Below are 288358 nucleotides of genomic sequence, written 5' to 3' on the forward strand. Positions count from 1 at the left end.
CTCCAGCTACTTACTCCATATGCACTTGCAAAGAAAAATATGGCAGTACTTAAAAAGCAACATTCTAGTGAATATCTGAGATTTACATATGAATACTCAGATATTTTCTCTCCTAAGCACCATAAAATCTCATCAGTCATTTCTTAAACGTTCTGAGTGCCGCTGTTTGCTGCTCTTTCAAAACTGTGAACACTGTCTTTAAGGACCCTCCATCACTGCCTGTTCAGCTGAAGTAGCTTCTGGGAAGGCTGAAAGGAAGTAGTTTAGAGCAATAAAGAACTTGAAACAACCCAGGCAAATCATTCTTGTTTCTGCTTAATTTAGAGCTATTTAAATGGAAGTTTTCCGTTTGTTCAGGTCTCACAAAAGAAAATCCGCCTGACTGGGTGCAGGTTGGACCCAGGTCTGAAGCGCCGAGCCTTCAGCGTAAAGCCTACCTCTTCACTGCGCCAATCCTCTTCCCACTGCTTTGGCAGCTTCCCTAAGGAGCGACAGAAAGGAACAAAACCGTGGTAGCCCGACTGACGAAACTGTCGACCCACAGAGCCCCAGGTAGCTCCGGACCTGACCGATTATCTGCGGGTGGTGGGAGGACGGCAGGGCACTTCCATCTCCACCTTCCCCACGGACTGCGCGAACCGGACGGCTACGCACAGCACTAGAGGGATGGCACGTTTCCTGGAAACTTAAAGAAAGATGCACAAAAAAAACCCACCCCGGTTTCTCTGTATCTTGAAATGGCCTTCTCGCATCCAAGAACAGACATTTTGTTTAGTACTGAAAGATCACTTCTCCCAGCCAAAGGAAAAAAAACCAAAAAACTTCATAAACTTGTTCTCTGATTTTGTAACTTATTGTTAGTTGTTCGCCTATTTCAGCTACTGAATAGCTAAAACTTTTCGTAGTGTTATATGTTGTTTGAGCTGTGGGGTTTTGTTGGGTTTGTGGGTTTTTTTTGTTTGGGGTTTTCGTTTTTCTTTAAGAAAAAATTTTCTCTTGACTCATGGTTTTGAAAGTTTACGTCTTAAATATTGAGTTTTAAGGTGAATTTCACCGTTCTGGTAGCTATTGTCATGTGCAAATAAATTTTAATTTCAAAACTAGTTCAAACATTTGGCATGTTCCATTTCTTACAGATGAAAAGCATTTAGAACTAACACCTGTCAGAATTTTGGAACTGCATTTCAAACATGTAAATTATGTAGAAAACACCATGTTTAATCAAATAATACAGAGTAGAGATGTTTTGACATATCAAATTTCCCTTTCAAAAATAGCATTATTTTATTTCCTTTGAAATTTTTATCTTAGGGTCTCTTCTCAGTTATATATTTTTGTTTCAGCAAAGCTGGAAAATTCGCATGAGAAGTATTAACATCTTAAAATAAAGATGTCTTTATTGTCAGTATGCACACTCAGAGCCTTTTCAGTTCTGACAAATAACTACGTGATCAAATTGTTTGCTTTCTACTTGGTTTCATTTCATTTGAAACCAAATATGGGGCAGGAAGAATCACAAAATTCAATCTCGTTTCCACTTTTCATATGTTTTTCTCTAGGGAAGAGCCTGGTACTATTACAGAGGGGATTTATATCTATACCCATCACAACAGAGCTAGCACATCATTGAAGCCAAATGCTAGAATTTCAACATGTTCAATTATGATTTATTGTCATTTATTTATTTAGCTTGATGTCTTTAAAACTAGCACCAATTCAATGATAAATTGACCTTTTAGTCAATCATAGGAAGCTGCTTAGGATACATAGATAACCACAGCATAATTCATAATATTAATATTTATCTAGAGCACACAACATACTTGGGTTTTGGTTTTTTCATTAATTCTCAACATATTTGGTGACTGATTTCTTTATTCGCAAGATCATGTTTGAGGTTTGGTTTTGGGTTGGTTGTTTTTTTTCCAGATGGGAATCAAAGGAATTATAAGGTCTTTGCCTATCCTAACATAGGAAGTTGAAGGCAACCTTATATGATACCGTATCTCGCAGTAGACCCCGACACACAAAAGAGCTCTATGTTTGCCAACCTGTATAGTCAGTGAGGTAGGTATATGAAAAACAACATCTGTTCACACCCAGGTGGGATCTGTTGCACAAGCAATAGTTTCTCTTTCATAACTCTTTCCTATTCTGGGAATTTTAGTCACGTAACTACTCCTGTAGAGACCACCAGTAATTTAGCCATTGCCTGCAGGAGGGAGAATGCGTTCAGATACAGCTCTATCCAGTACAACAGCAGACATTTTACTCCTAATGTGGACTACAGAAATCTGGCTTCAAAAACTTGTTAGCTGATCATGATGGAGCTGATGCAATGGAAGGAGGTAAAAAATGTCTTGTCCAACATTTTCTTCAAAGATTGTCTGGTTCCCCACAGGGCCTAAGAGTTCTTGTCTTTTCCTCCACTAGGGCAACCCAATTAAAATACTTCAATTCTTTCAAGAAAAGACAAAAAAAGAAGTCATCAGGAGTTTAGAATTATTGTTCTATGGTTTAGAACAAATAAGTTCTATGTCTATGTGGCAAAAGCTCTGTTTTCAGAAACTTTTCAGAAGCAACTAATACAGCTGCACTCAATTAACTCTGCCAATAATATCTGGCTCTACACTTCCCTTCCCCACCTACACAAACAGGCAGCAATATCCCCAATCTGATTGACCTAATAACTGATTGGCATTGCTCCATGCTAAAAAAACACCCCATAAGGCATCCCATAAAACCCTAGCTGGCTGTTCATATTTTACCTTGTTGTAAGCGAGCAAACTGACACATACTTAAAATAATAGCAAAAAGTCGCGTTAATCCCTTTTAACCATCAATATTTTTTTTTCTAGTAAACTTTAAGCACTTGAAGAGATACATTTCATGTGTATTTTTTGTTATCCATGTACAAATAAATGAAAACGAGATAGCAACTAGAACACTAATTCTCCTCTCAGTGTTCATTACATGTAAATATGGGAAGAGTAGTTCAGTGGAGTCCAGTTTAACTGATATTTTCTTATCACAAAAGGAGAATCAGAACTACTAGACAGAAAAAATGCTGCTTACCTTAGTCACAATGAAATTAAATTAAACACATTAGGCACTGTACACATTATCCCATCACGGAAGTGATCATTAGTTTTTATTAGGCAACAGAAGGGTATGGGACAGGAGTGCACAACATTGGGAAGTATCAGTCAAAAGACAGAAAATATTTATACTTCTGCTTTTCTGATGAAATCTATTCATTACAACCGGTACTCATTAACAATTCAATTACCCAGGTGGCTTTTCTTACTCTTTCAAAACATAGCTTTTTTCTATTCATTACCTTACTTTAAGTATTAGTTACATTGAAAGACAGAGGAGTTTTCAACTTCTATTAATTTTTTTCTCTCCGCACCTCTTTATAGAACTGTGAGAAAAGGCAAATTTCACTGCAACAGTCATAATTAAAGGCTTGTCTCCTCAGTTGGAAACAACTGGCCTTGTCCTCTCTCTCTCTCGGGGAAGCATCGAGACCATTTTGCCTGCGCAGCCTGTTGTGCTCCTGCAAAGAGCTAGACAAATGGCAGGCTCAGATCTGGATTTGGACCACAAATACATCTGCATGTGCCTTGCCAACTACCCAGATGTGTGCCAGCTCCTGCGTTCTCCAAAGGAGCTGTTGCAGTATGTTACCATAATTTTGGGGCACAAAGGTATCACAAAGCACCTGGTTTATTCAGTGAACCTGGAACAGACACACAGCTAAATTGATCTTGGTAAAATTACAGCCCTTGGGAGACACTAAATAGCCCTGCTCAGAGTCTTATCTGCTGAAACAGCATCAGAGACACAGTTCCTGGTTAGGAAGGTGGTGTTGGCAGCTGTACACAAGGTCTGTGTGCTGCTGGCCTAAGCAGAGTTTCCCTCTCCTGCGAGGACATAGGAACGGCTGCCAGGATGTCCAAGGGAGCCATGAACAACCTCAATAGTGACCAAGCCTTTCTGTCTGACTCAGGCCTTTCTCATGATGATATATTGATATGTATTTTGATGAGAACATACATTGGAGCTGCCACCAAAAAAGCTATCAAGATAATGTCTCTCCTACCTGACATCCCACAAAACAGCAGAAATTTCAACAAAAAAAATAGTGTCAGCACAGGATAAAATCTGTGACACTTTTTTTTTCTGTGAAAAGGGTTTGTGAGCTAACAGGTCTTTGGTTCTTGATGTCCTTTATGAACTTAACATTAAAAGCAACCTGTGAAAGTCATTTGAGAAGCCACACTTGGAAGTGAAGTCTCCTATCAGATTTTTATTGTGCACCAGTTAACAGCTGCCCAGTGTTGCAGCCCATCACATTTCAAACCCCCGTCTTTGTCTTCTGCAAAGTCCGACTATCAAGAGGACAGCTAATTCCCTGTGCCGGGATATAGTAACTCTTTGTGTTTCCCTTTGTGTAGGTACATGTCTGTTTTCAGGCTGCACTTGCACATTGTTGCACTGAAGGTCAAGGAGGATACCGATTTTTATGATTGGTCTAAAATTGCAGCCCAGACCCACAAAATTTCCATGTTCAAAACACCATGTCCTTCAGCAGGACTTTTGCAAAACATACAGTTGCAGGTTTAGACCCCAGTAAATGGTACTGTCGTTATTATTTATACCATATCTACACTGTTGGACAATGTGATAGCCAAAATGAACAGATGCTTAGGAAATTATTCAGTGGCATATGGCTGACCTTGCCATCTCGTAGAAGGTTTTGAAACATTGCTTATATTTCTTTTTTTATATAATTACAGAAAACTATTTCATGTGTGTTCACGCTTGCTGAGAATAAGGAGGGGAATAAATCTGGATTACAGAGGAACCTGAATACAGTTTACAGCAACACTGCAGTTTAAATGGAATACCTTATCGTTTGACTTAAAATTACATTATTGTAACACTTCAGAGGCTTGAGTGAGCGATTACAGAAGTAATATTTCTGAAGCAATACAGAAACACAAACTCTTTCAGAAAAGTAAAACACAAACAAAACATAAAAGTGTTCCTGAAAATCTTGCCCTGAAAATATCACATATATTTTCAAACATCTCATGAAATCTGTTATTTCTTGTGCCTGAATTGAATCCCCTGTATCACCTTACATAATACAGCAAGTTTGACCAGACGAGAGAATGAATTTAACTTTAAACACAGATGTCATATTTAATGATGTGAACAAAAATTAGAAAATGTAGTACAAAAGTCTGTTCCAAGAAATGATGTTAACCACTGGTAGGCAGTTTTTTGACAGCCATAATTGTGTCTTCATGGACATTTGACAATGAATTACTTCTCAATCACAGAAATGCTACTATTTGTATACCAATTATCTTTGACTGATGGTCTTTATCATTAGCCGTTCAACATTATTTCTGCTCTCCTGTCAAGCTTTTGTCACTCAGTTAAACAGTAGATGCAGAGTCAGTAGATGCAGAGTTGTATTAACAAATTGAAACTAATAACAGTAATATTGGATATATAATGGGCTAAAACTTATTCACATAAACTGTGTGGATCTCTTCTTTAAAAACTAGCAGCACAGTTGAGGACTTTTTCTTAGTCTTACTACTTCTGTCTGAAAACTAACACATCCTCAAATGGTGATGAGTGAATACGAAATGTAAATGTTTCTAACTGTAGTGAGATCAAAGACCTTTTTCCCTGCCTGTAAATTGCCACCAGAAATCTACTGTCACACAACACAATGCTGCAAGACATGTGCTGGCATTTCTTTGGTCAAGAAATTATATAACCTCATATTGGTTTTCAACACCTGCACTATTTACAAGCATTTGAGTCCTCGCCATCTCAGTCCCCAAGGACTGTGATGCAGTCTTATGACCTGTTAACCATGAGGATTCATTTCTGTTGTCATGTTTTACTATAATTAAAACTGCCCGTTCAGTCATTTATAGTAAGTCTGAAAACCCAGCTCGAAACAGAAGAGCAGAGAACATAGATTTTCCAAGCCACCTATGGGCTACTCAGGGTATATAAATAAAACACTCACTTCACTTTTTCCACTTCCATAGTTTTGTTTTCCTTCCTCTCCTTGTTCCCATTCTCTTTCATCCCCACCGCTCAGACACCTTCCATCATGTACAGTTTTCTACCCTTGTTTCCAAATCCAAGAAAATCTTCTGAAGAAAAGGAGGATGAGTGTCTCGTGGCTGTGGTGGGAAGTGATACAGGATTTGAACTCGTCCAGGAAATCCATAAGAGGTAGTTTCCCTTTTTTTATAATGTTCAGACAAAATTCATTGATATGTTCAGTTAGTACTATTCCATTGAGTCTGGACTGAACAAGGAATTTCAGTCATAATAAAATATGATGCTGTGTCCAGTCTATAGGCTGGGTCTATAAGAAGCTCTTGTTTGCTTGAGGTATGGTGGAGATTTATTTAAAAAGAAAACCAAGAAAAACAAAAAAAATATGTAGACAAGATGAACTGTAGACTTGTGGACATCAGGTAGAGAAATAAACTGTCACGAAATAAATGCAAAACGTGCAGATTTTGTCTGAAATTAAGTCAGATGCCACTAGAAATTTTTAACAGATTAAGCGAATCTCTTTCACTGGGTTATTTGGATGAAGATCTTGAACGCTGTCTGGAAATAAAGGACAGCAAGAAAAAGGACAGAGTACGAATGTGAGAACATGTTAAGAAAAAAATACAAAGCAATACAGTAACTTCCTATGGTATGTCAGTAGAAGATAAAGAGCAGTAATAATATGTTGGTTCTTTTATGCCCTGATTTTCCATGGTAGAGCAGAAATAAGGTTGCTTTCATAACACACAAGAGCATTCTCTAAAATACACATTAAAGGCTGTGAAGGCAGACATATATTATGCTGAAAGGATTTTTTGCTCTCTCTTTAAAAAAGATGTGGTGAGTTGACCCTGGCTGGATGCCAGGTGCCCACCAAAGCTGCTCTATCACTCCTCTCCTCAGCTGGGCAGGAGAGAGAAAATATAACAAAAAAGCTTGCGGGTAGAGATAAGGATAGGGAGAGATCATTCAGCAATTACCATCATGGACAAACAGACTCAACTTGGAGAAAATTAATTTAATTTGTTACCAATCAAATCAGAGTAGCATAATGAGAAATAAACCCAAATCTTAAAACACCTTCTCCTCACTCCTCCCTGCTTCGCAGGCTCATCCTCCTCCCCTGCTGCAGGGCAGGGGAATGGGGAATGGGGGTTGCAGTTAGTTCATCACACATTGTTTCTGCTGCTCCTTCCTCCTTAGGGGGAGGACTCCTCACACTCTTCCTTTGCTCCCGTGTGGGGTCCCTCCCACAGGATACAGTTTTCCACTAACTTCTGCAACGCGAGTCCTTCCCACGGGCTGCAGTTCTTCACAAACTGCGCCAGCACAGGTGCCTTCCATGGGGAACAGTTCTTCAGGAACAGACTGCTACAGTGTGGGGTCCCACCCATGGGAAACAGTCCTGCCAGTAAACTTGCTCCAGCGTGAGCTTCTCCAGTGCAGGCTTCCCATGGTGTCCCAGCCTCCTTTGGGTGCATCCACCTGCTCTGGCGTGGGGTTCTCCATTGGCTGAAGGTGAATATCTGCTCTGCCGTTAACGTCCATGGGCTGTAGTGGGACAGCCTGCCTCACCGTGGTCTTCACCACAGTTTTCACCACAGGCTGCAGGGGAAACTCTGCTCCAGTGCCTGGAATACTTTCTCCCCCTGCTTCTTCACTGACCTTGGTGTCTGCAGAGTTGTTTCTCTCACATCTCATTCCTCTCTCCGCTGCTGTTTCTCTTGCAGATTTTTTTTTCCCTTCTTAAGTGTGTTGTCCCAGAGGCACTATCACTGTCACTGATGGGCTCGGCCTTGGCCAGCAGCAGGTCAGTTCTGGAGCTGGCTGGCATTGGCTCTATCGGACACAGGGGAAGATTCTAGCAGCTTCTCGCAGAATTGATCCCTGTAGCCTCTCCACTACCAAAAGCTTGCCATGCAAACCAAATACATTAGGTTATCAAAGTTTAATTATGGCAATTCAGAAAATAGTAGGCTGAAAGAGATTAAAAGATAGAAAAAAAAAAAAACACAGAGAGAAAAGTTATTACTCCCTGGTGGCACAGCCACATTGTTTTTATTTACAGGGCTACTGAGCTTCTATAGCAAAAGCAGAATATGAAAGATTCTTGATGCTTCCTGATTTTTTCTGCATTAGAAACGTCACAACAACAGACTTTATCTCAGCATTTGTTCATGGCCAAGAGTAGCCCAAAGAAAGCATATTAAGATGAGAAAAGAGATGTGGAGGAAGTGAAAAACTCAGCAAAAGTTTCTATCTCAATCCCCAGTGTAAGTATGGGATAGGGCAGGTTCACTGCAGTTGTTTAATAAATGGATTCCTGGATCAGCTGTAGAACTGCTTTGAACACATCACTTTACTCTTCAAAGTGTCATTCTTCTCAGCTATAAAATGAAAACATTAACACTTACATTCCAAATAAAACATTGCAAAGTCTGTAAGTAAAAAGCTCTGTACAGAAGCAGATCATTCTTCCACTACCAATAGCTGTGCCACCCTTGCTTTCTTCAAATTTCTGAAAAAAAGTCACATCTCCTCTGATATCACCTCTCCAGTGTCAGCTTATCACTGTTTTTAGGGTTATTGCTTGAGATGTGAATGTAAAGGGCAAGTTTTGATTTGATGTACAGTACTGTGCTTTCCAGGTCAGCTGGTTGTACGTGCTCAACATTTTACTTTCAACACTGACAATTTAAGAGGAGGATTTTGGTGTATTTGTTCACGTACAGCTTGCAAATTATTAAGCAGTCTGGTGATCACAGTCCTAACAATAGAATAAAATGGCAACAAGCATTACATCAATGCCAAGATTTCTCAGCTAAAACTCATAATTATTATTTTTCAATATGTGCCATACATACCAGCTCATAAAGAAGCACAAGTCCAGTGCTTTTCCAATGGGAGCAGAAGGTGATTTTACTTTTTTCTGCTCAAGAAGTCCTTATTTATAGGCTTCAGAAACTGACACCCAAGTCCTTACAGGAAACATTTCAAGATATAGCTTGACTGGAAGAAACACAACAGCTGAGAAATTGCATGATGCTCTATGTGATTTTATTACTGAAGAAACAAGAAAAAAAAGAGTTTCTATTGCTGTCAAAAGGAACCCAGCTTATTTAAAAAAAAAAAAAAAAAAACAAATAAAGAAGTTATGTCTTTCCTACATAATGCTTGAATCAAACTTTCATTTGTGTCTGCTTAGGTATGAAAGGAGATGTGTCTCTGTCTTATACTGGAGTAACTCTTCACTGACTTAGTGCAGTTCTCTTTGATTTACGCTGGTTTCACCAAGATTAAAATTTGACCCATTTTCTTGTATTTGTTTATATGAGACATGAAAAATGACATGTTTTCCAAGCAATTAATAACTGAGAGACCAAACTAATAATAAAAAGCTTGTAAATTAAAATGTCAAGCAGGCTAACACAACATTTGATAAATGACTATGTTGTTTCCGAGGATTACATTTTAATGTCATTCTAATAGCTTGATTCTAAAGGACAATTACTGCATTTAAAGTAGGCTGGGCAAAACATAACTAGATTCAGATCTAATTTTTAACTAACCTGTATGTAACATCTCAACGGAAAAATGTTTCTTGATCCAAATAAAATTGTATTATATTATTAGAATGTGGGGTTTTTTTTCCTCTTTTTTTCTCCATTATACCTATTTATTTAATTTCCTTTAATATTTTTTCTTTTTTTTTTCTATCTGTGCTTTCCAATATACTTGGAACTTTTCCCTTATGGGACAGTTTACAGATTGCTTGACCACTTTTAAGGAAATTAGTTTGAAAAACTGACATTCATTGCCACCTGAGGAGCTGTTATGCTGTGAAATAGGAGACCCTAAATACCACACCGCTGCCCACAACCTTGCACTCATAGCATACTCAAAAGACATAGAAAAGGATTAAAAGTGAGATGAAGACAGAAAAGACCAAAATACAGAATGTATTGTTCATGGGAAACATCTTTTCTGAAACATTTCTTCTAAAAAAAGATTTCTCCTCTTTTGCTGCAATTTTTTGCCTGCAATGGAAGTTTAAGGAAACAGATTCTTTAAAATAGTCACAGGGCATCCAAAATAAAACACTATTTTTAGGACCCAGGAGAAAATGAATAAGACTGGCAAAACTGAAGTAATTTTCACTCACTAGCTGGCAGATTGAAGGAAGCTCATCGGGCTGACTCTCTGGGGTCCAGGACCCTGGAGTTCCCAAAGTCTAAGGCCAGCATGGATTTTTATTTCTATAATTGTCAAAATATTTTTATTTCTCAAAAAAATCCTTACTTTTCTAAATCATCTGTCCTATACTCATAAAGACATAACTTCTCAGTAGCAATTTGTGCCTTCAAAGAGAATCAGTGGATGGTACCACTTAAATATGTTGTTGGGCATCATCTATACCTTTTGGAAAGAATGTCCAACTGTGATATAATTGGTTTAATCTTTATTTTCAGCCTTTAGGCTTTCACTTAATTTAAATTAAAGATGTTTTGGCAGTAGAGTGCTCACTGCCTTATCCATATTTGCACAAAATCTAGTGCAGCAAATGCTCTTAGCCATATCCTTTTCCTCATCTAGAAACATCCATTACCATTATGGATGTTTGTTCTCTTTAAATATTTGTGAACAATTTTATTTCCACCGCCTTCAGGCAATGCTTTGCTCATTTAAAAATAGTTGTTACTTTTAACATTTCCTCCTAGATTTCTGGAGTTAAGTATTGTTCTAAAGTAAATTATAACTGGGATAAAACCCAAACAACATTTTAATAGAGAAACATGGCAGGTAGTTCATCAGTGTGACCAGAGAGAGCAAATAAGAGCATTAGGAAAACACAGCCTTATGTTCTCCTTCATGTCTGAGATAAAACAGGCTAGTACAAGTGGGTTTTAGCTGCAGTGAGCTGGCCCTGTGACAGTCCTCAGCATTCCGCTCTTCAACCTGCCTGCTGAGATTCTCGTGAGATCTCACCCCACACCATTTCCGTCAAAACATTTGTGTGAGCAGGGACTTGCTTTTCAGACTCTTCAATTCTCTGGCCTGCATTGGATAAAGAGCTCAGGGACTCATTTCAGTATTGCATCTGGCAAAGCAGGAAAGGAAGTAGCTGCTAGCATGAGGGAGGTGATGAGTAGCTGAAGCAACATGGTGGTGGCCGTCGCCTCAGCATGTTCAGCAGCATCCAGGTGTAAATCCATGGAAGCGTGGAACACGCATAATGGCATGTCAGTAACACATCTGACATCGATAGATGATGTTAAACACAATCAGAAAAGAGGAACAATACAGTCATAGAATCATAGAATCATAGAATGGTTAGGGTTGGAAGGGACCTCAAAGATCATCTAGTTCCAACCCCCCTGCCATGGGCAGAGAAATCCTCCACTACACCAGGTTGCCCAAAGCCTCATCCAACCTGGCCTTGAACACTGCCAGGGATGGGGCATCCACAACTTCTCTGGGCAACCTGTTCCAGTGCCTCACCACCCTCAATGTAAAGAATTTCTTTCTTCTATCTAGCTCTTGAATATGTTATGAGGAAGCTCCAGAATGAAACATTTTAAGGTTTTAAGGTAAGCCAAAACAAAGACACAGCAGAAAGTCAACAAATCATCTGAGGGCAGCAAATTTTTTTTAGCTTGAGACATCTACAGCTTATTTAGCAAGGGATAGAAACATTTTGATATATTATGATGCTTGCATGGCAGTCAAAAGTAAGAGTCCTCACTGTGATATGCCTCCCTTTGGCCTTGCCATAGAGGAAGAAGGGTTTCTTGTCACTTACAGTTGGCCAGAAAATGAGCTTTGTTGCCACCAGAAATTTTAACATTGCCAGTGTCTATGTTTAGAATATTTAGGACCCTGGTACCCAGACGACATCAGCTAAAATGGGTCTCATTTTCAAGAAAAAGTGTTAGCTGGTTCTCATAAAGAAACAACGTAAATTGTAGGAACTGGCAGAGTAACTGTAAAGCTGTGCAATACCTTTCTGTTATAGAGAGGTTTGCCTAGGAGGGCAACTTTCTGAAAGTGGCAAATTTTCCCCAGAACCAGTCCTGCAATTGAGTCACGACAACCCCATGCAACACTACAGGCTTGGGGAAGAGTGGCTGGAAAGCTGCCCGATTTAGAGGGACCTGGGGGTGTTGGTCAATAGCTATCTGAATATGAGCCAGCAGTGTGTTCAGGTGGCCAGGAAGGCCAATAGCATCCTGGCTTGTAAGAGAAATAGTGTGGCCAGCAGGACTAGGGAAGTGATCGTTTCCCTGTATTCAGCACTAGTGAGGATGCACCTCAAATACTGTGTTAAGTTTTGGGCCCCTCACTACAAGAAAAACATTGAGGTGCTGGAGCATGTCCAAAGAAGGACAACGAAGCTGTTGAAGAGTCTGGAGCACAAGTCTTATGAGGAGCAGCTGAGGGAACTGGATTTGTTTAGTCTGGAGAAAAGAAGGCTGAGGGGAGACCTCGTCACTCTCTACAACCATCTGAAAGGAGGTTGTGGTGAGGTGGGTGTATCTTCTCCCAAGTAGTAAGTGATAGGACAAGAGGAAACGGCCTCAAGTTGCGCCAGAGGAAGTTTAGATTGGATATTAGGAACAATTTCTTTACTGGAACTGTGGTTAATCATTGGAACAGGCTGCCCAGGGAAGTGGCTGAGTCACCATCCCCTAGAGGTACTGAAAAGATGTGTAGATGTGCACTTAGGGACATGGTTTAGCGGAAGACTTGGCAGTGTTAGGTTTATGGTTGGACTCGATGATCTTAAAGGTCTCTTCCAACCTAAATGATTATATGATACTCTGATTTCAGATTCTTCATTTGTTTGTGATTGTTCTTACTGTTGCCAGACTTATCATTTCAGGTCAGAGCTTTCCTTCATCGAATCTCATACCAAGCTTCAAGAATAACAAAAAATAACAATAAAAAAATATTGCACCTGCCCAATTGTGAAATGCTGAACACAGTAAAAAAAAACAGACTGCTGACCCTTGCAGTACTGAGTTTTGTGCCTCATAGAATGAATTTTGTCTCCCTAACTTTAGCTTATCTCTCACACAAAAAAAAAAACAAACACACAAGTAAAAGCAAGCAAATAGATAGGGATATAGAACCATAAAAATCATAAATAGAAAAGACCTATGAGGTCATTTAATCCTTTTCCCTGCCATTTTACTCTGACTTCTCAGTGCACTTGGTGATGCTCTGCCCAATCTAACTTAAAATGTCTGAGGTAATGTGGTTTTGGTTCTAGGTTTCCTTTGCAAAAAGAAATGTTAACTGTAAGTCAGAAGACTATATTCTTGCATAATTTGTGTTTTTACATATTTTCGTCTGAATTAGCTCAGTTTAGTATTAAAAAAAAAAAAAAAGGAAATAAAGGGCTGCAACAGCTTGGATGCATAAACACATTACTATGAGTAGTAAGTTACTATATATCATCTGATTTATGTTAATTCTCTAGATCCAAATTTGTTATTAGCTCATAACAAAAAGTAATTAAAATATACTTAGGTTGCTTATACTTTAGCACTGATGCTTGAAACCAAAGGGCACTTTTGAAGTGAATTGCCCAACTGCTCTCACCAGACTTTGGTTCACTTCTCAGACCACAAAAAAAGAAGACCTTTCACGTAAGGCTAAACCAAAATGTGTGCTCCAGGAGCTCACCCAGCACACATCAACTAATTGTTAACAGAATTTCAGAGCAAAGTAGAGCTAGTATGTAACAGAGATGTGAGTCTATTAAAGATCCTGAAATGCACAGACTGTGGACTTCAGGGTTTCATCACTAATTGTTTTGCCCTATCAACGGTCTTTTATTATGCACTATTTGTTACTGTAGAGATAGATTTAGACTGCCCTTTGCACTTTAAGAAAACTCAAGACTTCACTTTTGCCACAGCCTAAAATAACTTGTAGTAGAAGTTACCAGAGATGATGGGTGATATCTGTGCATTTAAGCCCTCAGATATTTCTAGACAACAGTCAAAGATTTAAAAGCAGGTTAATATTTAAGTACTATTAAAAACAAACAAAGTTTATTAACAGAAATATTGTTTACTTCTATTACAATAGAATGTCAAGGACCAAGCATCCCATTAGGACTAAGGACAGATTATGCTAAATTCTGCGATATACATGATGGTTTGCAACCTGAACAGCTTGCTGCCCTGATGAGATAGGATACAATAATTCATTAAAGAAACAACTCAAAGGAATGGCTCAGTACAGTAAATAATTTGGAATTAGGAATAGCTTATTTATTAGAAAGTATTCAAAATTTATTTTTTTTTTAAATGTTCATGTCCATAAAGAGATTTCCTGGAATGTTATCAGAATATGAAAATGTTGCAAATACCATTAAGCAGAATTGGCTTAAAATTCCAGTGATTACAAAGAGAAATTCTTTTTTGTAGAACTAAGTAATTTAAAAAAAAAAAACCCACAAACAACAAACAAACAAACAAAAAAAACAAACAAGGAAAACACTGCACTACTTGCTTGGCGAGTTAAAGAGTGATTAGTAGATCTGAATATATTAATATGAATAAAACATCAACTTGGAAAATAGCAGTTCTTATACAATTAGTTTCTCACTGTCAGCTAAAGTATAGGTTCACCTACACTGGCTGTTTTCCCAGATTTTGTGGATATAATAATCCATCCACTGCTTCTTTACTTTGGAGAGTTGTTAAGACTGTACTTTGAACAAACTGTGTATGCTGATACAGTCTCTTAGGCAAGCATTTCTAAGCCACTTTTCCTTGCAATAGCAAAGCCATCTTTTCAGTTCTAGTAATACAATTCCACAGTGCAAAGCACTGACTGACTATAAACTCAGATTGTAAAATCAGATTCATTGAAAATATTTTGACAGATTAATTTTGCACTGGTAGATTTTATGTTCATCTTCCGATGTCTGTTCATGCCAAATTTCAATTAGACTTTTTACAAATATTTCTTTTTTGATATCACATCCTTTCTGTTCCTCTCTGGACCCTGCAACCTCCCTCACATAAGGGTCTTGTGTTGTCTTGCATTCTGGACATTTTCTGTACTTAGACTTTCACTTTACATTTGCCAGTCCATCAAGTCTTCCTTTAAGCTGTAGATCAAGGCAGCATTACAGTATGTCCTAGTTCTCAAGATATCAAGTTTCTCCAACTGCTTTTCTTATCCAATAATTTGACATTTCTTCAGTTAGCTTATGCAGGACCAGTTACATGATACAGCTGACTTGGCTGGAGAGACATGCTTGCCAACCTGGGGCAATACAGATGAAATGATATCATATAATCCAGCATAATGTCTGTCTACAGGGGCTCAGAGATATCATTCACAGGGCCAACACACTGCACTGTTTTCACATTGTCCCCCACTTTTGCACTCTTTCTGGTATGTTTCTCCTGGGAACTGTCCCTGCTATGTCTTTCTTTCTGGTGCACACAGACGGCATCCCAGTAGACCCTACCACTACCATTGTCCCTTGACACAGAAGGAAAGATGGTAATAAAAACCTTTAAATCTTGTGACCTGTTTATATATCTAGTTGCAGAGAAAACATTCATCGCCCTGATTTTCAAGCTTAAGGAAGCTTGAACCTGCTGGCCAAAGCCACAGAACTGAATACACATCCACACAGCACAAGTGAAAGCTTGAGAGTAAAGAAAAGAAGGACATGGCAGTAAGACAAGATTCAACAAGTGAACATTGCAGAGATGTCCTGAATAAGTAGTTGATGGTTGCATTTGCTAAGCAAGCAAGAGCAATGCTGAGACAATAAGAACACTTTCCCAGACCATAGAAAGCCTGCAGTACCATCTACATCTCATCAGCACCTCCCATGTTGTCCTGATTCGTGCATCTTGCATCCATAACATAATCCCTTTGTGAGGGAGCTTACAGCATGTACTGCAGGCTTTGCAACCTGGAAGGAGCTTTACGTCAGTAAGAACCAGAAACCAGCCGCTGTAGTGCAATTTGGTCTTCATTCCTTTTGATGTCCACTTCCCATCATGCTTGAAAACAATGTGCAGTACACAAAAAAACAAATAAAGTCCTGATAAGAAAATAGAAGTCAAACAAAAATCTGAGTCTGGGCACTCTCCTCTTCAGGTAGTCAAGTTCATAAAAACAAGCATAACTGGGGAAAGAAATAGGCATTTTGCAGCCTGCTAGACTATCCAGAGGTCACTGCAGTTAAGTGTCCACTGAACCCTTCAGTGGCCTGTAACAAATGAATTCTCTTCCTTTCAGTGAAGGATAAGGCTTGGTTACCTAATGCAAACAAGCATCTTACTGACAGCATCAACATAGCCAGAGAAGCCTGTGTCAAATTCACCATAAACCGTTTGTGTAATTAGAAATAACTTAGAAATAACTTAAAAATAACTTGACACAGAGAAATTTATGATTACTCAAGTATTCTCTGGATTGTCCTAGCAATTATTGCTTTCCAATCACAGTTTGACTGGTAACAGATTGACAAGAGTCACTGTTGTCAGCTACAATAGGAAGGATAACTGTCATATCCATGCTCTGTGGCATCATATGTTGCTCATCTGCATCAAATTAGCAGTGGAGTTAATCTCCATAGATGCTGCCTTCCGCAGCCTCAAGTTCTCCCCTCTCTGACAGCCTTATCATATTTGCAACACAATCCATGTGTTCTTGTCATGAACTCAGACAATGCAAGGAAATTTGCTTGGCTTTAAGAATCTACTTTTAGGTACCTAGTTTTGATAAAGGTATCTACACAACAGACCACATGCAATATCAGAACGCATTAACCCACTAAGGGAGTATTTTGTGTCCAACTGTCCTCCACCTTCTTAATGTAAGTGACAGGAGTAAGGTATTCTTTCAGTCATTCAGGGAAACACAACTGCTCTGAGCCGCTTATATAAGTGCATCTCAACCACTCATGACAGCCATAGGAGAGAGGTTCATGGTTTCTCAACATCAGTGACTGCAGCTATGAGTAGCACAGACTCCACATCAACAAGGTAGAATGTAGTACCGCCAACATTAGTATTTTTGAGTATTTTTTACAAAATTGCACAGAGATTGGTGAGACCCTAACTGTAGGCAAGCTAGTCTTTTCTTCCACACTTTTTTGGTTTTAATGACAATATTCTATCCTCTTTGATGTGGCTATAGTGCTATCAGCCATGGACAGCCAACATGGCTAAGGGCAAATCATGCCTGACAAATCTGGTGGCCTTCTATGACTGGGTTACTGTGTTGGTGGATAATGGAAGGGCAACTGACATCATCCATCTGGATTTGTGCAAAACATTTGACATTGTCCTGTGCAACATCTTTATTTCTAAATTGGAGAGACATGAGTTTGATGGATGGACCACTTGGTAGATAAGGGATTGGCTGGATGGTCGCACTCAAAGAGTTGCAGTCAATGGCTCGATGTTCAAGTGGAGACCAGTGACGAGTGGTGTTCCTCAGAGGTTGGTATTGGGACCAGTGCCGGTTGACATCTTTTTCGATGACAGGGACAGTGGCATTGAGTGCACTCTCAGTGAGTTTGCTGAAGACAGCAAGCTGTGTGGTATACTCTGCTCTGATGACACCCCACCTGGAGTACTGCATTCAGCACTGGGGTCCCCAACAGAAGAAGGACATGGACCTGTTGGAGAGGGTTCGGAGGAGGGTCACAAAGATGATCTGAGGGCTCGACCATCTTTCCTATGAAGACAGGCTGAGAGAGTTAGGGTTGTTCAGCCTGGAGAAGAGAAGGATCCAGGGAGACCTTACTGCAGGTATTCAATATATGAAGGAGGCTTATAAGAAAGAGGGAGGGAAACATTCTATCTGGGCCTGTAGTGACTGGAAAAGAGGCAACAGTTTTAAACTGAAAGATAATGGATTTAGATTAGATCTAAAGAAGAAATTCTTCACTATGAGAGTGGTGAGGTACAGGAACAGGTTTCCCAGAGAAGTTGTGGATGCCCCATCAATGGAAGTGTTCAAGGCCAGGTTGGATGATGCTTTGAGCAACCTGATCTAGTGGAAGATGTCCCTGCCCATGGCAGGGAGCTTGGAACTAGATGATCTTTAAGGTCCCTTCCAACTCAAATCATCTATGATTATGATTTTAAGAGTTGCATCCATGACAATGATCAGACGGAAACAAAAGTGGGGCTGCCCCATGACAGGGGAATGAGCCAAGTGTGACTCAACACAGACAGTGCCTTCGCCAAGAAGAAGTCATCCTTCTGTGAGATTTCAGAATGACAGGCCGAGCAGGTTCCTACATCAGATGCTAGTAACAGCATCCATCAGTAGTCCCAGGAATGGTGAGAGGATGAAACAGGTCTAGGGCACATCCAGCAGACAGGTCCAGAGACAAACTACCCATTGTGCTGTCACTAAATACTTTGTTCAGATGCCTGTTCTGTGATGTAGGTCTGAGATCTGTCCAGGGGCAGGGTGAGAGACAGAGTTAGAGATGGGAATTTGTCTGACAGAGCTCAGGCAGGAACCAGATTTCTGGTCCTGATCTGAAATGAGGTGTTCGGGTCCTAGGTGAGTCTGGGCAGATCTGTGAAGGCCTGCTGAGGTCCTCCAGGCCCTGACAGTAATACAGTAAGGAAACACTCGAAAATACACTGTTAGAAACAGTTCATAACCATATTCTGCAATTGCTCACATAAAGCAAAAAAGGCCCATATAGATGGTGATTTCTGCACCAACTAGCCAAAAAATACAAGGTGATGATGGAGTAACAAAGTGAATCACTATAATACAACACCCAAAACATGACCAGTTATACCAAATCTTACATCAGTGCAAGACAACACTACATGAGACCTATTAACAGCTCTAAATTACTGCAAAAGAGCAACATCAGCTGTCAGAGCCATACTGGGAGAAGAATACTGGAAAACTTCTTAGGTGAAGCTATCAGGTTAGGCTATAAACCTCCAAAGGTATAATGGTATCTATATGCTTTAAAAGTTGAAATAATTTACTCAAAATATTGATTTGTCTGGCAAGTCTATAGAGCAAATCTGTGCAAATTCTAAAGTCACATAATATTCATGCAATTGACTTTGTACTACGAGAAGGCTATATTGTTGATCTTTACGTGTTATCAGACTGAGTCTCACATGCCAAGTCTCAGCCACTTTAATTACAAAGATCAGAGAGCTCTGATTATTTCTCTGTGTGCCTTGTGCTCTGCCTAGAATTTCTTAAGTTTTCTTGTCACTATGCATCACTGAAATAGCACAGCAGAGTTATGGGTGAGTTCTTAGGTTTAATTTTGGCAATTTCAAATACAAGAATACAAGCAGGATTTTGAGATCTGTTTTATGCCAGGATTGCAGCGAAATCAACATTTTTCAAAAGAAATTCCAAGTAACTCCCTTGCCCTGAAAAAATATGGCCTAGAATAGCTACCAGCCAAAATGTGAGGCAATCTATCCAATACGTGGGAAAGTGCAAAACCACCCTCTGAGTCATACAGGAGATTAAACAAGTATGCTGTTGACTCTGTCTCTCAAGCCCAGAGTATTGCATTATTTATGTAAAGCAAAGCAGATCCAAGAAGAGAAACTGCAAGAGTCAGACACCATCATCAGCAACTTGGGTATTTGCCTAGGGTCCAGGATCAGCTATCAGACACAGCAGTATGTCCTGGAGCAGTGAATTACAGACCTTATGTTACATTTCATGGCTACTTTCCACTAGCAGTAGCAGTGCTGAGTGCTCTATTGAATTATCAGTGGAAAAATTAATTTTGTCATTCATCTAAACTAACTATGGACTCAACAGGGATACTTAATGACACATTACAATCTCCCTCTCTCTTCCTTTCTCCCATCTACTAATCACATCCAAAAAGCAATAAAAAAACTGTTTCTCTTTATAGTAAGAGATAAGGTGAACTTTATTACCTCTCCTTCACTATCTTCTCCTCTTTCCTACAGAGGCATCAACTTTTCTCTCTGATGGTCTCACAGAGGTTTCTCTGTTTAAACTCTGAACGATTGTTCCTAACTGATACTTAGGCCTGAAGTTTGCTGCTTCTAGTTCAGACCTTGTGCATTTTCCCTAGCTTACACTGACTGATCTAAGAAAAGATGTTACCTCTACATACGAATCTCATCCAAACTTCAGGCGTTAACAGCAAACTGGAATACAACTTACTGTGTTATAGGTGGAGTCATATTCTGTCACATTTCAAATAGAGATATTGATCTGACTTTACACCATTTAAGGCTTTCAGACAAACTTAGAAGGAGTTCATAATTAAAGACCTGAAGACAACGAAATAAATACAACATGAGTTAGTCAAAGGTCAGCCACGGCACATTACTTCAGCACTCCTCTTTGACCAAGATAAATGTGGGCAGATACATGTGGACCAGATAAACTGCGAACCTCAGTGAAATATTTAGCAGAGTGCCACAGGAAAAATATTAGATAAGGTGTAAAAAAAAAAAAAAGAATCTCATACAAGACATTTAAGTCAATAAGGAGTGGCTAAAATCAGATAACATCTTTTAGCTAAAACTCCCTACCTGCAGGAAGGTTAGAAAAGGAATTCCTCCAAAGCTGTCTTAGAAGCACTCTTACTACTGTTTTGAGAGGTGGCATTTGGCACAAAATGAAGCAGTGAGTTAAAGAAATTTTCTGAAGGACACAAAGGTTGTCATCAGCTCGGGGGTCTGAATTTCAAAGACAAAAGAAACAGATGACCTGAAGGACTGAAATAGAAGATAAAGTGGCACAAAAGGCAGGTCATGAACTTAGGATCTAATTAAAATTTCTGTTATAAGCTGGAGCTTATCAGTTGGAAAAAATAGGAGGAGAACTAGGTAGGTGCATTAATCGATTAGAGAGTGTTTATGAGCATGGTACATCTCTGGAAAAGATAAATATAATTCTAGATTCAGATAGTCACATCCAAACAAAATAAGTAAGCGTATAAGGTACTAGTACTCAGCTGGAATATGACATACAGTTCTCATTGCCCATGTTCAGTGAGACTGCAGAGAAAGGCCATGAGACCTATCAACAAGCATGAGAAGAGTCCAAAGTCCTTAACTGATTTGTCTTCAAAACAAGCAAGGAGATGGGAGGTGATTTCTGCTGTACATATCATGGAGCGAAAGGAAGGGTAACTTGTCTCTTGAATAAATTCTGGTTGTAATTAAAAGAAAACTTACAGTACTTTGAGCAGAAAAGTTCTGGAGCAACCTTTCACTGGCAATACCTGGAGTAAAGAAACAAAACTCATTTCAAAATGGAACTTGCCACATTATCAGAGAGGTTATGCAGTCAGGTTGCCAATGATAGCTGAGAGCAGGAAGTCTCTCTCAGTCTTCTCCCCCTTTGTCAGAGTAAGTAGCACCTTACTTCCCTGTGTTTATCTGTTCACCCTGTGGTACCAGTGGACGAAGGAAGAATCTGTCCAAGAAGTGGAAGTGCTAAATTCTGTAACAAATTATATACACTACACTTCCAGCTCGCAGCTGGCTGGGTTCAGATTCCTGCACTGTTCAGCGTACTAACAGCTTAGCTGGAATCCTGTCATGTAGCCTACCAGGTGCTCTTACAGACCTTAGGGGTGAAAAAAAATTTATTTAACTGTCAGTCAATCAGTAGCACAATCCTGAGACAAGCTGGGTTATTCAACATGTTCTCTTCAGATCTATCCATTTTCTTGGAGGGGAGAGTACTGAATTCTTGCAAGTCATATGGAAGTTATGTTCCAGTGATTTGCACTTGTGAAAGAATAACTGTTTCTCCAGAGCCAAGTTATGACATCAGCAGCACCTGCCAAAAATTATAGCACAGATCAAATGTGGCATTCAGAGTTTGTGCCCTGTAACTGTCTGGTCATTCCACTCGGTGTGTTGCAGACTTCACAAAATGAGACTGTGCGTTTAGGTTTTTTTACCCCTGCCATTGAACTAATTCATAACAGCAGATGTCATCACTCCCAAATAAAAATCAGTGACAGACGAAAAGATTTCATCAGTTATTCCTGGGAGTTGGAGTCCTCTTGAAAAGGGGAACCCAGAGGTAAAACTGACACTATTCAGTAATCACTCAAGAAATCCATACTTTGACAGAAGAGGAAGCTCCTATACAATCAAAGTAAGCATTTATATTCTCGTATTTTGGCTGAAATAAGATTTTATCTTCCTATCGTGATTATTAAACATGCCTAGGCATACATGCATATACATTTATTTTACTTCTTGTTCAATTGTGTGAATTTGAATAACACCTTCTTCTTCATTTCATGACCTTGAATTTTGTGTATTATAGTATACTTTATCGGAAGATAATCTGCTCCTGTCTGATTTATAAAATATCAGGTGTATCCTGCCTCTGTTCTGTTTTAATCTGATCTTAACTTCAATTATTATTTTACTCTGATCTTAACTTCAATTATTATGTCTGATTTTGGTATTCCTAGAATTTCTGGTTTACACATACTTTAGCTGAAAGAAAAACCAACATAAAACGAACATGTAAGGGGATATATTCATCTTAATGACGCATTCTATAACTGCAATTTAAAACCTTGTACAACATAAACGTTTTGGTTTTGTTTTTTTTTTTTTAAAAAAGCACCATAAACAGGCTTTGAAGTCATATATTGTACTGTAATAATTCTAGAATGATGGAAAATGTTCTATGCTTAGGCAAACAAATCCCAGCAAAGGGCAAAAGGAATAGGAGACTAATTAGTGCCCTGACAAAGATAAAAGAGCTCATGGACATGATATGACCCAAGGGACTGAGTCCAGTTAAAGTCAAAGAAAATCTTTCCATTGTTTACAATAGTCTTCAAAAAACTCCAAAGTGACTGTGGAAATTTTTCAGAAACATGTTCATGTTCAACATTAAATTTGGCTGAATCTTCAAATTCGTTGAAAGTGTTAAAATTAGCCCTATTTCCACCTTTTAGAAAAGAAACATTTTTTTAAGGTATAAAAAAAATCAATCACTCTTGTTAAAGATTTTGTTCTTCCAGAAAATATTTTGGAATAAAATAAAATTTAGAAATGTTCAAGCATTATTTTATCTTGCAGGTTAAAATATTTTCTAATAAGAAAAAAACATGAGGTTGGTTCCTTTTTGTCATACAAACTAACTGATTTTTTCAATTATGCATCATTTAGATTAAGAATTTCTTTGACATTTTTCTCAAAATATGTTCAGTTAAGAGCTTTACCTGATGCATTAAAACACTGCTCACTAGAAAGGAGAAGATTTTCAGACAATCTCATTGTACGCATTAGTACTGTTTCTCTATATAAAATACTGAATTTTGAAGACAATGGCTAGCTCAAGTCTTTCTATTAAATAGAAAGACTGAACAAGGGTAACAAAACACCTCCTGAAATTCCAGACAAGAATCTTTTCTTTTTCTTCTTTATTTTAGATAAAGGTTATTAGAAACAGCAAATTACTTCAAAATATCAAGAGCCATTTCTGACTCAAAATATTTCTCTGGCAAGAGCCCGAAGTAGGAAAACAATTACGAAGTGTGTAGAAAATAAATCCCTTTCACTAGATATTTGTTCAAATTCCTTTTGATACCTCAGTGGAGGTTGTCTGAGAATACAGTAATTCAAAATGTGGAAACCAGGAAAGGGCTACGACCAGAGCATTTGGAAACATACTGATTTAACACTTTTCCAAAGCACATTCAGCCTGCTGATCAGATTAAAAGACAGAAAGTTGTAACACTGGCTGTTTCTATCTTAATTTTGTGGCAGTGAATAAAAGCTGTGCATATACTAACTTCCAATGAGAAGCAAAATTTTTTTCTCCTTTGCACTGGAGAGATCTGTTGAGGGAAAACTACTCATCGTTCACACTTTGAACCTCCTCTAAACATGCTCTGGGAGAGCAGCTCAAAGAGTTTAAACCAATGTATTGTATATAGATGTTATCTGTGTATCATGAGTGATTGTCTGTCTTCCAGATTGCTTCATGGTTATATGATTTATGGTTTGATTATAAATGTAGGAGATTTTTCTTTTACAGCGACATTAATTTTATTTACTATTACTTCTTCTTGTGGACATTCTCTATAAATTAGCAATTCATCAACACATAAATTAATTCTTGACTAATGCTGTAAAAAACTCTTTAATACACACATACACATACTTCTGACAGTTGAGTTTCACAGCTACCAAATAGATAAGTCACTTTAACCAAGAGCTAGCTTTACCTTTTTAAAAATGCTTTATCAGCTTGGCTCCCAAAGAAAGCAGCCAACTACACTTCAAATGAGCAGGTAGGACTGCAAAACCCATACAAAATTAGTCCCTCCTCGACCATATTAGTTGAAGATATAATAAGGGACTCTGTCTTGCACCAGTGTTATGCACATTTTAGAAGTCCTTCACAGGAAATGTACTGCAGAAAGTTTCATAACATAAATTTTCAATCTATAAATGATACTTACACTGATTCAAGTCTTCCGAATGAATTATTCTGAAGCTATGGAACTGTTGGATTTGCTTATTTTACTTTCACATCAGTCAAAACACCGTGTTAAACCAACCTGCCTTTAGTAGCCAGAAAGATGTTTCCTTGACTTTCCTCTAATTTCTCTGGAATGATACCTGGCTATACAAAATGAAAATAAAGATGATTAAGAATCTCTTTTCCTTGCTCACTTTCCACCCAGGCAAAATGAGTAGAATGACTCTAAGAAAGTGTGTTTTTTACCTTCAGAGAAAATCTAACTGTCCTGCTGAACCTGAGGTATCTGAGTGAAGGAATCAAGAACAAGTTTGCCAGAATGAAGTCTGATTGTCAGTGTAACTCCTATTTATGTTATTGGGACATCTAAAAAGAAAGCCGAAAATCACTAAACAACAACAATAACAACAAATATGTTTTCTAGAGTATTAATAAAGAATTTGTTTGGTATAAAGAAAACAAACCTAGAGAATTACTCAGAAATCTAAACCAAACTCCTAAGTAGAATCTTTCAATTAGAAAAAAAGAAGATATTACACAGTACACATGAACTCTAATCTCTATACATGAACGTTGTAATGCCAGGCTCAAAGAAAGGATGTTTTCACATATCATAGCACAAGAGATGTTGGCCAATAGTGCCAGACAGCACCATCTTCAAAAGTCTTACATCAAGAATCTGTCTTAGCAAGGATCACAGTGATACCTTGTGAAATATTCACTGTCGCTGATATTCCTAGGAATTATTATCAAGTCACATGTTCTTGGCTTGCAAAAAGTCCCGTTGATGTACCAGGCTAACATTTGCAGAAATAAGCTAATCTTTTTTCACCTGTCTGACCAGCTTGTTCCTCTGAGTGGAGCAGCCAGGATTTAAGGTAGCCAAAACCCTCACGCATCCCCAAAAAATCGCATAAATTTAGACTTCAGAGAGACTGGAGGCCCCCTTCATACCACTTGAAGAACATCTGCTGGAAGTTTAATAATCACAAAAACTTAATCTCTAATGAAAGGTTAATGTGTTATGGCAGACTCTTACATGAGGCAAAGTATAATAGGGTTTGAAGGGCAAACCTACTCAGACAGTTTGTCAGCAGCTTGCACTTGGCTTCTGAGGCAATGGGATAATTATCTGAAGAGTATCAAGTGAGCAGCTGCTACTGATAGAAGAGCCTTTAAATGGTGCAAAGACCCAGGTGACCTGCTGGCCTAGGAACGATGAAATAATCATATTCCATCACTCACTGTAACAAGCTATTACCAGAGCATTTATTCTAACACTGCTCAAAGCCTATAGAATTAAGATACTCATAGGGCACGTTCCAGCATGTCCGTGACATGTATGCTTTTTTGCAAGACAAAGTCTTAAATAATAGTGTTATTTTAGGGTCTCCGTGAGACAAAAGATGATTAAAAGATTACTTATATTCCCATTTAGATCATATCATTAATAAACAAAGGATGTTTAGCAAAAGGCGATAGTAGAACTGCTGTACTCATACCAGTGTAATAACTCCTGCTCTACCTCACTGTGCTATATCTACAGCATCCCTAGTCCACAGCAAGGGAAACATCAGAAAAATGCTGTTTGCCTCAGAGAACAATATCTGATTGTTTTGGTGATATTGCAGCTCTTGCTGACCTTGCTGCAAAGAGGACCAGCATTCTAACCACTCAAATGTGTCTGATGACTCGGTCACATAGGAGACTATATTACATGGACTAACCAGTTCTCACTTACCACTCCAGTTGAACCATGCCAGTCTTTAAGCAATTTGACTCCTCTGTGGAAAAATACTGCATCTGGAAGTGGCAGAGATTTTTATTTTTGTTAAGCAAGTTTTTTAGTCCAGTCAGACTTGGCACTTAGTTTGGCAAAATTATTTATTACTGATCTTTCTAAAAAATAAGTTTGTGAAAATGATGCCAAATCTTCTGCCTACAAGCATTGCACAAATCAAAGGTTTCCTCAGATTGGCCTACATTAGCATAGTCTTCATAGTATTTGTCAAGGATAGCTCATGAAGTATGACATTGTCTACAAAGCAGACTCACAAGTACATATCAGGGACTATGGGGCATTAATTCACCAGCGTTACAGAGCGGACAGTTGGCAGAAGTATCTAGTGACAGCAGAATACAGATGAACACAAGGAAGCAAGGGATTTCATAGGAAGCCTCAAATTATGTGCTGATCTAATCAGAGAAAACTCAGGAGCATGGATTTGTTTTTTTTTTTCTGTCTTGCATCCTCCCACTTGCTGGAGAGACTTAGTGGAGGAGACTGATGCAGGAAATCCTGCTTTATGGTTGAGATAGAAGTATAATAGGTTTGTTGGTACCTTATTTAACATCATAGCAAAGCAATATTTGGCCAGGAACAAATACAGTATATGATGCAATGTTTCTGATTATTTCCTTTGGGAATAAACAACAGACCTTAACTTTCCAAAGTACCATTAAGATGTGATAACCAATGCGTATTTGGTAATATCAGCAAGCACCTCAGACATGCTGAGAATTTTAAAACCTTGCATGTTTGAATACTATGCATTTAGCAAGGAGAAATTCACCTCATTTCTGTCCTTTTTCTCATTTTTTGGAACTCATCTCTACATTTTAATGAGCTCTACTTTTAACAGTACTTAAAACTGAATTTTGATAAATTAAAGAACAACGCCATAACAAGCTCCCCAGGGCTTTGCACTCTGTGTGCTTCAAGTTTAAATTTGTGATTCCCCTGCATAGTTTGTGCTTGATATCATTTGGAGTAGTAAAAGGAATCATTTAAGAGCAACATATTTCCCTTGGATGACAATCATCTATGATCTCCTTTGAAACTACAGGAGGCAGAAAAAGGGAAAGCACAACATCTCATCTGAACTTCAGTGACAATTGCACTGTATTTGAAAGTATTTTTCCTCAGTTTTTTCCAAAACCACTTAAAATCTCACACGTACTGAAGCCTCCACAATATTTCGGTGAACTGTGCTATGCATAGTCATTACTCAGTATCAAAAATACACTTAGCTATCACCCAAGGCCTGTTTCAATGCCTTATATTTTGCTTCAAGGCAGAGTAAGCATCAGTTACCTATTTTTCTCAGGCAACATATTTTATTTTAATATCACTTGATGAGAAAAGGAATAAGCAATACAGTATCTGCCTTAGGTTGAGCTCCTGACTGCTCTGACCTCCAAATTGCTTTTCAGAAAATGAGCAAGCATACCAACTTTAGACGCCATAAGATGGGTGGTCATGATGCAGAAGGGCTGAAGAACTTCTGGGAAAAAGTCATCCAAGAGCAAACTAAGCAACGAGAAGGTGAAGAGTCCAGGTTAAGCAAAAGTGCCCTGAACAAGTAAGTGGTATTTTTTCTTTTGCACAAGACAGCACGGCATGTCATCACGTGCTTTAAAATAAGGTAACCCGTTATTGTACTGCTTTATTCATAGCACAGATTGTGTTCTGGATCTTTGGCACTTTTCCTCTCACAGCTGCTTTACTCATATTTCCATGGCTCTTCTCATGGAAATTCAGACACCCCTCACCCCTGAACCTCATGAGCATTCTTCAAAGGCTTTGGAGCACAGCCATGTAAAAATAAAGCACCTTGGCACTATGGCTTGTGACAACCAGAAAATATTGGAATTTTAGCCTGAAATTGGTACAGCTACATAAACAAATAAAACAGTATTACATTAAAGGGACAGGCAAACAACTCCTTCAACGTGCAGCATAAATAAATCCATAGTATCTTTATCACATTTAACAGCCCTTTGTGTCATATAAGTCCAAAGATAGAAACAGTCGAATAAGATTTTCCTGTGCCATGAAACACATTTCATAAGCATTCCTGTTATACAATAGATGAAAAATAAGGCTACTCAATTTTTTTTTTTTTTTCCCAAAGCAGTATAAAATAACAGGCACCACTTAGAAAGATCTGTGACTGTGATACAGATACTCTGCATCAATGTGGTAGACTGCTTCAAATAGTTCAACTTTTTGCACCTCAGGAGTTTGAATGAAGGTCTCCCACACATCATGTGACTCCCCTGACTAATAACAGACAGGGAGAGAGGATAAGAAATACCCGTGCCTCTCATGTTTTTCTGGTGGGCTTGCCTCCTGAAGTTGGCAAATGTTTTCCTGCATAAACTTTCCTCAAAACTGGGATATTAACATAAATTAATTCGACTTCAACAAAATGGAAAGTACTGTAAAGGTCTGTTTCTTAAAAAAATAAAAATCCAGGTACTCTGACCTTAGTGCCCAAGAAGGAAGCTATTATCGTCATTTTAAAGACGAGGAAATCAAGATCTGGGAAGGCCTTTTGTGCCATCAGAGTTAGATGTAAACAGTCCTGCTCCCAGTATCCTACTCCAGCTAGTCAGTAATATTCCCAAACCCGAATCACCAAGTTTCTGGAGAGAAAACATGTCTAATAAAATCCAGGAAAGAGTTCAGATGCACTGGAAACATTCGTCACTCTAGCTTCACAAAAAACTACCACAAGAAGACATCGCAAACCAATTGCAATTAGAAGTGTGGATAATATTTTTAACTTCACACATATAAAATGTTAAAAGCTTTCATAAGATCTTCTCTGAATCAAAAAGAAAAAAAAAAGCAGCAAGAGAACTTTGAATATGTCTTATACTTACATATTCAATATGTCTTAACAGATTGGTCACAACCGAAATAGACCCAAGCAAGCTCCTTCAAGACCACTTGACCAAAGCGCAAATTGTTGACAAACTGTTCTCTAATTTGAAAAAAAAGATGCTTTCATGAGGTAATAGACATTGTCATTACAAAATCTACAGGTCTACTACCTCATGTAAGTGACACCTAGGAGAATTAGACGGCTCTAAGTATAGGCAAGTGCTTCCTCTGTGACACCTGGGACACTAGTTGACAAGGAACACCAGTGTTTTCAATGGCAAATTTTTACTAACTAATTGCACCGATTTTTTGAGGCTTAACTATATGCATAAGAAAATAGTGATGCCAAGACAGGGTAAACCAAACAAGAAAAGCTTGAAAAACAATCTGAAATCAAACCCAGAAGCCAAACTAACACAGGCATCCCTGTGAAACAGCTACTGCTAAATCATTCTCAGACAAAATCATTGGCTGCTATTCTTTTTAACACACCAAATGTAATACAAAAACTCATATATTCCATGATATATTTGGCATTACCATATGATATCTAATCCTATAGCATTGCTGGGTCTGGTGTTTCATAACACCATTTCCTTTGCAAAATGACCCAGCTAACAATATCCTGCAGTGGTCCCTAGTGATTTTCTCTTCTGTCTGTATTATACTTGTGTCTTGAACCTATGTGGCTCCTCTTGCACATGACATCAATTCCTTTCAGTAAACACATATAAGGCCCGCAGAGATTTTGGGTACAAACAGGTTACATTTTTTTTCTTTTTTTTTTCTTCAGAGTAAACCCAAATGAACATATTTAAAGTTTTGCTTTCTCTTCTCCACCACGCTTTACAGTAAACTCGGTGGGTAGGGGTGTAATTGTATTTTTTAATTTACACATTGAATGACCTTACTGGGTAGAAGGTACTTCTCTGTGGCTTTGAGAATACCCCAGAGGAAAAAACAGAGCTCTTCACACTGCCAGTATTTCAGCAGTTGTTTGACTCACTAGGAATCCAGCAATGTCACCCACTGATAGCATCAGTACTATCCCTTTCTCCCCTGCATTCTCAGTGTAGCAAACTAGAGAGATGTGTGGATGGTAAATAAATACGGGACAAGTGCTGTGGTGATGAAAGAGAGGAAAGCTTCAACTCTGCTGAAAAGCCCTGGATGTATTTGAAGGATTTGGCTCAGCACTTGCTAAGCCCTTGTCCTCTCTTTGCAGGCTGCGCCATGAATGGACTCTGCGGCTGGAAGGCCGAGCAAGACAGGTCCAGGAGCACACGAAAATGCAGAAAGAACAGATGACGTTGCTGTCCATCGAGGCTCTTCCCTCGCCGGATAAAACTGCTGCTTAAAGTTACTGTGAAAACACAGAAAGCACTGAGCCTGGCTCTGACCTCCTGCATGCACCTATAAACCAGCAGTTACACTGCTGGACAAGCAAAAGGTCAGAATCTGGTCCTTTTCCAGGCTATTTGCTAGAGCTACTAATAAAGTTCTGCTGAAATTCAGTGCAAGAATAAGGCCACAGGACATAATCTCGAAAAAAAATGCAAAGAGATAATTCAGAAGCAGACGCCTTTAATTCTCCATGATATATTACTACTGCGATGCAGCAGGACTTTCTTATGTAACTCTGCATTTCCGAGTGACAACAACATATTTCTAGGAAAGAGAATCGCTTGTTTAACAGGAATAATACATTCAGACGGCTGCATGTGAAATTGCACATTTCCATTTACAGAGCTCACAGAGTCTGGCTTAATGCAGATATAAGCTGTTCTGCCTGTCTTGATGAGCCACAGTGAAGGGAGTTAAGGATTAGTCTGATCAGCTGGACAGAGGAGGAAATGCATTCTTTAACAGAATCAGGAAAAAAAAGTGAGCTTTTCTGAACAACGTATAAGAAAATTTACAGATCTTAATCATTAAATGAGCAGAGCAAAGGATTTTGGTTTTCATGGGGTAGGTAAGAAAAAGACTACTGAGGTTGTTAACGAGCCAGTCTGAGAAATGTCAGAGCAAGTGAGTATGAAAGAGAGATTGAGACAGAAGGCAGCAAATCAGTTCATCATAACAGCACAGGAATGCTTTGCAAGGTATCACTTCCATATCTGGTGTGAACTAATCCAAACACTTGCTGCATTTCATCTTCTCCTAGGTCAGGTGAAATACAGAACAGGAATAACTAATCACGGGGTAATAGTAGTGTGTTCTGTTTCTCTATATGTCTCTGTATCTAAATACTATATCTGTGAGATGAAAACATTTACTTGTTATCTCTTCAATTAATTTCTTTGATATGCAAGCAAAGAGCCACAAGTCTAAGCAACTATTTTTCTTTAACAATACTGACCCAGATGGAATTTTACCCTGCATCTGTGTTTACACCGAAGAAGTAGATAGGAACATGTTTGATAAATTTCAAAACAAAACAAAATTAAACCATTTTGACCTCACAGAAATGCTTTTTTTATCCTTTTAAAACAATATTTCATTAAAATACTCAATTGTACAGAATGTTCCTACTTTTACATAGTGACATTCTCCATAGAAAAAAAACATGTTACCACAAAATGCTGTTATTCCATGAAGGATTAAAACAATGAAAACCACAAAAAATGTTCTTTGGTTATTGCTAACCGAAGGGAATATAGAATCGGTCTCTTTTCACGTAACCCAACCCAAAAAGCAATTGTTTCTTCCAGTGGTTTTTTTTTTTACTAGAAAAGCTATGCTGAAAAATAATAAAGTTGTAGCTGCTTTTGCCTTTGCAGACTGGTCTCTTTCTTCTGTGTGCATTTATTTCCCACTGTTCTCTAAAAATCTCTTTTGCTGTCACCCAGTTAAACATTGTCTCTGGTGAGGAAGATCAAACAGGACCTGAACCTGTTGCCACTTTTGTGTAAAACATAGTAGTTCACTGTTCTGTAGGGTAGCTAAAGGACATAGACAGGGCCAGAAATAGAGAAATTGCCAGATTCCCCACTTCTGAAAACCAAATCTACTAGATTTGCTAACTTAACCACTGCTCTATGGTGTAGTAATGCCACACACATCAGTGCAGTTTACCCCTCTGCCAGCATGACAAGACAAGAAAATCGCAGAAAAGCTGGCCCAGTAAGCATCTACTGTTTTTTTACATTTTGTGTCAACATTTGTAATTATGAGGAACACTTCTATGACAGTGGATCTGACTGTTTATGAAGCTATGTGAGACCCAAGAAGAAGACCACACAAGTAGAAGCAATCCACACACTGCAATTTTCAGTGCTCCCCAGCATGTAGCCGAAAACCACCTTAGGTCCCCAAGCAGTAGCTTTTCCATCAGAAGCTCTGAGGAGGTTGAGGGATGTGTGAAATCACTTCCACTACAAGCAGGAGGCATCATATTGACTACACACTGGAGCAATGTTGCAGACATTGTTTTTCTTCGCAAGTATGTGGAACCCATTTCAGTCGTGAATGGGTTTTTGATACATCCACTGCGGCACAGTGTGTACATCACTAGTGTGAGAGACTAAAATTCTCTTACTCTTAGCCAAAACCAGCTCTTTGTGAGTTGTTCAAGTGCATATGCATTAGTCATGCTTACCTATTGTAGCACATATTTTACAGGACAGCAGTATCCTGGCACCCCCATGACACTGAACAACAGATGCTTTCTGTTCCCAAACGTGGGTTTTCATCCATTTTCACTGCTATTGCGCATACAACCAGACTGCGAAAGGAACCAAATATGAGAAATAATAAAGTCTAGCAGCTGGATGTAGCCAGACATGCTGCTTGCAAATTGCAAATCTGAAGGCAGACAGTAAGGTGACGGAGAACGTTTTGCCCTTTTGCTTTAGTTATTGAATAGGTGAAATTCAAGCCTGAATTTAGGCACATCAGACATGCCTGAAAATGCCAAATCTGGCTTTCATTAAAAAAAAACAAGCAAACAAAAGTCAGTTCAAGATGAACTGTTATATTAAAAAACATCTGTCTCCTTCATATACACAGCCTCCACTGATAAAACAGGATACCCAGTGAGCCTAAGCTAGTGGAAGAGTAGACCCCTTCAACTGAACACAGCACTTATTTCCTCTTGTCCCTAGTTCCTCTCCCTTTCCAATGGAAAAAAAAAAAAAAAAAAAAAAAGAAGATTCAAATGAAAATTTAGATTACAATAGCTATATTAAGAAAGTTAGACTAACTATTTGAGAAGAAAAACTGATTACTCAGATATTTTTTTCCTTGGAGTTTATTAATTCACCTAATAGAAAAAGAATTGGAACTGAATATCAGTTAATCAGTATCACTCTGAGCCCGCAATAGCAAGACACTACCATGTCTTACATCTGGATATAAGCCAGTCCAGCACTTGCCTAAGCCAGTAAAGAACAACTGAAATCGTACCGCATAGGTCGGAGACTAATGTTTTTGGTCATGGGACTTTAATCGTATGATATATGATGCAATAGGTGTGGATCGTATCTATGAGGTAATGCACTGAAGCTGGCATAGTGGTGTCAGCTGCAGAACACTCACTCAGCGTGCCCAAACACATGTGCATGGCAGATAATATAAGCACATACTGCATTCACTCACACGGTTACTCTTAAGTGCTGCACCTGATCCAGGAACCGGTGACTAACGCTTGAGAGAAAGCAAGGATTGAGCTGTGGGCAGTTATTGAAGTCCAGCTTACTCAAATCAAGGCAGTCAAAAGGGTGAATATAAACCACATTGAGCTGCAGTCTGACTTCGTTCGGACACCATCCAGAAGCACTCACACAATCAGTTACAGATAGGACATGTTTAAATAAGTAGCAATTCAACACCTGTCAGCTGCTACACTTGAATTAGCACATCAATTCAGAGCAGGAGAGCCTTTTTTAAGCGAAACCCTTGATTGTCTGCACTTACCACACACTGGTTTGGATCACAAAGCAAATTTAAGGCATACAAACCAGATTTCTTTCAGAGGAAACTAAACCAGACCAGAAGCTATGCTGCTCCCAGTGCACATCACAGGACTCTTATCTTCTAAGGATCGAGACAAGCACTAGCTCTTCAAGTAGTTTTTGAGACATCTGCATAGTGGGGATATTTGGTCCAGCTAACCAAATTAGACTGAGTCTAATGTGAGCCCCTGAACCATGCTTAGTCTAATTTAGGGACCTCAGCAGCAGCCACTTTGATCTGCTGAGCTGCTGGTAGTGTGCTGAGTCACTTCCTAACGTAGATGAGTATAACTCAACTAAAACAATAGAGATAGGATCAAAGCACATTAATACATTTCATGTAGATCTAAAGGTACATCTTACCACATAAAACAACTGAGCTCGGGAATGATAATTTATCATGCAGATGTGCTAGCATGCACAGCTATGCACAGCTTGGTCAACTGACCTACTGGAGCTGCATGCGTTGGAACAGAGTTTACCCACACTACAATAAAACTTAGCATAGATCTGGCTTCTCGAACCATAAAACAGCTATGTGTGGTTAGGTTCTACAGTTAAATGATAGGAATATGAGGATAATTACCAATTTCCTAGCCCAAATGTTCTTCCTAATTACAAACTGACTGTGTCCTGAGGGATGCTGCTCTCTACCTTGCCTATTAAACAGCACTTGACTGGGGCTTCATTGCCACAGTGTGAATAACGAATAGTAAATCGCATGAAACCTGGAAATAAAAAATACTTGTGGATTGAAAAGGGCATCTGTAGATAAATGAGGATGAAACTAAGAGTAGCTCTAGAAAATCTTCTACTTCCTGAGGACGCTCCCCTTCATGAATTAAACATTATTATACTGTTTATTTCTTACAGAGAAGGACAAGAATTATTCATGTTGTTATGCATTTGAGACAAAATTGCACACAAAAACTCAGTAGTCAGGACTGACAGTACAAAAATCTACTTCTTTTTCCCATTTCCCATCTATTTCAGCTGTTTTTATTTCTTTGTGTGTTATTTAGTGGACGGAGTTTAAACATGTTTCAAGCTACGGTGGACACAAAGCAGGGAATATTCTAGCCCCAAAAAGAATAGTCTGACAAATAGCCTGAAAAAGGGTTATATTACTGGGGAAGCCAACGATAGGCTGCTATGTTCTACCTTCATAATTTAGTGTACTTGTCTCAAATGCCATTCCTTAAATGAAATAATAACTTCCTGTGAGTGACTACTGAAATGTGAGAAACTACTGGCCTAACCTTTACCTGGTACTCAGTGCCAGTTTCCAGACTGAATGGATCTACTCACAATGATATGACTTCAGAGATTCACAATCAGGGTCACTATCTTTTCCATAATAAAGAGCAGCAGCAGCAGGGAGAGCTGTGATTGCAAACAACCACGGTAATAAAATAATTATCAAAAAACAATCAAAGGGAGAAAAAAGATGCAGTAGCTAACTCTGTCCCAGCTGAAAACAGGACACAAATCTGAAAGATAATATTTAGTTTAGCTATTTTGGCCAATTCTTTAAAGAATACCCTCTTTGTGTTTGGATTCCGTTACGATTGTACTGTATATCCAGCCTGAACATTGATGCCATTTGATCATAACTGTAACTTCCCAATATATTTTGACCGTTCAACCATAGCGAACAGTTCAAAAAATAGACTTCATAGTGAAAAGTTCTTGATCCTGTTAGATTTAGTGCCTAACACAGAGGAACCGTATCTGCAAAACACTGATACGAAAAGTTCAGTCTGTATTTTCTATTTGCAAATAAGCAGCAGAAAGTTATGTTTTCAAAGAGATTTTGGTATAGTTAATGTTAGTTTTCCAGCTCTAATGTGCTATTCTAGTTAACAATTGCATCATTATTTTTAGAGTTTGAGGTTGCAGTATAGGGTATGAATCTAATTAGGCAAGGAAAACACAACATTATTGCAGTGGCCAAAAGTTATTTCAGACAAACCTTTTGAAAAAGTACCTGGTTTTGCCCTTATATCTTAATTTTATTTTTTCAGGGTGATGTTGATTTCACTGCAGCTTCTCTTTCAGAAATTTCTTCTGTAAGATTTGTATCAGTGCTTTTTCCATTTTTACATGTAAAAAGTTCTGAATAATGATGTCTCATTAATTACTGGATATTTTTTGCAGCAGAGCTCTTGTTAGAGCTTAGTTAATGACAAAGTGTTAACTAATGAATTGATACTTCGCAACTTTTGGACAGTGTACGAGTTTACTGATTTTGTTGATACTGCCTCAATCATTAAATATGTATTTATAATAACAAGACTAATAGTCACTGAAAATAAGCCCTACAAGCAGTAAGGGCAGTCTAATCTAAAATATCAGAAACAGCAGTTATTATCCACCATCTCAAATGAACACTTAATAACCTGGAACTAAATCCCTTCAGGCTCCATTTGTGATATGTACACACTTCTGCTGCAGTGATGACAAATGCTCCACTTTCCCAGAACTAATGACCCCTCTATAATATGTACTAGGAGGCTGACAATTGTGTGGAATGAGTCTGTCAACAAACTAACAGAGTGCAGCCATGTTTGAAAAGTGTTATGCTTAAACCACAGGCAAATTTCAGTACTTCCAACCCATAATAAGTCCCTCTGGAGCCATATTGAAATTCTGTAGCATGTGTTTGGTCAAGAGTTTCTGCATATGTTTTGTTTATTTTCAGTTTGGTTACCTTTGGCCATTACAGATAATTAGCAGCAATACATGAAAGTGATTAATATGTAACACTTCACTGTGTTCTGACAATACGTTAGTGTCTCATGGGATGTTTTATTGCTTAAATTGGTGGATGCACTAAAGGATACCCTCTTTACCTCAAATCCAAACCAGCTTTTTTTTTATTCCAAGGCACCTCTGGAGAAGATCTTAAAGTAGATTCAGGTGTATCTTACAGCTATACTGCAGGCATTTTGACAGCTCTCCATTAATATATCACTACATATATCACTACAAAGATTAAGGATGCAGAAAATAAGTATACCTTCAACTACATTAGCTAGTATATTTACAGTTTAACTTGAACACTGCTGTTACATACCCTGGAATCACCAGGGAAAACCACCATTGCCAGTGACAAGGCTCGCACCTCTCCCAGCAAACTAGTTTTGAAAAGTATAATACTGACTAGCCCAAACACTGCTAGACTGGAGCCATGGCTTTCCACAAAAGCCAGCGAATTTGAGCAGGCACACTGCCTAGATCCGTTAGCACCATCTTCACTTTCAGGTACCCTCTTACCTGGAATCTCTGATACTCAGTTATAATGGTGCCCATTCAAGTGAAAATTCTCCTGGCTGCCAGTCCTCAATGCACCTGAAGAAAGTCTGGTATTTCCATTGGCAAGAGGGCAACAAGGGCTCACAGCCAAGCTGCATGATTTTTGAACAGAGGAGCTTTATTTATGTTGTCAAGAGACAAGAGCAAAATTTGAATTGGGGAAATTGCTGATTTCTAGCATGAATTCTAGTCAATGTGACAGGCTTCTTGAGCTTTGCTCTCATCTAGCATGCAATTACTATGTATCCCGCATCTACAAGCTGTGTCTTCTAAGCTGCAGAGCAATTGCTGACTTGCACACACATATCTTCTAACAAGAAAATAGTACTTGAAAGACGTGTCTCAGAAAATTAATTTTTAATCATTGAAAACAAATTGAAATAAAAGCAATCAATTATGCCTTCAGATGCTTCAAATTACTCCAGACTAGCAAGTCAAAAAGTAAACAAAGCTAAACATATATATGTGAATTTTACCTGCATGAAACACAGTTTTTCTAGCAGCATCATTTAAACAGTTCTAACTGAAACAATGAAAGCCTTCCACATGGAGGACCGAAATTACAGTTGAAAATGAGCGGGGCTTCTGTTCCAGAGAAAAGTACATGCAGACACACTATCCTAAATGCTTCAGCAATTCCAATCTCAAATTTAAGAAAATGCCAGTTTGTAATGCCCCATCTCCAATCTGGATGCAACACAGACACAGTGCTCTGTCTCCTGGTTTCTTAATATTTGGTGTTCTGCACAATTTCACCTGGCTGTTTGCCAGCCGTAGGAGGAATACATCAGAGAGGAAAACCATGCTAGGGAATGTCAAACACTGGTCCAGCACATCACCCCAGCAGCCTCAGGCACACAGGTTCTAGGAAGCTCCAAACACAAAACAAAGCTGCTTCCAGAGCAAAAGATTTTTGTTCTTTTCTTTCCGTTTTCTGTTGGGGGGAGGGGGAAAAGGAGGGGGATGGCTGTCAGAGGAGCCAGGTCAAAGAAGAGACATTTAAGTCCCCGTGATAGCACTGGCAAGCTGAGCTACTCCCTCAGCCTGGAACTGAGTTTTGTCTTTTCCTACAGGACGTGTTTTACTCCTCTGTATCTGTATCACCAAGGTGGGGGCTCCACTATATTCTCCAAGTGCCAAAAAGACACACAGATCCGTGCAAGAAGGCCACATGAGCACGACGGCCACCCAGGGCAGCTGGGTCTGCAACTGCCGTCCTACTAGCAGGACCAAGAGCCAAAGCAACTGCCCTATCCTCTTTCACCCCACTTTTCATAGCCTCCTCCAGCGACTTAAAGCTGCCTTTCCGTTATCAGCCCGCCAGGTCTATGGGTACCAACGTGGGAAGGGGCTCTGAGGAGAGGAACCTAGGTACACCCTGCCCTGGAGTTTCAAGCTTTTGGGCCTTTTCTGACAACTTTGCAGGCTTCAAGCATCTTTTACATCTTAAGTTCCCAATCAGCCTTAAAACATGACTTTTGTTCTGTCTTCAGCCTTTCAAGCTCTAGAGGCTTTTACTAAAAGGGCTGGAAATATCCTGATATCTGAGATACAATCTTAAGAGCTCTCAGTGTTGATTATAAGTTAAAATAGTCAAATTATTCCATTGTAAATAAATGGTAACAAAAGACTATTTCTCAAGGGTCTTTTCCAACCCAAATGATTCAAGTCTATCCTGCCCCAGAACCAAGTTGCTCTGTAGGACTACTTCTATCAAAGAGAGAGGTGTGCCAATTTCATCCTCTTCAGTTCACAGTGTCACACAAAACAATTGGGCCACTGTAACAATTCACTGCTACCAGAAAGGCCATGTCCACCCCTGTCCTGCCTGTGCATCCGCTCTGCCTCTTTCACCCTGTGGCCACAGAGCTCCGCACATCGCTAATTCAATCCTGTGGTGTTGCAGAAACCTAGCCAGGGTTTTCCTGGGTGAGACTTTGCTGAGTTAGGAACACCTAGGGTAGGCACAACGAAACGTCATGTAAGTGAAATTGGGAGTGGAACTGCAGTGAGGAATCAAAGAATCATGGAATGGTTTGGTTTGGAAGGGACTTTATGGATCATCTAGCTCCAACCCCCCTGCCATGAGCAGCAACACCTTCCACTACATCAGGATGCTCAAAGACCCATTCAGCCTCGCCTTGAACACTTGCAGGGATGGGGCATCTACAACTTCTCTGGGAAACTTCCTTTTTTTACATTGAGGCCTCACCACCCTCAAAGTAAAAAAATTTCTTCCTTATATCCAATTGAAATCTACCCTCTTTCAGTTTAAAGCCATTGCCTCTTGTCTTATCACTACATGCCCTTGTAAAAAGTCCTTCTCCAGCTTTCCTGTAGGCCCCCTTTAAGTACTGGAAGGCTGCAATAAGATCACCCTGGAGCCTTCTCTTCTCCAGACTGAACGGCCCCAACTCTCTCAGCCTGTCTTCATAGGACAGATGCTCCAGCCCTCAGATCATCTTTGTGGCCCTCCTCTGGACTTGCTCCAGCAGCTCCATGTCCTTCTGATGTTGGGGGCCCCAAGGCTGAATGCAGTACTCCAAGTGAGATCTCATGAGAGCAGAGCAGAGGGGCAGAATCAACTCCCTCGACTTGCTGGCCACACTTCTTTGCATGCAACCCAGAATACGGTTTGCTTTCGGGGTTGCAAGCGCACATTGGAAGAGGTATGCAGTGTATCTTCACATTCAGACTGCCTAACACCACACCTCACCAGGGCGTTAAATACACTGCAACCAAATCAAGTAATTTTCATGGGCGAAAAATAGTTTAGATTCAACGATCTTCAATGTCCAGGGCTACATCCAGAAGGTTCATCTATCTCTTTGCTGGCTTTAGCCTTGAGAATCGTGCAAGGTGTTTCCAGACCTGGAAGCTACTCTGGAAGATCATATAAATGCAGAGTATAGCTCCCTGCTTCCAGCATTAGGGTGGTAAGTGTGAACATATAGCCACAGTAGGCTGGCCCTGTGCTTTTTTCATTCAGTGTTTCGCATGATCTGAGGATAAGCAGTCATCTTTTGGCTAACCCTTTTTCGCTGTAATCCTGGCGAGACTTTGAGGGTTGACTGGGAAGCCCTTGTTTCTGAGGGCGTCAAAACTCTGATACTAGTTCTGACGACATCTAGCAGCAGAGGAAATCCAGAAAATTCATAATGAATGTCAATCGATTAAGTGTGCCTCCTTCATCAAATTAGCAGGACTGGTGAGGAGTCCTGACTTTTAAAAATTCTCTCTTCGTTGGCAGTTTCTCGGAGTCCAGCATTAATGACCTTCAAGTCACACTACAAGACATAAATATCTTAGTCAGCTAGCAGAGCAAAGGTGGCAGAGAAATGAATAAAATAATAATTCACTGTCTACGGACTTACTCAGAGTGCATGAAGAGAGAGACAAGGAGAAACAGTCATTCTCAATAGCTTTATGTTTCTTCTAGACAAAATTTGAAAGATAGTTTGAGATCCAACTTAAAAGGAATTGAGATTTCAATAAAATTTGCATCAAGGGAATAAATAAACACAGAAAGTTGTGCAGACAAAGCTAAAAGAGAAACTGGGAAGGGGACTACTGACAACATTTAACATTTCTTTGTCTCCAAAGAGAGGAGGCATCATTAGAAGATGTATCTCAGCAATTCTCACAGAGGAAAAGAGTTTAACACAATATAGTTCAGTTCCCAAAACCCAAGGGGCTTTTGCCTTGTTAGTTAGGGATAGCTCAGGTAACTGAATTCATGCTTTAAATAGCATCTTTCCCCAGCTGCCAGGTAATATACTGACATTATTTTACCTACTCCCCGAAGAAAGGTTTTGTTACATCGTAATGCAGAACTCCAAGAGCATATGCAGTATTGTTTTTTTGAAGAAGTCTTAAAAAATCTTAAAGTTTCATGCCAAGTTATGTTTGTGAGAACTGTATATTTTAAAAAATCTGCAAAAAAAAAACCCCTCAATTCATATAGCTTAGATTTTCAATACAATCCAAAGCAAGATACGCTTTCTGTTACAAATTAATTTTGTGTAGGCATAGACTGTCATAAAAAATATAAACACAGTTGAACAAAGTAAAACGCTGAACAATAATTAACAAAAATATTATTTGCTTATTCAATATATTAAATATAACATACAAAATATCAGTATTAAATACAGCATACACATATGTAAAAATATTTTAGCAATTATGCATGTAGATTTTCCCAACTTATGTTTTCACAGATTTATTCATAGCCCAGCAAAAAGCTAAATTTAAATGTTTTTTGATGAGTTCAAAGCAAAAGGAGAGAGAGAAGAAGAGTCAGAATTCCTGTATAGATCTGATCCTTTTTTTAAAGAAATGAAAACTAAATGGTAAATTCATTTTTTCTTCTTTCCCTAACAGCTGCTGCTCTGTGGCTTGAAAACTGATCTATGGTGCAACACAAAGCAGAGTTCCAATTTTTGATGTTTTCTAGGGTTCTCACAGAGATATGGTGGCAGATTTAGTACAGCAAGACCTAACTGTTGGTCCCAGTTGCCTGTCTCCCAGGTTCCCAGGCTCCCAGCCCATTTAAGCACACAGGTACAATTTAGTGAACTAGCTTAAGCCAAGAGTGAAGATTTTGCACTGAAGCACAAGTCCTTGATCTCGGACAACTGAAGTACAGACACAACTTCCACTCTGCCATCCTGGTTAGGAAACACACCAATCTGCAGCTAGTAAGGAGAAATGGGCAGAGGGGGTGGTAACATCCAAAACTCCTCCAGATAAATCCACCATAGCTGGTGTGTTTGAAGTCGTAAACCCCCAGTTGAAGGTGTCACAGAGACCCACCCTATGTGAACCATTTTGGCCAGCACAGAGGAAAAGTCAGGATTAGCCAGCACTGCCCAATCACTTGTCAGATTTATTAAAACAAGTAAATTATCAAAGAAGTCAAATCTTGTAGGACAGCAAGAAGGATAAACAAAGAAGGCAAAGGAGGAGCTAAACTGTTGAACGCTTCATCACCTGGACTTATCCAAAGAAAGCGTTTGATACTGTCCCACGTGACATCCTTGTCTCTAAACTGGAAAGACATGGTTTTGATGGATGGACCACTCGGGGGATAAGGAATTGGCTGGATGGTCGCACTCAAAGAGTTGTGGTCAACAGTTCAATGTCCAAGTGGAGGCCAGTGACGAGTGGTGTTCCTCAGGGGTCAGTACTGGGGCCAGTGCTATTTAACATCGTTGTTGGCAACATGGACAGTGGGATCGAGTGCACCCTCAGCAAGTTTGCTGATGACACCAAGTTGTGTGGTGTTGTGGACATGCTGGAGGGAAGGGATGCCATCCAGAGTGACCTTGACAGTCTGGAGAGGTGGGCCTGTGAGAATCTCATGAAGTTCAACAAGGCCAAGTGCAAGGTCCTGCACGTGGGTCGGGGCAATCCCAAGCACAAGTACAGGCTGTGTGGAGAACGGATTGAGAGCAGCCCTGAGGAAAAAGACTTGGGAGTGCTGGTGGATGAGAAGCTCAACACGAGCTGGCAATGTGCGCTGGCAGCCCAGAAAGCCAACCATGTCCTGGGCTGCATGAAAAGGAGCATGGCCAGCAGTTTGAGGGAGATGATTCTGCCCCTCTACTCAGCTCTCGTCGAGACCCAACCTGGAATACTGCGTTCGGCTCTGGAGTCCCCAACACAAGAAGGACATGCAACTGCTGGAGCTGCTCCAGAGGAGGGTCTTGAAGATGATCCGAGGGCTGGAGCACCTCTGCTATGAAGACAGGCTGAGAGAGTTGGGGCTGTTCAGCCTGGAGAAGAGAAGGCTCCGGAGTGATCTTATAGCAGCATTCCAGTACCTAAGGGGGCCTACAGGAAAAGCTGGAGAGGGGCTTTTACAAGGGCATGTAGTGATAGGACAAGGGGCAATGGCTTTAAACTGACAGAGGGTAGATTTAGATTAGAGATAAGGAAGAAATTTTTCACTCAGAGGGTGGTGAGGCATTGGAACAGGTTTCCCAGAGAAGTTGTAGATGCCCCATGCCTGGAGGTGTTCAAGGCCAGGTTGGATGAGGCTTTGGGCAACCTGGTGTAGTGGAAAGTGTTCCTACCCATGGCAGGGAGGTTGGAACTAGATGATCCGTGAGGTCCCTTCCAACTCTAACCATTCTATCATTCTATGATTCTATGATCAAGAAGCACAATAAGCAATTGACTCCTCTGCCTGACAAGGATGATCATATTGCTTTGATATGTGAAACCGGGCAATGAGCAAGAACATAACATGATAAATAACTGGGCTTTTCAAATCCTCCTGAGGCTGAGAGATGCTTATTTGCACATGGAAGTTATCTGCTTTATACCATCTTTTGACATGCTTGTTTTCTCTCCAGATGAATCAAGGACAAGTAAACTAGAACAGAGGGAACAGTGCCACAGCTTTTGAAATCCAATCTCTCTTACCTTATACTGCTAATTTGGGGATCGAGGAAATTATGCGGTTCAATTTACAATTAGGATTCCTTCATAATGATGCCTTTCCTCCATAGCTCTCACATAGGACACAAACCTTTTCCAGAAATCTAAAAATAAAGTATATTGCACAGTCCAGCTGTAGTGTTGTTTAACTTGGTGTGACAGATTGATCAACACAAATGTGGACAACACAAAAAAACAGTGAGGTGCTCTGACCAAACATGATTTGAAGGGCATGGCAAAGGAGCAATCTTAGCCCCTGTCAAAAGGGTAGACCTTCTACAATGCAGTTACTGTTTCAAAAAGTTCCCTATTATGCGCTTATAAACAGCTCTTCACTATCAGGCAATGCACGTTTATGTATTGGTTTTGAGTATTGATGCTCACTCATGTCATCAAAATTAAAATTAATAAATTTAATATAGGGTAAAGCTCTCTGTGTTCCAATTAAACCTTCAGTTAAGACAAATCCTGTGCCCTTTACTGCAAAAATGGAACTAAATCTACACAATGCCAAAACTTCTTAATGAATATTACTTCTGGTTTTGACTTGCCAGATTTCAGCATATTTAGCTAAAAAACACTTCTATCCTTCATGGATTTTGGTTGCCACTTCCATCAACCATGCCAAACTATCCCTTAGGAAATGGAACTAGCAGTTTGTTAATACACTATATGGTAATTCAGAAACACATTTTACCTTGAAATTTAGTTCTTTGGGGGAGAGGAAGGGATGAACTTTTACCCAGAATGACAGGCTGAATGTTTAAAATAGCACCCATGGACTAAGAAATCACTAAGGCATTATTTTCTACTTTGCCAAAGTTTCACTGTGCAAGATCAACTATCCTAAGTAAAACTAAAGATCCTTGGGAAACACGTATAATACCAGCCGCATAATAAGGTCTCAGTCATAATGCTGCTGCTGCTGCTTGGCAGATCAAGCTCTTCTGGAATGAGATGCCCCTGTCTCTTGACTGCAGCACACAGAGTGACCAATCTTGGTCCCCATATTTGTTTTAGGTAAAGCAAAGAACATGTGCCTTTTTTTTTCTTTTTTTCTTTTGCTAAACTAGATTTAAAGAGCATTTAGAACAACTCATTGTTTTTCCTATAGCTTTGCTATTCTCTGTAACACAGGTGATGTCTATAGACGGATCAAGGATAAGTGCCATAAGGTAAAATCTCAGCCCTTTTAACTTAATGGCACTCTGCCATTGCCTACAGAGTTGTCAGGATTTCACCCCAGCTTCATTCATCAGCCAAAGAACAGCAGGGAGTTGCAGTCAGCTCAGCTTTAGGAGTAAGCACATCGACCTACTCAGGATATCTTACTCTTACTGTGAATTTAGGTAAATCCAGCCTCATAGTTCCTTCTTATGTCTTCCTATAATCTCGTCTTTCTTTCAACTCTATTCTTTCCCTTTTTCTCTCACTGGCAGTAGCTCTTCTGAGGGCCAGAAGAATCACTCCTCCCTTGAATCAAATGCCAGAATACTCCAGGCAGGAGAGCTGCCTCCACACCAGGCACTCCAGACTTCCTGGGCAGGGACTGTAGTAGTCTCGGGAGATGGCTGGAGAATACTAAATCAAATTACCATAGCGCATTTCACATTTTATAAACCAACAATTCCACAATTTTGTTTCTCCTCCTCCCCTGTTATTTCCCTAGTTTACAGCCTTGAGCATATAATTCATAAACATATAAGATTTTGGTGTGATGTCTAAAATAAAAGAATTACAAATCAATTTTCATTATTGGCACAGACTCTTCTGCTTTTGCAGGAGTTCAGACTCAAAGAGTGTAACATTTATAGAAATTGCTGGAGTGCCACCTATTGGAAATAGACATACAAATGAAAAAGACATTGGTTAACCTGCATAAAATAATAATTTATAAAAGGCATACACTTCAAATTCCATTCATAATTACGTTAAAATTTAAATCAGCATGTAACTTAAAAAAAATGAGCCTCTCTAAGCTGTAAAACACTGAAAAGTGGTAAAGATTTATAGCCCCGGAGTATAAAATAGCAAAAATCAAGAGCAGATTCACTAGAACAGCCACCTGCTTAAAACCTGAGTCACATTACTAAGCTGTTGGCGTAAATTTTATATCAGATCCTGGTTTGCACTCTGCAGAGACATATGTAATCTTTAGACTCACACAGTTTCTCTGTGGTTTAGACTCTGAATGCAAATGATTAATTTTCCCTACGGAAAGCAGTCTCCTTGGGATAGAAGAGCCCTGTCCTCCCATGGAAAACTTGCAAATCAGTCTTGTGACAGTACAACCAGTTGGAATATAGTGATCTTCAGCTGCCATTTCTGTTCAGAAGATACTCAGGCAATGCCACAAGTGACTTCTCTCCTTCTCTGTTTCCCATGAACAGATAAATTTATGGGGTTTTCCCCACTCCCTCCCCAGCTATATCTTCAGGCCTTCTAGCTTCTATCAAGTGCAAGTGTGCTTATTCGTACTTGAAATTGAATGAAACTGCAAAAATTTTAAGCAATTGAAAAATTTCACCCAGTTTTGAACCTTGAACTTGATCCTTGAGCTGTCTGCCCTCTCTCTTTCCTTATCACCCAGAAAGCAGTAGGTTAGGAGTGCCACTGCCTGAAGAGCATCACTGCTGAAATCCTCACACATCTGCTTCATCTCCTCATTTTTACTACTTACTATTGCAATTTCCTCCTCTGTGGCTTTACGAGCTCTCACATTAAAAGAAGCAACTGTGTTGCCTAGCTCTTTTCCGCCCAAACATGCCAAGCTTCATCTCAGAATCACACTACTCCTCTTCTGAGTCCTTCTGTTAATTAGTGCTGACCCCTGCCCAGCTCTTGACAGCTTTTTTGACAGCTCTTTTCATGGTGGTGCTTAAGAGAGCTACACAAACACATAGAGTGGGAGCTTTTGCAGACGGCTCTAGGGAAAAAAAAAACACCAAACTGCAGTTAATTATACCTGATAGCACAGAGTAGAAAAAGAAACAGAACACTGACATGGCACAGAAACAAAGTGAAGCAAAATATACTGAATGTGGGATAACACACACACTGTATTTCATATTTTCAGTCCTCAGAATTATTCCAGTGGCCAATCCACTCAGTCATGCCCAGTAGTCCAAAATTCCTAACTTGAATTCTTTGACTAAGCAGTATTTTACGATATGTTTACAAAAATGATATATGGAATTGAATTACTGAAATACATGCTATTTTCTCTTATTTGCAGTAAAGGCTAAAAACAACTTTTCCATTCATGTTGCTTATGAACTGATTTAGATAATTAGTGAGAGGATCACTTTCTAAACAGGTTCCTAGTTTGTCACACCTTCATTTCCAGCAGGTATCTGATACATATTTTCATTCTTCACATCCTCTTCTTCTTTCTCCTGGTAGTTTACATCATTCTATCAGTGCACACTTATTTTATTCCTTGGTTTTATCTCTTCCTCCAGATCCCACAGAGTATGCTCGAGGCTTCTCTGTGGTTTATAAAAGACCTTTTCTCCTATGGCTTTCTCTTGAAACTTCAATCATTCTCTGCCTCCTCTTGAGGCATGCTCTCACATATAATTTCCCTCCCTTAACAAGCATATTTTCTTCTTCTGAGGACATATTTACAACAAAAGTTCAGGGGTATCAGAAGTAACATTTCTTTGGTGCAACGGTTGTAGACCCTTGTCTGAGAATAATGACATGTCTCCTATGCCCACTGTAGTATCTGCACTTATATGGCATACTAAGAAGAAGGAAAGGTGAGGAGAATAAAAACACTTACAACAAAATTCTCAGTAAAATCAACAGATTTGCTTCAGGTTTCGTGCTGTATTTTCAACTTAAAATGGCTATGCCATAAGCATTTTAGGCAAGAACTAGTAGGAATAAGTATAGCAGGGACTCTCCAGTGTTGCCAAAAGTCTTGGAAGACTTATTTATCACTGTATTTTTGTGAGACCAGATCCTGGGCTCCTCCTAGTCTTCTTTCTCCTTCCAACTGAAACTCTTCAGGCAACTCTAGTAGTAATGGAAGATGAACCTGGGCCTGTTTCTCCAGCCAGTGTCTTTCAGACTGTCAGTCAAGAACCAACTATGAGGTCACCTTGCTATTCTAGGTATTCAAGTACTTAAAGCTCAATTTTAGTATATTTCTTAACAATTTGGTGGGAGAAGGAAATGTAGTCTGCTGATTCTTTTTCTGCTGAACTGCATGAAATGTAGGGCAGGTCAAGCTGATCTCTGTGCTGTTGTTTAGACACCAGGACTCACTCAAATAGGAAAAGAATCATAGAATCATAGAATCATAGAATGGCATAGGCTGGAAGGGATCTTAGAGATCATCTAATCCAACCTCCCTGTTTTTCATGGGCAGGGACGCCTCTCAACTAGATCAGGCTGCTCAAGCTCCGTCCAACCTGGCCTTGAACACCTCCAGGGAGGGGGCATCCACAACTTCTCTGGGCAATTTATTCCAAAGTCTTACCACACTCGTACTGAAGAATTTCTTCCTAAGATCTAATCTAAATCTGTTCTCCTTCAACTTAAACCCATTTCCCCTTGTGCTATCAGTGGACACTCTTGTAAAAAGCCCCTCCCCAGCCTTCCTGTAGGTTCCCTTCAGGTATTGGAAGGCAGCTATTAGGTCCCCCCAAAGTCTTCTCTTTTCAAGGCTGAACAATCCCAGCTCTTGCAACCTGTCCTCGTAGCAGAGGTGCTCCAGCCCCTGGATCATCTTTGTGGCCCTCTTCTGAACATGCTCCAACAAATCTATGTCTCTCTTATGGTGGGGACACCAGAACTGGACGCAGTATTCGAGGTGGGGTCTCACAAGAGCAGAGTAGAGGGGGAGAATCACCTCTCTTGACCTGCTAACCACGCTTCTCTTGATACATTCCAGGATGTGGTTGGCCTTCTGGGCTGCATGAGCGCACTGCCAGCTCATGTTGAGCTTCTCATCTATAAACACCCCCAAAATCCTTCTCTTCAGGGCTACTCTCAACCCACTCTGTGCCCAGTTTGTATTTGTGTCTAGGATTGGCCTAAAAGAAAATTGAATATTTTAAATTTTATCCATAGCGTGGAAGAAATTACAATTTCAACATGATCTTCAATTGCAGATTGCTAAATCCTATCACCTCCTAAAGTTTTCTCAAAAGCTTTTCTGAACATACTTTGGAGTAGTACAGAAACAGGAGTTCAGCTCTGCCTACCAGCTAAAAGCAGCAAAGGTAGATTTAGGAGTCCTGTTTGCCAGGCAATACAAGAACTCTGGACAGGTGACATGGCAACTGTGGAAATTAAATTAATAGACATATTTTTCATAACCAATTAACATAGCTGGATGAAAACAGAATAAATAAGTATGCAACCATCTTTATTCCCACTCTTCTCAAGAAAAAACAAGCCAAACTAAAAAAAAACTCAACAAAACAAAACAAAAAAAACCCACACCAACTGTAAGGCCTGAAGGCTTCTTCAGTCATTTTAGGATACCACTGATCATTCAATTTAACGTGAATAGGCATACTAAATGAATGAGGGGATTTATAATTTCCACACTATGGATTTCTCCCCTGTGATACAAATATCTGTAAAAATCTCCCATGAGGTATGGCAAAAGGTGCCTTTAACCTTTGCATACATAATTTCAGATCACCTTAGCATCATTTTTCTCAGAATGAAACCATATGTCACCTAATGGCTCAGGGGAGATACTGGCATATGGAGCTTTTCATGCTTTAACTGCCAGTTTGAATCCAGCCCAGGTCAATAACAACCAACACTGCTACGTCCGAAGGCTGTTGGGTAATCTACACGAAATGAGTTGAACATCTCAGATAAGATCCTCCAGCAGGATTGTCCACCAGAACGTGACCACTGCAGATGGCTCAAACTCGCCCTTCTGTCGGCAGTACCAGCAAGTCTGATGGAGATTAAATCAGCGTTGTACATAAACGAGCTTTCATTTTGTAGAAGTCACTCTCCTGAGCCAAGGATAGGAGACCTTAACATGGGGGGGAAATCATTGTGAGACACTGCTCCGGAGCAGAACCTGTGGAGGAGGACCTGTGGCACTCCTCAGCCAGCCACCTCTAGCTATTTTGCTTCAGTATCACACCACCTCCTCCCAGCTTATCCTTCATATAGATTTAACCCATTCGATAGATCAATGTTTAATGCCTATGTTAATGCTCCATGCAGGATAGTAGTTCTTCAAGTAAGGACAACTCTGCTGCCTAAAGCAAGGATTCAGACCTTGGAGAAATCTTTTTAAAAAGAAGGAGAACACAGAATTAAACAGTGTCATGATAAGGGGAGGTTAAAACATGCATTTTATGAAAGTTGAAGAAAATATTTTATGGTAACAAACAGTTAATTTTCTTTGAAATAGTATCCAAGAGTTGAAAATAATTAAATAATAATATTGATACAGACATTGCAGTAGAGAACACTGAAGGCGTGAGAAAAAGAAATTTTAAAGCCTCTTAGGAAAAAATTACTAGGGAGCCTGTTCCTAATTTTCAACAGGAGGAATTTTTATTGGTATGAAATGTAAGTTTTCTGTTTGAAGTAGTGAAAACATTATATGTCTATATTATCAGGTCTCAGTCAGGCTTCAAAAAGTATCATTCTGTTTTTATTTCTTACTGGAAAATTTACGAAGATAGCTATTTTAATGCATAGCGTGACACTGACGTACAGCTGGGAAATAAAGCCAGGCAAATTAATTGATAATGCAATTCTTTATGCACTCTGTAGGAGCTGTGTCACGAAGGAAGCCAACAGTAGGTGTTTACAAATAAAACAGAAACTGGGAAGTGATTTTAAAAACAAGACTATTCTTACTGACCAGATTCTATTCCACATATTGCCAGTTAACCAAAGAGCTTACATGAAAGCATTAGTGTTAGTGAGTCATTAGTTCATTGATGTAACAGCTCATGTATACCTATTTACATAGGTTTTTTCTGCTACCAGGCTTGATATTTGCATTTTTTTCCCATTGTAGCTTCATGAAACAAATATGTGTATACCAGAAAGCAGCATACACAGTTTACACATTTGCCTTTTTCTTCTCTGTTGTAAATTATATTTTTATTTTAGAAAAGATACATACTATGTCAAGTACTGAAAAAGACACTGTCACATTCAATACACACTCCCCTTCATCACTATAGTAACTAGACTGTTAATCTATATCTCAGTTCTTCCTCTTGTGTCAGACTTGACTCGGTTCACTTGCAAGGCTCCACACTCCCGGTCTCCCAGAGCGTCTTTCCGCACCTATCCTATGTTGTTAAGCCTCGCAAGCAGAGCTGTAGCAAAGATGCCAAGAGGAGGTAGCACCCCCTGGTGTAACTGCGTGTGGAAAGATTTGAAGTGAGGATAGATACGCCCCTGTAATCCACTGATTGCTGCGACCCAAGTGACGAGCAGAGCAAGCACTACTGCAGAAGATGAAGAAATGACCGGTGAGAGCTGTGTGCTGTGCAGGGGCTTGAGAACCCAATACTATGGCTGCAAGAAACAGGAAGTGAAGTGCTGTGGAGGGATGATATCCTAAAGCCACAGTACACTGCCCGTTCTGAAAAAGATTTGGCTGAATCTCTCCGCTTATTTCTTGAGGTGCCAAATGATATATCACTGAAGGTTATCTTGACTTCTCTCTTAAACACTACCCACCCATCTCAGCATTTATACCCAGCTACAGACCAGAGGCTGATCTGATAAACCTTGGCCCTTGTTATAAACTCAAGCCATGTCTTCTTTTAAAGCATCTGACTTCAGATAACTTATATAACTATAATATGTTTGTGCAATATGTATTACATTTACTTTTTCCTTCTCAAATGTTAACTTTTGACTTGCATTTCTAGTAGGCACAGAGTTCAGATTTGCAAAAGTTTTTGCTAATGGAGTACAGACTATGGTTTCTTCTACTTCTATTTTCTTTATCCTGAAAACAAGGTGTTCTCCTCTGGCTTGCAGAAAATGTAGAGGGCAGTTTAAAGCACATATGTATGGATTAATCTAAGATTTGCTAACATAAGATTAACAACTATGTGTCCACAATAGATTTAGGGAATTTAAAAAATAGTACTTTTTAACCGCAAGTTGCGTTTAGCACAAAACAAGTACGTATTTTTCCACAGGTACAGTAATGGTGATGAGTCATAAAAAAATGACAGTTGTCTCAGTAGGCTAGATAGTCTACATGAACATTGGAAACAGTGCCCGGTTAAAATCACAGTATCTATAATACCCTTAATGCAGTGTCGTGGGTTAGGCCGATCTGGCAACTAAACTCCACACAGTTCTCCCATTCCAGTAAAGTGGAGAGGAGAAAAATATAATAAAAGAGCTGAGGGTCGAGACAGGAACAGAGAAGCACCCTCTAACCACGGTCCCAGGCAAAAGAGGCTGTTTTCTTAAAGCAAAACACTTTATTAACAGCCACCTACAAAGAGAAAAGCAAACAAAAACAGTTACTTGAGAGGATAACAAGAAAACAAGGCCAAATCTTAAAAACAACACCACTCCCTCCCTTCGCCTTTTCTTCCCGGCTCTACCTCCTCCTCCCAGCAGCGCAGGGGGCAGGGAATGGGGGAGTGCAGGTCAGTTCATTCCATGCTGTTGCTGCCGCTTCTCTTAAAGGAGAAGGAGTCCTTACACCATTGTCCCTTGCTCCAGTGGGTCCCCTACTCACCGGGAAAGCATGAGTCCTACCCGCAGGAGGCAAATCCTTACCCCATCAGATTGCCCCAAGTGCGGGCTTTACCACAGTCTCGGATTCTTAGGGAGTTGTAGCCACTCGCTCTGGCATGGGTCGTCATATCGACTTTAAATGTGTCTCCATACAGACTTTAAATGCGCAAATGTGCCTCCCATGCGGACTTTGAATGCATAAATGTGTAAATGCGCAAATGCGCCTTGACCTGTGCCCATGATTCACAATAGTCTCAGGCTCAGGCATCTCCTCTAAACAAAACACCTCCCCATCGGGGGGGGGGTCATCCCACGGATTCTAGATGCGTACCGTGCTCAGGCTCTGGCATCTCTTCTCCTCAACGTGGATCCTCCACGGACTGCGAGTGGGTCTCTGCTTGTTCCACCGAGGACTGGTTGCAAAGGGGCCGCTTGCAAGGGGGACTCAACTGCGGCACACGTTGTTCCGTTCCATCTTCACTGACCTGGTGTCTGCATGGCCGTTTGTCTCAAATCTCGGTCTTTTCTGGGTGAACTCGGCCCGGTGGGTACTCCGGGAGCGGGGCTCTCCCCAAGTTCCCCAAGCAGCTCCGCCGCCGCCATCCTCGGCAGGGGCGGGGGGGGGGCACCGGCCCGGCCCAGGCCGCCGGCCCAGCCAGGCACCAGGAGCGAGGGCCATGCCCCCTGCCCTTCTCCTTGCTCCTGGGCACAGGCACACCTTTCCGGTTCCTTTGTCCCAACGTAAATAGGGCAATTTGCAGAGGCGTCGATTGGCTCAAGCCGCGAGGGGGATGGGAGTCCGGTCTGATGGGCAGCTTCTGCCACCAGAACCTCTTCCCCCCACATTAAATCATGACATGCAGTTAAACTGTTGACAGTTTCTAAAAGTTGGAGAAAAAACACTGTTCTGAAATAATGAGTTAGTGATATTCTGTTCGGAAGAACCATTGGTTTGGCTGAGGAAGAGGTATGATATAATTGATGCTGGCACGAAGGACTGGGATATTTCAGTCAAACGAGGTAAAATGGAATCAACACAGAGGCTGACACTTGGACTGGAGAACTGTTCGTACCTCTTCGTACCCTCCATTTTACCTTTATTGTACTTGACTCCCTTCTTCTGTACTTGAAAATTTAAAAAAAAAAAAACCACTGCAGTTAGGTAAATGGTAGATAAAATGCACGTATCCATCATTAATTAAATAATTCACTGTGCAGAAAAAGAACAACCTGTCATCCCTTCCTCAGCGATGGGATGGTTAAGTATGCAGGCTGACTCCTCGTTAATGGCCAGGCTCAAGCACAATTTGGGCTTGGGGTATCTTTTCTCTGACAGGTAGCTTACTACATTTATGACATGACATGTCTATCCCTTTTTCTAAACCTTTAGCAGGAGAACTGTATTTTTACTTTCCTTGGACTAGAAAAATTTAATGATTTAACTCGTGGCTTAGATTTTTCTCACAGGAGACTTGTGCAGGGGAGCCTGGGAAGACATCTTTAGCAAGAAGAGTCAGCAGATCAGACAGACAGACGAGTCCAGTGACAGACCTAAACACCTGGCTGAGGACACCTAACTACCTTGCTAGGAAGATCCTTGTGGGACAGCAAGCTCAGCCTGAGTGAGCGGTGTGGTCCCACAGCAAAAAGGCCAACAGAGTCCTGCACTGCATCAGCCAGAGGTAAACCAACAGCTTGAGGACTGTGGTTATTCCTCTTGGCACTGTCAGGACACGCCTGGAGTAATTCACCCCGTTTTGCAGCTCAAGGACACTGAAGAACTGGAGAGGATCCAACAAAGAGCCACCGAGTTGATTAGAGGACTGATGAATCTGATATACGAAGAAATGTTGAAGAAATGTGGCGTGTTCAGCCTAGAGAAGGGGGGACTCAAGGGAGACCTAATTACAGTCTTCCAGTAGCTAAAGAGCAGATGCAGAGGAGGTGAAGGTACTTTCTGCACAAGGATATGTGGTGACAGAAGACACAACAGACACAAGTTGCTTCAGGGGAAATTCCAGCTCCACACTGGGAAAAAAATGCTTCACCATGAGGACACAGTCCTGGGTAACTCATTTGAGCAGAGGGATTGGACTAGGTGACCTCCAGAGGTCCCTTCCTGCCTCAACCATTCTTTGATTCTGTGACAACTAAATGCTGGAAGTGGTGGAATCTCCTCTGCTGGAGATACTGAAGTCTTAGTTTGATAGAGGCCTGGATAACCTAAGCCAGGACTTCATTTTCAACAGAAAGTTAGGTGAGTTGATCTCCAGGAGTCCCTTTCAATGTAGACTTTTCTATAATTTCTGTCCTACTGGAAATCAACCTTTTTTTTCATTTGTTGGCAACCAGGTTGGACCAAAAGACAATTTATTCTCAAGAATAATTATTAATTTGAAGCAGAAATTTCAGGGGAAAAAAGCACAATAAAACAACTGTTTTGGAGCTGTTCAAATGTATTATTCCTATTCAGTTCAGTAGAGTCCTGTGCCGACTCAGCTGCTACCCTGCCTCACTACAATCCAGAGGCTTCACATCTCCTTTTCCTGCTTTGGGCCAGACACCAAACCAGATAGCAGGCTGCTGTCATTACAGAAATTGTGGCCAAAGTCCGGTCAGAAGGAAAATAAGAATATCGGATATGTTCAAACTATACCTTTGCATTGAAAATCTTCGAGTTATCAGTATGTTTCAAAACCATTTTAAGTGCCACCAAAAGCGCAAAACACAGTGTCTACCTATCCAGACTTTCAGAGCTGCAGAGACTACATTCTTTTACAAAACGGCACGTTTCTTTTGTGAAAAACTCTGTTTATACTGATTGATACAGAGGGCAATAACTATTTTGTGAGTGCTGCTGAGTAAAGAGTGAGTGTACCCATTACTTTCTGGGAGTTTTAAAAGGATGGTGCTAGGAGAGGACTACATGTCCATTGCTTTGTTTACAATGCAATATAATTACCTTTGGGCAAAAACAATCATAACCAGAATTGGCTGCACTTTTAAAAATCATTACAGACGCTAGTGTTTTAAAAAGCTTTCATCAGTGCACAACATTTCTTTCCTTCACCTCAAGGCTTTTTACACTTGGAAACACCTCTTTCTGGTACAAAGTCACCCCGTTTCCAGTACTTCCATTACCTCAGATATCAGTGAGGTACTTGCTTCTCCTCTTTGACTGACCTTGAACTCAGTGTTGCACCCTTTCCCTCATAGTTACATACTTTCCCTCCTGTGACGACCAGTACCACAGGCACTATTCCTCTTAAATTGCCAGATTCCAGGCTGAGGAATGCGCATAAGAAATCACAGTTCTGACACAATTTAGCATAAGGAGCTCAAAAATAGTTATGGTGTAGCTCAGCCAGCTTATTTTCTCTCTCCCCTCTGCTATTACATCCAGATATCCACTCTCACTTATTTGTTGCTTCCATAATTTTGCTATTCATCACACTTCCCCGTAAGTTTTCCAGACTAAAGATAAACCCATATTAAACATTATTTGCTAAGAATACTAACAACTTGAAATATGCCACTGATGTACACAGCTTGTTCCATCATTCTAAGTATGCCATAGATCAAGCTATCTACCTGCGATGGTAGCATATTAAATCACTTGAAGTTCCATTTGCATGATCATCTTTCCAAACACTCTTGCTGCGTTGCTGACTCAAGCACTTTGAAAGCCTCACTCGAAATTACTGTTTAAAAAAACCCGTGAACATTGTCTCACTGAGTACGCAGGAAATGAAATGTGTTAGCACTTATCCATTTCAAATTAGATTCAGCACATAACTGTCTAACATGAGTGCACCTAGCTATAGTTTACATTTGTCTCTCCAGTAAGCTTTTTAATCAAAAGTAATTTAGTGTTAAGCATATCGAAAAGCCTTTCATTAGCCATCGATGGGACTTGATTTATTCATTTGCTTGTGACATATGTTGCTGATGCTGTCATCTACCACATCCCCAATTTCAAATAAGTGTTTCAGTTTGGGGTTGATATTTTTGCAAAGAGGTCATTTCCAGTTTTGCATTGTTCACGGTGGGAACGGTGTCTGGTTTGCACTGGTGACCAAATTGCAGAACTAGTCATTGGACATCAGGTAGCAGATTGGAGGGAACTTTTCTATTTTCTTGGGCTCATGCTAGATTTTGTTTTTCCCAAAGTAGTATCAGGGCATGATTTTCATTTGCATACTGTTTTTGTAGCAGTTGTGGTTACCTCCCTGCAGAACTGAGATGCAGTTCAGAACAACCAAGGTCACAAGGCTGTATTTTGAATGCGGTATCTGTTCTGAATAAAATATTTCATTGCACAATCCCACTGCATGGGAAACCAAAGCTCAGTGGTCGTGTCAAGACACGGCTATGGAAAGTGGTTCAAAGCCTACATCCACCAAGGTGTCATCAAGCAATTTGCACGGGACTAGAGTAATTGGAGGTGTGTAGGAAGTACAAGAGGGTTGCCGAGAATCCTGATTAGTTTGGCGTTATACATAGGCATTTCCGATAGCTCCCAGGTAGCTCTCCATAACAGCTATGTGCTTTTGAAAAAGTCCCACCTAGCTTCCTTGTATCTCAGTTGCCCACTTCCAGGCTGGAAAAAAAAAAAAAAAAAAAGACAAAAAAAGCTTTCTCTTATGCCTTCTTTAGAACAAGTTTCTCACACGATATTGTTGAAATCCTGGCCACTATTGAGGTAAGTGAAAATCTTCTTGTCACTACACCGAAGTAAAAATTTCACTTCTGTTTATACAGTAAGAATCAAGAAGGGTCACTTTAGGCTTGCAACAGCTAGGTAGTGTCAGAAAATGAGAATCACGTTGCCAGTCACATATCAGTATGGAAATCAGTTATGCCACCAGTCAGACAGCAGCATGAATAAACAGACGTTTTCCACTGGTGACTCAGGTAACTCAACAAGCCCCCAAGTTACCTTACATGTTTGTGTTACCAAAAGACATATTTTTGAAATGCTGTTGTGAAAATGCTCGGTGCTTTTAACAAACTGAAAATTGAGGTGTTCCAATATACTGTAAATTTCCTAGATATTCTCTAAAGACAGGCTACAAATAGGCAGGGCAACAACATTGTGCGAACGGTTTCTTACCTTACTAAAGCAACCAAAACAAACTCAACAACATGCTAGAATGGAATCTTTAAAGATGCATGCTTACAGCTCACAGATTTAGTTAGACAGAAGCAAATCTTTTAGAATTCTCTCAGTAATGTGCACTTCTACAGAGCTGCCTTTATTATAGGAAGGATGGTCACCATGTCTGGTAAGAACTGTTCAGATGCTCTAATGGTGAAAATTAGCAGGCACTTGTCAATTCAGTAGGGTAAGAGTAGGGTAAAAGGAGAGATAAGCAGCTCTCTAGCTTATAAAATAAAGTCCATTTCCATTCATCCTGAGGAATCCAGTTCAGATTAACATCCATCACCCAAAATATTTACATCTATGTTAAAACATGTCGTCTCATGTGTGGCAGGAGATACCGTTCAGCCTCATTTCCTCAGTACTGACCTTGTGTCTCCTCAAAAGTTTAAGGCGAGGAATAGAAATCGATTTTTTTTACTCTGTTCTTTCCCCCACCACCATGAGGGATGAAAACTTGCTTTTACATGCCCATACCTCAGTCTGTTTCTGCCAGTCTCTTTCCCTTTGACAATATTTGAACTTTATGTTCAATTTCAGCCAAATAAGACAAAGGGGTCTCAAAGGAAGTTGCTTGGAAATAGGCAGGCAACGAAAAGAGAGAGACTGCATTAGTGCCCCAAAGATGGAGAGGCTAAAGCATGCATTCTGACATTATTAGTCACCTGAGATACCCCCTGAAAGAGAAACTCGGTGTTTCTCAGCAGTCTTTGAATATTCCAATTGCCAGCAAAGATTAGATTGGAGCTCCTACCTATTAGACCCCATAAGGTACAGACATCCACTGGGAATCAGGTCTTAACAGTACTGTAGTTCCTGGAGGACCTGTTTTCCTCTCTCTCCCACAGCCCTGCTCCCTCTTCCTTCACTGTCTTTCAAACGAGCTTCACTTTTTGTGCGTGTGCTGAACTGTTACAAATGTGCCAAAACAGCCTCCCTCAGTATCACCCTCAATCCACTTTGCTTCTGTGGTGAAATGTGGCCTCTTGTGCACTGAGTCCTTCTGCTCCCCATGTATTACTGGGGACTATCTGCCTCTAGTGATCCATTACTTCATGTAAAGAAGGCGGGCAGAAGAGCCCAACAGTACTAAAGGAGTGAGGAATATATTCTATGCAGGCTGAAGAGGGAGTTATGGAGTTATTCCTGCCTTTCATCACTGGGAAAGTATTTCCTGTCTATCCTTTTTGACAAGACAACTCCTCGCCCCACCCTCCATCATATCTCTGCCCCACAAAGACCTCCCTAATCTGTAGAGGGCTGACTGATGGTTTACAATTTATGTGCATGAGTCAAGATGCTTTCAAAAGCGGTCTTCAACTAAGCTATAGCCAAGCAGAGAAAGTGCTACAAAGAGAGGCACAATTCACTGGCAATGTTTCCTTCACTAAAAAAGGGTATTACTTGAATTACAAATGGACGTAATTACTTCTATTTGCTAAAAGGAGTCATCTGTCTCAATAAAATAATACTGTGTGAACAAAGATATATTTTATGATACAGAATGAGGCAAGGAAAGAAAATACACGTTTTACAAAAACAGCTCCTCTTTTTTTTTTTTTTCGTATTAATCCGGCAACATTGAAATAACACAATATCGGTTTTAATTCGGAGAAAATACTCAAGACTACTTAACTAAACAAGGCTTTTCTCACGCAGAGCTTTCTAATATCTTATTCCACCAGCAAAACCCGCTGATGCGCTCGGAAGACCCCCCTCCTCCGCCCTGCCCCCCGCCCCCTCCACTCCAGCCGCCGGCGGACGCAGCCGGTGTGCGCGCGCTGCCACCTAGCGGAGCGCGCCCGGCGGGAGCGCGAGGCCCGGTCCCCTCGGCCCCCGCTCCGTCCCGAGCTGCTGGGGGCGTTCGACAGCGAAAAAAAAAAAAAAAAAAAAAAACCAACCAAAAAAAACCCACCACAAAACTTTTCTAAGACAGATAAGCCACAGTCTGAAGCGCAGGTTGCACAGCCAGCGCCGTAGTTTACGCCAGCGGAATGTCTGTTGGGATGTCTGAGCTGGGAAGTGAGACAAAAAGCCTTTCACCCTTGAAGCACTGCTTCAAATCAGAAGCAAAACAAACAAATACGCTTGTCTGTTCCGTTTTACAGGACGCACATGACTGCTAAAGCGCTGGGGTTCACATTTAAGACCACACTCAGTGAACAAGGAGACTGAACGTTATCGTGCTCGGAGAGGCGTATCCTCTGGGGCAGGGTGGCCAGGGGGGCAAATCTGAAGCTCTCCATCTCTCTACCTAGCAATTTGTAGACACAGACGTCGTACAATTTTGTCAGCTTGGTGACTTTCCCAAACATGAAATTTATTTCAAAAATCGAAATGTTAACACCAAGATGAGTCAGGGAGTAATTTGTGGAGTGATTAATGAATACCAAATAAAGAAAGCCACAGAGGGATGAGTCATATCACCATAACACCGAAGAAATAAAAGATATAACCCTTCTGGTTTTTATTCCTTTTGTGGCTTTTTGTTTGCTTGGTCTCTGTTTATTCTCATCGTTCAGAGTGATTTCCAGCTATTACACTTCAATTTTAGTTTCTTTAATTTTTTTTACAAAGCTGACTCACAGATGAGGGAAGTATTCATCCTCCTGATACAGTATTAAAAAATCTCCAAATTGCAATCTCCCAATTTTTTTCCTGAGTCAAACAGTGTCAGCCCTAAAGCCTTTTCACTATGAAGCAACAAAGCCCAGTCCCCTCTCTAGCATTATCACTCCTTAAATTTATCAACTGGGACAGCTGGTAAGCTGCAGCCATGCCAAAGACAGCAACAGTACAAGAGATTGTACCTTCTTCTGTACTTTTTTTGAGAACGCAAAGGCTATCCTCACATAGTTTATAATACTTAGCCTAAATCAACACTTTGCTGAAGAGCTGGTGAAGGCTGAACCCCAACAATAGTGAAGTTGATGGGCAGTCACTGTGTGGTCAAGACAACTATCATGACAAGGAGGATGAAAATCATCACCATGTAGAAACGAGGCAAAGAGGTTTCTAGGCAGATAGCATGGTCACCCGGCTGAGCAAGCAAATGTGGCTGCAGTGTGAGAAGAAAGCCAAGATAAATCTATTGCAGCACAAAAGGTGCCTTCATGGTCACTCAGTGACACCTTCAAGGTGAGGTGAAGATAAAGACACCCACTTTTAATCAGTCCAACACAGAGTGTATGCACTGCTCACCCAAGAGTATTAAACGGATTAATTGGCAGTTGTCGTCTTGTAGACTATTACCAGCTAAAAGGATAAAAGCAGTCATTCTTTGCTGCAAGGTGATGTCGTCAGAAGTGTCAGGAAGTGATGTCACAGCTGTGTAGAGCAGAACGGTGGTAAAAAGGACAACACGAGTATCACTGTACAGTAAGCAGAAGAAGGACAACAGATTTGGGCTGACACCAAGTTGTACTTGAGCAGTGGCAGTGAAGAAGAGCTTGCAGATCACATTTAGTACCACAGACAGTCAACAAGTGCTTGCTGAGTGTTTATTCAGTTGCTTTCATGTAAGTAAGAAGAACGAATCACAAATGGAAATGCCAGGAGTGACATACATGCTAGTAGTGACATGTATTTCATCTCTGAAAATGTTCAAGGTCAAGTTGGATGAGGCTTTGAGCAACCTGGTGTAGTAGAGGGTGTCCCTGTCCATGGCAGGGGGGTTGGAACTAGATGATCTTTGAGGTCCCTTCCAACCCTAACCATTCTATGATTCCATGATTCATGGAAAATATATCAAATGTATCTAAATTTCATCAAACTCCTAGCCTAAACTATATCTACTTGTTGCAATTCTGTACAGATCAGTTACATCTTGCATCATATACTTTTATCAGTTTAATGTTTTCCATTCAAATTTTTATTACAGTGTTTTTTCCTTAACCTTTGCCTCAAGAAGACAGTCATATGAACCTTTTTCTCATACACCTTCATTAAGATTATTATTGCTACCAAGTAGGATGGAGTTAATGAAAAAAATGGTCAGAATTTAGATACCAGAGTGGGTTGGCAGCTAGAAAAAAAAAAAAACTACAGTATGAACTGAGTAAACTTGTTACCAGCATCACTGAAAGAATAAATATATTGTCACTTAACATCAGTGATTCAGAATGAAGTCTTACAAATGTCAATTCTTATAAACTGTGGTGGTAGATATAAGAAAAATATCTTAGATTATTTTTCCAGGCACTGTACAAAGGTGATTCAATATATTCCCCTAATTCCAAAAGTTGTACCTAAAAATAATACATCTTTGCCATGTTCAGAAAGCACCTTTTATAACCATCACACGTTATACTTAGACAGTGAAGTAGTTATCAATGACAGCTGGCATAAAAGTTTTCTCCATAGTTGCAGTCAGTTCAGAAATGTTCCATTTCTAAATATCAAGGACCATGACGTAAAGAATCTTAGCTCATACATGCTTTATTAGCATCATTTATACTGACAATAGACATACAGCAACAAACAAATGCCCAGTAACATCTTGAGCATTTCAGTTTCCTTTTAATACAACTCAGTATAAAGTTAACCCTGAAATTTTTGGAGCTACAGAAAGAATCGTATCAAAGCTGCGTAACATAAACCAAGCAAATTACAAAAGAGCAAACAGAAGCACGTAACTCAGGATAAATAAAAGACAAAATCAATTTATCAGACTACCTGACATACATCTGTATGTAGCAGTGTCTTCTGCCATGTGAGAACTGGGCTTGGTTCTATCGCTCAGCAAGGAAATACAGCAGAATATACACAGCAAGAGAGGATCTTGCCGTTTCTAAGACGAAGTGCTTTAAGTACATTGACACACTACCATGCAAAACTTTTACCTAGAAACCCAGCATTACAGCCAAGAAAATCCAAGGGGATCTGAGGCTTTGACCCTGGGGACAAGAGAAGCTCTTGGGAGAGTAGGTGCACATAGGGAACACGGAAGATTGGGGACCAGAAGGCTCTACCAAAAGATCCTTTTTGAAATCAGAGGAGAATGGCATTCGTTCCTTTTTCTTTTTTATTTCGTCCTAAGAAGAGCCTCAGTGCAGTGCATTTATTTAAAATCAGCAAATTGAATTGAGACTGTTGTAGAGATACCCCCATAGGCCTGTAATGTCATTACGCACAGACCATCAGTCGATCGCAGCAGCCATAAACAAACCAAAGGCCTGACCTGCCTTCCGCTACAGTGGTGTAAATAGGGTATTTCTGTTTTTAAAAGAATGGAATTTATCCAGATTTTTAATAGTGCAACTGAGGGCAGATTTGGCCCAGCTTGTTCAGTGGCCACCAGGGCCCACAATACACATGCAACGATGCACAGATGTGCAGTGAAGTTTGAAAAACATGTTCTGTCTTTTTTCAAAGTGTGTACAATGAATATTAAACAACTCCCTGAAGTTCACGTTGCCACTCGCCTAGAATCAGCACTGCAATCCCTATTACATGCTGCACTATGTAGAATGCTAATGACTATTTAAACTAACTCAGAATGGATGTGTAAAGAGTCGGGGCAGTGACAGGGATATGGCACATAATAAGTGCAAGATTATTCTGTAGCTTTACATATTCCTTTTCTTTCTTCTTTATTTCAAGGAGACATTTTTTTCCAAATTGGGCTATTTTTGATAGCCTTGGAGGACAGAAAATGAGATTTCCACATCCAAATGGTTAAGATACCCACAGGCTAATTTTGATTTAGGAAAAAGGAAAAGCTGCCAAGTACCAGAATACCATGTCAAAGGCTGGAGTGATCAATTGAATCATAAAGGAAATGGATAGGAAGCTTCATTAAAAGTGTGGTATATGGAAATTCCCTGTGAGCCACAATGCTTTGTAACCTCATACTTGCATTCTAAATATATCTGCATTAGATTTCAAAGAATTACAGAACTAAAGTATCAGGAAGCTCTAGCTAGGTGATAGCAAGCAGGTGATGTGACAGCCAATTATTTACATAACTAGAAAGACAATATACACAACAACATACAATCCTCATTAGCATATCTCACCTTTTCCTTCCATTTTCTGAAAAATACCACAGCTAATGCATCAGTCAGCAGTAGAGTCAGAGGACTTCACTTTCTGGAGTTCACTACAGCTTCCACTTATTAACTCAAAACTGGGTTAGTGTATTTTTAAATTGTTTTTCTGACAGGGTCGCTTGTGGCTTGAAAGAACAAGCATTCATATAGCACTCATCTCAGGCTATGGTAAACTACAGTTAATAGGATATACTCTGTTCTGGTTTTGTGCCTCTCTGCTCTCAGGATGTCTTCCACAAATGATCACTTCAGTAAATTCCAATCTAAGTTTAACTCATTGTTGGACAAATATATCTTCTGAGGAGCACGGCCTTGAAAAGGTCATCACAACCTAAATTTCGTTTTGATTGCAGAAGTAACTGGCACAAAGCTGAAGTGATTCTCTGACAAATACACTGGCACAAAAACATGAGCTCCTGAGTGACATTTAACTAAGCAAATAGGTAGCAACTGAGCATTCAGATGAAACTACTTGGTTTCCGTGGAAGTTCTACTCAGTCTGAAGGAGAAGCCAGGACCTCGACGAAGCTGTAATGCTTTGAGAAATTAACTCAAGCTGTTAAACTTGGGACAGATCTAGGTTTTAGATACTCTAAAATACCTTGACACCATGGTATTAGATATGACTCTGTGTTTTAATTTGAGATACATGAAATATAGCACACTGTTTTTCTCCAGAGGAAGTTCTTTGCTAGAAATGTGTATACTACTCTATGTTTCTATATTATGTTCAGCACTGATCAGACATGTTCCTTACTTTCTTTTTTCACCCTTCTGTGCTCAGAGTAACACAATGGCAGGGAAATGCTGCAACATGAACTGTGCATTGCCCAGGACAGAGATAGTAAAACAGTTGCTGCTATGGCTTTGCAAAACGTTCATAAGGTGAGATGAATGGAGACAGCCTGTTCAGTATCTTACTGAATGCTTGTGTAAAGATTACAAACAGTGTAGTACAGAGGAAGGAGGGGGAAAAAAAAAAAAAAGTTCATTTAAATCTTTACAATGAACTTCAGGTTGTTATCTAGCTATCCTTGATGTTCTTTGCTCAGTTTATAGCATCCTTTTCCCTAATTAAAACAGTGGGGAGTTTTGTTAATTTTTGAGTAGATGCATAACCTACTTCTTTACTCTCCTGTATAAATCATTTTAAGATCAGAGATCTTCTTTTAAAGATTCATTCTTTCAAGCTGCAATTCTGGGGACAAATACTGAGCACAGAAAATATCGCAGGAAAGGCTTGTGTTTTTTGCACACAACTGCTAAACATACTCCAGCAGGATTTGGGTTTATCTGCATTTTAGCAAACCAAAATACGCAGCTAAAAAGCGAGATTAAGATGAGGAAAAAAATAATTAATTATGAAAAACTAAAGATTAGAAAAGAGAAAAGAAAATTAAGAATAAAGATACAGAAGAGCCAGCCTATTGCTGAAGCCGCGTCTTCAAAATAAGCCTGCACCAGTATTCGCCAGTCAGCCTGATTGACATCACAACATCTGAGCAATGCTGGGCTATGCTTTCGTGACACCAAGTGGTTAATCCGTAGAGCTGCATTCTGCTGCTCTCTTGAACACGCTCCTCCGCATTCAAGAGGCTGTTAAAAGGAAGTTGTACCCAAAGATGCTTGTAAAAAAAAAAAAACGCCTCAGCCCACCCTTGGTTGGTTTACAGGTCCTACCACGGTCTTTCATAAGAATACCACGTAATACCAGCTAAACATTTTTATTATTATTTCACTCCAGCCCCTTTACCTTGCAAATGAATTTTCATTTATTTGTCTTCAAAATAGTGTTCAATTCAGAAGTCGGATTAAATACTTTAAAAGATCTCATCTATGAGAAACCATACCCACATTTGTGGAGATTACTAAACACCTACACAATATATTTTGAAAGGAACTCCCAAAAAATAAAAGAGCCCCAGCATGAGTTAAAACAAAGCCTGACACAGGACAGACTTGTCCCCCTCCCCTACTGCTACTACAGAAGCAAGTCAGAAAACAAAACATACCAGTCAAGAAGAACAGAAAAACAAATGCACCAGCATGATTGCCATTTTGTTGAGACCAATTGTTTCTCAAAGTTAATGATTATTGGGACCCAGATGTCTTCAGACTCTCTCAACAGTAAAAAATCTGCTCCTATTGACTAACTGTAATCAGCGTTCAGAAAAAAAAATCTCATTTTCTTTTTAAATTTCTATGTCTAATTAACAATTAAAGTGAGTACAATTAGCTTATTTCTGCTTCCTATAAGGCAGTCATCACCACAATTGAAACACACTTTCAAGTCTTTAGGACATTCAATGAATGCTTCACAGTGAACTCTGCTCTCTGTGTGTCCCTGGTGGACATTTAAGCCAAGTATGTCCAAATTCTCATTTGCTTGCTGATTTCTTTCATTCCCGACCTTTCTATTAACATAATTCTGTCTGCAGTAACACAGAAAAGATTTTCGTAAAAGGTAAGCATTGCAATTTGCAGTTTAAATTCATTTTTATTTCATCCATTAGCTCCCTCCACAGTCCGGTGACCTCCTCCGAGAACCTTCCTCATTTGTCCAGAATTTTCAAACTGCATGGTTTCTGAGGGCATGGGTTTTGCATCAAGCTGCAAATGAAGTAAAATAGATTAAGGGCTCTTGCATGGATACTAGATAAGAGACTGTGGAGGATCCTAGGACATGGATGAGGGGATTGAGTGCACCCTCAGCAAGTTTGCTGACGACACCAAGCTGCATGGTGCGGTGACACACTGGAGGGAAAGGATGCCATCCAGAGGGACCTTGACAGGCTGGAGAGGTGGGCCTGTGCAAATCTCATGAAGTCCAACAAGGCCAAGTGCAAGGTCCTGCACGTGGGTCAGGGCAATCTCAAGCACAAGTACAGGCTGGGCGGAGAATGGATTGAGAGCAGCCCTGAGGAAAAGGACTTGGGAGTGCTGGTGGATGAGAAGCTCAACATGAGCTGGCAATGTGCACTGGCAGCCCAGAAAGCCAACCGTATCCTGGGCTGTATCAAAAGAAGCGTGGCCAGCAGGTCGAGGGAAGTGATTCTGTCCCTCTACTCTCTGCTCTTGTGAGACCCCACCTGGAATACTGCGTTCAGCTCTGGAGTCCTCAACATAAGAAGGACATGGAGCTGTTGAAGCAGGTCCAGAGGAGGGCCACAAAGATGATCCGAGGGCTGGAGCACCTCTCTTATGAAGACAGGCTGAGAGAATTGGGGCTGTTCAGCCTGGAGAAGGCTCTGGGAAGACCTTCTAGCAGTCTTCCAGTACCTAAAGAGGGCCTACAAGAAAGCTGGAGTGGGACTTTTTACAAGAGCGTAAAGGGGCAATGGATTTAAACTGAAGGAGGGGAGATTTAGATTAGATATAAGGAAGAAATTTTTCACTCAGAGGGTGGTAAATCACTGGCCCAGTGAAATTGGGGATGCCTAGAGAAGTTGTGGATGCCCCATGCCTGGAGGTGTTCAAGGTCAAGCTGGATGAGGTTTTGAGCCACCTGATCTAGTGGAAGGTGTCCCTGCCCATGGCAGGGGGGTTGGAACTAGGTGATTTTTAAGGTCCCTTCCAACCTAAACCATTCTATGATTCGATGATATAAATCATTACAGCAGTCTTTGCTGAGCTGATGATCACAGGGATGGATTGTTGTCAGTAGTTTCTTCTGATAAAGAACAGCAATTTTTTGCCTAGCAAGCTAAACATGAAAGAAAGCATCTCCTCAGTCTTCATACTAACTCAGAGCTTTGCAAGACTCATCTTTGGCAACAGAAGGCATTCACCTTCAAAGAAAGTCAGTGTTGTGACAAATCATTAATGAATTTAATCCCTGAAATAGCCTCACTTTCAATTCCATTTGCTTTAATTTTTGCTCCTCTGTTTTCAACTGTTATGTCCAGTGGACACTGTGACATCCTTGAGGAGGAGTCATTTTCAAAAGGGACTTTGCTACTAGCAAACAAGATGTGCAATTGATTTCTCTTTCAGTTTTAATTATTTCGTAGATATCAAGTAACACACAACCACAGGACAACCAAATGAAAAGGCAGCAAAACAAAGTTTGCTATTTAAGTAGATCCTAAATAACTGCTAGATCCTGAACTAACTTGGGATGTTTTGGGAGCCCACTCAGTAAGTTTGTGTTGCAGGGGCACAGCAGGCTATGCCAAGAGGCTGCGCTCACCTGTAATTGGGCACAAACATCAGGTGTTCTGTAGCCAGGGGCTGCAAGGGTGGCCTACAGGGAGGAACCCATGAGCTGTCCTGTGCAGTCACAGCTGCTCCAGCTGGCTCTACACCAGAGTGCGCTCCATATCACACACCAAAACTTCAACCAGCCACGTGGTGCCTTTGCCCAGATGTGTTTAAGAAAGAGTGGCAGCTGTTGGGAGAGGAGAAAGAGAGGATACGCATGGACAGAGACACCGCTGACTGTACAGATGGAGATGTGCTCTTCAGAGATGCTCCATGTCAGAGGAGGTGCACCTCTGAAGGGACTGCAGCCCACAGTGGGGTTGCCTTCAAGGGACTGTGGCCTCTGAGGGACCTGCACTCAGGTAGGAACACCCATGAGGTCCTACAGCCCACGGATGATCTCCACCGGGACAGGGACATTCTTGAAGGTACTATGGCTCATGGAGAATATATGCCAGGGCAGGAACTCCTGCAAAGGTACTGTGATCCATGCATAAGCCACACTGGAGCAGAGGAAAACAGTAAGAAAGGACTGGCAGAAAGAAAACCTTATGTGTACAACCCCAAACCCAGCTCCCCAGATCATGACCGTTTTTCTTGTGACACCACCCCAGCTGATCCTCAGTGGAATCCCACCAGCTCAGGATGCTGTTAGAAGGTTCAGTGAAGGATGAGGCTCATGGACTCTGCAATGGAGACACATTCATGTGAAGGATGCACAAGGGGTAGGTCCCCCATCGGCTCTTCCCACGTACCCAGAGATAACACATTTGTCTCAGTCCTGGCATTAGAGTTCTGCAAATTCTGGTTTCCTCTAAGTGCTGCTGTATAATCTAATCTTTTGAAAGACTATTAAATCTGAAAGATTGTTCTAAGGTAACAAATAACTGACAAATAGCACCTATTTCTAGGTAGATAGCAGGCATTAACACTAGTGACTGCATAGGTAGCATCTTTACCCCTGAGGTGGTATTAAATAATATGCCAGCATGGTGTCAGGCTGAATTGTTGGAAGCACTGTCTTTAAGATGCAGTATTAAACCTATATCTGAACTATTTACAGTCCTCAGAGATCTCCACTGCACTGTGAACAAGGTTATCCCTGGAGTTCTGACTAAATCACATTTTTGCAATTGCATTCTGTCAACTTAAATTTCCACTGCATTTTTGTTCAGATACGGTATACTCCTTTGGCTCTTGTCTTAACTGTTGTGCAGTATTTGTGCATACTTTTAGAAGCCCACATGTCGATAAATGCCTGGGGAGGGAAACACAAGGTCATGCCACAGCTTCAATGTGAAAAGTGCTTTTATTTCACTCAGACTTGAGAAGAGTGGTACAACTACATTCTCCCCTTCAAGTACAGGCCATGAGCTGAAGAGAGACAGGCTAAACATTGCAGCATTTACAGAAGGCATTAGAAAGAAGTGGCCAGTGACAACTTCAATATTGCCAGCTTCAAATAAAGGTAGCTCTTGACCGAGAATCTTTTCAAGGTTGGCACATTTGGGGATCTTTTTAAGCTTAATTTGAATTTTTAGGTATATGAGTACTATTTTCAAGCTTCTGAAGTTCCAAAAGAAGAGCTTGTGATTTCAGGTCATTCATTTCATTTATTTCAGGTCACTTGTCATTCAAACAGCCAGCAGGACTGTCAAATAGACAGTCAGAAGTCTCAGTAACAGAGACTTCAGCATTCATGACATATTACTTTCCGACTCCCTACATCTCTTAAAAGGCTTTCACTGCAAGTTCTAGTATATCCTACAGAAATGTAGGACCAAGTTTTGTGGCACACTACACTTAGAAGCAAACCACTGTCTAGATCCCATTAATACCTCAACCACACACAAAAGGAGACAGTGCACCCAGGGAAATTTTTACACTCGCAACAGACAGCTTTTCCCTTTTACATAGGAAAACTCCTTCCAAGGGCCTAACTCTTTTAAGAACCTGAAGGAGGTATGACCTCTTTTTTAGGATTTGTGTCGAAAACTGCAGACAGACAGTTATCACACTTTTTGTAGAAAGACCTGTCAATCCATCATTCAGCACAGCAAGCCAGCTGTTGACTCCCTGTTCTTCATGCTTTTTTTCTGGAACTGGAACCCAGTAAACAACTTACTGTAGAAGATTACCATCAATTTTCTTCAAAGAAAGCAGCCCTCTTAGTTAAATTTCAAATTAAATAAAAACTTTCTTATCTAAGTGACATCTGAGATAACAACAAAGAGACTTCGGAAATTTTTATCACCTGAAATTCCCATAGAAAGCTAAAATAGTACCACACTGAAATACTTCTCACAGCTTGTCCACAATATGAGGCACAGGTATTCTGAACAGCTTTGTGTTTGTACATGATTTTCCTGCAGAACTATCCCTTATTCTGATTTAGTCTTATTATTTGAAAGTTATTTCAGACAACCGGTGTTCAAATGAACACATCCACAAGTGGAGTTACTCAGCAACAGCTACAGAAATTAAATTTACACCTACTTTAATCAGAATTAACTTTCAAGTGTGAACAAGCTCCTTACATTGTTGGAAACACAGGCTGAATTACAATGATGTAGCTAGAATATAGCTGCACAGATATACAAGGAAAAATAATTAAAAGTATGATTGCTTGAAGTATCTTATTAAAGCTTTTATTCAAAAGTCACTGTCATAAGGACCCAGAGGCACACGCCACAGAGGAAACAGCCCAAAGTAGCTACACACACACCCTGCCCATGTGACAAATGTATTATGGAGAAAAAGAATAATTACACATGCATCTCCCAACTGGACCGGACTTCCTGAAGAAGGTATTTTTAAAGTAGGATAAATATGCCCACAGACTAAGCCAGTCAAAAGCCATCTTATAAATACATACATACATACATAATCCCTGCTTAGACTCATCTGCCTTAGCTATTAGCAGCCTACTAAGCAGTTGGAGGGAAGTAGGATGGGATCCATAAAGATCACTCAATCAATTCTGATTCATTTCCTTCCGTCTTAGAGACTTTCCAATTAAGAGAACCAACAGTGCTTATAACCGCTCAGAAAGGGACACACAGATTAGATTAGCAAGAAGTGACTCCTGCTGGCACGGCAATTCCAGACACTGATCCCACTTGGCCTTCAGTCAGATTTCTTCACTCTTCTGGTATTTTCAAACAACTATTGCTTCTTTAAAGAATTTCCCTTTGTAGAATTAATGGTGGTAGCAGCAGCATCAAAATGAATATGTTTTACAGCTCAACTGTTATGATACCTAGTTGATTTATTTGTATGATCAAATCAATATTGAAGCCACTGAAGTTCTATGTCAGGACCTCAGAAACTATAGCAGGGCCACAACTTGAATGTTAAAGCAACTAATGAGAATTTTTAAACAGCAGCTGTTGATGGCTCCTTCTGGAAAGAGCAGGAGGGAGCAAGTCAACTCAGTCTGAAAAAATAATCTGATCCATGTACCATGCAGAAATGGCAGAAGCTGCTTTTAACAAATTGTTGATGCATGAAAATCAGCATCAAGGAAACTAAGTTAAAATCGCTGCAAACATTTTTATAGAAGACCAATGAGGAAAATGAAAAAAAAAAAAAAAATCAAATAGTTTTGAGGAGAATGTAATCAGCCATTTTTCATTCCTCTACCATTCTTTTCTTTTTTAATTTTTTTTTTTTGTGTCTATTTTATTTTTCAGCTCTTATGTGTGAAATCTTTGGTTGCAGACAGAAGAATATTGCACACGCTAACTTATAACATGAAAGATGATGATGTAATGCAACAATAGTACATAAATTGGAACAAATTTAAATGACCTTTCACCAATCTGCAAAGAAAGATAACACTTTTTTTACATTTACAGAGACTTCATTTAGAGAAGTTGTATTTTAGCTGATATGTTAATACATTTTTGCTTATGGTTGTCTGTAACTAAAGTGTATTCAACGTATTTGTATTCCCCCCTTTTATTCCGTTCTTCACTTTTACTGCTAGCTTTGTGCATAAACAAATGACTGCATTAGAAATGTATGTATAAAGAGAATTGAAAATAGCAATTGAAAAACAAGGAAAGAATAAATAGCGCCATTAAGAAATAAAAATATTCTGAAGCAGATTGACATCTTTGTTGAAGCAAATAACATAATTACAACGCAAACAGCAGGAAGAAAAACAGCTTTCTTGTTTAAACACTGGGAGATACAGCAGGGGCCAGATTCCTGAGCCTTAAGCAAGGATCAGCTCTCGGAGCACCAGTGCAGGATTCACGCCGACATCCACACAAACTCCAAACCCAAAAGGCTTTCAGGGCTGGGGCCTCCACATCAGCTCTGGCACAAATTTTCCTGGCTGTGGTGGAAGTTTTCCTTGTTAACAAACCAAACACATTATTTCCACTGGAGAGGATTTTAAAGGCCCTCCTAGGACAGTCAGCTGGAAAGCTGTGATCTCCAAAGTTCCTTACAGAGGATTCACATGACGGCCATTACACACCTTGCCTTTGGACTCCTTTTTCTTATTTAAATAATTTCTTCAGGAAGGCCTTACTAAATGAAAACTGTGGCTTACTTCACCTGAGTTTGGTACATACATCATCTCAGTCAGACACACAATAATAAGAGATAGTTAGGCAACACATTTTAACCATTTTGAGAGGGAGGAGGGTAGACACAGACCATAGATTTGTAGTCTGCAGGATACGAGCAGTCAGTCAAGCTAAAGTGCTCGCAAAAAAAATCAAATCTATCTCTGTATGAGAATTGGCCTGGGTTCCTAATTAATCCCTCTAGCAAAGAGGCTCAAGAGATACATCTGATGTTAAAGTGATGCTACTCTTAATTATATACCAGGAAATAAATGAGACCTGTTTCAAGCGTGTGCTAAAATTAGCTCAAGTTATTAGCCTCCAGCAAATATATTATACCATCCACCAGCCTCAAGAAGGGAATTCCTAACTGCAGCTAATTGTCAACGTTGCCACATGTAAAGAGCCATTTGAACTGAATTCACTGCTAAGTACACACCCAGGTCTCTATGAACACAGAAAATGGAAATAGCAGCTGGGAACTACAACCTTCTTTGTATGCTTTTTCTGCATAGGCAAAAACCAGCAGAATATTGGGGGGGGCGGTGGTGGTGGTGTTTTAGATCATTCTGCTGGAAGTAAAGAAAGTATCTAAAGTATCTAAAGCTTTCAATAAAGTTTTTGTTTACCTTGTAAGATACCAGCGCAAGAGTCTTAAATAAAAAGGCTCAATTTGGCATGAATACTCCATGAGATCACCTCACTTTTCTTCACATTCTTCATCTCTTAATCCTCTCATCTGGTTTACACTACAATTTATACACCAAAGATAATTAGCTTACTCTCTGAGAGCCTTATTGCTAACAAGATACAAGACAAGTCTGTTTGGCCAGTTTATTTGCTTTTTGACTGTGTCTCATCTATTGCAGTAGTGATTTCTTCAGGTGAAAGACTCACTTCCTCTTAGTTCTTTAAAAAAAGATTCAAACCAGTGGCACTTAGAGCAACTAAACAGCGTCTTCATGTGTAATTTTCTATACTTGATATATAGATGGTCATCTCTGTTTTTCATTTGCAGCACACAGAGTCAGGAGCTGCAAAGCAGAAATAGATCAAACACAGACAGCTCTTACCAAATGCATTAAAGGCTCTCTTTATGCCTTGAGGCTCTATCAGCCTAAGTGTGGGCATTTCACTTAATATTGTTACATTTTGCTGTGTAGTAAAGTTTGTAGTTACTGTTCTGTCTGTAGGGTTTGTATTACAAAACTAAGTATGACAAACGTAACAGGAGAAAATTTTTCTCTATATATGTCTGTATGATCACTTACCTGTTAAGAGCATATTTTTAGCTGTTTACATTATTTGTGTTGTGAAACAAGTTAATCAGTATGCCAGACATACTGACACTGCAACCAGACTTACAAAGCCCTTGGTCTCATAAATAATCTTGAATAACTTTTAAAAGGAATGAAAAATCAAAGTGCAAAACTTACGCAAGTTTTGAAACTATAATATATCCTCCCTCAGAAAAAAAATATAGAAAGTAAAACTGAACAGAACCCACATCATGAGATAGAGAGCACACACATCAGGTAAAAAAAATGGAGCATTTGCAACACAACTTTCAAGGCTGCAAATTATTTCCCTTGCTGATGAGAAGAATCAGTCCCATGACCCTATGTCAAAAAGTCTAGTGTACCCCCAGTATATCATGACACTAAGGGAACAACAAAAGGCAGCCAAAAAGCCTCTTACCTACAGGACAGTACACATTTTCCTGCTTTTTAATTACAACAGTTTAAAAACAACTCATTCTTAACTTAGCACTTAGCATGATGTTTTTACTCTGGAATTGTAAACACTAATTTATTTTTGCTGATAAGAAATAACCATGTTATCTCTAGCTAAATAATACTTAGATAAACAAGAATAACAAATATACTTGTGTTAAATGAACAATACACTTTGCAGTAAATCGATAATAATGTGTTGTTTTACAAATAAACACCTCAAGCTCTAGACAGTGTTTATGCTATTGATATAGGCCACACCTCTCTTGCCAGATACTTTGTTCAGCTGTTGTTAATAAAAGAATTCAGGTTGCATAACTACAGCTGGTATTTTGTTTCACTAGTCAATACTGAACAAATAAATTATTCCACATCTGTGTGTAATTATTTTTCTTCCTCTTGAAATGGTAGGAATCTGAGTTTCCTAAGCACAGCACAAAGTAACCCAAGCCTTGGTTAATTAAATACTAGCTAAGTCTCTCTTTACAACTGTAAATTGCACTGCAGTGTAGAAAGTGACTTGCACCTTGACTGTTACATCGTGATTAATAATGCCAATGTACTAACTGATTCACCTTAAGACACTGAAAAAGACATCGTTGATTACTATGTTTTTTAAGTTATCAACATTTCTATATTGAAGAGCTATAAAGAAAAAAGGAAAAGGGAAAGAAGGGTAAGTCTCCCTAATCACAGCTCACATGGAAGAATTACATGGTTTTAGTCACTGCACTCTTAGACAGTATTCTCTGGAATATCAACAGATTTGGAGTCTTTCTTGCCATCTAAGTCAGTGAAACTTACATCTGTGTTTTTGTTAAGCATACATAAATGAGACGTTTTAAGCTTCAGCTTTCAAAAGTGACTGCTGATTTTGAGTGTCTCCTCTTTCAGAGGCCACGTCAGTGTTCAACTGCCTTTGCCTCTGTTCCTTCTCTGTAAAACTGGGGGTGACAGCAATTCGTAGTTGTATTCTAGTAACACTTAAGAATCTCCATCAAAAACTAGAACCACACTGTTGGAGGGGCTTTAGAGGATGCTTTGGTGAATATCCTCAGAATAAAGTTGCTATTCCTCAATTGTATACTGCTGAAACCAGGTGTTAAGGATAGGCTTCTTCAGCTTGTTTAAGGAGGCCTGTCGTGGTTTTTGGACTGAGGGTCGAGACAAGAACCGAGAGGGAGCACCCACCAACCATAGTCCCGGGCAAAACACCCCCCCACACATCAAACTATCACAAGGCCAAACAGCAAAAAAGAGAGAGCTCTGCAGGCAGTCTGGATTGGCTTAGTAGGAATGTTTACCAGCTCTCCCAGACAGGCTGGGCTCTGCAGAGACTTCCTTACAAACCAAGTGAGAATGAGCTCTCCAGGCTGGAGGCACAAGGCCAGCTATGCGCAGACTGAGCCAGGGCAGAGCCCGTTGATGTTGTGACACCACCCTGCCCAACTCCTTCCATCAGCAGGCTCACCCTGTCTGTGGTCCCACTCAGAGGCTGTGGAAGCAGATCCCTCGCAGTGGTACAACCACCTTTTCCGCAGGTTCTGACTTCCAACTGCGACAGCAAGGGCCCTGGTCCAAGCGGTACTGACGGCCAGGTGCTGAGCCGTGCCCCTGCGCCCTGCCCAACGCTACCCTGAGGTTTTACTGCAGTCGTTAACACAGCAAGGCTGTGCCCAGCCTGCCCGCTTCAGCCTCGAGACAAAAGACAAAGGATGTCAATTGCAGTGGGCTCTCCCTGCTTTGCTGTGTCCTGCGGCAGCCAAGGTATGCGGGCCATTCCCATCGATACCGCCGAGGGTCCGCAGAGCTCTGCTGCACAGCCCACCTCTGGTTCATGGGCTGCTAGTTGAAGAAATCTGTCTGAAAACACAATATATGAGTAACTGTCAAGTGAACAAAGAAACGTGATGACAACGACAACGGGGAATTAGTACTGCCCAAATTCTTACCTGGCAGAACACAAGTTTCACAGTTTTCAGAAATTCTTTACGGGTTTGAGCTCATTGCCTTTTAAATCAAAGTCACTGTGAGGGCATACTGGACTGCGAGATAAGTCCCTGAAGCACACAGCCATAGACAAATACATAAGAAGTACTTTGCTAACATTCAAACACTGATTCGCTAGCTCAGCAAAGTATTATTATTATGATCACAGTTAACCTGGCAAAGCCAGAAGCTGGATCCATATAATGAAATAAGCTTTCACTGCCGAAAAAACAGGGCTATACTAGCAGATGGATAGTTTCACCTGTGCGTACGCGCTGGAAATTTGTGAAGAGCTACCAGCCAGGATCACTTTTCCTCATGTTGTTATTCATAACGCAGAGCCGCCTTGTCTTTGCTGTCAACATGGCATAAAGCACCTTACGTCCTCTAAAGGTCTTTGTGGCAAGAGTTTTATAACAGAGCTGGGGGATACCCCAACTGGAGGGCCAACTGTTGTATCATACTGTGTAAACATCTTATATGCAGTTAATTTGACTTTCCAGACATTGTGACATTAGAGAGTATTTCACCACATATTGTAAGAGAAATGGTGGTAATGCACTCCATCCTATGGAAGGTCTGGAGCAGAGTAGCTGGGAGTGATAGTGGCTCTCAGGCTAAACAGGCATCAATAAAGATGTGCTTGTTGCAAAGAACACAACTACAATGCCAGTATGTTTAAGTGGATGTACGGACCCAAGATGCGAAAAAAATCTAACAGTTAAAATACTGTGTCTAGTTTTAGGCACTGAACTTCACGAATGAAACTGTCTAGAAAGTCCAGAGGAAATGATAAAATCTAGAATTTCTAGAAAATATGACGAAAGAATTGTGAAAAAAATATGGGATTATCTATTCTAGGAAACACAAAATTGAGGGCAATGCAGCAATAGTCCGTGTATAGTTGAAAAGTCAACACAGTAAGGGGATTAACCTGTTCTGCATGCTCACTCCTAGTAATACAACGGCAATGGGCTTAACCCAAATACAGGGGATGTAAGTTTGAATAACATTAACATTGTTGACATTGGGACAATTTGCCAAGAGAGACTCTGGAACTAACATCATCAGAGAGCTTCATAAAGGAGAGCAATTTCTGGAGATCTCCCCAGGCCTACTCCCTCTGATACTTCTTTTTCTCTGCCCCTAAGAAAAGGAAAGCCTTCTCCTCCTCGTAAGATTTACAGCTAACACGACAGTCCAAGAGACTACGATGCTCTTGAACCGTCCGGTGTTTTTTTTTTTTTTTTATCGTAAGAAGGCCTCTTCCCTCATTTCTGCGCGCACTGGAGGCACTCGCAGGAGCGCTGGCGCTCCCCGGCCTCCTCTGCCACGCCGCTGGCAAAGCCCCACCAAGTTCTGCTTTCGCTTCCGTAAGGAAACCGGGTCCATTTTTTCTGATACGGCAGCCCAACAGTGCCTCGAAGACACTCGAAGACATTTTCCAGCTCGCTGACCGTGCTCCGAAACGCGCTGGCTCCCGCAAAGCGAGCCCGGCCCCCGCGGCCGTACCGCAACGCCACTGCTTCCGTTCGCACGCAGTTTCGGGGAGGCTCGGTCTGATTTTGCCATGTTTTCCAGGCAGAAACTGCACTCCAACTGCCGCCAGCGCGCAGCAACTCCGGCGGCGGATTTCTCCCTCTTTTTAGCCCGAGGCCCTGAACTCGCCGACTCCTCCTTAAGCGGGAGGCGCGGAGCGCGGCGCCGCCGGCCCTGGGTCCCCTCCAGGAACGGGAACGGGAACGAGCCGCTCCGCTCCCGCCCAGCCCCGGCGCTTCCTCGCGCTCACACAACCCCGAGCTTTCCTCTGCGGCTCCGCCTCGCTCTTCCGTCCCCTTCGCCGGCCGGGCAGGGGCCACGGAGCCGGAGCCATGGCCGGGCCGCTGCCGCCCGCCGTCACGCAGCAGGTCGGCAGCGCGCGGGGCTGCGGGCAGCGGCGGGAGCCGCGGGAGCTGCGGGAGGCGGCCCGCTGCCCGGTGCTGGACGCGGACGGGAGGAGCGTCCCCTTCGAGGCCCTGTACGGGGAGCAAAAAGCCATCGTGGTGTTCGTGCGGGTGAGGAGGGAGCGGCTGGCCGGGAGGGGCGGCTCGCCGGCCCGCAGCCCCTGCGGCGCCCCGGTGGGGCGGGGAAGCGGGGAGTTCACGCAGGCGGGGCTGGAGCGCGGGGAGAAGGAAGTGTAGCGCAGATCGGTTCTGCGCCTGAGAACCCTCGTTCTGTGGTAAAACGACACGGTGTTTACCTGAAAGGAAGCACTTTTTCAGCCCTGTGTTTAGGGAAGCAAGTGTTGCATTCCCCGTTTTCCCAGCTGGCAGGCCAGCTCTCGCATTCCTAAAATATCCAGAGATAAAAATGTTAGCAAGGCCCCAAGCCCAGTGTCCTTGCTCAGGCTTGGATTAAGCCAGGAGCCTAATCCAAATTTGGTGACTGCAAAGAACTTTATGATCTTTCCCCTTTCCAATTCCTGATCACCTCCAGAATGGTTTGTGCTCAAAGTCGGAATCTGATGCTTCGTTGCTCTGCAATTACGCCTGTTTCTGACGTGTCCATCTGGCTATGTTGCAGAATTTTTTATGTTACACTTGTAAGGAGTATGTAGAAGACCTGGCAAAAGTCCCCAAGGTGTTTCTACAAGTAAGTACTCTGCCCTTAGCATGTACGTGGGGTTGCTGTGGTCGAGCAGATTTGTTACGTCCCGCTGCAGGCTTGCGTGAGGCTTAAACCTGGGAATCGAAGAAGAGCTCGGAAGAAAGTTGGCGCTTTTGTTGTTTGCTACAATAGGCACGACGTGTCTGCCTAGGAGACACAGGAAGGGATTTATTGCACTACATGCTCTGTTGCAGCAGCATTATTTCTCGCTGCCCCGTCAGCTTGGTGCTGATTTTTCTGCTGTGTTCTGAACAGCCAGACAGCATCTGACAGGCATTTCTTTTGGTATCAGTAGCGCCCTGACCAGCTGTCTTTTCCTCACTACTAACTAACTACTACTCTTTCCGTTATGCCGGTACAGCTGTCTGATGGTTGTGCATGGAATAAAATCAGAAAATTGATCTGGATTAAAAATAGCCTCTTTTTCTATGGTTATTTGTCAGCTGAATCAGTTGAGTGACCTGTTCTCCAGGCAGCTGCACAAACAGGAGTGACACAGTCACAGAAAGGAGAAAGGGAGTGGGCAGAGGTTGCTATGGACAGATATTTGTTGGGTGGCAGGAGATACCAGAGAAAGACAATGATCCCCTGCTAAATGTGGAAGGTCAATCTGTCTCTTCTAGGCTGCTGATTGAAATTCTGTCATATTTTATTCCCAACAGCAGCACAGCCGATGACAGAGGCTCAGCTCCTTGCTGACAGCAAGCCTTAGATGGACTAGGAACTTGGGGATGAAAAGGAGCAATTCCTTTGGCAGCTCCCCTTCTCAGGATAGACTTTTCTAAACTGCTCGATCAGTGTTACTCAGAAGGATATTTTCTTAATTTGGCTGCTCAAATAAATCTATACAGAGAATCAAAACCATCTATGCTTTTCTTAGTGTGAGTATTCTGTTTTTAGGAGGGCTTCTTTTCATAACAAGCAAAATGATTCTGTATGGGAAAGGCAAGTATTTTACGCTAATATTACAACAATATTATATTTTAATAACTGTTTTACTGGCATCTAAATGAACTTAAGTTTTGGCCTCTGTTTTAGACTCAGGCCTAGTGTTGCAGCTGCAAAAGACAGCAGTACCTGTGGATGCCAGTTATATCTATTAACGAGCATCAGTACATGTAAATCACAGATGTATGTGCGCCAATGTTTGCATGCTGCTTCTTTAGATGCAGGTCCAACTGAGTGGAAATACTGAATTTCCAAGATCATAGTGGGTTGCAATCAATTGAGAAGATGATGCTACTAATGCTACAGAAAAATTGAAGTTTACACGTCTTAAAAGTTATGTTTAAAAATAATTTTTCACTTAATAAATTAATGTAGCTGCTAACTGTGGGTGATAGAAAAAGGCTATCACCCACAGGCTCCAAACGTGTAAGTGATGTTAATTTCAAATAATTTTAGCTCAGTGCACTGTGGTCATTAACTCGGGACACCAGATTCTGCTAATGCTTTGCAGCCATGCAGAAACACCGCGTTCCTCTTCACAGTTTCAATACCCATGTTCTGTTCTAGGAAGCAAATGTGAGGCTTATAGTTATTGGACAGTCGTCTTATCATCACATCAAGGTAAATAAAGTAGTCATTAAATACATGGTATCCTCTATTGTGTCTAATGGTCTGCACTGAAGGATTTCACTCTGAGTTATGCAACCACAGAAAAAGAGGACTATTCTTTTTCATGAAGCAATTCTAATAGCCGTACATGAATAAAGCAAATAACTAAAGCTTTCAGTTTAGAAACCACTGGGGCTTGCTAAGGAGACATTTCTTCTTGATTTCACTGGAAGCTTTGTTTTAGTAAAAGTTTCGGGGCTAAAAATTTTTGGCCTTTAATTTAACTTGACAAATCCACAGGTTTCCAAATCACGGGGTGGGTTGGTGGGGTGTCAGTATCTTTTCCACTGTTAGTAGATCCTAATAACTGTCTTAACGTTAAAAATATTACTCTTTTTTGTTTTTTGTATGCATGTATTTTGCAGCCCTTTTGCAGTTTAACTGGGTATACACACGAAATGTATGTAGATCCACAAAGGGAGATTTATAAAACTCTTGGCATGAAAAGAGGTGAAGGTAATAACGTATCAGGTAAGAATAATTTTCTTACCTCATTTGGACTTAACACAGAACAAAACGAGAATGCTCCGATAAAATAGTATGATTGCAATATAAATAGGAAGGGAGTTGCTCACCAGACCGTCTCTTGTAGGCTCTCTTTTCTCAAAACACTTGTCGTGAGGAAACTGTAAACTATTCATAGCAGCTGTTTGATTTTGTCATTCTCCTTACATACTTTTGTACTTCTAGATAACAAGTATTTTGCCGTTTTGTCTAGTGCGGAGCCCTCATGTAAAATCAAACACGCTCCTTGGAAGCATGAAGAGCATATGGAGAGCAATGACTGGCCCGGCTTTTGATTTTCAAGGAGACCCTGCTCAGCAGGGAGGAGCTTTGATTTTAGGCCCAGGTGAGCTTCATTGTTTCATGTGAAAGCTACAGCCTCCTCCTGGTAGCTGTTTGCTTTAACGCTACCATCTCGGCTGCCGGCCCTGTGGATCCCAAGGAGACAGTCTTGTGTTGAACTGTGCATCACGTCACTGGCTGAAGGAACCTGTGGAAGTGCCGTTGTGTAGTCCCACCTCCCGCAGAGGTGGCACAAAGCCGATCACAGTCCTCTCAGAAATCGATCGGAGTGCAGATGGAACAACTGCCTGCAAAGTTTGGAGGGTTTTTTTTTTTGGGACATCATGGTGTTCACCTACGTTCTGCTTTCACATTCGATTCTAGGCATTTAATGCGGTTTTAGTAGAGGAGTGATGCAGGAAGGGGAGGCTGAAACATGACAGTCATCAAATCATTAGGAAACATCATATTACAGCAGTTGTAATTCAATTAGATGCCTCAATGTTCCTTGCTTCTATAACTTAATTTTAAAAAACCCTATGTCATTGTTTAAAATATAATGTATTGTGCAATCTAGAGAGCTAGTATGCATTTGTACAAGAACTAGTAGGAAATCAGAATGCTTCTTTGATTCACTGACGCCTTTGAAAAAAATAAATATTTTCATTATTTATACCTGTTTATTCTCTTTCCATTCCAGGTAATGAAGTTCATTTTTTGCACCTTGATAAAAACAGGCTGGATCATGTTCCCATTAACACAGTTTTGCAGCTGGCAGGAGTTAAAACAGTAAATTTCACAAACAAACCCCAGATTATTGACATATGACACTGACACAGTATATAAATTTTTTATTTGTGCTCTACAAGAACAATTCTTCAGCAAATTCCTACCAGCATCAGTACTGTTGTGCCTTTATGGGACATCTGAAACCCTATTTAGAAAATCAGAACACAGAATAAACAACCTGGCACTGAAGATGGGCGTGGAAGTGCTATTTCCTTTGTGTATAAGATAACAAAAACTAAAATACAGCTGAGGCTTATTGCAAAAAAAAATCCTGTATCTTATTATTTCCTCATGAAATAATCTTTCTAATGTATTTTAAAAATCTTTGTTCAAGATGCACTAAACTAAAATATCTGGGTTTGCTCAGGAAGAACTGGGGATTCTTGCCTTTGGCAGATCACACTGGCTTTCAATCCAATACTCAGCAACATTTTAAAGCTTCCAGCACCGTGTGACAATCTTTTATTAAATATACCTTGAAGAAATCACAATTTCAAACAGTGGGACTTAAGCTTATGCCTACTTTTGCATCTGGCACTGGCAGACATTACGAAATGCATTTTATAGTTTTAAGTAAATATTTTTAATATGTCATCCGTTGTCTGCAATTCTTTTGCGTCATATGAAATGGTGGGTGTGTAAGACCAGGGAGGGGTGTGTCTTAAACATATTTCTGATCAGATTGTCAGTTTTGGAGTAGGCCGTAGTCCATTACTTGTCTTCCTATGAAGATTTGTGGCAGAATATTCTCCCTTGTATGTGTGTACTTTCTCTCAGAGCAAGAGGTCTCTGAAAAAAAGTCCTTAGTTATTTCTGTCCTAGACAACTAAGCTAACTAAACAGCATTTTGGTTAGCAGTTCTGTCCGATTTCGTATTACACATTTTTCTAGAAATGTGTACGTTCAGAATCTATTGCTTTCATTAAAGTAGATGTACCCTCTTTCATCCATGAGCCACTTCTTTTTAGCGATTTTGAAATAAGGTTGTCGAAGATTTATGGAGGAGCACATCCTCATCTGCAGTTTCTGATCTTTGGCCTTCACTGTAAAATGCTACTGTTCATACATATCTCACCTGATATGTACGAAATTCTCTCCCCTTTTAAGCCTTAACACTAATGCAACTGTAAAGCAGTATTCTGTGAATAAGTTTGTCCCCGCATCCATTAAGGTCACTGACAGGCCCAGAGCAAGCTCCGGAGAGCTCTACACTATTAAGAGGATGTGAAATTAAACGCAGTGTTCCTTGAAGAAAAATAAAAGGCTTGCTTAAGAAACATAATGATACTGAGCAATGTAATTCCATTAAAGGTACTATGCCTTAGCACCTTATTAATTACATATACATTTTGATACGGTGTGTTTGGAAGGAGGATATTATTAGTGTAAAAATGCTGTGTTCAATTCCCTGCTTTGACTGAACAGCACTCGGCGCAAGGCTAAAAGTAGTCATCAGCAGACTCCGAACCCGCGTGATTTCAGGGCTGGCCGGACTTCCTCAGAACTCAGCATAACAGACCAGGACCGGCTGCTGGGGCTCACAGGGGAGTGAAGCCCCGTTGTCCATGACCACTGCCCCCTCCCTACAGGGCTCCCCCAGCTCACCAATGCTTCTGAGGATGTCGGAAACTCTGGAACGCAGCTGCCTCTATGTTACCTTAAACCACAGTAGGAAGCAAGCTAGAAAACTGGTCATATGCTTGCAGAACAAAGACAAGAAACACAGAAAACTTAGATTATATTCAAAGAGAATGATAAGCATTTAGTTTATTTGCACTGCTTCCACGCTACTTTATTCACCTGATCAACACTCCCGAGGACACTGGCTCTAGTTTGCACTTCTGTTTTGCAGTCATTGCACCTTCATGTTCTTGGTGCTTTTGATTTTAAAGGTGGTGCTTGGCTGGCTGTTTTTATGCTTGTTTTGCTTTCAGTAGACTTAACATACAATAGGAATAGAATCATAGAATCATAGAATGGTTAGGGTTGGAAGGGACCTCAAAGATCATCTAGTTCCAACCCCCCTGCCATGGGAAGGGCCACCCTCCACTACACCACGTTGCTCAAAGCCTCGTCCAACTTGGCCTTGAACACTTCCAGGGATGGGGCATCCACAACTTCTCTGGGCAACCTGTTCCATTGCTGAGTTTAAATGCAATAAATAAAACTAACCATAGCTAAAAGAACTGCGGGCTCTTAAAAGGGATTGGAATGAATTAAGTTGTAGTTTGACAGCTCTGTAAGTTGAAGTCATCCACCCTCACCTTGTCAATACTGACAGGAAACATAGCATGGCCTCTGCATTACCCCAGCAAAACCACTTCTTCAGCAAGATTTGCCAAATGCAGACAAACAAAAACAGGGAAGAAGACAGGAGGATCCAGTAGAAGAACAATCCTAATTAGGGCATCGGCCTTGCATTCCTTGCGTGGAGATGGACTGTTGCATCTGGCTGTAGCTTCGCCGAGTTCGCTGGCGCTCTGCAAGACAACGACTCCCACATCCATGATGAATTGGGACAACGATGGCCACAGTCAGCCACGGGAGAAATGGTTTTCGAAATGCCCGAATTTTAGCTCTCTGGTGCTATTTAGAAAAAGCATTTTAATAAGTTATGCAGTGAAAGGTGCAAACCAGCGGGAGACAATCACTGACCTCACACTCAGCAGATGGCTGAAGACTTAAGCCAGGGCTGTTGTCATGCCAGTTAGACAGAGGTGGGGAGGGACTGGTTTCCAGTTGTTTTACCTACTGGCTTGATTTATTTCAGCACCTATTTAAAATGACGGTGTGTTTTAAAGTCTCACTGTGCCTGGGCAGCAGACTCAAACTGGGCTAGTTTAACTTTACAGATAAATCCAGTTAATATTCGGAACCGAAGGTGGCTGCGTGTGCCGGTCCGGTTTCAGCTGGCTTTACAGGTCGCATCCCCTTGGGACCCTCTTGCGGTACGTATCACGAGCAGCACCTGGGAGGCCGTGATGCCCCAAGAAACCCAATGGAAAACACTCATTTCCAAAGGCGGCGGCTTTGTGCCCGTCTGCGGGAGCGGACTCTCCCCGCAGCCCGGGCCTCGCACCCTCGAGAGCTGCGTTTCGGCCACGTTGTCACCACCGCCGTCACCCCGCTCTCCGGGAGAAGTCCGGCGCCACGTCAGCAGCCCGCACCGCGGCGGGCGAGGCAGGAGCGAGGTGCCGCGGGCCCCGCCGGCCGCCAGCGGCCCCGAAGCGGCGGCGATGGGCGGGCCGGGCCCGGCCGCGCTCCCCCGGCCCACCTGTTACAGCGGCCACTATGACATCACCGTCCCCACGGCTCCGCGCTGGTGACGCCACACCGCGCTGACCCAATCAGAGGCGGCGGCGGCGGCGGCGGGGGGGGGGGGGCGGGGGGGGCGAGGGTGCCGGGAGCTGCCGCCGGCTCGGGGCGGGGGGGGCCGTAGGTGCATGGGGCGGTGGGAGGGGGCGGTGTCCGGGGAGACGCGTCAGCCGCCGCCGCCGCCGTCGCGGGGTCCCTCCCCTCCGGCGGCCCGAGCCCCGCGGGGAGCGGAGCGGCGCGGCGCGGCGGGGATGAGGCGGGCCGCCTCGCACCCACCGTAGCGGCGCGGCGGCCTCCGCCATGAAGCGGAAGAGCTGGGCCGAGGCCCGGCGCCGCGCAGCCCCGGCGTCGCCGGCTCTGAAGAGAACTCGGGGCGCGGCGTCGCGGGCGGCGGGGGGCGAGGCGGAGCGGCGGCAGCCGCCCCCCGCCGCGCCGGAGACCTGCCTGAGGATCGCCGGTGAGGGGGGCGTGCCGGGGGGGCGGGGGCGGGCCGGGCGGCGGCGCGGCCGGAGAGTTGAGGCGCAAGTCGGGGCCGGGCTGCCGGCGGCGGGACGGGGCGGCGGCCGCTGGGGCGCCCCGTCCCGTCGCGTCCCGTTCCGTTGTGCGCCGGCCCGCGGATGGTGAGCGCGGCCGCGGTGAAGGGAAACTTCCCCTCGGCGCTGGGTCGCGGCCGTCCCCGCCGGGACCGTGGGGCGCTCGGCCGGCGGCGGCCACCTCTGCCATCGGTGCGATGGGTCAGTTCTTGCGTCTCTCCGGCGCTTCGCGCCGCGGAGCGTTCTTTGAAAACGCGTCGCTAGTCCAAGCGTTCTTCCAGATGAATAAACGTCTGGAACGTTTCAGACACTCCGGCTGTACCGAGCAGTTGCCCCGTGCTGTTTCTGCTTGTAGGAGAGTAAAGGGAAAATGTGTTTGAACCAGCGTCTCTCTGTGTGTCGGGAACGCAATTCTTCCTCTGAATGTTGTGCTCGCTGGCTGGCTGTTGGGTGAAATAAGGGGCCAGCGTCGCACCTCTTCTTGACGCCCGAGGGCCAGTGGTTCTGCAGGCGGGCTTGCCGAGTGTCCTGCGTCCCTTTCGTGGCCCTGTGATTTGGAGCCGTGCTTTGTTTTGGCGCAGGAGCCTGCCCCTGTGGAGGAGCGTGTTGGATCACAACCAAAATAATTCTGGGTTTATGTTTCCCAGCTAAAAGACGTGCTTGATTTTAGTTTGCCTAACAGACAAAAAATAATAATAAAAAAAATTACTTTTTATGCCCTGTGCCGGAATCTGAGAGTGGTAGTAGTTACAACTTCTGTTAGAAAACAAGAAATAAATCTCACTTAGCACTTCTTTGCGGAGAACATGGGAAATCGGCTGTAGACACGGCGAGCAAAAATAGAAAGAGCAAATGTGAACAAAAGGCACCAGTCTTACCTGTGCCAAGAAACGTGGTTTCCTAAATTAACTAGTGTGTCTCCTAGATGACAGTATTTTTAGAAAACAGTAAGATTTTGTTTTGAAAATTTGGTATAACGATGTAGGAAGAATGTATACTCCCAAAGCATGCCAGATTACTCTTTTTAAAAAGCTCCGATACTGTCAGGGAATAAAATCCTAAATAGTCCAGCCTAAAATACAGCGTTTTAGGCCTAATCTACACAGAGAAACATAATGGTATACTTACACGCAGAGCTAAAATGCTTCAGCAACTCTATATGTGCGTTTTCCTATAACTGCAACCATTTATGTAGGAAATGATGATGGTATAGTTTTAAGGTTAAATGTAGAAACCTCTCATTTGGCAGTTGATGACTTTTTGATATCAAAGTAATTTCGCTTCCTAGAGTACAGTGCAGCCATGTCCAGCTGAGGTCTCCACCAAACAGGTCTGTTTAACCATTCTCACCCAGCAGTTGCTTGGATCTGATGATACATGTCTGGCATCAATAAGCCCCTGAAATTACTGTATTTTCTCCTCCAAAGAAATGTTCACCCATTTAAATAATACAGTAGAGCACCTGGGTTTTGACTCGTGTTTTTTTTCAGTGGGATTTCACCATACACAGCAGTGCACAGTATGACAAACCTGATTAAAACGCAGTAGATTATTATATTTAATAATATTTCATTTTGTCTTGATCTTCTTTTCTTACTGCGCGCAGTGACTGCCGTTTACAAGTTTCTAATAAAGAAACAATTATAGTCTTAGTTTTTATTACACTAGTATGTCATACATATTTTTTAAAAAGAGAAACCTTAAAAGAATAAGCCCACAAATTTACCTTTTTATTCGGCTGCTTTAGAAGTTATTTCAAGTTTTGAACTGTCAGTTCTACCCTTCTCATAGTGCAGTTCTGAGCAATGAATTAATAGTTCTGAACTGGAGATAGATTAAAGCATGAGGCCTTATTCTTGCAAATGGACCTGCTGGTAAATATTTTAGCCTCTGTAAAGGCTGAGAGATCTGCATTAGCTTATCTGCTTACAGAAACAGTGCCAAACTCATTAAGAACATTGCAGGCTACCCTCATTTTCATCTTCGCTAAAAGACAGAGGCAGAAAACAAACCCAAATAGCTGTAAAGACTTAACAGATCTTTTCTTGCGTGGTTACCTTCATAAACGGTGAAGTTTGTAATCCATCATTTGCATGGATTTTATACTCAAAATACTTAAAGTAATTATCGCACACCTTTATTTCTTAATGAATTGTGTGCATCAGCCATACGTCAGAGTAATTTTTCATCAGAATCATCTAAATATTTTTGTTTACTTAGACTAGCTCAGGAAAGCTATTCTTGTAAAAAAATTGGTTTGGTCTGTTAAGCTGCGTGGTGAACCTTACCATTTTCTCTTTGTTAAGTGATGTGTGAGGCTTGCTGGTATGAATTCAGTTTGCTGGAACCGAATGTATTTCTTCTGTTTATTAGAAACATATTCCCATATCCTTCTGATCTCTGAAAGAATTAATTTATACAATCTAAAGAAGACATAACAATTCTGTGTGAGATGCTCGAAAGCTGTTGATTTCCTTTTCTTGGCTGCTTCTCTTTGTCATTGCTCTGATTTTATAAATAACATTTTAAAAAAGATGTGAACTTGTAATGCATAAACCTCACACAAAAGATGTGCGATTCTCTCTCACCTCTTTTGCGTAGTTAATTCTAAAATGAACTAAGTGCAATAACTATACACGGAATTAAATTTTAAGTGACGTAACACCATAGGGCATTTCTTGACATTTATTTGTCCTCCTGCTAAATGTATATCCAGTTTGTTCACAGTGAGGAACTAACATCTTAAAAGATCTTCTGAGCTGTGCTGTGTATGCCTTTTTTTTTCTTTATTGAGAATCATTTTGCTTACACTGTCACTTGGAGTTTTTATGAAACAGCGTTCAGTTTAATATGTTCATTGATAGATGGGCTGGATTTTTTTGGTTTTGTGTTGTGGGGTTTTTTAAAAACCATTGAGTTGTCTTTTGTTTTTCCAGTATCACTGGCTTGTCATTACAAACCTTGTGTGTTATGTAGAAACTGGTTTTTTTTTGAATGCTGAGGACACTTCTACCAAGTATCATTAAGCTTGCCAACATTTTGACTATCAACACTTTCAATTAGTTTTCATTGTACAACTATCTCAGTACCGAAGTTGTATTTACTCTTGTATTAATATGACTTTGCTTACTTGTGAGTCTTTCTCAAAGGTAAGGTTCTAAATACAAGTTTAAAGCTTTTAGTATCTAATCCAGCCCTGAAAATGCATGAACATATATATGTAGCCTTATGTATCAGATGAGCAGCAGAGTGCAAGGACTTTTTTTTGAGTAAAGTAATACGTTGTTGTTGATTAGTCATGACATGGCCCTGAAAATATTTTTTTTTCATGGTTTTCTGTTATATAAAAAGTTCCTTTAGCTTTTTAGTGTGCTTTCATTTTCTGTTTCAGAGGCCAGGCTGTTGTTCTAATTGCCAACTCTATCATCACTTAAATTTGAAATATCATAGTGATGAGTGAATGAATCTTTTCAGGGATAGAATGACTAAAAAGAAAATCTCATACAATTTCGCTTTTTGCCTTGACGCTGCAAGAGAATTTGTCTTCTATGTTTTCTCATGCATCTTCCTGATATTTTGGAGTCTCTTAAATAAAACATAGCAAAATACCATGTACCAACTCTGAATTTAGAAATACACTCCTCTTACAATAGTAAATAACTCTCTGGTTACATTCCTGGTAATTCAAAACAGACCAACGTTGGTTTTTGTTGTACTGTCAGTCTCCTCTGAATTTCTCATGTAAGGCATCTGTTTAACAATAGAACTGTAGAATTTCTCTTTTTGTGAAATAATCTTTGCTGATCATAGGCAGACTTGTCCTGCAGTGAGTGCCTGTTTGGTGCTTAGTTGTCTCTTGAAATACTGGAATTTCTTTCTCCAAGGCCTGTGCAGCAGATCCGGAGAAGCGTCAGGCTTACTGAGTGTAAAGGGAAGGATATTATTTTGTCATCTCTGTATTCACATCAACATGATTTCGAAGTGTTAGCTCTCAGTTTCCTACATGTCTCTTTCCACAGAACGCTGTAGATCTGAGAAACAGGCAAAATGCTTTTCCCCCTGTACGCACACTGCAATCGTATGTGTGATTATTGCAGCTTGTGTAGACATGCTTGTGCTAGCTTTAATCTCACCAGTTCACGTACCAGCAGGAGCAAAGCCCTCGGTGAGGGGCATGCAGGCTCGTTTTGTTGTATGTTGGGTGCTTGCTCAAATTAATTGCTTACAGTGACGTCTGTGTTTCTGTGTTTTAACTGTTTCGTTATATGAGGCTAACAAAATTAAGTGTAATTGAAGTATGTCTAACATGCTGCAGTCGTATCTCCTAATTGCAGTGCAGATGCAGCCTGTAAGGCAGTGAGCCCTACTCTCATTCTTCTGAGAGACGATTAGAAAGGTCTGCTCTAGTTTGATAGTTTTAGGATGGCCTTTTATCAGAAATTTGCAGGAATCTGGAAGTGCTCAAGCACGCTATGTGTAAATGAAATACTAAAAAGCTAAAATTAGCAAAGGAAGCATAAAAATAATAAAATGAAAGCCCTGCTCCTGCAGTCCAAACCTTTGTGGAGTCCTAGTGAAATCAATTCATCAGTGGTCTGGTATATTTTATGTCTGAGCTCTCATCCTGCAATCAGATCCTTCATGAAGGAATTCTTCTTTCTCAGCATGTGTTACTCCTATTCAAAAATCAACACGCTAATCCTTGGCTACTGTAAACAGAATTGGGAATGTGTTTGCAAAAAAACAGGTAAAAACAGACATGGCGAGTAATACAGTATTTCTCTGATACCGGACTGGTAAGCCAGGAGAAAGGTAAATACACTTATGGGAAAGGACTTCTCTGTGTAGCCCATTTCTAAAATCTCCCTGTAGGAAGCATGTTAAAAAGATGGAGCCTGCTGTTTACATAATAGGGAGCAATTAACGGTGCACAGGAACGGACAGCTTGTCAGGATATTGGCATTTGACACACGCGCTTTTATTGTGAGGTAGTTCTGTAAATTCATTAAACTCGAGTTTCTTTCAGGTGTTTTAATAATAGCAACAATTAACTCGATCCAGAGATACCAGTGTAGAATTGAATGCCAACAGCAATTCAAAAGGCCATGTACACACTGTTCTCTCGAGATAGGAGTTCTTATTTTTGTTGAATGTTTTTGCAAAAGCTGCAGAAGATTTTCAGCAGAAGTAGGAGCGCTGAGGGAGCAGGTGATGCTGTTACTCCAAATCCTGTATAGGAGCAAAATGTGAAAATATTTTAGGTCTTCGACCTGTGCAAATATATTTCTTTTCATTTTGATCTTTCTTTTGTACTAGAGGATTTTGGATTACTCTTTGTGTAGTGCTTTTATATTTTCAAAAGTGATGTAAAGTTTACGTGAAGAAACTGGTGTGCGAGAAGGTGTCGTGTCAGTTTGACTACTAGAGCCATTCTGCCCAGACTTTGATTCGGATGTTGTTTGTGTATGGGGCCAGCTCAGTCTAAGTCAATCAGCTGGATCTAAAGGACAGAGTTCTGGCTATTTATTCCCACTGTTAACCCCCAGTGTGCTGGTTCAGAAGAAAACTCCTTGTAAGGAACCTGGTGGCACCTAGCCATTAAATCAGTTTAGAAGTGGCATGAAATTATAGCTTGGGGCTGTAGTGTGACGTGTTTAATCTGGCAATGCCAGTGTAAACACAATCCCTAGATGTCATATCCTCTCAGTTCTCCTTTCTGCTTCCTCTTTTGCCCTCAGTGTCGTGTCCACCCCCGCTCCCCCATGTTAGCTCTCATTCTCAGGGCAGAGCAAAGTAAAAGAGCAAGGCAGCCTTTTTTTTTAAAAAAAAAAAAAAAAATACTGTGCTAGTATACCTGTTGCAGTTTCTGAATCACACAAATCCACCTTGACACAGCACAGGGAGTAACACAGTGGTGGGCACAGGTGCAGGGGAGCTGTGGGGAGCTGGGGCTCCCTCCACCCCCAAAATGTTGGCCTAAACACTTTCCCGGGACTGCCTTTCTGTGAAGGAGTTTTCCCGATAGCATATTTTCCATCCATTTGGGGTATCAGTGCACTTGCTTCTCAACACATATTTATATCCCGTTGTGAGCCAGTTCAGTCACTTCTTAAAAATGCACAGCATTACTCTAAATTTTATCCTTTGGCTTGTTTTCAGGAGGTGCTTGGGTAAATGCTGAGAGCTATAGAAGTTCCTAAGCAGGTCGTGCACTTCCCAGCTAGTACTGCAGCTGCTGTGCGAGATGGGACTACGAGAAAGTCAGATAAGCAAGTCTGGTGCCTTGCTTCTGCTGAGTAAGGAAGCAGATGCCTGGCTTGCTCAGGAGTTACTGTATGTCCCGCTGGTTGCAACCGACCTGTAAATGTTTAAGCCACACCGTCCACATCAGGCTGCTGTTGTGCTGAAATGTGCGTTTAGCAAATGTACGCGGTTTGCTGGCGTCCGCCCCCACTGCCCGAGGTACTGCTGGAAGTAGCTGGGCAGCGAGCACGCGAGTGTGGAAATACAGAGGTGGGGACTTCTTTCGTGCCATATTCTTCTGTGTGTTTTCAAGATACAAGTAATGATTTCTAAGTGCTAGTTGCAGAGGATTTTGTTTTTAAGCATGAAGGTTTGGGTTTTTTTTTCCTGCTCTCTGGAAAAGGAGATAAAGTTTACCAGTTATTGTTCTTCGAAGTTATACGTTTATATGCAGGTGATCTGTTTTGATATTTAAGTAATATATCTGCTCCAGGCAACTGGTTTGCAAAAAATAAAATCTTTCCTTTTGGCTTTGAATTTTAATCCATGTATTTTATAATGATACTTTTTCAGCAGGAGGAAGAGAAGTATTGCTGTGGTGCTGCAAGGCCTCAATTTTTATTGACCGATTACCGCAAGCACAGCAATTTACAGCAGCAGCACAGTCGGTGTTTAGAGTTCACTGGGACTGCAGCTCCCTCGGCCTTAAAAATAATTTATATCTCTGTGAATACCGCGGGCGGTTTTTCCCCCTTAGCTTAACAAAGGAAGCCAGGGCAAGCACAAGGTGCCTCTTGCCTGCATGCACGCAGGCTTTGACGGGGCAGCCGAAGTCGGAATGGGGACGGGGATGTCCGGGTGGTGTCTCCGCCGGTGGTCCCGTGGACGGGGACCTCACCCCCTTGCATCCCTCCGGCGTCTGTCTCCTGCAGGCTTTAATTGCATGCCGCTGCTGTTGAAATCATCGTTTTACGGGAAGATGGGAAGCACCCGCGTTTTGGCGCGAGGGCGCTTCGCTGTTGAGTCGTGATGTTGGCGCCGTGAGGTGCTGAGGGATTTGTGGCTTAGTCGAGGAAGGGGGTGTGTGTGTTGGTATTCGGAGTGCAAGAGGTGGGGGGTCTGTTGCCAAAAGGAGGTGGGTCTCTGCTGTGTGCGTGGGTGCTCCTGCTGTATTGCAAAGTCGTCAAACAGGTAGCTTTCCTGGGAGCACTTTGTTTGAGAAAGAGCGCTAAAGAGCTGCAGATTGCCGGAACGCTGCTGAGCAAAAAGCCTCAATCTTTGTGTGCCTTGTTGCTTAACACCGGAGAAATAATAGTATCTGGTTCGGTAATACTTAAAAAAAGATGTGGTTCATTTTAAACCGTTTGAAGTTGTTCTGTTGACGCGTAATAACTGCAGACTTTCAGCAGAAAAGTGTGATGTTTATAAAAGCTTTAAACTTTCTTGCATTTCAGATCGCCTTTATTTTGCAATTCTCTGCCAAAAACCAAAGAGTGGAGCTTCAAATACCCATTATTTCTGCATAGATGATGAACTTGTGTATGAGAAGTAAGTACAGACTTATTTTTTCCTGTTTTTTACAGAAATAAATTAGTCAGAACAACAGCAATGAGGAACCAGTCTAATTGACAGTCTGACTTTAAACGTAGCTGAGGGAAACATACCATTCTCTTTGTAGAACTAATTACACGAGTTTGGTCCTCTCAGACCTATCTGCCGTGATGATTTATGTGTCTTAGAATGGTTTCTTGGCTTCTCGTCAGGATTTCTTAAAAATCGTTTCAAAGCAGAAGCTTTCATTGTACCCATTCTTGTTAGAAGACACGGGAACATGATGCAACAACATACACTCAGAAGTACGCACTGGACTGCTGCGCTAAAGGGGATGTCTTTGGTTGCTCAAGTATTAAGTGGAATGTCTAAACTTCCTAGCGTAAGAGAAGAATATGGCAAAATCAATTCAAGCCTTTCTGAGCTGACAATGGATATATTATTTCCCCTGTAACAAACAGTGTAGGCCTTTGTATGTGATCTGGAATGCCGCTAATTCTTCAAATATTTTTGACCAAGGGCGTGCTTACTGTTTGTGAAAGTAGTAATCAATCTTTATTCTCTTGTCTTCACTTTTCTCTAGCAATATTGATTTCCTTCTTTTAAAGTGAAGCTTTTGGGTTGCTCTTAAAATAGTGTTTCTAAACTGGTGTCACAGAGTGATACAATAGTGAGAATTTTTCAAACCAGGAGTATTCCAGTTTGGTTTTGAGTGATGGTGTGTGTGGAAAACAAAGAATAAGTTTTAGTCCCTGTTGAAAGATGACAAAACTGTTTCCTCCAACAAAATAGTATGTATGTAAGAAGGTGTTCATGTTTTTAGGATGATGCATATATATCAAATACATATTATGACTCCTTGCTTTGTGCATCTAATTAAAAAAAAAAAGGCATTTACAGAAGTCATGTACAATTTTTCACCTTTCTCCTGCCAGCTTCTATGCAGACTTTGGACCGCTCAATCTGGCAATGGTCTACAGATACTGCTGCAAGCTAAATAAGAAATTAAAGGTAACACTTGGGTTTTTTCATTCAATATGCTTGACTTCTTAAAGAACAAAAACAAATGGACCAAAAGGTTTATTTTTTTGTTCAGGTCCTTTCCTAGATTCCTAATCCAGCTAAGTTTTGAATATAAATGCTTAATAAATTTTTTCAAGGTGAATTTAGGGAGGAGGAGGATCAGGAAAGAAACCCCACTGACTTTTAAGATCCAGAAGAGGCACCACTGTGGCAGTAACTAGTGTTAAGCTCCTAAAAAAGATCAGTTGCTAAATGGGTAGAGACTTCTTTAACTGAAAAGCTGCCCTCCTGGAGTTGGCAGTCCGCTTGTAATGGGTGAGCTTGAAGGCGCAATGCAACACATTTTTACTGGAGAGAGTTTTTGGTTTGACTTGGTCTTCTCTTCTGGTCCTGACATCTCTTTGCTAAGAAGCAACTTTCAATCTTTGATAGCGTTTATGGCATTGTCCTGAAGGAGACTGCCGTGCTCCTGCTGCAGATTATCTTCTCTGAGGGGTGTTCAGTAATTTTCAGGATCGGGCTCTTGAGAGAGCATCGTGTCTTTCAAACAGAGGGTTCCTGTATTAATTAATGTGAATGACTTCAAGTTAGTTGACCTCTAACATGTTGGAATATAAAACCTGTTAGGCAGATAAAAAAGCTTATTAGCATTAATGTGAATCACAGTTTGCCTCTTCAGAATTGCTTAGATCTTGAAACTGCCACCGAACTGTGAAAATTGGAAAGTATGCAGAACATTATAGTTGAACAGAGATTTTTTTTTTCATTCCTTCGTGTCTGTCACTGGTATTAGTTTGCATAATTTGGACTTGCTTTGTCCCTGCGACCCTACGAACAGGTTTGCCAGAGACAAGATTCTCTGATTTTTGTTTACTGGATGCTCTAAAGCAACACAAGTCTATATTATAATCCCTTTGAATATCTTGGGTTTGATATTGGAGAGACGTGTAAGGGTTGCTGAGAACATACTGCTAGTGATCTGGGTTTATTTGTCTTCAGTGTGTTGAATAGTAACTGAGCAAGTAACATTGCTATTTAAATAGTGACATTTTATGGTAGCTTAGCAGTTCATCGAAGTATTCAGTTTCAAGCACATCAAAATTTATTTCAAGGGCTGGTTAGGGGATAATTTTTGCTGCCACCATAGACGTAAGTGTCCTTTCTATTGCCAGTGCCATTCCACCCCCTTTCTAAGATAATTAGAGAAACTATATGCCAAGCTGATATGAAATTTTAAAAAGTTATTTACAATAAATTTACAATAAAATATTTTAGAAATACTTTCAAAATATTTTAATCTAAGCCTATATTTTCCAGTGGTTCTGATCCTTAGAAACAACTACTCGTTGATTCATGGTTTTCTTTAAGAATAATAATCTCCAAATTCCGTTTTCAAAACGGTTGTGACATGCCTGTGATGTTTTTAAGAATGTCACTTTGTATTTACTCGTCATAAATGCCTATCAGAAATAGTAAATGCATACAAGAAGGAAGAGAAAGATTACTGCAATTTGTATCAAAAATTATATAGGAAATTATATATACTGGGAAAAATACTGGAACAATCTCGATAGGGATGCGTTACAGTCTTCCAAAGCTTTTGAGGGACTAGTCTACAGCATGCTTGGTCTTCTGAATACAGGTGGCTGAAAGTAGGTGAACAGGCCCTTGTGTTCCTCTAGTTTTGTAAAAGAAGGTACGAAAAGTCTAAAATGCAAAATCCTAATCTTGTTCATTTCTTGATACAGTCATTTTCGTTGATAAGGAAGAAAATAGTTCATTATACTGGCTTCGATCAGAAAAAACAAGCAAATGCTGCATTCCTTATAGGCTCCTACGCAGTAAGTAAATTTTTACGTTACATCGGCTTGCTAAATGTGTTCATTTTTTCATACTCAAATTTTAAAATAGCAAGATAAAACCAGTTCTTTTCTCTTGAATAATCTTCCTGCTAATGTATTTTATAGTAAGGTACCACATACTAAGAGTTTTTAAAGTCTAGCAAGTATGTGAATGGAGTTGTATGGTTTTGGTTTTTTTTTCCCTCTCTACTGCAATCTGTGCTCCTAAGAAATAAGAGCACCACTGAAAAAAAATCCTTATTAATATTTTCATTTAAAAAAAATAACTGCTACTTGATGTTTTTCCTTTCCTCCACCCACACATACTCTTCTTTTTCTTTTTTAAAATAGAGAAATACTATCTTGCACAAAGTACAGTATATAATTTCCTGTTGCATGCATGTTTAAATATACCTTTTCTTGCGCAGCTGCTTCTTTTCTAATGTAAGGTGATCTCTTCAGTTAACCTAGGAGAAGGAGCGAGATCTTGTGGTGGGCTTAGAGCCGGTGTAACGCCTAGGAATATACAAGGTGGCTGAAAATGTACTGAGCCTGATCCCTGACTGCAGAGGGGAAATGACTGGCTTTACATCACAACCGCATCTAAAGAATCCATGTTTGGTACACAAAAGTGTAGTCAAGGAATAAAATGCTGAGTGCTTCAGAATGAAAGATGTGATGTACCGTATTCATATTCTGCTTTGACTTGTGACACACCTTGATTTTAACCATCTATCTTGTTTACTGAGTAATAAAACGAAGTGAGAACCTATATGTTCTTTGATGTTGGAGATTTGAGGGGTCAGAGTTCATGTAGCCTTAGGTCATTCCTATTTATTAGCTGCAAGGCTGTACAGTACTTGCTGTGATGCTGGCAGTCTCCTTGCTGCCTCCCTACATCATGCCCGAGGTCCATTTCCTGTTCTCCAGGGCTTCTGTGTTGTCTGTTTTCTACAGTACTTATCACAAATTAAGAACTAGATTTCAAAATGTGTCTCTCTTGGAATTCGAAACACAGATGGTTAGGAATGTTGCTGTTGACCTTTGCATTCTTAAGCCACGTGGAAACTGACAACATGAGTTACTAAATTTGTTCGCAGTTAAGGTATTATGTTGACAAAACAGCTGCACCTTTCAGGAAAACTACTTCTTCCTTGTGACTTGGTCATAATGGAGACCCTGAAAGCGAGAAGGGTCTGGCTTCAGTTATCAGCCATTATTTGGAAGGAATTGGGTTTTGGTTTTCCTTAAGCTTTTGTGCTGAATATGTGTAGCAGTATTCTGCAGCACAGTGGCTGACATTTTGAGCAGAATCCACGGTATGAAACATTAACTGATGGCAAAACAATCTGATAGGAAAGTACTGTGTTCGACTATGTAAAAGGATAGCAAAAGCCTAACACAGATCTTATTTCTGATCACCCAGTAGTCCTGCTGTGTTGCAATAACGATGTTCAGTTGAAGGGGAATGCTGGGAAAGACTTGAATAAAGCTCTGACATTAATATGTACAGATTATGGCAGTCCCAAGCAGGGTAATTAAAAATGGAGGCTGTTTGACAGAGGAGTAGACAATTTTTGCTCCAGAGAACCGTAGTGCAGGAGGTGGGAGTTGCAGAGTACAGAAAGGATGCTACCACAGGTTCAGCTGAAGTCAGACACGAGATTGTGACTGGCTAGCCAACGCGTGTGGGAGGGCTGGTTGCAGACAGCTGGCGTGTGGCAGAAAGAGGCTGGTCAAAACCATCGGTAGTTTTCAAAGTTCAGAGACTTGTGCTTAGGCTATTGCATTGTACCAGTTGAATACTTCGGCAGTTTCCCTTAAAGACCGAAAAAAAGTGACAAAGTGAAGGTCTGTGCGAGTCCTCTCCTCGCATAGGGGGTCTCCGTTTTGCATGGTCGTAGGTGGTAGGTGGATCTAGCTAGATGCTAATTTTCTTTCCAGTGCAACAGACTTTGGCACTGGTACTACTTTTTCTATAAAGTGGGGTTCTCTTTCTTCCCAGATTGTTGTGGGAGGGATTCCAGTGAAGGAAGATCACAGAAGAAAGGCTGTGCCCCTGAGGCCTACTGTTTTCCTTGACATCCTTTGATGGTCTTTCATGAAGAGTCAGGCTTAATTACAGCACTCACTGCTGAAGTGTTCAGCCATACATGTTCCACATTTCTGCTTTCTGAGGGGAGAACTGGATTGTTCTCTATGGGGCGAGCAACAGTATAGGATCTGTTGAGAGTGCATGATAAATATATGTCTATGAGCATTATTTCCTGACCGAAAGGAAATACGTTGAGGCCTTCTTTATGTTAAACATATGCATGCTTAAGCACCCACCTATTTCTTCTGTTAGGAGTGCCTTTCTTTTTGATGAAGAAGGAGCCATCCAGCTATTGGTCAAAGCTTTAAGAAGCTTTTCTGTAATTTTAGTTAATCAGACCGTGTCCTGTTGGTCATGCTGTCTGCTGCTTGAACTGAGTTATCATCATTTAATTTCTGATCCCTTACAGTGTAAGCGGTAGGTTGCCACCGTATTTCCTTCTGTCCGGGTTGAATGCATTTTCTTGTTTGATTTTATTTTTTTAGCTTCCTGATGGGTTCCCATTTCAACAGTTTACCTTAGGTTGAGGAAATGTGTGGCAGTGCCTCAGGTTGGAGGAGTCCAGGTGGGAAGAGCAAAGAAGTAGAAAAGGGAAAGTAGCCTATGGGGAGTTAGTCATGAAAATAGTGCTTGTCTGCCTGCGTAGTAAGGCCTTTGATAACTTCAGCATAGTTTTGGGTGCAAGGTGCTCTGTAGATGCAGGTGCTTTAAGTTACTTGTTAAAAATAACAGGCTGAAAGGTTTTCAGTAGTAGCACAGACAAGTGTGTGTGCTTTCCAGTTTTGTTCTCTGTTTCTTTTAAACACAGTCATATTTTAACATATAACTACCTTAAACTATAATGAACTGTATGTAACTAGTTCTGCTCTGGAACTTCTATGTCCTCATAAACATTCAGTATTTTTTATGCTAGCAACTTCCAAGCCTGTCACTTTAATGGCTTGTTGACCTTAAATTTGTATTCTTGAACATAGTATTTTTAACTTCTGCTTAAGCAGAATTGGAGTATATTAGCATGATTTATAGTTCAACATATTTTGTTTAAATATACACGTGTGTATATATATCGTGTGGGGATATGCTCATGTAGACTACTAAGGCAATTATGAAAGTCTTCATTAACTGTGGTGAAGTGTGAGGGCAGCTGCTAGTGTTCTGGTTTACAAGCAAAGTCTGTTCCCAGTCTTTTCTTCACAGTTGTTGTATTTTAATGTTTCCCCCCCAGCCCCTTTCATCTAACTTGTATTTCTTTCCTCTTCAGTGGAAATAGTTTCTGAACTCTCCAGGCTACACACTTCTTTCTCCCCCGTCCCGCATCTGCTGCTTCCTTCCAGGTGTACTTTGACATGACATCACAGCCTGACTCAAGCTACTGGGCTCTTCAGTATTACATGGTCTTAAAAGTGAAGAAAAGAGTGTCCAAATACATTGTTGTATAAGTAGTTACAGAATAAAATACAAATTTTTAGAGTAAATCTGAACAATTTAGATCTTAATCCTTTTATTGTTCATCTTCCATCTGTTTTAATTCTGTATTTTGTTTCATTTTTACAGATGATATACCGCGTAATGGGAATAATATTCTTCTCTGTAGATTAGCATAAATTTAGCATGTTCAGCCAGACAAAGGGTTGCCAGAATTTGGCGTGTTGGGGTTGAATGTTTACGCTTTATACGGGCGGAGGGGGTGAGGGGAAAGAAGGGAGGGAGGGAAAAAACCCTTTTTTCTTCACCTTTTAAAGAAAAATTGCTTTTCCTTGGAAGCTGTCTGCACTGTTCAGGCCTTACCACTCTACCAAAGCAGCAGTGATCTTCTGAGTTGATCTCTACAGTGGCTGCTCTTGATTATCGCCAGGACTTGGCTGTGGGTGAGGAAAGTCTGCTTCTTCCATCATTGCTCCTTCTACGTTAAGAAAGAAAATGTACCCTCTGTGCCTGTCCACCCGATTCCCAAGCTCCCCCCACTCCCCTTGGCTGCATTAACTTAGTAACAGTGTTTTTTTTCTCAGGCCTGGCACTAATTATGTACTTGGAGGGTGACCCTCCGAGGGTACCGCCCCATGAACTGCTGTTATTCAGGTCATCTTCTCCAGGACTCATCTCTGTACTTTGTCTATTTTCTCATCTTCTTTCTTCAGGGTAAGCAGCATTTCCTTCATCCGTTCTGATCTGTAGTACTGTTTTTTTTTTGCCTTTTCAATTTGTTAGTGTCCTTCCTAGCTGTGGCCTAATGCTGGCTAGAAGCTGAAGGTTGCAGAAGCAATTAGCACTCGTCTGTGTAATGTCTAACTGCTCTGCTCTTACCGTGGCATTTGCAGAATTCTCTCTGTCTAAGCTGTGGAAAAGCAGGCAAACTCACTCGTTTAGTGGTCCAGGCTGCATGGTGGTAGATGGGTAACTGTGGCAGTGCTTAAATTACAGGTGGGTAAACCATGTTTACCCTTAGCTACGTTTTGATGAGAGGTGCTTGTGCTTGACAAGCGAGTGGCAGAGATGAGATGGGCAAAGTATTGGCCTTTTGTTTAAGCAAAAGTTGCCTGGAGTCTTTTTGGCTTTCTCCATGTTCGTGTCCTCTGAAAAGCTGCCTTCTCTGAATCGTATTTGGGAAATCGTGATTAGCCTTCATGACGATGCGTTTTCATGCCTTTTGTACTAGGTTCTTCGTCACCATATTCTCACCAGACTGCTTGTCTCCGTAGGAGAAGGGTTGCTTTTTGGGGGTCCCTTGCTATAGCAGTAGCTTGCTTTCTTAGCTGTCGTGAAGTCCTGATGTGCCCAGCCCGATTGGTTCCCAGCTAGCAGGGTTTTCTGTACCTCCCTTCCGCCATTTAAAAGGTAATTGGAGGTTTCTTGCTTTTGTTTATGTCGAACAAAGAGAGTTGCCAGACACAGGCAGTTATTCCCTCTCTGCCACTGTTATCCACTTAATGACTGTTTCTGTTAATGAAGGGACTGGTGGCCACATGTGCGTTTCTTCAGTACACCGCAAATCCATACAGGAAGCTTTTTAATTCTGTTTTAGTTTTGCTGTATTTAACCTTTTCTTCTAAGGAATATTGCTAGAAAATTTAATGTGTTAACTGACTAGTATGTCCCATGGAGGATTTGATGAAATAAAATATTTTAAACTTTTACGTTACAGTAAAATTATACGTGTGTGTGAGCTTGTGTTTGAGTCTGGTCACACAGAGTAGTTATTGTATTTGTTCAGAGTGGTGGGTAATGATTATTTGCAGTTTGCAGCAGTTCAGGCTATTTGGGTGAGTGACATTTTTGGAATGCAGTTGTATCACAAGAAATTTGCTCGTAAGCACTTTAAAATGAACCATCTCATCATTTCCTTGGTTTTAAGTCAGTGTGTGATTTAGGTAGCAGCCTAAGTAGATTTTGCAGTTAAGGGTCAGCAGGTGGATAAACTTAATTACACTAAGCAAATCATAAATGTGAATTTAAAGTGCTGTTTACGGACTTGAGTAGATATAGTTTCTAACATTACAGCATATTAAATAAGCTATTTAACTTTCCTGAAAAAGCCACAAGTTATGTCATAGGTGATTATTATCAAACATGTTTTGTCTTGCATGCAGCATTACTATTTCACTTGGCATCCCCATGTACTGAACATTAAGATGCCTTTTTTAACCCGATCCTCCTTTCCTTTTCTACCAGGAATACTTTTCGTCCTATTGTGAATACCGTTTTCATGGTTGTAACACTAATGTAGGAATCCTTTATTTAAAAGATAGGGCTAGTTTGAAAACACTAATATGAATCAGACAATAACACGGCTTGCTAAAAGAACTCTGATTCCATAGTTGATTTTAAATGCGCTTAAATACTGGGTCGCCTAGTCCTGCAAGCCCTTCTGTTTCATTCAGTGAACGTTATAGCGGCTGTTCGACTACACAGCGATGTTGGCAGGAGCTGTGCTTGAGTGCACCTTTCCCAGTACTCAACGCTTGGATAGCTCTTGACCATTCACAGAGCTGCCTGCAGTCCCTTAATTAGAAACAGATGTCCTAAATGAAAAGGATGATTAGAGCAATGTTAATGGTTCAACTGCTAATCGCAAATTTCTGGCTGTATTTTGAAGTTCAGTGGGATTATTTTTGTATCCATAAAGACAGCAAATTTCTAAATTGTTGGTACACGCAAGTGATTACACTGTGATAAAACAGTATGTTATTTTAGCTTGAAAGATGTCAGTTCCTTATAGTTAGAATTTTCCTAGAAGGTACTTAAGTAAAAGACTTGTAAAGATTTTAAGAGTTTTCCCCTGTGTATTCGTGTATGTGTGTATGTAGATGCGTGTGTACACCCATCTGTACTTGCATATGATTGTAGGACTATTCTAAAGCCGATGCAACTGTACTTGTGGATAATTTATTTCAGGTCTGCTGAATTTTGTAAGTTCTTTTAAAAAGCTGTTGTTGGTTCATTTTTTTTTTTTAAATATTTGTCTGATGCGCAGGTAAGGAGCCCCTTGGGAAATCAGTGTAAAATTCTCATATACTTTTCTCCATTTGTGTATACAAGACTGGACAAAAACTCCCAGAAAATGCCTGCTTCTTCTAAATAACAGTTAATATCATTGCTTGAAATTTATTTTAATATTTTTCATCTTTTTAGTAGTAATTCTTGTTAGGTGCTTTATTGGGATTAACTTAGAATCACAGAATTGTTTAGGCTGGAAAAGACCTTAAAGATTGTGGAGTCCAACTGTAAACCTAACTCTGACAAGTCCACCACTAAACCATGTCCCTAAGTGCCACATCTGCTCATCTTTTAAACTTAAACTTTTAAAACTCATTTGTGCAAGGCTTATTTTGCCTCAGTCTTCACTGGCAAGTGCTCTAGCCACACTGCAGAAGTCACAGAAGGCAAAGGCAGGGACTGGGAAAACAAAGAACCGCCCACTGTAGGAGATGATCAGATTCAAAACCATTTAAGGAACCTGAAGGTACGTCAAGTCCGTGGGACCTGATGAGATGCATCCATGGATCCTGAGGGAACTCACAGATGAAGTTGCTAAGCTGCTATCCATTATATTTGAGAAGTCATGGCAATCTGGTGATGTTCCCACTGACTTGGAAAGGGGAAACATAGCCCCATCTTTAAAAAGGCAAAAAAGGAAGACCCAGGGAACTACAGGCCAGTCAGTCTCACCCCTGTGCCAGGCAAGATCATGGAGCACATGCCCCTGGCAACTATGCTAAGGCACATGGAAAAAAAGGCTGTCGCCAATCAGTGACAGCCTTTTGGTCAGCTTTGGTGACAGCCAACATGGCTTCACTAAGGGCAAATTGTGCCTGACTGTTTGGTGGCCTTTTATGATAAGGTTACAGCATTGATGGATAAGAGAAGAGCAACTGAGATCGTCTACCTGGAATTATCCAAAGCATTTAACACTGTCCCACACGACATCCTTGTCTATAAATTGGAGAGATGTGGATTTGATAGATGGACCACTCAGTGGATAAGGAATTGGCTGGATGGTCACACTCAAAGAGTTGTGGTCAATGGCTCTATGTTCAAATGGAGGCCAGTGATGAGTGGTGTTCCTCAGGGAACTGGTACTGGGGCCAGTGCTATTTAACATCTTTGTTGGCAACATGGACAGTGGGATCGAGTGCACCCTCAGCAAGTTTGATGACAACACCAAGCTGTGTGGTGTTGTGGACACGCTGGAGGGAAGGGATACCATCCACCAGAGGGACCTTGACAAGCTGGAGAGGTGGGCCTGTGAGAACTTTGTGAAGTTCAACAAGGCCAGATGCAAGGTCCTGCACATGGGTCAGGGCAATCCCAAGCACAAGTACAGGGTGGGCAGAGAATGGATTGAGAGCAGCCCTGAGGAGAAGGACTTGGGAGTGCTGGTGGATGAGAAGCTCAACATGAGCTGGCAATGTGCGCTGGCAGCCCAGAAAGCCAACCGTATCCTGGGCTGCATCCAAAGAAGCATGGCCAGCAGGTTGAGGGAGGTGATTCTGCCCCTCTACTCTGCTCTTATGGGATCCCACCTGCAGTACTGCGTTCAGCTCTGGGGCCCCCAACACACCCCAACATAAGAAGGACATGGACCTGTTGGAGTGGGTGCAGAGGAGGACCACAAAGACGATCCGAGGGCTGGAGCACCTCTGCTATGAAGACAGGCTGAGAGAGCTGGGGCTGTTCAGGGAGACCTTCTAGCAGCCTTCCAGTACTTAAAGGGGGCCTACAGGAAAGCTGGAGAGGGACTTTTTACAAGGACATGTAGTGATAGGACAAGGGGCAATGGCTTTAAACTGAAAGAGGGGAGATTTCGATTAGATATTAGGAACATATTCTTCACTCTGAGGGTGGTGAGGCACTGGAACAGGTTTTCTGGAGAAGTGGTGGATGCCTAATTCCTGGAAGTGTTCAAGGCCAGGTTGGATGAGGCTTTGAGCAACTTGTTTTAGTGGAAGTTGTCCCTGCCCATGGCAGAGGGGTTGGAACTAGGTAATCATTAAGATCCCTTCCAATCCAAACCATTCTGTCATCTTAGAAAGCACAGCAGAAACATAATCGGCATCTGGACAAACTGGTTTCAGCTGTTGTGTATTTTGATTTCTGGAGGTTATGTCTTTTCCCATTTCCCCTCCTTCCCCTAGTACATACCTCATAAATTTACAAGTACTTCTTTGTTTTGCTGTTCATCAGATCAACATTTACATTCTCTTGTTTTCTGAAACTTCAGTGCTGTTTACTGCCTTAGAAAGTCAGTCTGTCTTCCAACACTTCTGTCTACTGCAGATCTCTCTGATCACTTTTACTTTCTCTCATTTACTGGCTTTCTTCAGCCCTTCCTCCACTCACATCATTCACATGAAATTGTTCATCTTTAAGGCTCTAGTGGCCTTCTCCCTGTCAGAAACAGGATACAGTTATATTTATCAGTGTGTGCCAGGACTATGTTTTTGAAGTGAATCTTCCCTATAAGCCCGCGCACTGCCCTTTGGCTCACTTCACAGAGCAGTCTAGGAGCAATCCCAACAGGTAATGGGTGTTCAGTCTACAGGACCAGACTAGGACTAGCTGTTAAGGTTAAAAGCGGCTGGAAGTGTATAGTGCAGATATCAGATCTTCATTGCTGGCTCCCAGCATTTCTGCTGGTGCACACTACTTCCTAATGTAGATGTGGCCTCTGCTGCCTTGATATCCATTGCTTCCCTGGGCTTTGCTGCTCCTTCCCTCACTGCTTCAGTCTTGTTTCCATATCTGGAATTTGGTTCACCCACAGCCTGTACCCAGGCTCACCCGTTTTCAGCCTCCATCCAGCCTTGCTTGCATCCAAGATTTCCAACTGGGTGCTCTCTTACGGTCTTAAGCTGTGACAGAAACTGATCTGTCTCCACTTTGACTGTCACAGCTTCCTGTGTTGTGTTACTGCCAGGATACTTTCCTTGTGAAGTAAGTATCTATTTATGGTCTTTCCCATCCTGTGTCGAGACTGAATGCCGTTCTTCCCTTTTGAAGCACTCCACGCCATTGCACCTGTCCTGATATCCTCATGCTAACCTATTTTTTTTTTTTGTAAGCCACTTTTCACGGGTAACACCATCTGACCGTTTCATCAACTGCTGTCTGCAGCTCTTCATGTGTCGTATCTTGCGTGTGTGATAGTGTCACAGCTGAACTGTAGCGGGATCTCTCTTATTTCAGAAAATTCTGTGAAATCCATCTCAAAGAGCTTCCTTCTTCAGTGAATATGCTGTATATTGCTTCAGTTGTACAGGCAGCATGGTGTATTTTTGCTTAGTGGCTTGTCCACATTGAAGAGCGCCATCTTCTTGCAGTGTGCTTTTGTACATACTAAATGGTGGTAGACATTGGATTTTTGTGTTAAAATCAGGCTGGCTTTTTTCAGTGCCCTTGTATATAGTGAGCGTTTGAATAACTGTGTGAAGGAAAGTCCATACAAACGTGCATATATGTTATAATGGGGCTTATAGCAACTTCACTGGTAATGTCATTTCAGAAGTTGGATCTGTGCTTAAGAACTAATGTGTTTCAGTATACTGTAGTGTTATTTAGACTTATTTTAATACAACACTTAACGTTTATGGAAAAAATTTACCTCTTGTAGCTGTTACACTTGAAAACAAACACTTCCACGTTGAAGCTTGTTTTCTTTTAGGAAGCTGATAAAAGCTCATCTGAGATGTTGGAGACATCCTTGGCTTTTCTGAGCTACTTATGCTTACAGGATTAGCGAGTATTAGCTGCAATTCTATTTGTTGTACAAACTGCCTGTTGCACAAGCAGTACTCTCTGTGTGTTACCCAGCCTTGCAGCTCTGAGTCTCAAGTTTTTTCCAGGTGACTCATTTCTGGCTACAAACTCTGTTTCTACTGTTTGATTACCTTCTGTTTGCTAATGCCATTTCACATCTCTAGTTTGTAAGTTTTCCTGGGTTGGGGCTCTTTTTCTGATTAGGGTTCAGTGTGCTGCAAGATCCAAAGTATGACTGTATCAAAGCACACAAGTGGAAATTTATTGGAACATAACCTTTATATCCAATTCGGGCAATGAATATGCCTGCAGATTAGAAAGTGAACTCTGGCATCTGAGGAGCAGCTATTCAATGATATTTCGGGGTCTTTCTAAGTCTATTTTCTGTTCCAGGTGTATGCTTGCAAGTACGAATGCAAAAGTCACTTACCCCTCCCCAGTGAAAGCGTGTGCGTGCGCACACACACACAAAACATGCAGTTTTCATTACTTAGCTAAACTGCTTAAACAGGACAGATGTTTTTTTTCTTTGGTTTTGCTAATTGCAAAGGAAGAATGCTCAGAAAATACTTAACACAGTATCAAATCAGAGGAAAAAAAAAAAAAGAGGTCATATGTTGCCATGTATGTTTTAGCTGTCTGTTTCAAGCTGGGTTTGTGGTGATTTTTTAGCAACATCTGTTCCTCCTCCCATTCTCACCTCACAAGAATGTGCCCGTACATGTGTGTGTGTGTGCACACGTGGAGAGAGGATGTGGAAGATACATTACGCCATTTGTTCAAACAGGCTTTGCAGCAGCATCAAAGAAATTTGAAAGGCAGTGCCAACTTTTAAAAGGAAAAAAATGTCAGAAGCAACAGAAAGGAAAAATGTCATTCTTAGATTTTTGGAGAACGTTTAATTTATACTCATTAGGAATCTTACTTTCAAAAAACCTCTAGGGAAAAAGGTCATTAACATGAGATGTGAATAATTTTACTGAATGTCAATGAAAAAATAACTTTCTATATTAACTGTGTAGTTAATGCAGTTTTAAAGAAAAAGTATTAACCTGAAATTATTGAATATTGACCTGTTAGTGACAGTTTATTATGATCAGTTGTTATCTCCTGGCCATGCTGGGGATGGTGTCTGATGGTATTGGAAGACATGGTTTGTATAAAAGAGTTTTACAGTATTCTTCAAGGAAACTTTAGTGTTAGAGGCTATCCGAGAGGGATCAGGCATGTCGTGATGGAAAACCATATGTTATTTGTCGTGGATTGGTCCTTCGTGAATTCTTTTCTGAGTGTTTTTGACACTAGAAAGTTTGATACGTAGTGCTTCAAGTATGTTACTTCATTCTGTTCTTAGAACTTTGCTTCTGAAGCTACAGAATTTTATTTATCCTTCATGGCATCTGGATTTAGTTACTGAAAACTGCCTTGCTAATTCAGAGGAAGTACAGGATTTGGAATAATGTAAATGTACTGCTGTAGGAAAATCAAAACATACACGAATTAGTGTTTTAATCTTGTCTGCTGAGTGTACACATTGTTTTGTAGACCAGATAATTCATAGCTTTGCTGATATCTCTGTGAAGTTTTGTGTTTTGATTTACATCTTGAAAGCTTGAGTAAAAAAAAAAGAAATTTATAAACTGGTCCAGCAGTGTTGCAGTAGAAACGTGGAAGAATCCAGAGGGACAGAAGCTTTTTCATTGTAGTCTATAGCTGAAAAACTAGTGCAAAAATCTATAAATTTTGTTTAAAAATATATATTCCTCTAGAATGACCACTTTTATGTTGTTTGTTAGTTTTATTATTGCACAATTGCATACATTTTTTCTTGATGCTACTCTTTCCCAGGACTTTTGAGCTCTGTGATAATTAATTATGCCTTCTGTAGTAAACAAGCGACTTAAGTTATTAATATCTTAAAATAACATTTTTTTTTCTATTCTGTCTTTTTCCACAAAAATAGATAATATACCTGAGAGAATCCCCAGAAGACGTGTACAGGCTTATATTGGCTGGAAGTGTTTCGTATCTTCCTTTCAGGTAAGTAACAAGTTGTTAGAATTTTCTATACCTTGATATTTTGAAGAAGAATGTAGCATTTAGCAGTACTAATTTGTTGGGGTTTTTTTTTGCTCAAGTTTTAACACGTGGCACATTCACTGCCTGAGCTTTAAGTGTAGACTGTTGAACAGGGGTGTTAGCAGCTGGTACTGAAGTGCAGCGACAGAAGGTGAAGGAGCCACACTGCTTTGTATGCGCTCTTGTTGAGCTCTTTGGTCTACATTGCTTCTCACTTGCCAGTCTGGTTTTGTGCCAGTAGTTGATAGTCAAACATATCATAATATCTGTCATTCATCACAAATGGCTTGTAAGACTTCTAGCACTCCATTTTTCCCACTGTATGCAGAAGTGTGTGTTTTCACTGTATTTTGAATGTATGCAGAAACCCGCAAATGCTGTTTTGTGCATAAAGAATGCTAGCTAACCTCCTATGATTTAGCGTCACTTTAGAGGGTTTCTTTTTACCATTGAGGAAGCATGTAAAACCATTGGTTTATGGTTGCTTGACCCTGAGGGAATGTAACGCTAGCTATTTCAGACCACAGACTTCTCTTCGTGGTATATGCTGTGCTGCTTAACGTAGCAAATAAAGTCGATCCGTCGTGCAAAGGAGCGACTTCTTAATTTCATACCAAATCAGAGTTTCTAAAAGTTGAACTAAATGAACATTCCATTGGCTGCCACAAGATGCAGAAAAGAATGGCCAAAAAACTTTTTAGGAGGCAAGTTTACTCTCCCAAGTATATTGTTATGGGGTGATTAATTCAGTCTTTGCTTGTTTGTGTTTTGTTGCTAAGAGAAGGGCTTCTGATGATTTCAATTTCTGTTACTTTCCCTATTTCCCCCCTGCCACCATCACAGTATAATGGTGTACTAACACCTCTCTCTATTTGCATACCTCCATCATCCTATTTCTCACTTTTAAATTCCATTTTTATATTCCCAGAAGAAAAAATCTGCCTTAGGAAGACTGTAAGGTTTGTTTTATAAATATCATAAAGGTGTATGTGGGTGATGGAGATAGTAGCTTTTCACTCAGGTCATATACCCTGCTCAAATTCCCAGACCATCACTTCAACAAAACTACTGAAAGGAATGTGAAGATGTGTTACATAGAAGACTTACTGAGAGCTGACTGCTGAAGACATGTCCTATCTCTGGGATAAAGAATATAGTCTGCTGAAGTGTCTGCAAACTTTACCATTTTCCCAGGCTGCCAGTCATCCTAGACTAAAACCAAAACACAGAGCAATTCCAGCAGCTAAATTGAACTCTGTTGCAGCCGAAACCAGGACAGTGTGATGCAAAGAATTTCCTTCTTCACTTATAGAATCACAGGATCACAGTGAGGTTGGAAGGGACTTCTAGAAGTCATCTGGTCCAACATCTCTGCTTAAGCAGGGCCACGTAGAGTCGGTTGCCCAGGACCATGTCCAGGTGGCTTTTGAATATCTCCGAGGATGGAGACTGTACAGCCTCTCAGAGCAACCTGTTTCAGTGCTCAGTCACACTCAGAGTGAAAAAATGGTTCAGAGGGAACCTCCTGTGTTTCAGTTTGTGTCCATTTTCTGTGGTGCTGTCACTGGACAGCACTGGAAAGAGCCTGGATCTGTCTTCTTCGCACTTTCCCTTCAGGTATTTATATACATTGCTAAGGTCCCCTCTGAGCCTTCTCTTCTCCAGGCTGAACAATCCCAGCACTCTCAGCCTTCCCATCTGTATGAGATGCTCCAGTCCCTTAATCATCTTCATGGCCCGTTGCTGGACTCTGTCTGTACCTCTCTTGCACTGAGGAGCTCAGAACTGGGCACAGTACTCCACGTGTAGCATCACTAGTGCCAAGGAGAGACGAAGGATCACCTCTCTCGATCTGCTGGCAATACTTTGTCTGATGTGGTTCAGGACACCATTAACCTTCTTTGTTGCAGGGCGTGTTGCCGACTCACGTACAACTTAGTGTTCACCAGGACCCCTGGGTGTTTTTCTGCAAAGCTGTTTTCCAACTGGGCAGCCCCCGACCTGTACTGAAGCATGGAGTTTTTCCTTCACAGGTGCAGAACTTTACAATTCTCCTTGCTGAACTTCATGAGGCTCCTGTCAGTCCATTTCTCTGGCCTGTCAAGGTTCCTCTGGATGGCAGCATGACCCTCTGGCATATCAGCCACTTCTCCCAGTTTTGTGTCATCCGCAAACTTGCTGAAAGAACACTCTGCCTCATCATCCACATCATTAATGAAGATGTTGAACAGGATCAAATGGAGTATTGACGCCTGGAGTACGCCGCTAGTTCCTGGCCTCCAACTAGACTTTGTGCCACTGACCACCACCCTTTGGGCCCAGCCATTCAGCCAGTTTCAACCCACCTGTCGGCTTGACCAGCCCACATGTCACTAGCTTGTCTGTGAGGATCTTGTGGAGACAGTGTCAAAGACCTTACTGAAGTTCAGGTAGACAATATCCACTGCTCATGTACCAGGCCAGTTATTTCATTGTAGAAGTGTATCACATTGGTCAAGCATGACTTTGCCTTGGTGAATCCATGCTGACTACTCATTATTTTCTTGTCCTTAATATGCCTGGAAATGGTTCCCAGGCTTAGCTGCTCCATCACCTCTCTGGGGGTTGAGATGACGCTGACTAACTTGTAGTTCCCTGGGGATTCCTTCTTGCCCTTCTTGAAGTTGAGGATGTAATTTCCTCCAGTCTTCAGGCATTTCTCCCAGTTGCCGTGATTGATCAGAGACTATTCAGGGTGGCTTTGCAATGGCATCAGCCAGCTCCCTCAGCACTCATGGCTGCATCCCATCAGGGCCCATGGACCTAGGTATGTCTGGTTTGCAGAAGTATTCCCTGACCTAATCCTCTTCTACCAAGGGTACGTCTTCCTTACTCCAGCCTTTCCCCCTGGTTTCTGGGACCTGGGATTCCTGAAGACTGGTCTTGCTAGTAAAGACGGAGGCAAAGAAGGCATTCAGTACCTCAACCTTTTCCATGTCCTGTGCAACTAGGTCCCCTGTCTCATTGAGCAATGGGCCCACATCTTCCCTTGTCTTCCTTTTGTTGCCTGTGTACTTAAAGAAGCTCTTCAGGTTTTCTTGGACATCCCTGGCCAGATTCAATTACATTTGGGTTTTAATTTTCCTAACTTCATCCCTGGATGCTCAAACAGTGTCCCAATATTCCTCCCAGGTTACCTGTCCTTGCCTCCACCCTCTGTATGCTTCCTTTTCATATTTGAGTTTGGCCAGGAGTTTCTTGTTCATCCACACAGACCTCCTGGCATTTTTGCCTCCTTCATATTCATTCGGATGAACTGCTCTTAAGCTTGAAGGGGGTGATCTTTGAATATTAACCAGCTTTCTTGGGCCTCCCTTCCATCCAGGAACTTATCTCATGAGACTCTTCCAAGCACATCTTTGAAGAGGCCAAACTCTGCTCTCCTGAAGTCAGCTTGCTTCTCACCCTCCTCCCTGCCCTCAGGATCTTGAACTCCACCATCTCATATCATAACCCTGCAGCCAAGGCTGCCTTTGACTTTCACACCCCCAGTGAGCACCTCCTTGTTGGTGAGTAGGCGGTTTAGCAGAGCACTGTTCCTCACTGGCTTCTGTATCACTTGGAGGAGGAAGTTGTCACCAGCTCACTGCTGGAACCTCCTGGATTGCTTATACCCAGCTGTGTTGTCCCTCCAACACGTATCGGAGTGGTTGAAGTTCCCCAATGAGCATCTGTTTTTCTTTTAAACGGAGTTTGAAGAAAAAATTTGCAGTGTATTACATTTTTTTTTAAAGTGTACTTCAGAAGAAAATGTTCTAAGAGTGTATGTTAGAACATGGTATTAATTTAGGCATTAGCTTTTGCTACAAGGAGTTTGTGTTGTCTGTTCTTTGTTGACAGGAACACTGCAACATGCCAGTTTCAGTCTTCATGTCAGAAATCGAATGTGTCAGCTTTAACAAAACTATAACTGGAATAATCTTACTCTTGGATCATCTGTTAACATAACTTATTTTATGTTTTGTTATTATTGTAAGGTGCAAGGTAGGGGAAATGAAGTAATCATTTGACAGAATTATTTCACTGTAATAGTAATTATCTGGAAGCAATTCTTTAAAGGTGTTGTAGAGAAATATCTTCACTTGCTTTCACTTGGATTAAAATGAGATAATTTTACCATTTTGGTCATTATAGAGATGCTTCCCTTGGTACTTGCAGTTTTCATCTGACATTGCTGGACTGTTTTCATGCAATAAACAAGGTCAGTAAACCAATATTTTTCGTACTGCAAAAGGTCAGTTAAACATTGCCCAGCAGAAAAAGGCGGCTTAGGAAGCTAAGATCCAATTAAAGCTGCGCAGGAGCACATTTTCCCGTTGTTGCCTAGCTTGTTAATGTGTTGTAACAAAACTTCTATATACAGCATCCATAGAAGTCAACTGATACCTGATATAACTAACCAGTGAAGACTTTAAAGAGGGAATTTTGAGGGTTAGTTATGTAGCCATTCACACCTCTGATCCCTCAGGGTGGTGTGATAGGTTTATTATGTGCCCCCCTGGTGTTACATTTTAGGCTGAATATAGCCTTTGAAAGTGGTTTTGAGTTGGTTAGTGATACTTTTTAGGCATTAGCAGCATGTGCTAATGACTTCCAAGTTTTACTTTAGTAATACAAATAGAACAAATGTTTGGAGGCAGGTACTTTTTTTAAAACTGTAAATTAATCTAGTGTTTTATAGCAATACAGCGGTGAAGTGGCGTGGCGTTGAATAGTCTGTATGAGTAGTGAAGCGGGGAATTCTGCAGCTCTCCATGCTACTACTGTCTTTTATATTATGAGTATCTCTGCCAAGTACTGGTGTTTTTACTGATTAAGACAGCCTCTTGCAGATTTTTGATTTTCAGCTTTTTTTGGATGTTTTGGCATTGGGTGCTTGTATGCCAAGAGTGGTGAATTGCTATTCTTAGTACTGGTGAACAGCAAGGAAAACTACAGAATTATGCAGTGAAAGAGGATATTAGAATGTATTATTTTAAATATGTGGAGATGTGGGATTATCTGTGTTTGTGCTTCCTGATTTAACAAGTGAGTAAACTGCCAGTTATGCAAATGTTTACATTTTTTATACAGTATTAAATATAATGGTTGTGGATAATACAGGACATCAGGGACCACACTAGTGTCTGCTTAGGACTATGTATCTTCACACAATTTAAAATCAATGGATTTGCTTGTCTAACTTCTCTTACACTACAATTTACAAATCTGTTTAGAACGAAGACCGAGTTGATCTGTATTTTTTCAAATATATGAAGAAATGTCTCTGAAAGTGTAGAAGAGGTATTAAGGAGCTTTCAGTAACATAAAAGAGTGATAAATCCTCCTCACTGAAAACATGTTGTCTTTGTTAAAAGCTGTATTCTGAATTTTAGGCTTTGCAGTATGGTTTCCTGGATTTCAATACGTTTGATGTAAATGAATATGAGCATTATGAAGTAAGTGTTCAGTATCAATCTTCCGATTTGTTTACTGTTACTAGTGCTAAGATGATTGCTAATAGTATGTGCTATTTTTTTTTTTGTAGTATTAGGTTCCATTTCTGATTTGTCTCTTTTAACTTTGATCGTTAAACAAAGGTGTGCGGTCAGAGAGGGAATATTAAAATTAATCATAGTGAGCCTCAAACATGATGGGGAAAGCAGAAACCAAAATGGAAATAAGTACTTTTTTCCATTATTATTAAAGCCTTGGAAAATGACTGGGGAGTGGGAATTTGGCCACCTTTCAGAGGTCATGCATATTCCTGAGCAGTCTTGATGAGAAACTTGAGGACATACAAGTCCAAGTCTAACTGAATTCTGGAGAGCAATTAAAGTATGTATCTGTGAACACAAGGCAAAGGTATAATAACACTCTTTGAGGTAAAGAAGGAAACTGGGCTGGGAAACTCCAAGCATGTAAAATTCACTTTGAGGCATGGGAAACAAATGTGACAGTGAAGGACTGCAACTCTTTGACTATATGCAGTCTCAGAAATGCGAAGCTGGCAGTTTTCTGTAAAGAGAAAATTAAGTGTTCTTAGAATCTAAGAACACTTAGATTCTAAAGTGTTGTAAAAAGTCATGATTTAAATTGTGAACAGAGATAAGGCCAAGGCCATAATTTAGAAACCTATAAAAAATTTAAAATTGGAAGTTGCACTTCGTCTGAAGAGCGGCAGTTGTGTTGTTCTAAAATGCTAATTTAGAAAGAGGAGAACACAGGCCAGAAAAGTGAGGTTGAGAGCATCCGACATCCTCCCAATGGAACAGAAAGCAGGTGACTAACGTAACTTCATTTCGCAAAAACTGTGCATCACTTCTATCTAGCATGTATTTTGAAACAATAAGGAAAAACCTGAAAATACAGGGATAATGATAAACCAAGCATTTTCTCTTGACAGAGAGCAGAAAATGGAGATTTTAACTGGATAATACCAAACAAATTCATTGCCTTCAGTGGACCTCATTCAAGAAGTAAAATTGAAAATGGTATGCCTAAAAAAGGAGGTGGGGGACACAAGCCCACTGCTTTCTTAGTTGATTGTTATCAGTAAGAACAAGCTTTAAAAATTATTCCTCAAACAGTGTGTTTTGTCCTTGGCTCTTTTTCTTTTATAAGAACTCTGGCAGTAAAATTTTAATGCTTGGTTTAATTGTATCTGACCTAGGTGATTATGTTAAAATTCCATTTTCGGTTAGTCTATTTCTTTATGTTGAACATGAGTTCTATTTCGAAAGTGTTTTCATCTCTTGTTTTTGAGTCTTTGTTTATTTCTGCAGTTTGAGCCTTACTCTCTTTTTTTTTTTCCCCTTCTTTTTTCAATTAGGCTATCCCCACCATGCTCCAGAGGCTTATTTCCCATACTTCAGGAAACATAAAGTCACCACTATAATACGCCTGAACAAAAAACTGTATGATGCCAAACGATTTACAGATGCTGGATTTGAGCATTTTGACCTCTTCTTTGCTGATGGAAGCACACCTAGTGATACTATAGTTAAAACATTTCTAAATATTTGTGAAAATGCTGAAGGTGTAATAGCCGTTCATTGCAAAGGTATAGTGTAAAAACAGTTTATATTACAAGTGATGCTTACAGTTACAGTTCCTGAGGTATTTTGCACGATAATTCCATTGTATCTAGTTATTAGCATGTCTGCCAAACTGCAGCTTTTCCATACAAATTCTTTCTATGCTTTTGTTCGGCACTTCATCTTCTAATTTTTTTAAGTTTCAGAAAAATCTTCCCAGCTGTTTCCAAGAGTGAGGCTGGAGAAAGTGAGCTGGCCAATATTGATAGCTCTTTCTGCTAGAAAGTGTTAGCACTTTAAAAAGATGCTTTTGAGCAGGAATTTTAAGTCCTCGCAAGGTTTATAGGTCTTTCTGAAAATACATGGTTAAATATACCAAGTCATAAACTTCTGAAAATACCCATGTAGCTTTTTGGGGAGATTCCTCATAAAGTAAGAGTGTTCTTCCAGAACCACAGGAATCTTTAACCTTCAGAAACTGTTTATACTAGCTGTGTTGGGCATGCTCTGAATATCTGTTAGACTGCCAGGGAAAAGACACTGACCGTGCCCAGTGCAGCTCATATAAAGAGAAAGTTTTCTATGGTTCTAGAGGGCCTATGTTTCCCTTCTGACACCATATTCAATAGTCTATCAGACGTTTGTTTTCCACAAACTTTGTCTCACTAGTGTACCTGATAATGCTGTGATTGAAGGAGAAAAGCCTTTTCTTAACCCGCTTGCCTGGGACCTGCAAATTTGTTCTTGGTTCTGCATCCGTTTGCTGTATGTTTATATACTGTGAAGTGGAAGAATTGGTTAAAACATCATATTGACTGTTGGGAAGCAAGTGCATATTCTTACTCTCCGCTGAGGTGATAAATTTGGGCATATTGTTTAATTGATTACTCCTGAATATTGAGTATCAGTGGTCCAAGTGCTTTTTTTTTTTCATTCAAATTAAGATGTTCTTTGATATTTATCATATTGATGATGTGTAGACTACCTTATGTTTCTCAACCTGATGTTACTCTTGAGGAAGAGTAGAATGCTGTAGCCTGTTCTTAAAGCTGGACAAGGCATGGAAAGTGCTGCATGGTTGTCTTGGCTCTTGGACTATTCTGAAGATTTTACACTGGTGTTGAACAGTCACTTGCTAAATGAGAGACGGTGATGCGAGGTTTAACATTTACAGCAAGTGATGGAGGAGGGGAGCCACTTAGGTGGAGCTGTCCTCCTTTCTTCTCATATTTCTCAAGGTAAATAGAAGTGTTTTGAGGGCCATTGCAAAGAACGTTCCTCACTCTGGGGTACATTTTGCCTGTGGTGGCTAGTACCCAGACTTGCTTATTGCAAAATTTGTCTTTTCCTTAGGAACTAAAGTAAGAGTTTAGTTAGAGGAGGGACTGGAAGAGCAGCTGGTTTTGGTGCAATGTTTGATCAATTTGCAAGAAGGTGCTTTGAGAATTTGGGAAAAAAGCCAGCTGTTATCCCATGCATAAATCATTCTCATACCTATATACATATTCGTAGATAGGTAAATAAAGATAGATGGACTTACAGGAATTTGTGAAGTCGCTGAGTTTGGAGGGTTACCTTGCTCAAAAAAACATGTGAACAAAGTGGTAGTAACCTTGTATAAGGAAAAAAGCATTCAAAAGGTGAGTTGCACTTACCAAGTTCCATCAGTAACGGGTTTGTTTAATAAACTAGGCAAGTAACTGTTTTTCCAAGTAACACGATGTCTGTAGCTACAGCAGATTACAGGTGAAGACAGGTATATAAAAGAAGGCCTTCTTTTGTCTTACACAGCTGGTCTTGGACGAACTGGCACACTTATCGCCTGCTATATCATGAAGCATTATCGCATGACAGCAGCTGAAACTATTGCCTGGATTAGAATAAATAGACCTGGTTCAGTGATTGGACCACAACAACACTTCCTGATGGAGTAAGTAGATTGACTATAAACGTTTTCAAAAATAGATCTAGATGTCTTTTTCTTCTTTTATTGTACACTATTAATCTTTGGTGTTAATTTGTTTTCATTAGTTTTTTCTTTTTTTCCATGTTACGATAGCAAACAGGCAGAACTTTGGACAGAAGGAGATATTTTCCGTGCAAAGTTGAAAGGAAACCGTAAAATTGCTGTAACAAGAATTCTGTCGGGAGTAGATGATATCTCAATTAACGACAGGAGGAACAGGAGAACCATCCAAAAGGACATTGAACTGGTAACCATCTGAATGTTGTGCTCTTACAAAAGTTGTAACTACTGTTCAGAATCTCTCAGGTTCTGAACAAACCTGTGGGTACAGTAAAACTATGTTAATCAGATTCTTTTTCTATTTGCCCTTTTTGCATCAAGGGATATGGGGAGGGCAGAAAGTTATGGACAGCAAGTATGAAAAATTAAGTGCAGTACGCAGGTGAAGTTGGAGCATCCTTATCATACTTTAGTAATTAGGTAAACAGTAGAACAAAAAAATTACTCACAATTTGCCAACAAAACCTCTGTGATTTTGTTTTGGATTGTCTGTTACTTCATTGTGTTTGTTTAAAGGGAAGGGATGAAAGATTTTTTGCTCTTTTTAGTTTCTAAGTAATTGCAACTTCTACAATACCTTTTGATGCTGCCTTTTAAAAAAAACAGTACTGCTATTTTAAGAAGACAAGTGAAGGAGGGAAATGCTGTACTTGAGTGAAGATTGTACTGTACCTAAGCAAAGATTTGATAATATGTTTCCACTGTTTTAAAGGTAGATAACATTCTGGTGCATATAATGCATGACATCACTTAATGGTTTACAGATTTAAAAGCAGCAAACAGGAAACTGAGAAGGACAGAATTGTATTCATGCAAGTGAATTTATTTTGATCTCATGCTGGAAAACTTTTCTGTTGGGATAATTCTAACTTTAAGATTTAAGATAAAGTTAATTCTTAAATGTCTAAACGTCTGCATTTTAATCTTGATTTATCCCTTCCACACCTCCACTTATGCAGTACAGTGATGAAGATGAAACAAACTGTGTAACACAAGGTGATAAGCTTCGTGCTCTGAAAAGTAGAAGGCAGGCAAAAGCTCCAACTGCATCTCCGCTCGCGTAAGTCAGTTTCTGAATGTATAAATGCCAGAAATACTTTTATCCTCTTCTTTATACATACTTCCCTTTGCCCCAAAAGTTTGTTGCCAAGGCTGCTTTTACTCATATGAAACAAGCGTGAGATTCACCGTTTCTTTGAAGGCTTCGTAAGCACTAAGGAGGCAGGAGAACTTAGTTAAAGAACTGCATTACTCAATTTCTAGTTTTCTGCATTGTTTTTGATTCCAGTAGTCTGTGCTTTACAAGTTCTCATAGTATTTCTGAATGCTTTACTTTTAGTTTAATCGCAAACATTCCCGTGACTTTCCTGTGGTAGTACCAAAATGAAAGAATATGACTCCATGTGGAGGTGTTTGATTGGCTGAAATAAGGTACACGCTGTTCTTTGAAGTAAAGTCAGCTACCTAAGAGTTGAAAGAAGAACCTTTGGCTTCCTTTCATTTCCTCTTCCTTGGACAGGAACTTTCCCTAAATCCTGTGGACATTGGGATAATGACTGGTAGATCTGGAAGGCAGGGAGTAGCACTATTTCAGTAAATAAATTCAAAAGGAGTGCATTTCTGTCAGGGAACCTGGTTTGCTAGTCTCTTTATTTTAGGCAAATACTGAAACACCACCTGCAAAAGACAGTTTGTAGTCACCTTTGCATCCGTTGTAGCTTGTAGCAACTGTAGGTAGAAAAACTTTCTTTCTGCCCTTAAATAAACTGCAAGGGAACGCAAGACTTGCAAGATGTATCTAGATCTCATTTGATTGCTAGGAAAGGAATGGTGACCCCTGGCTGTCAAATTTTTGCCAATAACACAGCACCAAAGCACTTGGCTTTTGTTGTGCTGTCTGTCTGTGCAGGATACTTGCAGGATACTGCTGCTAGCTACTGGCCTTTTTTTTTTCTTCTTTTTTTTAAGACCAAACAGTGTCATCAGAGTTTTAGAAAAAGTGATAGGCGTTTAATAAGAATATGCTGAAGGTAAAGGGAATACATCTTTGGAAACCCTCATACATTGCTATGGATGAATTCTGCTTTTGTTTTAGATGATTCTCTTTTGTTCATGCTCACCATTTACACAGGCAATCATATAAGAAACAACAGATACAGAACAAAGCCTGCACCCAACTGGTGTTAAAAAAAACCCCAAACACATGACTTCAGTTACCTCAAATAGCACAGTAAGAAACAGCTGCCTTGTACATTAGTTTCATAGTGCCTTAGTTTCCACTTCATAATATCTTTTCAAAAAAGGTACTTCAAGTCATGTAATAAAGGTTGGTTGTAAAAGACCTCACTTACTGTATATTTCATAGAACAAATGTAGACTGTATGATAACCTATTCAGAGCTATTGTCTTAATACGCAGACAGTCTATCAGCTATTAAAATATTATTCCATTCATGAAGCGTTCTGCAGCATGACTGCTCTAGTTAAAACTAGTTAGCTTGTACTTCTGTAGAACTAGAATAATTGATCTACAGCTTATAGGTGGTTTTTATAGTGTGCACTGTGGGACAGGGAGTTGGAATTTCCCTCCTCCCGTTCCCTTGAGTTATTTGTATGGTTTGCAGCTTGTACTGAAATGGCGAAAAATGAACGTGTAACTTACATTCTTTGTTACTATTGTTAAACCAAAACATTGCTAGCAGTATTTAGCTGCCCTGCCTGAGTCAGAAGTCTTCCCTACTAGAAGAGGTGTCAGTCTTTTTCCCTTTTAGTTCACACTGTTAAAAATAATTAACCTTGCAGTGAAATTGATTAATTTTATCTAAGCAAAGAAAAAGAATCTTCTAAATCCAATATGTACTTTTATTTCACAGAAAAGAGGGGGGGGGGGAAGGAAATGAGCACCAGAAGCTGGGATGTTTACAGTCCTTGAGGGCTAGAGGCATTGCTTATGTTTAAGTTGCAAGGAATTTGTGTGTAACGCTTGTTAATGTTTATTGAAGCTGGTTGTATAAACTCTCTGTGCTCTGTTGAATGGAGACTTTGTATATGTTCTAATTAGCAATTAGCAATATTCTGCACCTTTGGCAAAGGAGTACGAATTAGCTTTTGCTGCTTTGGACACAGGAAGGTAATACACCCCATCATCTGGGTGTTGACATAAATTGTTGTTTCCTACGAACTGATCTGGCTCCGATCTAGTGTTCAGTAAAACATGTGATGGTGAAGTAGGACGTATGCCTACAGGCTGATCAAACCATGCCAGAGATGGCAGCAAGTGGTCAGAGATGCACTGCTCCAGCATGCGCTTGTTCTCAGAAGAGTGATACAGACCTTCTTTGGAATAGGTGACTCCAGTGAGGATTTCAGGAAGCTTGCTTTTATTCCAGCAACACCCGGATGATATATTTGGCAATTCATTGTTGCATGGTTTGTTACAGTCATAGAAAGTAAGGAAATGCTTGGCAAAGTTTATAGAGCGGTATGCTTTTGAAGAACTTGAAACAAGCTAAAATGCTCCGATAGCTTTTGCTTTTGAATTTTTTGTTCATCTTTTCCTCCCCCTCCAACCCCTTTTTTAGATGGCTCCTAGCTATGCTGGTGTCTACACTGTGTAGCATTGTCATCTGGTGGATTGTATGTGGCTCCCTTCTGCCCAGCCTGCTATTCTGTCTAGATGGTTTAAGAACATAGTAACCATCAGGACCCCCTGAGAGAGAGCCACTGTGTAAGTGTCCCATTCCATTTCTCTACAATAGCTCACGCTTTCTGTCTAGTATGTCTCATAAATGCATGTTTTCATGTCATGTTTCTTACTGGCTTTGTTGCAAGAGTAAATTTCACTGCTCTGGCTTTGTTGTATTTTTGTATATATTATTTGGAATAACAGAGTGATTCTTATGGCTGGCTTGCAATAGAAAAAAGTGCAGAGCTTTTATGATTAAGATAATTTATGATTTTGAAGCCTTTCTTCTCTGCATGCCCCTGCAAATAAACAAATCTATATAAGCAAAACTATATTTGTAAAAAGGAAGAAGTGCTGCTTTAAAATATGATCCTATCCTTTGCGTATTGCAAATGAAGATGTTAGCTCCAGTTTTACTTTGAAATTCATGAACTTGCAAAAGAGCTTAGTTTCCCAAAGGATGGTTTTACTTACGTGAAATGCCAGGAACTAGACTTTGTTAGAAATGTCAGTAGGTCTTTGTTTTCACTAAGAGATTATAGTATTATATTCCATAAGAGGCAGTAAAATGGGACTTCTTTTTTAACATAACAGAGGATGAGGTGGATTGCAGTATTAGGTCAAGGCTCGCTTGTTTACCTAGCCAATCTGATTTCATCTTCTTTTGTTGTCAGTGATTTTTTTTATAGAGCTTTATGACCAGTTAAATCCCTTCTTTTTGTTACTTGGATTCAGGAGCTGAGTAAAGCATTAAAAACATTTTAGTTCCTTGAGTACAGTTTTCATTCTTTCCTCACTCTGCTTTTGTCAGAGTGGCTGCAGTGATTGCTGTGCCTCGCTTCCACCTAAAAGGTGCAATGTTTTCATGAAATGACAACTTCCATCTTTTGGCCAAAAAAAACTTCAGCAGCATGCAGAACTGCCAGAAAGCGTAAACAGGAAGTTTTTGCTTGCCACCATATCTCCCTGGAGCTGCTCCACCACCACTCTCAAAGCTAGATGATTACTTTGGGTGAATGCTTGAAAATTTGGTGATCTCATAGAAAAAAGTAGGTCAGAAAAAGTGTTTCACACCAGAGTACTAAGTAAGAAGAGGCATTCTCTCCTGGCAGAACATTAAGGTTAAGAGTTTCTGTCCTTCTTACCTTTGGCCTTGCAAGTTTTTGTCGATGCTTTTAAAAAGCATGGGACTCCTTCTGCTAAAGTAAATGACCTAATAACTAAAGAATGAGAACCGGGGGGGAACTTGATGACAACTTAGTTATTCTATTAGCCATAGCTGAGGTCATCTTAATCTATTCTTTTGGAGGCAAAAAAAAAAAAAACAAAAAACAAAACAGTTTAGCTGTATTTTTTTTCATTGATACCTAACTTTGTCAAAGAACATAGTTAAATGAGAGACTTATTTTCAAAGTTTTACACTGAACGTAGCAGTATTTCTTGTCTCAGTGTTTTCTGGAAGTCAGAACTCAGATTTCTAAACACAGACTAAAAAGCTAAACACTGGTTAAAAAAATGAAACAATCTGTCCTTTGTTTTCCTGTACTGTAAAATCAATTTCACTCAACTTTCCTCCTTTCTGTCTCTTAGGGTTTCTGTGTTCTGTCTGAAAGCTCCCTTGCTAGAGGGAAAGAGAAAAGACTGTTTGATGTTGGTAAACATGTCACAATGCAAGCAAGCTTAAGCTTTTCTTAAAAGCTAGACTAACATTCTTTCCGTTACGCAGCTATTTAAGAGATCAAATTATCAATCAGGATCGTGAATCCATCTGGGCTAGCTTGACAGTCCTGTAGGCTAGAGTCCTGTAGACTGAAGAGGATCAGTCACTTGTTGCCTATCGATGACTTGAAACAGTGGTAGAGGTCTCAAGCTTGTTTTCCTAAAAATTACCAGGTGACGAAAGAATAAGCAATACTGCATTTCACCTCATAAACCAGGTAGCTTTGGCAAGAATAAAATGCCCGTCGCAGGTCAGAGAAGACGAGCTTTTGTGTAACCTCTCTTCCTCTCATCCCCTTCTGGGATACTGTAACCATTTTTCTTTTAAAAAAGTTTGTCATGTGGATTGATTCTCTCCAAGATGTATTACCTTGCTGGCATTTCGAGTTTTGTGGATTTTATCTTGGGTTGTGGGGTTTGGGCTTTTGTGTCCTGTACCTGTCCCCTCACTCTGGTCTCAGTTAAATGGTGAAAAAAAGTTGTGAACTGTTTAAAAGATGGTGCTACTGACCCAAACACTGTTCCATTTAAGCAGGTTTTGATTTGTTTAGAGGCCAATTATATTAGCTTGAATAAGAAAGTAGTGTGGTGTTTGGGGAGTATATTAGGTTCAGAACTACCAAGTGACGATTCCATTACAGGTTAACTGGAGATGAAAAATTCTTACCATATATGGATTACCTGTTTTAGTAGCATGGCTATTACAGCATCCTGTAGCCTGTGTTCAGGAGATGTTCTGCTTTTTATGTTTCTTAAAAAAATCATTTCATTGAGTTTGAAAACCTTTGTGTACATCAGATGCACTTTCTGCTGGTGTTTCTGGAAGTTGTTTGTTGTCATGAATAGCATGACATGCTGTTTTACGTGAACAGTTACAAAGCAGTAAGGTGGGTGTCCTGAGGCTCTTACCCTTCTCTAATATGGTTTGGGATTTTTTTTGTTGCCGAGATTTTGGGAGGATTTACTCTATTGTGGCCTCATCTCATGTCCATTATCAAACCTGTCTATCAAACCTGCTATCCAGTGAGGCTGCTAGTCTAATTGTGTTAAATCAAAATTCCATACATTAAAGACAATTTCTTCTCTTACCTTAAACATGTATGCATTCTGATAAAAGCCCTGATAGCACCGTGACTGCTCCTGACAGTTGTTGGGCCTGAAGGCAGCTGTGGGAGTTGAGTTGTATCACCATGTCAGACGATGCTGTAAATGGGTCCGTGTCTGTTTTCCTTGAGGTGCTATCAGCCTTGGCAGTCTAGAATTTTAGTCTGATTTAAACATGCCTGTTTGATCATTCAGCAAATGTTTTGTTCACGGGGATTTCAATTAATCTTTACTCTTGGGTAGCCATGTAACCGCTGAGATGCAAAAATGGCCTATGTACTGAAGAGCAGCTGATGTTAAAGGTTCTGCCGTGCTCACAGCTGGCTCTAAGCTGATCCCATAAGCCAGCTCCTTCTCTCCCTACCTTTTGGTAGACAGAGCAATATTAAGATGATTAAGTGTGGTTGGTTTGGTTTTAAGGTGCAATTATATATGGTGACTATTTTCATGAGTCACATTGCCATTTAGAACTTCTTTTCTTTCTTTGTTTTGAACAGATAAAACTAAATTCTGTGGGAAATAAGGACTTAACCTATGAGTTGTTGGAAAGATAAATATTTAAATGTTTCTGCAAGACAGTATCTTAACACTTCATAGTGTTTCAGTTCATATTAGATAAGTACGTGGGTTTAAGCGATGTATACTGACCTGTTTTCTGAACTTTGGGTGTCTGGAAAGAGTGGACACCTATAAGAGAAAGATTATAACTATTAGATATGTTCCAGTAACTTTTGCTTTCTTTTGTATGTACGTTGCATGCATTTTATACAGAGAGATGCATGTATATATTTGAGGAGAAAACATGATTTTTCCGTATTTCTGTCTGCATAAACACTAAAAAAACAGTGTGTGCCACAATTTAGTCATGCTTATATTTCAGTGACTAAATGTTATGGGGTTAAGCCAGCTTTGTACCTTTCCCTTCAGTCCTGGAAGTTGCTAGTGGCACAGATAAAAGGTACAGTGCAAGTCTTTTTTCACGCTGGTGTCATTTTTAAAGCTTAGTTGAAAGTGCTGTAGCCCAAATTTGTTCATGTTGTATGACAACTGTGGCACTGAAAAGAGAATTTTAAGTTTTAATATTAGAACTTGTTAGAACTGGTTTACAAGCACAATAGAAATTCTAAAATGAACTTCCAGATTTTGAAACTTTTCACCTTGGGCGTGCAAGGAAAACAGATTTTGGTGGAAGAATTTATGTTGTCTACAAAAGCATGATATGATGTTGAAGGTATCTGGGTTTTGTTTTCAGCCTCTTGAAAAACTGATTCCTCCAACTTTGAATGTGTTGTATTTATGGTAGAATTTGCTTTGCCTTTTGATAGTACCTGCCATTACAATTTTGTATCTTATCTTAAAGGACAGGAAGACTGATTGATTTGGACTTTTGCAAATCAAGTGACAAGATTTTGCAAGTCTGAAATATTAAGAGAGATTTGTTCAAGTAGAAATTTAAAATACTTGAACTTTGTGGTTCTGTAGTTTTCTGTTTACTAAACAATCTAGAAGTATGTGGTAAATAAGGCTGCTGATCAGTTTTACTGCCGTAAAGAATTTTTTTTAATGAAATTGTGTTATCTCTGATGCGTGTTCTAATTCTGGTATCAAACTCATATAAAATGGTAAAAGCATAAAGGTTTTCTTCAATTTCTGGTTTTGGTGAATATGTTACATGAGGATAAAAATACTCGTATTTTCTCCCATGTATGTCTGTCCACTTTTGCTCCAAAAGTTACGTTTTGTGTTCCTATCTAGGATTCCTTGAAAATAAGTTTCTTCAGGGTATTAATCAACCAGACTGCAGTTTTACAACTTAATGAAGGTTTTTATTTCCCATTTAATATAATCTACTGACACAGACAGACTCAGTGAAGCCACTGAAAATTAGAGTCTAATAACAGCAGGGGAAGAAAACAATAATAGCTGAGTTATTCTTAGCTCTGAATCTCTAAAATGATGCATAGTTTTATAGCTGGAAGCTTGCACAGATGAAATAAAAAAAAAAAAAAAAGACTAGGGAATAGACATGTAAAACGATGCACTAAATAGATATCTGTAGACACCGGTGACCAGTTGTCACTTTTTGTCTCTGTAGTATCATTATTTCACTCCAAGTATTTAGGAATACAGAAGATGTGGTCTCCCTACGAACCAGTTGGCTGGCGGCTAAAAATAGTTGTTTGAATTTCGCAATCTGAAGTTCTTTTGTTGTTGATGAAAGCAACACTAGGATTTATCTGCCTGCTTAGGAAATAGTCAATATATTGCTCTAGAGTCTTCCAGAGAAGTGGTTGAGCTTAATCAGCACATAAAGCAGAGTTTTGAGTAGGGTGTAGCAATTTCTTGTAAACACGAAGTGCAGTGTATACAGTGATTTTCCTAGTCTGCTGTATTTGATGGAATATCTCGTGGTTAATTATGGGAGATTTGGACTTTGATCTTCACAAATTGAATTACTTGGCGTTTTTTTTTAATTCCTTTCTGTATCAGTCTGGAACATAATGTGTGTCTTTGTTGCGTACTTCAGATTTTCTCTTTTTTTTTTTTGTTTTGTTGCAGTAATTTAAAATACAATTTCTTAGCTTTTTGTATTCCAAAAACCTAACAGGAAATTCAAAACCATTAATTTAATCCATTCTTTGAAAGCAAAAAAAAAAAACCACCAAAAAACAACAAAACAAACTGTTGTGCTCCTGATAAAACAACTTGCATTACCAGAATTATAACAAGGATGTTACAAAGAGAAGGATGTGTTTCAGGTAGAACAATGTGCTTTTCGGAACGATTTGTGAAAAGCCAGCTGAAACTTGTTAGCTGTGCTGGAACTGTAATATCCTCTTTTCCGTGTTTTCGTAGAAACTTTCAGGTTTTATAATCTTTCTTTTTTCCTGCTGTTTTCAGAGTAATTCTGCAGTCCAGTGTTCAGAAAAATAAAACCTCTGAACCTAGCATTTCTGACAGTACAGACATTACTAAAAGAACTACCAGGTCTGCTGCAAGAAAAAACAGTTTAAAAAGGTGAGAGTTACCCTCTTTACAGATACAGTAACTGTTCTCTAGGCAAATACCTTAGAGCTGGCACATCCATTCCTGACAGGAGCTTTTGCCACAGTTCAACAACTCCTCCTAGCAATGGGAAATGAGAAACAATTTTCTGGTTTATATCACGTACTGAGAATATCTGGAACCTTAAATCTTACATAATTTGTTTATGTTGCTCACTCTTTGAACTTTGAGAATTTTATAATGTAATTCCTAAAGTGAGTCAGAATTACTGAAGTTGAGGGATTTGGGTAACAAAAAAAGCCTTACTTTACCAGACCTCTGCCTGGAGTAAGAGGTTGAAAAGTTGTTCACGGTGTTAAGTCAATTATTAGTCAGTACATGAAGTCAAAACTAAGAGGAATTTGACGGGCAACTGAAATGCAGGAATAGTGGAGAGGAGAAGTGTGTAAAATCCATGTGTATACAGGTACTAGATTTTGTACTGAGTGTACAACTGATAATCTGAACTGAACCTGTTGGGTAAAGCTTAATGAAATTTTAAATTCGGGTGTGTTTATGCAAGACTGAAAGTGCCTTTTGGCCTAGAAGCATATTGCCACACTACTACTGTGTTTCTTTTTGTGTGCCTGCGTTCATGCCCCTCTACGGCAGCTCTCCAGGTTGTTATCAAAGGTGAGCTTTGGAGCGTAGCTTAAAACCATTTCCAAGCAATTTCCAGTGGTTACAATTGACCAGAATTTGTCTTATGCTGATAGTGAAAGACTTTTGAATGCGTCCGTCAGGTGCCAAAGAGACTTACTTTTCTTGGGAAGAGTAAAAGATGGCAAATAACATAAAAAGTAGATAGCTTGATTTATAAATATTGCTGAAAATTCCAAGTTCTTGTGCAGCTTTTTTCCCCACAGAGCTTTTTTTTCTCTTTCCTCAGCCTGTTACGTTGAAGGTAACAGAAGTTATGGCAAATTCACGCTATCAGGCAACAGAAGTAGTCATTAATTGTAGACTGCAGTAAATTCTAGTCAGAGAATTTTTAGCAGTGGCTATATACAAATAAGTTACGTTTTGATTTGTATAACAGTATGTTAAAAAATAATATCTTTTTCCTGAAATGCATGCTTTACTGAAAATCTGAAGTATTTCTTAGGGTTTTCCTGTTTGGTTGGTTGTTTTTTCCCTCCATTTTGCATTGTTTTCACCATGTCAGTTTTGGTCCAAACAGATTGGTGGGATTCTGTCTGCTGTTTTTATTCTTCATTCTTCTCCCAGTTTTAAGCTCCTTGCAGCCCTTGGTAGCTGTATACATGCACATGTGTAACTCAACAGAGATTTTCAGTTCCTAGAAAACACATCTCCAAGTTGGCGTTTGTGTTGTGTGAGGTGAGAATACGTATCCTTAGGAGGAAACAACGTCCTTAAAATAGAATTCATACATTTCAGTTATTTTGAAAGAAATCCTTTAGGTGTATTGCCAGATTTATCACTCTGAGGACCACAGATCAGGCTGGTCTCAAACTTCGTTAACTACTTTGCATTTTAATGGATTTTCTAAAACTTCGACTTTAAATATTTCATTTCATATACTGTTTCTTTAACTTCTGAGGTCAAAGAATTTCAGCCACTTTATGCTTGTATTCAATAATCAAATTTGTTCTAAATAGTTACATCACAGTTCTGGAGTTCTTAGTTGTCTTTTCAACTGAGAGGGCTAATTGGGTGCTGGTCCCTCTAAAGGATATTTCAGTATGACTGTACAATTTCCTGAATTTAGAACGCAGTACCTTGTTGTTAGTCTTGTGTCCTTATATTTTTCCTGTAGCATTTGGCAAAACCTGACTCATTTTTTTTGAAGCATCCCTTTGCTTTTTAATTTATTTTAATTTCTTGCATTCTGTGCAGTTTGCGTTACCTCATAGTGCTCAAATTGATTGAGCTATTCCAGATCGAGTGGATTGCAGGTTAGAGGAGAATAATTATTATTACAAAATTGAGATCATGCCCTAACCCAGCATCTGTCTTTGTGAAGACCTTGTTGCCCTCTCTGAACTTCTAACACTACTGTGTATCCTCATTCTTTCATTTTCTTGTGTGATATGTTCCAGTGGAAACACCTTGTAGTATTTTTACATTAATCTCATTTGTTGATGCTTTAGGTAATTTTAGTCAATTCTTACTGTAGGTGAATCACATTTGTGACCCATCCTAATGCAGTGTAATCCGCAGAGCTGAGTAATTCATTTGCCTTTTCATCCTTCAGACTGTTGGAAACACTGTCATAGAATACCCACAGAATGATTTTTCAGCCAAAACAGCCATTTACAACTAAACCACTCTATTCTGGCTTTGCAAAGAGAATTTAGGGAATTTCAGTCCTGTTCGTAACACTGACTGCATTTCCTTTGCGGAACATCTGTAGACATCAGCGGAAGACCAGTACTGGTGGACACAACACATTATGTCTTGTCATCGAAGTAACACTGCTGTTGAACTGCAAGAAATCACATTACTAGACCGTTATCCACAGTCTTTTTCTGTGGAAGCCCTTGTTTCTCCAATTAGGATGTCTTCCTTGTAAATTTGCCAATTACTGAGAAGTTCATGTTTGTATTTTAACGAGGTGCATTCATCAGATCCAAACCAACTGAATTGTAGTAAGACACAAATGAAACAGTCTTTTCTGTGTTATCACATGTAAGAGAATTAGGGTTACACACATATATAGTAAGTAGTTAGTTAGAAATGAAATCTTAAGTGGTGAAGGAATTTTGATAGAGGTGCTTAAGGGAATGCAGGTCAAGTTATTATAAAAAAATAATTGGAAACGGGGGGAAGTGTATGAAAACTGTATAGTATAGATTCCTTCACTTCTTTTAACCAGAGAGGTATATCACAAAAACAAACAGAGAGGAATACACTTTAACATAATCTCATATGCTTTTGCTTTGCTGGGAATTGTAAAGCAGCCTTCTGCACCCTTGTTCAAAGACTGAAAACTACCTGCAGCATTTCGGAGCTTGTCTATATGCAGTCTAAATCTAGCTTTAAAAAAAAATAACGTTTCTTTACTATTCTTTCTACTTTTCCTACAGTCTGATACCTCAGAGGGAGAGAAAGAAAAGGAATGCTTTACAGCAAATGCACTTAATGAAATTATAGTACTTGGAATCCTCTGTTGCTTTTCTGTATGGAATGGAACCTTCCTGCATATTGTCTGTGATCAGACCAGTCCGTGCTTTCTTTACAACCAATTTTGCCGTGTTCTTTAATGCAGTGACTTTTATCTTCTGTTTCTTTCTTAGAAGTATCGTTTGCTCATTTTACCTTGCCAGAAATGTTTGCTTGAAATAAATATCCAGTACACACTTAACTTTTTTCCTCAAATATGTTTTATTTCAGCAGCCAGTCCGTCCCAAGGACTAGAACAGTATTGCGTTAAATTTCAAATAAGCAACCAGTGTTGAAGAGGATATTCAGGAACGAAGGGGATATTACTAGTCGGGACTTGATGCAATTCAAGGAAGATTACTTCAGCTCCATTTTTCAGCGAAAGCGAAACAGAAGAATCTCTTCCATACTTGTATAATAAAATGAACTGTCAACATGCTTGGTAGACACTTTCCTAATGTGCTAACCCTTCCTCAGACAAAACCAACAAAGTCTGTGTACATTTAGACTCAGGTGTAAATACTTAAGCTCTCTATTATAAAGAGGGCTTGCTAGTATGTATGATGCATGTGTATAAATTGTGATGGCAATCACTTAGCTGCTGACCACCAGAAATGAAAAGATGGTGGGAGCTTTTAAATATATAAATCTGTGTTGTCCATTCAGACTGGGCTCAAGTCTCCACTTGAGACTGAAAATCAACCACAAAAGCTTTTTTCTTATAGCATTGGTACTCTCCTGTGTTAATTTGCTATTCTTTCTTATTTTGTATGAAATTTTTTATGAAGCCACAGTAATGAGTACACAAAGCAACTATTGTCCACCAAAGAGTGCTTTATTTTCAAAGGTTGTGTGGTTTGTTTATTTTGAAAAAACTAACTATAAGCAATTAACTTGGTTTTAATAGTAACAGATTTTTAGTTGTTCACAACCAATGACTCTTTTAACTAGTTGTAATTGCTTTAAATCTGGTATGATTTTAAGGGGAGGAAAAACATCTTACCATTTAAAGCAGTGCTGTCATATTGAAATGTCATTACTGTTTCTTTTCCTATCTTAAAGTCTTTTAGGTGAAACTTTAGACTACCGTATCTAAAAGATAAGAATTTTACCTGGGTTTTATTGCTATACTTGGTAGCATGTGGATGTCACTGTTTCTTAGCTTTGAGACACTTAATGAGTGCAGCACACAAAAAGGAAAAAGCTTGCTGTACAACTGAGATTAGTGGAACTCAGGGGCAGGTACAGTTTTTAACAGTTTAATTAACAGTTCAAAAACTATAGCTTACCTCTGTTAAGTAGCAGTGTAATTTTTAAAGGAATCTGTCTGAGACTGAAATTTTCTTCCACTGCAAGACCGTCTTCAAAGATGGGCAGTGTTTTTTCCCTGCCACTTTTCCCATTATGAAATCTCAAAGCTGGCTTTGCAGTGATGCACCCCTTGCCTGCCAACTGTTGTTTATAGCTGCATATCCCTCAGAGGAGGACTGTTACCACATAGCCTTAAACATGATACAGTTATCTGTTGATTTTGTGACTCTTACAGTAGAAAGTAGAAGAAATGGAGAGATCTGAAATGTTAGCAATGGAATAACTTAAGTTTTTAAAGATGCAGATTACCTCTGCAAGGGGGAGAATTTTCTTTTTATGCATGTAAATGCGGAGGTTCAGTGACTAGTTTCATCTACATCCTTTTAAACTAAAATTAAGCTTTCTGTTAGGCTGGTGATTTTTGAATGCCAATATGAATAACCACACATTGGCTTGAAAACGTTTTGTGCAAGAGCATCAGGAGTTGTAGGGAAAGCAGGATATGAAGTGAAAGTAAGCTTACAGGTAGCATCCGTGAGTTTGGATAGTCAAAATTTGCAAATATGAATATAAAGAAAACAGAACAGGCTTTTATGGTGCAAAAGAAAGGACCATTGAGGCTCAGACCCCTTATATTTTTTGTTTTCCTCTTAATCTTCACCCTCGCCACCATCTTCTTCTAGGTGAAAAGCACCTAAAAGAGAGGGACAGAACTCACCCTGATACAGTGATTAAAATTTCTTGTCTTTTTTTTTTTTTAAGCCACTTGCCCAAAAGCTGAAGTACAGGTAACCACAATAGTAGGTATATTGTGCAAATATAAATCTGTGTTTATTTTCGAAGAAAATTCTTATCTTGCAAGGAAGAAGGGATGAAACTAGTGGAGGGAGAGGGTGAGAGTCAGAACAAGAAAGATTTAGTAATATTTAAACGTGTTTGACTTTGCCCTTCGCTCAGCTGAGCTTCCTCTTTTAGCATCTTTGTTTTTAACCTAAAAATAATCAGTCTATTTCACACCTCTTCCAAATTTCAAATTTGAATTTGCCTTTTTTAACATATCAAGCAGAGCCATTAGCACTTTCCAGTTCATCAGAAGTAAATTTGCCTAAAACAAGTGCTCAAACACACACAATAGCAACTGTAGCTAAACCAAAACTGCATGTAGGGCATGAATGTGTTTCAGGATAGCCCTTCTACCACCCAGTATCTTAGTGAGAAACACATAAATGTCAAAGGGATTTTACATTTGAACTCTCCAAACTGCCTTATGTGGAAAACTAACTCATTACCTCATTGTGTCCCATCTAATTGTATTGTTTAGTTTGTTCTTCTGAATTTTTAGTACTTTGTCTAGCATTTTTGTTATACCATACCAAAGCTGTCTTAACTGCAAGAATGAAGAGTGGGCATGGGTGAGGGTTGGTTTCTAAATCTTTTTTAAATTGTGAAGTATTATGTGCCAAAATGGAATGTGTGGTGGCAGCTGCATCACCATTGTACCACAGAGCAGCTGAAGGAAGTTATTTCTGCTGTCATCAATTAGGAGTTTTTCCTTAGAAATTCTTTCCCCTCTTTCAAGTACAGGACAGATGGATTCTCCCTTGATCTCTTACTCAAAAGTATGCAACATGCTCAAAAGCTGTAATATCTTGGGTCAAATTGCTAGCTTCCTTTACAGCATCAGTAACTTAACTCAGATGTTAACTCAGACTTTGTCTTTTTGCCCCAGTATGACAACAGAGAAAGTGCTGCTGATTTAAAATAAAAAGGTAAGATTTGTAGACTCATGCATTAAAATGGAAAAAAAAAGGAAAATGTGATGTTCGCCAGTTTGTTGCACTGCAATTTTTATATTAATGGTTTGCAGACTGTTTGTCGTGCATAAACTCGTGTACAGACTATCAAGATATAAAATTTCTGGACTAATCAGTGCTATTCATCCTGATTATTTTTAAATTGTATACTTCTAATCATATTTTTTTAACTTGGATTGACAGAATGGGAGTTTATTTTGCTGAAGGTATTTTTAAGATAAAGCTTCATATTATCTTGTAATATTAAGTAGTTCAATATGCATTTGTGTCTCATTTGAAAATACTGCATATTGTATTGATTTTATACAAAATATTGAATAGTGAGAATTGTAAACATGAATTGTGTAAAATTAAAAATAATAATCAGAAGTTTGTTTTCTCACTCTTATTTCCAGCATTCTAAAAAAAATCAGCACAAAACCATCATATTTGTACCACCTGTAACACAAACTCATGTGCTCTGAAAAATAATGCAAGAATCTCAGCTGCCTGAAAACCTTTAATTAAAAGACAGATCCTTAAAACATACTTTTCTAATTTCAAAAATAGAGAACTTCTGGCTCTGCATTTCAGGGGACTCACTTTGGAAAACAATAGTAATTGTATTTGAATCATTGGGATACTGTTATCCAGTAAAAAACACAGATGGGTTTATAGTTAATTTGTTTCCTTCCTCTGTGATCTTGTAGTACTCATTTTTTTTTGGAAACAGGCGTTATATTAAATACTATGTACTTTGATACTTACCATGAAACTGAAGTTTTCTCAAAAGTGAAAACTTAAATTTTCAGCAACACTTCTTTCTGCATAAGAGTTGATGGTAGTTTAGTTTAGTCTTAAAAAAAAAAAAAATCCAAACACAACAGCAAAAAATACTGACCACCTCAAATACTTCCTACCACCCTTACCTTACCTACCCCCAAGCAAAGCCTGTTTGACAAGCAAGTAAACTTTCACTTGCTCCAAACAGTACAGTTTTATGGTTCAAAAATTGGTGTTCTTCTGTTGTAAGGTGATCCTTTCTAATCTTAAATGAATGTTTAAACCAACTTTTCCTGACAAACTAGTTGCCTGCAGAAGAGTGAGTGATGGGTTCTGCCTGGGAAAACATCGGTTTACACGTGACACATCCAGAGGGAAACACAGTTAAGCTCTATCGTTATCAGTCATTTCAGGAATACTGGCCCTGGGCAGGAGAGGGCAGAGGACTGAAAAAAAATCCTACAGAGGACAATTGAACAGTGGCCCAGGTCAAATCCATTGACAAGTCAGTCAGTGCACTGCAAGAATCATCTGTTTACAGTGTTTCTGAATAACTTCGATTTGGCCCTGTTTAGCTTCCTTTGTATTACAGTTACACCGCCCAGGTATTTAGATAGAAATACCCTGTAGCAAAATGGATGTGCTGTGTAGAAATACTCAAGGCAGGTTTTAAAATGCATGCTTCAAGCCTAACTCACTGACAGTTTGTTGAGGAAGAGGTGTTTGCTTTTTCTTGCATTTGTGTTTTGGGCTTAGTTTCACATGGGTGCGACTGACCAGGCAGCCCCTAAAATACAATAAGGCTGAGAGGAGATGAGCAAGGCTGATGTGCTTGTGAAGCTCAGGGAATGATGCAGGGTGTGATGGACCCCAGCTGTTGCAAAGGGTTATGACTTTATCTCAACATATCACAGAGACTGGAGGACAGCCTGTGTTCGATAAACAGCTGCCAACAGTTGAGTGGATCAACTGGTGGTATGAATGGTTCTCCCATTCATAGAGTTCTTTAGAGTTCTTTAGAAGAAGAGTTCTTTAGAGGGCACAAGTATCTCCATGAGGTGGCCAGACCAGCAAGGGGAGAGTGAATACACAGAGAGAGGTGGGGGGGAAGATGTTTGTAAGATCTGGCTTTGTTTCTCATTACCCGCTCTGAATCAACTAGTAACAAATTAAACTGATTTGTCCCCAAGCTGAATCTGTTTTGCCTGGGACCACGGTTGGTGGCTGATCCCTCCCTGTTCTTATCTCAACCCTCAGGCCTTTTGTTCTCTCTTTTCCTCTCTGTCCCACTGAAGGGGAGGAGTGAGTGAGCAGCTGCATGGCACCTTAGCTGCTGTTTATCTGGGCTAAACCACAACACCCTCCTATTACTTCTCAGCAACTGGGGACACCCTGCATGGTGACAGTGAGGATACCATAGGCACCAGTAATGGGAATCACACTGGTATTGGGATTGAACTGTGTATTGCAATTGCTGTTATTTTGCAAAGTGTAACCTACGTTTGTGTTCAAACGGTTCAATATACTTTATATTACTCTAAATTAGAAATGCCATGTGACATCAACCATCCTCAAGCAAGTAAATTTGGTATTAAGCATGAAACCCCCCCCATCCACAGGATATCTCCAAGAACCTGGTCCGAGTGTTGGGCTGTGACAAGGGGAACTAGGGGGAGGGCATCCAGAAAGTCTGTCCTTCAAACAGTTCCACTCCTGCTATGTGTCCTCCCTATCATACTCTGTCCCAGGCTGCAGGGCTGCTATAGAACCTGTGGCAAAACCAAACAGCTCAAGCAGCAGCTGCTGTTCTCATCCCTCAGCCCAGCGTGCAGTGGCCCTGCAGAACAGCAGCAGATACAAAGCACTTTGGTGGCACTAGCACCTCCGACTCCCAGCTCTTCCGAATACACCAGCTGCTGCAGACCAGTTATGCCACAAACAATTAAATTTGGTAAATCCCGAACTCCCTGTGCCCTGACAGGACAGAGGGAGCAGACAGGAGAGCACCCTTGGCAGCAGCTATTATTAATGCAAGAAAATCCAAAGTGATAGCAGCTGACAGCAGGAAGGTAGACACTGCACAAATGCTGAAGCAGACCAATTCTTGCCATTGTGATCTTGCTTTTACCTTCATCAGTGCTTTGATGCCATTCTCTTAAGATGGCAGAGTGGTCCCTTGGTCTTCTATTCAGTGGAAGGGCTCAGCCTCCTCATTACCTCTCCTTCAAACAGCTTCTGTCTAGACTCACTTGCATTTCTTCCCAAGTTTGAGTTCTGCCATTACCAGATTAATCTTTCACTGTTTATCCCAAAATGTCATGCTCCTAGGTACTTTAGTCATACTTGGTACTCACAACAGGTGACATCTGTCCTGGTTTCATGCTTCTAAGTCGCTTTTTACCCATCTTTTCCACACCAGCACCATCTCATAAAAATAAGTGAGCTATTATTTACTGTTGGTTTGTTGAGTTTTCTTCCCTCTTCTTTGAAGGGTTCCTTCCCTTTCTCCCACTGATCAGACCTTTTCCAGCCTGTGGTCCTCTTTTGCTTCGGTGGAAGCTTCATTGAAAAGGTTACTAGGTTTTACTCCTCCCACAATAGCTTCCAAGGTCCAGAGCCCTTGCTAGAGCCAGGAAAACCTCTGAAAACAGCACTCGATCCATAAGTAACAGAAATATAACCAGATCACTAACAAGCACAGAATTCCTGAGTGGTATAGGAATATAAATATTCCTATTTATATAACTCAGCATCTTTCATCCAAAATTGTAACTACTGTACAAATCTAGACAGAGGAACCACCACTGCTAAAAGTGGACAGCCGCTTACTGAGTCCTGTTAACTAGCTTTAACGCTGTAGAGACAACACAGAATATGGATATTCAGACTGGCTACTCAAACAGGGAGAGCAAAAACTTTTATTAAATTCAGTAAGTGCTAGTTTGTCTCAAACATGAAGCTGCCATTAAACACAATGCATTATCTAAAGCTGCTTTGAAGACGCAGCTATCTGCAACGTTTGTTGCATCACATTTTCGAACAGCATTTGTTTGCAGACAAATAAAACCCAGCTGAAGGTTTCCTGTTTCACATTAAACTCTAAGCAGTATAGCCAAAGTGTAACAGTTGTTACTGCTTCCAAAGACTGAAGGTTTTCTCCCTCTAAGTACAAACTGTTCAGCGCTTGCCCAACATATGTTACTGAAAGAGAAAAGCTCTAACTCCATGCCTGTTACTCATAGACTAAAATACACTTTTTCTACAAAGATAACCATGTTTCACATTCAGTTGCTGATCCAGTGACAATGGATCAGTGTTACATTACTTTCAGCACTGCATATATGTGTGTGTATATATATTATTTTTATGTGGATGTGTGTGTATGTGCACATGTGCTTGTGACAGCTCTGAAGGGAAAACAAAAAAAGGCTTGAACATTATGTAAGAATAATCTTAATGACATAGGTGTACTGGGGCTACAGACTTTGGTTTGGGGCCTAAAGGCTGTGCACAACCCCAGCTCTGTTTTCACATGAACAGGTGTAACCAGAGCTGAAAGCTCATCTCCCAGGGGCACAATTGCCTAATAGTCCTATTTATCAACTAAAGGTTTTCACCAGGGCTTTTTACTTCCGAGACTTTTTAGTTATTCTTTAGTAGTCTTACATTAAGTACAGACATTTCTTTTCTCTTTCCTTGAAAGGCACTTTCATAGTAATATACTCGTTGCCAATCCCATACCACAGTGCCACATTCAAGCAGACTACACAGTATCAACATTAATCATGTATAAATGACAGTTGTGAAGAGAGGGAAACTCCTGCCTTTCAAATGTACTGGAATTTATATTAATCTAAAACTCAAAGCTGAAATGCAGCAGTTTTTCCTAGGCCACTCACTCCAGTAATCCTACCAGCAGGGTACCTACCTTGTAGTCGTGCATTGAAGAGTAACATGACTAAGACCTGCAACACAATTTAATCTCTTCCTAAGATGCATGCCGTGTTTTACTAGTGTTTGTGTATATATTTACACCTGCTACCATTCGCTTTACGAGAAGAAGTAAAGCTAAGCCAGGAGGAACTGTTAGCAGCCGGCATGTGCTCAACAGGTATAGCTATTCTGGTACCTTAAATATGACAGATGACTAAGATTTAGCAAGTTCTCTTTTTACAGTTAGGCAAAGGAATTGGATCACTGTCACCACTTACAGTTAATAATGTCTCTATACTATATTATCAACTACAGAAACTCTTAAGCCATATTCAAGTCTGACAGATTAAAGAAGGAAATTGTCACACCTAGATGCTCTAAGACACTTTTGGTTTAATGAGCAGTAACCAACAACACTAAATCTCATTCTCGCAAAGTTTTGGGTTGGGTGGCTTGTGGATTTTTAGTGTGGGATTTTTTTGTTTTGTTTTAATTAAACAGTTTTAAAACCAGCACACTTATTTATTTTTTTTTAAACCATGAGTTTTTAAACAATCATCTGCTGACCAAATGCTGATTACACAGATACACTTTGACAAGTCCTTTAAAGCATTCCTCAAAGAACTCACTTGCCATTTTGTTTTGTTTTGAAAAACAGACCAAAGTTAGAGCAGTAAACAGTAACTTTGCAACAGCAGGAACTAGATTGAAAAATAAAATAATCCTTTCAGCCTTCCCAGAGAACAGTCAGAACTGAACCAACTGCACTACACCAGATTGAGCACAGTAGCATAACAAGGTTTCAAATTTTTAGAAGAAAAAGGAAGGGTTGCTTGTAAGTATTTCACTGCTTTCCTTGGCAAAAAGAGGTGGTGTTAGTAAAATAAGGGGCTACACCTTCAAAATACAGCAGAAAATAGAGGTGTGCCTTGCAAAGAAGCTCTCCACACCTATACATAGACTCACTCCAGCAAGCAAATATATAAATAAAATTTCAGATACATTCTTCCCTGTCCAATCGGATAAGGAGAACAGAAAGAGGAGAAAAAGCGAAAAAATTTCAAGACACCCATAGACAAAATCACTTCTGATCCGCAATCATGAATTGCCATTTCTGGGAGAAACACTCAAACACCTACTAAAAGAGCAGCAGCGGTGATTTCAAGTAGAAGCTTGCTCCTACAAGGTGAAAGAGTCATTTACGTTCTTTCGTCAGTTACTCAAAAAGCAGCAGCATGGGTTCCTCTAACACCAGCACTTTGTTTGCTTTTGCATATTCTTTCTACTACAGGCTGTCAGAGTACCTCCATGCCACTAAAACGAGCTCCTTGTCGAATCCAAAACCTCTTATTACAGCAAATGGTCATACAAGTAAATTAAGAATGTAAGAAAGATCTTTGGGCAGCACTACTTCGCAGACCACCTGTTTGGAGCATACAGAAAGGAGTCCGTAGTCTTTCTAGGATGATTATATCCTATTTGCGTAAAGCCTTACCACTGAGATAAGATTTAGTTTAAGTTTCTTATGAGCAGGTTTTTTTCTTCAAGTCTCATCCACTACTTGCTCTCAAAGGAGACTGCTTAAAAGTGATACAAAACAAAGTGAAGCAGAGGACAGGAAAAAAGAAAGGCTTATATTCATCTGCTTTCCCAGTAAATTGAAAGAATGAGTTCAAGTTGAACAGGCATTGGAAGACTCCTTTGAGTCTGACAGCTACTTCCAAAATTTCCAGTGTGGTTGTCCTCTCATTTCTTTCCCTCATCACTTCTGGCATCATTTCCTTGTTTCTCTCAGATCCCTGAGAATGGCTCTGAGTGTCCCCTTTGACAGGGAACAAGTCAGGGTATCTGGCTCAGGTGAGGAAGTACGTTAAAGCTGCAAGGAAAAGACATCCCACCTCATCCCCAATGTCATACAAACTTCTTGGTAAGGCATGAAACATTTTAGTTTACAGTTGCTCTTGCTAAAACTGAAAGCAGTTTAATTCTGTCTTTAGCCTAACATTCTTACTTTACTTCACCTTCAACATCTTCAAAGTAGTTGCAGATTATATCTTGTTACCGAAGCAAGACTTATGGTTAGCTATCAATTAAAAGCATCTGTCCTGCCTTAATTTTAAAGATCACTTTGGTTTAGAGAGATGTTCACTGTTTTGGGTGAGTAAGGTCTGCTGTTTAGGTTTGTGGGTTGTTTGGTTTTTTTTTCCAAACTACAGCCAAACAGCAAAAGCTTCAATCTGCTACTCTGACTTGTGAAAATAATACCTCAAAGTGCTCATTGTTTTGGGTTTATTTGCCAAACTGAAGAACTGCAATTTATGACTGTGTGAAACACACACTTCACTCAAAGAAATGGGAAAAGCATCTTTAAAATGTACAGTGAAACAGAGTCCCAAATGCAGACCATGTTGTACAGTTTACATTTCACCATGGTGTCATTGAGACCTTGCAATAATCTCTATATACACATTTTTAAACACTGTACTCTTGAACTTCATTTGAAGCCTTGTAGTGAAGTACTGTTAAGCCAGTTTTCAAAAATGGAGGCAGACACTGGAACCTGTGACAAGATCTCAGTCCACCAGTGTCTCCAGAACTCAACTCCAATCATTTCACATCAAACACCCAAACAGCTTTTCCTGTAGAAACAGACTTTCTTTATTCACACCAGCATAAAACTGGTCTCTTCACAGCTAACTAAAGCTACTTTGATACCACCACTCATGATGGTTCTTCAAGCTAAAGCTGGAAAATCCTCAGGATCATCAGGATTTGGAGCAACAAGCTGCACCTATAAAGTAAGAAAGGAAGCTTTACAGAAATGAATGCATTTAAAAGCATCTGACAGCTATGTATATTTCACCCTGTGCATTTTACCCTGAAAAGGGTTCATTCTTGCATTTAAGTTAAACCCCTTGTATCCATCGCTATCACAGAAATGTTAAGCATTTATCTCAGAAGTTATGACTACTAAATTTCTTCAGTGTGACCATATTTGTAACGCTGATCTGTTGCCTGCGGAGGACAAGAAGATCAAAAGCTCTGCAGCACTGAAGTGAAAAAAAAGAGTAAAGCAATCTCATCCAAAATATTACCTGGTTTTAGAAGCAGCATTGTTATCTTTTTACATTCTAAGGCTACTGCACCTACTGGTTTGCAGTTTTAAACTCTATGCTCTGTTATTATAAAGAGCCTTTCTCATTCAGATGAAACAAATGCATCAAATCACTTTTGTATCATCCCGTTAAGTTCCCAACATTATTTTAGTCACACCAGCCAGAAGTAAACTGAGTTCTTCATTTAATATGAAGAGTAAAGATGTCATTTTTGAGTTTGTAAATGGTTTTTTTTTAAAAAAAAAAAAGAAAAAAGTCAGTGGTAGTTTTTTTCAAATGGTTATATTCAACTCTTGTATCATTCTGTAGGATTCTGTCTTCATCTACAGGATCCCAGATTTACTGATATCACTCTCAGTAAACAAAGTACAATTACTGTACTGAAATTTTTTGTAAGGGATATAAGCCTTTAGTCATTTTAGTTACTTCTTCTCAATTTATATCAAAACTCATTGCAGAAACAAATCTTCATTGAGTCACTTCCTCTAGTTACCATTACAGCAACTAGTTATCAGGCCTTTCGAAATTTATGTGTTAAGAGTTGTGAGCCTGAACTGGTATTTAATTTTAAGTAACGTGATATAGGTCATGAACTCAAAATAACCAGGCCAACATACTATGAGGCAGCAACTACAAACAAGTCCGTCACTCCCGAAATCAATAATTCCACACAAATAGGGGCGGGACACACATACTTGCCAACAATAAACAAAAAAATCTCCAAGCAAACAACAACTAAAACCACAAAAACCATTACCACTTCCTCTGATTGAGGTCTTGTCTCCTCAACTCGTCTGCCACGACCACTTCGTGCTCCTCTTGATCCACGGCCAGGGCGAGGAAGACTCCCAAAATTAATATCCAGCTGAGATGTTATGTCATTCACTGGTCTTCGAAAGACATGAGAATCATCTTCAAAGTCTTCTTTTTGCAACTAAAAAGAAGATCTGGTTAAAGCTTCCATGTTCAATCTTCTCCCCTCCCTGATACATATGCACACGGTGCTGCACAGGCTTTTTGGGTATCGACAGTCGTACTACTGACTAAGCAGCAGATAAACCAAGATGACATCCAGAATAGAAGACAGGCCTTAACTTGCACAGGGTTTTAACAGAGGCGAGGCAACTGTAGCTTCCCAGATGCCTGGGACAGCTCTTTGCTGGCTCAGAGAGTCTCATCAACAAAATCTGTTGCACCAGCTCTGTAACATTGAACAGGTTTTTCAGAAATATCATCTACGAGGTTTTCTAAGGGTCTAAAGAATAAGGCTTAAGCTATTTACTCCTACAATTATCTTCAAGTAATGGTTAAAAGGCCATAGTAAAGCACAGTATTTGGCTACTAACCGATCTGTTAGTCTATTTGACTGCAGCTATGAGATCACTGTTTTTTCAATGCTGTGTATTCCTAGTAGCCAGTGGATATAAAACTATTTCCCATCATAATTGTAATGTGGACTGTAGTAATGACAACATATATGTAAACTCAGCCCATACAGTGATGAATCACTTATTTTATTCAATGTCTAATACAGGGATTCAGCTTATCCATGTTATGCAGTTCCTGTACTCCTCTTCTATGTTCATTTTGACAAGGTCCCTTGATACTGCCAGCCAAGGAACTTTACGGGCAAAAAGAACAGAAACTTGCATGCGCTCTTCACACACTTGCACACTCTCTTCAGAGCTTGTGAAAGATATTCTCCCCACCCTTACCACCATGCCCCTCAGAAAAGGAAGAGGGGATAATGGCAACTGTGACCTCTAAATGCCATGCTAAAAAGGACGCAGGCCAGTTCAGTATTAGTGCCTATTCCCTGCAGGTTGTCAATACCTAAAGTGATTAAGGCTTAAGGAGCTGCAAGTTTTGATGTTAATATTGTAACTAGACAAAGGAAAATATATGTATTCATACATGCATGCAGACCTTAAAGATCAAAATTTCATCAAACTACACTACAAGTATATGCACATACTTCTGTGATCCCCAAAATCTGAGATCTAAGTAAGCAAGAATCTGTGAAAGAAGCCTCCCCTCTCTCCCCAGTCACATCAAAAAACTGGAAATTCTCCCTGAAATGTCAATCTCAGTAATACGGTGGAATAAAAGTTGAGGGAAAAGTGGGCGAAAAAGCACATTACTATAGAACAAGCTCTCCAGAGTTACTTCTAAGAAGCAGGACCCTAAAACTAAAAAAAAAAAATAAAAATAAAATCATACATTCCAAGTGCACAATGAAAGCTGGGATCCAGCACAGATGAGAAATAGGACACTTAGCATCCAGACTAACAGATGCCAAAACTCAAGTTTATTATCTATACGCAAGTGTATACTGGCAAGTAAACTAAATAGGATTCAAAGTTAGGATAAGAAGTGTTTAGTAAACCAAGTTTCTCTAGCAGCATTATCAGAGATCTATATAGGCAGCAGCAGCAGCAAGCACATGGGTTTTATATTGCTAAGACTGAGCCATAAGGTAGAACAACTTGATATTACGTATTTGCACACAAAATAGGGGTGATGGTCTGAAAGAAGAAAACGAACAGACGGTAAGTTTAAAGCAAGTTTTGGAGCACATATGTGATTACAGTAACAAAGCTTAGATACTGATTTCTAGTCTGTTCAGATTATACTAAAACTAGAGGAAAAAGAATAGAGACAGTTTTCCTAATCCTGGGCATAGAGCAGAGGTTACAGAATTCCTGAGGCAATGCTTACATCATCGCTATATTTTGACTTGTGAATCACCACTGCTTTGGAAGGAACAGTGGATTCTGGCTTCCGGATGTTGAATTCAGGCTTTGGTCGACTCTGTTGCTGAAGATTTTTCCACTCATCTAACGTCATTTCTTGAACTACTTCTTCCATTGGCTCTCCTTCAGCAACTCTAAAGGTTTATAGTTGTAAAGTAAAAACCATTAGCTTGCAACATGCCAGGATGAACAAGAACACTAATCTCTAAAGTACGGGTACTACAAACAAAACATTTGGAATGTTTCTCACCAAATTACTATCCTCAATTTCTCTTACTCCCCACAGTAACTTGACGTGTGAGTTTTACATTAATTTAAGTTGGAAAATATATTTATGGACTGTTTGAAATTAGCAGCATGAACAAATGGTGTCTCCAGGCTCCTGTAGTAAGTTCGAGTACGTGTCCAGTCTCATTGTAAGTCCAAGCACTTCAGATTCTAGATAAAATCAGTCTGTCTTTTGATCTGGCATATTCTCAACAATAGTGTTTACTAGAGAATCTACTCCTAGCAAATACAGCTATGGTAAAAAAAGCATACCGAGCAGTTTTAAAACACCCCAATTGCATGGTTTTATTGATTTGTACTGCAGGATGGCAATATGAGATGGATTCATGTTTCAGTGCAGCTTTCAGTCATCAAAAAGACATGATGGTTAAACCATGAGATCTTTTAGGTAATTATTAACATTTCCTTTGTTAATTTCACAAGGTGTTTCTTTAATTTCTTTTGTCAGATGTAGTAGCACACAAGGAGAGAGTATTTATCACCTGGCAAAAACAGATTAATCCTAGTCCAGTTTTAATTTGCCACAAAGTGCAATAATGATGCAAAGTTCAAGGAAAACATATGGAGTACGTCAGAGTCTGTCTTGCATATTTTTGAGCTGTAAAGACAGAAGCCTAAGGTTTTATGTCTGTATTTGTAAGACAAGATACAAAAAACTAAAGATTCTTCTCCACTTATCACTGCTAGACTACTCTCCTGCCACTTTTCTGATGCTGACCAAGATAGACTTGCCCAGGACCAGCAGCTATTAGAGTACACTACATGTGTACCTTTTATGATATTTGCAGAAAGCTATTCCCTACTAAGCACCATCACATGCAGGGAGCACAACTCGCTTCATCACCATAACTGTTTGCTGCAGAAACAAGCCAAATACCATGAACAACGGGAAAACCTCCACTGATTCCTGCCAGACACTTGAGAAAACATTTCTCCCTCCTCCTACACAAAACTGTTATGCATTGCAATAGCAGTCAAAGTTGGTTAAGTATTTCCCTAACATTGATTTTTCCAGAAAACCCTTTCATTAGGTTCATCCCAGTGGAAGAACTATGGATTTGTTTTTCCTCACTCAATCACAGTTCCAAGTCTTCTTCTACCAAATGCTGATGAGTTTTCCAACGTAAATATACAATTGATTAGATGTAGGCTGAAAATTTATTTAATCATGGAAAGATGCGGAGTCAATTGACAGTTAGTGAACTGTGCATTTTGTTTTGGAAGTTGTACCAGCACCCACCCTATCAGAACACACACATTTGTTGGGAGTGTTCTGTACCTTTAGAAGTAGCCTATATAGGAACAGGCCTGCTCCCTTTTCCCACCTGATCTTGCTGAGGACCGCTCTCTTTCTTGCCAGTCAAAATCATATATTTTCCTGAAGCACCCAGTATATGACAGGTAGAAGCAGGACTGAACAGTAAGACAACCCTTAATTTTGGTTCTAGGATGAACACAGTTTTCAATGCACTTCACAGAAAAAGTAAATAGAAAATAATTCCTATACTATATGCCTACCCTCTGACATGTCTTCATGCCCTGCTATTTTGAAAATTCCAGCTGTATCAACCAGAAGTTAAAGGTTAAAAGACTGGTAAGCAGTTTTTAGTTCCATACTGATTAAGAAGATCTGAAACTATATTAGAAGGACTGCTAATAAACCAGTTAATTGTTTTTATAAGTTAAATAAGAAGGATACCAGTGAAAGATGCAGCTATTTCTGGAAAAACACCAACAGATAACTGTTCCACATGTAAGAGTATTAAGAACCGATTGCACCCCAAACATTTTCATCTGTTTCCCCAAGAGTAACAAGCCAGATAACTTTTGATGAATTATCTGAAACTTCAGTTTTAGGAACAGGTGTTGCAAAAACAAGACTAGTTGCAAGCACCCAAAGAAAGAAAGAATGAGAAAGTAAGCTAATAAAAGGGAGCTCTATTACATTGGTTTAATTTCTTCCCAAGGCACTACATCAGGACAGAATCAGTAAATTGCATATCTGAACTTCAGGAAGTCTTTTGTCCTCCTCTCCCATTAAGTTTCCACCACATTAGGAAGACACTGTTTCAGTCCTCAGTGAGAGCTGTAGAAAGTTACAGAACTGGTTGGAACAAGTACTTGAGAAGTAGCTATCAATCCTTCAATTTGCAACAGGAAAACAAGCATTTGAATGGAGCTTTAAGGCCAGCTCCTTGCAGTTATCTGCAGTGTAATACATAACAGTTTTACTGCATTTTCTATGGCACGAAGCTTTTGAAATAAAAGGGCAATAGCACAAGTGTTCGAGAATACTGAAGGACTGACCAGAAATATGAGATGTTGAAGAGACCACATAAGTAATTTGAAAATAAACAACCAAAACCACCACCACCAAGAAGTCCCAAGGACAAGCTGAAATTTGTACTCTGAGGCAAAAGTATCAGTCACCCAAACACACGAAGAACTATTAGCAAGGCAGAAGCTTGAAAGGAGGGACCTGAATTCCTCCAGCCATGCAAGAGTATTGCAGGTAACCCAGTCAAGCTGAACTTCAAATCAACAGCACTGGCCCCTTCTGCAACTGCATACTATTATAAGGAGACACATGAACAGTTTTGTTTGGAACAGATATCACAGTTGGGCAGCACAAGCTCTCAACTGGGTAATGTCTTCTATGTGGGAATAGGTAGAAAGTCCAGAATAGAACTGCCAGACAGATAAAAGGTCTAAAATACATGATCTACGTGAGAAGCCTTTAAAGAGATGCTGAGGAGGAAACATACATAACACTCAAAAAGAAAAGAAAATTCGCACATCCATGACGTTAAGGCAAGACACTCAGGAGAAAAAAAAATAAACACAGAAGTTTATCTTCAAAGTATTAGAAAGACCATCAAGATACACTGAAATCTCCATCAGTAGACGACGTTAAAATCAACTAGACAGGTATAAGAAGCAGCATAGGTATGGCTGGTCATGCCTTGGGTCATCAAGATCCCTTTCAGATCTAAATTTCTACGATCATAAGACAACACGAGGACAGCAACTTGACCTCCCAAAAAAGCAATCACAGGTATTGCTTTGGAAAGCACACATCTATCAAAAACAACCACCTGCCTGTTCTAAAGGAAATATTGGTACATTTACACTGCAAACATTTATTTTTTCAACTGCAAAGTACAGCTCAATTTTCACTCCAAAGGATGGTTTCAACTGCTAGGTTATTAGGAGCACAAATTTGTTTTAGGATGCTAAGACTCCCAAGAGGAAAGACCTCCCATTAGTGAAGCACAGCAACAGGAACCTACGTATCACATTTTGGACAGAGATTCAACTGTAGCAGGTTATTTTGGGCACCAAGCCTGCATGGAAGCGCAATCTGTATGTTACTTTCTACCTTCTAACCTTATGCATTTTTAGTAACTGCTTGGTGTGTGTTTTCATTAATCAAGTTAATAAGCTCCTTGGCACACCAACAATCATGCTTAAAAAATATTGCCGGACACCTAAGCACTGCCCCTGGACACGAACGAACTGAATTCGCAATGCAAGTACACACCAAAACGCTGAATGGGAGCCTTCAGTAATTGTTCTCACTGCTTCAGTGTTTTCAATGGATGACCAAAACCCTCTAGCTACTCCTTGTTTACTGTGCATACTTTTCTTGCAGGAGCTGCTCTACATGAACACATTAATATGCAGAAGAAATGCGAATGGAAAAGAATAGCATTTAGCTCAGTTGTTTGGCTGATTATTTTCATATCATTAAAAAATAATGATAGCGGATCTTTTTCAGAGCAGTTTTTGTATTGTTCAGCTGCACAAAGTAAATTTTTGTTCAGCTTTTATCAGAAATCAATGACACGAATCTTTCCTATCAAAGATCATTTACAGGAGCATTACCACCAGTTATAGTAAAATTCAAAGTTAAACAAGATAAGGCCAAGCAACAACTGTACAAGTTAACTATAGGAGAAAAACACTGAACAAAATACTTATGAAAATCTGGTCTGGTCTTTATGTCACAATCAAAAAGGAACAAACAAACAAAATCAAAACAAACAAACAAAATCAAAACAAACAAGAGGGCTAAATAGCTCAGTAAACTTGACGACAAACTTTGAAAGCTTCCTACTAAATGACTAGAAGAATACATAGCTCCATCAAAAGGAAGAAATAGAAGAAAACCCCACAGAACAAATACTATCTCTGCAAATACCTTTGATAGGAATTGATTAGACTGTGTGTCATACTGAATAATAAAAAAAAAAAATCTATTCATTTGAATTACCAGTCAACACAAGCACGTTACGTTGTTCAGACTGAGAAGGCAAGTCAATAGAAACCAACTGTGAGGAAAGCTTATACTGCTGTACTACTTACATACTTTATACTTACTACTCGTAGCAAAAAACCCACAACTATTAGCATGCACTTTGGGATGCTACAAACAGAGACAGATATTGTTGATACACTCAAGGAAATCTGAAAATATGGAAAGACATAACTTGATTTATGTTATAGAAGTATTAAAGACAATCTTCTCCGGCAATACTTTGCAAACAGAAGCTCAAGAACACCAATGCGGACACAGTCCTGAAGGCAAGATCCCATAAGTTACAGAAGCCCATAGAAATCTTTCCAAAGTTGCACTGAAATTAGCCAGTACCACATCAGAAAGCTATACAGTATCTCCATGCAGACAGATTATTTCCAATGTCCAGGAATACTTTTTTTTCTTTTAAATGGAAACAGTTACAACAGGAAAGAGAATGAGAGAAGAAACAAACCCAAGTTTTCCATCTCTTCCTTAATACAAGCACATAACTGCAACAAAGCTGTAGAAAAGAAATTGATTCCTTGGAGTCACTGCATTTAAGAATGAAAGTGAGAACAATCCTAGCAATAGCTTAAGCGAACACACACCCCCACACTCTCAATATTGAGGCTGCAGCAAAAGCACAAGGTAGCCTAGGTAGAACCTTTCGCTGGTGTACGTTACCTGCCAGAAGACAGCAACTCTGGAGAGCAGGGGCAACTTAAGCATATAAGACCTTAAAATACATCCTGAAAACCATACCCCACCAGCTTTTGCTTTTAAATATTAAAAGAACAACAAAAATGATTCCACATTGTTCAGGTGGATGCCATACAACCATCCCTAATGATGCAGGCACTATTCGGACAACATCTCCTCTTCTATTTTGAAATACATAGTCTCCAAGCCGACAATGCCCCCAAAGAGAAGTTCAATGTACGTATTTTGTGTTTTGTATACAGATTTGTGAGTCTTCAGGACAATATTTACTGCACTGAAAAGAGTATACCATGCAGAATACTGTAGTTGTAGAATACCTGAATTTTTGAATCTTACAGATTTCAGTGGACTAGTCCTAAATGAAGCTTTTTAAGAAAACACAAAGAGGACTAAAATCTCCAGAAAAGTCCACAGTCTGACTGAACCTAGTGATCTCTGAGACGTAAAAGAATTCAAGACAACTGGCAGATTCTCTCAGATGCCTTTGCCACTACATATACTTCTCCTGCCTTACGCGCTACAAGGAACTGACATCAGGACACATCTACAAAGAGCTTGAATTTGAGCAGAAACAAATACAAGTCTGAAACAAGTAAAGGTACCAGGAGCTGACATCATTAGGTAAAAATCAGCTGGATCTGCATCATTAGGTAAAAAAGGCTTTTCAGCAACAGAAGAGAAGGCTGACATATCACACTGACCCTCCGTCACTCATTCGGAGATACTCACCATATGCTATTTGATTAGTCCCTTACTTCGACAAGACTGTCCAGTTACTTTTTCTTAAGCCAGTGTTTATTTGCTGTGCAGTAGGTTCTCACTGGACACTGATAAGAACGAAAGCCAGAAGACAAGGGGCAGATTTCTATCTCAATTTCCCTACTTCTAAGGCTCACTGCAAGACCATTTCCAGCAAGTTTTTCAAGTTCTACAGAGGCCCTTCATGAATAGATGACAACTGCATGGTATTAGTGATTGATGAATACTGGCTTAGAGAATTTTATCTCATTGTATTTTAATTGTATTTGTACAACTGCATAGGCACCTTGAATACCTTTTTCTCATAGAGAACTTCAAAACGCAGGGTAGTTTTTACAAACTAGACAAGCTGAAAAGGGAAGAGACAATATTTAGCTGCTCCTTAAATTATTACCAAATCTTAGGAACATAAGCATCACTGGGCAATTAAATGCCATTTGCAGCTTTATAAACCAAGCTTTAGTCAGAATTAGGGATGTGTTTTCTTGACTCACAAATATAGACAAAGCTCTTCTATTTTTATATATGTGCACTAGCAAAACTCCACAGTTCACATTTCAAGTGTGCCTCCCAATACAAGTATATCAGTAACAGTCAACTGTTTTCTCTGCATTTAGAAAGAAAATATTTAAGTCAAACTATACTTGTTCAGAGGCTCTCCTTCAGATGCCCCTGGCTGTTCAGCTGTTTCTGCAGTCTCTTCCATTGGAGCAGTCTGTTCCATCCCACTAAAACAGTAAACACAAAAACACAAAGTCTTCATGGGTCACATTGGAAAACACCTTGCAGATCAATACATCACTTTTTTTCCAGAATGCCTTGGGAGAAGAAAAATAGAGAAGAAAAACTCTGGGATCATAAGCATAAAGTAGATCTACTAAGTCACTAGTTGAGCAACTAATAAAATGAGAAGTATTAGGAAAATCCCACTTCTATGTACTCTTCATCAAAAAAAGTGAAAAGCATGCATGAAGACAAAGTAATTCAATTGTGAATACTAATAATAGTGTATCACTAATGTTAGTTTGCCTTTTTGTTTCTTTTCAACTCTTAAAATGGTAAAATTCATACTCCAAGTTCATAACATGGACATTGCTTCACTGCCAAATGAGACAGAAGTAGCACACTTACTTTCATTCCACAGGTAGGCACACATATTTAAAATTAATACCTTCTAGCTTCAAGGCATCACTGAACACACTTAAGGCACAGACATGGTTTTAGAATTGTTCAAACAATTCCAATTTAATGTCACTTCTACCACATGTACCGCTTCACAGGTAAGCATTGATATCTCATGTTTATATCCCAAGTTCTGATGCTACTGAACTAAAAAAAAAAACACCTTACTCTAGAGAGATTAAATATAAAGGATTTTAATTTTCTTGTACTTTATGAAGTTCATACAACACTCCCTGACACCCTACAGAAGCTTGTTTTGTACTTTTGGTCAGCTAGTTTTGTGCTATTGGCTCAGAACTATGTTAACCTAGCTGATCCTTTGTTCTGAAAAGCCAGAGTACCCAACCAATCTTTTATTTCTAGTACAAAATATTATAGAAGCGATACAAGTTAGAATAATCTTTCAGAAGAACTTGGAATAACAAGCCCCAAAATTGTTACACATCAAGGCTGTTATTTTTCAACCTTTTAGCCAGATCGCCTAAATCCACAACCTAAGTTTTAAAAATAAAATTTCATTTTTAAAACAATTTTGTGAATGAATGAATGAATGAATGAATGAATGAATGAATGAATGAATGAATGAATGAATGTGTATGTGGCCAAAGATGTTTGCTGTAAGTTCAATGCACTGTCTTTTCTCTACCCTTTATCAGCCTCCAATTAAAGAGTTCTAGACATATACGAGTACAAAAGCTACTGGAAAGATTACCATATTTCTGGGCACACAGAAGTGACAAAAGCCAACATTTCCAGTGAGCTTTTTGCAAATCTGAACAGAAACTTGTAAAAGAAATAAAGAACTGAATTGAAATAAAAAATTGGGAATTTTCATCTAACTGATCATTAATAAGCCATCACATTCTGTTACTGACCCTCCTGTGCACTTTAAAATGCATTTCAGTGGTAGAGTTAGCTAAGTATTACCACCACAGCCACACTGAATTGTATTACAGCTTCGCAATTTAGAAATGATATATAAAACTTGAGAAAAAGAGACTGGACTTTAAGCCCACTAACAGAGTTTCAATTTTTCAACAGGAATTTTGTAGCAATACCATTAAATACCAGAGTACCACTAACTTGACTATTGAGAAAAGTCATAATTTGTTTCAGTTAAAAGACAACTGAGCCCAGTCAAAAGATTTTGGCAGTCTTAATTGAAGAAGTACCACTATGCCTTTACTACTTTACTACCTCACCAACATGGAGACAAGTTCAGAAAACCGTAAAACTACATTCATCACAACAATTAATAGAAAGCGAGGCTTATAAAGCTCAAAATGGACATGAAACTGATGGACAGATAATGATGAACTAAGGTGGGTCACAGAAAACGATGATCTATGGTGCACATAACACATATGTTGTACCTCGTATCATCTTTAACTGTTCCCCAGTTGCGAGCTCCACTACCATCCTTTTTGTCGTTTGCTTTCGTTCCGCTAGAGAAAGAAACAGAGTTCTGCGAGTTTAAGAGCTTTTTTCATTTCATTTCACCTCATACTAAAACCAGTATTGACTTTTTGCCAGCCAACTTGGATACAGAAGAAGGGAACAGAATACTTAAAGAGATGCTACTGCAGTGCTGACTATCATTTACTCGTACACCAAGTAAGAAGCAGCACGTAGAACACTTACATTTTATCATTTCCACTTTGTCTTTCAAATTCACGTTTTCCTCTTTGGTCAAAGTGATCAACACTTCTATTTATTCCACCACCTCTTCCTCTGCCTCGCATTCCACCTCTTCCTCCGCCACGACCTCTTAACGGCCTTTCGCGGTCTAATCTTTCAATTGGTCTAAAAAGAAGATTTCTAGTCAGATTTTGGTTCCTACAGAACAGTTAATAATAAGAAAAAAATTCATACAGTTGTATTTGTGCAGCTGTGAGAGACATCAGTATATAGGAGCTACTGTACAATTTTTAGAGTGCATCTTTACACAGCACACAGTACAGTTGTGTTAGTTTCATAACTAAAAATTGACATAAACCGAACTCGGGGAGAATTATTACAGATAACAGGAGCAGGAACTTCAGCTGTTAATTGATAACACTGAAAACATTAAAGAAGTTAAATAAAACACTATAAAACTGTCAAATCTTCAGCAACTTTTTCAGGCAATAGCTCCACTGTCTAAACCCAGATTTCTATGTAACTGCTAAAAATTGCAGGGAACTTATTAAATATCGACTATTGTGATCTAAATAAGAACAGCCACACTCTCAAGCGTTGAAGGCTTAGGTGGAATTTTCTAGTATTCATAAAGAAAGCAAAACTGATATGTGTCCACTGTCCAAGCAGTAAATAGTACGCCGAAGGTTTATTTTCAGTTTGAACAGTAAAATTCATTCAACTTGGAACGTGCACGACACGTTCTGCAAAGCTTGCTATGTGAGCTCAGACAGAAACATTTACCTGTAAACTAGGGGTTGCATTTTCAGATCTTTACACTTTTCAGTCTCACCTTCCGTTTCTAACTTTGAACGAAACTGCTCCAAACCGATCTGCGAGGAAGCTGAAACCACTGCTCCAACTGGCATGAACTACGTCGTCTTGCAACAGATCTGCACACTAATAATGCCACCGTGCCTTCAAGTCACACCTGGCTCCTAGATCCGTTTTAAGAAGATGAAGTCCTTCCCGCCCCACCCCTGTGCAGATTCTCTGTGTGGCATCTTACTTCTCCCTGTAGGATACATACCTTTCCACTGCGAGTTCTGCTTGTCTTCCTGTTTCACAGAAACGGTATTCCCTGAAAGACGGTCTCCATTCAGCTTTGTCTTGTTTCACCTCTGCTCCTCTGTTACTGAATCCTTGCGGCTCTCCCCGTTTAGGAGCTCGTTTCTGCCCTACACACACACACACACACACACACACACACGCGATTACTAATAGTTAACAAATAATAACAAAATTGCAATTATCAAACTACTGACCGAAATTAGTTGGTTACACCCTACAGTCTTCTGCTTTACCCTCTCCAATCGCAAGCCCACCAAAACGTTAAGAGCACTTATGGTTAATGTTGCCAGACACCGCCTGTTTTAAAGGTCTCTACATACTTTCCCTTCTGTATCGATGAACCTGCCTCAGGCAAAAACACTACAGGTGTCGACGCAGCTCAGACATTTCCCAAAAGGACACGCTAAAGGAAAATCTCATTTTCCTCACATGAAGCCACAGAGATGGAGAAACAAAAAACTGTTTCTCTCACGTTCTACCAAAGATCTCGCTAGCGTACTACAGGACAAGGCAGCTCCATAGAAATGCCTGGTAAGAACAGCTCTGATCAAAGCTCAGGCGGCAAGCATGAAGTCAGTAACATCATCTTTAGGAAAAAAAACTTCAAAGAACCATCCACTCGATGAATAATGTAGAAGTGTGGTAAATAAAGCTTTTTGTTGCGCAGTAAGGACACTGGTATCTGTACACAGAAGACAGTTTTATCTGTGCTGCAGAAGCAACCCTAGCTTTGGTTGTCCTTAAACTACAAACCACTTGACATAACGTATTCCAGCAATTCTCTCTTCTTTAGATTTGCAGTTGCTCGATCCTTAGAGCAGCAAGCATATTTGCATCCCAAAAATTATGATGTAATCTCTGGATAAAGGACAACTTTTGAAATCGGTTTCTGAGTAAGCTTTTCAAACCAGGATGCTTTAATGAAAAGCAAAATTGTAAAGAATACAGAATTGCACATGCTGTTGGGAAACATGTCTGCTCTATGCACATCTTGACTACACCAACCACCGTACAAGTGTTAACTCCAAACTGGAATCTGGCTGTGGAAAGAGTGACTACCCATTTCTGACCCCATTTTTACTTATTTTGTTTGGATCTGAATGCACAACTGCAACACAAGAGTGCAATTTTATTTATTTTTAAGCCTCTCACTGGCCATCAGAAACATCAGTTACTCTAAACAGAATAACTTGGCAAGAATGCAGTACTCAGAGACCACCTTCCCTACACACTTACTATTAACCTCAAGTTCACTTCAAAGAGCTCCTTAGAACGAGTAAAGCAATGTGAAAAATATGAAGGTGCAAAAGTAATTTTAAAAAGATGGTCTCTGGTTCTGCTACCCATGACCACTTAAAAGTACTTCAAAACAAGTCTTCTCGCCAGATATGCCAGCGTACTACACGTCACTAGCACTGATTGTGCTAGACAAAGCAGTCATTTCTGCTCTGATTTCAGCGCAAAGCTGCTTCCCTTTGGTTCTAACAGGTGGCTATAATTACTGCAGGTGGATTTTAAATGCTAGAAAGATTATTTGTGGCACTTATAACCGGCATAAAAATATTTTTAACTGGTTTGACAGACGTGCAGCAGTGGATTAAAACAGTATGCAGCAACTACACCTCTCTAATAAGCCGAGTCACCCTCAGGGCAGAAGCTTGTGACCTGCTTGTGAATCAGTTCAAATACCAGTGCAACTTTCAGCTCTGCATATAAGGGCAAACTAAACTGGAGCTTGGCAGCAGAGATAGCATAAGTGATCCAGTTTTAATCCTCTGCCATACCTCTGTCCCAATGCAGACTCAGTTTTATTTAAGGAGCTGAAGGGCCACCTACCCTTTGGGGAAAACAAACAAACAAACAAACAACAACAACAACAACCAACCAAACAAAAAACACACCAAAGCACAAGCCATCTTGTGTAGCACTGCCATAATAGTTTTCACTTTAAAAGAACTGGGTTAGGCTTTGAATGCTCATTAACTACCTCTCCAAGTACACCCCAATTTTGTCTGCTTGTTTGCATACATAGACTGGTATGCGGGTTTTCTTCAAAATCACAAAAAAAAGCTCTGGAGTTTTGTGGATCATCTACTTGAGGACTTACAAACACTGTGCTGAGAATTGAAGATGGCTCCTGCCCAGTTACCAAGTTTAGCCTCTCTTTAAGGTGGTTTTGCTGTGCCTTACAGTTACAGCTGCAATCTATATTTAGCTGAAGATGTTGCCCACTGTTCCCCATCTCTCCACCACCTCCCCTGGAGGTTACCACAGCAGCCCAGTCTGTTGCCTGAGCTGCCTGTCACTTTACCTCCTAAACTGAGGAATCAGAAGAGAAATCTGATGCTTAAACTGTTTCAACAGACACAACTTTTTTGTCGGAAGAAGCAGCTAAGCTATTATTAGAGAGAAAGACCTCTGCAAATACTAAAATTACCAGGTACTAGACCTAGACACTGCCCAAGAAAAAAGCCGTTTTATGAGCTGTTGTTAAAACTCTAAATCATACAGAGATAATGCACTTATGTAGTTTTCACTTACCCCACAATAATACTTTAATATCTATATTAGTTTTGTTTAGACTGCAGCATTTAAACAGGAAGACTTTAGCTAAAGTGTTTTTAATAAGCAGGTATCACAAAACCCGCAACAGGGAAAGCAGAAATTGCATCTTTAAGACCTGTATTGCCTAGTTTCCCAGACACTGGTTATCTATGTATTAACGGATGGATTTAAAATAACACAGCAAAATCTAGCTGGCTTTGCAGTGTTGTGGTCTCACCATGTTTCTCTATATCATCTGTCCTTAAACAAGTGGGACTTTTGTTTGGGAACACACAGTTTTCTAGGTTTTGTGGGCTCCTTACTGGCTCCCACTGAGACAGTGTGCTCTCACCTTTTTTTCCTTTTTTTTTTTCATTTTAAGAGAATAAAGTTTCTTGAGCAGCAAACCTTGACTTTAGACAAACACCACATGGAGCCCAGCTCTCAACTGCTATCAGGGACTACAAGCTAGAGCAGAAATCTTGCTCTGTTTCCCCCATTCCCTTACGTAAGGAGCACGGCAGGTGAGGGTGGCGGCTGGCATGCAATTCACGGGCACCAAAACCTTGTATTCTGACCTAAAATCCCGCTGACAACACTGCATCACAGTGTTTTATGAATTCTCACAAGCCTAAGACCAGCTCATCAAACTCATTGAGGCAATTCCATCAGTATTCCATTGTCACAAATGCAGCCTGGGATGAAGAAGTGCCAAACAAAGTTATTTCTACTTTGCCTAAAGTAGCACACACAGGAACAGAGAAAAGGCGAACTGAGCGTAGTTTTGATTCAGTTAAGATGAACATTAGACCATCCATAGTAGCCAGATGAAAGACTTTTATATCTTATATCACGTATTTGAAGAATACACGTTGAAGAATTCTTCTTATGTTGAAGAAAAAAGCAACGACAAAATGCTTTCCACCTGGCAACCTACCCTTAGAGGTTTCCTGAATCAAAGACTATAAGCATTGATTTATGTAGGACAGATCCACAGATGGGCTGTCATGTCTTCACCCAGACTACTGTCTGAATAGATACATGCTTTGATATATCAACGTCACCCTACAGCAAGAAGTGCCACAGGTCAATCATAGTCCCTGTAGAAAAAGCATTCTTTCTCCTTATTTCACCAAAATCTGTCTGAAATTGTATCCCTTTACTTCTGTAAAATACGAAACAATAAATATTCTTTGCCTTCTCCAAGTCTCACCCGCAGTTCTGTATACGCTTATTTTGTATCCTCAGACATCTCTTCTCAAAACAAAAACCTTAATTTAAATTTCTCCCAATACATAAACCACTCTAAGTTTCATCATTTTTCTAGTTTTAACAACTTCGAGGTGACCAAAAGAGCAGACACACTTCAAGATTCCTTCAAAGACCTTACAACTCCTTTTCTATTTTCCCTGCTACTTCTTCCTTGGTAATTCCCAACATTGCTTCTCTCCTAGATGGCAACTGGAAGCAGACCTGCTGTTCTACTCTTAACAATCCCAATGACTCCAAGCTCTCTTTCCTAAACTACAATAGTTTGAATCAGAAAACTCTTTCACTTTGCAATACAGCTTGCAACGCTGCTCCACACCTCTATCTACGTTCTCCCATACATACTACTTTACAGTTACTGATAGTGAATTTTCTCTGTCATTTTATAGCTTATTTACAGTAAATTCATTTGTGTCATTGCCTTGCAACTCTTCTTCTACTGGGTAAATTACCTTGTACCAGCAAACTTTAATTACTTTTCCCTCTCACAGACTTCTCATCCACCTACATGCACATAAAATAAAAAATTTAAACTGTGCTTAAAATTTCTGGTTTCTGACAAGTTTCAATTGCCTTGTAGCTGTTAAAGCAAAGCTAACAGAAGCACAGTCACTGGTCCTAAATTCAAATCTCTCTTTCCACATATTCCAAGAGACATTTCTCTCCTCTGCTTTCAGCTGAAACAGCTCATTTTTAAATGAAAAAAAAAATCTAAGCCTCAAGAAACAATAAGAGTTCAGAGGAGATGAAGTAACTACAAAAAACAAACACGAATACTGCTCCGGTCAGTCTGGAATGAGGGCAAGTGGAGAAACTGTGCTATAATTCAAGGATCTCTGTCATTAATTATGGCTGCACGCAAAGACACTACTTCATTACCATCTCGGTAACACCATAATACCTCTACATGAACAACTGACCTTCCTTCACAATAAAGCTGCATAACTGGAAAAAGTAAAAGACAGTTCATACTCTCAGGGACTTATTTTGCTATATTTCAGAGAGTAGCAGATTTAAGACTGCACAATCTTACTTCCTCCCTTTTGCATGTGTGTGTCCATGTGATTTTAATTCCGAACTTCGAGCAATTAATTTTGTGAACTAAAGCATGGCTAATTACATGATTTGCAGAATAATACCACAGCATCCCAAAATACAAAAAAAGGCTTCAGCTATTGCATGCAACACACCAAAGAAAGACACATGAAGTTAGACTCTATTCTGTGGTATTTTGTTTCCATGTGTGCCAGTACTCAATTACAGAAATGCCTACTGCAGCTTTCCTCTGGACAATCCTTATGACTATGCAGCTGAAATAATGATATCAGAATAAATTATTTAAAAATAAGAAAATTGCAGTCAGTATAAGATAAAATTCCAAAGAAATATTCTGTGCTGTATTAACTTAAAATCGTAGGTAAAAACTCAAACACATAGTTTTCAGGAACTATATCTAAATGTTACACGAGTCATCAAATGTACATGAAAGAAGAAAACCTTTCAGAGGTATTAGCAACAAAGGTTTAGAGATTTCAACAGAACAGAGCTTATTACTGCATGATCAACAAATTTAATTTGCCTGGACCAGTAAAGAATGCAAGCTCTGCAACTGGGCCTTTTGAATAAAGAGCTGGCAAATGCAGTTTGGCCACTGTTCTAAGAATGAACTGAGTTAACATTAAGTGGTGCAATTATAAGAGCTGTAATACCTAAACCAGCCATTACCCAAATCCTCAGCATACAGTCTCAAAATCACAAAGCAACACCGTAAAAGAGGAAAAAAAAAAAATCATTAAGATCAAAAGTGTAGGTTTTGGTAGGCTACAAAATAGAAGTCCATTTTCTCCTTAAAGAAAGATTAAAAAACAATCTCCTTACAGTTGTGTTTGAATTCTAAAGGTGGAAGTACTGGATTATCTGGCAAAGTCCTTGTCCTGGTTTCAGCTGGGGCAGTGTTAGTTTTTGATTTTTAGTGGCTAGAAGAGCTCTGTTGTTTGGATTTAGTCTGGGATGAGAAGAATGTTGATAGAGCACTGGTGTTTACAGTTGGTACTGTGTCACCAAGAACCTTCCAGCATCCCGTGTTCTTGCCAGTGTGCAGGAGCACAACAGGCTAGGGGGGGCGGGGGGGGGGGGGCGGCGGGTGTGGGGGTGTGCATAGTGGGGACAAAGGGTTCACAACTCCCCTCATGATTTGAACTTAGATTTAAGATTGAGGGCCAGATTGGCCAGTGGAGTACTCCACATCATGCAATGTCATGACCAGTATATAGACTACAGACGGGGGTTGACTGAGAAGTCTGGTGAACTCTCTTCTGGGGATTCTCTTAATAGTTTCCTCTCTCTCTTTTCGGGTCTCTTGCTAGTCTGGGATTGCAGTGTTAGGACTCACCTGTTTCAGGATTGTTTGCCAGGACAGGATGGATACTGGTCATCGGGTGGTGACCAATTACACTGTGCATCACTTGTTTGTATATATGAACATATTATTATTATTTTATCACTATTAGTTTTAATTTTATATTATTACTATTATTAAATTGTTCTTATCTCAACCCACAAGTCTCCTTCCCTTTCCTCCTTTAATTCTCTTCCCCATTTCCCAGGATACGGGGGAGGGTGAGTGAGCGGCTCTGTGGTGTTGAGTTGCCAGCAGGGTTAAACCACAACAGTCCTCTTAAGGGGTTGTTTCAAATTGAAAACACCTCCCGATATTAAGTAAAAACTCCTCTGGAAAAGGCAGTGAAAGACTAAATTAAAAAATGTCGATTTACAGAACTTTGTCAGTAAACCTTCCACTCTAACATCAAAATACAACACCAAAAGAAGCCTCTTAGACTACTGCAAAACTTCTTACATATTGCAAGACCGAAGACTACACTTGCTTCAAGTCTTTCTAAAGGCAAAGACTATTTTGTTCAGATTTACTACACTCAAGAAATAATACAATAATAAAACACAGATCATGAAACTTCAACAAGACCTTCTATAACTCAAACAAGCAAAACATCGGAGTAACTAGATGACGCAGTCTGGAGGGGGTCCAAAGGAGGGCCATGAAGATGATCAAAGGGTGGGAGAGCCTGGCCTGTAAGGAAAGACTGACGGATCTAGATCTCCTCTCTCTGGAGAGGAGAAAGCTCAGTGGATGCCACATCACAGTATTCCAATACTTGAAGGGCAGCTACAAAGAGGATGGGAGACTCACAAAATTCAGGATAGCCACTTTCTTTAAAGAAGAAAGTGAGGCATTTTTCAGAGCAAATAACTCTTCTTAAGATAGATGTTAATTCACTTTCACAAAGGCTACTGTAATTCAGCAGTCTTTTCTCCATTTTAAATTAGCAGGAAATCAAAACAAGGTGCACATGCCTGATGTCTCTGTATGAGAAGCTGGGTTTCTTAATACTAAGGTAGCAGGAAATAGTCAAAGACACTCCACATGCTCACTGTGTATTACCACAGAATTACACTCAGAACTTGTATGCTTAAGATACCTATGGACAAGTAGGAGGTAAGGGAAGCTCTTCACATACTTCCGCATTCCTAGTAGGTTACTGATAACCACCAGTTCTTCAAGAACTTTTTTGTCAAAACTTGAAACTCTGCTGTTCACTGAGCAGGCTCCTTCACTTTCTGCTGATAACCACAGCAAAGTATCCTTTAAACAAAACAAGCCTGTTACTAGTGCAAGTACTGGTCTTGCAGGCTCTGACAAAGTCACGTAACAACAACAGAGGAATCTCAGAAGACAAGTTCCATTCAACTGGCCAAAGGGACAACTGTTAAGATGATCCGACAAAGATGCTCATTAACTAGTTCGTATTTGGCATTGAAAGATCCTCTGCTCCACAAGATCAAATAATCGCTGTTGGAGCAGTGTCAACTGTTAAGTCTCAGCAGCAGAACTGGCAGCACTGACAGAGACTTGATGGAGCAATAATCCCTATTCAAAGGCTGCACCTTTTCTTAGGGCATTACAAACACACAGTTCACCTACTTTGAATTTAACAGGACCTTTAAGGAAGGAATTAATATCTTAAGACTAGTTAATGTGTTAAGTTCATTGCTCACTACAGGAGACTGGGAATTTACAACACCTCAAGATGGTAAAACCTGAGTCCTCTGTGCAGAGATTCTCAATATTTGGAAACCATCGGCCAGCTCTTGATACTTGATACCTGAATCCAGCAACCTGAAGCTCAACGCCAGGTTAAGTAATAACAATCACACTCACACAACCATCCCCAAATGCAAGGAGCTATAGCCCAGCGCAGTCTTCAGCTGCAAAGAGGACTGTGCCAGACATTCTGACATAAAAGCTGACTGGCTCCCTATTCCCCAAGAAATATTTAACATCAAAATCTTGCAGCTGACAAACAATGTAGACCATTCCCGAACACTGTGCTACAGAGTGCACCCAGGAAATAAGTTTTTATTCAAGGGTTTGGGCATCAATGCAAGCTTAAGGCAAACTAAGCACAGACCAACAGACATGTTACAACCCTGAAGAAGTTTAAGTGTCAAAAAACTCACGGGTACCCTGGAAGTGTTCGAGGCCAGGTTGGATGAGGCTTTGGGCAACCAGGTCTAGTGGAATATGTCCCTGCCCATGGCAAGGGAGTTGAAACTCGATGATCTTTAAGGTCCCTTCCAACCGAAACCAACCTACGGTTCTACGAAAACAAGCCTGGAAGCATCCAACACTGAAGGAAAAAGGCCAGGGTGACAAGCGATGCAACGCATCAACTCATCAACAGGGATGACAAACCAGCATGGAAACTAGAGATGCTGCAGAGGAGGAGTTGACGCCCTTCCACTTGCCTCTTAGGACTATTTCGGAAGTCTTCATTTACACTTCCAAAGGCCCACTGCCCTTCCGAAGCCCCCCTCGTAGGCTGGGAGAGCTCCGCCAGACCGCGCCGGGAGCGTGCCCAAGTACGGCCACCCGGAGCAACGCTCCGGCTGTCACCTGTTTCTCCACGGGGACGTTCAGGTCCGCATTCACAACACCACCACCGCGACACACCGGGTCTTCCAGCCGCGCTCCGGCCCTGCTACCGGCAAGCGGCTGCGCGGCAGGGCGAGCGCGGAGCCAGCGGCGAGCCGAGCCGAGCCGTGCCGCGCCGCAGGGCCCGGCTACCCGCCCGGGCACCGCGCCGACGGTATCTCGCTCCCCAGGAAACCCGGCTGCCGCGCCGCTCGCCCCGCGGGCCCGCCCGCCCCGAGCCGCCCCCGGCGCTCGCCGCCGCGCCGCCGGCGTACCGAGCTGCGGCGGGCCCCCGCGCGCGGGGGGGCTCCCGGGCTGCTTGCGCTCCTTCTGCGATTCCCTCTTGCTGCCGCCGCCACCGCCCGCCCTGCTGCCGGGACCGGTTCTCCTGGCAGCAGCCGCCGCCACCGCCACCGCCGCGGCGGCGTCGCCGCGCTTCTTGCGCTGCTGCTGGCGGCGCTCGGCCTCACGCAGGATGTCGAAGGGGTCCGACTCGTCATCCAGGAGCTGGTAGAAGCGGTTGGCGACGGTGCAGCCGAAGCTCTCCTGCATGACGCCAGCCACCGCGCTGCCCACCGTCCCCTTCATCATCGCCGCGGACGACTCACCGCCCCGCGCTCCCAGCGCGGCGGCGGCGGCGGCGGCGACCCCAGGGGCTGCCGCTGCGCAGGGCTCAACCGAGGCGCACGGCGGGTGAGAGCGGCGCGGGAGCCGCAGCCGCGCCAGCCCCGGCTCAGCAGTGCCCACACCGCCGCGACAGCCCCGGCTCGGCACTACCCGGACCGCCGCACCATCACCGTTGCCATTGGCGCTGCCCCGCCCTTCGCCGAGCCCAATCGGGCTTCGGAGCCCCGAGCAGCCCGGCAACCTCCACCTATCAGCGCCGCCGGACCCACCCACTGCCGCCCGGCGCGACCAATGATAAATAATGGAAAGAGCGACCGACCAATCCCGGCTGTAGGCTCCGCCCCGCCCCCGACGTGCGGCGACGGCGGGCGTGCAGCGCCCGCACGCTCGGCGGTGGCCCGCTGGCCCGTGCGGAGCGCTGCGCCGCGCCGCGCCGCGCCGGGCCGGCCGTTCGGCCCGGTCATCGTTCATGAGCGGTGCGTTATTCACGAGCCGCTCACGCCCGCCGGGCGCTGCCCGCCGCCCGCTCGGAGCCGTGGCGCGGATAGCGGGCAGGTGCAGTTGGCGCCCCGCGCACCTGCACTGCACCCGCCCCTCGGTTCTTTGGACGCAGCGCTCGCAGGAGGCGGGCGAGCATCCTGTCTGTTTGCACGCGTATCTGGGTAGCCTGTTTACTAGGAGTTTGTAATCTGATGTCATCGCACGACTGCATCACCAAGGGTCTTTCGATATAGTCCACATCCACTAACGAGTGACTTGAATGATAAAGGCAGAGCACGCTGGACTGGGAGCTCCAAGGGCAGCTCTGCTTTAGGCGGCCGGCACACTTGCAGGAACTAGCTCGGTGTTCCCACAAAGTTTCTGAATTGCCCCTTCCCGCTGGAAACTGCGGTGGTGCTCGTTTTCTCGGTGGGTCGCCATCAGCACGTGCAGTAACACTTCCCACCGCTTACAAATGCAGCGCGATGGTGGGACGCACAGATTTCTCAGCTGAGCTCGCAGAGCTGCTCTGTTCAGCAAAATCGGTGAATGGAGCTCCCCCACCATCACCCGGGCTGCGCTGAGGTGCGGCTCCGGCACAGGCGGGGAGTGAGCTGTTCTATCATCTCAGAGGTTTATAGATAGGACCCACCAGTGCAAACACTCCTGGTGACTCTCACAAGCAACAGGCAACTGCGCAGACAAAACATCCCTGCCGCCTCTTGTCAACTACAATAACCCCAAACACGTGCTGTGAAAATCTCAGCCCTTCCTACACAACCGCCCAAAGAATGCCAATTGCAGTCGCGATTTCTGTGGTGAGGCTATGTTTTTATCCTGATCGTTCATGGGAAACTAATACTTCATCTATTACAGTAACTTCCCTTGCCTTGAAATTAATCATATCCTTAGTACAGGACCTCGAAACTACACCAGACTCCCTGCTGTGCTTCAAAAGACGGGATTAGAGACAGCACTGGCGGCATAACAATCGTCTCCTCCCTTCGTCTGGTCTCGGAGTGCAGATAGGTCTCGGCACACCATCCTAAAACAAAACACGATGCACCCTCTACAAGTTACCCCAGGCCCTGAACATCATCAGTGCATCTCCCCTAGCTTTCACATAGACCCCCATAGGCAGGGAATCCTTGCTACAGAATAAAGCTCATTTCATTAGACTGTGCCCTTTCTAGTTTCACCTTTATTCAAGACTTCACAAACAGTTTTGCATCAATGGAAATAATGACAGTAGCCAAGTTAGGGCTATTACCTGCTCACAAACAGCTTTTCCTGGTAGTCAAGTCAGGTAAGTCAACTCTTAGGCTCTGGCAGGCTTCAAATCGAAGTAGGAAAATCTAACTCAGCAAAGAGCATATACTATCACAGTTTTTAAATCGTAAAAAATAGCTAGCTATAATTAACAACAAAATAAAAATCTGTGAAGGTATTTCCATGAATATGAAACAGTAATAAAATACTGTATAAGAAATCTTTATCTAGATCAACTGCGCTTGCCTCTGAACAGTTGCTTTATTTTGCGGAAAGATGAAACTACATGTATTTTCAGTAAAAAGAAGGAATTGGAAAGCTACTTCATCCTGTTCTAGTCTGGAGAAAGGCATTAACACCAGCACATCACTGCAACACACCAACAGAAAAAACACCAACTCTTTTCCAGGCTTTTGTGAAGCCTTTTGGTATCAATCGCAGCACCCACGCTATATTTCCTCGACAAACACTCTATCCAGAAAGCTTTTTAGAAATTTTTAAAACATTATTTTTACTTAAAACATTCTACAAGCTTGAATCGAGGCCTCCTGAAGTTATGCTGTACATGAAAGACGGCAGACAAAAGAGTGTCATTATTGACTGTAGAGACAATGCGCCTGCAGCTTTAATAGGCATTTTGAAGATCATAGTATCTTTGGAGAGGGACGAAAACAAGGAATTCAGAAATATTTCAGCAGTAAGATGAGAGATTTGATGTTCTGTGGAATCTGGCTTTGTTTCTACAAAGTTTCAAAAGAGATTAAAAAAAAAAGTCTCACTTCTCCAAGAGATTCTATGATGATAGCCCAAAATAGCACTAGTTATAAATGTATCTTGTCTTTGTCTGTATAATTCTTTTTTCTAAATGAATGTAAACCTTTACTAAAAGTTACTTTTCTGATGCTCCTAGTTATCAATCCAAACAAAATTTCTGTCACATAGATTTCAAACCCCAAACTGATTTTTTAAAAGTCTTACATGGGAGATTAAAGTAATCTATGACCTCTTCATTTGCATTTTTTCACTATGTGCAATCAAACAGCACAAGATGGACAGAGAAAACCTGAATCTTATGGTTGTCATGAAACCAAATGTTCTGCCTGGATTTTTACACTGAATAAGTAACAGTGGTGGATTCGGTATGATCACGTGTTTGCACGCAAAGCCTGAATCTCACATTTGCAGTGCTCAGCACGGGTGTCTAACCTTTCTGACACCAGATTACTCATTTTATGTCAGTCCAGACAAGGGCTGCCTGCCAAAGTTGCTTCTCTGTCCAGGTTCTCTCCAAAACTGGATTTTTCACATGAGCAGAACAGCAGCCCTATACAAGCTTGCCAAGCAGGTATAGATAGACATGGAATATGGCATCCTTACCAAAAGACTCCTTTTCTTTTTACAGGGCAAAGTGCCTAATTACAGGAGACACAGAATTGTGAACCGAGGCTGATGTTCCTCTGACCTTTACAGCTAAGCTTTTAATCACCAGCAAGGAGCATCCTCTCCTCGACCTTTCCTACAGCCGCTCTCCCATCCCTGGACATGGATCTCGTTCTCTAGTGCCTAGATCTCCCTTGCCTGGAGCAGAAACATCCCAAACCTACAGCAGGGCTCAAGGATTCATTCTGGGGCAGGGCTCCGAAACAGGTAGAGAGGGTAACACTGTCTCACTTAGTGGATCTAGCCACCACATGCGTTTTCCAGCAATGTAATTCTGCTGAATTCGATTGACTACATGAAGTTCTAAGCTAAGCAGTAAAGAGCTACGTCACCGAAGATGGACCTGCTTAAGGTAACTGCTATTCTTCCATCACCTTCACAGGAAGAGATGGGAATTTGTTGCTGTTAAGGGCATGCTTACCTCATTCTGTTTCCTTCCCTCTGGAATATTCAGTAGCTGGCCTCAAGCCAGTTACTATCGTAAGAAATGTTATTGTCTTGATGTATTGATTCGATATAAAGCAAAACTTGAAAAATGTAATAATAAACAGTTAAAAGATATTATGACTATTGCTGAGTTATTGTATAAATCCATGTTACAACAGACAATAAAGTTACTTGCAATGTGGTTAAGTAAAGAATTATCTACCTAAAGACCATCCCAGTCTCAAAGTTTTCTGTTTTGAACTTTGGAATATCACTAGAACTGGTTGAAGCATGCTTCAGAGAGACAAAGTACCTTCTTTCCTCTTTGTTTACTATGTATTTGTGTTCTGTTTCCGTTTGAGAAATACAGCATTTACCCACCTCAGAGAGTTAGTTGTTCTACTTTCTATTTCTGAGAGAGTTTATTATCCTTAAACTCCTGAATTGTGATTGTCTTTCCTGAGTCTAACTGGCTGGACAGAACACAGGTACTTTTTACTTGTTTTCTGTTGAATTTGTGCTCCCTATTCTTTCACTATTTCTATATTGTGTGTGTTTTGCCAATGGACAGGGTCAGCACAAAGGACACAGACACCAAGTTAAAAGAATGAGCTTATTTCTTATTTTTACTTATGTTTAAGGCAATAGAATAGTAAGTAAAATAGCACAGCGAGAATCAAAGAAACAAAACACGGTAATGCACCTAATAATTATTACATACAGTTAACCACAGTGATTAAGACAGAAACATCACCAATGGCCTCCATAGTTTACCTTCGTGCTGATCCGCAGTCGCTGGGGAGCCCCGGTTGCAGTGAGGATTTGGAGAGCCTGTTCCTGGCAACTGGGAGGTCCTATGCAGTGTGTCCACTCGTAGGTGAGGTCTCCAACGTTACTGGAAGAGGGTCCAGCTTTTTATATTTTTGAGTAAACAAACTTACATAACTACTAGTGTAGAAACATCTGTTTTTGCTCTCCTCTTAGATACCACCTGAAGCCTGGCCAGGGCTCAAGAGGGAACTAAGGGCGTTTCTTTATCTTTGGCTGTGACCACTCATCTCCGAACAAAGCCAGGCATCTAGTTCCATGGCCTTGACAACCTGCCCCTAAACAAGGAAAAAAGGAGGGATAAATACATTCTCATGGCATTTTGTCTTTGCTAATGATATGTTTTATCTAAGCTACACCTTTCGCTAATAATCATGTTTTACCTAAGCTACATCTTCTGCTGCTGATCACACATATTTCGCTAATGATCGGATGCTAACATTATGCTAACATTTTTTTTTTGGTTGAGGGGGTGGTGTGTTCATCTAGAGGTCAACCTTGGTTCCAGGCCTTAGTACTTCAATGCTGTGTATAGTAAAAGGTATGCTTTGTTGTAGTAGTAAGTAGGATTTGATCTGATTGTAGGTTGTGTCATGTTTCATTATCTTGGTCCTTCAGCTCTCAGAACTTTTTATTGTTGCTACACTAACACAAAAATGTTAATGCTTTTATACATTAAGCTAGTAGCATAGCATCAAAATACTTTGAAGAGCAAACATCTAACATTGTTAAGATACTATAGCTCTGATAATTACTTTAGAACTGTTTTTACATAATGTTACATCAACTATTAGTTTAATATGTAGGACCGTATGTACTGAAAAGCAGCACGTTTTAAGCCCTTTAGGCCATGTGCATTCTGTGTGTGTGTTTCCTCTTCCAGTGGCAGGATCTGGACAGAGAGATCGCTTCTTTTTGGTCATCGTTAGTGCTACATGAAACACTATTGTTCAGAGCAGTTAAAATAGATGCCACAGAAGAGGCATCAGCCCACCTCTTCCTTCTCTTCTGCTGCCTCCATTAACAGAGATCTATTTTTCGACATTAGAAAGAATTACAGAATCGATGTAAAGAAGTTAATCTGCTGCCAGGCCCTTGAATGTCATGACAAAATTTACTGTGTACACTGAGGTGGCATATGGTAAGTATGGAGATACCCGGTTATTCACAATGCATTGCACTATTCACAATATCTACAATTTCATGTACCAAATCCTAACATTAACTCCATCAGTCACTGGTGTTCCGCAGCAGCTACATGTACTACTTGAAGCATCAGTCATGCATTTTGGGGAAGTTACAAAGGGTATTCACAGTTCAGTTTTGGGATGCAATTACTTTAACACAAGTCTTTTTTTTTTTTTTCCCAAATAGGTGTTAATATTAACTTCCTGTATTAACACTCCTCTATAACATAGTTCTCTTACTGGGACTTTCTTTCATGAGTTATTTTTAGGGCTGAAGCGTTTTCAGTGGGGCAGATCTAAGCACGTGGAAACCTGTTTGCTCATTTTGGAAACAAAAGTTGCAGGCTGTAGTGTTTTCTTTCTGGCCTGGTAAGCACGGCCTGACCTGGCACGGCAGTGGTAGGAGCTTCCCATCATCCCGAGTGGGGTTAGTTAGCAGTCATACACCGCAAATCAGCTCTCCCCTGCACCTTCCTGCTCCCGTCAGCAGTGGTGGCTGCTCACACTTACAAGGCAGCAGTCTACAGCAAACAGACTGCAGTGAAAAAAGCAGAACAGGTGTCCTGGTTCTGACTGGGCCAGAGTTAGTTTTTCTTTTTAGCAGCTAGAAGAGCCAGGGAGGGTGAGCGAGAGGCTTCGTGGTGTTTAGTTGCCGGCCGGGTTAAACCAGGACAACAGGGAAAAAAGCCTTCACCGTTTTTACAGTTTCGTGACTTCTCTGGGGTCTTGATATCTGTCTCCAATTATAGCTATTAATGTCAGAAATGCAAGTTACTTATTTTGCAATCTGTAACAAGTCAGTAAAAGTCACTGTGATGGAAAGAGTGAGGCAGAACTAGCACGTTAATGTAATGCTATTAGTTAGCTTTAGCACAAAAGGCCTGCACCAACTGCCAAGAAATGTGCTCCTGCTTTAGAACTGGGACATGTGCGCTTAAAAAATGCAGAAAATCAGCATAAAATAAATGAAGTACTGCTGTATCTCATAAAGCTAAAGCCTTTTGAGTTCCAAGTAACCAGATTTCCAAAGTATTCAGTAAACAAGGTACAGTGGCTACTTGCGGATATCAAAACTGTACATACAACCTGTTTCACGTTTTTACCAGCTAAAGCCAGATCAGTGTATCCTAGCGTATTTCCAAATCATTCCTCGCTACCACCAAATCTTTCACAGATCAGCCACATACCTCTTATTCACATAGATGAGTTAAAGTTGACACAAATTCCAGTTTATGTGGCCACGGGAACCTGCACCCAAGCAGACCTGCGGCCTCTCCGTGTACAGCAGTTTGTGCTGAGAGGCTGCAGAACTAGACTGGGTCTCAGTTTCAAAGGATTTGGGCTGGAAATCTGGAGTTTTAGGCTGTTAAGAAATACTGGTGTTTAGCTTCAATCGAGAAGTTTTAAACAGAATGAATGTCTCAGAGTCAATCATTTACCATTAGGACACAGAGGTTACAGTATATACTGTGTGTTTAGCATTACTAACATAGCATCAGTAGATAGCATTGCTGGAGCCTTCGGCCACAAGCTGTGAGCTTTTACATAGACATGCTTTTAGCTGGAATAGAGCTAATTTCCTTCTTATTAGCTGGTACAGTGCTGCGTTTTGGATTTAGCATGACCATAATATTGATAACACACTGATGTTTTGGCTGTTGCCAAGTAGTGTTTATCCTACGTCTAGGACTTTTCTAGTGTTTCGCATATTCTGCTGGTGCCAGGTGCACAGGAAGCTCATATCAGAAGATAAGGACGCTACAACTGCCAGCAGAAGCTCCAACAAGGCAAGACAAGAACAGTTAACTGGCCGCCTGCCTCAGAGACAGAGAAAGAATGTAATAGAGTGTTAGAGGACCCCAGACCAGAAATCAGCCATTGGACCAAAAGCGCACGTGAAGAACACATGAGGGGCAGATGCATAGGTGTAAGGGTGCAATTGTCCAGCGATTTCTTTTTTCGGGGTCCCTCCCTGGAGGCATCCAGCTCGAGCTGACCCTGCTGCTGAATTATTTATTTTTCTAAAATCTCATGCCTGAGAGTCTGCTACGGCAAACCTAGGCTCGAACCTGAAGAGGAAGCACCCTAGGGCGACTGTGTGTGTGTGAGCGAGGAGAAGCCAAAGGGGGCACCCACTGGAGTCACCTGCTGTGAAGGGACACCAGTCCTGGCTGCTGAAGTGTGGAGTGGTGTGAGCACAGCTCCCTGAATGGGGTGTGAGTGCTCGGGGAGTGGCCTTTCCTTTAATGAAGATACCACCTTAGTAACAGCAGTATCAATACCTTAACGGCTGTATTAGATTGGGAGGAAAACAAAACAACAAAACAAAAAACACCACAACAAAACGGCCCCTGAAACAGTAACATACTAAAATTAGTAACCTGCGTAAACTTTTAACAAGCCGTGCCGGAAAAGCCTTCTAAAATCCCCAACTCGCAGCCCGCGGGTGCCGGTAAGGTGGTCGCGACCCGGAACAGCCCCCGCAGCCATTTGGCACCATCTCCTGCCCATTTCTGACTCTCCTGGAACAGGCGCCTGTTGCCGTACAGCAACACGGCGGCGGCGCCGCTCAGTCCGCCCGACCTGACGGCGCGGGCGGGGCGGCCCGGCCCGGCGGGCTGCGGGACCTCCGCCAGGCCGGGCCGCCGGGGACCACCGCCTGCGGCGACGAACAGCGCCGGCGCGGCGCTGCTGAGCACCGCCGGTAGAAGGGGCGCCTCCCCGCGCGGCCCCGCCAGCGCTCCGCAGCCGCCGTTAAACGGCCGCGCCGCCGCCTCCACGGCGCCCTCCCGCCCTGCGACACCGGCGGCGCCTCGCGGGGGAACCCTCCTCGCCGACAGGCGCGCTGCCAGCTCGGCCCGTCGCTGAGGGCAGAGCTGCGGCAGGGCTCGGTCGCCCCGAGCCGCAGGAGAGCGGAGCCGCTCCCGCCCCGACGCGGCGGGCAGCGCTGTCCCGCGAGGCGGCCCCTTTAAACCGCGCACGTGACGAGCCCAGCGCGCCAAGACCCTGCGCTGCCGCGGCGATTGGCCCAGGCAGACCAACCACGGCCGGCGCGCGCCAAGCCTGCCCGGCGCGCCAGCCCCGCCTCGTCCCCCCCTCCCCCCTCCGCGCGCCGCGGCGGGCCAATCAGCGCCTTCTCCGAGGCAGGGGGCCGCGGCGGGGTGGGGCAGCCTCAGCGGCCCGCGAGCCCATTCAGTTTCGAATTCCGCCAGTGAGGCGGGACGCCTGTCCAATAGGACGGCAGAAGAGGAGGTGCGTCACGCCCGGACCCCGCCCCCGGAGGCGGGGCCTCGGACCTCTCCGCCTAGCGGTTGGTCGGCGGGAACTGCCGCTTCGTGACGCTAGCGCCGGGTCGGGTGATTGGTTACGCCCAGGCGCGAAATGTAACGCGGGAAAATCTCGGGCTCGGCCTGGGCTGTGGGCGCGGAGGGGTCGCGGCGGCAGCGGCTCCTCCTCGGGCATCGCCGGGACCGGGGCTGCCAGCGGGGCCGGCGCCGCTTTGGAAAGGTGCGGGGAAGGCTGCGGCTGCTTCACCTCGGCCGTTGCTATGGCCGGGGACCGCCGCTGACTTTGCGGATCCGCTCGGGGGTGGCCGCGGAGAGGGGGAGGCACCGCGACCCCGCCGGGAGCCGCCGTCCCAGGCGATGAGCGGCTGAAGCGGGCCCGGGTGGCGACAGGTGGCGGCGGCCGCGGGACCTCCGGGACACGGGCTCCGACAGCAGGGCTGAGCCGCCGCGGAGCGTCCCCGCTCTCTCGCCCCACTAACCGCGCCGGTGCCCGCGAGGGGTCGGCGATGGCGGAACGGCTGCCGCCAGCCCCCCCGGTGATTTTTTGCCAGGACTCCCCGAAGCGCGTCCTGGTTTCCGTTATCAAAACCACCCCGATCAAGCCCTCCTCGCGGGGGGGCGGCGAGGAGCCGGCGCCCGCCCCGCCCGTCCCCACCAGCCCCGGCTTCAGCGACTTCATGGTCTACCCCTGGCGCTGGGGCGAGAATGCCCACAACGTGACCCTCAGCCCCGGCAGCACCGCCGCACCCTCGGCTCTCCCGCCGCCCCGCGGGGGAGCGGGCAGAGCCCCCGCCGGGGATGAAGAGGAAGCGGGGAGCCCGGGCGGCAGCGGCAGGCACCGGCACCTGAAGGTGAGTGCGAGGCCGGGGCGGGCGGCGGCTGCGGGCGGCGCTGCGGCAGGGCGGGCGGCGGAGTTAGAGGGTGACTCCGCGCCGTGCGCCCTCCCCCCCTCTCTCCGCCCCCCCCCCCCCGGAGATTTAAAGTGAAGTCACTTCCGGCAGCGGAGCGCGCGCCCCGGTGCTGTCCGGTGTGCGGGGCGGGGTGGGGGGTGCGGCGGTGGAAGGCGCGGCGCGGTGGGGAGCCGATCCGGGAGCCGCCCGCAGGCGGAGCGGCGCCGGCGCTGCTCCTGCCCCTCCTCCTCCTCCTCCCTCCGTGTAAAATCTAAAAAAAAAAAAAAGAAAAAAGAAAAAAAGGCAAAAAAAAGAATTGCCATTTATTTTGTCAGTTCCTCCCCATTTCACTAAGCGTGCGTCAGAGCGCTGGCAGTGCCTGGCGCTTCCCCACCTGCACCTGCTTCGCACGCTCTGGGTTGGGTCGCGGCTGAGTCACTAAACTATGGCGGCACCGGCCCCGCGTCTCACCCGTGACACGGAAGTCACTTCAGGGCCAAAGTTGTCATTTTTTGCTAAACTGCAGAGGTAGGAAGGTGCAGGATTTCAGTTCGGTGATTATTTTAATGCAGGATGGGACAAGGCGTGGCCGGCCCAGGGCAGACACCGTCCGTGACCTCATCAATGAAGGAGAGCACTCTTCCAGCAGAATACGTTGCAATATCTGCAACAGGGTCTTTCCACGAGAAAAATCCCTGCAGGCCCACAAACGAACTCATACCGGTGAGTAAAGGGAAGGCGTGAGTAACTGGCGTGAGCAGCTTAGGAAGTAGCAGGTAAGAAATTAAAAAAAACATAACAAAACACCGCAAACACACACAAAAAAAAACCCCACAACAAACTCGACCTGTTAATATTTTATTGTAACTGTTAAATTAATCCTACTTTTCTTCCAGTGCTTCTTCGCGCGATCAAAGTCTTTGTGTTTGTCATGAGAAAGAGTAGCAGCAATTTGGGCTACAGTATAGTACAGGCAAACCATGCAAATGTTTTATCTGCTGCTGTCACAGGCTTGCTTTGTAAGAGGGAGAACTTTTCTTGAGCTTGGTGCTCTCTGCATGGTAGCACTGTTTATTCTGACTGCCTCTTCGCTGCGGTTTGTTTCCTTCTTGCTGGTGTATTTTTCACACAGCAATTGAAGTTTAGCCCTAAGAGGAGACAGCAACTTAAAAAGTGGCTGGTAATTTGGGCAGTGCAACACTCAGGAAGTGTCACTTAAATGTTGAGAAAAGAGTTGAGATGCTTAAAATCACCGTCCAGCCACTGGGATTCATTTTCTGGGGTGGAGGTGGTCGCACTGATTTATTGAACTGTGTGTAGAAGGCAACTCGCAGTTAAGTTAAAATGAAGGATGAACTCACTCAATACGCAGCTGAGCTTCAACTTCATCCCGAACAGCAGATGCTGTTTTCTTAAACTAAGCAGATACTTTTTTGTTTGGTTTTGTTCCAGCAAGACTCTGTATTTGCAATAAAGTGCGAACTAATTTATGTTTGAACTACTTCACTGAGCAGAGCTTTCCCTGGTGTTATTCCTCTCACTTAGTAGGTCAGCATCACCCTGGTTTTGCCGTCCTTCCTGAGCAGCGGTGGCATGGCATGCCTTTGCATACTTGCACACAGTCGGATCCTCTTGAGGGAGGAGACACCTGCTATCTCCACTCTTGTTGCAAGAGGAAATCTTCCTTGATGACTAGCTTGAGGAAACTTTCTTGCCTTAAGTCTGGAATAAATTTCTCTTGCAACCTCTGTTTGTCCATTACAACTTTTCTCAAATAGTCTTCCCTAATGAGGTATTTCTAAAACTTTGTATGTTACTATACTGTTGAACTTGGTTATTTTACCCTAGTTCAGGCTGTGTTAAGGATAAAATTTATATGGTTACAACTTGAATTACACTACTTGTCCATTTGTTCATTTCACATTTCTTGCTCTACAGGTTCATAATTTCACGGGACAGAGCTTAAACAGTGCTGTGCAAGAGGCTTAAATCAGAAAATATGACACGGAAAAATATAATTTTGTTGTTGGCTTGGTGTTTTGTGTTTGTTTTTTTTTTTTTTTTCCTCCCCTCTGGAAATAGTTGTGTTATCCAGTAGCATTGACCATGTACTTCAAAGTAAAGATCTGTTTGGGGTAAAAGTGAATGTCTGCTATTGGGTACACCCGGGCTTTTTAAGTAGGTGCGAGTGTCTGAGTGGGTAAAAGGAGAGCTTGCTTGTCCGAGTCAGGGACCACCACTGGATACTATGATTCTTATTTTATACTCAGCTTTCATGAACCTATTCTATTCTTATTTTTAAGGTGAAAGGCCTTACTTGTGTGACTACCCAGATTGCGGGAAAGCCTTTGTTCAGAGTGGGCAGCTCAAAACTCACCAGCGTCTCCACACAGGGGAGAAACCTTTTGTCTGCTCAGAGAACGGTGAGCCATCAGAGAACAATTTGCAGCTTTCAGAACTAGGGTCAGTCTAGCACTGGAAATGTATGCGTGTTCACATGGCAAAAATCCGCAGAAGCTTCAGATTTTCATCTGAAAGATGCTAGAGGAGGTAGGGAAGGGAGGAGCCACACTGAATCTGCATAATCATGCAAATATGTATCTAAGGATTGCATACATTAGTATGTAGGTAGGTTATCAGTAATTCTGTCAGTTGATACTTAATGTTTAAAATGATGGGGCACGTTATGAATCTGGAATCTTGCATCTAGAGCTTGCTGTTTTCAACCAAGCCTAGGGTTTTGTGAGTGAGGAAGGTTGGATTCAGCAGCGTTTCGGTCCGCAGATGTTGTGCTTACTCATTGGTTGGCCGCTTTCCGTAAAGTGTTCCTCATTGTCACCTCATGTTTTTTAAGGCTGTTTAAGCAGATTCACGCATGCAAACCGTCATTGCCCCAAGCATCCATATGCCCGACTGAAGAGGGAAGAGCTCACAGACAGGCTGAGTAAGAAGCAGACGGCTGACAATAAAGCTGTGGCTGAGTGGCTAGCAAAGTAAGTTCCCTCATGGTGTCATCTTCTTTTAAATATTTATCAGGATGGTCTGAGAAAGCATTGTGTTCTTAGGGGCAAAAAAAAACCCCAACAAACCAAACCAAGCTGTTCCTCCAGTACAAATCATCCTGACCTTGCCTTTCCTTAAAGAAGTGCCAACTCCTGGTCAAGACAAAAGTTCTTCATGAGAGTTTTTATTAGTTTTTTTTTTCTTCCTTTTTGTTCTCTGCTTCAATGCTTCTCTTTGCTTGATCAACACCTGCTAGTACCTTGTTAGTTAGTGCTACAGTCTTGCTGAATTTGTATCTGTATGAGGGGCAACAATTGTGTATGCCTAGGGAGAAAAGGCTGCTGAGGACACCACATAGAGGAGAAATCTGCCACAGATGTTCACTTGGGCACTTTAGGGGTAAAATCCTGAATAAAGGGGGTTTCTGACAGCTTAAATACTACCAAATAAGGGCTGAAAGATAAAGCCAAATGCAGCGCTTAGTCAGATGCACGCTAGTACTTGAGGGGTTTTTGCCAGCTTTGAATTGTTGGCGTGGGAGTCAGTCGTATGTGTTTTACAAGCATTCCCCTTGTTTGATTTTGTAGATACTGGGAGACTAGAGAACAGCGTGCTCCTGCTTTGAAAACTAAAACAATCCAGAAAACGGATCAGGAGCAGCAGGACCCGATGGAGTATCTTCAGTCTGATGAAGAGGATGATGAAGAGAAAAACGGCGCTCATTCAGCTGCTCGCCGCCGCCTCCAGGAACAGCGTGAACGCATGCACGGAGCACTGGCTCTCATTGAGCTTGCAAACCTAGCTGTGGCACCGCTGCGACCCTAGACAGGAACAGAGTCTGCCTATTCAAAATGTACTTCCTGGTGGTACTTAACCAGTTAGATCCTGGGCATAAGCTAAGCACCTTATTTGCTTATCATAGGCTGCTATTCTGTAGAATTTATGAAGAATGTTGTTGCCCCATAACACGGGGTGAGAGAATTGCACTTTTTGTAAGGTAAAAGACAGATGTAAAGTTTTTAAGTATTTTGTAAATATAGGACTGCATAATGCAGGGTTGACAAATTTACTTGTTATAGGAAGCTAGATTTTGCAAGGTTAACTCATTTATTTGAAGCAGTTTTCATAGGAAGCACTTTCTGAACAAAGTGTTCGTAATTAGCAGAATGGTACACATGGCCAAAGAAGGCTGACAAAAAGGAAAGTCTTTGTCTGACTATTTAAGAGAATTTGTGTTAAGCGGTAGGTCAGAAGATATTGTTAAGCAGTGACGAAACTGTGTTTTTCTAATGTCAGTGTATCTTTACCTAGTATCACTGAGGCGGAAGGCAAAGTTTAGTTATCTCAACTTGTAGAGGGGAAGAAACTGCTTCGTGCAGGAAACCGTAAGATCGTTCAGGATCTTCACTGTGACTGCTCAAGGTATGAGGCTTGACTTTGCGGTTTTACGTTTTCTGATTTGATTTCAGCAGAACCTCTTGGCAGCACTTGCTATTTCTGACATGTGGTGTTAGGAACTTTTGCACATTGTTGGGTTTGTCTGAAAATGGTTAGTCTTGCAAAGTCTAGACAAAGGTAAACAATTGGTGATATTTTTTTCAGATATTTTTGGACCCTGTAGTGATTTGGCACTTGATTTTGTTAATAAAGGGGGTATTTACAGGGTGGTATGGATTTGTAGTAAACTATTCTAGATCTCCTATTAGCAAACACTAAGTTTTAAAGTATTGCTTTTATACGATTATTAGCAAATAGAAGCCTCCGTACTTTCCGTGCATAAAGCCACCTTATTGCTTTACTTCAGGATAACATGCCAAGTTTGTGTTCACTAACTGTAGCACAGCTATCATTTAAACACTGCAGAAAAGTATTCACTATACAACTAGAAAATAGGCTTCCAAAGGTAGTTACGAGTGTGTTAACAGTGTGATTTCATGTATTTCCCAAATAAGTGAAGTTACAGAATGCTGCCTAGTATTCAGATGCTGATATAAAATGTTTAGCAGGATATCTTGTCACTTTGTGAATGTTGTATACTTTCAAATAGCATTGTCTCATGGTGATCTCTTTCTGTATTGTGCTTTGAAGGCAACCAGAGATTCCTAATATGCTAACGAAACTTTGTTTTCAGATTGAACTTTTTGTTGTGTGGGTGTGGTTGTTTTGGTTTGTTTGTTGTTTTGGTGTTTTTTTTATTCATTAAGCTACTGCTTTAGGGGATATTAATAACTTGTATTTACTGACCAGCTTGCTTTAACGCCTTCCTCTTGTTGAAGGTCAGGAAATTCAGATGAGGAAGGAAGCCACTTTCCCTCTTGCTTAAACAAGAGGAAGAAATAATTTTATCAATCACTTGATATAGACTGACCAGATGCATACAGCTTTTCCAGAGAAGCAGCATGATTTTACATCAGAAACTGCAACTATTGGATTATGTTCTCTGATAATTGACAACCTGTTGTGGTTGAAAATCTCATTAACCCAGTCTGTTTAAATCATATATCAATGCACTTAACTGAAGAGTAATTGAATAATTTAAAAAAAAAAAAGTTTTCATTGAATGTAAATAATTTTGCACCATTCGTACAGTTTAACTTTTGCTTTCAGCTGCTAGATTTAGCTGACATCAGGATGATTTGTTTCTGGTCTTTTAGGCTTAAAAATGTGCAACACTGTAGTCGTTCTAGGCTTCTTAGCCTATGTAAAACTGGTAATTTGCATGTGCAGATTTGGAGTCTCTCAGATTTAAGTTACATGCTTTTGACTCTTCAATTGCCTGAATGCAAATAGTCTGATCCCAAAATGAGCCCTGAGCGTTCCTCTGTTGTACTTCTGAGTCCTAACTCGGAATTGCTCTGGAGTAGTGTTTCAGAGAGCACAAGACTGTGTAACTACCAGCCTGTTGCAGGCTGGAGTCATAACTTACTTCATTAGCATTGATTATTGCGCCCCCCCCCCCCTCCCCCCCCCCCCCCCCCCAATCAGCTGTAATGCTTTGGGCAACTCTGGGCAACTCAGATCAAGTAGGACAAGTACACTGAATTGTGCTTGGCTGTAGGCAAAATTCAGACAGCTGAGGCAGTTTTGTGTTGTGATGAGTTTTGGGTAAAATACCAAGTTAAAAAAAAAATTGAGATGTCGAAGACTGCTTTTTGTTTTATTAAGAAGTGATTACATACAAGAAATCTTGGAAGTGTTCGGCGCTTCATAAGGTTAAGTTGTAGTTTGTCATGTCTTAAGAAAAGGGGATGTGCTGTCATTTGAATAGACGCTTTGAATAAAAACTTGGTTTAATTTTCAAGTTCAGTGTGTGCGGTTTGATGTCCGTTAAATACTTCGGTTCTTCCTTGTTTCCGTAATCCCATCAGCCTGTGGCTCCCTGCCCGCTGAAACCCGACCCAGAGCCAATTACTTCGAGCTTTTTTTTCCCAGTTGGGACAAACCCGCGCGCGTTCCCTCGCAGCCAGCCCCGACGCGCAGAGGGGGCCGGGGCCGTGGACGCCGTGCGAGGCCGAGGTGGGCCGCAGCTCTCGGCCGCCCGTCTGCCTTCGGGGCCGGTCTGTGCCTCTCCCTTCTCGCAGGCCGAGCGCTCAGCGATGCCGAGCTCCGACCCCGTGAGACTGGTTTAAAAAGGAAGCGAGCCGGTGGCGGCGGGCACCGGTGAGCCGCGGGAGCTGGCGCCGCTGGCCCGCCGCCCCTCGTAGGCGGCGGCACGTCGCTCCCCGGTGCCTTCCCTCTCGTCCGAGCCCCGCAAAGCCGCGGTGGCGGGGCGGCGGGGCTGCGGCACCGGCACGCCGGGGCCCCCGCGCCCGGGCTCCGCCCCGGCCCGCCAGGGGGCGCCCTGCGGCCGCCTCCGGTCCCCGCCGCTCGCGGCCGGGGCGGGCCGGGCCGGGCCGGGCCGGGCCGGGGAGGAGGAGGAGGGGCGGCGGCGGCCCGGCCGGCCGCAGTCGCGCAGGCCGGGGTGGGGCCTCGCCCGCCGCCGCTCCTCGCCGCCATGAGCGCCGGGCAGGCCGCGGGGGAGGCGGCGGGCGGCGCCGCGCCCTCGGTGCTGCCCAGGGTGCTTTCAGCCCTCTTCTACGGGACGTGCTCCTTCCTCATCGTGCTGGTCAACAAGGCGCTGCTCAGCGCTTACAGGTGAGGGCCGGCGGCGCAGCCGCCGCCGTTCTCCCGGCGAGGGAATCGGCGCGGGGCCGCCCCGGCTGTCGGGGAAGCGTTTTCCTTACCATGAGCACAGCGCAGAGTCGCCCGCGCAGCTCGGGTCGCCGGGCAGTCCGTCTGCGCAGCGGCATGGGCCCCGGGGCACCGGCGATGCCGGAGAACGCGCTGAGACCGGGGTCGGTTTTCTCCATTTCGGACCCGACTGGTGCCGCAGGTACCGCTGGTGCCGCACCGCCCGGGGGCAGAGCCCTCGCTCGGCAGGCGCGCTTTTCGAAACGCCCCGGTCTTCTCCTCGCAGGTCGCGTTGCTGCCGGCGTCGAGGCTGGCGTTTCGCAGGTCGCGCCGGCTCAGACCCCTCAGGGAAGCGGCGCTTCCCGTAACTCTTCCCGCCAAACCACCTCGTCACCTTCCTGCGAGCGCCTTTCTTTTCTGAGGTAGCCAGAATCGAAACGCGAACCTCAGAGAACCCGTTAATCCCAAACGCACTGAAGAGCTACGTCTTGGGACTTGGTGGTGTGTCCCACATGGAGTCGGCGTCCTGTAGGTGTGATCTTCTCGCTGTTGATATTTTTTACTTGAAAGGTTTGCTTTAGTTTTGCTGTTCTTTAGCTCGTTGTGAGCTAACAGTAGAAAAGGAAAAATCCCAACAAAATGAAAGGAAAAAAAATAGTAGGCAAAACTTGCTGTTATTTCCAACATTCAGTGTTATTCAGACACATAAGAGCTGTATATAACCTGTCCCAGAAATGATACGTGAGCAGGTTGTAGTTTTGTTTTATAGTGGTTCTCATCGTACAACGTGCAGGTCCTTCTAAGTCCCTGGCATACGTCTGGCACATCCATGAAAGACAATCAAGGACAGCATGCCCATCAGTAGGCCTAAACTTGTGTAAAAAAGCTTACAGCATTGCTGGGAATGTTTAGGGCTCTGCAATTCAGAAAAATCTGGAGAAGTCTGTGTAGTACAGATGAGTGAAATCTCCGTATTTATATTGGGTAGCTGTGAGTACAACACAGTTTAGGTGTCACGTGATTATAAATGGAAGTTCTGTTCTGCTCTTTTGTTTTTCCTTCTTTTTTTCCTCTTAATACCTCTCTTTCCCAGAATGGCTTTTCCTACCGGCCGCTGCTAACCCTTTATCTGCGTTAGAACTCTGGTGTCCTTATGGCCTTCCTGCTGCAGTTCAGAGCTTTTCTTGCATTCGCTAATACTATGTTCCTGTCCAGTGGTGCTTATTTCGGATGCACATTTCTCAGCACATCGAGTAGTAGTATAGCAGTTCTTGGTGGCTTCTATGATAAATAGCCCCAACCTCAAGGATCCTTGATCATAGAAAATTACAAAGCTTGTTGAGGACGCGGACCCTCCTTTTGTTAGTGCAGGTGTGCACAGAGAATGAAGTGGGTTTTGTTTAGATTCCTTAGATGCAGCCTTGTGTGTGACCATCTCTGACAGTGCAGTCTAGCAAAATGCTGCCTGACTCCTGGGAAGCAGCAGAAGCTGTCACGTTCAGGGAGCTCCTTGACACATAACGCTTTTGGGCAGAGAGGCTCCAGATGCTGCTGGTGATGGCATAACGCAGCCATCCATCGTAAATAACTCTTTGCTTGTATTTCAGTATGCATACAGAGTGTTAGTGGTTACTGCCACACTTTTACTGGTTTTAACTTGGTGTAGATTTAAGGGAGAAAATGGAGGGGCTAAGGTTCTTCAGGTGTCCTGCTAAAGTTTCCGCTTTCTTAACCTTCAAGTGTCCATGCTTCCAGCTAAAACTAACTGAAAGGTTATGGTGGGAATTTAGCTGTTTTAGTAGAAAACAGATGTCTCTGCAACATTTCCCTAGGTACTTTCTTTTCACAAAAACATACTGCTAGTGTGTTTGGGCTGTGGAGATAAGCTTCCAAGTTAGGGCAAGGGCAAGAGTTTTAACTTACAGTACCACCTCAGTGTGCGTACTGTACATATGAGGCCACTCAAAAAATTATGCATTGATGGAGTTCTCCGAGTGCGTTACCCTCACTTAAAATATACCTGAAACAATTAGCTCTTTAGAATTGATTGGCTGTGCATATGCTATATTATTTGGATGCAACTTATGTTTTGCTGCATGAATAAATTATTAGCACTCCAGTAACTGTAGCAATTCCTGACTCTTCAGAAAGACTGGCCAGTCATCCACAATTCACAAGTCCAGTTGTTCACTTTGGTGCTAGATTTAAACTTTTATTTTTTTGCTGTTTTGTTTTGCTTGTTTGGTTGGTTTTCTTTTTTTCCCTCTTTCCTCAGTATTAAATATCTGTTTATGCTTTTCAGCTTCCCATCGCCAATATTTCTTGGAATTGGACAGGTATGTTTGGAAGTAAAGCACACTAAATGTACTTGTTATTCCGTAAGTTAAACTAATGTTAGCATAGATATATTTTAGGGGGGAAATGTCTGTTATACTGTGCTGCTTGTCTTCTTGATTAGATACACCATAAGGAAGGGTCATTTGTTTTAGTGAGATCAAAGAAATTTCAGCTCAAGTGAAAACCATTGCCTGGGAGGAGTCACATAAAGGACTGGAAATGCCATTTATTTCCCCTAGTAGGGTTCAGTAATTAAGAGATCAGGCCTTCAAAACTGCCAAGATTTGTTCTAACAAGTGCTTCGATCCTACGAGAGTCCTTGAGCATTATATGCAGGGAAGGGACATTGCCTTTATTTGTAGATAAAATGTTATTTCCTCATAAATCTATCCCCTCTTCCCCAGCAGTTTTCCAGTACGTCTGCCACACAGTTTTGGTTCTTTGTTGCCTTATTTGCCTGTGGACAGTTTGCAGTACTGCAGGGGAAATACATTTTCTGTTGCTGGTTTTGTTGTTAGTAGGCGTCATAGTAAAACCAAAGTTCAAACGTTTGTGCGCATGGCCTGTGAAGCACAATGTGTGACTCTGCAGAGGGATGGCTGGGAAGGATGGACCCTTGAAGCAAGTGTTGTTTAGGCAAACACGTTTAAAAGAGAGGATTTATTTTCTGCCAAGGTTACAAGCAAAGGATTCGTGAGGAAGAGGTGAAAACAGGGTACTGAAGGTCTGATGTCTCTGCTGTTTGGTGCTGAAGGGGGTAGAACATCTTGTAAAGTCTGTGCTGTGTGAGAGAAGGAGAGTTTGACACATCCATGCTGCTCAAGGAACCACATGTCATGTTTCAGTGGAAGGCCAAAGACTAGAAACGTGGTAATACTTCATGTTAAGGGCAATGATGTGGCCTTGTTTTTGCAAAACCTGAGACTCAACGGCATTTCCATTTTTTGTTGACTGATCCTTCCAAGGTTTCCCTGAATGGTTTGTAAAGTGCATATAATATGGTATAATGCTTTAGTCTGTAAGAACATGACTCCACCCCATTTTCTAGACAGACAGTTAATGGATTTGCGTATAAGGAAAAATTAATGTTTTCTTTTTTCCTTGCTGGGCCAGCATTAACTCTTACGATGTGTGATTGCTCAGATACTCTCCTTCATTCTGCCCATATCTTTGTTATTCATTCCTCATGTTGTCAACAGACTGATCAATGCACAACTGGCACCTCACATTGCCAGAAAAACTGTAGGAGTGATTCTGCAGACTAAACAACACTCTGAGTGAAAATAGCATGATTATTCCAGGATTGTCTCCTGTTTTATTTTCTCAGCTCCTCAGCATACATTGTTTCACAGAGTGGCACTGATTTTTCTCAAGCCAGTATAGTGCTTTTAAATAAATAGCAGGCAAAATTGATACGAGTAAAGTTATTCCAGCTTATTCATTGCATGCTGTGTTGTTCTTTGAAAAATAATACATAATACCTACCATTTGTCAAATGCATATAAAGATTTTTGTCTTTGAAGTAGTTCTTTAATTCATACATTACAATTGTGCTCTTACATGACTTCTTGTTTTTTCTTTTTGTTTAGATGACGGCCACTATACTTATCTTGTATGTGTCAAAATTAAATAAGATTGTTCACTTCCCCGATTTTGACAAAAGTATACCTGTGAAGGTAAGGATTGATATTAATAAGAAAGTGTTACCTCTTGTAGTGACATTCTTTCTTTTGGAGACAAGATATAAGAGAAGAACAGAAAACAATTTTGCATTTGTTTGTCAAATGTGTTTATTTGCATGTTTCTTTCATTTAGTATTGGATTTGATCATTTTAATTTCACTGCAGTATTCTTGCCTTTTGTTTGCAGAAAAATCTGTTGTCATTTGGTTACATGCATGCTGTACCTTCGTACAGCTGGATGAACTCTTTCAGATTTCTGAAGTATTTTTCGGGGTGTATACAGCTCCCTGTTGGATCAGTGGGAGATCTGTGTTTAAGAAAGAATTTTGGTCACAGCATGAAAGGCTGTTTGGAAATTTGAATGGGACATGTGATAAAACAATAGAGAAAGAATATTTGATAGACCAAAAACCCGAACAACAATTGATTCCAAATGTAAGATTTATGTTTCATAGGAGGGGTTAAAATAATGCCCACCAAAGATGCTGTAGATAGGGGCTAGCTGCATCCTGCAGACCTTATGTGTGCCTGGTCTAGGGAGGCAGGATAGAGACAATATGAGGGAGGGTCTTTTGTTATCTCAAATTGGGATCTAGGATCTGAAATGACTGTAGCAATGATGCTCATAGATTTCTGCATCCATGTGCAGTGTTGCTGGAGCTTTGATGCATAAGCAAGGTATGGGTCAGTGTTTGTTCAGAGATACAGAGAGTTAGCTCCCAGCTCTGCTGCAGAGCTCAGATGTCATAGCGTTTCAGGACAGCATCTTCATTGCAGAATTGTGCCATACTAAGGGTATGAGATTTCCTAGGAATGTCTTGCAGCCATTGACAAATGCCATATTTTCTTAATGCATGCTGAAATCATTGGCATTTCTGCACCTAGGAATATCTATAGTATCCGTTATAAAATGGACAGTCCTTATTTTTCCCAAAACATGAATGAAGAAGGTTTCCCAGTGGGCAGTTTTGAGTTTGGTGTATAAACAACTTGTTGAGACCTCAAGAGGTTTCTTCCCTCTGCACCGCTCCAGTCCCACTACTCTCCCTCCCGACTGTGGCCTTCATTTTAAAATCGGTATGAGGGCAATAAAAAATACAGCACGCACTTTCTTTGTTCTAATAATATCTGTACTTTGGAAGATGTTTCTGGGTATGCTGGGAGCAGTCAGCACTGCAGCATCCAGGACTTTCGTATTGCTTGTAGCGCTGCATTTGACTAGGCACAGTGCATCAGCTGGATTGCTCACTGTTGATTTCTTTACTGTTTAAAGCACCCTTTGACTGACTCTTTATCCTTTTGACAAATTCTGTTTTCATTGACACCAAGATTATCATTGCTTTTCACTCCTGGGCTGGTATGTGTCCTCAGTGCTTTCAGCTAGAGTTTTGGAGTAGCAAAATGCTTGTTTTAGTGAGGAAGCTTTGGAGTTCTTGACCCTTTTTAAGTAAATATTTCATTGATGTCTGATGTTGTGATTTTGCCTTTACAGTAGGTGAAGTTCAGAGGAAAGAGAATGTAATGTCAGCTCTGTTTTCATGCGATGAATGAAGATAGTTTTCTAAATAAAAATCTGCAGAAGAGACAGTGTATTACAGAATTTTTGCAAACTTATGTTGAGAGGCTGAATATTTATTTTTACTTAACACTCCTCTTACTTTGTACTCTGGTTTACTTTTACTGTTACCTTCACTTAAAGTTAACTTCAGTTAACTTTTCAGAAAAGTGTACTTTTCTCCTCTCTCCTCTTTGCTGTGAAAGAAAGGCAGAATGTTTAACATTGCTAAAATGCAGCACATTCCTTTGTATGCTTTTACAGCAGACAATGCTTTGAGAAGACATAGCTCCTAAACAGAGTCTCTCCTGAAGCGTGTATAGGCACAACAACAGCAGCTAATGCACGTTAGGATAGAGGATCTATTTTGTCTTTCTGACGTTTATGCATGCTCTGCTTGACCGATAGTGAATGGGACTAGATGTACACACCACCTTTGTCCCCAGTGATTACTTTGGCTGGTTTTTATCTTCTGCAACTTTTCTGTAGTGGGACAATAACAGCTTTACACTGCAGCCGAATATTGTGTAGGGATCCCTGACTTCTGGTACATTTCCTTAAGGCTCTGAAGTTCCGTTAATCGCTTCACTGTGTTGCGTTAGGGCCTAGATGTTTCTGTGGCAGTCAGTCTCATTATGCTAGAAGCTGGAAGTGGTGAAGTTCGATTTACCCCTAAATACCTATCTTTCCTTTCTAGCATCTCACATAGCATAATTTGTTAAGTAGATCTAAAATGGTGTATTTTCCAGGCATACTGATATATGTGGAGTACCTAGAGAAGCATAACATACTTACAGCTTATTAATTCTTTTATTCCACCTAGTCTCTTGCTTATTTATTTACTGCTGTTATTATTACTTTTATACCTAAAATTCAAATGTTACAGTGAGTATTAGTCTGAGAATTATAGTAATCAAAATAAAATCGATTAACGTTTATGCTAAATGGAGTCTGAGTCTCATTAGAGGTAGATTGTGACTCTTCTAATGGAATCAGTGAAATGGTCACATGAATGAGAGCTGCATATCAGTTTGCAGCACAGTTACATTTTTTTCTTAAAATGCCCTCTTTCTTGCTAAAATACATCTGATATTGCAGTTACCAAATTCTATCAAATAAAGTTTCTCAACACTATTTCAAAACATAATAATCTGAGTTGTGCTTTTAATTTTATCACAGTTGTTTCCTCTGCCTCTGATTTATGTTGGAAACCACATAAGTGGATTATCAAGTACCCGCAAACTCAGGTATAGTAAATGGAAGTTATAAGTAGACTGTTTGGATTTTACCCTTTGCTTTCGTGGGGTAAAAAATAAACACTGAAAAAAACCCATTGCGAAGGGAGTTAAATGCATATGATGTCTGTCTATCTGTCTAAACCATGATACTATTATGAAACTCTTACCCAAACATTTTATGTTTACAAGCTGTCTTCTTCTTTTAAAGGGGGCTTAGCTAGGCCTGGACTGACAGAAAATCACAATACTCCTTGTGACAATGAAAGTGCTTTCACTTTCCCCTCATACCCAAGCATCCAGCTTTTCCTGGGTGATCTAACCAGAGAGTTTGAAAGCTGTAAGACAGATGTTTTTGAAGGGAGAAGAATATGGGAAAGATGTTTTCCATGATGTCAGTGCAGGTTATTTAGGACACACCAAGAGATGGAAAAACTGCTGTGGAGTGGAGTGGTGGCAGCAGCAGCGCAGCCCTGCTGAGCACCAAGAGCAGGTTGTGAGGAGATTGCTAAGGAGCTTGCTGGCTCCTGTATGCCTCTAAGCATGGATCCGTGACAGTTGCTTCCATGCCAGTGCTAAAAACATGTAAGCTAGGTAAAGGACTTGCTTTGACAGATTGAATGACCAAATTTTCTATGGAAGAATGCAGAAGTATGGCAGCTGCACCAGGACTGGAGTGTGCAGCACTACCGTTGCGGTGTTTTCTTGTACGTTGTTGCAGGCTCCTGAGGATTTGATAGTAAGCTAAACCAAAACACAGAATTTTGCAGGTTTTCAGCATTTCATAACTCTGAAATGCTAAGCACCTCGTTCTGCAACTCTGTGTTGCGTGCATTATAGAATCATAGAATCATAGAATGGTTAGGGCTGGAAGGGACCTTCAAAGGTCATCTAGTCCAGCCCCCCTGCAAGGAACAGGGATATCTCCAACTAGATCAGGTTGCTCAGGGCCTTGTCCAACCTAGCCTTGAACGTCTCCAGGGATGGAGCATCCACCACCTCTCTGGGCAACCTGTTCCAGTGTTCTACCACTCTCATAGTAAAAAATTTTTTCCTAATATCCAACCTGAACCTACCTCCCTCTATTTTAAAACCATTACCCCTTGTCCTATCATAACTGGCCCTCCTGAACAGCCTCTCCCCATCTTTCCTGTAGGCCCCCTTGAGGTACTGGAAGACCGCTATAAGGTCACCCCGGAGCCTCCTCTTCTCCAGGCTGAACAGCCCCAACTCTTTCAGCCTGTCCTCATAGGAAAGGTGCTCCAGCCCTCTTATCATCTTCGTGGCCCTCCTCTGGACCCTCTCCAACTGGTCCATGTCCTTCTTATGTTGGGGACTCCAGAACTGGACGCAGTACTCCAAGTGAGGTCTCACGAGGGCAGAGTAGAGGGGGAGAATCACCTCCCTCGACCTGCTGGCCACGCTCCTCTTGATGCAGCCCAGGACGCGGTTGGCCTTCTGGGCCGCAAGAGCACATTGCCGGCTCATATTGAGCTTCTCGTCCACCAGTACTCCCAAGTCCTTCTCCTCAGGGCTGCTCTCGATCCAATCACCACCCAGTCTGTATTTATGCCTGGGATTGCCACGACCCAGATGTAGGACCTTGCATTTGGCCTGGTTAAACTTCATGAGGTTGGTACGGGCCCACCTCTCCAGCCTGTCAAGGTCCCTCTGGATGGCATCCCTCCCTTCCAGCGTGTCGACGGCACCACACCTTCCAGCTTGGTGTCATCGGCGAACTTGCTGAGGGTGCACTCCATGCCACTGTCCACGTCACCGACAAAGATGTTGAAGAGGGCCGGGCCCAACACGGACCCCTGAGGGACGCCACTTGTGACCGGTCTCCACTTGGACATTGAGCCGTTGACCACTACTCTCTGAGTGCGGCCATTGAGCCAATTCCTTATCCACCAAGTGGTCCATCCATCAAACCCATGACTCTCTAATTTAGAGAGAAGAATGTCGTGCGGGACAGTGTCAAAAGCTTTGCACAAGTCCAGGTAGATGACATCCATTGGTCGACCCTTGTCCATCGATGCTGTCACCCCATCGTAAAAGGCCACCAAGTTGGTCAGGCACGATCTGCCTTTGGTGAAGCCATGTTGGCTGTCACCCACCACCTCCTTGCTCTCCATGTGCCTTAGCATGGTTCCCAGGAGAATCTGCTCCATGACCTTGCCAGGCACAGAGGTGAGGCTGACCGGCCTGTAGTTGCCCGGGTCCTCCTTGTTCCCCTTTTTAAAAATGGGGGTTATGTTCCCTCTCTTCCAGTCATCGGGGACCTCGCCAGACCGCCACGACTTCTCGAATACAATAGCCAGTGGCTTGGCAACTTCATCCGCCAGTTCCTTCAGGACCCGCGGATGGATCTCATCAGGTCCCATGGACTTGTGCACCCTCAAGTTCCTCAGATGTTCTCGAACCTGGTCTTCAAGTACAGTGGGCGGTGGTTCATCCTCACAGTCCCTGCTAGTTCTTTCCACAGCTTGGGTGGTAAGACAAGAGGCTTTACCATTGAAGACTGAGGCAAAAAATTCATTGAGTACCTCAGCCTTCTCTATGTCCCGGGTAACCAGAGCACCAGTATCCTTCCGGAGGGGGCCTACATTCTCTTTGGACTTCCTTTTGTCCCCTACATACCTATAGAAGCATTTCTTGTTGCTTTTTATATCCCTTGCCAAATTCAATTCCTTCAGGGCTTTAGCCTTCCTCACTTGATCCCTGGTCACTCTTACAGCTTCTCTGTATTCCTCCCAGGCTATCTGTCTCCGCTTCCACCCTCTGTAGGCTAACCTCTTCATTTTCAGTTGGTCCAGGAGCTCCTTGCTCATCCACGCCGGCCTCCTGGTCTTTTTGCCCGACTTGTTCTTCGTCGGGATGCACCTCTGCTGAGCTTGGAGAAGGTGCTCCTTGAATGTGGACCAACTTTCCTGGGCCCCTTGTCCCTCCAGGGCCACCTCCCACGGCACTTTGCCCATCAGGTGCTTCAAGAGGCCGAAGTCCGCCTTCTTGAAGTCTAGGGTACAGAGCTTGCTGAATGGTTTCCTTGCTGCCCCATGGATCTTGAACTCCACTGTGTCGTGGTCACTGCAGCCAAGGCTATCCTTAAGTTTCACATCGCCCACCAGTCCCTCCCTGTTGGTGAGCACAAGGTCAAGCATGGCACCCCTCCTTGTTGGCTCCTCTATCATCTGCAGGAGGAAGTTGTCATCCACGCATTCCAGGAACCTCCTGGACTGCCCGTGCTCTGCCGTATTGTCTCTCCAACAGATGTCAGGGTGGTTGAAGTCCCCCATGAGGACCAGGGCTTGTGACCGCGAGGCTGCTCCTATCTGGCTATAAAGCGCCTCATCTGCTCTGTCCTCCTGGCCAGGTGGCCTGTAACAGACTCCTACCGTAACGTCCCCTATCCGTCCCCGTCCTCTAATCTTGACCCATAAGCTCTCTGTCAGCTCCTCCTCCGACCCCAGGTGTAGCTCCACGCACTCCAGCCGGTTGCTGACGTAGAGAGCAACACCCCCTCCTCGTCTCCCCTTCCTGTCCTTTCTAAAAAGCTTTCATTTCATTCAGAAGTAGTTCCGCTGAAGTGATTGTTCGGGCAGATGTAAGGACTTCAGCAGTACTGTCTCTGGTAGCACAGCAGCTGACATAAATATGGAGGAAGTTTCAATCCTGTAAAAATTTGATTCATGGGTTCCTCTTTCCCCTGTTTCTCTAACTGTAATTTTAAAACAACAAGTCTATTAGGTTATTTTAGACATAAGTGCACCATCTCCCCCTCCTATGACTGACATACCTCTTTCAGATTTACTATTCATAAGTGATTTTTATAACAAAAGTAAGAATGGCTGCAGTGTTTCTTCCATTAACATTTTGTTACATTGTGTTTTGTTACATTGTGTGACATTTGTTTACGTATGGATTTTCCACCTTGTTTGGGTTGTCTTTAAGGTATAGATGATCCTATGCATAACTTAGAAATGGCGTTGTAGAGTGATTAAACTCTGTGTTAGGATTTGTATTTAATGGAGTTAATCTTAAACTTAAACAGAGGATTAGTTGGTCCATACGGTCATGCTGTCAAATTTGCAAAGTGTCAGATGCAAGTGTTTTTTCAAATTAATCAAAAAGGTTTCCAGCTGCATTACTTCCTGTAGACCAGCAATATGTTGTTCAAAAGTAGCTGTTTGTTTGGTAGTTGCAGCTGGTCCCACCTTTGATGTTTCTTGTACTTTCTCTGTTGTTTTTTCTTTTTTTTTTTCTTGTGTATTTATTTTACTTTTTTGAAAGTACAGCGTGTTTACTTAGCATGCTTGGTTTGTATTTTATTTCTGTTTTATGTTTTTAGAGATAGGTTTCTTGTTTGTCCTTTAGGTTTACAATAGAAATAATTTTTAGTTAACCTGCCCATGAATTCTACAGGAAGAATTCTTTCATAAAGGCTATGCTAGGCAGTAAATAGCTTTTATATTTCATTTCACTAATGCAGAGGGGCTTTTTAGACGATAGCCAGTTGCATTGTTTTACAAACTTGCAAATCTTGTTGTTTTTCAATGATTTGGTTATCTAATCTGTCTCTAGTGTCAGACTGACATTTTTTTAATGTATGCTAAGTGGCTAGGAATTTGTTTTGGTTGCTAATTGCTGGACTAATAGTTTCATCCCCTGCTTGGTAAATTAGATAAGAATTTGAACATAAAAATGCTATTAATCTGATGCTGTGCTTGGATTTTATTTTTTTTTTTACAGTTTGCCGATGTTTACAGTGCTCAGGAAGTTTACCATTCCACTTACTTTACTGCTGGAAATCATCATACTTGGGTGATCCTTTTTTTTTTTTTTCATTTAAGATACCTTTATTTTATATCCTATCGAATGGATTACTTGTGGCATCTCATCAGAATACTGAATTAGTGCTTTTTACTGAGAAACAGAGAAAACCAAAGAAAGTGATTTTATGTAGCTTTTTTAAAAAACATACATACATACACTTTAATGACTACAGGAAAAGAAATTCAGCTTGCTCTCATTTACACAGCTCGTTCTCTTCGCTCTTGCACAGGAATCAGGTAAGCAGAGCACGACTCAGACACTTCTTTCAGCGATTGTGGTTTGTGTCTTGTCTCAGAGGCCCCTAAGCTGCAAACGGCTTCAGACAGATGGATCCTTATTTCTTAAAACAGTGATGATAGTATAGCAGTCTGCTCATGTAGAGTAGCTTTCTGGGTCCAGTTTAATGAAGAAAAATGATATCTGGCAGGGTGCTGTTAGATCAGAAAACTCCTTGATTATAGATACATCACTTATTTTTAAAGATAAATTAAGAAGTATACGCTATGGCAGCACGGGATCACTATTTCCGGTTGTACCGATTTGGAAGGACAGGAGTATAAATACATCATACTTTGGCACGGTCATAGTTCTATCCAGATGGCTTTTGCTTGGATAAGGTGAGGTCACAAGGTGGAAAAAAAGCTTGCTGAAGCTGAACCTGGGCAATGTGAGAGTGATGGTCAGGGGAAAAGCTTTCCAAAAAGCCTCCAAGTAGATGGGCATCTCCTTTTGGCTGAAACAGCAGTTGATCAATGTGGTGCATGTTTGGGGATGCTCCAGGACTCTTTTCTAGTTGTAAGTTCACTCAGGGAAAGCAGAACTTGCTTCTCCTGTTGGTCTGAGGCTTCCTGCAAGCAAGTGAGGAAAATGTGAGCCAGTGAGATTGTCATCAGTTCTCAGCTGGACCACAGCAATGTGATGTATGAGACAAGCAACGTCCTAACTTAAGGGAAGCTTAAGAGCAGAATGCTTTGTTCATATAGACTGCCACAGTGTATTTCCTCAGGGCTGAAAATGAAAGGACTCCAGAGACTCTACGCTGGCTTACCTCAGGATTTGAAAAGTAGTCAAGGTTTGGGTTGTTACTGTTGAGATTCATTATGATCAAGGCCTAATATATCTAGAGACTGCATACAGCTTTGTTGCTGGGACAGTGGTCCACATCTGCGCTCCTTTGACACACAGGATTTCTCTGAGAGCGTTGTACATTTCGTTTTGATGGATCTTTTCTCACGGCCGGCTCAGAGCTGGGGGATCCTGAGAGAGAAAGAGTAGGGGAATGTCTGTAAGGCATGTTGCAGTGTGGTGCAAAATCTGAAGACATTTCTAAATACAGTAATACAGGTATAATAAGCAGGATGTTTTTATGGTATGCTTTTCCCTACTCTGTGGCAATGCTGATGTAGATGTACTGAAGAATATAATAAACTTCTGTGCTTTCCCCTCCAAGTACAACATTCCAGTTTGACTTCAAAATAAGTATCTATTTGAAAAATAGCTGTGTGCTGTACAACATCTTCCCCAAGAAAGGTGTGATGAAAAACTACACGAAGGATGTGTAGTGATTTTCCTTTATTGGATTACTGGAAGTCACTAAAATATGTCCGTTATGAATACCAATACACCGTAAATTACAGTTTGTTCCAGCACTGTTACTTGAAATCTTTAATCTTTACTCTCAAAGTTATCTAGCAGCAGAGTGCTCACAATCCTTTTTCAGTCTCTGTTCTCAGGGCCAAAGTCTGACAGCTTGGCACATAGTCAATCACATTGCTTCTGTAAGGTTATCAAGGCTGTGCCCTCCTGTTAAATGTTCTGTGGTTGCTAATTGCTTTGAAACTTTTCAGGCAGACAGCCATTTAATCTCCTCTTCAAATAATGAAAATGTGAACTGTCCGATTTTTGTCTACAGGAAACGGTACCCACTGAGTATTGTAGTCAGCGTATTTGCCATCGTTCTTGGGGCTTTCATAGCAGCTGGGTAAGGTTTTCATTTGTTATACGAAGTCATGTTATGAGAGGAGAGACAACAGGAGGATTTTCTTCCTTGTTAAGTGCCAAGTAAACCTAAGTTCAGATCAGTTACTCTGTTGATTTGGGAAATCTCTCTACTGACATCATTGGGAGGTGCAGGAATACAAAAAGAAAAACTGAACTCCAGATCAAAGTGTTTGGGTGCTGCGCTTTTTTTCCCCCCCTGGGTTTTCCATTGTAAATGGATTGTAGATGATTGTAAATGAAACAAGTTAGAACTGTGTGAGGAATGCTGCTTTTATTTCATAGTATCAGTATATTTTAATAATCTTAGAAAACCGTATTATTGTTCTGGGTGAAAAGACTGATCTTTTTTGATTGTCAAATACTGTTTTGAGTTAGGCAACATCTATTTTTTTGATTACTTTTAACAAGTTCAAATGTGAGATTAAGTTCCCAAAGCACTCGTATGTTAGTCTCTTCTGTTTGTTTTGTGTTTGGTGTTTTTTTTTCTGTTTGGGTATTCCTTTACTTAACTGGAAATGTAATGGTATTTTTCGTTTCTTGGCTTTGCTACATACAAAAGTATGTGATTTCCATGTGATGTGACTCGGATAGAGCCATGTCTTATTAAATGAATTACCCTATATCCACGAGGCAACTAGTCAAACCAGAAAGGATGACAATATGTCTGGTCTGACTGTAAAAAACAAGTAGTCACACTTTATTCCCTAGCTCCTTTTTGTGTTAAAAGAAATATATAAGTATACTCAGTAGTAATTAGACATGTTGTCAGGACTGAAACAGATGGAATTTTTCACAAAATGAAAACTGAACATTTCCTGCCACTTCCACACTGAGTTGTGGGAACTCTCTGATGACGCGTTTGCTTAAAGCAAAACCTGTGACTTGCTGATGTTCTCAGGGTTTGCATTTCCTCATTTATGATACTTCTCTTCGTGAACAAGGTAGTGCAATGCATTGTATACTTATTGCTTATTTACAATACAATATTTATTTCCTAGGTCTGATCTGTCTTTTAATCTGGAGGGCTACACATTTGTATTGCTAAATGATATCTTCACAGCAGCAAATGGAGTTTACACAAAGCAGAAAATCGACCCAAAGGTGACTGTGGGGGGATTAGATTGAATTTAACATTATGACAATATCGTTACTTACAATATGATTTCATGAACACACAGTTATGAACTAATAAATAATTTCATTTGCTTTCGTGCTTCAGTTGATGCATGCATCCTTAATACAGAACACCCCGGGGAAAAAACATTATTATCTCAGGCCGGGCTTAGATAAACAGTGTATTTTATTTTTTTCCTTAGTCTTCTAGGCAGAGTTTGTATTGGCTTTAAAACATTGGTTTGGGCTAAAAAATAGAATAAATCCAAACCAAAAGCTTTTTTTTTTACCTGCAAACTTTATACATATATCAAAGGAAGATGACTTTTTGACTAGAAACACACTTCAAGTGAGGCTTATGTCAAATAAGCTTGTGGGTAGGAACAGAGATCTGACCAGTTTGAGTCAAAACCAGTAACAACTGATACCTTTTTTGTCTATCTAAAAGCATGTCTGCACCAAACCGAGGTATGCCAAAGATTAGGCCATACCTTGGTACAGTATACTTTCATAAACGTTGAGCAGAATGCTCTTCAAATATGGAGCCATGAAAACACATCAAGCTGTAGCAAAGAGCAGTCTTGGAGATGCTGGATAGAGGTTTTGTCACTGACTTTTGTGGGTCAGTCTGTACAGTGGAAATAAATATCCTTTAATAATCTCAGGAGTCACATCGAATCCAGACTCCATATTTTTCTTTATGAGCAGCATTTAATGGCCTCGCAAGTTTCTGCAAAATGTGGGGTTTCATTTTAAAGCAAGAGATAAACTGGAGATATTTACTATGTAGCATGGCTGAATCTCGAGGAAGGAAGGCTGCTTTTGCATTATTCTGCCTTTGTGTCAATCAAGTTAACCAACAGGATATATGGCATCCCTCAAGTTGCTTGAAGTTACATGAGTTACCAGGGATTACAGATGCTCCAGCTAGGAGTCAGGCTTCATTAATTTTCCTGCAGTACTAGCCCCAGGGAGCCACTCTGCCCTATGCTTTTTTGGTTGGTTTGCAGTAGGTGGAATGGGTAGTTTTTTGGCCATGCAGGGACTTCTCTGCAGTCTAACACAAAGCGGTTCTGGACCAGTGCCTTGGGAAGTTTCTGACTAGCTGGTGTTGTATAGAAACTTTTCGAGGTATAGCAGAGCAGTAATATTCTGATGAACACAGGAAGTGACTGAAATGGGAACTTAGTTCAGTACTAAACACCAAATCCAGTGATCCCAGGCTTGTATTTTGAATTGAACTGTATTATGTTTGTCTGCTCATTGACAATAATGTCAGAAGGATTGCCAGAGTAATATTTAGTATTTTGCTCCCAAGTGGCTTGTAATTCCGAACACCATGTTTCATTTTTCACAGGAGTTGGGAAAATATGGTGTCCTTTTCTACAATGCTTGTTTCATGGTGGTTCCAACAGTTGTTATTAGCTTTTCTACTGGAGACTTTCAGCAGGTAAGGAGCAGTATTCCATGCCTCAGACTGTTAACAGTATTTTGTTCATTTTTGCCAGTTGAGGGAGTGGATGGGGTTTTTTGTTTGTTTGTTTTTAAAGAGGTAATCCTACCTCCATCTTAGTTACTAGTATTTGAAGTATGTGACAGAGGAGGGCCACGAAGGCGATAAGAGGGCTGGAGCACCTCTCCTGTGAAGACAGGCTGAGAGAGTTGGGGCTGTTCAGCCTGGAGAAGAGAAGGCTCCAGAAAGACCTTCTAGCAGCCTTCCAGTACATAAAGGGGGCCAGCAAGGAAGCCGGAGAGGGACTTTTAGCAAGGGCATGTAGTGATAGGGCAAGGGGCAATGGCTTTAAACTGAAAGAGGATAGATTTAGATTAGATACAAGGAAGAAATTTTTTACAATGAGAGTGGTGAAACACTGGAACAAGTTGCCCAGAGAAGTTGTGGGTGCCCCATCCCTGGAAGTGTTCAAGGCCAAGTTGGATGAGGCTTTGGGCAACCTGGTGTAGTGGAGGGTGTACCTGTCCATGGCAGGGGAGCTGGAACTAGGTGATCTTCAGGGTCCTTGCCAACCCAATCCATTTTATGACTTCCCTTCACAGGTTAGAACTTGTAATTATTCACTCTGAGGAGAAGCCGAAGCTCTGTGATAGCCCTTATATGAGTGTGTTTAAAAACTAATGTACGACTAGAGACTCTCATCGGAAGCAATTGGTTGGGAATCCAGCTGCACAGTGTGATTTGCCGCATAGTCTAAAACGAGACTGCAAATACAAAACCAGACAATTTCCAGTCCTTCTCTCATTCTGATGCACAGAACAGATTTCTGTTTAGTCTCAGTCTAGTTTAGTAACCTACGTTTTACATTTTTACAGAACAACAGCATGACTCTCCGTAGCTAATTGTAATAAATACAGTGTAATACTGTGGGCAGTCTGTCCTGGCATGTAAAGTATCACACCAGGAGGATTGTGTTGTTTTTCTGGCTCCCTCACAGACTTGCTGAGTTGCCTTTTTCTTACCAGTAAAATGTCTAGAGACTCATATTGTGTTTTGGAAATGAGATTTGAGATTTGCCACTGAAAATAACTACAGAGCTTATGGGTGTCATTCCAGTGTTTTTTGTTGTATGGTTTTGTGCCCTTGACTCACATGATTTTGTTGCTGTGTTCTTACAAGTGCGCTTTAAGTGGAAAAGTTGTCATTCCCTGGAAAATGATGGCTTTAGGTCCGCTCTGAGTGTGAAATCTCTTCCTGTGATCTTAGTCCAGCATGACCTTGTGCCGGTTTAGGAAAACGCAGCTGATGCCCTTCCTGGCAGGCTTAGTGAGGGCCAAGTTTATATGGCTGTAAGATTTCAACTGCTTTCCCAGCAGTCATGGCTGGAGGCATTTGGGGAGAACTGAAAAGGGAAATTTACCTTGTTGCTGGATTTATTCCATCTGAAAAATTAAGCGTGTGTTGTGCCCACATGTTGATTTCAGTGCCCACCTACCTGAAAAAAAAATCAAAGAAATGCATAGTGCCTGTTGTGCATATGCATTGGCTTTGTCACTTAATATTAAAAGTCCCTTTAAGTGATGTGGATAACTAGTGTCAGCATGATGCACAGAGACTAAATCGCAGAAAAAAGGTAGAAAATGGAAAAATACTGATGAAAAGTTAGCAAATTGTCATAGATAACACCTGTATTTAACTGATTTTCAGGCCATAGAAGTTGGCTTGCTTTTACCTTAGCAGAGATTTTTGCCTTGATCCATCACAGACAATGCACAGCATGTACCTTTTGCCAGTCAAAATATCAGTATACTATCTATGCGATAGGGAGATTGCTTCTGCTCCTCTAGCTTGCTCTGGAGAGGTAGCTACCACATCTTGTAGAGGCTGTGGCGTGTGAGTGTCCCAGTTACTCACTTCTCCTTCACCAGCTGGACGACTAGGAGGACAGAAAAGCATGATTTAATGGAAGAGAAATGGAGCCCCGGAATGTCTCTTTGTAATACTTTGCAGTTCGTTGTTGCACACCAGCACAGTTCTAGCAGGACAGAGCTGCCCAAAATCCCTCTAATGTATTACCTCAGGTGCTGAAGGCTCAGCTAGCCGTGGCTCAGCGTGCACTAAAAGCCTTTACCCTGTTTCTCAGGGATGTGTTCAGCTTTTCCCGAGTTTTGTGCTGATACAGGTGACTTTAAACTAACCCGATAAAATGAGGTGTATCCTGGAGTTACTAGAGGAGCAGACTTCAAAGTGATGATGTAGCATTTTCATTGACCTACATTGATGAGAGACCTTAGTAATGCTAATTTAATGTACTTTCAAGCTCAAAAATGCAGACTTGGACCTTGAAAGCTGTTTGTGAATTAATCTATGGTATGAAATAGTTTTCAAGGAGATTATTAATTTATTTGTTTTTCACTTCGATATCAACACTATTTATTATCCGATGTTAATCACAGTGTTGGTATCTGTATCAATAAATAGAAAAATACAGATTTTCTGTATTGTATTTGTATTCTTTGCTTGCAGTGTGCAGTTTGTGTCTGTACTGCTGTGTATGTTACAAGAATGTATCTAGGCATCATGGGTGCTGTCGTCCTGTTGTCTCTGAAGTTAAATGCATCAAACTGTTTCTAGTAGTAACGTAAACATTTTGTAATCATAATATAAATCAAATATATTTTGTGATTTTGCAAATTTTTATATTAACTGTATTTTGTATGTGTTTACAGTTGATTGTATGGCACATAATTCTCACTCTGTCTTTTTTTCTTAATAGGCAACACATTTCCAGCACTGGACAAATTTTTTATTTGTCTTTCAGTTTCTTCTTTCCTGCTTGCTGGGGTAAGGACACAGGGCAATCAAGTAAGACATTTTAATGACAGTGTTTCAAATTGCAGGTCTCAAATGTAAGGCTTATTAATAAGTTATGTAAAAGAAAATATGTTTTTCCCCCAGGCTTCTGTCTTGTCTTTTAATTATTTCTAGTAGTGTAAATAACTGTTTCAGTGCTATCTATGTTCTTGACTTCACAAGTATACAGGCCAACAACGTGACATTTGGCTTTTTATTTTCTGTTTTCAGTATCTCTCTGCTGGCCATCTCTTTTGATTATCCAACTTCTTCCTTACAGTTAGTAGAATGTAAGCCCTTTAGTATAGGAACTGCTCCAGTGCATTTGTTCTTTAAAGTACCTGGAAAAGTATGGGAGACTCAAAAATAATGAAACAACGCTTTGTTCCTGTTGGGACTGCAGAGCCAAAGTAAGAACAAAAAACTGAGTTGGGTCCTTTTCTGCTCTTTCACACGTCGCAAACAGAGGGGTCAAACTAACTTCAAATACTGACATTTAAGCAGCACAGAAAATAGGGATGACTCTGCTAGAGCTCAGGCAGCACATTTTAATGTGTGTTTTGAGTACTCCTTATATGCACATCATTAACTTAAAATATAAATCCACAGAATCTTTTCTTTTAGAGTTTGAAACAGCTGGGATTGAAGATCCCAGCAAAATATCGATCCAGAAAATGTTGAACGTTTCAAAGTGTTCCTAAACATCTGAGCTCCCTGGGAGGAACTGACAAAATTTTCTCCTCTGCTTTATTTAGGTTTCTCTTGATGTACTCTACTGTCCTATGCAGTCATTACAATTCTGCGCTTACAACGACAGTAGTTGGTGCCATCAAGGTGAGTTATGGAGAAGAGGGAAATGAGAATTCTCAAATAGGGAAGAGCATTGACTCAGCAGTGATCCTGATTATCCGTTGAGCTGGAAACTCAAAATGAGGGCTAATGCTGAGACACTGCTTGTGCCATACTATTTGGAGATCCACTCAAAAAAGCGACCATGTTTTCTTCCACTGAAGCTCAAGTATACTCTAGAAAAAAATGTGAGCATTGATTTATTTTTATTTAATTAAAAGATGTACATTTAACCACATTTCACCAGGTACTGTCACCTGCTTCTGTTTGAGTTAGTCAAGGTAGCCTGGTGCAAATCCATTGCAAACTGATACAGTTTAAGCCACTTTCACTAGTTGGCTGTTGCTGCTTCTAAATAGGGCATTCATGGGTAGAATAATGGCTAAGTAAGGAGTTTGTTTCCTTATGGTTAACTGCCTCTGTCTCTCTGTGAGAACTTGTGCTGTAGCTGAATAGACTATTTCATGATGGTTTGTATAAATTTTGGTGAATTTAATCAGCACCAAAACATGCCTATCTTAAAAACTGACCTTGATGTCATTACAATCTTTCTCTAAGCCAGTGTAATTTACAACCAGTGCACCTTCCTTTGTGTCGATAAGGCCAACATGTCTGAGCTGGGAAGATCACTGACTGCACAAGCACTTTTTTGTAGGCCAATCTGGAGAGAAGCATGGAGCTGTAAGCTGGAAGAGTTTTAGCAAAAGATAAAACTTACGCAGTTGTGGGCCAAACAGCTATCAGAATCCAAACTAGCTTAGCACAAGAATAAGAGTCCTCAGCATGCTCCCTTTCATGGATGACTAAGGAAAACAATACCTCCAGCATAGCAAAATCCGTGAAAGAAGATGGTACGTCCCTTTCTACAGTTGGGTTGGTTTTTTTTTTTGAAAGCTGGCAAGATTAATCTAGTAGTTTTCATTTTGTGGTCCTGAAGGCGCTCTTTTAAATTTTATATGTCTTCATTGAACCGTTAAGATAGAGGAACACTATTTCTGTTTTCTGCATAATAATTAGTCTTTGAGACATTTTGAATAGCTTTAAAGCTGAGAAGCACTTTATGATGCAATAGTCCCCAGTTAGAAATTGGTAGAAATTATGTCATTGTCCAGGCTAACTGGTAAAATATTGGACACCAACAAAGTGTTGGTAAAATGATCGCACAGTTCTATAGCTTTCCTTCTGTCTATAGGGGACAGTTTTCCCAAAACTTGTTGGAGACGAGGTGAGGGGTAGAATCTTTTAACTTCAAACTGTGCCTGCCTTGAACTTGAGCCAAGTGCTTTCAGTACACGTTTAGTTGGCAAAGTAAGGAGGTAATCCTTTTAATGCAATAGTAAAGAGCTTTTATTGTAACTTTAAAGCATAATTTGTATGCTTAAGAACCCAAAACCTGCTTTTAAGAAATAGGACTTGAAATGAGCCTTCCAAAGATTAAAAAGAAGTACGTTTTCAGAAGGTGGACATAGCTCCATTTTACCCAACATCAAATAGCTGATTTTCTTCTTTTTTTTTCTTTCTTTCCCCCATAAAGTCACTCTCAGTGCATTGCACGCATTTAGAAAACATACTGATTTTATTGTTCTGTTCCGCTGTTACATTACCCATAAGGCTGACATCCTGTGAAGCTAACTTAAACACTGGTTTTAGAGTGGCCAGCAACAGAGTATAGCTATTTCCTTAGAAAGTAAATGAACTGATATCATTTATATTCTTGGAGATGAAAACTGACTTCAATAAATGCATGGCTTTTGTTTCCTTTCAGAATATATCCATTGCTTACATCGGAATGTTGATTGGTGGAGATTACATATTCTCTGTGTTAAACTTCATAGGGCTAAATATTTGGTGAGTGGAACTTGAATAGCTTTTATTTGTTAAAGCTGAAGATTTGTCAGGGAGATACAATTTTATGTTATGTTTGATTTGGCCCACTTGAGTGATGGAATTTTGAAGCTACTGGCTTGAGGATGCACTGCCTCAGGATCTAAAGTTCATTACAATTAGTTATGTCTTTTCATGTCTGTTTTCAAATACTGAATGTTACTATGGTAAAATCTTAACTATGGAGACATGCCTGTAGTTTTACTATGTGGGATTGAGTTCATTCTTTTTTTATGAGCAGCAGTTCTGAGCTGTGAGGCTTCCAAGTAAAAGCCAAGTGGTGTGGGAAGTGAGAATGCTGAACGAGTTGTGCTCGTTGAATATGAGTTATGACTTGTAAGTTGTCACTTTTTGTGTTTGGGTGAACTGCTACGTCTTTTTTTATAAATCTATTGGAGCAACTGGTAATTGATCTTTGTCTACTTGGGGCTCATTTCTCAGATGGCTTACATAGCTCTGAGGCACTCTTAATTTATGTTAGCTGGCATTCTTTAATCCTTTGGAATGAAAGGTTCATACCTGTAAAATGGTATATACAGCATTAGGTATCTCTAACACCTGTGTCCCTTCTCTTTGCTTTAGTATGGCAGGAGGACTGAGATACTCGTTTTTGACCCTAAGAGGAAATAGCAAGCCTACACAACCTGAGGATGAAGAGAACGCACTTCCTGAGGCAAAGAGTTAGCCAAAATACCTGTCTTGAAAGAGACCGAAGATATAAGTTTCTTTATCGTTCCTGAGAACTTAAATAAGTATATGCTGGAACGTATTTGGAAGAAGAAAAAAGAAAAATCTACCTCAGTTGCCACAGATGTGCACACAACTAATTCGTTCAGAAAATTCTTGCACACCATGATTTTACATGTGGAGAAGTTTAATTTTAGCTTTTTTTTACAGCATGAGCTAATTTATAAGAAGGAACGCCATGAGCAAATCTCAGATTGTAAATTTCTTCATTTACCTGTGCTTTGGTGCTATTTGTTCTGTTTCAGTGTCTGCCAGTACTCTCTGAGGCAAAACTGCCTGTAAGGATCGTGAGGCTTGATTCATCATTGCCATATGCCTTGTGCAATCTTTGGTATCAGTGAAGAGACGAAACATGCTAGTGATTCAGAATGATACCACGTACGCATTTCCTTTTGTGTAAGTGACTGCAGAACGTATGGGGCAAAGAGGAGCTGTGCCCCAAGATTGTTCTCTGTGTAAGTGTTGACTGAAGAATTCAGGATATGGCCTAGTGTGTTCAGTATGCATCGAGTAGACTTTCTCTGTCAATCTTTTCCTCATCCTCCATAACATCATGGTGTACTGCTGCAGTTGTCACTGTTGATGTAAGTGAACCCTCATAACTTGCCACAGCGTCAAAGACAGAAGGAAATTGCAAGAAGATTTTTTATATTTAAAAATACTTTTTAGTGCATGAGCCAGTTCCAAACAGGTAATCAGGCGGGATAACAAAAATAAATCTATTTTTGTTTAGGTACATTTGTCTTTTTATATAACAGTCCCCTTCTCTGATATTTTGTCTATAATTACCTTTTAATGCTGCAGAGAAGTGATGCTTCTATATGCAAACTACAAGAGGGGAAACTGATCGATATGTAGAAGACTAACTTGTGTTTAAATGAGGAGAAAAGATCAGTGTCTTATTGTGTCTTATATACACAGTGAAAGCTTATCTGGTACAGTTCATGCTTAAAATTCAGAATAAGGAATCATAACAAACCCAAGGTGTTGCTGCAGTGGGCAAGGCTGATCCAAAAAAAGGTCTGATACCTGATTGTTTGGGTCGTGGTCTGGCACAATAATCATAGAATCATCTGGTTGGAAGAGACCTTCAAGATCATCGAGTCCAACCATACACCCTGCACTGTCAGGGTCCCTAAACCATATTGCTTAACACCAAATCTACACGTTTTTTAAACACTTCCAGGGATGGGGACTCCACCGCCTCCCTGGGCAGCCTATTCCAATACTTCACAACCCTCTCTGTAAAGAAATTCTTCCTGATATCTAATCTAAATTTCCCCTGGTGTAACTTGAGGCCATTCCCTCTTGTCCTGTCATTCATAACGTGGGAGAACAGACTGACCCCCATCTTCCTACAACTTCCTTTCAGGTAATTGTAGAGAGCGATAAGGTGCCCCCTGAGCCTCTTCTTCTCCAGACTGAACAGTCCCAGCTCCCTTAGCTGCTCCTCATAGGACAAGTTCTCTAAACCTTTCACTAGTTTCATTGCCCTTCTCTGAACCCGCTGCAGCACCTCAACGTCCTTCTTGAAGTGAGGGGCCCAAAACTGGACACAGTACTCCAGGTGTGGCCTCACCAGTGCTGAGTGTAGAGGGACAATCACTTCCCTGCTCCTGCTGGCCACACTGTTTTTGATACATGCCAGGATTCCGTCATGGCACTGCTCTGTTATCTTTATTTTTCTCTCTGAAAATACAGTTGATAATGCTTACTTATGTGTCTGAAGATACACCATTAATCTTTGAAAACTCCATAGAAGCGTTGCATCACGGGAGGACAGCAGAGTAATTAATCTTGTTGAAGTTTTCAAATCCCTGCAAGCATGAGCCAAGATTTTTTAAAATAATAACATCAAAATAAGATTTTGGAAGAACTTGACATGGAGCCAGGGTGATCTAATGACTTGTTTTATCCCTGCTTGAATTAAAATACAGCTAAATCTGTAAAGCATTATTCTGTGAGTAACATGTGAATGACCAGACTGGATTAAATCCAGGAAACATGTGAGTAGTTCACACCAGAAGCTTCAGGTAATGACTGGGCTGCCCACTGTCTGTGTGGATTTGAGTGGCAAAAGAAGGAGTGACTGCAGGAATTAGAAGTGGAATTTAAGGGCATAGTCAAAGTGGAAACAGAAGTCTGGGCTACCTATTTTCTCACAGCTGGCTAAGAGATGTGACTTTCATTTTCTGCCTATTGAAGAGCTGAGAAGGGGTTGCTGCAAATATTTTAGAGATCCTCTGTTTTTAAGATTTCTTTTATCTTTGAAAAGCCTTTGATATTTTTGAGTGTATTCTTTTATAGGACTCCTCTTTTGCCAGATCATCTCTACCTCCAGAATCCTAATTATTGAACCTCATCTCTCTGCAGTGGGACAATGCTTTGGAAGGTTTTCATTAATTACTAAAAGATTGTTAAAACCATTTGATTGCAATATGAATGGACGCATAATGGCACCTGCTAAATAAGATGTAGTTCCCACAAAGGAACAGTCACTGTATGCATTTAATTAATTAATATTTTGCTTTACATTTTATAAATAAAGAGATGCAGATTATAGTTTCAACAAGTTTTCCTTTTTATTTCTGTGGATGGACACGTAAAATGCTTTTAAGCATACAAGGAGAGCATGAATATTTGCTTTCTGTATGATCAACTACTATACTGTACTTGAAGTAGTTTCATTAGTTCATTCTGTACTGTAGTGGAAGTGATTGGATTTAGTTCATTGTTCATGTCATGTATTTCAAGTCTTTCAGATTTAGGCTTCTCACCTAAAATACAGACCTGATTCCCAAAGTCTTTTTGATGGTATTACTCAGAATAATCTAAAATACAAATCTAGGAATAGCCAAAAGTAGATATTAACTGGAAAAACTTGCAAGCGCTTACATCCTTTCACAAAGCCACTCCGCTTCAGTCACTATTTTCCTCTGTATCTGCGGAGATAATGTTGATTCCAGTAAAACTCTGGTTGAAACTGGAAATGTGGGCTCAACTAGGCACAACTGTTGTGCTAGAATTTAAGCAGTTATGGAAACGGCTATTTCATTCATAACCTCAGTAATTGTGTCTTTCAGTTAATAAAGTAGTAATTTAAAACTGATTTCTCTTAGTATACATCTGTAGATCGTCCTAATCTTACTTTTCTACAGATTCCATATTAGCTTTATGAAATATAGAACAGTTGTAAAGCTAGATGACTTACTTGCTGTGTGAAGTTTCATTTTCTTTTCTTTCTTTTGGAAAAATGGTGAAAATTGTTAGAGAAAACATTAGTCTTCGGAATACATATTGTTGTAGTTTAACCCCAGCTGGCGACTAAGTACCACACAGCCGCTTGCTCGCTCCCCCCATGGGTGGGATGGGGGAGAGAATCAGAAGAGTAAAAGTGAGAAAACTTGTGGGTCAAGACAAAGACAGTTTAATAGGTAAAGCAAAAGCTGCACACGCAGGCAAAGCAAAACAAGGAATGCATTCACCACTTCCCATCGGCAGGCAGGTGTTCAGCCATCTCCAGGAAAGCAGAGTACTGTGACAGTTTGGCAAGACAAACACCATCACTTCGAACGTCCCCCCTTCCTTCTTCCTCCAACTTTATATGCTGAGCATGACGTCGTACGGTATGGAATATCCCGTTGGCCAGTTTGGGCCAGCTGCCCCAGCTATGCTCCCTCCCATCTTCTTGTGCACCTGGTAGAGCATGGGAAGCTGAAAGTCCTTGACTGCTTAGCAACAGCTGATATCGTCAGTGTAGTATCAGTACTGTTCTCATACTAAATCTGAAAACGGCATTATACCAGCTATCATGAGAAAAAAATAACTATCCTAGCCAAAACCAGCACACAAAAGAATGATTAGGTAGGCTAGTTTCAAGAAATATTGGATTGACTGCTGAAAGTCACATTCCTTCACAGAAGTGTCTTGTGGTTACATGCTGCTAGCTACAGAGCTTGATTTTCAGAAGTCAGTCCAAGATTTTTAAAACTTTGAGTTCTACAGGTGACGAGGTGTGTTTACAAGGGAACATACAAAGAAACTTAAAAACTGTAACTGTATGGGAAAGAAATATTGTACTGTATGTTGATCTGTTCATACTTTTAATTTTATAGGGATTGCTTAGCAGCGGGCTGTATGTAATGGAATAAGATTAAGAGTGAAAAAGTACAGTGATCGCTGAAAGAAGTTTTCTACCCATGCAATGTGTAAGGTTCTTGCAATGATTCCTGTGCAAGTCAGCAAAGCATCTATCGCAGGAAAAAAACTTAAGACTGGGCTGGATGAACAATTCTTCCCATTCATAATAGTTTATTACTTTTCCTCTCAGTATCTTGGCCTGAGAGCGTGTCTTGGACTTGTTACCAGCCTCCAGAAAAGAAAATTTCAATGGAGCACGGGCAGAACTGGGAGTGCAAAAGAAAAAACTGGAAGCTTGGATTTTGACTCCGTCAAGAGAAGTGACTTTGTTTCTTTTTCATTTAAAGGAGGTATTCAGAATCATTGTTGCCTATGAAGAACACCGTGCCACTTGTTCAGATTTAAAGTATGCCTTGAATAGTGAGTGATTCTTTGGGGAATTTGTGATTGTATGTAAATATCTCTTGAAATTTAACATTCAGAATTTTTTTGATCTGACTGGTCTTACTCATGGGGTAAAACAAGAAGTGTTATGGTATAGCAAACAGTAGTTATACTGAAATTTTAAGAGCGCTTATATGTGAGGAAAATGGATTGTTGATAAGCTGAGATGGTAATGATTTTTGTTTCTTCTTGTTACAGGTACAGTTAGTGTTACATTCATAGAATGGTTAGGGTTGGGAAGGGACCTCAAAGATCATCTAGTTCCAGCTCCCCTGCCATGGGCAGGTACACCCTCCACTACACCAGGTTGCCCAAAGCCTCATCCAGCCTGGCACTGAACACCTCCAGGCATGGGGCATCTACAACTTCTCTGGGCAACTTGTTCCAGTGCCTCACCACCCTCAGAGTGAAAAATTTCTTCCTTATATCTAATCTAAATCTACCCTCTTTCAGTTTAAAGCCATTGCCCCTTGTCCTATCACTACATGCCCTTGTAAAAAGTCCCTCTCCAGCTTTCCTGTAGGCCCCCTTTAAGTACTGGACAGCTGCTATAAGATCACCCCGGAGCCTTCTCTTCTCCAGGCTGAACAGCCCCAACTCTCTCAGCCTGTCTTCATAGCAGAGGTGCTCCAGCCCTTGGATCATCTTCGTGGCCTCCTCTGGACTTTCTCCAGCAGCGCCATGTCCTTCTTGTGTTGGGGGCTCCAGAGCTGAACGCAGTATTCCAGGTGGGGTCTCACGAGAGCAGAGTAGAGGGGCAGATTCCTTGCGATTCAGACATCATCTTTACTCTGTAATGCATCTGCTCATTGTGGTTTTCTGGCTGAAGTTGTCGATATTATGATATTTCACTTATATTGCTGCTCTTCAATTGGAGATTTCTGTGACCTGTCAACCTAACCTGTCACTTTTAGGTTAAATTTTAAAGATGATTCATGTTAAATGTGGAAGAATATAATTAAAATATACAGACAAGTTTTGGTTTACTTTATCCTAAGTGCATGTGTAAGCATCAGTGTTCCTCTTCTCCACTGGAAACTGATCTTTAAAAAATGGTTGATGTTTCAAATTGCTACTACAAAGAAGAGTGAATGTTGTTTCTGTGCCTTCCCTAAGAAATTCCGTATGTTGACTTTTCAAAATATTTTCGGTCACGTGAAGTCTGAATTTCATTGATTTTGTCTTTGTCTTGCAGTGAGATATTGTTTTTGTAAGTGTTTTTTCTGCTTAAGGTTTTGATACATGTCCTGAACTTTAATACTAGTTTGAACATACTTTGTTCAGAAAAGCTGAAAGTCCTGTTCCCTTGTTAATAGATTACTTCACTTTTTCATGCCATAATCACATCCCCTTGTAAAATGTCTGTAATGATATTAACTTCTTTCAGAAAGCTCTTAGAAAAGTTCTATAATACTGCTTTCTCTGTGTAGAAATAATTAGGTGACTTTAATAACCTTTCATTATTTTATCTTTGAATTTATAGATAAATCTATTTTTCTGGCCTCCTCGCAAGTTCTGTGTGAACTTGCCCTGGGAGTGTCTGGGCTACAGTTTAACTCTTCAGCGCTGTAAGAAATAGTGCTGATGTGTGTTATTTCCAAGGTTTGGAGTATTCTTATCCAGGGTTTTGGTTTAGACCCATCTTTAGTTTCTATGAATCCTAAACAATGGCAATAAAAATATTTTTTTGTTGTTTTTGTTCTTGGGTAGTTTCCAGAGAAGGAGTGAAACCTTTTCTTTAAAACAGGCACCAGAAATCATTGTTTAGTTTGGATTTTTTCAGTAGTTTATGAGTCTGGGAGTAATGTAGAGATGCTACTCTAATCTAAACCCTGGACATTCCTCAGCAAAAGAAAATCACGTGATTTGATTAGATTTCTCGCTTCTCTGCCAGTGCTCAGAGACCAGCAGCGTGCTGGAAAGAGGCATTTCCCGGGGAGAGAGCGACGGATTCATACTGGCTAACTGCCTTTGCTCGCCATGGAAGCATTCCAGCATCAGCTGCTCACTATTATTGGGGGTCTGGTCTGTGTCTGTACTCTGGTAAAGTGCATCAGATTTATGAAATATATTTTGCCACATAGCTGGAGTGCCTTGCCTCAGACTTTCTTTCGATCGCTGGGAGAATGGGCAGGTAAAGGAAACTTCCTCACCTTCTTCTGATAACTGAGTGATGGATTGTTACATTACTGATCGGGAGAGCTTTTCCTTACATTTCCTTACCCTGTCCCTTCAGAACAAAACACAGTTTCCATTAGGTGTAGTTTGCTTTGTTTCTTTTTGTTTTCTCCTTTTAACTTTGGTTTTATGATCCTGAAGGTTTTGCGTGACTTGGGGAGAATAGAAAAATAGTCAAATTGTTAACAGCTCATGCGCCTGGTGTATAGATGTGAATTCTCTCCCCATTCCTAGTTCCGATGTTTTTTCTCTACTGCAAATGCTTTAGTTTTAATAGCATTGCCTATATCCTCAGTTTCCTGATATGTGAAGCAACTAGTTTATGTCTAGCATATGGTCTGCACTCTTCAAAGCAACTTTTCTTTGTTCCTGGTGACTTTGCTCCAGTCTGTTTTTTTCTGAGTTGGTGACCTATCCTTAATGGTATCATTAACGAGCCAAATCTACTCTAGTCTAAAAACTTCAAAGGTTGCAACTTGGCAGTACTTTTCAAAAGATATTACACATTCTCATAAAATAACAGAAATGTTTAATAAACACCTTCTTCTTCCTACTGATCACGGATGTTTTTCTTAAGCTCTTTAGATTGTCAGTATTAAGCAAGAATAAACAGGTACTACAGTGTCTGTGTTCCTGGGCTACAAATGTCATTGATGATGGCATCTTGTTAAGAAGTGACCCAAACAGTACTCTTGTGCTACATTCCTTTCCCCCTACTTTAGAGACTCGATGTTTCTGGATTGAGTGCATGTTTAATAAGCGGATCTCACAGTGGATTAATGAGAAATGAAATCCCCCCTTTCGTAGAGGACCTGCCTGAATACCAGCTGCTTCTGAAGCAATACTTAGGTCTCATTTTGATTTAAGTGAGGCAACGACCTCTGTTCTGTGCGTGAGGTGAGGAGCAGCGCGTGGAACTTTCAGTGTAAAATCCTTGTTTCCACTGAAGGCTGAGACTTGTTTCCTTCTGCGGACCTTTTATGCTCTGTCCTTTTATAAACACAAAGTCTTCTGGGCCCAGTAAAATTAATGAGGCTTGGATGACTTGCTGTATCACATGGCACATGAGATCCTGAGAGTATTGAAAATTAAAGCTGAGAGATGGAAGCTGGTTTTCCAACAGACTCTTGCTTTTCATCTGCTGGTCTGCTGGAGAGCTAAAGATGCACTGCTGCTTCATTGGGGGGTCTCTTGTCTCTGTGAGATGAGAGAGTAATTGCTCTTCTCTTGGCAACGAATCTTAACGACTCAAGATCACCTTGCTTTCCCAGTGTCTCTTGCAATTTAGAAGTCTTTAACCCACATTTTTTAGATATTGACTGGTTTTCAACTTTGCTCTGAAAACTTGGCAGGTTTACCTTGGAATTGCTTTAGTGGTTTCTTACTTTTTTGTTTCTTCTTTACCTATAAGGTGGTAAGGATTTTCTTTCTATAGTTCCTCTTCAGTGTTTGCTTGCGTAACATTTAAAGTTCACAGTGCTTTACAAATGCTGAGGCTTGTTTACTTTCCCAGTGACACTAAATCTAAAGGTAAAATGAATAGGGCAGCTCTGAAGGAAGAAGGAAGATGGTGATAAGTTTGCTGTGATGTTTATTTACCTACAGATTTCATGTGTGAGAAAGTGTTGTATCAGTTTCGGCCACCAGTTAGTCCTTAGCACCTACCATTCTGTCACCAGCATGTAAGTGACAGACTTGCAAACCAGAACTTGTAAAAATATGTATATGGAAGAAAATTCTCCCACCTCTTAGGCAATTGACTTGTTGCTGAGTGTCTCTCAATTGAAAATAAGAGTAACAACTACCTAGTGCATCAGATAAGTTACTGTGGGCAGGGATTTTACTTTGAAGACAAAGCGTGCCAAACAAAGTAACTAAAAGCTGAGAAAGTCAGAAGGAAAAAAATTATTAAAATGGCTGATTCTGTGCTTTTGCAGAAGCATTTAGGCTGAAATGTTCAAGAAACAGGGATGATGAAGATTAAAAATTCAAGAAAGAACTAGCTAAAGCAGAGCTATAAATGTAATCCTGATTCTTCTTTTTACTTTCTCCAGTGGTCACAGGAGCCGGAGATGGGCTTGGAAAAGCGTATTCATTTGAGGTAAGATAGTTTACTTACCCTTGAGTTTATTTTAACAAAATGGCAATTGCTACCCCTTCATCAGTCTCTGAAAGTTAGTAAAATTATTCCAGGATTCAAAGCCACTGTGACAAGTATGGTACTAATCCTTCTCTGTGTGTGCAGGATAACGTCAATCAAGTTCTGAAAGAAAACTAGGACTGCATTTCAGAGGAAAGTCATGCTTTTTAAAGGCATGCCTCAAACAAGAAGTAAGGGAGAAATCTGTGTAAATTAATATAAACTCCCAGTTACATAAATTATAAGGAAACCTTGTGGTCTAATTAAGAATCGGGAGCTCTAGGAGGCAGCAGGAGGAGAGAGGAGCTCTGTACTGACCCTGTAGCTGCTGCAGTGCACTTACTACAGCCTCCCTTCTCTAGTCTCCCGTGCTAATCAACATGCTAATCACCTACAAGACAGGGTGGCCTTGTACTGTCTTGTGCTAGCCTTGCTGTTAGTGATAGTGACCGAATGGTAGATTTTCTCTTTTGTGTCTTCATTCAAAACTAGCTCTCTTTCTAGCAGATAAACAGCAATGAAACATGAGTTGTTGACTTCAGAGCTGAGGTGACCAGGTGAAAGTTAGCAGCCTGTAATACGCAAGAGCTTAGATGTGATACCTTCTGCTCATAAATTATATGTCAAAGGACAGGAAAATGAGTTTGCTTTTGAATTAATTTACAGGATTTTGAAGCTAGTCTTTTTAAGCCTTCTTTAAGCACCTACCTCGTGATTTTCATTACTGGGAGTGGCAATACAATAACTGCTTTTGAAAGTGCATTGAATGTAGGAAGCACAAAGACAAATACCAGCTATTATTTAACATTTGGCACAGTTGTGATAAAGATCACAAGCTCTTCTGTGGGAAAGAAGGGAAAACGTTGCCTTCTGTCTACTCACTGAGTCGCTGTAGCGATGAGCAAAGGGGAAGGGTCTGATGAATACTTAGATGAAAGAGAATGGGATGGGCTCAAGACCATTTCAGAGGAAACATCTGAAATGCTTAAATATTTATTTAGCACCATGCCTCTGGGTGTAGTCACGTGCACATGCAGCTTGCTGAACTAACTTTGTGTGTGAGCACCTGGTGACATTTTCTCCATGTGAAGGCTGCAGGCACCTGTGAATGTCTAGATCAGAGCCTCTGTTATTGTTCCCCATGTGCTATATGGGTTATGCAAGAGTAAACCTCATTTAAAAGGCTAATTATAGCATGTGAATGGCTGCTTTACACCATGAGAAAAAATAAAGCAACTCTTGTGTTGCTTTTTTTGCGTGTGTGTGTGTGGTGGTTTTTTTGGGTTTTGTTTTTGTTTTTTTTTTTTTAAAACACTTGGCAGGAACTGGCTAGATTTTGTGGAACATTTGTTCATTATTTTTGGCTTTGGTAGGATGACTGAGAGCCATCTTTATCCATGCTGAGATGTACCTTCCTCCCTAGGTGGTCCCTTTGATTGAAGCTATGCTCAGCTACTGCTCTGTGGGGCAGATCCCAAACCCACACCACATGAGCTCATAGCTTGGCACATCATCTTGCTGGCTGAGGTCGAAGCACACACTTGTGTGTGGCTTGTGGATAAATAAATCTGACCCTGCTGTTTTAATGTCTGTGTACCTTTGGAATTTCTGGCTTAGCACTACTGTCTTGCTGGTCTGATGTCAGGGTACAAAATTCTCTGATGTTCTGGCGTAGGTCCCTCTGGCCTTATGGGCTGAAGTGAAGGCAAGCCTTGTTTGATGGTCGCAGTGTCTGTTCTTCTAGGGTTTGAGCTCTGACACCAGGTGATGAATCTCTTCCTGATATCCTGCGCTCAAGCATGGGCTGATATGAATCACGAACTAATGTAAGTGCTCCACACTTGCTGGTAGTGTATGGAGACTAAGGAGAGCAGTTTTGTGCTTTGGAAGGCTAGCGTGATGTGGCTTTCTCTGTTTGGTGTCTTATGTGGCAATCCCAGTAGCTGGTTCACTGGGTAAAACCCAGCAGACTGAGGTCCAGGAAAGATTACAGAATTTACTGGTTCAGTACCATTATTTTCAAGGTTTATGGCTAAGTACAGGTCTCTTCAAAGTCTATTAAGCTCAAGAGCTGACTGAGGCTGTGAGAAGAGCCAAGGAGCTGTGAGGTCTGAAAAAACTATTTTGTTGATGCCAGGACACAGATTTGTCAGAGCAAATTATTGTCCCTTTTGTTTTCTGAGCTTGTGTTGAGAGGCAAGCACACACACAATTTGAGATTATCCTCCTCTGCATGAAAGTCCAGGCTTCCACGAAGTCTCTGTCTGTATTTCTAGGGTGATTTTGAATGACTGGCCTTCTTGAGCGTAAAGACCCTGACCTTTTAACTGACTGCTGTGATGTCAGAGTACTGCAGGGATTTTGAGTCTAGTTTGCTCTACTTATTTCAAAAGCCAGGTTCCTGCTAGATTTGGTACACTAGTTCTTGGGCTGATGATGTTTAGACGAATCAGACTTATAACATGGAACAAAAATAAGTCAGTTGTGATTGTGCTGCTAGGCTGTCACATCCCTACTCGTCTGTCAGCATTTCAAGTACTGGTGCAGTCTTGTTTGTTCTGTTTTTCTGATGTAATAACTACAGATGTGCGTTAGCATCTGTTACTGGCTCAGCAGCTCAAATATACTGGGTATATGGATGAAGCCATGCCATACTCTGAGACTTATGATTTAGCTTCTACACACTTCTCATTTAACGTCAGGGCACAAGCAGGCTGTTGGTGGCTCACGTGGTCACTGCCTTTTGTTATTGTTAATGGTTTATAACTCTCTTGTAAGTCAGGCCAGTGCTCGTCTCTAAATCAATGTTTTAGCAGACCATTTAGAGACAGGCACTGCATTCCTTTATTGATACAACAGTTTCTCAGTTCTTAAACTTTTGTTTCATTTTCTGAAATTGTGTGTGGTATTACCAGTAATATAATACAAGCCAAATATGTTCTGAGTTTTTCTGCTCCGATTGCATATGTAGTCTAGTTTCTTCACTTGGTCCTGGATTTATTCCTGGAAATAGTGCTATTCTACTTGTGTTGCACAGGTGTAGAGCTAGAAGAAAGCTTGCAGAATCCTTCTGCCCTGTTGTTTCTTTCCTGGTCTGCTGGACCGAAAGAGGTTGAAAGATTTGAATCATAGAGACCTTACAGGTCTGAACCCCAGTAAAGGAAAGAAAAGCGGTGAAGCACAATTCTGGAGAAGAGAGAAGAATCTCTTTTGTAATAGGTAAAAAATTATGGTAGGCAGCTACAGATTCCATAAAGCATTATTAGGGATTTTAAATTATTGTATCTAATGATCCCTGTAGAGTATAACCAATAAGTGTAACTGTAGTAGTTACATGCATGATTTGAATCTAAAACCTGGGTCTTGCCTTTCATGAAGCTTTATTGTCTAAAAATTCAACTCAGACTGAGCTGCAAAAACGTGCTAGAAAATGCAGTGTCTTCATACTAATTTAATGCTGGTTTAAACTTTTTAACAACGAGTTTGTGAGATTCCAGAGTGCATATTCTGCTTGATCTTTCTTCATTATTAGCCCCATTTCTAAATGCTAAGTTGTCATAATTCATTATGTCTGGAGTTGGTAATGATCTTACGTTTTTAGCAGTCTGAGAGGTTCAGGAGCATTTTAGTCCTTTACCACTGGGAGTCAGGATTTCCTAACACATGCAGCTTTACATTACACTGCTGGGAGGCAATGCTTGTTCTTAACTGTGAGGGGAAATACCATCCTCTAACGACAAACCCTTTTTATTTTAAGAAAATGCTTTGTGCTGAAGAGATCTACAGTAAAAGTTACCTTGATTTGAAATGCGATAGTGTTAACACTGATGTAACCTTTTCTGTGGATGGCCAGGAAATTCTTTTCTAAGCATAGTTCTTTTTGTTTACTTGAGGGTGCATTTGAACCTCACGATAGTTACAATGTCCTACAAAACCTGTGTCTGAAAAGGATGCACATTTCTGTGTGAGTGAGGAAGCCGAAAAGAGTAGCCAGGTGTGTAGCCTCTTTTGACTTGAGAAATGGCTGCTGCAGCCTTATACATCTGGTTATTCTCATATACAGCAGCAAGGGAGAGTCCTCTCACCAGATGGTTAACAATTTTATAAGATTGCCACAAACATGTGCTTTTAGCTGAAAAACAATGCAATCTTAGCAATAGGAATATTTTTTTCACTTAAATTTTAGGAGGGATTTTCCTACCAGATGAAATACAGAGACATAGCTGAGATGATATTGAGAAGCACAGTGAAGCAGAGCTTTGTTTTGATTCTGTATATGACATGGCTGATACTCGGTTTTTGGTCTGAAGGAACAAAAATTAAAATAATCTCCATCTGAACCCCCACAAATGGTAGAAATGAACAAATGACTGTGGAAATGGAGACCATGTCTCTGACTGGAAATGGCTTGAGTCAAGCTCGATGTGGACAAAGGGAAATCTGCCACTATGTAGATAATTAGAGTTCTCTTCCTGAGAACTTAAAAAGGAGCCCTTAAAATGGAGCCCTTTAAATAAGCTTTCGAAACTCCCGAGTGCCTAAGTCTGCGCAGGTCTCTCTGGAGCACTCGTCAAATATGTGAGAGGGTCTCCAAAAGCACAGGATTGTGAGCATGGTCTTTGTGCTGAAAATGCAAACTGTTGTGGCTGATACACTTAGTAGACAATCTGCCCCTCGTACTCTCAATGCAGTGAATTTTTGAACAAAGGTCCTCATTCTTTAACGTTCTCTGCATTGTTTTGGAAGAGCCCAACAGGACAAACTGTTTCTCTCAAATAAGTTTAAGGAGCAAGTGTTACAGGGAGTCAGCTATGGAAATGAAGGGATCTTCAGTGCGTGGGCTTCACCAGTTAGCTTCTTCTTCAAAGCAAACCTGTTACTTTCAGATAACCTTGGCTTTCTCTTTTGTGCTGACTAATTTAGCTCTCTTTCTGCTTGCTCTCATGGGCATTTTTATAGTTTCAGCCTTATCTTTCTTTATGCACACAACTACATTTAGCTTCCGCTTGTTAATAACTTAGTGTCACAAGCTGGGGCCATGTTTCTCTCTCAAGGTTTGCCTGAAAACTCTTTAACTGATGGGAATGGCAGGCCTCAAGAAAACAGGAGAAAACCATTATCTATTTGTTTTGCACGTAGTAATACCAAACTGACTATAAGCGGACTCCTGTGTTAAGTAGTGTTTGCAGCTATAAACTTCAACTGTTGCCAGCATCTTTATGAATATATGTTTGTGTGACTGTATTTTGAATTTTTGTGTATGGATTTCACCTTTTTTCCTTGGTTTCTTTTTTTTTTTTCTTGAGTTTGCATCTAATGAAAAGAAGAACAGTTGAAATTTATCCATCTGAACCACACAAGATTTTGTTTCTGTTAAGAAATATATTAATAAAGTCCAAATCCTTTCAAACTCTAGAGCCTTCAATTCAAAATGCTTAATCTACCTCCTCAGGATAAAAAAATGTGGGGGTGGAAGGTGATGTTGTAAAATGACTAGGAAGTCATCAACATATTTGACCTCTCAAATCCAAGTAGAAATAAAACTGTGTTTTGGGGAAATGTCACGTCACTTTCACTCCCTGCAGACTTTCATTCATTTGAAATTGGCTCAGATTATTTATTTTTGTTCGTATTCTTGGGGTTTGATTGTTGTCCAGTATATTTTTCTTGTAAGGGTCCAAGATTTTACAGTGAAGGAGATGTTTTAGAAGACTGTTAGAAGCCTGAGTATTGTTTGGCCTTGTTTAATATCTGTTGTTTTCCCGTTAGGCAGATGGCAGGTGAATGAAAGCAATTTTAAAAAATCCGTGATTGTTTTTATAGCAAAACTGGAAATATTGTAAAAATTCTTGTTACCTTACTGTTTTCCAACAGCTTTTATATTCCTTTCTTGTAGCTGGCAAAACGTGGATTAAATATAGTTATGATAAGCAGAACTCTTGAAAAACTGCAGAGAGTAGCCTCTGAAGTTGGTAAGTGTTTGTCTCAAACTCATCTTCCCGTTTAGCAGGCTGACTTTGCAGGGATCTGGAGGTCTATTTCCTCAGTACAGCATGTAGTTTTGTAGGGCCCCAGATATTGCTCCAATACTAGAAATAATTTCTGGTAGTAATGTGTTGCTTGAACCCTTCTAGTCATGAATTGCTTTAAAAATACAGGCTGTAATTCAAACAGTGCAATAGGTTGGATAAATAAAGTGAATATGCGTTCTTCACTGGCTTCAGTTGCCCTTAAAATCTGTAAATACAGGTAAAGAAGATCTAATATTAGAGTTGTTGGAGGAATCTATGAAACAGTTTATGCTTGGAATACAAAGGTTACTTTTAGGCTAGTTCTTGAAACATAACAGAGGAGTAAAAATGAAATCAAGGTACATTTTTTTTTAAGGTTTTCAAGTTGGTATACTTGGCTTTTGATAAAACAGTTAAATAGTTTGTCTTTAGAATTAATGTTCCCTTTGTTTTCTTCAAAGGAAATTAACATGTACTGTGAGGAATGGCTTGTTTAAATACATTAAGATTGACAGGATTTCTTTGGGAGTCAAATGAGTTTATATCCTCCATGAACTTTAAAGATCGCAGTAATCAAGGTTATTAAGATCGCAGTAATCAAGGTTATTCTTCCCACTGTTTCTTTTTCTATTCACGGCATCTGTCCACCAGGTTCCTTGACTCACTGGTTCCTGTGTGAAGCATGTGTCACTCCAAGACTACCCCTCTACCCTCTACTGCTTGCCTTTAAGCAGGCTTGGCAGCTGGCTCCAACGGAGTGTCAGGCCCAGGGTCTGTATCTGTAGAGAAAGCAGTGCACCTCTCAGGGATGTGGCAGACTTGAAGTGGATGAAAAAGCCTGTAACTTCTGAACCTGCAGTTACTGAAATCGTAGAATCATAGAATCATATAATGGTTCTAATGGGTTTGAAGACACCTCAAATATCATCTAGTTCCAACCCCCCTGCCATGGGCAGGTACACCCTCCACTACACCAGGTTGCCCAAAGCCTCATCCAGCCTGGCACTGAACGCCTCCAGGCATGGGGCATCTACAACTTCTCTGGGCAACCTGTTCCAGTGCCTCACCACCCTCAGAGTGAAAAATTTCTTCCTTATATCTAATCTAAATCTGCCTTCTTTCAGTTTAAAGCCATTACCCCTTGCCCTATCTCTGCATACCCTTGTGAAAAGTCCCTCTCCATCTTCAGGTACTGGAAGGCTGCTATAAGATCATCTTGGAGCTTTCTCTTCTCCAGGCTGAACAACCCCAACTCCCTCAGCCTGTCTTCATAGCAGAGGTGCTCCAGCCCTTGGATCATCTTTGTGGCCCTCCTCTGAACTCGCTCCAACAGCTCCATGTCCTTCTTGTGTTGGGGACTCCAGAGCTGAAAGCAGTACTGCAGGTGGGGTCTCATGAGAGCTGAGTAGAGGGGCAGAATCTCCTCCCTCGACCTGCTGGCCACGCTTCTTTGGATGCAACACAGGATACAGTTGGTTTTCTGAGCTGCAAGCGCACATCCCTTTTTTCCCAGGGATAGACTTGTTTTCCCTTGAGAAGCAAGGGGTATCAGAGAAGGAAAACACCAACTGCCTGCATAGTCTCTATAAGCAGCTGTATCTCTGAGACTAAAGTGACTATTGCTCACACAACCCCTCCTTAAGTAAACAGCCATAAAAAATGAACTTGTGTGCAAAACAGGCCAGCTCCAGTGTCATTGTTGCATTTCTTTGCAGCTAAATGTTAAAGAATTAAAATAATAGAAACCTAGGGACAAAAAAAGTGTAACGAATTTTTATAGTTTCTTTGCATTGTAAATTATAATCAGAAGGAAAGAATGAGAACAATAAGATTCCTGAAATTAATGTAGCTAAGTAAATTAAAAAAGTGATGGAGCCCAGAAAGATGATATACTCTAAATTCCTTTGCACTATGATTTGTTATAAGGCCATCCATGGGCCCCCTTCCTAATTGAGGCCGTATTGCACTGAGTTGTGTAGCAACACTTAAAAAAGGACTTGGCTTGACCTGAAAGGTACTGCCTGTAAACACTCCTGTGCCTTGTGCAAAAGTGATCTGTGACTTTTGGCACGTGAGGAAGCTTCCCTGCCTGCAGCAGCACTATCTGTGTAATCCAAGGAGAGGGAAGGTGCATGGTGTGAGCCCAGGAGCTCAGCCTACACTCATCAGGTTTCTGTGCTATGTTCAGCTGGGTTGTGGGCATAATGAGGTTTCCCAAAACTTGCTGAAATTGGTGGCACATCCCAATGAGATCTCTCCATTGTTTTCAGTGGGTTTTGGCTGAAGCCCAGAGTGACTCGTGTTGCTTATCGCGTCAGGTTGGAAATGAGTACCTAACAACAAGGAGAGGAAGCTGTAGCCATGAAGAGCACAGAATATCTGATCTGGAGGCCACTAAAATCAGCAGAGAGCTCTGGATGTGGGCCAATGTTAAAGCTTTGGAAACGTTCCACTGATTCCAGGCTTTACTGTATTTAAACCAAGCAGTCATTGGGAAGGAAGAAAAGTTAAACTTACTGTGATTTTATGTGAGTAAATAAAAAACAGAAATTAAAAACTAATCAACAACTTAACCAGAATGGTTTTACTGCTTTCTACTTTCTAATTCTCACTGACTTTTTCCTTCTAAACTGCTTAAATAAGCAGCGTCTGGCTCCAAGTAGTTATCATTACCCTGAACTAACATGCAAGGAGATGAAGGCACAGAGACACAGAGGTAAAAAGTTTGTTGTAGGCTGTGTAAATTTGTTGTAGGACTGGACATATTACGCGTGTTTCCTTTTGCTTCACAGCTACACTGTATATCTTTTTCCAATCAGTTGAGCACCATAATTGAAAGACTTGCCTCCCTTTTCAACCTGACAATATTTTTTTGCCTAATCATTCAATTTGGATACTGAGTAATGTAAATGAAAGGAGTCTAAAGTACGGATAATTCCACAGACTTCAGTGTTTGGCTTTCAAACAGTCCTGTGGGCCACAGGTGTGTCTGGGAACAGCTCTCAGAGCTATAGCAGGCAGAAATCCACCGTAAGAAAAACATTTCTACAAAGAAGCACTGGAATTGAAAACCAGATTTCCATCCACTTGGACAGGAAAGCTCTTTTAGAATGAGGAAAAGGATGACAAAAGTAAGTCTTGTGGAGGGCAGACAGAGAGGCCAATTACACCAGGTATACTTCTCATTTAACACATGGAGTATAGTGGTTGTGAAACATTGATTAAACCAAAAACCCAGGAGATTAGAAATGGTGGAATGCTACTAACTGCACTCCTTCTTATTTTTCTGCCTACATTGCTAAGGAAGCTGTACAGATGGATCTAGGTCCTGACGGAAAAGTTATACTATAGGATCTGTTTATATGACCAGGGTATGAGCTGTTTAACTGTTAATGCTGATCAAACAAAAGCCACTTCTGTAAGACATAGAAATTATTCACAACAAGCGTGGGATTTTAGGGGGTTTAGTTGTTTTGGTTTTTGGGTTTCTTTTCAAGAAGAAACAAACCCATATTTTAAAGAAAAATAAGGTGTGTGGTCCTCAGAAAGGAGTAGGAAATACAGCTACACTGGCTTAGACTAGCTGAGCGTGCAGTTCATTAATTTGGGTTTGATGAAACCATGCCTGTTAGCATAGAATAAAGCTGTGAACGTAAAAACCACCCCACAGAATTGGCAAGAACTGAATGTGTTTTGCTCCCACTAAGACCCGTAAAGGTGCTAATTCATTCAGCTGTACCCCCCCCCCCGCTGCAGGCTCAATTTCCAGTCTGGTCTGCTGTGTCCTCCGCCCCGTGTCCTTCCAGAGCTAGCTCCTAGAGCCAAGCAGGTAACAAGCTGCGATGATTGACTAACATAAAACAGGTCACTTGGCACACCCTTTGTTCGTCACTAAAGGCTGTTAAGAATGCCTGTTGTGTCTTGCTGATCCCCTGAGGTAGAGCATTATTGCTCAGCGCTGTTTTGCCAGATATGCACTACTACATAATAGAGCGCTTCAGGGCCTTGACTGATGTTCTGAGTGCTCTGGTAGCTAGTAGCAATTCCCACGGGTTTTTTTTTTTTGTTCTCTGGTATCTTCTTCATCTTTGCAGTTCTGCTTTTACACTCATTCTTTTTGTTTCTTCTCTATTTTCCTGTTATTTCTGAAACTGAGTTATAGTTCTGAGGAGATGTGTTTCTCCGAGACACTTTAGAAATGTAGCCAGAACTTGTGCTTTATAATCTAACAACAAATTTTATATTTCTCCCCAGTCTTAAATCTTTTTTAAACCTCTTTCTGTCATTAAAATAACTTCTCATTTTGTTTTCCTCTCTGCAAATTTCCACTGAATATGAACTCCATCTTAGAATCATAGAATGGTTTGTGTTGGAAAGGACCATAGAGATCACCTAGTTCCAAACCCTTTGCCACGGGCAGGGACACTTTCCACTAGATCAGGTTGCGCAAAGCCCCATCCAACCTGGCTTTGAACTCTGCCAATGATGGGGCATCCACATCTTCTCAGCCTGACATCTTAGCCTCATCTTAACCTGAGTGCTTCTCTCTATTCTTATTCAAATTTTGCTATAGTACTTCAAAAGTGTCTCCTCTTTCTACAAAGATCAGTTGTTGTGTCACTCAGGTGTTCATTTTGCTACCTCAGGTTTTTGGAAGATCTTCATAACTCTCTGAACAGAAAAGGAGAGTTTCTGGCAGACTACATGTCCTCACCAACTTCATGCTTCTTTCTGATTTATTCTCCTTTTGGTAAAAGTCAAAAGGCGACACATTATCCTCTCTGACAAGTGGGATTCCCAGGAAATCTGAGGTCAGGAGGAGTTAGATGTATCCTTCTTAATGATATATTTTATAATATGCCGGATCAAACAACTCAGTTCAAGTTTTTAGTTTTCTGTAAGTTAGTTTTCTCTAAATTTTTAAAAATGACAAAAACCTGTCCTGATGTTTGAAAATCTAGGCTTTTTGCTTTTGGCATACTTAGGACTTCTAAAAAGACTTGGAATGGCTTGTGTCTTCAAAGACTGTCATAAATCTTTGTCACAGAGAGGGAGAGACATAAGGAATATTGGAAATTATTTTTTGTCTCTCTCCTTTGCAGAATTGTTATCATTTTCTGAAGAGCTATCCCTGGATAATTCATTTATCAGCATTATATTTTTATTGTTTTTTAATATATTGGTTTATTCTTAAATGAGACAGAGGAAACCCATCTGGAGTACTTGTTTGTTGGCTGACAGTGCTGGTTGCAGCCGTACGGTTCTGTATGGACAAGGGGATGCAGAGAAAGTCCAAACGGTTTGTTTGATCCTCGTTTTTATGTTGCTCTAGTTTTGGCTGCCTTTCTCATTGCCCGCAAGAAAGATGGCCACAACATCACTGCGCTTTTTAAGACCATCTCGTTTTGTTTATAGAGCTCTTCAATCAGAAGGTCACTGTAGGTGTCTGCTCCAGCTGTTGCTCTGTTCTTTCCCTTCGCTGCATTTCCACTCACAATGTCCTTTTCTTTATAGTCGTACCATTCCCCCAGCTGGGGACCACGGCGGGGTCATTTGCCACTAGAGTTGCTTTTATAGGTTGAAGGTTCAAAGGGTGCCTCGTCCCTTTCATACACACAACTGCAGCTTGGACGTAGGGCAAGAAAAAGGGCACTCCTTCCTCCTTTCTTCTGTCATGGAGACAGATGTCCTCTAAAATTGCACACAGGATGAGGCCTGCATTTCAGATCTGGAGTCAGAGCATCTGCTGGCTCCTCAGACCACTTGTGTTACCTGGGTAGTGTAAAGTTCAAGGCAATGCTCGCTCTCACTTGTATGATAAATTAGGCTCCACACAAGCAAAAGGGATGGAAAGCAGACTTTCTGCCACTACCTGCACTTGAATTCCTGCCACTTGCAGCAAGTCTGCGATCCAATCGTGTACTGACATTTCCAAGCCTTGCTTGTCACTTTTTCAGCAGACTTCATCTGGATTTCAGGTTGCCCGTAAAACTTGAAAGCGGGTTTAGTAGCAAGAATTTACAATGTGAACATCTAGTTAGAAGAGACCTTACTGGGCCCCTTTAAAGGAGAACCTTGCCTTTAAAGTGAGTAAATAAGAGCCTTTACCTCTTTTCCTCATGAAACTTCATTGAAAATATGAACAGCAATAAATCAACTGCTGAGAAAAATGGTAATGTACAGCTGGGCTCCACTTCTGCATAGCAATGACACTGGAAAAATCATACACATTTCCCTTTCCCTTCTGTGTAAATTGACCTTGTAAAACTTAAGCTATACCCTCCCTTAAATGCCTTTTAGTCCTGCAAAATCCTGGGGAAGGTTCAGTCCATGGGAGTGCAAATATCAAAATAGGAGAGGAATTGTTTGAAAATAATGCAGAAAATAACCACATCGCATCCAGCCCTGTTTTTCCCTCCTCCTCCATGAGGACTTAAGCTCTGCCTGTTAAAATGTTCATCTTATACATGAAAATACTTTAAAACAATTCTGCAAAACACTGCTTATGTAGAGGATCTGACACCCACGTTCACTTGTTTAACATATGCTGACAGTGTTAATTTATAAATATTATGATAACTAGGGGAAGAAGTCCTATGTTGTTTATTTCTGGCGTGTTTTTCTTACTGAAAGACCAAATGCTGTTTAGATTTTGTGAGGGAACTTCCACTGATTTCAGGGCATAAATTCATCCTATATTTGCCAGCCCGTTTCCTTGAAAACAACTGGGTACAGTGAGAGAGTTTTGCTTGTGTTTTGGTCTTTCTTAAAGCAAGAGAATTGAAACAATTGCTTATTGAAAGCAGACATTACTAAATAAGATTTCTGATTGTTTCTCTGATTACTTAACTACAGCTTTCCCTCTCTCTGGGTAGATGCAAAGGGGTTTTCTTTTTTTTTTTTTCTCTTAATTACAGAGCAGGCTACAGGTCAAAAGGTGAAGGTTATACAAGCTGATTTCACTAGAAATTCAGTGTACGAGAACATTGAAAAAGGTCTGCAAGGCTTGGATATTGGCGTCCTGGGTGAGTCACTAAGGCCTGTTAATTGAAGAGTATTTTATGGCTGTAGTGTACTAAACGTAGAATTATATAAATGATGTGTCGTAACAACTAGTTTGCCAACACTTAAAACCAAGCATACAGCTGCCTAATGCATTTGAGGGTTAGTTACCATGAAGAAGTTTTAAAAGTGAATTAAGATTCTCCAAAGGCTTTCCATTTCTATGTATAGAGGCTTCTTTACTGTGAAACCTCTTCTGTTGCTTTATAAGCAGCATCAGCTTGTGGAGCAACTTCTTCCCTGTTTGAGTTCAAGGAATTAATTTTCACTATTGGTTGTTTTACAGCTGTATACAATTCTTTTATTCAATCTGAAATGAGCCTGGGGCTAGCACTAATTGGTACGATCCACACAGCAACAATGAAAACGTGTTTTTTTGGGGAAGCTTTGGAGTGGTTTTTTTTTAAAGAAAATAAGCCTTTTAACAGTGAAACGAAACAGCAACAACAAAACACAAACAAGCAAAACTCCAAACTGTAGCAACAGACTGTTTTCCTGTTCTCTAAAGTCGGTACTGATCAGTACCCATGATCAGTGAGAAACAGACTCAATGGTAAACAGCATTTCTCTTCACGTAGAGCTCAAAAGCTTCTGAGCCTTGAGGAGAAGCCGTTTGTTTAACTAGCTGAACTATGAACTTTTGTCTAGATTTGGTTCTTATCACTATGTTTCCTTTGATTAGTTAACAATGTTGGAATGCTTCATAGTCCTCTTCCGTGCCGTTTCCTCAATGGACCAGACATAGATGAGGTAGGATTACTCTGTGGGTTTCTACTTCCATTATAACAATGAAGAACTGTAGTTCCACTTAACAAGGGACAGATTCTGCCCCTGCTACCATCAGCACGTATTTAATTGTTCAGCTGAGTGGGAAAAGAACTGGACATGAAGGAGCATATTTTGAATTGTTTTTAATGCTCAGAAATGCTCGCAAAAGAAGCATAGATTTCAGCTAAATTGCAGCAAGTGCTCGGTAGTGGAGCGGAGAGTGCAGCTGGCCTGGTTGTAGCAGGGATCAGGATCCCTTCTGGATCACTGCTCACATGTAATCTAATGGGGCCCAGCCTGGTCACAGCCACAGCTGAAGTGTGGGGTTCTTGTTAGTATTATTAAAATTTACTTTCTTTGGAACACCATTGCTTAAAGACGTGAAAAAATGAAAAAACAAGCCTCATTTAAACACAGTTTACTTTTGGGAGGGAATTAATTTACATGTGTAGAATAGTTTGACAGGACTGAGGATATGATCAAGTTTTTCCTTGCCTTATTGTTATTTACCTCCATAGCATTAGCCATGAAAGCAACCAGAGTTTGTAAATGTGTGTCTTGCTAGCACCTGACTCAGGATTTGTTCAGTATCACCATCTACTACACATCAGAGATCCTGGAGCAGGGTGCTCCCCTCAGAGCTGCAGCCCTATGATGGCACCTCTGCTGCTGCCACGGCTTGTGTTTGCTTGCTGGTCCTGGGAGGCTCTCTCTACGTGGCGGTGCGTTTTCCGCACAGGCAGTCCACCTCTGTCGCCCAGAGCTGCTCAGTCTCAGCCGGGCACCTCGGTAACCTGTCATCTGTTTGCAGCCACCTTGGATCACGGGCGCCGTCGCTGCTTGGACACCAGCCTTCCAGGCTGCACCACGTGCTAAGGCGTCTTTGGGCAAAACGGAGGGGAGAGAGTCAAAGCGGTGCAAAGCGGATTTGGATGCCGTGTTTAAAATAAAACGGAGCAGGGCTCACCTGCTTTTGGGTATCCCGCATGGTAGGCGCAGGCAGTGGCAGTCGGAGGCAAGCAGAGCAGCCCCGAAAGCAATTGCCTTGCTGGAAAGCTTCTAAATTGTGATGGCTAGCTGCGTTACTTAGGTAAGCCACAAACTCTCTAAGTTAATGATGAACTTTCTGTTTTCTTGCTTCCTGCAGAACCTCGTCAACTGCAACATTATTTCTGTTACAAAGGTAGGTGACACACATCTATGTTACATCTGTAATTATTTTAGTGGAATGAAACTAGTCCCACACAAGACCGACCAACTAGTTTTCCTGTGTACTCTATCTGCAGATAGTAATTTTCAGCAGGAATGTCAGCATTGTTTTAAGGACCCCATCTGTTTCTACTGCCTATGGAATATTTTGATCAGAGCTGACTGGAAACGTTTTAACACAGTTGCTTGGTTGAGACACATCATTACACTGCAGCTGAAACATGTTGCAAAAACATGTTGGCTTTGGTAAAGGGAGATTTGTTTCAGAAACAAAATCTTCAGGACGGGAAGATCTGCAGTTTTTGTACGGCATGTGCATTTTTGACACAATTCTGTTCTGCAAAAATTTTTTGTATCAGTACAGGACACAGACTTAAGGAGCTGACTCCCAGTTCCATGTTGTCACCTCTTAGTGTTAATTTTGGTCACCTGCTTCCCTTGCAAGTACAGTTAGTGTTTCACATGTTCCTCTTCTGATGGAGATTTGTATTGCTCTGCTGTTTGCAAGCAGCATGTTAACATGAACAAAGCAGAAACAAGAGCTTTGTAGTTCATCTCAACCTTGGCTAGTGTCTTTCTAAACATGACATGAAAATTATCAGCAGATGTTTGTTTTTCTTTGGCTAGCAAACTTTGCACCCCAAATTTGTACTGCTGCTTAATGACTTCAAATAATAAATCATATAATACTAGTCAGTTGAAACAAATTCTCCCATGAAGCAGTTTGATGAACTTTCTGCTTCTAGGTGGTTTGTTGTTTTTTTTTTTTTTGTATTTGTATGTCAAAAGAACAGAAGTATCTGCAATACCTGAATGCTATGCATAGATGCCTCATGAAAAACAGGTAAACGTTTTGCACCCTGTCAGCCTGGATACAAAAGGGTACTCCCTTTGTCATTTCTCACCTTACACATACCTAAGAATCAACATCTTCTACTTCACCAGAGCCTGGGGATTCCTTTCTCCCATTGCTGCAACCACGTCCTTTTCAGTCTTTCATGAACACTCACTTTCCCCCAAAACACAAGGAAGAAATCATACTCCTAACCAGCATTCCTCATGGTTAGGTACAAATCATCTTTAAATCTGTTTGTTTTTTTTTTTTTTTTCCCCACCTCCCTGCCTTGATTCCTGCTAGGATCCTGCTCACCAGTTCTTGCAGTGGGATATGCAAACTCCAGGAATTCCCGGGTCCCGCAGATTCCAGCGGGATTTCCAGCACTGCAAAACCAGGACCTTTTCCCATGTTTTCCACTTTACTTGAAAAATCCCCTTCACCCAAGCTGATGTGACCCACCTTCACTGTCATCCTTTCTGAAAACGAAGATTGTGAACCCCACCCTGCTCCTGCTATCCTATTGTGCACAATGACATTACTGAAAAAACAGGGAATTAACAAGGACAGAATTAAACTGCATCATTATTTTGCACTGCTTTTCATTACTGCCTTTTACAAGTTTAGTCGCACTCTCACCCTGAAAAAATTTATACAGTATGTGTGTTTTTATAAAGAGCCTATAGTATGAGTATGGATTCCCTAGGGACTTAGGCTTACTATCAATAATATTCTTTAAATACAACAAACAGAAGTAGATTTCTTACCTAAGAATAGATTTAACATCACTTTAAAAATCACAAGCATTATTAAGTCTATTGTTAAAATTAGAATGGGTGATTAAATAATTAGCACCAAAAATTATGCTAAAGCTGTCTTTTGTAGCACATCGATTTTCTGCTGTTTGTGGTTCAGGTAGGGCCAGAAGCAAAAATGCAAAAACACTATGAAGTTGACTTTCTCGTTACAGTTATGATTCAGATACTGCTGAAAAGCTTTGGGTAAACATAAGACTTTCCCTACTTAGAAGACTAAACTTTGGAATTTTTTGACAATTCAGTCGATTTGCAGGCTACGTTTTTTTCAAAACTTTGAATGTGCCATATTTTAGCTATTTGAACTGTATACCAATGCCTGGGGCTTGAGCAAGTGGAAATATTGTGAAAAAAAAAACAAGATCAGTTGAAAAATGCAATCAGAAAGAGGAAGAATGGATATAATTTTTAACATATTTGTCTTACAGATGACAAAAATAATTTTGAAACAAATGGAACCAAGGTAAAAAAATTTTTTTCTAGAACCTTCAATAGGTTTTAGCTGCCACCTCCAGTTTATTGAGTGGTAGCTATGTGTTTTTATGATTAACTTCTCCACTTTGCGGTATTTCAGTTAGTAAGATTTTCTTCTGTTGCTGTTAGTGCTGTGTGAATGGATGACAGGAGCTGCCACAAATTGTCAGTCAACTGTAGAACAAGACAAAAAACATAAAATATACATCTGTGTGAACTAAAACCAGCAGGTGTTGCAGAAATAAAATGGCATGTGATGGGTGTAATGAGGCAAGAAATGGCATTTGAATGTATTGTCATACTCTTCTAAAAGTGCTAGCTGCACTTGGAATGATAGTTTTCAACCTCTGGAAATGTCTGTACTACATCAGAGAGATTAATTCTGCTATGCAATTAAGGATCCCTTTTCTCCTTGTAATACAATGTGTATTTTAGATATGGGGGTCCTTAAACCAGAGGTTAAGGTCTTCAGATGGAGCTTCTAGAAAACATTGTTAACCACTGCGTTTTGGAGGACAGTGCATGCGTTTTGTTTTGGCAACAAAACAAGCTCTTACTGTTTAATTGTTTTGGTTGTGGTTTTGGGGTTTTGTCTTGTTTTGTTTTTCTGGTTGTTGCTGAATGAATTGTTTTTAGTGATTTTTACAGGGAGTTGTGAATAAGGAAGCTAAACCAACAGATGTATGGAGCAGGAAAAAGAATGTGCTGGCTAATGAGCAGAGGGGACCTACCAATTACTTAGGAGCATAAATCTTTCCTCTCATGGCAGTTTTTGCTCTGTTAGATGTACAATAGCATATACAATGTTCCCATGGTTCTGACTGCACTGGGCATTTAAATTTCACTTATGACATTATTCCTAGCTGTTTCAGACTTAATTGCACCTAACTACACCATAAAAATTGAGCCTTTTGAAAGTGTAGTTTCTACAGTATAATAGGAGAACTATGTCTTCTGGGGAAAAAAGTTGTTTTCAACTTGTGCAGGCTTTTACTATAATACTGTATAATGTAAACTGAATGTAACTTTAAATTAAATTTCAGACAAAAAGGTCTTATTCTGAATCTGTCCTCTGGTCTGGGTACTTTCCCTTGTCCATTATACACAATGTACTCAGCTTCTAAGGTAAGTAATTCACATTGCTTTATAAAGAAATCCTCATCAAGTGTTTACCACAGTGCTTTTATCACCAATATAGATTTTCAGGACATAAATCAGTGTTGCTCCACTGAACTAATGAAGCAACATTAGCTGACACTAGCTGAGAACTAAGAATCAGTGAAGCTATATGAATGAAGTCAGTTGAAGGTATGTCTGATCATCAGAACATTTTTGCCTTTGATTAAATAGTATTATACCAGTGCTCACAACCTGTGCTCATTCTGGGAAGTGATGATTATTACCACACTGGATTAGTTAGTTTTCTCAAAACTCTAGATGCACAAAAGTACGAGAGTTTGCTTATGGAACCAAAAATAAAATTCCTGTTAGGTGGGTGGTGAGCTGCCTGCTTTCATAGATTTCACTTTGAAATTTTGCTCTGAGTTAAAACCCCAGAGCTCATAAAAATGAGGAGTGAATGATTCTTATTGAAACTCCGAAAGCAACTTGCTCAGCTGAGGCTTGCTCCATATTAAAAATTCTAACAATATTTCGTAGAATCATAGAATGGTTTGGGTTGGAAAGGACCTTAAAAGTCATCCGGGTCCAACCCCCCTGCCATGGGTAGCAACACCTTCCACTACACCAGGTTGCTCAAAGCCTCATCCAGCCTGGCCTTGAACACTTCCAGCGACACTTCTCTGGGCAACCTCTTCCAGTGCCCTGCCAGTAGCATAGTGAAGAATTTCTTCCTTATAGCTAATTGAAATCTACCATCTTTCAGTTTAAATCCATTGCCCCTTGTCTTATCACTACATGCCCTTGTAAAAAGTCCCTCTCCAGCTTTTTTGTAGGCCCTCTTTAGGTACTGGAAGGCTGCTAGAAGGTGTCCCTGGAGCCTTCTCTAGGCTGAGCAACCCCAACTCCCTTGCTTTAACATAGCTAAAGATCAGCTTGGTAAGAAAAAGCTAGTTATTCTTGGCAAGAATTTCTAGTTTTCCATTTCCTTTTTCTCTTTTTAGCAGAAGTTTCTCATTAGTCAAAACTTGAACTACGTTCAAACCAGACAATTTCAGTTCCTTACAAAAGTTTTGCTAATGTTATTTCAAAGTGATATGGTGCATTGATTGTACTAGTTTGACGTTTTTCATTCTTGGATATCTTTTACCTTTGTTTCTTTTTAAGTTGCCTTTTTTTTTTTGCAATGTCCTGAAAGGATACTATTGTACTTGTCAGTATATTGATGTTTCATGCAATGAACACTATTGGTGTTTAAATTGTAAGACCTGCCAAATGATGGCTTTGAAACACTGTCATTTTTTCTGCTTGATAGGACTTTTATATTTCTAATTACAGAGGAGTGATCCAATGTTGTCAAGTTTCTGAATATTTCTCAAAGATCTAACTCCTAAAATCAGTCTTAAAAGAAACTTAACTTTTAGACAAATAAGTTAGTACATGTGTACTCTTCATGGTGTGGAGAAAAGAACTTAGATAAACCCTAAAGGTTGAACCTATGAACCACCCCCTCCCCCGCCTCCCATATTCCCAAATACATGGCCTTGAAAATCACATTTTTAGGTTATGCTGATAGGTATACATTGATGACATAAGTCGTATTTCATTCTCCTCCTTATTGTAAGAGAAGCAGCAGTGTAAGCCTTGAACTGGGAGGGCAGGCGTCAGCCACGTGAACCAATAGCTAGAATAAATGGGGCTCAGGTGTTTATACCTCTGCATTTTCATAAATGTGACAAAGCTTTCAGTCTGGAATGCAGAAGTGCTTGTTTCATATATGGCTTAGGCCAATGCCAGGCTCCATCTTTTCTGGTGCAGATAAACAGTCAATCTTGCCATAGCTCATGTGCACCAGTAGAAAGCGCGTCTTGAAAAGTTCATTTCTATGTTTTTCACCACTGCACTGTGCCTTAGGTTGTATGATGTTTGGCCATTTTTGTCAAGGACCTGTTCGCACGTATTTGTGAGCATATGTGAAAGTACTTAGTTTCCTAAGCTTAATGTTATTTTGTTTTATTTTATTCTAGGCTTTTATAAGCACTTTCTCCAAAGCACTACAAGCAGAGTATAAGACAAAGGGAATTATCATACAGGTGATGCTATATCTTGCCATATTTGCCTTCATTTTAACAAATCCTGCAAGACTATCTAAGACGCCTAAATCCGTATAGTGTAGCCATCCTTGGCGAAGTGCTGGGTCAAAGCTTTGTCTCTTCCCTGTATGCAAAGATGGGCTTTTTTCCTTATTCCACCAGAGTAATATTACTTATTCCACATAGTGCCTTAATCCATTGCAAATATCTGTTATAATTTGTCAGATGCTGTAGGATTCTGCAGAGTGAATGGCTTTGTCTAAACGTTAGATGACATTACACTGTTATTACGATTTCTCATTTTAGGTAGTGGCTCCTTACGGTGTTTCTACTCCAATGACAATGTACCAAAAGCCTGGTCTTATTACAAAGACAGCAGAAGAGTTTGTTAGTGAATCACTGGATTATGTCACCTTTGGAGATGAGATTTTTGGATGTTTAGCCCATGAGATGCTGGTAATTGAATTTGACAGTATGTAAATGGGTCCCAAAGGCTGAACCAAGGCTCTCTGGGCCCAGTAGGTTCTTTTGACTGATTTCAGAGACCTTAAGGTTGAACATCAAATGAGAAACAGTCAATACGTTACTAAGGCTAATATGACACAAGTAAACTATGAGAGGAGTAAAGTACAAGTAAAGCACAGTGGTATCAGCACAGCGTGGCTTTCTCTGCTTTTGCGTCTTAAGCTGAGCTCAGTTTGATATCTGGTTAGACTTTATCCTTTCTCCAGCTGCCTTTTTTCATGACCCTATTAGGAATACTTCTGAGACCCCTATTCCTTTACAGAAATTGGCCAGCAGATTCAAAAGTTTTTAGTGGGGAAAGGAAAGGACATAAAACCAGACTGTGCTATCACATAAACATCATTTCCTTAGGATACCAAGCTAAGAAAATAGAATAAATATTTATACATGGCAGCTGTTAACGATGAACATTTAATGAAAAAATAGGGATGAGAACAAATTTGCTGAAAACTGAGAGGAATGAACATTTCCCTCTAAGAGAAACATACATACTGAAAGTATAAAGTAAAAGGTTTTGCATTTACTGTTTTCTATGACCTTTCTGAACACTCAGTTAATTTCTTTCAAGAGGTTCCTATAACCCTTTGACTTTGTATTATTTTTGCTTGATTATTCTGAAGGCGTGTGTCCTGCAGTTCATCCCTTTATGGGTATTCCACAGCGACAGATTTCAAGAAGCAATCCTGCATGCATTTACCAGTTATCTGAAGAAAAGGTGGAGGAACCCCTAACAGAGACATTTTTTTCAGAGGATGTATAATGGGAAACCCCAGCAGGATGCATTTTACTGTGTCTCTGTGTGTGTGATTGATGAAGGAATCAAATCACTTTGAGCCATAGCTCCATCCAAATCACCTATCAAGTGATAAGTGATTTGATCTAATGAATGTATTAAACAAATTAATTCCTGTCCCTTTCCAACAGCTAGAGCTGTTCCAGTGACTTCTGTGTGCCTTACACAGGTTCTAACAAATTTATGTTACTATTTTAACATAAGCTTGGAGGCCACAAATATTTATGTCTATTTGATGTTCAAAAATAAAAGAATAATTTGCTTGATTTCCAAACTTGTTCACCGAGTATTTTGATGCTTTTGGTGAGTGTTCTGTGTCTTTGGTTTCTTCTGAAAAGTCTAGGAGAGAAAAAAGAAAGCTTTCAGGCTGTAAAGTACACACTGGACCTTTAGAAGTCTGCAATCATAAAAAGTGTATTTCTGTTCAGAGCCTGTGAATTACTTCATCCTCTGTAGTATCTGATTCAGACTGGAGGAGACAGGAGCATAGGCAAAAGATAAGCAGTAATTTTGCTTTCCTAAATAAATTCAGAAGGTGAACTTTTTGGTTTTAGATACTTATGAAGATCATACTGGGTACTTGTGGTGGGTTTATGGGAGGAGCTGCGGAAATAGCCCCTGTAAGTAGCTGTGAAAAGCTTCCCGGCTCCAAAACCAGTCAGACTGGCCTCTGGCCAGGTGAGACGCTTCCCATCCCCTCAGGCCAGGGCTAAGCCAGTCAGCGCCTCTGCGAATGCCATATTTAAGACGGGGACAAAGGAGCCCAAGCCCAGGCTGGACCTACACTGAAGAGAAAGGGGAGATGGGGGGCTGCCCATGCTGGGCTGCCGCTATTGAGGTTTGTCAGGCACAACACGGCTGCAGCAGAGACAGGACTAAAACCTGAGAGAAACGGCCATGCAGACACCAAGGACAGTGAAGATGGAGCGGGAGGAGGTGTGATGGAGCTGAGATTCCCCTGCAGCCCATGGTGAGGTGGCAGGGGGGCCACCATGGAGCTTAATGGTGGAGCAGAGATCCACCCACAGCTCTTGGAAAACCTCGTGCTGGAGCAGAGGTGCCTGTGCCTGAAGGGAGTCATAGAGTATGGTCTCCATGAGCTGCTGGAGGCTGACAACGAGGCAGAGAGGCATCTGAAGCCTGTGGAGAACCCCACGCCAGAGTGGGTGGCATCTCCCTAAGAAGCCGTGACTCTGTGGGGAAGAAGACCGCCCTGGAGCAATCTGATGAGTAAGGATTGCATCCTGCAGGAAGGACTCAGGTTGCAGAAGTCTGTGGACTGTCCCAGGAGGAGGGGATCCATTGGAGCAGGGGAAGAGAGTGTGAGGAGTCCTCCTCCTTTAAGAAAGGAGTGGCAGAAACAACATGGGGTGAACTGACCTGCAACCCCCTGTTCCCCTGTGTCCCTGGAGGAGGAGGTAGAGCCGGGAAGAAGGGAGGGATGTGAGGGAGGTGTTTTTGAGTTCTGGCTTGTTTCTTGTTATCCTCTCTGAATGAGCCATTAACAAATTAAATTGATTTTTGCCCCCAATCCGAGTCTGTTTTGCCCGGGGCCATGGTCAGTGGGTGCTCCCTCCCTGTTCTTACCCGAAAACTTTTTTTACATTTTTCTCCTCTCCATCTCACTGAGGGGAGGAGTGAGGGAGTGACCTCGTGGTGGTTTAGCTGCATATGATAGTGCCATTGAAAGGCATTTCAAGGACAAGGCAATCATCGGGCACAGTCAGCATGCATTCACAAAGGGAAAGTCCTGTTTAACTAATCTGGTATCCTTCTACAATAAGGTGACCCACCTAGTTGATGAAGGGAAGGTGGTGGATGTAGTTTTCCTCCACTTTAGTAAGGCTTTTGATAGTGTTCCTCACAGCATCTTTCTGGACAAGTTGTCCAACTGTGAGATGAGCAGGTACCTGGTGCACTGGGTGAAGAGCTGGCTGAATGGCAGGGGTCAAAGGGTTGTCGTGAATGGGGCTACCGCTGGCTGGTGACTGGTCACCAGTGGTGCTCCTCAGGGCTCAATTCTAGGGCCAGTTCTGTGCAACATGATTATCAATGATCTGGATGCAGAAGTTGAAGGCACCATTAGCAAGTCTGCTGATGATACCAAACTGGGAGGTGTTGTTGACTCTGTTGAGGGACAAGAGGCCTTGCAGATGGATCAAGATAGATTGAAGCATTGGGCAGTCATCAGTGGCGTGAAATATAACAAGAAAAATTGCTGAGTTCAGCACCTGGGATGGAGTAACACTGAACACAAGTACAAACTGGGAGAAGAGTGGCTGGAAAGCAGCCTTGCAAAAGGGATCTGGGGGTGCTGGTTGATAGCAGGCTGTGAGTCAGCAGTGTGCCCTGGCAGCCAAGGGGACAATCCCCATCCTGGGATACATCAAACACAGCGTAACCAGCCGATCAAAAGGGGTGATTATCCCGCTGTAGTCAGCGTTGGGGCAGCCTCACCCTGAGCACTGTGTGGAGCTCTGGGCCTCACAACTGAAGAAGGATGTTCAGGTCTTTGAATGCATACGGAACAGGGCAACAAAGCTGGTGAGAAGGCTGGAAGGCATGTCTTGTGAGGAGCGGCTGAGAACTCTGGGTTTGTCTAGTTTGGAGAAAAGGAGGCTGAGGGCCGACCTCGTACCTCTCTACAGCTTCCTGAGGAGGGCAAGTGGAAAGGGAGGTGCTGATCTTTTCTCCCTGGGATCCAGCGACAGTACATGTGGGCATGGTTCAAAGCTGCACCAGGGAAGGTTTAGACTGGACATTAGGGAGCATCTTTTTACCAAGAGGGTGGGCAAACACTGTTTAACAGGCTTCCTAGAGAGGTGGTTGATGTCCCAAGCCTGTCAGTGCCTTAAAAAGAGGCATTTGGACAATGCTCTTCATAATATCCTTTAACTTTCGGTCAGCTTGGAAGTGATCAATCAGCTGGACTGAATGATCATTGTACGTCCCTTCCAACTGAATTAGTCTAGTCCAAGTCTAGCCTGTTCATTCAGATGTACTTCTGTTTGTTAAAAATCAGGAATTTTAATGCATTTTCTCATTTTGCAGGTTTATTTTACTTCTGCATTCCAAAAAGTGTTTTTGTAAAGCTGCATTAAGATAGCAAAGACCTTATTAAGAAAAGTAGATGTATGTTGGTGGTTTTTGGACAAATGTGAGGAAGAGTCTCTGTAATTTTTGCCACACAGGATGGAGAGGAATCATAAAATGCATCCTACCGGCTCCATAAATTCGTCTGCTGCATTCAAGCTAGTAACATACTCAGGCAATGCCATATAGACTTATAATACAGCACCGTAGAGTCCCAACTTTCTGCACTTGCCTCCTGTACGTGTTGCTGTAATTCTCAAAAAGAGCAACTAAGGATCACACCGAGATCTCTGAACTGAAATAATGAAAATTGTGATATGTAAAATGATGTGTACCTTCCTATAGTAAAATCAGATGTGATCCAGGTCTGCAAACTGCCATAAAAAACCACCTTCTTCATATGAGCTCCCAGGTCCTTCCATTGAATTCAATCAAGCTGCTGATACATTTACATTCTTTGGTGTCAGGATCGAGAATGGAAAAGTAGGTCACTTAGAAATCAGTATTGCTAAACCTCAGCACTAAAAAGGCTTGGCTCACACCTAAAATGGTGACATTTTACTACACATAAGTATTTTATAGTTCCATTTTCAATTTTTTTTGGAACCTTTAAAATTCATGTTTTCAATGCTTTTTCCGTGTCTGCCTCCCATTCCCACAAATGTTTATTTTATATGTATTTAAGAGGATAAGCTCTAATTCGTACATAATGGCATGATTCTAGAATTTGGTGCTTTCAGAAAACACAAACAAACATGAATCTTGATCAAACTATGCAAGTGTCAACATCATCATTTCTCTTTTGAGACGGGATTTTAAATGAGTCTGTGCTGAAAATTAAATCCTGTCTTTGAATAAAAAGGATATCTGAGCCATACTCCTGAAGGACAGTAGAAAAAGTGTTGAGATGCAGGACTGCTGCAATGTCACAGCAGCCATGTGCCATTGGGAGGTCACCCCTGTGTGGAACCTTTCTCCAGAACTCCCCTGAGACAAAATAGCTGCAATTACATCAGAAGGGGATAAAGCTTAATAAATCATCACCTCCGGCCTCCAGAAGAAATTTTGCCTACTAGTTTTAGCAGTCTGCAAGCACAAGTTTTTGCTTTCACTTTGTGCATGTGAAAGTGTGTATTTCAAGATAGACTTGCAGGTTTTTAAGGAAGGAGTGAAGGAGATATTTCTTTTTGGTGCTCTTATCATCATTAGAAATGAAAGTAGCAGATAAAGTTTTTTTAACATCAGTCCTGTGGTTCAGGAGCAAAAGTGTTACTAATTCTTAGAGGATGAAATCAGTTTGATATTTTCAACATATTTTCTAATTAATTTCTCTTAGGTTTTTGTCTTGTCATCAAATATGACATTGTGTTTGTTGGAACAGAAAGCCATTTCTTTCTTTGACTGTAGAAAATTTGAAAAAACTATAAGATGCCCATCGCATCTTATAGTCTTTTTAATTATATGACTTCTGTATTTCTCTATGGCCTCTAATATTTCGTGTCTTAATATAAAATAGTTCTTCAACTAAAACTACTACTGAATATCGCCACTGAATATAGAAAACATCTGGAAGTGAAAATGAGACATCTGTGTTGGACATTTCAGCATTGTTGGTTTGAAAAGAAAGGAATGGAATGGTTTGTTCATCACTTCATAAAGACTGTGTTTTCAAGCGATTAAATTGTTTTCTTCTAAGTGTGATATTTGTGCAGCTGCATAGCAAATACGTATGGAATATAATATATGATAAATATTACATGTGGGCCAAAAGCTGAAGTCCCTGGGGGAAATGCACATTCAATAGGAGGCCTGAGTGTGGAACACAGAGTTTGTGTTTGCCATTGGTATAAGTGCTTATTTCTCCACGGGTGGATATTTTCAAGCAGTACGTTCTCAGATACAACACAAAATGCACCGCATGTCTCCTTCCCTTTCTTCTCCTCTCTGGACACGAACCAAGGCCTTACCCATAGGCAGCTCTTTGCCTGTTTGGCTTACATCTGTGAGTAGTCCCAGTAGGGTGAAGCAACTCCTGAAGTGACTGTTCCTGCTCCGCTTGAATTAGTGGGGGTCCTGGAGGGGATTCAGTGACAGCAACAGCAAACCCTGAGGACTCTTTTGGCTGCAGCTTGTCTTGATATCACATAATATAGCTACACATTCCCTCATTTTCTCTCTGATTTTCATGTGAGTTACCTAACTCAGGTTAGAGAACATCCTTTCACCCACCTCACAAGGACAAAAGATCTGCATGCTTGCCACAGGAGACAAATACCCGCTCATCTGATATACAGGGACCTCGGTAACACAGAAGTAGCATTGGCACAGGCAGATGTTATTGAGCAACGGAGACTTGGTTTCCAAGGTTTACACGTCCTGCAATCTATGACAAGTGACATTTCCACATTTCTTGTCTCACGTTTGTTTATGGTTGTGCACGCCTCGTGAGTCTTGCAGGCTGTTACTGAGGTTGAGCAATCAGCTCAGCACAGATTTGTTTCTGTTGAGGAACAGGAGGATCTTGTTACTCACTGCTCTTGCATGATCATTCTGTTAAAGTGGTCATGTTTTGACCTTTTCACTCATTACTGCACAATGTTAGGCTGGGATCTTGCTGACTTGCCATCTTCAGGGCGCTGTCCCTGATGGTGTGTTAACATATGGCTGCAGAGGGAGGATTCTCCTTCTTTGGCCCTTCAGAAAAGTTAGTGGGTGGATCGGCCATCAACAGGTAAGCCTGGAGGAGAAGTGATCGCGCCTTCCCCTTTGTTTTGTAGGCCACGTGTCTCCTCTGAGTGCTGAATGAACAGCTCAAAATTTTTGTTATCTGCTTTTGCAGCTGAACTTGGACCTGGTTGATGAGGAAACAGAAACAGAGGGGAAAGATGGTGGAACTTTTTCCCAGCACTCCCTGCCTGGGGAGAAGGTGGAAGAGCAGACCAGCAGGTTGGACCTCCTGCTTCCCTCCCAGCACCCATCATGTGGCATTTCCTGCTTTGTATTAAAACATTGCTAATAACAACTGCACACTGGAGCAGTGGCTCTCTGCGGACTTTGTGGGAAGGAGAGGTGCGGAGAGGCAAAGCACCTGCCCTGAGCTGCTGAGAGGAAGGAGGATCACCTCTGGACAAACATTGTCCACATCTCCTCAGCCCCAGCTACACGCCTGGTCTGCCAAAGAGGCCCCAGACTGGAAAAGTCAAATGTGATCAAATGAATTAATCAAAATAATGACTATTAGCCTAGAGCCAAACTCTACTGTGCTTATGTGCTTATACTCCAACTCCACCTGGGAGTCTGGGTCTGACATGCAGGGTTATGCCTCCATTCCCCAGAGTCATAGAATCACAGGGTGGTTGGGGTTAGAAGGGACCTTCAAAGATCATCCGGACCAACCCCCCTGCTGTGGAGAGGGAATCTTTCACTAGATCAGATCACTCAAAGCTTCATCCAGCCTGACCTTGAACACTGCCAGGGATGAGGCACCCACAGCTTCTCTGAGCAATCTGTTCCAGTGCCTCACCACCTTCAGAGTGAAGAATTTCTTCCTCATAGCTAATCAAAAACTACCCTCTTTCAGTTTGAAAACATTGCCCCTTGTCCTATCACTACACGCCCTTATACAAAGTCCCTCTCCAGCTTTCCTGTAGGCCCCCTTTAGGTACTGGAAGGCTGCTAGAAGGTCTGCCCGGAGCCTTCTCTTCTCCAGGCTGAACAGCCCCAACTCTCTCAGCCTGTCTTCATAGCAGAGGTGTTCCAACCCTTGGATCACCTTCGTGGCCCTTCTCTGGACTGACTCCAACAGGTCCATGTCCTTCTTGAGTTGGGGACCCCGAAGCTGAAGGCAGTATTCCAGGTGGGGTCTCATGAGAGCTGAGTAGAGGGGCAGGATCACCTCCCTTGACCTGCTGGCCTTGCTTCATTTTATGTAGCCCAGGATACAGTTGGCTTTCTGTCCTGTAAATGTGCATTGTTGGCTCACATGTAATTTTTTCATCTACTAGTATCCCCAAGTCCTTCTCCTATGGGCTGCTCTCAATCCATTCATCGCCCAGTCTGTACTGATATTGTAGATTGCCTTGACCCGGCTGCGGGACCTTGCATTTGGCCTTGTTGAACTTCACGATGTTCACATTAGCGCACCCCTTAAGCCTGTCAAGGTCCCTCTGGATGGCATCCCTTCCCTCAAGCATGTCAGCTGCAGCACTCATCCTGATGTCATCTGCATATTTGCTGAGGGTACACTCAATCCCAATGTCTACGTCATTGATGAAGACATGGAACAATACCAGTCTAAAGCTAGACAGGACACTTCAGCATTCCACGATCCCTTCAGCTAGAAGAAGAGCTCCATCTAGTGAGGCTTGTACTTCTTGTGGCCGCTTCAGCAATTGTCTAACCACTGTATGCCAATTTTGGCCCCAATGCCGTGGAAAAAAAACCCCAAAACCTTTCTGCAAACCCCTTTGCCATGAGGGCAGACAGCAGGGAAGGCCACCATCAGTTCCAGTTCCCCTCAGCTCTGGTGCCTTTGTGGCCCAAGGCATTTGGCCATGGCCACCTTCCTCACAGGCAAGGTGTCAGGGAGGTTGAGGAGCTGCTGTTTAGTTCAGGAATCTGAGACAATCACCTACCTCATGGCAACGCAAAAGTGTTAAGTGAAGGGCATGGGATGGCAGGCCATTCAGGAGTGTGTTGTACCCACAGTTGTCCCAAAAAAGGGCTTATTTGGGAATTTTACTGCAGGGAACTAAACCTCTGCTATTTTTCTGAATGATCAGTAAGCAGAAGGAACCTAGAAAGAAAAATGCTAGGCCTATGGAAAGAAGCAAGTAGGATCTGAAAGTATAGCATAGCACACAAAGCAACACATTTTAAGAATATAATTTTCTTTCTTTCATACACTCGTGCTGATTACATTCCCCTTCTTGGCACCTGTGTATATATATGCATGTGTGTGGTCACTGAGACGTGATGCCAAAGTGTTAGCAGCTTGGGTTACCTTGAAGTTAGGGTTCAATAAGGGCCCCAGTTTTCAGAAAATCAGATGTATTTGAACTTTAGGCTCCTTTACGTATCACAGTGTAAGTGTTCACTAAGGGTTTTGAATGTGTAGGCCAGTATGGAGTTGTGAGTTATTTTTTTTGACTTTTGTTTGTTTGTTTGTTTTTTCCCTGAAACCACTGCTTGTTGAATAAAGAGGTTCCAGGCTAAAACAATTTACAGTTTTGTGATGCAAACAGCAAATCTTCAACTCACACAGATTTCAGTCACTGAACTAGTCCCATGTTCAAGGAAGACACCATCACTAAAGAAAAAAAAATTAGTCAGACTGCAACACTACCAGATTAAGGAAAATGGGAACTATGCAGTGCAAGATTGATTTTAACAATATGATGTACTCTATCAGTGGCTTACATCAGTAACTGAGCCGAAGCCTCACTTTCACAAAGATTGGAGCTCCAAAACTGTCTAGACAAGCAATTTACAGCAGGGGGAAAAAAAATCTAAGCTATTGAATCCTAATGTTGTAAACAGTCTGTTATCAAGACTGGTAATACAGACAGGGCCCTACTGTTCTCAAGGACCACCCACAAGAGAAAGAATTTGATATGGCAGCTTGCCTGAAAAATTTATTTGCGATATACTGGTATGTGGTAACAGCATGAAGGAGCTGTAGGAGTGAGGAGTGCTTTGCTAAGGGAGCAGCTGATGGGATTGGCCTTGACAGTGACTGCAGTATGCACTTCAGAAACTGTCAGATCTCGTAAAACACAGCAGAAAGACAGAGAGGCTGCAAACGGTCTCCTTGGCCGTTCTGCTGTGCCTGCTCATCTTTGCTTCGTAATGGCATTTCAAGAATCACGAATTAATCATAACCTGTGTTTTTTCTTTTAAAAAGCTTTCTTGGTTAAGACCACGCTTGCAGACCCCATGTAAGCCGTGGCAGCATATATTTTGATACATTTGGCTTTCTGGGAGTGAAGGCAGAGTTCAACATTACAAGTAAGAGTTTTCCAAAGTGAGACAGACTATCAGTCACTGTCTGCGGCTGCAGCAGAAGCATGGCAGAGATCTGGTATAAACTGCGCCTTGACATCCTCCTGTATCTCCTGGGACAGCCATGAGACAATGAGAGCTTTCTAAACCACATTTTCAGTCTTTAAAATTAAAGCTAGGAACCTAGATCCATGCTTACACACTTAGCTCCCCATTTTAGAGCAGCAGGTATGATTTATGTTCAAATTGCTGGTCAGCTTACTCAGCAAGTTGAGAAAGTTGAGTGGTAACAAAATAGAGTTCTGAACAAAGTCTCCTACATCAATTTTGGTATGTTTTAACCTTGCAGAAATTATTAAAAACAAGAGTAATGGAAATATTTCTATTAAGCATGTTTCAAACTAAAACTAAATTTCTCCTAGTATTTCAATCTAAGTGAATCCGGGCATTTGTCCTGAAAAACTGTAGCAAATGGACAAAAAAAGAAACAATCTGTGAAACAGTTCTGCCTCTCCAAATTTTTTTTTTTTTTTTTTTTTTTATTGCCAAGAAAGAAATCTGAACAAAAAAAAAGTCTAGCTAATGTTACTGGCTACTTGCGCAGTGAAGAAAAGTGCAGGAAAGGTAGCCAGCCCAAGAGGGCTATTACATTCCTCTCTCCTCTTCCCTCCACCACTCCGCAAACTTCAGAGCTGACAGGTACAGAGAGAGGGAGTGGGGAGCAAGGTCAAACACAGCTTTACACGCTGAAGTCCCAACTTGAGAGCTCTGCTAGCGCAGGGGGAGAACATAAAATCTACTGGAGGTAGACCTACTGCAGTTTGTACCTCCCTGAAGTATTGAGGCAACTAGGATTGTTGCTCCCTGTGAATAGATTAAAAACCTCTTGGGCTTTCCCAGGGAATCTTTTGGAAATGTTAAGGATGGCAAAATTCTCTGTGGCAAATAATGACGCTTGCTACTGTGCGAGACGATAAAGGCAGGCTTATTTCAGTAAAAAGGGAGACTTTGCTGAAATGCTGTGACCTAGAAGACAACGTCCTCCTGAAGCAAGACCTTGCTACATTACAAGCACAGTGGGAGTTTGTGCTGGGGAAATGTCTTCAGTGGATATCTCCATGAAAATTAAATAAATGGATGTCGATGTTCTGCTCACTGTTTTCAAACAGACACGTGACCTAGAATTTACAATATAAGTAATTAGTGGAAAGAATCATAGAATCATAGAATGGTTAGGGTTGGAAGGGACCTCAAAGATCATCTAGTTCCAACCCCCCTGCCATGGGCAGGAAAATCCTCCACTACACCAGGCTGCCCAAAGCCTCATCCAACCTAGCACTGAACACTTCCAGGGACGGGGCATCCACAACTTCTCTGGGCAACCTGTTCCAGTACCTCATCACCCTCAATGTAAAGAATTTCTTTCTTATATCTAACGTAAACCTGCCCTCTTTCTGTTTAAATCCGTTGCCCCTTGTCCTATCACTACACGCCCTTGTAAAAAGTCCCTCTCCAGCTTTCCTGTAGGCCCCCTTCAGGTACTGGAAGGCTGCAATAAGATCACCCCGGAGCCTTCTCTTCTCCAGGCTGAACAGCCCCAACTCTCTCAGCCTGTCTTCATAGCAGAGGTGCTCCAGCCCTTGGATCATCTTCATGGCCCTCCTCTGGACTCGCTCCAGCAGCTCCATGTCCTTCTTGTGTTGAGGACTCCAGAGCCGAACGCAGTATTCCAGGTGGGGTCTCACGAGAGCTGAGTAGAGGGGCAGGATCACCTCCCTCGACCTGCTGGCCATGCGCCTTTTGATACAGCCCAGGATACGATGGGCTTTCTGGGCTGCCAGCACACATTGCCGGCTCATGTTGAGCTTCTCATCCACCAGCATTCCCAATGATATGGGAGTGAAATAATGATATATTATGGGAGTGAAATACTGATAAAAACATATTAACACAAAAATACTTGGCAAAGGAAAGGAAGGAGTCAAAGGCAGTTTTGCTCTGACATAGACTAAAGCATACTCGGGGCAGGGAAAAGGGGAGAGAAAGGGACGACTCAGGTGCCTGAGCTGCGGCAATAGGAGGGAAGTGATGTAGGCTGAGGACTGATGCTGGTGCAGACTCAGTATGTGATCAGAGGTGATCACAGTCTCCGGGGCCAAGTGTCCCTCCATGGAGACAAGAATGTCCATCCCACACCAGAAGTGACGCCATATTCTTGGAAGACTTGTTAATACAAACGTAGGGATGGCTGGTTAGTATTAACCGCTGTTCAATGACTTAGCACTGCATGTGCTGGAAAATTTAATTCTTGCCCTAAAGAACGTGCAACCTAAAACAACTTCTTGAAGAAAAAAGATGCAGCACGTAGATGGAACTAGATGATCTTTGAGGTCCCTTCCAACCCTAACCATTCTACGATTCTATGATTCTAGACGCCTGAATTCCTCTGATCAGGCTAGGCCCACTTCTGCAAGCGTGCTCTAGAAAGCACTGATGTATCGGCGTGGAAAGCAAAGCAGAGGAAAGATTTCCAGCGACCTCGGTGGGCTTTGGCTTGATCTCTAGTGAGGCAGAACGACTCCCTGCAGAGAAACAGGCACCGCCTGCCGAGCCTGGACATCGTATTTTAAGCGAAAGCATGGTGTTGCGATTCGGTTAACTTGGTCGCTCGGCCCTGAAGCGGCACCTGAGGTGGCACGAATTTCTTGCAGGGAAATTTCTGCCAGGCACGGCCGGCAGGACACCCGCGGGGGTGCTGCCAGAGCGCGTCACTGCAACGCAGCCGTGACGTCGCTGCCGCGCGTGCGTGGGAAACGGCGGCGGCGCGCCGCCGAAGCGCGCTCCGACGGCGGGCGGAGTTGTTCGGGAGCGCGGGGGAGCGCTCGGAAAGCAGAGGAGAAGGAGTCGGGCCTTTAGGTTGTGCGTGCGCTGCTGTCTAAGTAAGTAAGCTTGAAAAGTACGGGGCGCTGTGCGGGTCGCTGAGCAGACGTCACCGCAGGAGGGCACTGTGACCTCAAAATAAAACCCTGCCAGATTCCCTTTTATTTTATCCACTCATTTTGCTGCTTCTCATGCCGTTGTAGGCTTCGTACCTTCGTTCAACTTCTCTCTCCGAGAGTATATACAGTATTTTTTTTTTTTTAAGGAAAAAAAAAGAGGAAAAACCGAAAAGCAAATCACATGCTGATTTCACGAGTGTTTTTCCTGAGCCAGAAATAAGTGAAACCCAGGTAAAGACATCAGAGCTTATGATCTTTGTTCTGACCCCAGACCTTCACGGACCACAGCCCATTTCAGCTCCAACGCTGTGCTGGAAAGTCTGACAATCCAGCAGAATGTCCTGCCTTTCACAGACCTCTCGACAGCATGCTATCCATGTGAATAACTTCCACAAGAGCCAACTGGGCATGCTTACACCTAAAGGCCACTGATGTCAACACAATGTAGGAGAAGGACCAACACTGCAGGAGATCAGCCCATAGGGGCACACCTGGTTCTGGTTTATGTCTGCTCTGCTTGCAGTCTTCAGTCTAAATCCCCTACGTTGTTCTGGTCTATCCACAGCCTAACATATGGCCAGGAGTCGGATCATCTGACTGCTTTATGGGCTCTAATCTTTCACTGTGCTCCACACAAGCAGAAGTACCTCTCGATCTTGCTCTGGGAGAGCAATGATATAAGTGACACTAGGTAAATAAAATATCTTTTTGCCTTTGAAGAACGCGAAAGAATGTTGCATACCTTCTTGCTGATCAAAGGTGGTTGTATTGCCCTTTTTGTTCCAGATTTACTGTTGTATTCGCCTAATATTTAGAGCATGTAAGACTGCTTTAACCTGTCACTCAGATTTCCTAGTTTGTCTGGCTTTGGTTTTATCTCTGCTTTGACCAGTAAGGACTAGTGTAAAAACGTAACTGAGTATTTACTCTCCCTTTTTATTGTAGCCTGGATTTTCACCTGCATCTCCTTTCTAATCCGCTCCATCTGCTACTCTCCAGCCTACCTGTATCAGCTGAGCAGCATTGGTGATTTAAGATTATAGTAAAGACTTTGCTTTGAAACAGAATGGGAATCTCTCAGATGTGACCAGAATGGCATTTTCCCTTGTGTGCCAGAAGGACCTGAATATGCACAGGACAGTGGGAGAAAGAAAAGCAGAGAGAAGTAGGCTGGAAAAGGAACTGAATTTCAGCGTTAGCAGCTAGAGACAGGTTGGAGTGCCCCTGGGCAGACCCGCAGCTGCAAGTTGCTTGGAGGGGTTTTGGGCACAGTCAGGGTCCACAAAGGCCATGGAGCAAGGCTTTGCTGCCCTCAGCAGCACAGCCAAACAGTCACACACACACTTCTCAGCAGCAATTTTTAAGCATGCTTCAACCTAAATCACCTCGAATTGAAGAGTCCAGGGCTGACTTTCTGAAAATGTAAATAGAGGTCTGAGTCCATGTGAGAGTTACAAGATGAGCAAAGCTTGCGACTTCTGTCATTTTAGGTCATATGAGGGCATAATATCAGTTTTAAACATTTAAGTCCTGATTCCCTAATATTTTAGTGTAAAGAACTCAAGTCAGTTAATACAACTGAAGGAGCTCATCTTAGTGGTCTTCCAGGGTTTGCTGCAGCTTGCACTATGCCTGCTTCTTTCCTTGTGTTTCCCTGATCTCAGGCAAACAGATAGATCACTCTGGCTTCTTGATTTCCTTGATTTGTTTTTGTTCTTGGATGGGACCAATATCTGGGAAAATTGAAGCCCCTTTAATATGAATATAAAGGAAATCTTTTTCTCCTAGCCTGAGTCCAACACTTTGTAACTTGAATTAAGGGCCTGTCTTTACCTAGTTTCTCTCTTCTCTCCTGTATTTCCCAGCAGCGATATGTCTGGGTCGCCTGGAAAGAGAGCTTTCTACTGAAGAAAGGGTATGTATGGCGGGAAGACATCTAGTGGAGCAGAAGGGAATTTGGAGACAAGAAGTGGCTAGGGAGAGGGTTGATAGACTTACAGGAGAAGTGGACCTGGTTGCAGAAGAGGCTTGAAGAGATGCCTGGAAGATGTGACCTCTGGACTTAACCTTCAGTGGGACAACCTAAGGATGAGGGCCGCAGACAGAAAGATTGGGAATGTGTCACAGTTGAGGGACTAGAACAACTTTTCCTAGGAGAGGAAAAGAAACAGGCATGAAGATGGATATCAGGTTGTGAGGCAAATGCCTAATGCCCAAGGGCAAGTGGATGGAGTTTCTGTAGAGGGAAGTTGAAGAAGCAGGAACAGGCAAGATCATTCGTTTCTAGCTCCTGTATCTAAGAGCAACCAAAATCTATAAACATCTCAGTGGTTACTGTCTGTCTCAGTGCTTCTCCACAAGGCTGCAGGCTTGTGGAGTTGCTCCAGCAGCTCACTCCTGGCCACTAGTGTTCCTAAGGGTCCTGAAACTCCTCCCTGTCACAGGATTGAAACTCCTCCCTGTCACATTGATGTGCCCATCAATGGCCAAAACACAGGCCCGTCCCATTTCTTCTTTCTCCTTCTCTGCGGTTTTGGTGCATGTCGCAAACGTGACTTGAGTCACACAATGGGAAAAAGTTGGAGGTTATGTGGCCCTTACTGGTCTCTGCAATGGGCTGTGTGGACTGCCCCCCTCAGCAGGGTCTCCCATGGCATGACAACCGTTGCAATTCTGCATTTTGAGAAATACTGCTTTGAGATGTGAGTCACTGAAATGCGCCGATTGGGTGTACAGCTGTGATAGCATTTCGTGTTTAACAGTGTCTCCTAATTTCGGTAGTTTACAGTAACTCTGCCTTGGTTCTAAGAGTATTTCTTCCCATCAGTCTTCTGGGGCTGTTTTGCTGCAAGACAATGTAGTACACCCTCGGTTTTAATTAAGACTTGAAATTTTCCAGTAAGGAAGTTCTCCAGACTGTAATGACTAAAAGCTTTGAAAGATGTTTTATGTATATCACACTTAATGACTTGCACCCAAATACGTTATGTGAGTTGCTCAGAATGGATAAACAAAGTGCATTCTGCTTTCTTTCCAGCACAGCAACAATTTTGAAAAGGAGGATCTTTTGTGACGTATTCTGTAAAAAAAAAAAACAGCAGAAGCTCTTGGTGCCTGACACAAATGTTCACAGAAAAGCATCTAACTATTCTCACATGCTGATTTTATAGATCCAGGCTTTAAAGGCAGCTTTCTTCCCCCAAAGCTCCACCCACATCATAAATCAATAAATAGATCAATAAATAAAGTGACAAAATATCTCCACTGCTGATACACAGTAGATGCCAGTTTCTCTTCCTGTTCTGTTTGGCAGATCCTCATGAATGGCACAGAGTGGGTGGCCCGTACGTTGATAATCACCTTGATTTCCAGATCTGCCTCTGTTATTAAGCTTTGTCACTGATCCCATCTGGATTACAGAAACCCATCTTACTGATGAAATCACAGAGGATTTCAGTAAAAGTTGAATAATATTCTTTCAATATTGAATAACTGTGTGTGGACCTGGCAGTGCTTGCAACATAGGCATATGGCAAGCACATGAACAACATGTTGTACTCTGAATCTATTGTTTTAGTTTGTTTCCAGCAGTTTCAGTCCAGACAAATCCGTTGCTAACAAATGACTTGTGATGGTTTGTTGGGAGAGAAAGATGTTATAGCAAAGGAACATCCTCCCCACCTCCCCCCCGCCGCTCGTCTTTTGGGATAATATTAAAGCAATTTTAAATAAATGTTGTACAAAAACAACCTTTTTTTTTTTTTTCAGTATAAGCGAGTCTGGCAGAAAGAAAGAAAACTGCATACTGTAATAGGAATGAGACAAAGTTTTTCAGGAGAGATAATGCCCTTTACTAGATTGACTGTTACGCTTGGAAAAAACGGGCAATCTTACAGGCACATATGCCTTTCTTCATGTCCTAATCTAATAAAAGATATTGCCTCTCCCGACAAACCTTGACTGCTTCTATCGGCGCATGATCGCAGCTACATCAGCACAACTGTCAGTATAATGAATTCATACGCTTGTGGACACCAGACACAGATACTCATTTGCTTTTGGTGTTGCTTTTGGTCTTTCTGAAGATACACTCTTAGCCACCTCTTACTTATTTCCTTTTATATCCAGCAATGTTATAGGCTTCACAGTAAAAATGAAAGTCGATGTATTTTCATTTTATTTTGTTTTTTATTTTATTTTTAGATTTTTGGATATTCTCCAGTGTAGATGCAGGCCTTTGGTTAATGTCAGCTACGAGTTTGCTTTTCTTAGCTGCTTCTTAATGACTCTATAGAGGCAGCCTCTGGCTCTCCCAGGTGCCATGTAGTTCTTGCAGTGGTTGTATTCTTAATCCCATTCAAATGTGAAGTAATTTACTACCTTTTCTCTGAAAGAAGGGCCACCCAGCACTGTCTGGTACAGTGAGAGTGCTCACAAATACAGCAAGAGGTGATAACTGCTTATTCAGTGCTCTTTCACACCCTTCACACACTTCACATCACTGCAGACTTTCAGTTGGTGCATCCATGTCTTTGCTGAACGCGACTGACTGGCAGCTTTAAAGCTGATTCTGCCCGTGGATTTGGCCTTCTCCTTTTCTGTCATCAATCACCTTCTCTTGAAACCTTCACTTCCATTGCGGATTGTCTCTTCCCTCTGCAGGGAAGCCATGCGAAGAGTTGGCACAGCCTCTCACAAGATCTGAGGTCTGCCCTTCCAGCCCGGGCACCATCACCTGTCTCTCTGCTGCAGCCAGCGCTGGCACCCACCCAGGGCATCCCTCCTCCTCTTCCTCACGAGTCTACTCTTGGGCCCTGGTGCTCAGGAGCTGTGCTGCTGACCCTGGCCTTCAGCAATGTAAGACCCGTCCACGTGGGTTGCCATAAGGCATCAGGATAGCTGCTCTGGAGAGGAGGTGGGTGTTGCCCCTCGCTCCAGTGCTATCATGGATGGGCCTGGACAGAGAGAGACGGAGAGAGAGATGCAGCCCGTGTACACAAAGCTGGAATTCAGCTTCTTTCACCTTTGGGAACTGCGAGGTGGGAGTATAATTCAGGTGGGAGGCAGAGTTCCTCCAGGTGCTGGTACACTGGCAGTAAGCTGCTGTCACCCAGGAACTGTGAGGGTCCAGGTTCTGGAGGGTCCAGCAGCACCACCTGTAGCATTGGTGTAGGTAGGGAAAGCTACACCTCATCCTGGAGGTCAGGGGAACACCTGGCTAAGCCCAAGCAGTCTCAGGGCTCTGTAAGTCCTTTTCCATTTCTGAGTACACACGCGGGCACACGGGTTGCTGGGGGACTAGACCTTTTAACATTCACAGGAATAAAGTATGTGTGAAACATATGTCCTGTCTCCCCCACACACACATGCATGACGTGAATGCTATGAGACTGTCAAGTCATTTATAGTGCTGTTTGGTTTTTATTACCAAGCAGACACAAGATTATTCATGTACATATCTTGCATATTCACAAATTATTTTCAGCTGTTATAAAGTAATAAATATTTGCATGCACCTGGCCATAATGGTGCTGCAATTCTTATGTATCTCATTTGCCTTTCTCCTATCATTTCCTTTAAATGTGCAGTATTGATCTGCAAGGTTTCGGAAGTGGGACAATTATTTTACTCTGACAGAAGAAAGTAAAGAGACTTGATTATCAAAGATGTCGAGCTCAGAGATAACAATATTAAAGAAATGATTGGGCTGCTAATCTTTGGAATTCAGTGCTCTGCTGCTGTAATCATACCTTTGATTTGATAATAAGCTGCAGGAACCACATACCTCTTTTATATTTGTGGCACCATTCACATTCCTGGCACTTTGTAAGTCGTAAAACTCATACCCACTTTTAAAGACTGTCACAGCTCAGTCTGCATAAAGGGAGAAAGTATCTTAAAGTAAAATTCTGACAAGAATAAAGACAGAATTGCCCAAATAAGGCAGCTTCTCTCCATGTGCAAAACCGAGATGACACTAAGGCAGCCCCGTGCTGCCTTGCTTGAAGAGCAACACTTGTGCTGCGGTCTCCCAGGGAAGAGCCTCTTCCCTTCCAGACCACACATGGAGCACAGTAACCACGGCAGCACTTATCAAATCCCCAGTTCAAAATGACTTGAGCTGCAGCTGCAGATCTGGTGCGAGCGTATGGAGAAGCTGCTGTAGCTGCCACTGCTCCCTGTACGAAGGTATTGGGGAGCCTCCCCACATAGCAAGGAATTACAGGTGGGTTTCTCTGAGATTTCCACTCTGCTGGTAGAGCCCAGAGCTTCAAATGCCAGAGAATGAAAATCAGTTTGTGGCATTTTCAATTATTTTCTGTGGTGTTACGGTAAATATGTCTGCGATTCATGAAAAAAAAGACAGTGCCAGCAGACCTGCCATTTCACTGCTCAGTTGAGACAAGATTCTGCCGGGTGCTCCATCAAGGAAATGACAGATAAATGACATTTGTCCCCGAGGTGTGTTTCTAAGCTGCCCTCCCCCCCACAGCTGACTGTGTGGTGCACTGACATCAATTTGTAGTTGTGGGAGTTCAATACCACATAGGGAGCAATTGTTGCCTTTCAAGATGCAGCTTTTTTCTTTTGAGACCATTAGGCTTTCCTATCAAGTCCAAACACTGGAAAAATGAGAAGAATAAATCCTACAACGATGCGATTTACAAAGTGTGAAGCTTTAGGATATTAAGATATATTGAAAAGGATCTTCACTTTGTTAGGCTCACTCATGTCCTTTGCTTTGACCTTGGCTTATGCTAATTAACATGAAGTTTCCTTGAGTCAGGGGTAAAAAAAACAGAGTGAAGCATAAAGGATACATGGTCAGGAAAATGTCTCTAGTATTGGGGAAGAAGGACTGCACTAAGAAAAATATGTTGCATTGGAACAGAGTACTTCAGAATGTTTTTATGCTTGTAGAAGCGTAAAAGTCTTTTGGCCTCTATTTGTATATATTTTGAAAGTATAATAAAAAGTTACACTTTAGTTTCTTGTTTGATAGTGTGTCCTGGGTGGGTCCTGACATGGAACACCATTTTAGAAATGGAATTTAAAATCTAATGTGAGATGAAACATAATTCTTCACGTTTATGAGTATGAGTTGTAAAGACCATGAATGATAGTCTGGCAGAAAGGTCCTGGCAAGAAGGATTACAGTGGATTTTAATAAGACTTTGGAATGTAATGAGGGTACTTTTGAAGTCTACATATTTTGGTATCTGCTTCTCCTTCCATGTGCTCCAGGGCTAACGCAACAGCGCTAGAAATACCAAATGAGTGCTAGTATGCACATGATGCTGTGCTGTATTTACTACCGCTTTTCCCTCTGAGCACAAGCCACTGAAGAAAATCCTACCACGGAGTATCACCTCCTCACAGCAATGAGATGAGTCAAGAAGATGCACACATGCACCCAGAGTATACTTCATAGTCTGTTTTGATAGCCCAACTCTTCTCACTTTTTTGAATCTGGTGAAAGATACTTTACCTCTGGATCATTGAATGCCATACAGGAGAAACTCCCAAGTGACATGATGGTGAAAGCATTAGTTGTCCCTTCTGCCCTCCTGTTGGAATGACACTGTAGTGAAGAGAATGTTGAAGCCTTTCTTGCTGGCAAATGTCCCAGTCAACAGACAGGAGATTCCTGATAATATAACTATTAGCTGGAGAAGATACCTTGGTCACCGCCAGCAACTCCTCTAAAAACCATCACAACTTTAATAATAATTATGCTGGAAATTGTTCTTCCTCTTTTTAGGTGGGTTGGATTGATTCATGATGAGGGACTTGCACTGCTAAACCCAGACTTTGTCTTTTGTTGTTTTTCCAGTGGGTGAAAGATGAGAAAGCTTCTTAGAACAGAGCTTAATCTGTGGAGAAATGGGGAACTCAACTCACCCACTTCATAAAGAAACCTCGAAGGAAACTTCCCTTGTTAAAATTCCTCTTGTTAAAAAGCTGTGAAGTAATAAAATTTTACCGAACAATGGTTTTCCATACAAAAGGGCTCTTCAGTCAATAGTTCCTCTCTAAGCTGTTCCAAATCACCCTGGCTTCAATAAGCTTGGATCCTCAAACAATCAGTGCAGGAAACAGTGTGACTTCTATAGGTTTAGCAGCTGTTCAACATGCTCTCTTGTGGGTCTGTCTATCTATGTGAAATTTGGTCATTTTTTTCTCAGACTTCCATTATTGTGTCTATCAGGCAGGACACAGAAGAGAAATTTTTAAAACAGCTTCGGGGAAGATGCATAGTTTATATCTTCTTCTTTTTTTTTTTTTTTTTTTTCCCCTTGGGACGTAGAGAGGACTCCCACTTATTAAGGCTGTAAATGGTTTTGCAGTAGGGTGGCAATTTAAAGGAGGACCATCTGAGCTTCCTGAAGCAGACAAGGGGTTTTCAGTCCCATATGACAATTAATGTTGGTATATTTTATTTCTTTAATAAACACCATGATGAATTCCAAAAATATAATCCAGTATTTTCTATGGAAGTCGAAGGTCTTGTGTTTGTTTCAAAAGAAAAGAAAAAGCGTATAAATGCTAGTAGTTTCAACTCTGTTCTCCTTTATCTGGGGGTCAGTATGGTAGAAATACAGTGGAGATCAAGTGTATTTCCATTTCATACAGTCTAAACCCATCAGTTGCCTTGCATTCTCGAATTGAAAGAGCATGTGCAGTGGATTGGGTACCACGCGTTCCTGCCCTCTCTTGCTGAGAGTGCAATCAGAAGTTCATTAGCATGCTGCTGTGCATGCATTCATTGCCACTGCTGTGCTTTGACAGGATGTGTTCCTGCGAATAAATTTCAGATTTCATTAAAAAAGTGCATCTTCCTATAGTCCACCTGCAGGGTCAGTTGGGTTTTCAGTCATAGGAAACCGAGAAGTTGGAAAAAAATTGTTGAAGAGGACGGACAAGGCATTTTGTTCAATCCTAAACCTCAGAGTTTCATTCAGAGATTCTTCTCTCCCGTAAAATAAAGCTGAATAAATTTCTAAACAGAACATCACTTCAAAATGCCAAAGCAAACTTCTTGAATTTTGATTTAGAATGTTTAAAAGGACTTTTACTTTTCCCTGTGTGGATAAAACAACTCCACAATTTTCATGTGAATTCCAGCTTACTTGTTGCAAAGTAAACATCAGCAAAAAACAACTTCACAGAGAACATGGTTCATCTCCTCTTTCTAACTGCACTTATTTCTAGATTTATTTAGATTTAGTAGATTTTAAGGCCTCAGGATACTGTTACTATTTTTTTTTAATTTATTTTGACCTTCTATATAACTGAGGCAATATAATTCCGTGGAAAAATTCCTGCATCACTTCCAATACTGTGGTCCCCCATTTGGAGAATTTTCGTAAGTGTAGGAATCACTCTGAGAATTTTAGTGAAGCTAATGATGCCCACTCACTGCCAAAATCTTGCAACCCAGAATGGTAAAATCCATATTTATAGCAGGTCTCTTAGCAGAAAACAGCTGCTTTCTTTTCTGACAGACAGCCGTGGTGGATGTACCTGTATCTCTGATTGCAAAAGCCTGAATTTGATAATGCTGTTAATCCATAATAGAGATATTAGTAACGCAACACTGTGGTAATCTCAGATGGTTCGGATTTAGTGTAACCAAATTTCAAAATACCCAGATGTCAGACATATCTTTTGGTTCTAAGGCTCATGGGGTATTTTAACTTATTTGATCATATGACTCTTGGATTGTTCTAGAGCTACTTGAACAGTTGGAATTTATCTGCATTCCACACAGATTTCAGCAACCTTTCCACTGCATTAAAATCTAGAATGAGAGCTGACAGGTCATTTTTGCAATCATTTATTGACGTGCTTAAATGACAGTTTGTGTATTGATGTGATGTTTCTTCATTTTGTTCTGAATATTTTAGTATTAAGGAAATAAAGGCACTCTTATTATGTAGGAGGGCTGATCATCATCGATGTCTCTGTCTACTCCATTGTTTTTCAGTTGGATTTTCCACTCTAGCTCCAAAACAAGTTATCTGGTTTGGATTCTTTGGGCTGCATGCTATCTCAGAAATTCAGAGAATTTTCTACAGAAGTCCACTGGTGGAGCTTCATCAAGAAGCATGCAGAGGTATTTTGGAGACAAACGCTTGTTCCCAAAACATACTTTCCATAAAGCTCTGTCGCTTCTGGCTGGTGTGGGCAGAAGGCAATAGTTTATTGAAACGCAAGCAGATTGTGAGTGTCGGCTGCCCACCTTTGTCCTCCTTCAGGACAGGTGTTGATAAAGGATTCATACTTACTCTTGGCACAACTGAAACGTGCTGCGCAGGATACTAAGAGGTTTGTTATTCACGTGAGGCTTGTGAACAAACAGAATTCCTACTGTTTCTTGTGTGATTGCTTTGAAATGGACCCAAATCTGCCAATTAAAACATATGCCTAAAGACAATTGTTCAGATTTAGTCGTTGCTTGTCAGATAATACAAGTGTCTTCTCCCTCAGGTACAGTGCAGTAGAGATGTCTGTTTAAAATCTAGACTAGCCTTTCCTTCTCCCTTCCCCAGGGGCATTCTGATGCTCCAATTAAAATCATATCAGGCAGTGATTGCGCTATGGTTTATTAATGAGACATAGAAGCACGTATCTACTGTAGTTCAAGCATCTGGCCATTTAGACTGTGTGCATCGTGTAATGTTCAGCAAAAAGATTTTCAGACACCCAAAGCAAGGTAGCAATGTTTACCAATGAGAGCATATGGCAGTAGCTCAGTGCTTCAGTGATGCTGTGTGAGACTCAGTACCAGTATCCATGCACAGCAAATAGCAACTGAAGAAACACAAACTGGAGTAGCAGCACATGACTCAAAAAGCTCTATTAGTAGAGGTTTCATTTCTCAATACACAGGGCTATACACTAGGTGCAGCGAGGGATGCAGGGTTACGTTTCTCAGGCAGACACTTCCGTTACACATATGGTCAGCATGGAGACTACAGAATAGGGAAGATGATTGATGGTAAAGTTAGACATCAGATGTCAAATCTAGGATTGGTAACAAACTAGGAAATGGTGTTCAGTGACACGGCCAAGGGAGATTGTGCCTGCTGATGGATCTCAGTTTTGACAAAAGAGGCAAGCTATCTTTATGGTCCACATGAAATGTAAGGAGGCTGCTTGTTTCGAAACCTCTTCTGGAAAAGCCAGATGCAAGAAATAGTAGAGTGCTGCTTTTTGATCATTTTCATTCAGCCAACATACTTCTGTGAACGTGTGGTTAACTTGTGTGTGTAGGCATATGTATACCTTTTAAATTCATAGTAGGCTCATCCATAGTGGTGTCAGAGTAGCTGTGTCTTCTTAATGCCATTGCTGCCTGTGGAGAAACTTCTATGGAGGATTCATCTCATTCTGCTTGATACACTGAAACAGTAGAAGTGAAATGCTGTCAGAGAGACAGCAGTTTCTATGTTGACGTAGATAGAAAAGCCTCTATGGTTTCATGGACTGGGCAGAGTGCAGAGAATCAGCTCTGTCTGTCCCTGGTTCTGGAGCTTAGCTTTTCCATTCATTCAAATAGTTCAATTTATTCCATTTAGAGTTGTGGTTCTCACACGTAAAAAAATAGGTGCACAGTTGCAGGTGCATATACATGCAGAGAAATCTGGCCTGCCTTGCCCCACAATAGACCATTCCCTGCAGTTAAGGATATTCCTGTTAAACTGTGACCATGAATAATCTGTGAAGTTTTCTGCAGATGTATCAGGTATTTCCTAGCTTGCTGCAGCGTTTTGTGGGAAAAGCAAGGAAAGAAGTGCCTTCTCAGAGGAGGCTGATGAGCTGTGCTCTGATGCCACTTTCAGAACTTGCTTTCACTGGTCCCCTAAAACCACAGAGTGCAAGCAGATGCTGGTTCTGTTCTAGTGGATTTCAAAGCTGCCCAAGAATATGAGCTTTGAGAATGAGCTTTAGTTTGTCTACTTCTCACAAGAATAAGGAACAGAAGGAATGTCTGCACACGGTTTTGTATAATGCTGAGTCTAGCCAAGCAAGAATGAGTTAGTAGACTGTGCCTAGGATAGTAAAACCGAGACCCAGAAAGCTATCTAGGTGTCCTGTGGGCATAAGACAGCTAACCAAACCACTGCTGTTGATCTCAACCTAAGAGTTGAGGAAAAGAATATGCACCACAGAACAGTATTTTAGTTAAAAGGGAACAGTAAAAACCAGTCATGTTTGTGTGACATGCTGTCTGAGATTTATCTCTTTAAGTTTATTTAGATAATTGAGTTTCAGATGCATATGAATATTCACTGACTCTTTCTTCAATCAGTGAAGAGAAAAGAGAAGTTCTAGGGCATGGCTCCTCTCATCCCATGTCAGATGTCCAGATAGGTCACAAAAATTCCTCCCCATTGACTGCTGTTGAAGTCCAGTCTAATAGTTCATCTCAACTAATGTCTACATGTAAAAGTATTAAATTGTAAGTACTCATGAATTAGGTAATAAATGTAGATGTCTAAACTTGAGGCACCTAAACTCAGATGAAATTAATTTCATTCCCTGTGACTGAGGAAACGAGTCTCCTAAATGCTGCTGAAACTGAATTGCAGTTGGCACTTCATTATACCAGTACCCAAGTAGTGAAAAGCTCCTCTAACAGAGCTGCTGAGTCAATGTTTAGAAGACCCAGGACTAAACTTCTTGATTCTCTGGTCCTTTTTCAAAGGTACATCAGGCTTGTGACAGAACCTGGAAGAAATGGCTTGCTCTTTCACAAGCTTTTCACATGCTCAGGGTTCAGGATAATATTTCGGGGTGGGCGTGGAGGAGCTTATGCCATCCATCAGGCATCCTTAATGTGAAACTGCTCTCACCGCGCTCTCATAAATATAGCAACTGGGGCATCTCTGCTGGTCACAAGTGGCAGAAGGAGAAAATCAAGTAGGAAAGTCCAAAGCCGTCCAGGGCTTCATAGGTCAAAGTCAACACCTTCACTTCAATCTGGAAAAGCAGCAGGCGAGCAGCAGAGATCACAGCGCGCTGGTGTCACACGTTGCCATGCTGAGGAGCTGTCAGCAGAAATCCAACCCAAGGCTTGCTAGAAAAACAACAGATAGCAAAAGGTTTGTTTTGCTTTGTTTCAGCGGAGTTCTGAGGTTACCAGCCTTTACAGAATGACAACGACAATGTACATTTTTATAGTCCAGCAGAGTTCAGAGCCCTGGTAAGAAAGCAAAGCACTGCTTGGTCAGCTCCGTGCAGGCACAACAGTTCAAGGGTTCGTGTTTATTCCTCTCTCAGCTAAGCTGTTTTCCCAAGAACATCTTTGTTACTTTTCGCCATAAAACAAAAGGTCAGGTTTGATGTTGCTCCTAGAAATGTTCTTGTTGTTCTGTTTGTTTATATAACCCCCTTCTCCCTCCATCTGATGGAGAATGAGCTCTGCTGCTCAGTGCCAGCTGCACACAGGATGGTGAGAAGAATGACAGCCCCCAAAAGGGAGCCAGGGGAGGGGGACACAGAGGGCTGAAGGAAATAAAGGGAAAATAAGCAGAGTTTTGCCTCCAGCCATTTGCAAACAGCTTGTGAGATCCTCACATCACACACATTGCTGGGTAGCCTGTGACGTTTCTGAACACACAAGCTGTCATTTCCTCACAAGGAGTCAGCACCGCTAAACCCTTTCAGGCGACGTGGGTGGGCGCTTTAGAAGACATACTGTCTCATCCCATTCAGGAACTGCCCTCTGTCACTGCTCTTCTGGCACGCTGGATGTTTGTTGTTTAAGTAAATAAACTGGCCAGTGTCTCAGGCTAGCTGTGAATGCTGTGTCCTCCCACCACCACCCTTTCCCGGCCACTCCAGGGAACAGGGGGGGGGAAAAAAAGAAAACAGCCAAAAGCAACAACAAGATGAAAAAGTTCACAGAGAGCTCTGATGCCACCCACTAAGCACCAACCTACAAATAATCAGTGACCAAATGGTGTCATTAGAGGCCCCAACATCCTGTCAGCACTCAGCCTTCCGATAGGCAATCTAAGGTGGAGGTGATTTTGAAACCATCTTTCCTGTCTCTTTCGAAAAGAAGATTCTTGGAAACAGCCTTCACAGTATACTTCGGTTTTCCTTATTTCTTCCAAATGAGCTTTTCATTTCCAAGTCAGTGGTCAGCATCACCAAAACCGAAGGAATACTGTTTGAAGCCCCATTGTCAACCTGCCTCCTTTCTAGGCTGGAAGATATATTTGGTGAAGAAGGGAGATGTAAGATTGTGAATCTGCACCTGTTTTGTCAAGGGTACAGAAGCAAGATTGCGAACCAGTTGAATTTGTGGTTTACTGCATCTCCACTGCCTCTTTTTCCTGTCTCAGTGTTGAGCTACATCAGGGAAAACAGATGTCTGCTACAACAGAGATTGTTAATAGGAACTTTTCATATTGTCTGGCACAGCATACAGTTTTCATATACTCTGTTGGTAACTCCATGGGTATTCACGTCACTGAAATGTAGACACCTCATTAACCAAACCAGCTGGCTAGCCACCCTTAACTACATATGTAGTCAGTGAGGAAAAATCAGGGCAAACTAGAGTAATTCCAGTAACCCCTCTTGGAAATCATCATCTGCATGATTTTCTCCCTCTCTCCCTCTCTCCTCCCTTTTTCCATTCCACTGCCTATACTGGGAACCTGAGAAAGCTAGCTGTATCTACAAATTGCCAGTGATTTAGTAAATTAAATAACTTCTTTGCACATTAGTCTTCATGCCTGTTTGCTACCTGGGAACAGAGTTTCTTGCTGGAATACTGCTTCTGGAGAAATCCCTTGTCCATTTGTTTCACAGAGAAAGTTAATTAAGGTAAAAATACTGAAAGATGACAAGTCACAAGGGTTTGCTCTACTAGCTCTGCTTCTCCTCCACAAACATATTCATCTCTTTTGAGAGTGGATTGATGAACCTCAACCACAACAGGAGGTAATATATAGATGAACTCTGTCGCTAGATGCATCCTGCAGATGCAAGATGGCTAAACTGAATGTTTTTGCAGGGTGTCTAGCAAAACTGGCTTCCAGAAGTGCTTGATTCAGTGAAGCTGTCATAAATTATGAGTTAGCAAGAGTGAGCTGTGGTGACGGTTCATTGATTTCCTTAATATCTCAATACAGTTTTCCATAAACAATCTGAAAAAGATACATCTCAGTTGTCAGCACCTCAATTAGACAAGCTGGGCAACAAGACTAAGCCCACAGGTTGGGAGGGCTCAGTCTCTGGAATTTTGGCTGCCAAGAGAGGCAGCAGTGAGCACAAACAGGTTACTGGAAATCTCCTCTCTGAACCCCAGGCCCACGTAGATCACACTCTCTCTCCTCATACCGCTTGTATCTTCTGTACTCTGAAGGATCAAGATTCAAAACTTAGAGGTGGATTCTCAGATCTGTTTTTCCTGAATTCAGTAGTGTTTGCCACCATATGAACTCCATCAGTTTGCACCTGAAACTCATACAAAAAGCAAAAAAACCTCAAACCCTGAAAACAAAACCCTTAGGAGCAAGACCCATTTCTATCCTTATATTCAACTTCTTTACTTTCCCACAGTACTCAACAGGGGGTATTGTCACCACAGAGGTGTTTTTCACTTCTACAAATATACAAAAGAAAATCAGTTTAATGCCAAATTTAGGACACACCGTGGATAAGTGTAGAAAGTGACAAGAGTAACGAGTGCTTGATAGCAGCATCTTTAGCAGTTCCTGGGGGCCTGCTTAGAACTTCTCAAGATCCTAGCTCTATATTCCATTATGAAATCAAAGCACATCCTGCATTTGCCAAAGATTCCATCAAATTTTAGGAAAGCTTTGAAATCACAGGAAAGAAAGGTCTGTTGCTCTCAGGGAGAAATGAAGTGTTTTAATGAGATCACATTTCTCCTTCCTCCTCCTCTTCCAATCAAGCAAAGTTTAATATTTCAGTTGCATTCACTTTGAATGAAACAAAAAATCAAAGCAAAAAGGGATCCACCAAAAATAAAGGTTTCATTTAATACAGAACTTCAAAACTCTAATAAAAGGCACAAAGAAAATCTTAGCTCTCAGATTCCCTCATGCAGAAAAAATCCTCAGGTGGTAGGTTAAGCCACTACTGGCATAATTAAAGGAGTGTAAATAAGTGAAAGCATACAAATAATATGGCCCAAAGCACTCTAAAGCCTTTTGGAATCATACCGGCTATGGGAGTCAGGCTCTCACAGCTGTGATTACAAATAACTGGATTCAACATCCCTCCTGATGCAACAAACAAGTTGGTTTGGTTTCAAGGCAGCCACTGTCCTTTCTTTTAAGAAATCATCCATATATGTCATGAACCAAACTCTGAATGCTCAGTGTCTTTAGCAAGAGACCACATGTACATAGATGTGTCATGTCTGTAAGAGATTGGAGCAAAATGTCGTTTCAGATCAAGCATGTCACGCTTTGCAGCCAGTTTTTGTTCAGTATTTTGTACTAAGCTTCAGCTGACGGTCTGCCTGGGAATGACAGGATGCTGCTGGTCATTCATCCACCCGTTCCTCAGCCCCTTCAGAGTGGGGACACACTGCTGTTCCCAGTGGTCAGATCCTTACTATGGAAATGGCGCGTGATTCTTGTCCCTGCCCTTAGCCAAGTTCCTGTCTTGATGGCACTGGAGACTTCCTCTCCTGATCAAGCATGGAAACATCTCTTCCCTCTCCACCTGATTTGAAGACTCATCAGGAGACAGAAGCCCTTGTCTGTTCCCAGAGGCCAGACCCTGCACCATCTCCCAGCTCCTTCTGGATTTAGGATGCAGTCAGAGCTATAGAGTGACCTAGCCGGTCTGTTGTACCATGCTTTAGTGATAGGCAAGGCAGTGACTCAGGAGCCAACACTTGTAGCCTGCTGTGTGAGCCCTGGCTTTGGCTGCAAACACTTCAGAGCAGTGTAAGTCCCACGACTCGCTATATAGCCCTTCTCACAGCCAAACCAGACATGAATGGCATTATAAACACAGCAGTGCTAGCCATCTCATAGCCTGTCTAAATGTCAGCTTGAGCAACATCTTTTTTTCTTTATTATTTTTTCAGGAAGTATAGGGCTTTTTTATAAGGTTCAGCTCTGCTTTGGAGAATGACTGTAAAAGGGAAATGTGCTTATCTTGTGTCTTACAGATTGAAGTCAAATGTGCTGTGTACATCCCTCAGCCTTGCAAGCACAGACTGGTAACAGAGCACCAGGCAGAAAGCCTGTTCTGTGTGTGTGTCTCTGAACTAACGTGCTATAGACTGATTTAGAAACACAGAGCCTGTTTAATGCTATGTTCACACAGACACTTTATGGGGCAGAACTGCAACTGAAGGCTGTAGTGATGATGTTGAATACTAATGAGATAACATGTCATTTAATCCCGGTTGAAATTTGTAGCTGTTATTCATAGGAAAAATACATTTTCATTTAGATGACCCCTAAGTTTTACTGACAATGTAACTATGCTATTTTACTCCTTGTACAGTTTCTGGTAAAAAAGCAAAGCTTAACGTATGGTTAGTATGAGAATTATAATAATATTCTGGACTGTGAATTGTCTTTTTGTGATTTGCACCATGCACACAGAGAAGACTGGAGTGTTGAGTAACTGTGCTTAAATTGTCACACGCACGCACAAAAGGAATGTCTCTCCTCTTTCCCTCCTATCCCTGAAACGAAGTGTTACAGAAAAACAAACCAGCACAGAAAGTATGCCTGTGAATCCATTTCAATTTAATTAACACTACGCTAGTTACAAATGCAAACAGGTTCCCAAGCACGCAGTTTGGCTGCCCCTCCGCTCTGTGGATTCAAGTTTGACTCCTTGCTTTGTTCTAACAGAACAAAGACAGCAAAGAACAATGTGACCCTGACCCTTCTTTACCCCTTCACACACAAACGATCCCATTTAATATTCAGACGAGCTGTGACATGAAGAGGTCCCATGAGAACAAACACCTGCCATATCTCCAGACAGCATTTTGACCAGACATTGCATATCTAGTTTTTAAACAATTTTTACATTCCTGTGGCCGTTCAGTAAAGAAGATGGCAACACTCATGCTCTCAGGACACAAACTGTATTTCAATGCACAATGCAGAGTGCCTTCCCACCGTACCACACAAACGTGCTCCAACTGTAACCTCACGGCAATTTTCTTGCCTGGAGGACCAAGGAGATAGCCTTGGAGGCAGGAATAGTCTAATATCCCAGCTGCAAACTTTCCTCGAACATGTGTGCATACATGCATTTGGACTGAGATAGGCATCCGCAGGCTCTCCACGCATCTCGTCCTTCAGAGTACGTCCAGACCCAAAAGAGGAGAAGGGTGTTAGGTGCAGGGACTGTCTAGACTGAATGTGCCTTTTTATCCCTTAAATGTACGTATGTGCATTAATGATAACACAAGGGGCATCACTGGGGCTCACCCTGGTGAGAGCTGTGTCAGTGGCACTGCAGACGCATGTGGGCAGTGAAGGGGGCTGATGCCTGTGTCTTCTGCACAAGCTGCAGCAGTCTGGCTTTGGCGTCTGCTCTGGCAGCACTAGGAGATGGGCTGTGACAATGCTGGAAGTTGGCACGAGGCTGACGGTGTTTGTTGTCCACTGATTAGAAGATACTTTTCCTCCCTCACAGCCCTAGTCCTTCCCTGCCTAGTTGTACAGGCTACAGCAGATTTTTACTTAGCTTACTTCTGAAAAGCTCATTAATAGGCAGAGAAGCCTGATAAGACCAAAATATCTCACAGAATTATGTTATTCCTGATGGACATTTGCCAAACCCATATTTAAAACTCCAGGAATTCCCATCCCACCCTGATGATCCATGCCAGTGCTTCATCAGCGCTACCATTAGAAACGCTTTCTTAAAATCAGGTATGAATTTCTCTTGCTAGCATTTGAACTCAGTTGTGTCTTATCTGTCATGGATACTGAGAGCAGATTATTTAGAAGAAAGATGCCACGTTGGATGGAAATCTTGCCCTGCTAAATGCTGCAGCACTCTGTCTGCTCTGTAACCATTGCATCCAGTCCACTGAGATCTTGTTTCATCACTCTGGAGCTCAGAGTAAGAGTGGGGTTTATGTTCAACTTTTTTCCAAAAAAGGAGCTGTGCTGCTGTGTCTTTTACTGACAGGAGGCATGCAAAACAGGGTCAAAGACAAAGGGAAGAAAGGAAAGCCTAAATCAGACAGTAGAGGTCTTTGAGCTTGATGTGGTCTGAACAAGATGATTTCCTCCACAGTTCTCGTCCATCTGATGAAAAGCAACAGTCCAGGCTGAGCAGGACAGGTCAGCAGAAGCAGGTGGTCTGCTGTTTGCTCTGCAAAGCAATAGGAACTAGGCACTGATGTGTGATTGAGACTTGCCAGCTGGTCTCAGCTCTGGATTTTGACTAGCAGTCACAGGGACACTCCCAGTACTTGCTGGGGGGCAGCAGCAAAAAAGCCAAAGCAAAGTGTTTATGTCAAAAGTTTTTGATGCCTTGTATTCTGTCAGAGGCTCAGGCTACAAGAAAAACAGACCAGCTCCTCAAAAACATTCAACAGTTGAATTCCCACAGGAATCAGTCATGCCATTGAAATCAATGGGAGTTTTGTACTAAGCACTTACGAGTAGCTGAGCACCAGTTAATATTCTTCCCAGCCACAATCTGTGAGAAGGCTTTCACTTTGTTTTCCTACTTGAAACAATGAATTTTTGACATTTTTCCCATTGCCTTGGTTCCCAGCAAAAGATGTAGACTTTTCCAGGTTAGGTAACGTGACAACTAAACATTTATCACATTGCCCAAGCTGAGTCAGAGCTTTTCAAGTAAATGAATGCGTTTTCAGAATATTTAGAGACAGCTCACTTCTTGCCCTTGCATCAGAAATGAGCTCTTGCCCATGATCTAACACTGAAAAAGGTTGCTTTTCTGGTTTGAAGCAACACCCTCATCGTTTTCCCCACCACAAATGGGCAAGTTCCTGGCATCCCATAGACGGGCTGGGCCTCTCTATGGACCTGAGCTGTCCAGCCACATCTGAGAGCGGAGGCAGTCAAACATCCATCCAAACGCCATACCTTTGGCCGCATAGGAAAAGCGTGGGCAAGACTGTTTGCTCAGGGGTGGAAGTGATGGCTCTTGACCACCTCCCTCCCTTGCAGGCACCCAGAGCCAAATATTTAGTGATGTTTGATGTGCACATTGCATGTAGCATATCCATACATCTCCAGTGAGGGTGGGTGCCCCTCTGACAAGGGGATTCCTGCAGAAAACAGTCATATTTACAAATCAAAATGCATCATTTGTCTATGCTTGTTGCTCCAACCAGGTTTTCACTAACAAACACATTCTCCAGAATATTTACTGCAAGTAGTTACTGTTTATACATTCAAAAGGAGGGTAGGAGTTTTGATAGTCTTTACTCCAGTTTTGTTTGTGCTTCATATTTTCTACTTCCAGGGAAACTGGAAACTGCACAGAAGAATGCTTATGGTTCAACGAAGTCCTCTAAGCCTCAGTACAGGTATCGGTAACATTAAAGAGTTTTAAAGCTGTGCCTTATGTTAACATTGCCATGTAATTCACAGTGAAAGTTAATAGAAAACCCCCTTCTCCATTTGACAGAACAGAAAATTGAGGGGAGGAAAAAATGAGTGGCAATGGAGGTTGTGTCTTCAAGAGCTGAGCTTCTGAGACTGAGAAGATGTATGCATCTCCAGCTATGCAGAGACGTGCAAAACCACAATGTGCAAAAAACCAGTGCTCTAGCTGGCTTCTGATGTGTTGCTTGACCACCAAATGTCACAAAGTGAAGTATGAAGCTAAAATTGCTGTGATAGAGGTTAAGTTAGAATTAAGAGTGTCTGGTTCTCATTCTTACTCAGAAAAGAGTTAAGACATTCACTGAGCTTTGTGTGGGAGTTGAGATCTGACAGTCTTCCTCTTTTTGGAGGGAGATGGTGCTCTGAGAGTTGAAAGGCAGGCATCAAGGAGCTTGGGACTGAAAAGACACCACAGATACTCCTGGCCTGTGTGTGCAGATGTCCACTAAAATACGATTGAGCAACATTTGATGTTCCTGGGGATAACGGACCCTGGGTGGTGGTAAGAGCAATATATACATTCCACCAGAAATTTAAAACATGTAAACAGACAGACAGAAATTATCAGAGGGATGTGAGAAACTTGTAAATTAACAACAAATGCAGGGAGAGGAAGTCCAGAACAAATATGATGATGTTTTTCACAACCATGGAGGAGTTTAATCCACTGGTTTAAAAAACATATGGTATACTAAACATTAGATGGGTAACAGGCGGAGAGATACTTGGCAGTGGCCCATGGAAATATAAACACAAGGCATTTGTTTCATTGTGTTTCTTTTTCTTTAAATATTTACTTTCTGTGTTTTTCCAGGATACAGTTTTTCATCCCATATGCATAACAAGCTACCTTTCCAAAAGCAGACTTGGGAGGCATCACGTGCAGGGTCACCAGTTTGGGTCCAGTGGCTCTTTGTTGGGATTTAGCCTATTTCCTGAAGAAAAAATAGCTGTATCTGACTTCCCTCCCCCACTCCTAGTCCCCCATGCCCCACTACTGTGTTTGATAGCCTTTTTTGGCAAAGACTGTGAAGAATAAGGACATTTCATTTGGAAAACAGCAGCTGCTTGCTCCTCCCCCTTGGCATGGGCTGGAGCATCTAGAAAACAGGCAGGCTTAAACTCCATGGCTGCTGGAGTGGGAAAGTAGATATGTGTCCTTTTCTCACTTCACTGTAATACTGTCCCTTCAGCCTTGAAAGCAGCTTGATTGGTGCTCTGCCTTGTGAAACTTCATGACATGGAATGGAACTGAGATATTGGAAAAGGTGCCTCACTAGTATATTCATTTCCAGTGTTGACACACACTGTCATTTGTAAGTCCTGTTCTGTAGATTTTCAGTGCCATGCAGGAAGACTGGATTAATGTCTGCATGTTCAAGGCCAGGTTGGATGAAGCGTTGAGCAACCTGGTGTAGTGGAGGATGTTCTTGCCCATGGCAAGGGAGTTAGAACTACATGATCTTTGAGGTCCCTTCCAACCCTAACCATTCTCTGATTCTATGATTCTATGTTTTCAGGGATGTCATTCATGGTTCTGGGTATGTCATGAAGCATGGGATTTGGAGGCCAGATGAGGGAACCATAAAAGGCGGCAATGCTACTTAGAAGATTGGAATCCACACAAGGTCTTCCTGTGTAGTCCTGAGACTCCGTAGCTTCTGTTACCCCTTTTCTTTCCTGAAATGCTTCATGCTGGGAGGAATTCACCACTTGATGTTTGAGGGCCACCCCTAAATTTTGGCTCCACATAGAAACCTCAAGCAGCCATAGGAACGTTTACATTTAGGATGTTCTTAAATTGAAGGGATTTACCATGAGTCAGAATTATGGCAAGAATATATCAGAATTAAGGCAAGAGACAGAATTAAGGGCAGACAAGGAGAAGTTATTTTGCTGTTCTTCCTGTGTGTTTTTGTGATGACTATAGGTCTTCTTTTTTTCTCTACCCTAAGAAAGTTCCCTGTGAATGCACTGATGCATTTGTGTGTACCCCAGTAGAGAGACTCTGTTTATGGCCTTGGAAAGAAGTATTTCTGACAGATTGATGGACCAGAAATGTTTGTGAGGGGAGATTGAAAAGGATTGTGGACAGGCTGATTTTTGTCAAAATTTATCTGTTTTACAGTCCTTTCATTTTCTGTGAGATTGATCTGTGCTATAAAGAGAAAAATAGTCAAACATCACGAGACATACCTGAGTCAGGTTTAGACCAGCTAGCTCTGATAGTGCTGACAGTGTGACGCCACCAGAACCATGTTCAGTGATGCTGAATTGTTCCAGCAGAAAACTGCGGCTGCCCCAGAAAAGGACCAGGTCCTTGCCTGCATTTCCACAGCCTTCCATGGAGCGATGTAAATGAGCCTCGATATGCTGTGAATGTCTGTGAACATAATGGACAAATTTGTGATATTTCTAAATACTCCTTAATGTAACAGCGAGATAAATCTGGGGCAAGAGCAGGTGTTGGGAGTGGTGAGAGGAAGAACCTTCATTTTGTGTGTCAAATGATTCCCTACATATCAGCAAATCTTCTTTGATTAGCACATTCTTCCACAGGGCTAGTTGACATTTTTTATTGCAACAAAAGCCTCCTTTGTATACATATTTTCTTTTGGTTTTCACTTTTGGGAAGGTTCAAGCAACACTTAACAAACATAGATGTTTCTCAGTTAGTTGAGCAATAAAATACTGCTTGTTTCGAGACTGGAAAATAAGTGAATGACAAATACACACAGGAGAAGTACATTTGTTAATATTTATTCCAGCATTCTTCATCCATCTAACATTTCGCAGAGGGGAAAAAAATTATTTGAAAGAAAGGACTACAGAACATATTTAACTCCAAGGGGGGGAATTTCTTCTTCCCTGTTCCCTAGTTCATCTGCATCTCATAAAAGTTGCAAGATAATCTAGTCCTTTCTTCTATTAAGTTTATGGACAATTGCAGAAGGCATAGCAAAAGTGGCTTAGCTGATGGAAAGGTAAACACTGTACTGTTCAGAGAAAGATAGAAGCAGAAGGCAGAAAAGTTCCCCAGCAATACCCATGAACACCCATTTACCGGTGCTTCAATAACTCACTCAAATTTTTTTGACTCATTCTCCTTTTGGACCCTTTCTTGATTTGCAAAGCATGTCTTCCATCACAAAAAAATGTCTGTGGCAGGAAGAACAAAATGAGGCTGTAAAATTTTGCTTTTAAAATTGCATTTGAGATAATAAAATGTTCTGACATTGAATAAAAGCTTGTAAGTACGAACAATGAAAAAGGAAAAGCAGATATGTCTCTATTATTTATATGTAGTGACTATCTTGCTTCTCACTAGGATCACCAGGATATTACAAATTTTAGACATGCTGTAAGAATATATCTTATTATAGTTTTAACTTCTGTGTCTACATTTTTACTAGTAAGACCCTAAAACCTTTATATATATTATAACCTATTATAAAAGGTTATTTTTAATATGAAGTATTTTTAAAATACTATTGTAATATTTTTTAGAACAGCATGAGAAGCTTTAACCAAAATTATCCAGATGAATTCTCCAAAGGTCCACTCTTCCACTAGTAATATATATGAAAATTTTGACATAGGATCTGATCCTAGTACCATTTATATATGTGTGACGTGTCTTCCAGTAAAAATCCAAAGCAGAATTGCTGGTTTTAGGGCAATTTCTAGTTTAGGTCTTCTCAAATACTTCAGAGACTAATTTTACCCAGTGGCAGCAGGAAGCAGAGTGCTGGATCTGTTTCCACCAGATCATTTGCCCATGGTATGCAGAGATGGATGAAGATGAGGTCAAGCTTCCCAAAAACATTAGGAGAAAGGTTAGAGCCATGAAAGAGACCTTGTATGTCTGGGATCTTAGCAAGGTCTGGGCAAAAATGCTGTTTGATCCAGACACATATCAGAGCCTATCGTTTAATCAGAGACATGGCAAACCACCTGCTTTGTGCCGGCCCCTCCTGGTGAGATGTCGTGCCACTGTAACCAGTAGCTGGCAGGATCTGCTGCCACCCCAAATGGACAGGCACCTCAGCAGTGTGGCGGGGCACACTGAACATGCAGAGGAACAAGCGACTCTCTCATCTCTCACAGTTATGCCATTGGAGCAGGGCCAAGGCGTTCTGGTTCCCGACGCGGATTATTGAATGACCACCCGAATTCACAGGTTGATCATGTGCTGAAACACACCTTCGTAATAGATAAAACCCTTGTTCAGTAGTTGTTGCAGGAGAAATATAAAGAAGTTAGGCATTTCAGTGTCTAGACCCACCATACATTGTCATGCTGCTGAATGACAATGTTTTCTTTCATAATACTGTGCTCATGCAAATGACACCAGATCAACAACCTGGTAAGACACGTGGTATGAAACTGTGTTGGAGAAAACGATTCAAATATAGGTTAAAATTTGGCTGTCACTCGAGAAGGACACTAAATAAATAAATCTAAATTCTCCTTTCTTAAAAAAGTGTGACCTCTACTCAGAGCTTATTTTGAGCTACATGCTGAGTACATGCTAAAGCATCTCTACAGGACTAATTGAATCATTATTTACATCTCTATGGAAGTTGGAACTGTAAATCCAACCCAAAATTCATCTTTATTTTGTGAAAGATGCAACTTTCATTATAAATTAAATGCTGTTTTTTTCTTTGGTTGTTGCTGAAATGTATTTGTACCATATGCAGAGAGCTAGGGAGCCTACTGCATCCTAAATATAAACCTTATAGACAGTGAAAAGACGACGTTGAAGAACGTGCCAATAGGCAAGAGGAGACTAATCACTGTCAGAAGGACCAGGGATAACAGAAAAGTTTACGGAACCAGCCTCATCTACTTCTTCCCATAATAAATCGTGTCAGTCTCCCAGGCTGCCATCCACTTCTTCCATCTTCCTCCATGGGAAATCGTCTCTGGGAAAAGGATGTTTCTTAAAGCAAGTTATAAAAGCCACCAAGAAAATAATTTCACTCTTAGCCATCATTGACAGGCAGTTGCTTTTCTGGGGGCTGCTCATGCAGCATTTGTAGATGTTGTTTCCATGCTGGTGTTGCCAAACCATCTGCATTCTGATACGGGCAGCTTGTGAATGTCAAGCTAATTAGCCAAGGCTAATGTCTGGTTTCCTGTAGAGAGCTTTTGTGGAGTAATTACCTTCCTCGAGGTCAAACTGCTGTAATTACAGGTCTTTAACTAATCGAGATAAACAGCCTTTGAATTCTTACAGTGAGTCAGCCAATCACTCTAATGGACTTCTATCTTAACTTACAACAATATGGTGTATTATGACAGGTGATAGTAATGCTTTTTATTTGCGTGGGATCTAAACAATACCAGCTTTCACTAAAGCCATGTAAATTATTAACATCTACTAAAGTCTCTGCCGAGGCTTAAGAGCAAAGTCATTGTTATATGCTTTCCAGGATAGACATTCGTGTTTAAATAAATCAGAAAGTAGATATTTTCACAGAACTAGATGACACATGAGTAAGACTAAGAAGAAACTATTCTCACCCTGATTTCTTACTCTTTGCATGGTTTTATTCCTTTCTTTTAATAGTTACACTGAATTGGTCTTTAAAGCATAGTATTGAGGCCATTTTAAAATAACAGCCTTCCAAACAGCCTGTTTGCCCTGCCTTCCATGTTTTCCTTCCTCTGTGTTGCCTTTGCTCCTCGCATCTCTCCTTGAGGCTCAGATATTTGGGGCTACTATGGGAATGCTGGTGAATGTTTCTCCACCTAACTTCATTATTTCTAAGGTTGATTCTCTGTAGGATTTCCTCTTCAGAAACAGTTATTTAACTTATCACCTTTCTGCCTGCACTTGGGTGAATGAAAATTCTAATATAACATCCTCTTTCATAAAAACATAAAAACCCCAACACCCTACTTCTAGTATACTGAGAATCTGTCCTGAAGAAGAAAATGAAATCGAGTGTGAAAGGAAATTAATGGAGACTTGACTCCTATCATCTTCAGAAGGCTTCATCCCACCTCCGGAGTACGTATCAAGTTTAGGTAACGTATTTCCTTTATTTAAGTAATCACTGTATTACTACATTACTAGAAACACATGTAAGTTTAGTTTGGATTCCCGCCACAAATCAAAACCAATATTTGGGAACAACCTTCAGAGCAATCCAATCTATTAGCCGACTGCCCAACTAGGAAGAACAGAATATCCATAGTGCTGCTACCACTTAATCGAATTTTTAAATCTAATGAATTAAATTTGCACAGTTCTGTTGGTTTTTTTGGGAGGAGTGAGTGTTTTTGGGTTGGTTTTTTTTTTTGCAAATAAACTATAACAAAATTAAAGCTTTGCTGTAAGTTGACAAGTGCCTAAAGTACAGCATGGTGTACTCTAGAACAGTAACTCATGACTAGACTATATTCACTATCAGAAAGGAATATGCCACACATCGGGATCTAGTTTAGCAGAAATTTGATAGTCATGTATATAAAGTGACAAGAAACAGCCCTTGGGTTTTACTGATTTTACATACATGATGCTCACTGTGAATCTTCTCTTCTTGCTTTTTCTAACCCCTGTCTCACACTGGGTCCATGTGTACTCCTGCAGCGCTAGCACTGGGCCATCTCCTCAGCCTAACGACATCAGTAAGGGCTAGTAGGAGATAAATAAGCTGTTATTAATCAAGTACCTACACATTTACAACACTTCTTCCAAAGTCAGAACAAAAATCTGACTTTTCTTCACCATATTTTTAAATATACATGTTTGTATATATTTGATAATAATGTGTGTATATGTATATTTTTTCATTCAACCTCTACCACAGGTGGATCTGTTCATGAAGATCTATGGAAAGGCTGCAGAGCCCAGTCCAAAGACCTCAAGCAATATAAAAGTCATTATTTGCCATGCTAGCATCAAAGGCCAAAGGGATTTTATCTGACTAATTACAGTCAGATAAAGTTTACAGTGTAGACATCTGTCTATGATCCAGTCCCTCCAGAGTCTTTTCAGAGTTAGTAGCTATCAAGTCAATATAAAGTGTGGAGTAGGGAATGATTCATTCCTTTTTAAAGTAGGTTCTGAAATAGTCTGTTATTTCCCACAGAGGGTTAATTCCTCTCCATTATCTACAAAAGGACCATAAAGACAACACTATCAACACATGTGGGGGCAGGAGTGGTGGAAGAGACTAATTCCCTCCTTTTATCAGCTGTGCCCCTCCTGTATTTGCAATAACAAAGCATCCTCTATGACTGCTTTTCCTAGCTCCCATGTTCAGTGAGATATTGGGAATTTTTCTGCGCTTACCCTTTGGCAGTACTTCTCCATTGCAGTACTCTGGCACACTAATGCAGCCTCATGCTGGGGACGTATTATATCCACATCACTTTAAAGCTCCCGAAAGTTGCCAGCACAGGCTCTGTGCCTTTCTAAATGTGCATTGTTGTACAGCAGCTCTCCTTTCACAGAGTATGTAATGTGGTGACTCTTCTGCTGTCTTTCCTCTTCCCACCCTGTATACGCTTTCAATCACTGGCAATATATTCAAAACAAAAATATTCAAGAAATTAAAACCAGAATGAGATCCTCAAGGCCAGGATTCAGAACTCGGTTGTAAACGAAACATCTAGTTGCCTTTATACCATTAAAGTGGTACAATGGTAAATAAACCTCTTTTAAAGAGTGATTCATGTGCCAGGACAGACCAGAGGCACATACACAATGATCCAATTTGAGTAGGCTGTAAAGTGCTAAAATGTTCCAGTCTTAGACATGTGCAGGAGTTTGGGCCCCTGCGACAAGTTAGTCAGGACTTTTAAAGAGGCAGGGATCCGACGCAGTTGGCAAAGCAGAGGAGACAATACTGCAGCGTCCACGCTAACGAGAAATGGGCTTGATTATGAAGATCTGCCAAGAGCCAGCTTTTTGCGCATGACAAATCTGACTCATCCGTGGCAGAAAATTTCTCTTGTCCTTCAGTGGCAGGGGATGAAGCACTGACCATGGTTAGTGCAATTATAAAAGCAAAATTAATTCCAGCGTTTTCCAGTATAAAGGCAAATTCCCAGAGTATTTCATCTGGAATCAGCCGCAAAGCTCGTACAGTGACTGCATAGAGTCTTTGATTTCTACCCATCTGCCTGCTGGCAAAACCAAGAGCCCCGCCAAATGTATAGACCCACAAATATCACACGGTATTTGGGGTTTCTTCTTTTAATCCGCCTATGCCAATCCCAGAGAAAACCTATGAGTCTATTGTTCTCCAGAGAACCCTGGGAAAAGCACAAAAAAAACATATTTCCAAGTGGAGCTGTGAGCTGGGTGGGTAACTCTCCGCTTATTTCCTGTTATTAATATGAGGAGGGTAACGTTTAATAGTTACCGCAACACGTTAGCCGAGGGATGAACTGGAATTGATTCTTTACATCTGCTCTGACTTTCACTAGGTCGCTGGGAACCTAACACCTCTCTCTTCCTCACTTCACACTTTCTGGTCTCCCAAAGGTACAGGGAGACTTTTCCCACTTCTGGAAATTTCAGTGGAAGGTGTTGTATGTGCAAAGTATTATTTATAAAAAAAAAAGACGGTGATTCACTTTCTGGAAGCAGAAGGAGGTACTTTTGTTTGACGTTGAAACAGGTATCTAGGTAGTGCAGTTATAGGCTGGTGCACACTTTCAGTCATAGTTCACAGTAGAAGAAAACACTAGAAAAACATGTCTTTCTAATTGATGGGCATCAAAATTGAGAGTTCAACTTAAATCGTGTGCATAGTTTTTTGACCTTTCCGTTTAGATGGTGTATTTGAAATTGTCAAATTGAGTCACGTTTGCATTTAGTTTTGTGTTGAATCAAATATTTGTCCTGTATCAACAATGAACATAAGGCTGTTTCTCTTCGAGTTTGAGACTCCTTTTAAGCCTTTTGAAGTTAGGAATTTTTTTCTTCTCAGTGAAAAGATAGCTATATCTCAAGCCTCTTCCTGCTGACAAGCTAGTCCTTGAAGATGTTTTTGAGTAAACAGGATATTTTCATCGATACAAGACTAAAAATTTTACTTTGAATATATGGTTTGGTTGTTTGGGTTTGGTTGTTGTTGGCCTTTTTAGTGGTGTTTTTTCAAAGCCACAGAATAAAAACATACATTCACAGTCTTGGGTGTGAAGCATATATTTGTTGGCAGAAGAAGTAAATGACTAACTAAAATGCCTAGTGAACTCTAAACTTCTCAGAGCCTTTCTTGAATATCTCTAAGCTCTAAGACAATTTGCTTTGCTCAAAGGTAGCGAGTTGTGAAAACTGTACTTGCTGTCTTCCTGGAGTCAGCACTTATTTGGGGAGCTAACACTTAATTTGCGTACAGTCACACCTGCCAGAATGACCCTCTGAAACTCACACCACCCCAGAACAGAGTGTGTGTGAAAGCCTTCCAGAGTTTGGCCAAGGACCCCATCAATCATGGGAATGACAGTGTGTTTGGATAAGAGAGCTGACGGGCTTGCTCTCCCCGTCTGGTGCTCCCTTTCCTTCTCTCATCTTAAACCGAAGTGCTTGAAAATGCACCAGCTGCAGTTGCGGAGAGGGTCCTGAGAAGTATTTTCCAACTGTTGTTTTGAGAACCGACTAGAGATTTTCAAAAGCACCGTCACTAACAAAACACATGGAACATAACCCCATTTGCCTCATAATCAAAGAAAAGGAAAAAAGGCCAGCTATTGAAGAGGCTGCAATTAAAAACAAAAGCTGAAACAATAGCTTTGGGCAAACATGATGTTGTCACTGAACATCCTGCTTTGCAAGCAAGTCACACAGAGCGGGACAGTAATGAAAAGCCCCAAATCGAGGACAAGACTGCTGGGATAGTCCTAGTCTGCCTCCAGTGGGCATGCTGGAGCCGGGAGCTGGGGAGAAGCCGTGTTGACACAGCGAGCCTACCATAGCGTTTTCACAGTAGCTTGCCATGGGGAAGTGGAAGCCAGCTTCCAAGAAGTATCTGGCTCTCTGGGTGGGCCAGCCCAGCACCACACATAACTTTATTGCGTAGGGCTGCAAAGTTCAAAGGAAGCTCTGGGAAAGCGGGACTGTGGCTCACAGTGCTGAGCCCAATCTGCTGCACCACACATGGCTAAAGTACACACTATCAGCAATCAAGGGAAGGACCTCCCTGAAGCACAAATGGCAGTGAGGGTACCCTTCTATAAATATCCTGAGAAATAGCAGAGTTTCCCTTTCCAGTTGCCTGAGTGACTCCACCTCCTTTGATAGCTTGCAAATGTTTCCTTGGTTTTAGTATTTACCACCGTCGCGTGTGCTGTAGATCAAAAACAAGTGCATGGGAAAAGGCAGCTAAGCACAATAGACTCGGGTTGAATTGCATGCAGCAGGAACTGTTTCGGGGTTGTGGTTGTGTCCCTTCCCTTTTTTTTTCCATCCTTTTAATCCCTTTCCTGTTTCAGTTACGTTCTGATTTCCTACGCTCAGTCAGAGCAACCCAATGCCAACTACAGCTCTCAGCTCTGAGGAATTAAAACCATACCCACAAACCAGTAAAGGACATTTTCAGTCTGGCCCTTTTTCTGCTGCTGCAGACAGCAGGAAAGGTGAGTCCAACAAGAGTCTCCAAGCCAACTCAATACCAACTGAAAACAGCCTTGGCATTTGACCGACCTTTGTAGGTCTGCATATTCAATTCTGAGGTCTGGGTTTGGATGATGATGACCACAGCCCATAGGAGAATTTGCCCTGATACCTTTCCACTAATTATTAGAAAATCTGGTTTAGACTTCACAGAATTCTGTGAACTCAAATCTATTTAAAATTATGGAATGCACCAATAAAACATGAAATATGGAACAAGCTAGCCTAAATATGTACTTGAGATCTTTAGAAAGAGAAACAGCAAGAAGTTCCCCTGGAAACGTGAAGAAAGGTAGGAAAATTCAATAACTATATTGCATTTACAATATCAAATTTAAATCGGAAAGTTCACGCTTTAGAAATCAGGAAAAAAGAAAAAAATCCCTTCATGTTCAAGTGCCCAGAAACAGTTCAGTTGGTGGGTAGAACTTACAAACAACTCTAGGAACTGGCCTATCATGTGAGATACAGCATGAACATTGGCAGTTCCTTACCAGTGTGACCACTCAACACTTGAACAATCACTTCTAGAAGTAGTGCTCAGGTCTTATATAATCCTGAGAGCACACATGTACCTGAACAAAAAAGGGAGCCACTTAGTACTACAAATAGCGTTAGTCTCCTGTGATGTGGATTTAAACCACTTAAAAGCCCTGTAATGTCTAGCAGAAAAGTTCGTAGTTTGGGAAATGGTTGGCTACTTCTTCCCATTCTAGGTCAGATTTAAATGAAGGTACTGTAGACTGATGAGAGTCATGCAATCCATCCAGTTAATTTTGAAAAGTTTGAGGGGTGGACTCAGTTTGGAGTCACATTGCATTTCTGCAGGGGAAAGGAAGAAGGAGAACACACCGTCGCAGAAAATTCCCATAAAAAGTAATAGAGATCTTTCAGAATTATCCTCTACTAATAGATTATAGCCTTGTTACAGAATAGGAAGATTTATGAGTCTTATGAAAAGTTATTGTCCCTTTCTGTGTAACCATATGATATTGCTACAGAGCCAAGGTCCTACTCAGCACAACAGATCGTTTCTATCTTGGGGGATTAGGTGGAAGAGTAGAGTGTTTTCTTACATCAGAAACTCCTCCACAGGCTTAGATTACGTCTGAAATCTGAAAGGGTTTCTTCTTCTCCATGAGACAAAAATGCAAGCAGAATCTCTTGAAGATAGTTTTACTTCTGAAATTTTGGGGAAAAACAGTGGACAGTCACAAGGACAACTGTTAGCTTGTGAGGTTTCCAATATTAATAAGTTACAAGAGCAGCCCTCTCATACCTTCTGCCTAGATGAATATGTGAAGTCATGCAAGAGCAGAAAAGCTGATTTCAGGCTGACCTTGAATCTACCCCTGTATCAGAGCTCCAATTTTGCCTGAAATATTGTCCTGAAACTACTCTGAGTCTGCCTACTTGGGCCCCATGTCTTCCACATGGTGTGCATATGTGGTAGATCGTTAGGTAGAAGTAATGATAAGAATAAACCTGTTAAATATCCCTTTCACTCGGTACATCCTACTGAACAATCCTGTGGACATACTGTTATTACAGAAGATATTATATACTTGCACAATAAATACTACTTACACAAAGTATAAGTTAAGTACTCTTTATTATTACTCTTTGAGCAAGCTTTCTAACAAAGCCACAGCCTTTTCTCATACCCACAAACCTCTTTTCATATTTAGCAGAAAGAAATAAATGGCAGATGCCAGAGATCTCTTCCTAGGAAAACAGTTCTCTTTGGCTCTGTTTTTACCCTCAAGCTATAATACTTAGATATACATTTGCAAAGTCTGGCCATTGCCATACTTTATCCATGCCAGAATTATTTATACTAATACTATAATTTAATCAGGGTTATATGGTTGCCAAAAAGTAATTTTTCAAATATATTCAGAACACAGCTTTGATAATAGGGACACTAATTGCCCAAATATCTTTTCTACCTAGTCGACAAAAATTTCAGGCTAACATGTAAATTCATTACTGGACTTCTACTCCTCCATCCATGTGATTGTCCTTATATTAGAGCCCACCTTCACCTGCACGTTTCACTCATATATCCAAGACATAATTTTTTTTTTTTTCCATTATATAAATTAACATAACTTTTAGACAGGCTTTTCAAAACCTTCTATGGATATAATCAAAATATGTTTTGTTGAACAAAGCTGAAGTAAAGACAAAAAATACCTTTAAGTACTCAAGAGTGCTTAAAACTATGCCCCCTATTAGGCTTGTTGAACCTGATGGGGTACTCTCAAAATCAGATGATGTGTAAAAGTTTGTTGGATAAGGAACTTACGCTTCATTCTTAAAGTAATATGCCTCCAAAGCCTCCGTGGCTTTGGTTGCATTTATACCTTTCAAATAGTTTTGGCCAGGGTTATTTCTGGTTTATTTCTACTTGACCCATGGCCTTGAAAGAAATACTGTAAAGGAACTGAAATTCTATAATCATTTCCCTCTGCTTTTATATCACGCCAGTACTTAAAAAAGATAGAATTGATAAAAACATTGAGGCCTTCTAAGGTTTCCTGCAGACATACTTTACAGGTTTGATCATGATGTATTTTTCAGGTACAGTTACTTATTCCCTCAATGACTCTGATGTTATCTTCATCCTGTTGTGTACTCTTATCTCTGAGGGATGAAATATCAGTTGATCTCTTTGCAAGAATTACATGCTCTGTCTTTCCACGAAGTGAACCCAGTTATAACTTATACCTTTTGAATGACCTTCTAACATAGAAACAGCATGTGGGAAGCAAATGGAATTAAAAGGGTTATCTTCAATTAATGCTAATAAAAGAAAATAAATTAAATGTACCAACTGCTGCAGTCAACCCACCTTAACTCTAACTTTACCATCTAGCAGGCTTTTTTTTAATGAAGTTATTGTAGTAGGAAAATCTAATTTCCCATTGAACAGAAGTATAAATCTATAGAGAAGATGTTAGCTGAGCCATAAAATCTAGATCAAAAAGAAGAAGAATCAAGCTGCAGAAAACTTGTTTCCTTGGTGTTTGAGTATAGGTGTTTTGGCAAGCTGCTGCTGCTCTGACCTCAGCATGGATTTCACCAGCATGAGTGGAACTGGATTATATTGGTTGGCCAGATGGGAAGAAAAAAAATGAGCCACACAGAGAACTTACCATTTTTTAAATTATTTTAATTTCTGCAATTTATTATATGTTTAGAAATTCAGGAAGAATGTATCCTATTTCTGTTTTGCCCATGAAATTGTTCTGTCTTTTAAAAAAATCTGTTATTTTCTTCATACTCTGCCAAGAGCACTTCAGAACAGCAACGAGCACCCTGGTTGAAGTGCATGAACTTTTTGTGCGTTTCACGCCAATGGTACAGAAGAGTGTAGAGGAGGATGCAGATTTGATGGGGGGCAGGACACTGGAGTTGTATGCAGAGTCCAGATACTTCTGGGACAAATGCAGAGGGAGCAGTACAGATTAATTTTCACCATTTTGGGCTCAGATCACTGCCTTTTGCCTGTATGCCACCACAGGCCACTCAGTCCTTTTTCAGCTCTCCCCTCCTGCTTTCTTTTGTTATGTTTTTCACTGGATGACAGGGCTTTAATACCATTTTGTTTCAGGAAAATGCAGAAAAATATTTCTAAGGGAAGTGGCGGACACTCCTTTGCTTCCTGTCCTCAAAGGAAGAAGTGCCGCTTTCTAGAGCGCGTCCAAGCACCAGGATCAGGAAAGGAGCAATTGTCTGGAATTGCCTGCCCTGTGATAGCCTGGAGACAGCATAGGTGCTATAACAGTCTCTTTTGACGTAAAAAAAAAAAATCTGGATTTATTAATTAAAAGAAGAATGGTGCCTTTTTATCACGTTGGTCAGAGTAACAGTTCTTTCTGTCTCTCATGCTGTCCCTTGGGATCGTTGGGAGACCCCTGGTTGAGGATTGCTAAATAAGCAGTAATTATTTTTGCTGTGATGATCATACGGCTGCAGCCTCAGTAACTGTTAACGTCTTCTGTGAAACTCTTTTTCAGTAGGTTGCCCATTTCAAATCTTTACTCTGGCTGCAGTGTTTTAAAGTGCGTGTAGATTTCTCCAGTGGCACATCATCCCCAATTGGATAAGACGCATGTGAAAATGACAAACTTGTGTTGATTTTTCTGTATCTTTCAAGTACCTGTTGCCAAGTACACAACTTGCCGTAACAGAGCTTAGTACCTGTTCTGAGTCATCAAAAAGAAATTTGAGAATAAACAAAACCCACCTCAAGTATGTTCACATGAACTTGGTTTTACTTGTATCATCACTAATAGGTGGGTTTTTTATATTATTATTATTTTTTTTTTCTGAAAATGATGAGAAAGACGATTTTATTGAGTGCCATCAAGAGAATTGTTGCAGCCATATGCCCCTGGGCTGTAATTTTCTCAGACTTGGAAAACAAAGCTGCCTGGGATTGCTCAGCACTTAGTCCTTCATAAAATAATATTACACAATTGTGCTTGGGAGCTGATTATCCACTTGGTTCTTTTCTTCCTTTTTACATAGCTTTAGGATAGTTTCCTGCCAGAGGTCCTGATTTTCTTTCTGATATGTCATAAACTGCTATCCTGACTGCATGCTAAAATTAAATGCTTCTTTGCACTTGGGGCAAGAGCCGGGGATGTTCTCTAGGTCAAATTGCAGTTTGAAAAATTACATCCTACCTTCTTAAATTCCAGCCGTACATTCAGCTGGATACAGTACTTATCACTTTCCAGCTTAAAATGTCACAATGCAGGGTGCTTTCAAACAGCTGCTGCTCTCCACTCTCCCTCCCCTCCAGGTGGCTGCACTTCACTGATGGGTAAAGTGATTTCTGTTTACAGAAAAAGCAGCTTTTATAGTTTGTAAATGGTTTTAGGATCCTCTGGGAGGAAAGGCATGGTGCAGGAATGTAAGCTATTCTGATTCTTGTTAAGAGAGGGGGACAAAAACCCATAGGAATTAGACCAAAACTAAACTCCTGTAAAAACCTCCAGGTGTGCAGTCTCTCAGAATAGAAACACTGGGCCAATAAAATGATCAGTTGTGGTTTTAACTGAAAGTTTTAAAGAAAAAAAAAAAAGAAAAAAAAGGGTTAGCAGTGAATAAACTAAGGTGGGATCTTTCGAGGGAGAAGAGGACTGGTTGATAAGTAAAAGGTCCCACCTTTAAACCTGTGCACAAAAGCAAGAAACTTGTCTAAAGTGCTGATGACATGACCAGAAACATTCCCACTTCGTCGTCAGGAGCCGATTTTCTGCAAGCTCACGCGGACTGCACTACGCCACATTTTCTTTGTAGGACCAAGGAGGGATCCATTAAATGGTGATCCACAGGGATTTGTTGCGCCGAAGATGTTAATCAATGTCTGATTAACTATGCATGCAAACACAGACAGCCCCCACGGCTGCTGGCTTTGGGCTTTAAACTCAGCCCAGCACCACTGGTGAGCTTTAAATCCTGTCAGCAGCATGCTGAAGAGTCTCTCTGAGACCCAGCCAAGACGCATGCAGCGCGTTGGGAACATTACCAAATGGGAACTAGACTCTCCTTTCAGTACAGAATGTTTTCTTCAATTAAAAAATAAAAAAATAATAATAAAAAAAAAGTGATCTGGGATTTGAATAAACTTGTTAGATTTTGATCTGCGAGCTTATGTCATTTTTTCCATGCTTCCCCTCAGAGAAACGGATTCCGCAATTTAAATAAAAAAGTTCCATTTTCCTGGAAAAATATTGACATTGACAACATATCCCAGAATCCTCCCACGTACCCCCCGGCTTCCCCCTCAGCAGCTCCGCAGCCGGCGGGCCGTGCATGGCTGCGGCTGGAGCCTGCAGTGAGCAGGGGGACCGCAAGGAGTTGGGTGGGCAACTGCCCTTGTGCTGGTGCCAGGACAGGTGGCACAGCGTGGAGCCCCTTCCCCACGTCCATTGCACCTTAAGGGTCTTCAGCAGGTTCATAACGAAGAGACGTTGAGTGGATTTGGTTTAACAGAGAAACTTGCTTTCGGGGTCTGAAAAGGATTTAAATTAGGTTTGTACAGCCACCAGGGTATTTTCAAGACTGAGTGTGCATGGTGGGATGTGAACCGTGGTGGTCTGCACTGCTCACTCTGCTCCTTCCCAGCAGGACCGGCAGCGGGCAGCGGAGACACCGGGCCATCAGCTGGGCCATATCCTGCCACTGTGGAATCAGGCAAGGGGCCGTGAGTCAGGACGAAGCGGGTATCTGCGAGAGAGAGGCTGGCCTCGATGGTGGCCACTGCTCGGTGCTGCAGTTCTCCTGAGCAACTCAAACCAGAGCTGCAAATCCAGAGAAGAGAACTGAGGGGATCGGTCCCACTCCGATGACAAGTTTTTGCATGTGTGACTGAATCTGACTTCAAGGCAGCACTTGGGGGGGATCAATGCTGTCCTGGAGTGAAAGAACCTGAAAGTGATTACTTGGTAGCAGTTCAGAGGCCAAGTGAGGCTAACAAGAAATTTGGCAAGTTTGCAAGGAGATCTGCAATTGCATGGTTAGAAGAGCAAATGTTGTTCATCTGACTGCATGATGATTAGTAATGTTTATTAGCTATACACGATCAGGTTAAGGATGAAAAAAAGAGCTAACCAATTGAATTATTTGACCTAGCCCTAGCAAAGCTTGAAGCAGCCCGCGGACTTCTCTTGTTTTGTTATGGCTCACTGTAGCCATTGAGGTCCCATTCTAGCCACGTATAGCTGGAGTATGCTGATGAAATATTGACCTATCCCCAAAAAGTCCCTTGCCTCAGAGGATGCAGGAAAGAAGGAGGTGAAACCCTCAGGTCCAAAGGGGACCTCCACACCAGTCAAGTCCCCAGGAAAGGTCTTGAAGAAGGCTGCAAGATACTGTAGCAGCAATACCCTGACCTCATGCTAGGCAGATGTTCTCAGAATTTGGTTTGAAGCAAACCCAATTAGGAAAAAAAAAAAAAAAAAAGGAAAAATTGGCAAGTGGTAGTTTGAGCAAAATTTCTTCTTTGCTCACTAATTTCACACAAGTCAGAACTGTAACAGTGGTGTTCCTTATGTCCTCTGTAGACACCGGGTCTGATGGTATGCGAAACAATGACCCTAAGAGTCAAAGCTAACCAGGACAAGAAACTAAGCCTAGATGGCATTATTTCAGAGGGCAGGGGCAGCGAGTACTTCCCTACCGCGTAGAAGCCTTGCAAGCCTGAGTGAACGATTTTTTTCAGAAGGAGCCATGAGGGTACTTAGAAAAATACTGCCAGTGTTATAAAACGTCCCATGTCTTTCCAGCTGGAAGAAGCCAGGAGGCTGCACGGTGTGGTGGGGTGGCACAGGCACCTGATCATCCCGGCTTCGCGCGGCGGCCACGTCCCCCTTGGTTATGGCGCTGTATAAACAACGAATAACAGTATCAGTACGTTGGTTATAAATTAAGCAAACTATATTAAAATTTATTTTGCATTGCAGGGAAAAGGTAAATTATGAGGTGTTACAGTTGCAAACATTTTGTTTTATACGCTACTTCCAAGAAGAAAAATATTATGCCAAACGAAAAAGAGGTGTTGACCAATCGGATCTCCTGTTCCCTGTCCCTTCCTCCAGTAGTAATAGTCCCGTCGTGCTGTTTTACAAGGCAGTAAGCCAGTCACCAAGTGGAGAAACTACCAGACTAAAGTTCTCCTGGTTTATGCCAGGGAAGGAACCAAATTACGGCCTTGTAAAACAGTGTGACAGTGCTATTATTGTGCTGGTGCTACAAACTGCTTAAAATAGAGCTTTGAATAGGTTTTTCAAAATCTTCTCAGGAGCTGGTCAGGTGAGAGAGTCTGTGATGCTGAGTAGTGTAAAGCGGAGCAGGAGACCTCACAGTAATGTATGTCTGCTCAGGAAAGGCATCCACGAACCACTAGGACGTAGCGTCACGCTGCGCGCCGTTCCTTGTGGCAGGCTGGACTAGCGTCAGACTGGGGCTTGCCAACATTTCTTGTGGGATTTTCAGCCCTTTCTTGTCTTCTGGCAGAACAGGAAACAGACATTTCACGAGAAAAAATGTTTTCGGTTTTATAAGGATGAACTAGGGTGTCAAGATCAAGGATGGTTTAGTCAACTGCTTTTGAGCACTGCTACAAAATGTTCCACCTTGCCTTTTGTAGTCTGCTGAGGCCTTCCTACAATACTAATGCTGAAAGGAGATGTTTTCCTGAAGCACACTAAGATGCTAACATGATAAAAACTTATATGAGCTCCCTAGCCTGGAGGTAAAGATGACAGCCTAGTACAAACCCCAAGAGCAGTGTCTAACTGAGTGGTGGAGCGAAGCAGTGGTAGCTCAGGAGCATTCTACTCAAAGCTCTCTTGGAGAAAAAAATGAAGTCTCAACCAACAAATGTCTGCTTCCAACAGAAAACGCTGAATTTCCATTAGAAGTAATAAAAATCTCTGTCTGACAAGAACAGAGGATCCAGAGGGGTATTACGCTCTGGATAATTGGGTCCAGAGGAAGTATTACCGTTTTGGAAACGCTGTTGATAGCATGAGGACTGAAACTGGGCTGTCTCATGGCCCATGGGGCATCAATCCTCAGCCACGCTTTATCTCTCATGACACATTATAGCCAGTGATTTTTAGGGCTCGTATTGTGACTCAGCAAGAAAGAAGGTTGGGATGCAGGATGGAAAACACGGCTTGCAGAGGGAGCCCTTGTTCAGGTGAGAAATCCTTGCTAGCACTGGCAGGTCAGTGGAAAATGCAAAATGTGAGCAGGGTAGCTCATCAGTTACTCAGGCAGGGACCTGCTAATGGCATCCAGATGCCCCCTGAAACCCACCAGGCACATGCACTTCTCCAAGGCCTGGAGGCAAGGGACAGGGCAGACCAGAACTGTTTAGGTTATAAGTTAGCACTAACTTATTGCCTTAGCTTTTGACAGATCTGGGTTGCAAAGGAATTAAAAAAAAAACACCCATGTTAAAAACCAAATCGCAATCCTCATCAGTGGAATCTACTCTTGCAGCCATGACTTGTGCTCTTGTAGGCAAGCAAAAATGGACTGGGAGCGGGCTGGCACTGAAGCCAAGGGAAAGGCAGATTTAACTTTTCTAATATTTGTAAATACACCAGAGACGAACTTTCGTTGCATTTAAGTCTAAGCTCTGCTTGTTTGTTGCCTCCAGTAAATTAGATTTCCGGATAAAATTACCAATGGGCATATGTGAGATTTTCTTAAATGACATCATTACATAAGGAATCTGGCAGAGCTTCAAATAAAATAAACAATGCACAAGGACATCTATTCATTTTAATAGCTTGAATGCATCCACGGATGATGATAGGGGAAGCAAAGCTCTGATGTTTAGAAGCTCAGCGATACTGTTCAAAAAGAAGGCATAAACAAGGCCCACTCACATTGTCCAAAAAAGTGTAAGAATGAACTGAGAAGTGGGATTTTGTTCAAGGTCTCAGTGTAATTATATATTTTACATCTCTTTCAACGCAACACTTTGTTTAAGCATGGGAACGCTCTGGCAGACTTATAACAATATTTCCATACTGTACATTTATTGTAGCTACTCATTAAGTCAAATTGCTAGCACATGAAGTCATGTGGAAAAAAGAGGGATTTAAGACATAACATTTGCAGGATGCAAACATGAGAAGTAAAGACTTTTTCTTCAAACTCTGGTTTACAGTCAAAGCAAAATTCCAATGACTCTGCAGAGGCGAGTTAAAGGGAGGGAGACTACTATCAATTTGAAAATGATTTTATGTTCAATTTCTTAGCAAATTACAAATCTTACCAGGCTGGCTGCAGAGTACATATGTGTTGCTACTCATACAAAAAGAAATAAAAGCACATTGGGAAGCTAAGCTTTAAAAGCTTTTAAAAACAGATAGCAAAAGAAGCAAAGAAGCACTACAGCAATCAGTATTTTAATAATTACCAAAATACTGTTATTCACACTCTGACAATGATCTGTGTAGAGACTCCAAATTAAAGTTTTCCCAAAAAAAACTGTAGAAGACAATGTAATTAAGCAAAAGGAAATAGGGTGTGAAGGAAACTTCAGTGATGTCTTTCCCTTTTGAGGCCATATGTGTGAACATGGCAGCTTCTCCAAGGGGAAGTTATCCCCCAAGACAGCCAGACACCAGCCCTCCACAAATGCTATTGCTAAGTTGGGGACCAACCGAACGAGCTTCATCCAGCTAAAGGGCAAAGGGAGTGGGGGAAGTGTCACTGGGTTTGAGGAGGGGCAGGAGGAAAGGCAAACTATGGGAACTATGTGTTTAGGTGTGTATATACATGTATATATGTTCTGCAGAGGAAGTGGGACTTGCGTAACTGATGGAGTTAAAACTTTGGCAGCGTCTCCCTGTTGGGGAGCAACAGCTGTAGCAACACCAAGAGAAACAACAGCAGCCACCCTCCTGCCTAGCACCTGGGGTGGTCAGTAGTCAGACACTTCTCCTGTTCATCTCATTACAGCGTGACCAAAATATGTAGCTGTAAAAAGGCCCTTTCCATTCCCTGGTGCATATTATTTGTTATTCAGTACAGCAGAAGGGGGAGGCAACAACAGCTGCAGGAGCAACAGCGAAGCGTGAGGGTGAGACAAAGTTTCTGTGAGGTGAGTCCCCATCTCTGGCAATACTACATTGGACAAGCATAGGAGTAGAAGAACTGTGTATTGCAGGAGAAAACGGGGGCTGAGTACAGAAGTGAAGCCACCTTACTGAGAAGACAGTAGTGAAAAACAAACTGGGGACTCCCTACCACTCTGGCACTCCTGCTGTGGTGGGACTGGAGCTACTGAGGTCCTCAAGCCACACCAGGTGG

The 288358-nt window shown here is 41.3% G+C and overlaps 7 protein-coding genes across 18 annotated transcripts; 6 read left to right on the forward strand and 1 right to left on the reverse strand.

Moving 5' to 3' along the window:
• Nucleotides 1–27810: 27810 nt before the first annotated feature.
• LOC147526474 (protein FAM240C-like) lies at nt 27811–30621 on the forward strand. The gene is made up of 2 exons (XM_086629961.1): nt 27811–27956; nt 30489–30621. The coding sequence occupies exons 1-2, from the start codon at nt 27811–27813 to the stop codon at nt 30619–30621; spliced, it is 279 nt and encodes a 92-aa protein (XP_086486087.1).
• A 47643-nt stretch (nt 30622–78264) lies between these two features.
• PRXL2C (peroxiredoxin like 2C) lies at nt 78265–82825 on the forward strand. Its single transcript, XM_086629313.1, has 6 exons — nt 78265–78447; nt 78956–79024; nt 80555–80608; nt 81022–81127; nt 81375–81506; nt 82143–82825. Exons 1-6 carry the CDS (start codon nt 78265–78267, stop codon nt 82268–82270), a joined length of 672 nt encoding a protein of 223 aa, XP_086485439.1. The 3' UTR covers nt 82271–82825.
• A 2988-nt stretch (nt 82826–85813) lies between these two features.
• Nucleotides 85814–132136, forward strand: CDC14B (cell division cycle 14B). 8 transcript variants are annotated; one of them, XM_086629459.1, is made up of 14 exons: nt 85814–86003; nt 93777–93870; nt 94809–94884; nt 96645–96737; nt 109049–109125; nt 113338–113404; nt 114579–114641; nt 115589–115676; nt 116015–116245; nt 118011–118149; nt 118279–118432; nt 119205–119305; nt 127654–127770; nt 131152–132136. In XM_086629459.1, the coding sequence occupies exons 1-14, from the start codon at nt 85847–85849 to the stop codon at nt 131189–131191; spliced, it is 1497 nt and encodes a 498-aa protein (XP_086485585.1). In that variant the 5' UTR covers nt 85814–85846; the 3' UTR covers nt 131192–132136. The 8 variants fall into 8 exon arrangements, with proteins under 8 accessions (XP_086485585.1, XP_086485577.1, XP_086485578.1 ...); XM_086629451.1 differs by having other exon boundaries at nt 85847–86003; nt 131155–132136; XM_086629452.1 differs by lacking the exon at nt 127654–127770 and adding an exon at nt 121826–121971 and having other exon boundaries at nt 85847–86003; nt 131152–131189.
• A 9338-nt stretch (nt 132137–141474) lies between these two features.
• Nucleotides 141475–164000, reverse strand: HABP4 (hyaluronan binding protein 4). Of its 3 annotated transcripts, XM_086629657.1 has the most exons (8): nt 163685–164000; nt 154566–154713; nt 153500–153661; nt 153232–153303; nt 151321–151404; nt 144575–144743; nt 142614–142790; nt 141475–141531 (listed from the first exon to the last, which is right to left on the reverse strand). In XM_086629657.1, exons 1-8 carry the CDS (start codon nt 163998–164000, stop codon nt 141475–141477), a joined length of 1185 nt encoding a protein of 394 aa, XP_086485783.1. The 3 variants fall into 3 exon arrangements, with proteins under 3 accessions (XP_086485783.1, XP_086485786.1, XP_086485785.1); XM_086629660.1 differs by lacking the exon at nt 153232–153303 and having other exon boundaries at nt 151321–151412; nt 153502–153661; XM_086629659.1 differs by lacking the exon at nt 153232–153303 and having other exon boundaries at nt 142617–142790; nt 153500–153694; nt 163685–163997.
• Nucleotides 164001–173459: 9459 nt separating this feature from the next.
• On the forward strand, nt 173460–177671 carry ZNF367 (zinc finger protein 367). Its single transcript, XM_086629908.1, has 5 exons — nt 173460–173804; nt 174416–174566; nt 176147–176266; nt 176698–176836; nt 177434–177671. The coding sequence occupies exons 1-5, from the start codon at nt 173460–173462 to the stop codon at nt 177669–177671; spliced, it is 993 nt and encodes a 330-aa protein (XP_086486034.1).
• Nucleotides 177672–180840: 3169 nt separating this feature from the next.
• On the forward strand, nt 180841–206127 carry SLC35D2 (solute carrier family 35 member D2). Of its 3 annotated transcripts, none has more exons than XM_086629528.1 (12): nt 180841–180980; nt 183319–183352; nt 184943–185029; nt 187770–187837; nt 192575–192646; nt 194571–194639; nt 195658–195760; nt 197130–197222; nt 200002–200069; nt 200834–200912; nt 202693–202775; nt 203394–206127. In XM_086629528.1, the coding sequence occupies exons 1-12, from the start codon at nt 180841–180843 to the stop codon at nt 203494–203496; spliced, it is 999 nt and encodes a 332-aa protein (XP_086485654.1). In that variant the 3' UTR covers nt 203497–206127. The 3 variants fall into 3 exon arrangements, with proteins under 3 accessions (XP_086485654.1, XP_086485655.1, XP_086485656.1); XM_086629529.1 differs by lacking the exon at nt 180841–180980 and adding an exon at nt 181326–181548; XM_086629530.1 differs by lacking the exon at nt 180841–180980 and adding an exon at nt 181326–181544.
• A 3971-nt stretch (nt 206128–210098) lies between these two features.
• On the forward strand, nt 210099–234102 carry HSD17B3 (hydroxysteroid 17-beta dehydrogenase 3). The gene is made up of 11 exons (XM_086629687.1): nt 210099–210276; nt 212375–212421; nt 218357–218432; nt 225389–225496; nt 226216–226283; nt 227449–227484; nt 229589–229623; nt 230678–230759; nt 232781–232846; nt 233153–233302; nt 233992–234102. The coding sequence occupies exons 1-11, from the start codon at nt 210123–210125 to the stop codon at nt 234100–234102; spliced, it is 933 nt and encodes a 310-aa protein (XP_086485813.1). The 5' UTR covers nt 210099–210122.
• The last annotated feature ends 54256 nt before the right edge of the window (nt 234103–288358 follow it).

The sequence above is a fragment of the Tauraco erythrolophus genome, chromosome Z, assembly GCF_009769465.1.
Source record: "Tauraco erythrolophus isolate bTauEry1 chromosome Z, bTauEry1.pri, whole genome shotgun sequence".
NCBI classification, from domain to species: Eukaryota; Metazoa; Chordata; class Aves; order Musophagiformes; family Musophagidae; genus Tauraco; species Tauraco erythrolophus.

Excerpts from the sequence above, each read along its gene's own strand:
- LOC147526474 (XM_086629961.1), top strand. The coding sequence starts at position 27,811 with ATGAGCAAGCATACCAACTTTAGACGCCATAAGATGGGTGGTCATGAT. Across the intron at positions 27,957-30,488 it reads AGCAAAAGTGCCCTGAACAA|GCTGCGCCATGAATGGACTC; the intron begins GTAAGTGGTATT and ends CTCTCTTTGCAG.
- ZNF367 (XM_086629908.1), top strand. The coding sequence starts at position 173,460 with ATGGCGGAACGGCTGCCGCCAGCCCCCCCGGTGATTTTTTGCCAGGAC. Across the intron at positions 174,567-176,146 it reads CCACAAACGAACTCATACCG|GTGAAAGGCCTTACTTGTGT; the intron begins GTGAGTAAAGGG and ends CTTATTTTTAAG. Across the intron at positions 176,837-177,433 it reads GTGGCTGAGTGGCTAGCAAA|ATACTGGGAGACTAGAGAAC; the intron begins GTAAGTTCCCTC and ends TTGATTTTGTAG.
- CDC14B (XM_086629459.1), top strand. The coding sequence starts at position 85,847 with ATGAAGCGGAAGAGCTGGGCCGAGGCCCGGCGCCGCGCAGCCCCGGCG. Across the intron at positions 86,004-93,776 it reads GACCTGCCTGAGGATCGCCG|ATCGCCTTTATTTTGCAATT; the intron begins GTGAGGGGGGCG and ends CTTGCATTTCAG. Across the intron at positions 116,246-118,010 it reads AATAGCCGTTCATTGCAAAG|CTGGTCTTGGACGAACTGGC; the intron begins GTATAGTGTAAA and ends TGTCTTACACAG.
- SLC35D2 (XM_086629528.1), top strand. The coding sequence starts at position 180,841 with ATGAGCGCCGGGCAGGCCGCGGGGGAGGCGGCGGGCGGCGCCGCGCCC. Across the intron at positions 183,353-184,942 it reads TATTTCTTGGAATTGGACAG|ATGACGGCCACTATACTTAT; the intron begins GTATGTTTGGAA and ends CTTTTTGTTTAG. Across the intron at positions 197,223-200,001 it reads CTACTGGAGACTTTCAGCAG|GCAACACATTTCCAGCACTG; the intron begins GTAAGGAGCAGT and ends TTTTCTTAATAG.
- HABP4 (XM_086629657.1), bottom strand. The coding sequence starts at position 164,000 with ATGATGAAGGGGACGGTGGGCAGCGCGGTGGCTGGCGTCATGCAGGAG. Across the intron at positions 144,744-151,320 it reads GAAGGAGAGCCTCTGAACAA|AGTTGCTGAAGGAGAGCCAA; the intron begins GTATAGTTTGAC and ends ATAAACCTTTAG. Across the intron at positions 142,791-144,574 it reads AGTCAAAATATAGCGATGAT|TTGCAAAAAGAAGACTTTGA; the intron begins GTAAGCATTGCC and ends TCTTCTTTTTAG.
- PRXL2C (XM_086629313.1), top strand. The coding sequence starts at position 78,265 with ATGGCCGGGCCGCTGCCGCCCGCCGTCACGCAGCAGGTCGGCAGCGCG. Across the intron at positions 78,448-78,955 it reads CCATCGTGGTGTTCGTGCGG|AATTTTTTATGTTACACTTG; the intron begins GTGAGGAGGGAG and ends GCTATGTTGCAG. Across the intron at positions 81,507-82,142 it reads AGCTTTGATTTTAGGCCCAG|GTAATGAAGTTCATTTTTTG; the intron begins GTGAGCTTCATT and ends TTTCCATTCCAG.
- HSD17B3 (XM_086629687.1), top strand. The coding sequence starts at position 210,123 with ATGGAAGCATTCCAGCATCAGCTGCTCACTATTATTGGGGGTCTGGTC. Across the intron at positions 225,497-226,215 it reads CTTGGATATTGGCGTCCTGG|TTAACAATGTTGGAATGCTT; the intron begins GTGAGTCACTAA and ends TCCTTTGATTAG. Across the intron at positions 232,847-233,152 it reads CAAAGGGAATTATCATACAG|GTAGTGGCTCCTTACGGTGT; the intron begins GTGATGCTATAT and ends TTCTCATTTTAG.